The 288,358-nt window shown below is 43.7% G+C and overlaps 3 protein-coding genes across 3 annotated transcripts; 1 reads left to right on the forward strand and 2 right to left on the reverse strand.

The window, feature by feature from the left end:
- Nucleotides 1-18,087: 18,087 nt before the first annotated feature.
- Nucleotides 18,088-32,327, reverse strand: DNAJC25 (DnaJ heat shock protein family (Hsp40) member C25). Its single transcript, XM_084628757.1, has 4 exons — nucleotides 31,988-32,327; nucleotides 23,655-23,807; nucleotides 20,419-20,889; nucleotides 18,088-18,392 (listed from the first exon to the last, which is right to left on the reverse strand). The coding sequence occupies exons 1-4, from the start codon at nucleotides 32,306-32,308 to the stop codon at nucleotides 18,270-18,272; spliced, it is 1,068 nt and encodes a 355-aa protein (XP_084484883.1). The 5' UTR covers nucleotides 32,309-32,327; the 3' UTR covers nucleotides 18,088-18,269.
- Nucleotides 32,328-37,245: 4,918 nt separating this feature from the next.
- Nucleotides 37,246-46,788, forward strand: GNG10 (G protein subunit gamma 10). The gene is made up of 3 exons (XM_084629112.1): nucleotides 37,246-37,861; nucleotides 43,041-43,172; nucleotides 45,796-46,788. Exons 1-2 carry the CDS (start codon nucleotides 37,781-37,783, stop codon nucleotides 43,164-43,166), a joined length of 207 nt encoding a protein of 68 aa, XP_084485238.1. The 5' UTR covers nucleotides 37,246-37,780; the 3' UTR covers nucleotides 43,167-43,172; nucleotides 45,796-46,788.
- Nucleotides 46,789-55,473: 8,685 nt separating this feature from the next.
- On the reverse strand, nucleotides 55,474-204,557 carry SHOC1 (shortage in chiasmata 1; the record flags this gene model as incomplete). The annotated part of the gene is made up of 32 exons (XM_084628159.1): nucleotides 55,474-55,628; nucleotides 58,333-58,594; nucleotides 59,508-59,659; nucleotides 62,835-63,209; nucleotides 65,718-65,793; nucleotides 70,258-70,476; nucleotides 70,567-70,797; nucleotides 72,110-72,948; nucleotides 74,111-74,609; nucleotides 75,846-75,995; nucleotides 77,350-77,481; nucleotides 78,896-78,989; nucleotides 81,037-81,158; nucleotides 82,233-82,344; nucleotides 94,937-95,042; nucleotides 95,593-95,777; nucleotides 96,396-96,462; nucleotides 98,348-98,420; nucleotides 101,308-101,495; nucleotides 103,757-103,864; nucleotides 108,501-108,677; nucleotides 110,999-111,124; nucleotides 119,233-119,475; nucleotides 120,532-120,626; nucleotides 121,450-121,579; nucleotides 122,672-122,779; nucleotides 126,041-126,166; nucleotides 147,473-147,663; nucleotides 165,120-165,226; nucleotides 202,214-202,295; nucleotides 202,986-203,148; nucleotides 204,122-204,557. The coding sequence occupies 32 exons, from the start codon at nucleotides 204,555-204,557 to the stop codon at nucleotides 55,528-55,530; spliced, it is 6,075 nt and encodes a 2,024-aa protein (XP_084484285.1). The 3' UTR covers nucleotides 55,474-55,527.
- Nucleotides 204,558-288,358: the final 83,801 nt, after the last annotated feature.

The following is a 288,358-nucleotide window of genomic DNA, read 5'->3' on the forward strand; positions in this document are numbered from 1 at the left end:
AATTGAGATTAGGTGAAACCCATTCACAATGCCAACAGTAATTTCCTCCTGCACAAAGTGACTAAAGGCGATAAAGAAGTGAAGGAGAAGATTCCAGCTCGGATTGAAAAAGCCAAATGACAAGCGAGCTCTTTTGTTTTTGTCGCGAGGTGCAACAAACCAAACAAGTGAAACGTCATCACCCTGCAGTGAGAGTCAAGTCTATCAAAGAAAGGGCTGAAAAGAGCTGGTTGTGTTCATCTACCAAGAAAAGGATTTAAGGATATGGGAAGAAGCAAGCAAGAGTATCTGCTAATGCAGAAAAGAGACAAAGAAATCTGTAGGAAGCCTAAGTGAGAAAAACCATGGTAGGACTACAGTTTCAGTGGACGAAAGCATCACAGCTCAAATGAATATGGAGGGTATTTTTATGACATAATTTCCTGCACAGAGCGATTAGATCCCAATTTACTGGAAATGACCTGGTTTTAAGAAAAAGCCCCTGCCAATTCTACCAAAATCAAGGGTTAGTCTCTATATCAATTTAAATCTACTTGGTGGCAAACCCCTTTGCTCTAATACACAGTGGATTGTAAAGGGCTATAAATCCCACAAGACCAGGTGTATATCAGATTCCAGGACATATGCAGGGATAATTTAAAGAGGCCTTATGTTGCAAAGAGAGTAGTGAATAGGCGGAATAGAATTACTGAGGAGAAGGCACAGGCAAAAAGTATTCCTGCATTACATATTTATCAGAAATTCAAGACGATAAAGGAATATTTACCATTTTAATGCTTGGAAGCAGCTGACTACCCTTTCTGGGGCTCAGGAGGACATTTTTCACTGATCAGGGTTTTTTTTAATTCCAGATCAACACTAGTTTGTGGAATTCGGAGGGTATTTTTTTTTTAAGTTTTAAATGATTTTTTTCCCTCCAGTGTTTTGGCCGTGTTCTGACACCACGAGCTTTATAAAGGTTTCAGAGTAACAGCCGTGTTAGTCTGTCTTCTTAAAAAGAAAAGGAGGACTTGTGGCACCTTAGAGACTAACCAATTTATTTGAGCATAAGCTTTCATGAGCTACAGCTCACTTCATCGGATGCATGTAGCTCACGAAAGCTTATGCTCAAATAAATTGGTTAGACTCTAAGCTTTATAAACAGTTTTGAGAGTTCAGAGCTTTAAGGAATCAGAAAAGCAGATTGGAAATGAAAGGATGTGCTCTAGCCCTGCCTCAGTTTCATTAGCAAACGAAACACATAAACCACAGAACTGAAAGTGACAGGAAAGTTTACCTAAGTGACTGGACAGAAAGTACAAAGAAAGCAAGCCTAAGGGTGGAGTCTTTCTTCATCCTAGTCAATTAGGTGAGCATGTGCGGCAGAGGTGCTTCTACCCCTAGTGGAGACTAGAGAAAATAGCAGGGGAGTGAAAACTGACAAGATCCTAGGGAGCCAAGCTGCAAAAACGGAAAAGGAGGGGTGGGAGGGAATAGCAGATTTGTTGGCTGGGGCTGATGTGCAAGTAGCTGGAATTGGGAGATTAAGGACTGCAGCAAAGAAAAAAAGTGGAAAGCCAGCTGTCACTATTCCTGAGGCCTCCATGGCCTCCTCAAGGCACCCTCCCTCAGGCCTCTTAGCTATCATCTTTCTTGGGGCAGTAACCTGTGTTCTTCCCCTTCTACACCAAGGATTTTAGGCTGCAATTTCTTCCTGAAACTCATTGTGATCACCTTAGCAAGTCTGTTTTTAGTTCAGCACTTGTCATACTGTTCTCTCCCAGGGGCTATGACAGGGTTTACCAGTGACCACCCAGCCTTCATAAGGCAAAGTATTTATTTAGAACAAAACCATTGCAGAGATAACATACATTGAAAACAATAAACAGTTTATATGCATGACTGTCTTGCCAGGTGTCACCCATCATCCACGTGGAGACCCTGGTAGGGTTCAAAGTCCTTCAAACCCTTTCTGCAGGCTCTGGCTCTCTCAGTCACAGAGTCATTTCAGTTCTTGCATCTAGTGAGAGTGACACGCCCTCACACCCTATTTATATCCGGCTGGACTCTTTAAGCAATTCTTAGGTCATTGTTTGCTGGGCTTCTTGAACCCTGTCAAAACCAGTACACACAATTTCCCCCAAGAAAGTGCTACTTCTACAGATTTGTATATCTGTCTAGGGAATTGCAACAATTCCTCCCTCCCCTCCTCACCCCCCCAGTGATTTTAGGTTTTTATTGTTCATTCACACTTAGCAACATCCCCCCCCCACCGTCACTTCATTGCTTGCTCTGTTCCAAGAAAGAAATTAACCTCTTTACACCCAGCAGGTAACCACAATACCAGGTGAGAGGGGAAACTGAGTCACACATATACTCTTTCATTAAAAAAGTCAGAAGTTTCCCAGTTCTCCACACCAGGTTAATCCCAATCAAGGAAGTGTGGTCTTCAGATCTCTAGTATGGAAAATGAGTGTAGGTGTTAGCATTACCCCCCACACAACCAGTAGATCAGAATCATGAGGATTTTAAATCATAACAGATTTTAAAGTGAAATTTCCATTGCTTTGAATTCAGAAAGGGTACAAAGGACTGAAAATTAGTTTCTGGTTTCAGACCACTAAAGAAACCCAACAATTGAAAAAACAGCCCAGCAACGTCCTTGCTGTCATGAGGAATGAAATAAACCATCTTCTTAATCAGGAGGTGTTTATTAAAGAAAACAACTATTATTACAAAGAAACAATGGGTTTCTATGCAGTTTGAGCACCTGCTTTGTTACCCTTGTATACAAGGGACCATACCCTGGCTGGAACTCTATATAACATATGAGACATCTAGTGGCTGAATAATATATTTCAACTAGAGATGTTGTAATTCCTGCCTTTCCCTCCCATCATGACTGTTAGGTTGGGCACAAAGGCTCTACAGACATCTAAGAACTACAGTTCAATTTGGTTTTCCTTTATCATGCCCCTCCCCTCTATTTCACTCGGTATATCACATTTCTTAAAGGCAAGGAGGAGGGACTACTTACTGCCATCTTTCAATAAGAAGCTTTCTTATCAATTCTGCTGCGTTTTGCATCTAATTGTGGCTGTGGCTGTCTCTAAAGAAAAGGAGTACTTGTGGCACTTCATCCGATGAAGTGAGCTGTAGCTCACAAAAGCTCATGCTCAAATAAATTGGTTAGTCTCTAAGGTGCCACAAGTCCTCCTTTTCTTTTTGCGAATACAGACTAACACGGCTGTTACTCTGAAACCTGTCTCTAAAGGATGCCCTTGTAATTTGCTCCTTATCTCTGTGCATTCCAACTTCCTGATTTATGATTCCAAGTGTCTCAACATAATCCTAATCCAACAGCAATGCCAGACTGCCCAAGGCAAGGTTAACATAGTATGGTAGCAAAGACTTCCTCTCAGTCCTCTCCCTAGGACTAATGCTTCTGAACCCTCCTCCCAGAAATTAAACTCTCCCACACAACACCAATGACAAGCTTTCCAGCCCTGACAGCTCTCCCAACTCCTAACCCCCTCAGGCAATTCCCAGCTGCCAAATAAAAAGGTCCTGCACACTGTCAGAAGCCCATCTTGCTTTCAAGTCCTGCCCCAGCAACCATTAAAAATGGTTCCCTGTATTTTTTCTCTTTTAAATATTTTTGTTACTAAAAGAGTTGTCAAGCGATTAAAAAAATTAATCGCGATTAATCGCACTGTTAAACAATAATAGAATACCATTTATTTAAATATTTTTGGATGTTTACTACATTTTCAAATATATTGATTTCAATTACAGCACAGAATACAAAGTGTACAGTGCTCACTTTATATTTATTTTTGATTACAAGTATTTGCACTGTAAAAAAACCAAAAGAAATAGTATTTTTCAATTCACCTAATACAAGTACTGTAGTGCAATCTCTTTATCATGAAAGTTGAACTTACAAATGTAGAATGATGTAGAAAAAAACTGGTTTCAAAAATAAAACAATGTAAAATTTTAGAGCCTGCAAGACCACTCAGTCCTACTTCTTGTTCAGCCAATTGCTCAGACAAACAAGTTTGTTTACATTTGCAGGAGATAATGCTGCCTGCTTCTTATTTACAATGTCACCTGAAAGTGAGAACAGGTGTTCGCATGGCACTGTTGTAGCCGGCGTCACAAGATATTTACGTGCCAAATGTGCTAAAGATTTATATGTCCCTTCATGCTTCAACCACCATTCCAGGGGACATACGTCCATGCTGATGACAGGTTCTAATAGATAACAATCCAAAGCAGTGTGGACCAGCACATGTTCATTTTCATCATCTGAGTCAGATCCCACCAGCAGAAGGTTGATTTTCTTTTTTGGTGGTTCTGGTTCTGTAGTTCCTGCACTGGAGTGTTGCTCTTTTAAGACTTCTGAAAGGATGCTCCAGACCTCATCCCTCTCAGATTTTGGAAGGCACTTTAGATTCTTAAACCTTGGATCAGTTAAGAAATCTCACATTGATTCCTTCTTTGCATTTTGTGAAATCCACAGCAAAAGTGTCCTTAAAATTAACAACATGTGCTGGGTCATCATCTGAGACTGCTATAATATGAAATATATGGCAGAATGCGGGTAAAACAGAGCAGGGGACATACTACTCTCCCCAAGGAATTTAAATTTAATGCGTATCATCAGCATGGAAGCACATCCTCTGGAATGGTGGCCAAAGCATGAAGGGATATACGAATGTTTAGCATATCTAGCACGTAAATACCTTGCAATGCCAGCTACAAAACTGCCATGCAAATGCCTGTTCTCACTTTCTGGTGACAATGTAAATAAGAAGAGGGCACCATTATCTCCTGTAAATGTAAACAAACTTGTTTGTCTTAGCGATTGGCTGAACAAGAAGTAGGACTGAGTGGCCTTGTAGGCTCTGAAGTTTTGCATTGTTTTGTTTTTGAGTGCAGTTATGTAACAACAAAAAAATCTAAATTTTTAAGTTGCACTTTCATGACAAAGAGATTGCACCACAGTACCTCTATGAGGTGAATTGAAAAATACTATTTTTTTTATCATTTTTACAGTGCAAATATTAGTAATCAAAAATAACATACACTTTGATTTAAATTACAACACAGAATACAATTAATATGAAAATGTAGAAAAACATCCAAAATATTTAGTATATTTCAATTGGTATTCTATTGTTTAAAAGTGCAATTAAAACTGCGATTAATCATGGTTAGTTTTTTTAATCGTGATTTATTTTTTTGAGTTAATTGCATGAGTTAACTGCAATTAATTGACAGCCCTAGTTACTAATTTTCCAACACCAGTATAGAATAAGGGCAAAAATCAAACCAGACCATCCTTTTGTTGGGTTTGTACAACACTTAGAATGATGGTGTCTTAGTCCAGGGGTTCTGAACCTTTTTCCCCTTGAGGCCCCCCTCAACATGCTATAGAAACCAGGACCCAGTGGGGTGAGGGAGTGGGGGACTCAGGGCTCCGGGCCAGTGAGGTGGGGGCCTTGGGCATAGGCATAGTTTGACTTTTATTTGGGAGGAGGGGGGCAAGGGCTCGTGGGGCTCAGGCCAGCTCCACACAGTAGGAGTCCAGGGAGGGAGCACACCTCCATCCCCTGACTCACCTCAACAGGCCACCCAGGGGGGACGCAACCAAAAATTATAACTCAAAGCGGAGGCTCGGTTCAAAAAGTTTGAAAACTGCTCGGTGCAGGGAGGGGGGTAGCTAAGGGTTGTGTGCAGGCAGGGGGTAGCTCAGGGTACAGGCAGGGGATAGTTAGGGGCTGTGTGTGGGCAGGGGGTAACTCGGTGCAGGCAGAGGGTAGCTCAGGGTGCAGGCAGGGGGTGGCTAGGGGATGTGTGCGGGAAGGGGGTGGCTCAGGGTGCGGGAAGGGTGTTGCTAGGGGCTGTGTGCAGGCTGGGGGTAGCTCAGGGTGCAGAGAGGGGATAGCTCGGAGCTGTGTGTGGGCAGGGGTTAGCTAGGGGATGTGTGGGGCAGGGGTAGCTCAGGGTACAGGCAGGGGGTAGCTAGGGGATGTGTGCGGGAAGAGCGTTGCTAGGAGCTGTGTGTGGGCGTGGGGATAGCTCAGAATCAGGGAAGGGGTGTCTAGGGGCTGTGTGCAGGCAGGGGGGTAGCTCAGGGTGCAGACACAGGTTAGCTAGGGGCTGTGTGTGGGCAGGGGGATCTCAGGGTGCAGGCAGGGGGTAGCTAGGGGCTGTGTGCAGGCAGGGGCTAGCTCAGGGTGCGGGAAGGGGGTAGTTAGGGGCTGTGTGTGGGCACGGGGTAGCTAGGGGCTGTGTGCGGGCAGGAGGTGGCTCAGGGTGCGGGAAGGGGGTAGTTAGGGGCTGTGTGTGGGCAGGGGGTAGCTCAGGGTGCAGGCGGGAATAGCTCAGGGTGTGGGAAGGGAGTAGTTAGGGGCTGTGTGCGGGCAGGGGGCAGCTCAGGGTGCAGGCGGGAGATAGCTCAGGGTACAGGAAGGGGGTTGCTAGGGGCTGTGTGTGGGCGGGCAAGGGGGTAGTTCAGAATGCAGGGAGGGGGTGGCTAGGGGCTGTGTGTGGGCAGGGGGTAGCTAGGGGCTGTGTGCGGGCAGGAGGTGGCTCAGGGTGAGGGAAGGGGGTTGCTAGGGGCTGTGTGCGGGCAGGGGGTAGCTCAGGGTGCAGGCGGGAGATAGCTCAGGGTACAGGAAGGGGGTTGCTAGGGGCTGTGTGTGGGCGGGCAAGGGGGTAGTTCAGAATGCAGGGAGGGGGTGGCTAGGGGCTGTGTGTGGGCAGGGGGTAGCTAGGGGCTGTGTGCGGGCAGGAGGTGGCTCAGGGTGAGGGAAGGGGGTTGCTAGGGGCTGTGTGTGGGCAGGGGGTAGCTCAGGGTGCAGGCGGGAATAGCTCAGGGTGCGGGAAGGGGGTTGCTAGGGGCTGTGTGCGGGCAGGGGGTAGCTCAGGGTGAGGGAAGGGGGTAGTTAGGGGCTGTGTGTGGGCAGGGGGTAGCTAGGGGCTGTGTGTGGGCAGGAGGTGGCTCAGGGTGAGGGAAGGGGTAGTTAGGGGCTGTGTGCGGGCAGGGGGTAGCTCAGGGTGCAGGCGGGAATAGCTCAGGGTGCGGGAAGGGGGTTGCTAGGGGCTGTGTGCGGGCAGGGGGTAGCTCAGGGTGAGGGAAGGGGGTAGTTAGGGGCTGTGTGTGGGCAGGGGGTAGCTCAGGGTGCAGGCGGGAGATAGCTCAGGGTACAGGAAGGGGGTGGCTAGGGGCTGTGTGTGGGCGGGCAAGGGGGTAGTTCAGAATGCAGGGAGGGGGTGGCTAGGGGCTGTGTGTGGGCAGGGGGTGGCTAGGGGCTGTGTGTGGGCAGGAGGTGGCTCAGGGTGAGGGAAGGGGGTTGCTAGGGGCTGTGTGCGGGCAGGGGGTAGCTCAGGGTGCAGGCGGGAGATAGCTCAGGGTGCGGGAAGGGGGTGGCTAGGGGCTGTGTGCGGGCAGGGGGTAGCTCAGGGTGCAGGCGGAAATAGCTCAGGGTGCGGGAAGGGGGTTGCTAGGGGCTGTGTGCGGGCAGGGGGTAGCTCAGGGTGCAGGCGGGAATAGCTCAGGGTGCGGGAAGGGGGTGGCTAGGGGCTGTGTGCGGGCAGGGGGTAGTTCAGGGTGCAGGCGGGAATAGCTCAGGGTGCGGGAAGGGGATTGCTAGGGGCTGTGTGCGGGCAGGGGGTAGCTCAGGGTGCAGGCGGGAATAGCTCAGGGTGCGGGAAGGGGGTGGCTAGGGGCTGTGTGCGGGCAGGGGGTAGCTCAGGGTGCAGGCGGGAATAGCTCAGGGTGCGGGAAGGGGGTGGCTAGGGGCTGTGTGCGGGCAGGGGGTAGCTCAGGGTGCAGGCGGGAATAGCTCAGGGTGCGGGAAGGGGGTGGCTAGGGGCTGTGTGCGGGCAGGGGGTAGCTCAGGGTGCAGGCGGGAATAGCTCAGGGTGCGGGAAGGGGGTGGCTAGGGGCTGTGTGCGGGCAGGGGGTAGCTCAGGGTGCAGGCGGGAATAGCTCAGGGTGCGGGAAGGGGGTGGCTAGGGGCTGTGTGCGGGCAGGGGGTAGCTCAGGGTGCAGGCGGGAATAGCTCAGGGTGCGGGAAGGGGGTGGCTAGGGGCTGTGTGCGGGCAGGGGGTAGCTCAGGGTGCAGGCGGGAATAGCTCAGGGTGCGGGAAGGGGGTGGCTAGGGGCTGTGTGCGGGCAGGGGGTAGCTCAGGGTGCAGGCGGGAATAGCTCAGGGTGCGGGAAGGGGGTGGCTAGGGGCTGTGTGCGGGCAGGGGGTAGCTCAGGGTGCAGGCGGGAATAGCTCAGGGTGCGGGAAGGGGGTGGCTAGGGGCTGTGTGCGGGCAGGGGGTAGCTCAGGGTGCAGGCGGGAATAGCTCAGGGTGCGGGAAGGGGGTGGCTAGGGGCTGTGTGCGGGCAGGGGGTAGCTCAGGGTGCAGGCGGGAATAGCTCAGGGTGCGGGAAGGGGGTGGCTAGGGGCTGTGTGCGGGCAGGGGGTAGCTCAGGGTGCAGGCGGGAATAGCTCAGGGTGCGGGAAGGGGGTGGCTAGGGGCTGTGTGCGGGCAGGGGGTAGCTCAGGGTGCAGGCGGGAATAGCTCAGGGTGCGGGAAGGGGGTGGCTAGGGGCTGTGTGCGGGCAGGGGGTAGCTCAGGGTGCAGGCGGGAATAGCTCAGGGTGCGGGAAGGGGGTGGCTAGGGGCTGTGTGCGGGCAGGGGGTAGCTCAGGGTGCAGGCGGGAATAGCTCAGGGTGCGGGAAGGGGGTGGCTAGGGGCTGTGTGCGGGCAGGGGGTAGCTCAGGGTGCAGGCGGGAATAGCTCAGGGTGCGGGAAGGGGGTGGCTAGGGGCTGTGTGCGGGCAGGGGGTAGCTCAGGGTGCAGGCGGGAATAGCTCAGGGTGCGGGAAGGGGGTGGCTAGGGGCTGTGTGCGGGCAGGGAGTAGCTCAGGGTGCAGGCGGGAATAGCTCAGGGTGCGCGAAGGGGGTGGCTAGGGGCTGTGTGCGGGCAGGGGGTAGCTCAGGGTTCAGGCGGGAATAGCTCAGGGTGCGGGAAGGGGGTGGCTAGGGGCTGTGTGCGGGCAGGGGGTAGCTCAGGGTGCAGGCGGGAATAGCTCAGGGTGCGGGAAGGGGGTGGCTAGGGGCTGTGTGCGGGCAGGGGGTAGCTCAGGGTGCAGGCGGGAATAGCTCAGGGTGCGGGAAGGGGGTGGCTAGGGGCTGTGTGCGGGCAGGGGGTAGCTCAGGGTGCAGGCGGGAATAGCTCAGGGTGCGGGAAGGGGGTGGCTAGGGGCTGTGTGCGGGCAGGGGGTAGCTCAGGGTGCAGGCGGGAATAGCTCAGGGTGCGGGAAGGGGGTGGCTAGGGGCTGTGTGCGGGCAGGGGGTAGCTCAGGGTGCAGGCGGGAATAGCTCAGGGTGCGGGAAGGGGGTGGCTAGGGGCTGTGTGCGGGCAGGGGGTAGCTCAGGGTGCAGGCGGGAATAGCTCAGGGTGCGGGAAGGGGGTGGCTAGGGGCTGTGTGCGGGCAGGGGGTAGCTCAGGGTGCAGGCGGGAATAGCTCAGGGTGCGGGAAGGGGGTGGCTAGGGGCTGTGTGCGGGCAGGGGGTAGCTCAGGGTGCAGGCGGGAATAGCTCAGGGTGCGGGAAGGGGGTGGCTAGGGGCTGTGTGCGGGCAGGGGGTAGCTCAGGGTGCAGGCGGGAATAGCTCAGGGTGCGGGAAGGGGGTGGCTAGGGGCTGTGTGTGGGCGGGCAAGGGAGTAGTTCAGAATGCAGGGAGGGGGTGGCTAGGGGCTGTGTGCCGGGAGGGCTCCCCTTGCGGTGGCTGCTCCGCACAGGCTCTGCAGCCCCGGAGCTGGGGCCCCCTACCCAGGCGGCCTTTATCAGCTACATGAGCAGTCAAAGGGGGCTGGGAGCTGAGGAGCAGCCGCAACCCTGGGCACCAGCCGCAGATGTGGGGAAAGCCACAGCTGTCCTCTCCATGGCACCACCAGCCGAAGAGCAGCTGCCCCACACTGCCTGGCTCCGGCTTCCCACCCACAACCTGGCCAAAGGGAGGGGCCTGAGGGGAACTGGTGGAGATGTGAGGGGTAGAGGGGCTGGAACTGCCCCCAGGGCTGCCCCACTCTGGGTAAGGCACTGCCGTTTGTGGGGGCAACATCTTTGTGCTCCCCGCAACTCTGCCCATGGGCTCAGGACTTCTGCCTGCGCAGAGCACCGGGACTCGGGGCTTCAGACCTGCACTGCTTCTGGCTTCAGCCCAGGGGGAGCGCCCTGAGCGGGGGGGCACCAGGGCTCCCAGCTTCTGCCCCACACCACTGCTGGCTTCATACCTGGCGGGGGGTGGAGGAGGCACCAGGGATCACGGCTTCTGCCCCATGCCATTGCTGGCTTCAGACTGGGGCAGGGGGGCACACGCTGCTCCTGGCTTCAGACTGGCTGGGGGTGAGAGGGGGCACCAGGGCTCCAGGCTTCTGTGCTGTGCCGCTGCCAACTTTGGGGGGGGGGCGCCAGGGCTCGGGGCACTGGGTTTCCTGTGGCCCCCCTGAAAGGTCTCACAGATCCCCAGGGGGCCACAGACCCCTGGTTGAGAACAGCTGTCTTAATCCATGACCAGGCTTTTTAGGTGCTACAGTAATACAAGATTTCAGAGTAACAGCCGTGTTAGTCTGTATTCGCAAAAAGAAAAGGAGTACTTGTGGCACCTTAGAGACTAACCAATTTATTTGAGCATGAGCTTTCGTGAGCTACAGCTCACTTCATCAGATGCATGCCGTGGAAACTGCAGTAATACAAGTAATCGAGGTGTCTGTATAGCTTTAGATCTAGATGCGTGATACTCAGACTTCAGTGGTTCAGGAGCCAAATTAGTGATCAACATTACCCGAAAGAGCAGGGGTGAAAGTAAAATTGAAAACTTACCAGTACGGGGCCGGCTCCGGCCCCCCCCCAGAAGGGGCGGGGCCTCCGGCAGAAGGGGCAGGGCTGTGGGGGTCAGCGTCCCACACTGTAGCAGTGGCCGGAGCCCCGGGCCCTTTTAAATTGCAGGCCCCGGGGGCAGCTGCTCCTTTTGCCCCCCGCCTCCCTGTTGGCAGCCTGGGGGGGCAAAAGGGGCAGGGTACTTAAAGAGCTGCCATGGCAGCACTTTAAAGTAAGGTGGTAGGGGCCGGTATTGGTGGCCACTTTTTACCAGTACACCGTACCAGCCCGTACTGCCCTACTTTCACCCCTGTGAAAGAGCCACAGTAGTGTGAACTCATTGCTTCATTTACTACATAGATATAGATATATTATTCTCACAACAAAATGACTAATTGATAATTGATCATTTAGATTGGTTAAAAACTAAATCACAGTGTTTTAATATCATATGCTGCAAAGAGCCTCTGGAGGTTCCCAAGCTTCCGTCTGATGAGTATCGCTGATCTAGATATATATAAAATATAATCAATAAATACTAAAATTTTATAATACATATGTAAATCTTCAAAATCATGAACAGTAACTCTAATCAATGTCCAACAGGATGTTTCAACCTCCCTTTAAATGTAATAGGAGCAGTAAATTGTGCAAGGACCCCTGCACCTGTGGGGAGTTGCACTGACTTTAATGGCTCATGCTTGAGCACACTGATAACATAGGCCCCAGTTCTGCAAACGCTTACACACATACTTATCTCTAAGTAGGCAACAGGATTACTCACACACTTCAAATTAAGCATGTGTGTGTTTGCAGAAACAAGGCCTAGGGCCCCAATTCAGGAATATACTTAAGCAAGTTCCTAACTCTGAACACACACCATGTGCTAAAAGTTAGGAGGAAGTTTAAATATCTTCCTGAATTGAGGGGTAGGTGAGTAATATTTCTCCTGGCATCAAGAAAGGCTCAAGGGGTGTATGGTGAAGACCAGAGGTTGGAAGCAGACAGAAACTGTAATCTGCCCAAGGCCACACAAGAAGTTTGTGGCAGAGCCTGGTCACATTAACAACTTTGAATTTCTCCCAAACTGTCATGATATTGATGTGAGTTACACCTTTCTAACTAAGAGCAGAATTGTAGCATTAGAGGGGAATTCGTCCCTCTGCTGGTACAGAGATCACACAGGGACCAAGAGGGGAGGTTTTGCACCTACCCAGTGCTGGGGCTGCATTAGCCCTCACAGCAGGTTGTGGAAACTGGAGAGCTGTGCCCGCTCCGGCCATAATTCATTTGGGCATTGCACTAGCAGGGATTCACTGGGGCATAGTGATGTCCATTGCACCCAGGGCTGCTGCTGCAGAAGAGCAAAGCTCATATACTTGGTACTATGCCTGCCTTGTGGTTGGGCAAATTCACCATGGGGGACCCTGTAGTTGCTCTGTTGCTACTTTATGCCAACAGAGCACTTGTCCAAGGACAATCAACATGTGGTCAGCCGACATCAGGCTAATCACATAGTGCTAACTCTGCTCTTTGTTTCCACCTATTTAAGACAGCTAAAATATTTAATATTTCATGTAAATAGTTACTATAGCTGTGTCAAGAATGTTATATGGCTATGAACAGACGGAGAGATGGTCTGTATGGTTGTGAATTGGAGAGAAGGCCACCCACAAAACCCTCTCTCTTCACTGAGATGCAGTCCACACTAGGAAAAAGTTTGAGAACTTTTGAGCCAGGGGAGGTGCAGGGAACTGTGACATTGTTCTGATTGAAATTGTGTAAGTATTGTAGCTATATATTATTTGGATGACTGCTGAAATAATTTTATCATGCAGAGGTTTGGAGGATGGCGTTTAATAGCAGGACCTTTTTGGTACAATATGTTTGGTCAATGTAATATCCTAAAGCTCTGGTTCTTCAAAATACTGAATGCGTGCCAAGTCCGCATTTGCACACAGACGTACACATATTTTGTAGCTCATCACTATTTTTTGCAAGCACACAATTGAGTATTATTGCTTTATACCATACTTACACATTCAAACTGATCCAAAGCTCACAGAAGTCAATGGAGACTCCCATTGACCTCAGTAGCCATTGGATCAGACCCCAGCATTGAAAAATCTTGGGAGATATCTTGCTTGTAAGTCAAGACGATATTTCTACATATTTTTTATTTCTTTGAAAAATTCCATAGGAGCATGAAGTGCTGATGCAGGGAATTTTTCTTTTCAAAGCAGATGCTGCTGATCCTGTGATAATTTTCTGTTTTAACTGGTAGACTTGTTATCAAGTGTGCTTATGAACAAGGGGGGGAAATAACTGATCCCAACTCTGTAAGGATCTCTTTCTGTAATGTAAAAATATGTTCTTACTTGAATTCCAAGGCCAGATCCAGTTTACATTGACTTCAACAGAAGTTGGTATTTTCCTTTTATGCCCAGACCCCCCCTCACCTGCTACCAGTCTCTCATCAAATCATCCCACCCTCTCCTTCACCCCAAGAATATTTTTTTTTAAATGTGTGGTGGTGGCATTTTGTGAACTTAAAATAGGATGTTAGGTTGGAAATGCTCAGGCAACCTTAGCTACTGGGGATGCTACTACTATACACAGTAGAACACTGCAAATTCCCATTGGGCTGTTTCTGGCTTTTATTCCCAAGACATGGTCAAGGGCAGCAGGGCCCTGTAGATCCTCGCTGAAGCCCACTCCCTTCACAGGAAAGGAAAATGGAAACTCTAGGTTCAGTCAGTAGGGGGGGATCTGAGGACAGCTAACTTGTTTCCACCGAGGGAGTGTCTACACTGCAAATAAAAACCAATGGGTGGCCTATGCCAGTTGACTCAAGTTCACAAGGCTTGGGCTAAGGGGCTGTTCAATTGCAGTACAGATGTTCAGGCTCATAGTGCAGTCTGGTCTCGGGGACCCTCAAGGTGGGAGGGTCTCAAAGCATTTACACTGCAATTAAACAGGCCCTTAGCCCGAGCCCCTCAAGCCTGAATCAGCTGGCACAGGCCAGCCACAGGTGTCTAACTGCAGCCTAGATATACCCTAACTGTAAAAACACCTGTAGCTCCCCCTGCTGTTTGTCTCCAGTCTCACCCATTCATCAGATGAGGCACCACTGCTCTTTAGGATTTGCTGCTTCTTCCTCCCATCTCTTCCTCACTCACTAGGGTGGATAAAAATCAATGTTTTTTTTTAAAAAATCAGATTGTTTTGATAAAATGCTTTTTGAGGGAAAAAACCTATCGAAAGATCGTTTTAATTAAGATACATAATAGCTCAAAGATATTGCATCATGGAATAGGGATTATAAATTCAAATTCTATTGTATTAGAGCATATAGTCATATAATGTCTAAGAAAAAGTTTGTAAATGAGTTCCAATAGTTCATGGATTCGGGACCCAATGTTATGGGGTTCCAGGGGCTTCTGTATAGATTATTTAGGTTAATCTTTCTATCTACCCAGTGGAACTCAGTGCTCAGTCTAGAAGATACCACCAGAGATGCTTAGTTTTGCAGTTCTCCAGAGATAACATGCTTGTTAACAGCAAAAAATGTTTGTTTTTAAATAATATATAGAGGTGAGAAATAACAGACCTCAACACTATTGTCCCTCTGCAAATTTGGGTACACAGAGTCATCCCTTATTTCCCTCTAAAAGTGCAAAGTTTCAAAAAGTTCAAACATAGAAGATTGTTGGGGGCAGAATAAATCTGGACAAGGAGAAGTCTAGAGATGGGAGAAGAGAAGGACAGGTAGTAGAAACAAAAATGAAACTGTTTGAGCAGCATATTCCAGAAGTCTTGAGGTCTTTCTGAGTGTAGCCTTCATTGATTTGAGTTCTACCATGCCATTCTCTCACTAGAAGGGAAAACCTATAAAGGCAGCAGGCCGTAAGAGAGACCCAGTTTGGGAATAAGAACCATTCAAGAAATACATATTTGCCAATGATGTTTTAAAGAAAATCACACCAGTGAACTGGTGGAAGTCACTTAAGCACCTAGATTCAGTTGAAGTAATAATCTCACTTTTAACAGCAGTAGCTTCTTCTGCTGGTGTAAAGAATATTTTCATCCTTTGGACTAATTCATACCAAACTGAGAAATTGTTTGGGACCTGAAAAAGCAGGAACGCTGGTTTTCCTTTTCCAGATTATGAACAAGCAGGAAAATGAAGGTGAAGACGACTGAGTTAGCTGCAGAAGCCAATGTTTTAAGTTTCTCATGTTGACCTGGCTGACATAGTTGATTTAATTTTTTTTAACATATTTCATTTAACTAGTTTAGTTAGCAATTTTAACAAAAACAAACCTGACTTTAAAAAACTTGAATGTTTAACTAAATTCAAAAATTCATATGCTTGTTTTGTTAAAATAAAATGTTTGCAGTTGAAGAAAAAAATCCAGAATACATAACGTTGTTTTAGTTAAATAAAACAATTTCAATGTCTGTCTGGTGATGTTCTCCTCCTAATACAGCATGGCAAGAAAACCCTCCAAATATTAATGATTAACGTGTTGAATCTGAGATACTTAATCTCCCAATGACGTCATAAACATCTGTTTCAATTACCTTTGGTAAATGAAATAACCAATCATTCATTTTCTGATATAGCTATAAAACTAATCTGAAAAATTTTCAAAATAAATCACTTAAAAATATATAGTGTGTACCTTCTAAAAATGAAACCTACATTTATTTCTGAGTTGTGAAGAACATGTATTAAGGTTATAACAACCAACAAGAATGCACTTTTATGTAGAAATCTGTGATTAAATCAAGTCTTCCTGACTAGTGATTTAAATCAATTTGATTTAAATCAAATCCACCCTGCCACTCCCACTGCTTCCTGAGCAAGGAAGGCAGAAGCTTCACTTTTCCTGCCTCTGTTTTATCTCCCTCACAGCAGCTATAGCTCTTTTCGCAGGGAGAGAGGCTGCGCTGTCTCCTGCAAACTCTTGTCTTGTATCTTGCCTCCCTGCCCTGCTCCCTGGAGTTCTGGACTCCTGGAGCTGCTCCTCCCATCCCCATATTTGAACAGCTTTACTCGGCAGTCATCCCGGTCCCTGCTAGGATCTCTAAAAATGATGTCTCCAGCGTTCCCTCATAGGAGCACAGAACAGCTCACTCTGCGGCCCCCAAGATTTTATGTTAAAAGGTTCCTGAGAAAGTGAGGGTCAGGTTTATAGCAGCACTGTCCAGTGGCAAAGCAATTCTTTTGAAGTTAACATATGCAAATTAAATTGTTAATGGGGTAGCATAAGAGTCCGAATTTACACTCATTAACAAGTTTCACTTCACAGGAGGGACTTTTAAAAGTGGTCTTCATTGGATTTTAAATAACCATTTTATTATGATGTATAAAGGCAAAAAAAAATCAAGTTGTTCCCCTTTACTCCACACCATTTTTTAACCTTTGAAATATCAAGCGTGATCTTCCCTGGTTCTCCTGGCAAGACTTGCTACGTCTTAGCCAGAGTTGCATCATAATTGAAGTTTGGATGATGCTAAAGCTGGAACAAAGTTCAATTCTCCAAAATACTGGACAGCTATTGGAGTAAAATAGCTATTAGCAGAATTTACCAGTTTGCCTCCCCACCCCCCAATTGTTCAGCTTTCACTAGCTCTCCAGCCATCCAAAGCCTCAACTGCATGAGAAAATTTTAAAGAAGTCCCCAACAGATGCCAGCAGCTGTTCAGCTGAACAGACACTGGTGTAAGTGGGAGCCATAGCAAACACGTGACTAACATCAGCTGTTTTGTGCACTGTATTAAATGGTGGAAGCAACCTGAGCCTTGACTACACTAGGTCTTTCCACAAGTAAGGTTCCTTAATGGAGATATGGCCACAATATTAAAAATATTAAATAATATTAAAAATCTCTTCCCAAGCAGATAAGAGATGAAAAATTCTCCCATGCCTTCTTCATAAGTGAGAAGTAAGAGGGAAACATACCCCATTTTTCCCCTTCATAGATGACTTGTGAAGTAGCTACGTTCAAAAGAGTCAGACAAGAGCTAAAGAGAATATTTTATTTATAAACTTTAATTTGGCTTTAGAATTTGAAACGGATTGGGTTGTAATATAATAAACTATTTTTTTTATTTACATAAGGCATCAAATTGCCCCTTTTAAACAAAAGGATTAGTTTCCCTTTTACCAATACTACGGTGCAAGTAATGTGTCACATTTAATAGAATACTGGTACACTTCTTCCAAACAAGTATCTATAGTTCAGTGTACAAAGATTAAAACCCAAACTTAAGATTCTAGCAAAATCTGCTTTATGTATCATTCTGCAGAACAAAGACAAAAATTAAGGCCTGTTTGTGTCACATTGCTGAACAATCATGCACCAGAATGAATAAAGACTATGATTCCAACTGGACAGGGCATGGAAAAAAGCATATATAAGCTCAGGGTGGCCAACCTGACCCTGAGAAGGAGCCAGAATTTACCAATGTACATTGCCAAAAGCCACAGTAATATGACAGCAGTCCCCCACATCAGCTCCCCACACCCACTGCTTCCCAGTCACCAGCAGCCCCGCCAATCAGCGCCTCCCCCTCCCTCCCCACACCTCCTGATCAGCTGTTTTGCGGCATGCAGGAGGCTCAGGAGGGGGGAGGAGGAGTGAGGGCACGGCAGGCTCAGGGCAGGGGACGGGAAGGGGTGGAGTGGGGGCAGGGCCTGTGGCAGAGCCGGGGTTGAGCAGTGAGCACCCCCCCCCCAGCACACTGGAAAGTGGGCGCCTGCAGCTCCAGCCGTGGAATCGGTGCCTAGACAAGGAGCCGCATATTAACTTCTGAAGAGCCGCATGTGGCTCTCACACCACAGGTTGGCCACCCCTGTATAAGCCCATTCTCTTAGTCTGCATCAAATATACTATTTGGCAAGATCACTCAGATTTTGGAAGCTTTTGGGTGAGGACAGAGAGGAAAAATAGATAAAGAGCCATAAAATTGCCCTGCCTATAGAATTTTACATGAGTGTTTACACACCCCTAATGACCAAATATACAAACCTTATGGTTTTAAAGAGGGGACAAAACAAGAATACAGTTAGCCTTCATCAAGAAATTTTTGGAAGGGTGTAAGGTATAGTTGGGTTGGTATTTGTTCTTACAGATTTCATGTGAAACACTTCTTTAAACAGTGAATTCCAGCTTCACAAGCAAACAGAACATAAACAATGAACTAAGTCTCTGTTTAACAGATTCACTTTTATTTATAAAAAATGGTAAACTTGTACTAATTTCCTGCCTGATGAAATTATTCCTGAGTTTTAGATGACTGCCGAGGCACAGCAGATAAAACTCTGAAAATTTAGTTACGAAAATTTTTTGCAAGTCAGGTTTATCAGTACTGTACATTGTTCAGCAGCCTTCAGTCATCAATAAACGTTAATCTTCCAGGTCCTTCATTCCTCATCCACCGCCTATATCTCTTCCATCGGGGATCCATAGCCATTTTCTTCTTTAGCTCTTCCTCTTGTTCTTGCTTGTAGACCTGGATAGGAGGAAGAAAAAGTGACTTTAAATAAAGCCCAAGAAAAAGTCAGCCCTCAAGGAGAGCCTCATACTAGAGGCAAGAGCTATTTCAGCTATTACAATGAATCAACTGCTGACTTTTTTTTTTTTTTTTAAACCACACACTCCAGGTTTCTACACAAGAGTCAGATCAGTCTCAGATTGCTGGTGGGATGCAGAATTTGGCCCATAGCTCCATTAACTTCAGTTGAGTTACTTTGGATTTAGGGTCAATGGTGGTGTAAGAGCAGAATTTGGCTTTATCTCGAATTTATTAAGCAATTACAAGAATGCATTGTAAAACACACAGGAACTTCAGCTAAAAGATGCCTGCTTGTGCAGGAGACCGTACTATTCACAGCAACAAAGATAGGCAATACTCAGGACACTAAGCAAACCCTTTACTATACAGGAAATATTAAATGTAGTAGCTAGATTCACAGGCTTAACTGTTTCCTCCAGTTGTTTTCATACTTGTGTCCTTCTGTAGTCAAGACTAATTAGACAAATTTTGGAATGTGGTTAAATCTGATGATTTTTTTATTTTTTATCTGTCTAGCTGTGGAAGTAAATGCTTTTATCACCACATTTGATGCATTAGGATTAGAATTATAACTGGATATTTTAATTGCCAGGAAATTCTAAGCAAATGCTGATAGCTATTTCTGGGGGGGGTGGGAAGCACTAGTTCAACACTCTAATCTTTAAAATATAATATCCTCAGAGGATACAACAGTACTAAAACAGACAAGTTTCAAAGGACCAGTAAATGTTGGGTCTAGACTACAAATTTCCCCTCCATTACTTTATGAGAAAGCCACCATGCCATGTGGAAGTCACCTGTACAGTTAATTTCCCCATTATCAAAACTTCACAAACTTTTTCAAGCCTTATCTAGGTTTGAAATTTGGCACCACTGTTACTAGAAAGAATCACAGTAATACAGTCAATAGGGCTGATCTCCAACAGTGGATAATTGCAGGGTGTCTCAATGGTAACTGAAGCTTTTCTGCACAAGAGATTTGAAGAACTCTGCACCCTAGACTGGCTAACTGTAGACACTATGCGGCACACAGTATTACAAAATACAAAGTACTGCTCTCAATAGTCATAAGATCATCACAGCAACACAGTAAGGCAGAAAACTTTTAAATACAGATTTACTGTGCTAAAGAACTATAAGGGCTCCTAATGTGTTCTCACTTACAAATTCCTTGGGACAAGGATAATCCTTCACTTGCGTCTTATACAACAACAAGGAGAGTCAGTACTGAAATCAAAGTAATAGGCTCTGGAACATCCCCAGGACCAGAGCACAGAACTTGTGTATTCTGTGGAGTCTGATCTGGAGCAATGGAGCACCATACTTGAATAAAACAGCCACTGCCCAGCAAGAAGTATGTCAGACCCTGGGTTACCAAAACTCAGAGGAACTACTGAAGGGTAAAGAGGGCAGAGTCAGGAACTAGCTGAATTGGTAGAGTGATACAAACAAACAAACAGTTACTTTGGAGCAGGGGTTCTCAAACTGGGGATTGGGACCCCTCAGGGGGTCGCAAGGTTATTACATGGGGAGTTGCAAACTGTCAGCCTCCACCCCAATCCCCGATTTGCTCCAGCATTTATAATGGTGGTGTTAAAAAAGTGTTTTTAAATTTATAAGTGGGGGTTGCTTGCCTTGTGAAAGGAATCATCAGTACAAAAGTTTACGAACCACTGCTTTGGAGGGTTTATGGGAGCATTCCCAGGTGCACTGTTTGAAAGATCCAATCTCACCACTCTGCTGTGCTATTCTAGCACATTAACAGATGAGCAAAGACTGTCTTTGGTCAGAAAACCTGAATCTCATTGCCAAAAATCTCTATCTTAATGAGTGATATCTAGAAATGAATCATAGCCTTACATGCAGCACAACCACAATAGATACTATGGGAGAACACCAGATTTTTAGGCTGGGTAAATTGGGCATTTAACGTTAATTTTCACAACATGCCAAAACTACTCACCTCATAGTTCTCTCTTATCCATAGCTGCCGTTCCAGAAAAGTCTCTTTCTGATTATCTTCCAGACTGTCAAACTGAGACTGTGACATTTTCATGTATCTGCGTATGATATACAGCTTCTCTTCCTCACCATATTCTTGCCCTTTAATATTAAAACAGTAAATCCACCAACAATACCAAGCTATATACTTGCACAAGTAAAAAGGAGCTAAGAGGATTTGAAATAGAAGGATATCGTATATTTTAGGCTTCTGATAGCCGCCTTTTATATCTATTTTATTTTTGATAATGTCTTTGATTATTTCTTCCTCTTCCTCACGGATTTCTTCCTTAGACCGTCTGTTTTTGCCTTTTTCTTTAGCCCTGTTCAGTAGGCCTTGTTGCCTGGCAATCTCAGATGCTTGTATACGATATTTTGGCACTGTAGCTAGGTAGTTGATGGCCTCATTGTAGCTACTCCACCAGCTGAAGAACTAAAATATAAAATAGTAATAGCTTGTTAGTTCCAGCAGTAGCTTTAACAAAGAAAACAGAACATAAGAAAATCCACTACCTCTGTTACATAATAATCATATTTAGTAAAAGAGGTAGTATCCCCAGTTTATAGATGCAGAGGGGTGAACTGACTTGCCCAAGGTCTTAGAGCAAGTCAGTAGCAACACCCATGTAAAAACATCCCTGCCCTGAAAGGGTCATCTGTGGGGATTGAAAAGACTGAAGTGTGATTTTCCTGCCTAAACTGAAGGACCAGGTCCCCTTGGCTTAACACCAGTTGCAGACACAAACCTTTTTGTGGGCCAGCTACTGGATGGGGAACAAATGCCACAATGTGTTAGCATTGTTAAACCCAGGATTAGAACTCTGTACTTCTTGGGCTCCAACCCTGTGCTCATTCCGCTAAAGAAAACATATTTCACAATCTAGAATGTACAAGGAAAAGAAGAATCTGATAACATTTCATTTCATTCTTTTTAATGAGACAGGTAGAGTGAGTTTACGACAGTTCTAAGATAGTGCAGGATTAATTTTCATAATCATTTATTATATCAGATGGAAGTTATTTTCATACTGAAGGATTATCCTGTGGATTACATTAGCAACCTTCCCTGCTGATTTTCTCTGTCTCAGTGACAGGTTTTTAACCCCACATTACTAACGAAACCCAGTATACTAGCAACTGTTATGTTTATTCTTACAGAGATACAAAGAAATTACAGAGCAATGGGGGAAAGCTTGTAGGACATATTCGAGAAACTAATTTACCAAAAGCATCATGTCTTGCTACAGAATATGACAATAATTAAGAAAATGCTTCTCTTCCTTACTTAAACACTGTGGGGTTCAGCTGCTTATACATTTGTTTGATTAATGTGCAGAATTTCTTTACTCATTAAATACTGCCACAAGCAATGATGGCACAATAGGGAATATATTTTGAGTTTGCTGCTTGACAGAAATTCTATACTTGTCCAGTACAACAGAACTCTATTATGGTGAGATCATTTCTCCCACATACGAACATCACTATCAGCAGAAGTTTGATACAAATGGAATTATAGTTTTCAAACTTCAATTCATTAAATAATTTGGGACCTTAATTCTAATTCTCCAGTTCAGTATCAGGAGATTTCCCCACAGTAGCTAGTCCACATTCTGGTATTACAGGTCTATAAGTTACTGTTTAGATTGGCACACAATATATCTTAGCTTAAAATGTCACGTTAAACTTTTGCAGTGTTTTGTACTAGACAAAAATGTTCTTAAAGATTTTTAATTATCTTGGATTTGCAACTAAAGCAGTAGTACAGTACATCATAAGTGGCACTAACCCTTTTAAATGGTTAATTAAACAGTTTATGTAGGGCAATCTTATTAGCTTGACAGGATTTGCTTTATGAGACTCAATCCTCCTCCATCTCTTGCTTCATTCTGGAGTTAGGAGGGGACAACAGACAAAACAAGGATAGCAAGATGAGAAAAAACAGCCTTTTCTTTGCCTAATTCACCCAAATAGTTACCAAAGTCTTACTGGGGCAACACTTCCTTAGTGAAAGATGTGAAGTGCAACTTATGGAAAGATCAACTCTTGCATTAAGGCAATAGCTATAGCAGAGGCAGTAGAGAGCCAAAGAAAGCCAAATGGATTTAGACTTCAGATTTTACTATTTCCAGTTTAGAAAATTTCAGGCAAAAACTAATCTCCCCATTTATACCCAAGGAAAAGAAGGAGAGACAGGTGCAACTTTGCCATCAGAACCAAGTGGACTTGAGGAGAAGTAGAATATGCATAAGCCTTTAGGGATCTACCAGTTCAAGTGCACACAGCTTGGAGGGCAAGAACTCTAGGACAGCTACTGATCTGTAGATGGTGCCATAAGCATTAAGGAATCAAAAGCCCCTAGTTGGGTTATTTGGGGGAAAATGCTTTGACATATATCTGGACCATTAGATAGCAAGGTTCAATAATTTCTTCAGCTACAGAATATTAACTATTGGACATTTTATCTTTTATAAAAGTCTTGAACAAGTAACTCCAATATATGTAATGTTAAGTGTTAAAGAAAAGAGTTAACAATTTTATTCTATTTAAACAATTGTTCAAAGATGTATACAAAGTTATTACCTTATCCAAAACACAATATTTACAAATTTCCATACAGCAAAATACATGCATTTTAAGAGCAAGACTTCATTGATCAATGCTAATTCTTATTTTAATGGCTAATATGAAATCAGGAGCACGATAATTGTTTTAATACATCAGTCATTATGAACATTCTTTCAAGAAGAATTTCAAAATTAGCTTCTTAAAATACTAATATAAAAATGAGAAATTGACTCAGTCTAACACTGACAAATAATCTAGCTCCTAATGTGGAGATGGACTGTTCAGCCTTTAATTTTCTGAACCACAGAACTAGATTATTTCTCTAGCGGTACAAGATTCTTATCCTTTAAATATATAGTACCAAAAAATCCCCGAACAAATAAGTTAGTACCACTAACTGCCCGGCCATGGTCCAGGATATAGATTTATATGACTGGGCGAATACCTGTCTAGTACACCAGCGACAGTAGACAACACTTAAATAGAAACAGTGGAGCCTTCTAATTTTACAATTAAAGAAAAAAAACTCAGTAACTGACTAATGGTAAAGAAATCTAGATTTCAGATTTTACTATTCTCCAGTTTAGAAATTCAATATAAGAATAGTCATAATAAGCATAAATATTTTACCTGAAACACGGAGATAGCACATACAGTGACTAGAATCACTATTCTGACGTCCACTTTAGGTGCCAATCTCCTGCTGTAATAGTGATAATAATGGCTGTAATACTCTTCAGGATGATCCAACATATAGTCATAATCTTTACGTGTTTCTTCATCCTGGCAAGAAAACAGTTAAAATAAAATTTTGTAGGTTCGTATCCTTAAGCTTTTAATCAGTGTCACAGAACATTTCATAAGATGGCTTGGTAGTGAAGTGATTTTTATTTACCAAAATTACTTTAGTGTTACATCATTAACCACAAAACTGTTGTCAAATCTGTGTTAGCCCAATTTCTATATGGAAGATACAGAACTTCAATTTTTAATATTAAGTAGTAAGCTTCTGTTTTCCAGGCATTATGAAAATTCTTCAGATCTTTTCCTGTACTCTGGTAATCTAAACGGATTTATTCTAAAACATATATGTAGCTCTGACTGAATAATGCATACTTGGCCTTGTCTGAAGAAATTTCATTTTGAATCAGTTAAGCATTTGACAGTCACATACTAAGCACACAGTATCAGACAGATGGTATTCATTGGTTCTAATCCATGTCATAGTAAATGCAAGGTGGGGTTTTTTGTTTTGTTTTGAAATACACACTCTTAAAATACAGAGTATGTTTTCCAGTTTTTTGGGGGCAGTCTAATATTAAATGCACCAAGTGACTGGGCTGCTACCATTTCCTTTGGGAGATTTCCATGGCCTAACGGATCTCACTTTTAGCTTAAGCATCTCATCTCTGAATTACGTTTAGTCTTAGTTATACCGTTTGTGCCATCCCGCATAATTCTCTTCTTTCTCCAGTAAAATATCTGTAGATTACACTCCTTATCCCTTAGCTGAGGCTAAGCCCAGCTACACCTATTTGGCCATTATAATCTTTCCTCACAAATCCCTTCAGCCATTCTGATCCTGCATTCATTACTTTGCTCACTGTTTTAAACGAATATGCTTAACTTGAAAAGTCTGGAATGTTACTTTTAAAAGTTGTTGGGTCATTTCACATACTATGCTTGTCCTCCCCAATTCCCGCTGCTAATTTATGAATGATTACACTTTACCCTTTTTTTAAAACTATCTTCCTCTTTCCTACTGCTGGGTAATAAAGCCAAACAGGGGGAAGCAGTGCTGATTCTGCAGTGTTTCCAAAAGCACAAAGTAAACAAACTGTAAAAGTAGATTTTTTCTCTCATCTTTCTTCCAGTTATAAGAATCTCAGACACTAGTTGTAACGTTAGTATTAAAAAAAATTCAGAACTGTGATTTTTAAATTGAGAGGATACCTGTATGAACATACCAAATGCAACAATCTAAGCTTCTGGAAGTTGGGCACAGGGGATTAATTTAATTGACTCCAGGGAATATAGTTTGCTACAATTGGAGATGGGGACTATTTCCAGATAAAATACAAGATGTTTATATACCCTTTAGAGCTCTTATACATTTTACTCTACATTGTTCATATTTTTTTTTTCCTTCAGCAGCAACGTTTTACCTTGCCACCCAGTTAGTAGCTTAAAAACTTTAAAGCTAATGATATATAACTCAAATATTGAAATAGCAAATGTGTCCACAATAGATCTAGGGATCAGTACATTACAGGAGTTACTGGAAGTTTCAACTGAAAGACAGTACAGTAGAACCTCAGTTATGGACACCTCAGGAATAGAGGTTGTCCGTAACTCTGAAGAGGTTACAGACTTCAGGCATACAGGGGGTTGGGGCTGCATCTGCAGGGAGGGGGTTATCAGGGTTCCAGGCAGGGGAGGGAGGGCTTCTGACCCTCAGGGCTTCAGCCCAGAAGCTCTGCTCCTGGCTTCAGCAGGGGGTGGGGGAGGTAGATGGCACCAGTGCTTGGGGCTTAAGCTACAGGGGGAGTGCCAGTGCTGAAACCACTGCTCCCCTCGTTGATAAAGGCCGGTGCCCCAGCACCCCCTGCAGGGCTGAAGACCTGAGCCCCTGCCCCCCGCACAGTCTAAAGCCCTGAGCTCTGGTGCTCCTGAGGGTCAGAAGCCCCAAGCGTGCATGTGAGCATGCACATACACACACCCCTCTGCCAGGGGCCCTGACACGCCCTCCCGCACAACTGCAGCCCCAACCCCCTGTGTGGCTGAAGCCCTGAGCCTCAGGGCTACAGTTCCGAGGCAGTACAGTATTTGCTGTTTTTTTGGTCTACGCTGCTGCCGAATTGATGACTTCTGGTTCCACAGTGTGTCCGGTTGATCGGTAAATCCGTAACTCTGGTGTTCGTATCTTAAAGGTTCTACTGTAGTTTATTTGCAAAACCAGAGCTACCAGTCTGAATATGCCTCATTTTATTGGTAATGGAATGAAGAAGCCTTCCAAAGGGGGAAAAAAAGGTGTGGAAGAGACTGTACAGTTTGCAATGCAGGCCTCAAGTAGTACTATTTTTGAGAGAAAACACATTGCTTTTGAGCTTAATAGATAACCCTATTTGCTTTTGCAAGCAAAGATCCTTGAATTTCTCTCAGCAATGGTCTCTTCACAAATAAATAATCCATCTGATGCTTGCTTATTTGGATACCCTTCTGTAGTCTGCAGTGTCAATATTGGCAGGAATAAACAAAAACAAAAATTACAAAGTACAGTTTCAGTTACAATTAAAAGGGCACTTCCATTCTACCCTCCTGCTTCTGGTTTGTTTCATTTTTGGAACACTTCCCCTTTGGACTGAAATTTTTTATAGTCAATTTCTTAAAAAATATTTCATTAAGTATTCTGTAAGTGTACAGAACAAGGAAATGAAGTTAAACTACATTGATTTTCCTGACGCTTGTTCAAAGAGTTACGTTTATATCACAATTTTAACTCTGTACTGCTGAATGCTAGCACTCTATGAGGATTATTATATGGTCACATAGCATATGGCAAAGTGACAATCTGGAAAATACAGTGGAAACAAAGGGCATTTTTCCATAAGAATGGCCATACTGGGTCAGACCAATGCTCCAGCTACCTCGGTATCCTGTCTTCCAACAGTGGCCAGTGCCAGAGGCTTCAGAAGGAACAGAACAGAACAGGGCAGTTTATCAAGCGATCCATTCCTCATCGTCCAGTCCCTGCTTCTAGCAGCCAGAGGTTTAGCGACACTCAGAACACAGGGTTGCATCCCTGACTGTCTTGGATAATAGCCGTATCGTCTATGAATTAATCTAATTTTTTTTTTAACCCAGTTCTACTTTTGGCCTTCACAACATCCTCTGGCAACAAGTCCCACAGGTTCACTGTGAGTTGTGTGTCTAGTACTTCCTTATGTTTTAAATCTGCTGCCTATTAATTTCACTGGGTGACCCGTGGGTCTTCTATTATGTGACGGGGTAAACAACACTTCCTTATTCACTTTCTCAACACCATTCATGATTTTATAGACCTCTATCTTATCTCCCCCTAGCCCCCAATTTGTCTCTTTTCCAAGATGAACAGTCCCAGTCTCTTTCATCTCTCCTCATATGGAAGCTGTTCCATACCCCGAATAATGTACTTTTTCCAATTCTAATATATATTTTTTGAGATGGAGCAACCAAAACTGCACGCAGTATTCAAGGAGTAGCCATACCATGGATTTATATAGTGGCATTATGATGTTTTCAGTCTTATCTATCCCTTTTCCTAATTGTTAGATTTTTTTTTTATTGCTGCTGCATATTTAGCAGAGAACTAGCCACAATCACTCCAAGATCACTTTGAGTAGTAACAGCTAATTTAGACCCCATCATTTTGATATATAGTTGGAATTATGTTTTCCAATATGCATTACTTTGCATTTATCAACATTCAATTTCATCTTCTACTTTGTCACGCAGTTTTGTGAGGTCCTTTTTAACTCTTCGCAGACTTAGCTGTCTTGAGTAATTTTATATCATCTCCAAATTTTGCCACCTCACTGTTTACCCTTTTTCCAGATCGTTTATGAATATGAATAACATCACTGGTCCCAGTACAGATCCTTGAGGAACCCCACTGTTCACCTCTCTCCTCTGTGAAAACTGACCATTTACTCCAACCCTTTGTTTTCTATCTTTTAACCAGTTACTGATCCATGAGAGGACCTTCACTCTTATCCTATGACTCCTTACTTTGCTTAAGAACCTTTGGTGAGGGACCCTGTCAAAGGCTTTCTGAAAGTCCAAGTATACTACATCCACCGGATTACTCTCGTGCATACATTTGTTGAACCCTTGAAGAATTCTAATAGATTGGTGATGCAGGATTTCCCTTTTACAAAAAGCAGTGTTGACTCTTCCCCAACATATTGTGTTCATCTGTGTGTCTGATATTCTATTCTTTGCTAGAGTTCAGGGATCCGCAACCTTTGGCATGTGACCCATCAGGGTAAGCCCCTGGCGGACCGGGACGGTTTGTTTACCTGCTGCGTCCGCAGGTTTGGCCAATCGCAGCTCCCACTGGCCGCGGTACGCCGCTCCAGGCCAAACGGGGACTGCGGGAAGCGGCGCGGGCCAAGGGATGTGCCGGCTGCCCTTCCTGCAGCCCCCATTGGCCTGGAGCAGCAAACTGTGGCCAGTGGGAGCTGTGATCGGTTGAACCTGCAGATGTAGCAGGTAAACAAACTGGCCCAGCCTGCCAGGGGCTTACCCTGACAGACCACGTGCCAAAGGTTAGCAATCCCTGCTACAGTTTCAACCAATTTGCCTGGTACTGCAGTTAGGTTTAGCGCCTTTTGCCCAGCATTGCCTCTGGAGCTTTTTAAAAAAAAAAATTGGATCACATTAGCTATCTGCTAGTCATCTGGTACAGAGGCTGATTTAAGTGATAGGTTACATACCACAGTTAGTAGTTCTGCATTTTCATATCAGCTTCTTCAGAAATCTTGGGTGAATTCCATCTGGTCTTGGGGACCTATTACTGTTTAATCTATCCATTTGTTACAAAACCTCCTCTTACTGACACCTCAAACTGGGACAGTTCCTCAGATGTGTTACCTAAAAAGAATGTCTCAGACGTGGGAATCTCCCTCACATCCTCTGCAGTGAAGACCAAAGCAATCATTTAGCTTCTCCCCAATGATCTTGTCTTCTCTGAGTGCTCCTTTAGCACCTTGATCATCCAGTGGCCCCACTGATTGTTTGGCAGACTAGCTGCTTCCAATGTATTTAAAAAATTGTTACTGTCAGGTTTTGTCTTTCACTAGCTGCTCTTCAAATTCTTTTTTGGGCTGCCTAATTTTACTTTTACACTTCACTTGCCAGAGTTTATATTCCATTCTATTTTCCTCAGTTGGATTTGACTTCCAATTTTTAAAGCATGTCTTTTGTCTCTAACTACCTCTTTTACTCTGTTGAGCGATGCTGGCATTTTTTTGGTCCTCTTCCTTTTTTTTCCTTCCCTATTTGTGGTACATATATAGCTTGAACATCCATTATGGTATTTTTAAAAGTTTCCATGCAACTTGCAGGTATTTCACTCCTGACTGATCCTTTTAATTTCTATTTAACTAGCCTCCTCATTTTTGTGTAGTTGCCCTTTTTGAAGTTAAATGCTACTGTGGCAGGTTTCTTTGACATTTCTCTCCCACTCCACACACAAGGATGTTAAATTTAATTTTTCTCTCCGGTGTTCCTGCCGTAAGATTATAAAATGACAGCTATATTGGAATGTCTAAAATGCACCTTTTTCTATAGCCTTCAGATACAAAATGTTATACTTTGCACTATAGCGTAACCCCATTTATCCAAAGTGTTTAGGGGTCATCCAAATAGATTGTTACTTATTTGATCTTTCGTGGTGAATTTATATGGGCTGGGGGGGAAAAAGAGAAAATGGAGAGTCTTCACTCCCAGCTGCACAGATTAATCATTTGTTGAAAAAGCAAAGAATGTACAAATACTTATGATGAATCTCCTATTACAAGAAATTATATTAATAGGCTGCTGCAAATAAGATCCAGACAAATCATACCCTAAGAGAAAAATACCACAATGCATTCTTCACACATGTACCCTTTCATCCACTAGGTGAGAATACCCTGCCCAGGAAAGAGGAAAAGCATAACTTCTGTAGGAGCTGTACTTCTGGGGATTTCTTCTACTATAGCTGTCACACAGGCAAAAAGAAAAGGAGTACTTGTGGCACCTTAGAGACTAACAAATTTATTTGAGCATAAGCTTTCGTGAGTGAGCTGTAGCTCATGAAAGCTTATGCTCAAATAAATTGGTTAGTCTCTAAAGTGCCCCAAGTACTCCTTTTCTTTTTGCGGATACAGACTAACACGGCTGCTACTCTGACACAGGTAAAAGACAGTTATGTATGCAGTTTTCTTCTGTAGATTTCTTTGGGGGGCGGAAGGAGTGATATCTGGATTAATGGAGCTGGCTCCCTCCTCCTAACTCCTCATACTCTGCAGAAGGCAAAATGGGGAACCCTACAGAGTGGGGAGGCAGAAGCAGCACTCATCTTGTATCTACCCATCCCGAAGGCTCTTATCAGCCCAGAGATGTGGAGCGGAGCATGAGGCTTTAAATATACCCTACAACTAGAAACTAGCCTCCTATGATACCATGTCATCTAGGAGGTAATATCTGCACCAAACATGCACCTGCCTCCTTATTTTACACCCAAGTTTAACTGTACCCCACAAAGCTGTGGGTCCCACTTTTTCATCACTGTAAGTTAGTTATGTATGAAATGCAGAATTGTAAGATACATGTTTTGAAAAGGGTTAGGATGCAAGTGATCTTTACTTTACACAGTTGTGATGTGGTCCCCATACTAACAGCTATTTCAAAAGTGCAATTAATATTAACAAAATGATTCCTCTCTTATTTTACTTTACCTACACTTACTTTTCTCATGTTTCCTCCCAGCCCAGCCCCATCCTTTACATCAATTTACTCTAGTGGAGCCCTAGTCTTCTAGCCACAAAACAGGGCAGCTGCTCTGTCTGCTTCCACCATGTTGCCCCACCCGTTTCTCAGCCCTGACCTGCTGTGACCACAGCTAGTGGACAGGTTTCAGAGTAACAGCCGTGTTACAAAAAGAAAAGGAGTACATAGCCCAACTTGATTGTCATGCACATTGTGTAAAGAGTTGTCACTTTGGATGGGCTATCACCAGCAGGAGAGTGAATTTGTGTGGGGGGGTGGAGGGTGAGAAAACCTGGATTTGTGCTGGAAATGGCCCACCTGATGATCACTTTAGATAAGCTATTACCAGCAGGACAGTGGGGTGGGAGGAGGTATTGGTTCATATTCTCTGTGTATATATAAAGTCTGCTGCAGTTTCCACGATATGCATCTGATGAAGTGAGCTGTAGCTCACGAAAGCTTATGCTCTAATAAATTGGTTAGTCTCTAAGGTGCCACAAGTACTCCTTTTCTTTTAGCTAGTGGACAGTGACTCAGCCCCTCTCTGCTGAGGATGCCAACAAAGATGTGAGCTACTGCCCATTGCAGAGGCTGGATTTTGATACCCGGCCACTGCCCCAGGACCAGACAGGCCTGCTGATGGGAACAGGATCCCCGCCGCAACCAACCGGGGCCGGACCCCAGCTGTGAGCCAAGTCCCAGAGCCACCCGGTCACCATCCCCATACACCTCACTGCGACCCCTGGCACCACCCCGGCCCCTGACCTGGGGCGCTCCCCTCCGGCCTGGGACACACCCCACCTCCTGCACCACCATCTGCCGCCTCCCTCTCACTGCCCTCCTCTCCCCCAGCCCAGCCCCCTACTCCCTCAGTCTGGGGAACCCCCCAGCCCCCCAGCAAGTGTCACCCCCTGCCCCCACCCTACCGCCCCTACTCCCTCAGTCTGGGGAACCCCCCAGCAAGTGTCACCCCCTGCCCCCACCCTACCGCCCCTACTCCCTCAGTCTGGGGAACCCCCCAGCCCCCCAGCAAGTGTCACCCCCTGCCCCCACCCTACCGCCCCCTACTCCCTCAGTCTGGGGAACCCCCCAGCCCCCCAGCAAGTGTCACCCCCTGCCCCCACCCTACCGCCCCCTACTCCCTCAGTCTGGGGAACCCCCCAGCCCCCCAGCAAGTGTCACCCCCTGCCCCCACCCTACCGCCCCCTACTCCCTCAGTCTGGGGAACCCCCCAGCCCCCCAGCAAGTGTCACCCCCTGCCCCCACCCTACCGCCCAGGTCCACCCCTTCCCACCACCGACTCCTTCTCCCTCAGCTTTCCCCAGCCTGACCCCTCGGCTGGCGGCCCCCCCACGCCCGCTTCCCCCGCCCGAGGGCTCCCCTCCCGCTCGCCCCCCGCGGTGTCTCTTACCGGAGCGGCTCCGGCCGGGGCAGCGGTCCCGCTCTCTCACCTTGAGGGTCTCGTAGGCGGTGGCGATGAGCAGGAACTTCTCGTGCGCCGTCTGCAGGGTCTCGCCGCCGGGCCCGGCCGGCTCCCCGCGGTGCCGGTCCGGATGGTACTGGCGGGCGAGCTGCCGGTAGGCGCGGGCGATCTCGGCCTTGCCCGCGGCCCGGCTGACGCCCAGCACGTCGTAGCACACCTGCCGCCCGCAGTACAGGCCCTCGATCAGGGCCCGGGCCGGCCGCGGGGCCAGCGCCGCCGCCGCCAGCAGCCACCACAGCAGCCAGCGCCGGCCCCGCGCGCCGCCCCGCAGCGTCCGCGCCGCCGCCATGTCCGCCCGAGCAAACCGCCGCGGGCCCGCGCCGCGCACGCGCACTGCCCCTGGGCGGGGCCAAGCCAACGAACGTGGCCATGGGGAGGAGCCGCAGGCTGGAGGAGCAGGCGCGGGGGCGGGGCGGGGCCGGCGCCAGAGGGGAGGAGCCAGGGAAGTAAAGGGGCGGGGTTTGGTGACGAGGGCGGACGGGGCCTGAGGTACGGGGAGGGCGGAACAAAGGGAAGGTTGAGGGCGGAGCCAGATAGGGGCGGGGCTATCAGAGGGAGGCCCTATTGGGTACTGGGAAGTGGGCGGAACCAAGCGAGGGGGTGGAGCCAGGGGGAATCACAACGTGGCTTCCCGATGTGGAGACACGCCCCGCCTCCCGTCCGACGCCTTAGCCTCGGCGGCCAGGTGCCCAGGTGGGCAAAATTCTTCCTCCAGCCCCACTGGGAACTAGGAAGCCCGGTTCCATTCAAGGCTCGTCAGGGGCTGCCCACAAAGCACGCCACACGTTTTGGGGTGATTTGCAAGATCCAGCCGGCCACCCCTTGTAACACTTCCTAACACTGAAAGAAAACACACAAAATTAGGGATCCGCATAGATACTGCCTTATGTAATTTATGGGCAGCCCCGAAGAGAATTTTTGGGGAAATAGGGGACAGCGCCCCACAATGCACTAGTTCTGTACAGTCATACTTTTTTATTACAGCATAGGAGCCCTTTCAGCATTATTGCCTGAAAATAATGTTTTTAAGCAGAACAGATGCTTCTTAATACCCCTATATTGTATATATATATATAAGAGACATTAGGTACTTCATAAAGGAAACAGGAGGAATGTTTACCCTCCTGGACAATTTTATTAAAGTGACAGTGTCTTACAGCCTGTTCTCTAGTGAAAGGAAAGTAAATCTCTGACAAATGGAACACCCCTTCACTGGAGTCAGCACAGGAAAAATGGACACAAGCAGTTTCAGAAGCTGTGCCCAAGTCCAAACACATCCACCAAACCTGAATTCTTTCTAGTACATGGTATTTTGCTGGTGAATGGTTCTGTCATCCTAGATGTATCTGCCCTGCAGAGTTAGCTTGAGTCAGAGCAGTCACACTGCAAAATTACACTCAAGTTGCACAGAGTGAGCTGATCAGCAGCACCAAGTGGCTGCATTTCCATTTCATTATTAGCTTGACTGTCCGCAGCACTCAAGCTTTCACCTACACCCCCTGATGGGCCTGCTAGCTGGAGTTTAAAGCACTAACTAACTTAAGCTAGAGACTTTTATGTGTGGACAGGAGTCAGGGTTAGGGCCACACTCAAATTATACCTCCAGCTAACACTGCAGTGAAAGTGAGCCCTAAGACTATGTCTACACTTCCACGGTAAATTGACCAAAGCTACGCAACTCCAGCTATGTTATTCACGTAGCCAGAGTCGACGTAGCTTAGGTTGACTTACCGCGGGGTCCACACTATGCTGGGTCAACGGGAGATACTCTCCTGTCGACTTACCTTACTCTTCTCGTTTGGGGAGCAATCTGCGGTCAATTTGGCAGGTCTTCACTAGTCCCGCTAAATCAGCCCTGGTGCATCAATCCCTGGAGCATCGATCCAGGGGGTAGTGTAGACATAGCCTAAGAGTTAGCAAGATGGTTATTGTGCAAGTTGCTTTCCATACACAAAGGAAAACAGTCATTGGCCAAAAGAGCAGACAACCTTAGGCTATGTCTACGCTACAGAGTTTTGTCGACAAAAGTTATTCCACTTTAATTAAATCGCTTTATTTAAACCGCTGTTGGTTGTCCACACTATTCTCCTTGTGTTGGCAGAGCACATCCACAGTAGCAGCTCTTGCATCCACACAGAGAGCAGTGCACTGTGGGTAGCTACCCCACTGTGCAACTGGCTGCAGGGTGCTTTGGGAAGGGTTTGCAATGCCTCATGGGACAGGTACAGCATCACATGATGCAGGTTTCTCAATCCCATATTCCATGGGCATCATACTAGATTGCCAGCTGCTTTTCAATTGAAGAGGATGGGGGAGGCGAGAGTGTGTGACAGGGAGTGTGTGTGGGGGGGGAGTGAGACAAAGTCTAGTGTGTGTTGGGGGAGTGTGTGTATGTGAGAGAGAGTGTGTGTTGGGGAAGAGTGAGCGTGTCAGCAGCATGCTGTCTCTTTAAGTTCAGACAGTGGCCAGAAGCAACCAGTCCTGAGGCAGGGGGACACCCCCCTATCAGCCATCGCCTCCCTCCCTGACTATAACGGGGTTCAAAAGGGAGCTAGATAGATTCATGGAAGATAGATCCATCAATGGCTATTAGCCAGGATGGGCAGGAAAGGTGTCCCTAGCCTCTGTTTGTCAGAAGCTGGGATTGGGTGACAGGGGATGGATCACTTGATGATAACCTGTCTGTTCATTCCCTCTGGGGCACCTGGCATTGGCCACTGTCAGAGGACAGGATACTGGGCTTGATGGATCTTTGGTCTGACCCAGTATGGCCGTTCTTATGGCTCTCCACGGAACAGCAGTCCTTCCGCATCCCCCCCGCCCCCCCACTCCCCAGCAGCAGCCTGCCTGCTGCTATGTTCCTATTGCCCTGGGAGAGCAGGATTTCAGGTCAATGATTTGCTGTTTTGCAACCACATGCTCAGCTGTCAAAATTTCCTGGAGCTTTGAAAGGGGAGGGATGCATGCATAGCTGTATGCAGTGCAGCCAAGTTCAAAGCAGTGAGCAGTCACGGTGGACACTGTGGGATACTGGGGGAGGCCAGTTATAGCAACATAACGAAATGGCAGTGTCTACACCGACGCTTTGTTGCTTTAACTTCACCGCAAAAAGCTCTATGCCTCTCATCAAGTTGGTTTTATTTTGTCGGCAAAACAGGAGAGTTTTGGTGACAAAAGTAGCATTATAGTGTGTACACCTCCACTATTTTGTCAGCAGAAGTTGCCTTTTTCCAACAAAACGGTGTGGTGTAGGCCAGGCTTTAGGCTGGGTCTACACTAGAAACACTACAGCAACACCCCTGCTTCTGTGCCACTGTAGTGTAGACACTCACCACAGCAATAGAAGGGTTTCTTCTGTCACTGTGGTAAATCCACCTCTGTGAGAGGCGGTACCTAGTTTGATGGAACATCAGCCACACTATCAGAGGCTCGTTCACCTGCACATCCACCAATGTGATATATGCCATCATGTGCCAGCAATGCCCCTCTGCCATGTACATTGGTCAAACTGGACAGTCTCTGCATAAAAGAATAAATGGACACAAATCAGATGTCAAGAATTATAACATTCATAAACCAGTTGGAGGACACTTCAATTTCTCTGGTCACTCAACTTCTGATCTAAAAGTGACTATTCTTCAATAAAAAAACTTCAAAAACAGACTCCAATGAGAAACTGCTGAATTGGAAATATTTTGCAAATTGGATACAATTAATTTAGGCTTGAATAGAGACTGGGAGTGGTTGAGTCATTATACAAAGTAAAACTATTTCCCCTTGTTTATTCCTCTCTCCCCCCACTGGTCCTCAGACGTTCTTGTTAACTCCTGGAAATGGCCCACCCTGATTATCACTTCAAAAGGTTTTCTCTCCCACAACCCCACTCTCCTGCTGGTAATAGCTCATTTTAAGTGATCACTCTCCTTACAAAGTGTATGATAAACACCCATTTTTTCATGGTCTGTGTGTATATAAATCTCCTCACTGTATTTTCCACTTTATGCATCCGATGAAGTGAGCTGTAGCTCACGAAAGCTTATGCTCAAATAAATTGGTTAGTCTCTAAGGTGCCACAAGTACTCCTTTTCTTTTTGCGAATACAGACTAACACGGCTGTTACTCTGAAAATTGTCCTAGTGGTGTCTCCACTGCACCAGAGTTTAGTTTGACTTAATTACATTATACAGGGCATGACATTTCTCTGTGCTGAGCAATGTAGTTAAGCTGGCCTAATTTTCTTGTGTAGACCAGGTGTAAGTCTCTGATCCTGCATTTGGATCAGTGTAGACAGATGCTTTCACTTGACTTCAATGGGATTCTGTACAGACACCGGTGTCTATGCATGTAGATCCAGGCCTAAACATGGATAGTAGTGCGGAATTGGATGCCTTTCAGGGGGTTGATTTTTCTTATATGTTGGGTCTATTTAGCCTCAGGATAGTTTGTAACTTTTGAGCACTGGTACCTGCAAGAACTTTCAAGTTCTATCGGCAGGTGACAATTTCTAACTGCTGTGTGGCTGGGTTTTTTTATGATGTTTATTAATCTTAAGACTCTGCAGGTTTGGCCACTGAGTAGGGCCAATATTTATATTTTTGTTTAGCTGTTATCTGGAGAATTTAGCTAAGTCTACTGGTTGCAGTACAACTGTTCTACACCCAACGTACATATTTAAGCCCAGTTCCTGAAAAGATCCACGTGAGCAAACCTCTGTGAGGTCAGTGCTACACAGTCAAAAAAGTCTAATCCGAAACCCTGAAGCTAACTCAAAGACTCCTATTGACTTTAAACAGCTTTCAGTCAATGCCAAAGATTCACATAAACAACAAGGCGCCCAGTGGGAGGAGGTATTGTTTCATGGTCTCTGTGTGTATATAATGTCTTCTGCAGTTTCCACGGCATGCATCCGATGAAGTGAGCTGTAGCTCAGGAAAGCTCATGCTCAAATAAATTGGTTAGTCTCTAAGGTGCCACAAGTCCTCCTTTTCTGAAAGACTAAAGAGTCACATGTATGGCTGGGTCCCCTTACAGGCCTGAGGATTGAAGCTGTAAGATCTTCAGGCCAGGGACGCTGTTTTTATTTGAAACAGTTCCATGAACACTACCGGTGCCTAGCAAATAAGGAGACTGTTTACACTCATGTTAAGGAAAGCCTCCAAGCGCAAGGGCAGCACACGTGTGCGAAAGGAGTCTTGCAGCACTTCCCCCCCAGCCAGGGGGACGTGGTTCTTCGGGGAGATCCATGCGAGGCAGGGCCACTGTCCTCCCGCGTTCGCAGACAGCTGGAACAAAGAGGCGCCTCCCATCATCGGGGCACTGGTTAATTGAGGAAGCCTTTTCTTTTCCTGCCTCACGAGCGGCCAGCATGCAAGGATCAGGCGTCCGGCCCTTTGCAAGGCGGGCGGCCCAGCCAGTGCAATCTTGAAGCCGTGTGGCAACTTCGCGAGCACGGCCCCAAACCCTCCCCGCTGCGTCCCCCGGGGGCCGGGGCAGTTACAAGCCGAACTGCGGGGCGAGCGCTGACGCCGCGGGTGGCCACGCACGAGCAGGGGCACGCGTGGCTCCGCCGGATCGGGCCCTGGCCCCGGCCCCGGCCCCGGCGCCGTGCCGCGCCGCGGCGGCCTCTAGATGGTGCTCGGGGCCCCGGCTGCCGCTTGGCAGCTCGGAGCGGGGCTGCCTCCTCCCCCTCTGAGCTCAGTTCCTGCTGCCCTGCGTCTCCCCGGGCTGCTGGGCTCGCCTGGGTGCCGAGCTCGCCGCCAGCATGTCTTCCAACGCCAGCCTGAGCAGCATGCAGCGACTGGTGGAGCAGCTCAAGCTGGAGGCGGGGGTGGAGAGGATCAAGGTGAGAGCCCCCGGCAAGGGGGCGGCTTGCCCGCAAAGCGGATCGGGAGGGCTGGGCTCCGGTGGCCCGCTGCGAAACCGGAGGCCAGTGGCAAGGAAAGCGGGCGAGCAGCGTGGCTCTGGTTTGCGGGGCTCAGTCCCCTTTTGGGACTTGGCTGGGGGTCCAGCCACCACTCTGCTAGCTCCCACCACCCAGCCTAGGGTGGCCAGAGGTCGCCACATTAGGGGCTTTGTCTGATATAAGACTCTGTACCCTCCCCCTCCCAGAAAAGAAGTGTCCCGATTTTTTTCACACTCGCTCTCTGGTCACCCTATGCCAGTCTCCGACAGCAGCGGCCCCTGCACCCAGAGGCGAGGAAAGGGCGATGACGACTAACTCTGCAGAGATGGGGGGGGGGGGGGGGCGAGCCACTGATGGACGCAGCTGTGAGGGGTGGGAACCCAGGGATGCTGTTGGTCTCGGCCTATGGCTCTAGGTTCTCTTCTGTAACAGGCTCGGCTCCTTTGGGCAGCACAAACTCAGCAGCTCCTCTCTTCAGCTGACAGGGGCATTTGGGGAAAGAGATCCCTGCTCCCCAGCCTTGCTGCACTGCAAGGATCAGTTGGTGGGACAGGGCTGGAGCTTTGTGATCAGGCTTTCATCACCTGGCGGGGTCAAAAAAGGGCCTTCTTACAGCGATTGTAGGTTCGACAAGGCCGCCGAGGGGCTAGCTGCTTCTGGGCACAACTTGGTTCCCAGGCGGGTGGGCTCATCTAGGGTGGGGGCCTTCTGATCTGGGATCCGGAGAAATACCTTCAGGTCTGGTGGCTTCTGTTTATGTTACAAAGAGAACGTCGCCAACAGCTGGCATGGAAGTCTCATCAAACCAATGGCCCAGTTGCCCCCACCCCCCCAGATCTGTGGTGGTTTACAAGGGAAAAAAGCCATCAGTTGATTGCGCTTTTTAACATGGGCTTATTTTCTGTTGTTCCGTAGGGTTTGGTGTTAAATAAAATGAGCTGCCCCTTCCTGAGCTAGCTCAGTAGGACAGAAGTAGGCAAGGACTTGGCCAAGCCCCAGGCTGGTGGGAAGAGCAAACTTGGAGAAAGCTATGGGGCGGAGAGGTCCTTCAGCAGTCTGTGCCAGCTTACCTTTATTTATCTACATGGGGTAGAGGGAGTTAATTTTCTTCAGTTTGCGGTATTTTGATAAACGACTGGGAGAGAGTGATTGAATGATGTACTTCTGGGGACAGGTTCTGAGCCTTGGATGCAGCATGCGGGATGTCTGCCAATCCAACTCATCAGTGTGGCAGGAGAGCATTTCCTAGGAAAAAAGGCTATAATGAATAATATAGCAGACCCTCATTAATTCTTGTTGCTGATCCACAAACATGATAATCTAGACCTCAAACCTGATGATCTCACCCACTTCCAATTAGACTTGAATAGAGAGGCTGTAATGATGCCTGCCAATTCCTAGATGTGTGTATGTTTGTTTTTATAATTATTTCTTTTATAAAATCCTGCCAACAAAAAGACTTGTTTTATAGCTGGTGATCATTTTAGAATTACAAGTTCCACAGTAGCTTTGATAAAGGAACTCTTTCAAGCTATGTGCAAAGTCCAACCGTGTTTCAGGCTGTAAAGCAATGAAAGTCAAATTAATTTGTATCCAGGATTTTCCTCCTCTCTCATCACCCCAAGTGTGCACACAAACTTACACTGCCCAGTTCATAAAACAGGCTTATCTTGAAATCAGATTTGAATACAGCTTCAATACTTTAAATGGTAGCTGTTTAGCCAGCTATTTTATAAATAAGAAACAGCTGAGACTAGATTTTTCTAATTTATGCTCATCTGCTTCGCAGTGAAAGTGGCAAGTGCATAACTCCCTGACCTGTACAATTACATGATGAAAGTAAGGTGGTATTTTAACATCAATGCACCATTCTCTCTAATACATTTACTAATATAACCAAGAAGGCTTATCAGTAATTAAAACTAAACAATAGTAGTTAAAATGACAAAGTACATGTGGACTGATTCAGTAACAGGGATCATAGTTTATCATTTGTTTGCTTGCATGTTCATTCATTACATTTGGGAATCTGCAATGAATAGCCTGGTCAACAGTACAGATGTGCCCAGGTCTTCTGTATTGTAGCAGTGCAATATTGTCTGTTACTGTTGAGGGTGCCTAAGCATTTCCATTCCAATTTTCTGTTTTCAACTCTCGATAACATTAACCCACCAGGCAGAAATTTCCAGCCTTGTTCTTTGTTGGAAGATGTTTGGATTGTTTATTGGGCTCTCTGGTTTTATTTGTTGGACTTCTTCTAAAAAAAAAATTCAGACTAATTTTCTCTTAGCAAGATAATTTGATCACAGAGCAGTAAAATAGGCACAAAAAGAGGAAACACCAAGGAAGAGAATATAATGATGAAATAACATGCAGGGGGATTTTAAAAGATGCTGAGCTGTGTGGGAGAAAAGAGAGCTTTTTTTGGCTGTTCAGAGTATGTGATGAATTAGCAGAGGGAAATCCACCCCCATGATTGCATGCTCTGTTAGGGTTTTTGCCCCTCTCTCCAGATGAGTGCCCAGGGAGCAAGACTTTCGCAAAGGAGGAGCCTGGTCAGAAAGTGACACCTACGTACAGGGACGTGCACAAGGGGGGCAGCTGGGCTGAGCACACTTATTGCCATCTGCTGAAATGTGATAGATTAGGGAGTGAGGGGGGGAAATGTACATTTGGCTTGCATTGAGAACGCACAAGCCATAGTGACAGATGGCCCTGCTACTGAACACTACTAACCTGTGTCACAGAGACTGCTACTGCACTGTTGCCACACGCAAGGTGTGCGCCTCCTTCAGACATAGTTATCAACAGCAGTAGGATATACATGGCTCCTTGCTCATCGGCTGGCTGCAGAGTTTGCCTGTGTCAGCAAAGGTAGGCAGAAGAGGGCTGCAGAATGGTGCTGAGCACTGTACAACATGGCATATGCAGGACACACTCTGCTAATTACTCCATAGTAGAGCACTGTCTAGCCCTGCCCTTATCTTCTGCACTTTGGTATTGACATAGGGCACTTAAATAGGCCAATTAGTTCTTTGGGTGCATGGTGCCACAACAGGAAAGGGTCCAGTTTTCAGGCTTCTCAGTAGCGACTGGTGCTGCAGTCCAGAGAATGGCATGGCTCGGAAATGATGGGGCCGGTCCCAGGAAGGGACTGAGAAAGAATAAGAAACCCTTCAGGCATTCCAGAAGGGGAGTCTCCATGATCAGGGAGAATGGCAATCAGTCAGAGTCACTTCTCCATTGCCTCTTGGGTGAGGCTGCCTCAAGCATCTCTGAGGCTCTGAACACAGCGTGGTGGGAGGAGATACTCAGAAAAATTAATATTGTAGGGGAGTGGTGGCTGGCAATGAATAGAACAGATCCCAAAAAGGGAACTGAGTAAGAGGGAAGAGAAAAGCCACACCGTGTGTTTGGGAATGCTGCTGGATCTGACAGTCTGAGAATGGCAGCAAGCTCACCAGGCCCTAGGGATGGACGGTCAGGGCCGTCCTTAGGCATATGCAGCTGCGTAGGGCACCTGAAAATTTGGGGCACCTGTGGGTCTTAGTGTCCACCCTCCCGCAACTTCCTGTCCCTGTTCTGACCCTTCCTGCAGGCACCCACCACGGCTGGCTGCTGCAGCCTGGTGAATCTTCCTCTGGAGGGGATTTAGTCGTTAAAAATGAAAAAGCCTCCAGCCTGCCAGACCTATTAGCTCAACATTGAAACTTAAAGAGCCATTCAAGCGGTAGTGAAGCCATTTAACAGGCATTTGCCAACCCCCAGGTATATACTGTAAGTTTCTGAATTTCCTGACCAAAACAGTTGTGCATTACCATAATATTTACTCAGAACATGTTAGTCTACAGGACCTTAGTTTAAAATTTGCTTTAAAAATATTTCATTAGTGTGTTGCTGAAGATTATGAAATCACATCTCTTAAAAAATCCTTGCCTAGATTTTTAGATGCACAATCTGAGTATTCATCTTTAGCCTTAAATGCTTGGATCTTCAGAATATAGTTTTTTTAATAAATCCTTCAAAAGACCACCTGCATCTAAAATACACACGCGAGCCCAGGCTGCCATTGGGCATCAGGGCACCAGTTTAATAATACTGCATAGAGCCCCCTAAATCCTAAGGATGGCTCTGTGGATGTGGGTCACTGTCCCAATCCCGCAAGTAAACCCCTCCAATCCCCTCGTCTGGGAGCACTGGGGCGCCGCACAGAGAGCGAGAGCTATATTCCCTGAGCTCAGAAAAAGGCCTAGTGGGTAGCTTCAAGTGAGGATGTCGCACTTGGTGATTGGGGACTCCAGTTAGTGTTCTCCAATACCGCCCTTTGGCGGACTAAAATCCTACCAGGCTGGCTGGCAGACAGACACCCTGTCCTTAAACATTTCCTGGATCCACGCTGCTGTCTGCATCCTTGACATCTGATTTTTGAATCTCTCTCTGTCCAGCTCCAAAAGTTGCACAGGCTAACCAGCCTGTTGTCTAAGACGGTAGCATGGATGCCTCAGGCTCTTCAATACCTTCCGTCTCCTGAGCTTGCTTCAGACCTGTCAGGCCACTCCTCTTCAGGTGCCTATATCTAGATTTAGGAGATTAACTTGAGGCACCGAAGCTTGATAATTTTGACCTAAATTTCATTTTTTAAGGGAGGTTCAAATTTTAAGCCCTTCACTCTGCCCCTGCTGCTATCCTATGTCTTGTCTGATTTGTCTTCTCTTATTTAGCGTGTAAGCTCTTTGGGATGGGAACGATGTTTGCCATGGTGGGAAGCGCTGTGTACGTTGCTATGTGACTATTTTGTAATAAAGTACACCGGAAAATTGAATTGCTTCTGTGTGGCACAATGGAACTTGAATTCTGTGGCACCAACACCTACATTCCACACGCTGCTGTGGCTCAGAATTGAAAATACTCGTTGATGTAAAACGTAGCGTCTGTCTTGCCAGAGCTTTGCGCGTTTGAATCTGCGTTATTTTAATCGGCACTTTTCGCTTTGGGAGCTGGCTTGGCTGCTCTCCCACTCTGTGTGATAATGGTTACTAAAAAGAGGAACTATGTAGTAGATGTCAGGGAATGAACTGGTTTCTCCTCTGTATGAGGGTATTTCTTTTTCCTTGTACAGGTCTCTCAGGCAGCCGCAGAACTTCAGCAGTATTGTATGCAGAACGCCTGCAAAGATGCCCTGCTCATAGGAGTTCCTGCTGGGAGCAATCCTTTCCGGGAGCCGAGATCCTGTGCTTTACTCTGAAGTCAGGTATGGTAGCAACAACAGAAGTCGTATATGCTACCTGCTGTAAACCCAAAGCCCTAGAAATGACAAGTTTCCATTAGGTCCTCTTACATACATACCAATAATACCTCTTTTCTAGCAAAGTGCTTACTTTTTTTCTACTCTGGCCCTCTGGGCACTAGAGTTAAAACATGTTTCTCCCTCTGGACGTCCCTCTTCTCTTCTTTTGCTTGTTGGCAGATACGGTGTCTGTAGCTATTTTTAAAACGAGCCTTCAGCAACAGCAGGATGTTGGGTGCATAATCGATTTGATTCTCTGCACTTCAGATAAGACCCTCCTTCATTTTGGAGTCTGGGAAGGGTTTAGAGATCAAAGGCAGCAGGCGTTGATGGCACGCTTCCAAGTTAGCTTTTATCTTCTCCCGCTGTAACTGTAGATTGTTTCTACTCAGCGGTGCTCACAATCCCCGTTCCTCCATTGGCAGTGACCAGGGAAAAGGCAGCTACCTCCACTTGAGGGTAGGAAACTGTCCCTCCAGAGGAGCATGGCGGACTACCAAAATGGCCAGTAAGGGACCCAGTTCCCCTTCCCCCAAAGTTGAGTCATCTCCCTATGGGAGGTGGCCTTCACATTACATTCACAGTGGTTTAGAAATGAATATTGTCTAGGAAGTGATTTCAGGGGGTGCTTTCTTCCAGCAGATATTGCATTGATGATGAGGTACCATTTTAGCAGATCAGTTATCTGGGGATAGGAGGGAAATTTAGAGGAAGGATTGACTGTGCAGTAAACTTAAGCATACATGGTTGATTCTGTTGACCCAATAATAGATCATCCAGTTTCTAATTAACTTAAGCACGGCATTTAACATGTTCCATGCCATTTGCAGTCTTTCAAACATACCGTTTTTCCTGTTACTTCACACCCTTTAACTCTCTTCAGCTTTTGATGATGGACCTGGTAGTGCATCAAATGGAACTGCATTCTTGATTAGTTTCTTTGCTAACTAACACAGTCCCAAAAGAGGCTGCACGCGGCTTGAAAGAAACAAATGAAGCTGGAGCATTGGCACTGATTTAAATAACTCTCCGCATGTTACAACACTTTTCGACTTGCATGTTGTATTGCAGTTCACTTAGGCTTTGTCTACACTAGGCTTTTTCCCACCATTGTGACAGCTGGCGCAGCTCCATGAGAGATGGCAGCCATGGAGGGCCTAGTGTAGACTGGTAACCACTGTCATCGTTTGACCTGCTCTGAGCAAGTCTAAACAATGTGGTTCACTCACCAGCAGCAACCTGAACGCTGTCTACACTAGTGCTCCCTGCATTGCCGGCCCTGCTGGTAGTAACAGTGGGAATATTAAGAAAAAAACTGAGTGTAGACAAATCATTAGGGTCCAATCCTGCAAAGGTATTCTCACCTATGTGTTTATTCCCATCCGTAGTCCTATGGACAGCCCTGGTACTACAAGGGTGTGAGTAATTCTTTGTAGGATCAAGCCTTTGTGTCTTGCCTAAAAATCTTACATAGCACAGTCATCATGTTTAATGTAAGAGCAGCCATCCTCATAATTCTTTAAAAGTGACAAATAAGGTGGTAACCCCTAGTAGGGAGGGTAAATAAATTACCACGACAGGAGGACTGATGAGAGTCCCATTTACTTGCTCTTTGTTAGAGGACACTGTCAACTTGAAATCTATTTGGTTTAATTGGTACTTTTGTCCCTCTGCCAAATTTTGTGCTTTTAAAAATCACATTTTCCTATTTTTTTTAAATATTTGTTTTCTCCGCTGGAGCTGTGTCAAAATAAAAGCTCCTGGAGCCAATGGGTCATCGGGCTGACATGGTTAAGGCACATCTGTTTCATAGCCAGTGGCACACAAGGGAGTGGTGTGGTCAGCATCATGTCTGACTATCTTTGGCTACTCTAACCCTATGGATCAGGCACTATTTTGCAGGTGGGTGAACTAGAGGTGGCCTTTCATTGTGAGATTGAGAGAGACTCAAACCTGCGACCTTCACCATTCAGCCAACCCACCTCTGTGGATCTGGGTGAAAGAGGGGAAATTGACTGAGGAAAAAGTGCAACTGGTGGCTCAAAATGCTATCAAATGCACAAACAGAAAAATATTTTTTCGTTTCTCTTTGTTACAATAATCTTAGGTGTCCCTGCAAATGTGATATTTAGGATGACAGTGACTCTTCTATTTTCTGTTCCTTTTATGAGGTTGCCATTCTACTTGTGTATATGTGTTTCTAGGACTTAACTCAGATGGAGTCAAGAAATTAAAGTATCATATGGTTACATTGGCCTGTCAAGATACAGGATTTTTCTCCTGTTTGAGGAGTAAGAGCCCAGTATATGATTTATTGCAAGCATTCCAGAAGTACATAAATGGGTACTGGGTTTTATGTCTTTCTTCTTTTGCTAATAGACCAATATTTCATAGCACTTTTGTTACTGCTTCATGAGGATAAAATGGCAAGGACAAATTTTACAGTATTCCAGGAAGCTAGCACCCAACAGTGGCTCATTTAACCTAACCCACCGTGAAGAGGGTTCTGTGTTACAGCTTGTGAGAAGAATTTATTAAAGAAGAAAACCAAAGACAGCCTTTAATAAACCTCTTCTCCCTTTTGTAGGGAACGTCGGTGGAGAGTTTTCTTCAAGCATGAAATGAATAACAGCTGCCTTTCCTTCTCAAGAAAACACGATCTCTGTGCCCTACTTTTTCTGTGGCCAAACCAATCTCCTGGATATTTATCAGTCTATTCTGGAGTATCAGTAGTTCACTAGATCTTTTGCTAATATGTGTAAAGTATTTTATATGAGAAAGCGCTCTTAATAACTGAGTTAACATTGTTTCCATAGTTACTACGCAAGGTTATTTAATGATGAGGTTGTTTACATTTTAGAAAGGAAAAATATTTTAAACATTTTACCAAATAACTTCCCCCCCCCCCCCGCCCTTAATAATTGTGATGCCTGGATTAAGGATTTTTCTACACACTTAAATTAAATTGCCTCTTCCTCTTACCCACGCTTGGTATTTACATTTTCAGAACAGACACCCACCAAGTGCACGTTGAAATACACAAGAACCCTCTTTTAGTAAGAGAACAGTGTTGCCAAATGGAAAGGTGTTTTGTTTTGTTTTTTTTTAAATTTTTAAGACTTGGGAGCTAACTCAGACTGCTTTCCAGCTGCCTTTAAATCAGTATGTGATGTCTTTTATAGAAATTGCCTGACAGTATGTAGCACAGACTTGATTCTTAGGACACATTCACTACAGAATGTCCAACCTGTTTACTCTCTTTCTTATTTGTGCTTCTCAAGATATTGCTTTGTTGGAGTTTTCTTAACAGATGTTTAAGATATGGTTAACAATATTCACAGAACACTAGAAAAACAAGAATGCAAATTGAGTTCACACTCAGAATTATCAAGGCTTGAAATACACAACTCATTAAGCCTCTATGAGTGTATAATGTTGTTGGTTGTGTGCCTTTGGTTTTTTACAGAGCACTTTTACAAGACCCTGCTTATTTTTTTTAATAGTTTTTCATTTTGTTTACTCTCCAGTGTTTGTATTAATCTTTTAGAAGCTTGGAAATAAAATTCTTTTCCCTACTGCCCTTGACCTTTGTTTTATTATAAGGAAGAGGAGACCTGTTTGTTCATCAGAGGATTTTCTGATTTAGATATGGGAAGGAGGGCTCATGAATTACACGGCATTTAGGGCTGCATAGGTTAGTGCAGGAATCCAGAAAAGTTTGTCTCCTGTTAATAGAAAAGCAGTAGTTATAGATGTTTAACTTCTTTGTGTGAATAAGGGAAGGCATCATAATCCAATTTATAAGAAGAAATGTGCACAGAGTATTTCATATGAAAGGTGCGTATGATTCCTTAGAGTGAAATTTTCAAAGGGGACTAAGGGATTTGAACACTCACTTCCAATTAATGTCACTGGGAACTGGGCATCCAAATCCCATAGGATCTCACCCTGCATCTTTCACAAATACCTTCATTCTGGTGAGGTACGGAAGAGGAGTGTACTAGTTTAGTGCCTATGTATATGCCCTGCCAATGTGAACTCTGCTTCCTTCCACAGGAAAGAATTTATGGACTTCTTTCCACTCCCAGCCACGATGCTCCGTTCTGTTCTTATCTATCTTAGGTTGCCTGAACATCTTACAGTTGTTAGTGTCTATACCTCACAATGCTGCTGCAATGCAGGGAAATTCTATGATCCCCATTGTGCAGACGGATATCTGAGGCCCAGAGGGAAAAAGTGACTTGCTCAAATTTAGGTAGTTTGTGACGGAGCAGGACCCTCACAAGACCATTCTTCCTCATCAGTGTGTTATACCAAAAAAATAAAAACCAGCAGGATCTTATTAAAGGGAATAAGACAAAATGCCACATTTATTATGAATACAGAAAGAATCATAGTAAGCAGTTAGTTATAGCTATAACATGCCATTCAATTTCATATTTATTCACACATTCATTCATATACACACACACAGGTTCTTCAAGGTTAATATCATTGTTACCAGCCTTAGAGTTGCTCGTGCCAAGCCACTGGCCAGGTGGCCTGGACACGAGGAGAGAGCAGGGCTTTCTCAGATGTACATCTGATGCTCTTGGAAGTTGGTTTGCAGAATCAGACCCCAAAGTTCTCAGTTTCTAGAGAACATTTTTATAGGAATTTCTTCCTATGCCAGTCTATGGGAATTGCTTCATCATGCTGTTGCTGAATCAATCAGCAGATGGCACATTTCTGACGGCTCCATGCTGCCAGATGTTATCTTGTTCTTCGGTTCTCCCATCCTTGAGGCTGTTGGGTGGATTCCACTCTGCCCTCCGGGGGGGGGGGGGGTCCTCTGGTTGTTTCCACTTGACGCCTTCTTCAGCTGATTGACACTGGATTCTTAGGCTGGCACCTCCCTGATCATTTACTATCCACACCAAGCATCCATCCACATACATCCTCTATCTCTATTTTAATCACAGTTGTTAACAAAGCGAGATAAATACAACAAAAGGGCGGGGAGTCTCTGTGTGCTGTTTCTGTCGTGACAAAGTCTGGACAGGCTCTGAGTCTCCCTGTGTGAACAGTTGTTACAAAGTATTGCTTTGAGAACAGACTCTGTCTTAGGATGTACTAACACAATTAGCAGCTTGCAAGTTTCACACAGAGAGGGAGAGAAACAGTAAAACCAAGAACCAATAGACCTCTTAATTAGTAATACCCTGGAATTTAAACAATAGGGAATCAAACTCATTTGTGAATTTAAGACAGAACTTCTTTAATATGATCCAACAAGTGCCTCCCGTTTGTACGATACAACCCAATAGCCTATAGAAAGATAGGAAATTTGCCAGTCCTCAGGTATATTCCACCTGGAAAGTAAGCAAATTACAAATAACTTGGGTCTATCATTGAACTGTGACCATTCGACTTGGTTGAGGGTTGGTGGTATTGACTGCAAGGTGACAGGCTCAGAGAAAAAGATGCAGTGTGGTGCCATGAGGTAGGTGTTTTCTGCACGAGTGGAAGAAAAATAGGGACAGAGTCATCAAGGATGAGTTGGGCAACATGGGTTGCCCAAAAAATCACTAGTGAATTCTGTGTTAACATGCTGGGATTTTTTTTAAAAAATGCATCTCTTTTAGAAGCTAAAAGCATTTAATATTTCTTAATATTAAATTCATGGGGAAAGTTGTCTTTTTTGAGTAATACTGCCTCTGTGTGGGCATTTGTGTGTGCGGGAGAGAGCGAGCCAAAGACAAATAGTTTAACACTGGGTGTTGGGGTTTTTCCTTTTTATTTAAGATGTTGCAGCAGCTAGCTTTGTAATTCCCTTTTTTCTGGACCAGCATAAAATGAATACAGACAGCAAGTTACACTCCCTTCGCAACTAGGCTACTGAAGGCAGTGTATGCTTGTATCTGTTTTTAAAGTTATCCACTGTAGGTTCTCCGTCAATGTTCTGTACTAACTTTTCTTGTATGTTCACATTAAAGTTTTGTATGTGTGAAAGAACAAATACAGGCTAGGGAGTAGAAGCTGTATTTTTCCCGTTCCTGTGGTTATCTACGACAGTTTTTGCAGAACTGTAGTCTTACACTGAAGCAACAGAATCCTGAGTTTAGCAGTTTGGGGGAGAGTTTTCAAAAACACTACCTAATCTATGATGCAAATAGAAAGAAAGTGGTTTGGTCAAGTGACCACAAAAATGGGCTAGAAATAGCAAATGGACTGCAATGTCTATTTAAATCCACCTCCTATTCTGGGTAAAGTGCGGGAGAGGTGGTTTGTTTTGCAGTTCTACAGAAGATAATGATTTTGAATACTGCATATGAAAGATCTTTTCTAAACCCTCCTTCCCAGGCAACTTGCATAACAACAATTTCGGATCCCACTTTAAGTTAAAAGCTGCTGGTAGCATTGTCACTGTTGAGGCAGGACTTTTGCAAGAGGAAATCGTTCAGCATATTTACTTCTAGGAATTCTCGCTTTAGAGCCAGGATCTCATTTTCCTTCTGAAAACAAAACTGCTGTCTCTGGTGATCTATTTATTTTGCTCAGATACAGAACATGTACTCGGTGAAAGCTTAAGGTCAAGGTGACTTTAAGCTGCAAGTATAAGCATCCTGCTACATCTGTTCCTCACCCCCAGGTATTACATTAAACTTTAAATATTTTAGGGTCTGAAAAATTAAATCATCTAAACCAGAGGCTACAGAACAAATACTGATGTTCTGGAGCTGACACACATTCCTCTGCAAACCATATATTGCTACACCTGTTCCTGCAGAAGGGCATTACATCCCACAGCCTGATCCATATGTCTCTCCAGCATGACAGCAGTTTTAACCACCAAGTGTTCACAGAGGTCAACTTTTCAGATGAAGAATGGGGGCCAGGTCTCTTCGTCGTCTTCTACTGGAGGCAACAATGGCAGATAGTGCCTCTCTCCTCACCCACAAATGTATTCTGAGGTCAGAAAGGTCTGTATTCTACAGGCTTCCAGTAGAATGCAATGCAGATAACTCCCCCCCCATCCGCACCCCCCTATAATTCCTGTTTGAACTGGAACAGATCTTTTTAGAGAAACAACCAGTCTTCATTTAAAAATGGCCAGTGCTGGAGAATTCACCAGGAGCCACTCAAAATATTAGAGTGATACCGGTGGGTGCTGAAGGATCTCAGTGGCTGTCAAGGACTAAGGATAACTTTTTTAAGGCAAAAGCTTTCATTGCTGTCAGTTGCTTTACATTTTGATGATTCTTTCCAAAATGAAAACTGGGATTAGCCTTGAGAAGAAAAGTAATAAGATGTCTGTTAAATTTCATAGCTTAATCACTTGCTTTTTGTCTATCTTCCTTTCATAATTTGTTAATCATCTACTTAGATTTGTAATTCCTTAGGACAGGGACCTCTGTCTTCCGTCTTACTTATATAGCACTTGAGGGTACATTTGATATCATTTTTTTACTATTTGTTTAGCAGTGACATTAGGCTGAGTGCTTAAGAGTCCACAAAAATAAAGGCAGTCCTTGTTCCAGAATATCTTTAGTGTAAAAAACTGACAAGTGGAAGACCTGGCACAGTGGGACATACAGCACTAGGAAAAAGGGAAAATTACTTACCTTATAATTCTGCGCTGGATGTCTTGCAGGATTCTGACTCTTGAGTTTCAAGTCTCTAGTACAGGGGTGGGCAAACTTTTTGGCCCAAGGGCCACATCAGGGTGCAAAACGGTATGGAGGGCCAGGTAGGGAAGGCTGTGCCTCCCCAAACAGCCTGGCCCCCGCCCCCTATCTGTCCCCCTCAGAACCCCAGACCCATCCAACCCCCCCTGCTTCTTGTCCCCTGACCGCCCCCTCCCAGGACCCCCTGCCCCAACCACCCCCCCTGGGACCCCACACCCTATCCAACCCCCCCTGCTCCCTGTCCCCTGACTGCCCCAACCCCTATCCACACCCTCACCCCCTGACAGGCCCCCTGGGACCCCACCCCCTATCCAACACCCCCTGCTCCCTGTCCCCCCCGACCTCCCACCCCCTATCCAACCCTCCCTGTCTCCTGACCGCCCCGCCCCCCGAACCTCTGCCCCATCCAACCGCCCCCTGTCTGCCCTCTGGGGCCTCCTGCCCCTTATCCAACCCCCACCCCCCCGCCCCTTTACCATGCCACTTAGAGCAGCAGGACAGGCTTATTTGAAAGCCTGGGAGGTGGGTGGGCACAAGCCGCGCTGCCCACGAGCCGGCATTGCTGCAGGGGAGGGAGGACAGCGGGGGAGGGGTCGGGGGGTGAGCCTCCCCAGCTGGGAGCTCAGGGGCCTGCCAGGATGGTCCTGCGGGCCAGATGTGGCCCACGGGCCATAGTTTGCCCACCCCTGCTCTAGTATGAGCCTATCCCAGACTTCTGAACCTAGACTTTTGGAGAATTGTGCCACCCCATGTTGACAGGTAGAACATTTCAACCTTGTTGTGAAATGGCTGAGGGACTAAAAACAAAATAAGATGTACTGGATCAGGAAAAGGTGTCTAATGTTTTACCCACAGGCATCTGTACTGAGCCAGGTCTGCTTTGACCTCTTCATTAATATCTAGAAAAGGGAGTAAAAATGTAAATCTAACTAGTTGGTAATATGAAAATGGGACTTTCTGGAAATACTAGTGGAAACAATAGACTGTGATCTAAAGCTATTAGAAACCTTGACAGAAAAAAACAGAACAGCACAAAAGTAGAGAAAATTGTAAGTTAATATATTAGGCTGGGGAAGAGAATTTATGATGGAGAACCTTGGAACACAAGTAATGCAAGAAATAATTTGTGGTACTAATATGAAACAGGCACATGTTCCCCCTCTAAAAATAATCACGGCACAAATATGTTTACAGACAATTGCAGTCTGGGCCTGGAAATCCCCGTTTGACTACAATGGACTTTGGATCAGGCCATCTGCTTGTATATCCCTTTACCTTATCCTTTGGCTGACTTGCCTGCTTAGATGATAAGCTCCTAGGGACAGGGATTCGACCCTGTGCAGTGCCTAGCAAAATGAGACCCTGTTCTCAGTTGGTTAAGAGGCACGACTGTAATACAAATACATTAATTTGTAATGTGATATAGCAGAAGAATGGCCAGTGCAACTGTGTAGAGGCAGTCATAATAGTGCCCCTTTCTATGGCTCTTGGCCACCAGCACCTGGAATACTGTGTTCATGCTGGGGTGCTTATTAGAGACAAATTGGGGGAAGTGGGAAAAGAAAGATGCAGGAGGTCCGAGTGATCATGACAGCCTACAAATACCTAAAGGGTGCAAACACTAAGGAGATACACTATCCTATATGATGTAAGTGGTCATTGCTAGGAGCAGTGATATGAACTTGAGAAAGGGGGCAGTTAAGCTGAATGTGTTTTAGGCAGGGCAGGAAGAAAAGATGAAAGTCCCATTGCTTGGTCCATTAAAAACTCAACTGAGTTCCCTATTCAATAAGCTCTAGAGTCTGCCTCTTTCCCCCTGTCCTCCCCCACCTCCAAGGAAGCGTGGGTGGTTGTTACTACTCCTGAGCATCCTTACTACTCACAAGGACCCTGCTCCAGAAAAGGATTTAGGCACATGCTTAGAGTTATAGACATGTTTAAGTTGCTTCGCTGGATCAGGAGGACACTGAAGAACTAGAGGAAACTGGTGGAGTGGGCGGAGCAGTGTAGCCTATAGTGTTGTTTGGGTTAAGAAATTACTTTTACCTAAATTAGCCTATTTTTGGGCCTAAGTGTAGCGGAGTCTGGGAAATCGAAGTAGCTAGTGTGAAAAAAGTCAAAGATAAGTTGGAGACAGAGTGTTATGGAAAGTAAGAATCAGCAAGGACATGAGCCAAGGTTATGGTATGGTGATGTTTTTGTTACAACTATTTTGAGCAAGGTTTTAAAAGTGTTTTTAAGAACTGTAAATGTTTTATTAAAATGCTGTCTATATTGATGGAATGGGAAAGACTTTGGTGCAGATGTTAATTTAAATAATGTGTAATGTAAAAAGCTAATAAGAAATGGTGGAAATGTAATTGTGGTAAAGGGCAGTTTAATATTAATTAGTATTATGATGGGGTATAAAAAGAAGTTTTGTTAAACTGGAGAAAACTTCAATTAACATCCAAAGGGTATAGTCAGATCCCAGGCTGTACTTTACTCTGTTGTCAGTGGACTGATCACACATTGATACATCATTTCATCATCTAGTGTCAGTGTAACTGCATTATTGTGTAATGTGACAAAGTTCCTCCTCTGCCTTGGTGGGTCCTGCGCTTTTTGGCAGATTTGCTCACCTCAGAGGTTCACGGCAGCCCTCAGTTTGGCCACTTCTGCTAGAGGCTCAAACCTGCCATTCACTCAGCTAACCTCATCACTGGCCAGCATGGGGGAAACAGAGAACAAGATCCGCAGTCTCTGTCGTCCCACCTAATGGGTCGGGGACAGGCCAGATCCCTTTCCAAAATAGACCTTCCCTTCTGGTGTTTCTCACAGAGCAGGTCAATTCCTCCTGTGTCCAATCAGGAGATGGGGGGAACCTAGGCCTGCCCTCTACACAGGCTTCCAGCCCAGGACCCTGTGGATAGCAGCTGTCTACAATGTCTCCTGTATCAGCTGCATGACACCTACAACTCCCTGGTCTACTTCCCCATTGCCTTCCCCCCAGCACCTTCTTTATCCTCACCACAAAACCTTCCTCCTGAAGCCTGATCATGCTTGTACTCCTCAGTCCTCCAGCAGCACGCCTTCTCACTCCCTGTTCCTTGCACCCCACTCATCCGGGTCTGTCACAGTAAGTAGTAATTGTATGCCTGTTTGTTTAACTAATCATAATTTTAAATAAAGTTTGGTTGTGTCATTTATAGTGTCACCGAGTTGTCCTCTACTAAATAAATTTCCTGTGACCAACCTAGAGGCTCGACCCTGAAAACTAAGTTGGGTTTTATTGCACCCTCATCTTTAACAACTTAATATTAAGTGGGAATATTTCAACCTAAAGATTACAGCAGCAATTTTTGTTGCCATCCAATATCTGGGGTAAGCACTGCCAGCAGCAGCCATTGCTCAAAGGGTTGTATAGGCCTTGGACTGGCTGCCTTTGAAGTGCTGAGAGGCCTCAGGGACCTTGTGGGAAATTTCCTTGGAGCGGGGTAGATCATTCCAAACCTGGTTGCAGCTTGCTTACTTTTAAAACACAAACATATGGCCAGATGCTCTATTCCAGTGATTCTGGAACAGAGGCACTAATTGGGAAGTATCTCTGCTTAGAGTAACAAACAGCCATGAGACGAGCTTCTCCCCTATAATTCCATGGAAACCCCACTGTAAGTAAAATGTGGGACTGGGACTCCAGGCTTGTCAACCTGAGGGATTTTTTGCACTGCATTGTAGCTACACTGGGGTTAGTTCCCAGGTATGGATGTTCTGCACTGGTGTTAAGGGGGTGGGGGAGGATACTGGTGTTAATTACCTTGGTTTCAAGCCCTGCTTTAAGATGATGCAAAAATGCCTAGACAAGCTCACTGTAGGGGTAAAGCAGGCGTGGGACTAGTTTGGAAGGAGGCAGGACCAGGGCATGGTTGGCTTCATCAGCATTCACCTGCTCAGTTCTGTGAGATAGATGACCTGTCAGCAGTCTCTTGCACTGCACCACTCTCCACACATTGTCTTAAAGAGCCAGGGGAAGTGGGGAGAAGGAGCTGAGGCATTTTACAAAAGTTGACTCTTCCCCAAAAGAGGAAGAGTACCCCATGTTTATCGGTCTGACAATTCTGTTCTTTACTATAGTTTCAACCAATTTACCAGGTACTGAAGTTAGGCTTATTGGCCCATAATTGCCAGAATCGCCTCTGGATCTTTTTTCCTGCAAGTTCAGAAGCCCAGCACCTTTCTCTCAGGAGCAAACCCAGGCCCCCCACTGAAATGATCAAGGAAACTCCAAGAGTTTAAATGTATAGCTTCTAGGCCCTTATTTGCCTTTTTGTGTGTGTAAAGAACAATGTGGTTCTTTTAAATTAATTCATGAGATATGGAAACAAATTATAGAAAGGCAGTATGTGAAAGTGGAAAAGTTTTTATTTATCTTAATTTACATCTAAGAATAGACATTTTTCCTTGTAATTCTCCAGATTAAGTAACTAACTTGTTTGGTAAAATATTTTTAAAAACCCCTTTTAATAAACATGCAAAAACTTTAACCTAATAACTTCTCAATATATGAAAATGACCAGGGAATTGGGTCAGAAATACTTACAAAATTTAAAATGGCTCCCTTGAAACTTTTCACTAATTTAAAAAAATATCTGTAGTAAGACTCTCCATTTAATTCAAAAGAATTTAAGACGAGTTTGCCCATCACTTCTTCCAGGGGCTTTTTCAAATGTTAGTCGCCTTTTTTTGAGCTGTGGTACTTGTGCAAAGCCTAAACCTATGAAAGAAAGGGGGGAAATAAGAAAGGAGTGAATAACTACAAAACAATGTCCTAGTTGTGTAGACTTGGCGATGCTTTTCTCAGTAGTAATAGCAGGCTGTAGCTTTTCATAGCGTGCTACTGTACAAAGAATGACAAGATTGTAACCAGCCTGAGATCTGTACAGATTACTATTTTTAGAATAAATTCCATTAATAGAAGTATGTGCACAAACATCTTGTGACTTTAAACTGGGAATTAATTTACAAAAGCAATCTGTGATATACTTAAGGACTGCAACACTTTGGCATGCTTTTAATGTTTCTTTATATTAGATGAGTAGTACATTTGAGACTCTTCAATAAATGTGTAATTAGAAATTTTTCATCAGGGACACACTATTAATGTTCTCAAGTTAAAAATGTCTACACTTAAAAATTACAAATAATTTTAAAAGCAAAATATTTGAAAATTTGTTCCTTAATCTTGCGTAAGTCTTTTGTACAGGATTCTGTTTGTCCCTAGCAATACATAATATGGAAAAACAAAACCAAAAAAAACTTAACTAGGAACTTCATCTGTTACAGAAGAAAAAACTTGGTGCATTGACCCTAAGTGTTTTTAGATTTAATAAAACTTTATCTTCCCACACTGATTTTTTTAGGCCTATTTTGACTTTGTAGGAGCTTCTGAAATATGGAAGTTGCATGACATTTTTCTTTAATGGGGCAATGCTTTGTGAGCTAGTCTTTGTTTTATTTTTGCTCATGAACAGTGAATTAAAAATAACTTTTTCTGCCAAGAGCCAAGACAAAACCACGGCTCATCTCCTCCTCTTGCTTTAATCACGTTTCATTATTTTATGTATGGATTTGATATGACAGTTCTTGGTATTACACAAATCTGTTCAACTAGAGATCAGTGCTTTTCAGGACAGTGGGACCTGGAGGCAGGTCATTGGTTTCTACAGAACTGGTTTACTGGAGTTAAAACTTTCTCTTCTGACTAGACAATTTCCTTTACAGTTACTGAAGTACTGCTAACCACCACACTGTACCTCAGACTTACCCAGGGAGAGAGGAGTAGCAGCAGATTTGTTTACAACTTCCTTATAATCACCTTAATTCCCAAAGATTGAGAAATAAAAGCAGTGTACCACATTTCAAATAACTTTTCTCCTGTTCACTGCCAGCTTGCCATAACCACCCCATGAACAAGATATCAATTAGTTACTCAGGTTTTCATCGATGATTTTGGTGTAATTACTTAGGTATCTCCTCAGCTTCACTGGACAATGAAGAGATCAAAATGTAAAATAACTGTAATCAGTTATTACATTTATGAATACTGCAGGACCTCTCCTTGCCCCTGGGACTAAATTTTCAAAAATTAGGGGTTAATAAAGAAAGTCACATGCATGCGTGCATCCATATTTAAACATACAATGGTCTCACTTGTGCACACAAAGCTGCCAATTCACATATAACAAAACTGATTTAGCTAGTCATTAGTTTGCATGAGGACTTAACCAGGTTTGTCCAAGAATCTCAGCTTTGGTGTTTTTTTTTAAATTTGGCCCATAATATCAAAATTAGATTGTAATTATCATTAATGGGCCAGATTTTGCCACCCTTCCTACTTGGGACTTATTTTGCAAGTCATCTTATTGATTTCACTCTCTGAGTAAGGGTGGCAGAGAGAATAACTGAAGAGGAGAGGCATAATTTTTAAAAGGTTCTGTGGCGCATGGTACAATGAGAGTTACTGATAGAGATCAGTAATTACTATTAATTATTACTTTTAAAATGCCATGGATATGCATTACACTTTACAAAAGAGAGAGACCATGCCTTAAAGAACTTACCATCTAAAATGAGAAAATAAACAGGAGAAGATGGCACACCCAAGGAGGGGATGGGAAGAAGAACAGAGTGAAGACAATAAGGATATGAAGTCTCTTCTGTGAGTAATGTATGTCTTCAGGGTTAACAGGGTATTTTAATATTAATACATACATTAAATTTCATTGAAGAAGTGGGTTTTCAAAAGCACTCAAGAACAGAGAAGGGGTAGGTGCAGGAGGCAAAACTAAGAAGGGGGCTTCAAGCACAGGATGCTGCACAAAATAGATGTCATAACAAATATATGTCAGAGAACACAAAGTGTCTGGGTGAAATCCTGACCCCACTGAAGTCAGTGGCAAAACTCCCATTCACTTTAATGTGCTCAGGATTTTGCTTTCTGTGGCTGCTAAATTTAACACTACGGGTGAAAAAAATTTCAGCCCTGTGGTTGTCTTTGTCCTAGGTCTATGTTTATTAAAAAAATTTGTCAACATTTCTAAAAATAATTCGAGTAAGTTTATTAAATGAATTTCAAACACAGGTCATGGGAATAAGTAGAAGTTTTGTGAAATCTGAGCACTAGTGTTTTTTCAATATTTTGTCAAAAGAAAAAAAAAAGTCACGATAATTAAAAAAAAAACTATTCCCCATTAGAGTAAAAAATGCACATATTTAAAATGCTAGGAACTCCTGCTTGCATTAAAAATACAAATAATATTTAGAATTTTCTACAAATTAGCTAATTAAAATGAAAGAGCAACTGATCCGTTGATTTGAAAACTATTTTAAAGAAAAATCTGTGACCTAGTCTTCCAGGTAGTCTGATTTTTAGTTTAATTAGAGATTAATCTCAGCACTTGTGTGTGATTTTACCATACCTGTTAAAACATCCTTTTCTGTTAAGTTTGATAATGATGCACTGGGCCTTCTCTTTCCTGAAAACTCTCCAGCTATTTGGTGAAAATTCAGACTACGGTATTCATCTGGGTTTGCAACTGAATCACAGAGCCGGAGGTCAGGTGCAAATGAATCCAATGCATGGCTGGATGGATATTCACTCCAAAGCGTCTCCTCAACCTGAGCTTCTGGACAGCGATATGGCAAGCCTCTAAATTCTCCTTGAAAATTCTTAGAGCTTTGCTGGAATGGAAAGTCATTAAATAAATCTTTTTTAGAGATAAGATACTGTGCATGTTTGGAAGCCTAATCAGAGTTCTAATGCAGCATGAGAGGTGGTCTTTGTACATCAAGTAAATTCTTCTTGATGCAGGGGTTCTCAAACATTTTTTGCTGGGACCCCCTTTGAAAGTATTTCAGGCTGTGACGACCCCCTCTAATAAAGTGTTGACCTGACACCCTCTGCCCCAATATCATGCCACACTTACTTCTGCACCGCTGCTGGTGGTAGCTCTGCCTTCAGAGCTGGGCACCTTGTCAGGAGCTGCCACTCTCCAGTTGCTCAGCTCTGAAGGCAGCACAGAAGTAAGGGTGGCAATACTATGACCCGCCCCCCTACAATAGGCTTGCGACACCCTTTTGGGTCAGGACCCCCAGTTTGAGAAATGCTTCATTAGACAATACTCCCGCCTTCCCACAGAGAATGTATCTTCTAGAGAGGATTATATTTCTCTATGTATATGCTGTACATCTTTGTGTTCCCTTCATGCATTAAAGTAGAGCCTAGAACCTACTATTGACTACATCAGGAGCAGAATCAGCCCCTTGATCCCTGAGAATTCACTATAACTGAGCACTTGAGGCTTCAAAATATAAAACAAACATATGGTGCCTTCTAAAATGTTAAATAAGGATTTAACTCCATCTTTCTGAATGATCAGCTGTAACATTTTCTAAACAGTCATCTTAATTGAGCAATAAAGCTAGGTTTCATTTGCAGTTTCACTTAAGATCATTCAAATATTATAAGGAACTGATTGATTTTGATCTTTTTCTTTATTGAAAATGTATCCTTCTTAATTCCATCCAGGTTCTTGTAAATGTCTAATACCTTAAGATTTCTTCAGATTCTTTTTACCAAGGACACTCTCTTTACCTTGAGAACACAAAGCCCAGCTTTTTCAAACTGTTTTTCTCGGTCCTTGAATTCCTGACAGTATAAGTCTGCTTCTGAGATCTGGTAATGCATTTTGGTATCCCTTGTTTTGTCTCGGAGTTTTTCTGGAGGATAATTAGTTTCCAGTCGGCCTAGACACAAGTAACAGGATATATAATAATAATATAAGATTTTCAGATTGTTAAACTCACCCCAAGTGCAGCAAAGTCACTGGAGGAGGAAGTTAATATTTTATTTTAGTTGCTTAGTTAAGAGAGAGGAGTGTTACATGTTCTCCAAAGCAAGTTGTTTGGGTCATCTCAGTCCAGGCTCCTCCTTTACAGGGTCTTTTGATGAGGGCAGTGATGACTTAGGAATTCTACTGAGGAAGGTTGGGATACTCTTTTTTTCTTTTGTGCTGTAAGGATCAACTGCTTATTGCCAGTAAGTAGCGAGTTTACTGTTAAATCAGATTTACTTTTAAGATTTCTGTTTTAAAAAACCATCAAGGACATTTGGGGCCTGATACAGAGCTCGCAGAAGTCATTGGAAAGGCTTCCATTGAGTTCAATGAACTTTGGATATGGACAATCCATGCAAGGGTTCTCAACCTTTTTCCCTCTGAGGCCCAACCCGCCCGCAACAGGCTATAAAAACTCTACAGCCTACCTGTGCCACAATTATAACTGGTTTTTCTGCATATAAAAGCCAGGGCCGGCGATAGGGGGTAGCAAGCAGGGCAATTGCCTGGGGCCCCTGCCACAGGCGCACCTGCAAAGCTACATTGCTCAGGCTTCAGCTCCGGGTGGCAGGGCTCAGGGCCCTGGGCTTCAACCCCCATGTGGTGGGGCTTCAGCTTTCTGCCCTGGTCCCCAGTGAGTCTAATGCTGGCCCTGCTTGGTGGACCCCCTGAAACCAGCTCATGGCCCCCCAGGGGACCCTAGACCCATGGTTGAGAACCACTGCACTACAGCACCTTTCTGCACTCTTGTACATTTAAATAAAGTAACTATCTGTCCAGATCTAGAAATTCTTTAACTGATTCAAATTTACTAAGGACTTTACAGCTTACATTTACATTTGCTGAATATATTATGTCTGTTAAATCAAGTTCTACCAAAGGAACTAAGGAAAAAAGTCAGAAACAGAAGAGACACAGGATATATCATCTTCACTGTGTATCTATCTTTTATACCATGGAGCCCATTTTAAATGACCATCCAAATGACCAGGAAAAATGGTTGCCTAATAAGGGTGGCTTTTAACTACAAGCCAAATAAAACTGACCTGGAAAGCAGGGATCTTTCAAAGACAGGAAGTTGCCCACTGAGGTGGTCTTTGGTACTGGTTTCAAATTAATTATTGTAACTCCACCGAAATCAATTAATTGACTTAATTGACTTCAGTAATTTTTATATTGACGTCACAGGGCTTGATTCACTCCCACCAGAGCAAGTCTGTCTGTGGAACCCTGATAGCAGTAGGTATGCCAGGAGGGGAGTTGCAACAAGCTACTTATAAAGTATACAGGACCGGCTCAGAAAGGGTATGCACTGATTCCACACATTTTCTAGGGAGCCACAGGTGTCTGAGCCTTCAGGCTGCCTTTCCTAGTGGAACCCCCAGAGTGAGGGCTGGCAGCACAATCACATCTGCCTCCACCAGCATGGCTAGCCCAGTAGGGTAAACTGCAACCCCCTGGAATCTTGCACAGTAAATCAACTGAAGTCAACAAACTGACACACAGTCTTTCAAGGCTTTGCATAGCGCCCATTACCATAGTATCTAAGCACATGGATTAATCTGACCCTACTGTCTATTCTTCATACATATACACTGAAATACGAGCTCATCTAAATATGGATAACACTCATACATAGAATCATAGGACTGGAAGGGACCTCAGGAGGTCATTTAGTCCAGTCCCCTCCACGCATGGCAAGATTAAGTATTATCTAGACCATCCCTGACAGATGTTTGTCTAACCTGCTCTTAAAAATCTCCAATGATGGAGGTTCCACAACCTCCCTAGGCAATTTATTCCAGTTCTTAATCACACTGACAGTTAGGAAGTTTTTCCTAATGTCCAACCTAAACCTCCCTTGCTGCAATTTAAGCCCATTGCTTCTTCTCCTATCCTCAGAGGTTAAGGAGAACAATTTGTCTCTCTCCTCCTTGTAACAATCTTTTATGTATTTGAAAATGGTTATCTTGTCCCCTCTGACTTCTCTTTTCCAGACTAAACAAACAGACTAAACAAAGATTGAAGTTTAGTCAATCTTCCCTCATAGGTCATGTTTTGTAGACCTTTAATCATTTTTGTTGCTCTTCTCTGGACTTTTTCCAATTTGTCCACAACTTTTCTGAAATGTGGGGCCCAGAACTGGACACAATACTCCAGTTGAGGTCTAATCAGCATGGACTAGAGTGAAAAATTACTTCTGATATCTTGCTTACAACACTCCTGCTAATATATCCCAGAATGATGTTTGCTTTTTTTTGCAACAGTGTTACACTGTTGATTCATATTTAGCTTATGGTCCAATGTGATCCCCAAATCCCTTTCCGCAGTATGCCTTCCTAGGCAATCATTTCCCATTTTGTATGTGCAACTGATTGTTCCTTCCTCAGTGGAGTACTTTGCATTTGTCCTTATTGAATTTAATCCTGCTAACTTCATACCATTTCTCCAGTTTGTCCAGATCATTTTGAATTTTAATTCTATCCTCCAAAGCATTTGCAACCCCTCCCAGGTTGGTATTGTCTGCAAACTTTATAAGTGTACTCTCTATGCCATTATCTAAATCATTGATGAAGAGACTGAACAGAACCGGATCCAGAACCAATCCCTGAGGGACTCCACTCGTTATGCCCTTCCAGCATGACTGTGAACCACTGATAACTACTCTCTGGGAATGACTTTCCAGCCAGTTATGCACCCACCTTATAGTAGCTCCATCTAGGTTGCATTTCCCTAGTTTGATAATGAGAAGGTCATGCAAGACAGCATCAAAAGTTTTACTAAAATAAAGCTATACCATGTCTACTGCTTCCCCCCATCTACAGGGCTTGTTACCCTGTCAAAGAAAGCTAACAGGTTGATATGACACAATTTGTTCTTGACAAATCCATGCTGACTGTTACTTATCACATTATCTTCTAGATGTTTGCAAATTGATTGCTTAATTATTTGCTCCATTATGTTTCCAGGTACAGAAGTTAAGATGACTGGTCTGTAATTCCCTGGGTTGTCCTTATTTCTCTTTTTATAGATTGGCATTATATTCCCTGCTTCATATTTGTTTTTATTCTCTTAACTTCACTGACCCTCTGACTGCAGCAGTTCCTCTTGTTTGACTGTATTATTTTCTTGCACATAGCACATTAAGTTTTCGATCACAAACACTGCATCAATTATGGCACCAGGGGGACCTTTAATCTCTAATCTTGCTTTTCCATCAACCACTTCTTCCAATATGGATATACCGAAACGCTGCAGATGAGAAAGTTCTGCATGCTCTCTTTTGCTAAGGTTAAAAATGTGATTGTTTTCTATAACAATAAAGTGACTTTCCTGGACTTGCATTATGTCTTCAATCCATATTTTTGCTGCTTCCAGTTTTTCATAGCAGTTCCCAATAAGTTCAATGGCTGGTCCAGTTTTTTGATTCTCTATTTCAGCTTGTCTGTCGGAGCGTGACCCTGTAAGAAGTACAGTTTATACAAGTATAGTCGGTAGACTGAAAAGTTCACAAGTGCTGTCACAAATCTCTATATGCAACCTTCAGACTCTGCACACAAGGAACCTTACTGTCCTTCTGGTACGTTCAGAAAGGGGATATTATGACAGACACTAAGGGGTAGATTTTTAAAGATACAAATGGCAGTTGGGCATCTAACTCCCATTAACTTTCAGTTTTGCCTTTGAAAATCTCCCCAAAAGGGCCTAATTCTCATTGATTTAAGTGGGACCAGGATTTGCCCCTAGTAATAATAAATACAGTTCCAATCCAGATGTATAAACATCATTATATTTTGAAGTCAAATTAAATGGTAGTAGTTCTTCTGTGAACCATTTAGAAACTTGTTCTTAATTTTCATGTTTTCCCACATTCTTCTAATGGGTGGTTTAAGCAGAAGTTGCTATTTCAGGAGATAATGAAATTAAATATTTACACAGACTGAAAATGTTAATGTTGCTTTTAAGTCTCTAGTTAGGACTGTTTTTGTGTTAAGAGAATACATTGTAGTTCTCGGGGGAAAATGAAGGAGAGGACATTGTCCTATTTACAAAGAAGCCCTTTTTTAAAATCCCTGCTGGTGTTTGGCTCTGGATAAATGAGTACCTTTTGCATTTTAAGTACATCTGTGTTCTCCCTGTGTTTTTTTTTTAAAGTAGGATGTAAAATCAATGTGTTTCACTCACACTGGCTTTGCATTGGCTAGCTAGAATATGTTTTAAATGACAACAAACTCAGCTTGATATAAAGAGTCCACTGATGGAAATGGTAAGGGGCTGGAGTGCTGCCCGCAATAATTTGAACACTGGAGACACAATGCAAACACAACTCCCATGTCTGTAAGGAGGGAAGGAATGTTACCCATCACACCATCCTCACCTTCCTTGAACTGAAATTTTACCCTTTGGCGCCAGGGGCCCAGTCACATGAAGTACTTTGTGCCGTCAACTCTCACTGATTGCAGTTGGTAGTGATGGCCCTAACCAAAAGTTGAATAAAACTGTGCTGCAAATTTAAAGTGGTAACTAAAGACAGGGCACTGCCTATTGCGGGTGAGGTTTTTACTGTGTTAATTAACCTTATACAATAAGCTCTGGAACTCTGTAGTAGCTACAATGCACTCAGCCAGGGTCCCCCCCAGGTTTAATTTATTTTTTTTTAAAGTTAGAGTCAGGTGCACTAAACTTCTGGGCCTGGTTCTAGGAAAACTCTGAGAAAACCCCCCCAACAACTTTTATCACCACCAGGTTGAATAGGGACAGCTGTGTTCATGTCCTCTCAGCAGCTGGCATCTGATAAAGCTGTCTATTATAACCTAGCCGGGTTTTCTCTTAAATCAACTAATTATGATGATTTTCACAAGGACCTCTTTCAGATTAATTAGAAACTACAACACAGGGGACGATTCAGACCTGGATTACGTCTGCTTCCAATAGCATAACCCAGAGATATGTGCAGCAAGGGACACCTTCCCTCTCTCCCTCCCTCAGAGGTGGGGTGTCGCAGTGGGTGAATCAAGCCTCACCATAAAAACCCTAAAAAAGGGTTCTGTTGGTCTTTCTCTTGATTTGAACTGGTTAAAGTTTGTTTTTGTTCACTGGATCAGTGACAATTAACTAGGCTGAGGAGGGACCTGGTTAGATAATTTCATGGCCACTAACTAGACTTGTAGCCACAGTATACACAAGGGTAATTAAAACTTGTGCTTCAGGGTCAGAAAGGAACTCCTCTTGCCCCAGAAAAGGCACTGCACAATTATTGGAGCTCAGAAGGGTCATCTTCCTCTGAAGCATCAACTACCCAAAGATTGCTAGGGGAAGCAAGGACCTGAGCCTGGTATGACAAATCCTGTTTGCATAAGCTGGAAAAAAGGTGCCAAAGCATAACAGTTAGAACCTTCTTTATCATACCCATTAGCTCCTTAAATAGAAGAAACTGGGATGCAGATGATTGATTAGAGAAAATAATTGATAACTGTCATAGTTTAGCTTCCTCCAGTCTGTGTTCACAGTTAAGAAATCCTCCTTTTGAGCTACCAAACCCTAAGATCAGTTCTATTCTCAGCATTCACACATAACTCCTGATAACATCAATGTGAATGCCGTGGGTCTTTCAAGGGGCAAAAGACTGCAAAGTGTCTGAAGAGTTGAATAGTTAGCTCAACAGTTACATTTTTGTTTACATGAATGAGAATCTGATAAAAGTCAAAAGCAATCTAATTAAATAGTATCATAACACTAAAACAAGTTTTGCAAAACACAACTTTAGAAGAGGTAACACATTTTCCCCATTATACCCAAACCAGTCTTGTCTTTTTCTCCCTCTTATCACCCAGTTTGACAGGCAATGAAACAGAATAAAAAAATTAAATGTAGAGCTCCTGTGTGATGGTTTCACCCCCAGATAATAGATGTTTATTAGGAGAATATAATTTTCAGAACCTTATTCATCCTTTGTGCTTCTGACTTACCCAAATAATCCCTTTTGTTGCATTCCGTGTCTTTTATCAGTTTGTTTTTTGCTGAATGTAACTTGGTTTGGAAAGCCTTGAAAAAGAAAGATTTAGAATCAGTTCACAGCCAGCTATGTATCAAACCACTAACAAGTGAACAGAGTCTGTCTCTCCAGATTTCTGTTAGGTAAGCAATTTTAGTCAGTCTGTTTTCATACAGGGCCTAATGGTGGTTTCCTGTGCCAAGCCTGGTTCCAGGGTTTTGTACAGGGACATGGATGGCATCCTCTCCAATTCCATCTGCAGGTAGTATGTGGGGAACTCAGGCAGCCAGGCTATGGCAGCTATTACAGCTTATGGGCAGGAGTAGAAGCTGCCCATAAACTGCTCTCTTTTGCTTGCAGATTTATGCTGATGGATCCATGCTGTGCATTGATGCACTGACTATCCCCCCTACCTAACTCACAGTCACAAAGCTCCTCTCCATGGCCTCATTATGATGTGACTGGAATAACAGAGACTTGGTGGGATAACTCACATGACTGGAGTACTGTCATGGATGGTTACAAAATGTTCAGGAAGGTCAGGCAAGGCAGAAAAGGTGGGGGAGTAGCACTGTATGTAAGGGAGCAGTATGACTGCTCAGAGCTCCGGTACGAAACTGCAGAAAAACCTGAGTGTCTCTGGATTAAGTTTAGAAGTGTGAGCAACAAGAGTGATGTAGTGGTGGGAGTCTGCTATAGACCACCGGACCAGGGGGATGAGGTGGATGAGGCTTTCTTCCGGCAGCTCGCGGAAGCTACTAGATCACACGCCCTGGTTCTCATGGGTGACTTTAATTTTCCTGATATCTGCTGGGAGAGCAATACAGCGGTGCATAGACAATCCAGGAAGTTTTTGGAAAGCGTAGGGGACAATTTCCTGGTGCAAGTGCTAGAGGAGTCAACTAGGGGGGAGCTTTTCTTGACCTGCTGCTCACAAACTGGGAAGAATTAGTAGGGGAAGCAAAAGTGGATGGGAATCTGGGAGGCAGTGACCATGAGTTGGTTGAGTTCAGGATCCTGACACAGGGAAGAAAGGTAAGCGGCAGGATACGGACCCTGGACTTCAGGAAAGCAGACTTCGACTCCCTCAGGGAACGGATGGGTAGGATCCCCTGGGGGACTAACACGAAGGGGAAAGGAGTCCAGGAGAGCTGGCTGTATTTCAAGGAATCCCTGTTGAGGTTACAGGGACAAACCATCCCGATGTGTCGAAAGAATAGTAAATATGGCAGGCGACCAGCTTGGCTTAATGGTGAAATCCTAGCGGATCTTAAACATAAAAAAGAAGCTTACAAGAAGTGGAAGGTTGGACATATGACCAGGGAAGAGTATAAAAATATTGCTCGGGCACGTAGGAATGAAATCAGGAGGGCCAAATCGCACGTGGAGCTGCAGCTAGCGAGAGATGTTAAGAGTAACAAGAAAGGTTTCTTCAGGTATGTTGGCAACAAGAAGAAAGCCAAGGAAAGTGTGGGCCCCTTAATGAATGAGGGAGGCAACCTAGTGACAGAGGATGTGGAAAAAGCTAATGTACTCAATGCTTTTTTTGCTTCTGTCTTCACTAACAAGGTCAGCTCCCAGACTGCTGCGCTGGGCATCACAACAGGGGGAATAGATGGCCAGCCCTCTGTGGAGAAAGAGGTGGTTAGGGACTATTTAGAAAAGCTGGACGTGCACAAGTCCATGGGGCCGGACGAGTTGCATCCGAGAGTGCTAAAGGAACTGGCGGCTGTGATTGCAGAGCCATTGGCCATTATCTTTGAAAACTCGTGGCGAATGGGGGAAGTCCCGGATGCCTGGAAAAAGGCTAATGTAGTGCCAATCTTTAAAAAAGGGAAGAAGGAGGATCCTGGGAACTACAGGCCAGTCAGCCTCACTTCAGTCCCTGGAAAAATCATGGAGCAGGTCCTCAACGAATCAATCCTGAAGCACTTACATGAGAGGAAAGTGATCAGGAACAGTCAGCATGGATTCACCAAGGGAAGGTCATGCCTGACTAATCTAATTGTCTTCTATGATGAGATTACTGGTTCTGTGGATGAAGGGAAAGCAGTGGATGTATTGTTTCTTGACTTTAGCAAAGCTTTTGACACTGTCTCCCACAGTATTCTTGTCAGCAAGTTAAAGAAGTACAGGCTGGATGAATGCACTATAAGGTGGGTAGAAAGTTGGCTAGATTGTCGGGCTCAACGGGTAGTGATCAATGGCTCCATGTCTAGTTGGCAGCTGGTGTTAAATGGAGTGCCCCAGGGGTCGGTCCTGGGGCCGGTTTTGTTCAATATCTTCATAAATGATCTGGAGGATGGTGTGGATTGCACTCTCAGCAAATTTGCGGATGATACTAAACTGGGAGGAGCGGTAGATACGCTGGAGGGCAGGGATAGGATACAGAGGGACCTGGACAAATTGGAGGATTGGGCCAAAAGAAATCTGATGAGGTTCAATAAGGATAAGTGCAGGGTCCTACACTTAGGACGGAAGAACCCAATGCACAGCTACAGACTAGGGACCGAATGGCTAGGCAGCAGTTCTGCGGAAAAGGACCTAGGGGTGACAGTGGACGAGAAGCTGGATATGAGTCAGCAGTGTGCCCTTGTTGCCAAGAAGGCCAATGGCACTTTGGGATGTATAAGTAGGGGCATAGCGAGCAGATCGAGGGACGTGATCGTCCCCCTCTGTTCGACATTGGTGAGGCCTCATCTGGAGTACTGTGTCCAGTTTTGGGCCCCACACTACAAGAAGGATGTGGATAAATTGGAAAGAGTCCAGCGAAGGGCAACAAAAATGATTAGGGGTCTGGAACACATGACTTATGAGGAGAGGCCTGAGGGAACTGGGATTGTTTAGTCTGCAGAAGAGAAGAATGAGGGAGGATTTGATAGCTACTTTCAACTACCTGAGAGGTGGTTCCAGAGAGGATGGTTCTAGACTATTCTCAGTGGTAGAAGAGGACAGGACAAGGAGTAATGGTCTCAAGTTGCAGTGGGGGAGGTTTAGGTTGGATATTAGGAAAAACTTTTTCACTAGGAGGGTGGTGAAACACTGGAATGCGTTGCCTAGGGAGGTGGTGGAATCTCCTTCCTTAGAAGTTTTTAAGGTCAGGCTTGACAAAGCCCTGGCTGGGATGATTTAATTGGGGATTGGTCCTGCTTTTGAGCAGGGGGTTGGACTAGATGACCTCCTGAGGTTCCTTCCAACCCTGATATTCTATGATTCTATGTGGAAAGCCACTGAGGTGCACTGCTCTGTGCTGTGCAGTGGGTTTGGGCTTCCTGCAGATTGGCGTCCCCTGAGCAGTGAAAATACAACATTCATGTTGTTTTTTAGCCTTGAAGGCCTATGGCGGGGAAAGGACAGGCTTTGGCACGTTAGTGAAACAACTGGCAGTGTGAGCATGTGGTCCAAGGAAACAGAGACAAATTACAACCGAATATAATTTGTCAGAGTTCTGGCATATGGAAAAATGATAAAAATAATCTTCAGACAAATACCGAAAAAAGTACATTGTAAATTAATACTACACTAGAAAATAAGATTTTACACTGAACTATACTGACAAAAAGGTGAAGAAACTGCACAGCAGGTCTACAGCATAGATGAACAAAAGTCAATTAATTAAAATTGGAAATTCTTATTGTAAATACTTCTAAAACGGAGGGGCAACGTCAGAGTTTACATGCAAGGTGCTGTCAGTTACATGTCAACGAGAGGGTGTAAGTTGGTTCATCTGAACCTAGGAGTCAAAATGGATGTAACCTACACATCAATGGCATGGAAGAGCTGGTGTATCAGGAAAAGCAACTAACTCGAAGGAGGAAGGAGTGGCTACACCTTTTTTCTGTCCTTCAGCATGTAAGTTACACTCACACTCCCTTACACCCAGTTACTGATACCACATTACATTTCACATCTGAATTTGATAGCCTTTCAGAGCAGAAGCAAGAGCATAATGTTACCTTTTTGCCAGTCCACACTTTATTGCTCTGTATGTTACTTTTGCTGCTGTATACAGGCTCACTCCTCACCTGCTGTAGTCAGTGGGAGTTTTGGGTTCAGAGAGAAAACGATCAAACCTTATGTTTTTATAATAAATGGATACCTAACACAGCCATATATAAATCACCTGGGCCAAATTCTCTGCTGGCATAAACTGGTACTATTCCATTGAAATCACCAACAGAGAATTTGGCTTCCTGTCTACAGCCTTTTCTACTATGGAAGGCCAAGCTCTTTGTGACAAGACATTGCCATGGAAGATGATGTGACAGAATTTGCTAAATGCATTTCCTGTGGTTTAACTTCAGTAGAAAGTCCCCACTAAGTGGGGAGCAGCACCTTCACTGTATGCTCCCTACCAGCCCCAGGACATACACCAGAAGCTTGCTATCCCTTTTTACAAATGTTATGTCTAGTTTGGTATATGAAGTACTTTAGCTTGTAGCAATACACAGAAACTTTCTTCATGGCTATTGTGGGTTCTTCTACTAACTTATAGTTAATGCTAAATGTTTTACCTTATAGACATAACTGTCATTTGGATGGATCACAAAATACACATCTGTCTTCTTCCAAGGATGTTCCTTTGCAAAGCTTAAAACTTTGTCAATCATAATATCTGCCACTTCATCATTTGGCAAATTTAACACTCCAGTCCCAATTGCAGGGAAGGAAATTGAGGGAAGCTGATACTCCTGAATCTTAAGCAAACATCTTGACATTGCAGTTTTTAGTCCCTGCAGAAAAAAAAAAGGAGAGTTTTTAGACCTCACTTTACTTTTTGACCTGAAAAAGAGAAGTGAAAATCCACTGTAACTGAATGTCACCTTGCGTGAATCACTGCTGCTTTGTGAGGACCATACTATGTGGAGCACAGACTTGCAGGCAAGATTGTATCCTTTTGTCAATATGAATTTCTCACAGTATGGAGGAAGTTTTTGTAACTCAAACAGAAATTCCTTCTGAAGAGATAGGCCTGCTTTTTCCAGAATTGCTCTTGAAATGTTTCCTCTTGAGAGATCATCATTCATGACCACAGAATTAACAATAACTGCAGTCTGGAAGAAAAGAACACAAGATCTCAGTATATTTCACTTCAGCTAAATGCATATTTTACCTGCACTGCAGTTAGATCCCCACTTCAAATGTACCTGTGCAGCTGGTGAAGTTTTTCCTTATTAAAAACACCATCCCATCCAGACACTCCCCCTTTTAAGGTACATCTTCACTGCATGCTTCTTTTGGCAGTGTGTAGAACACATACCAGCATACCCCCCGCCCCACCTGGGTATAACTAGCAGTGTTGCTGGTGAGGCATGTAGAGTAAAAAACATAGTTGAAGCCTGTGGATATGTACACAAGTATATCCCTTACATGCTTTCTACTCACCCAAGCTGTGCCTCCCTGTCTACACTGGTATTTTTATCTGCTGAAACTTTCCCCCTCTGTCTCCCCCTGCCAGAGCCTTTCATTGACAGGAGTAGCTACACGCCGCAGCAGGCGGTGGAAACAACAGGCTTTTTGGTGTGGCGCACAGCTACACGTAGCCTACATGCCACTGACAATGGTGCATAATATAGATGTAGCCTTAGAGTAGTAAGCTCTGCCAGCCACACTAATAGTCCTCGCCATCTTGTGTACTCAGGAGGAATTGCAAAATTATGGCTGCCTTCTGTGCAGGAGCGCTGTGGGAGGATGGAAATCCCTGAGCTTTCTCCTTCTGCCCATCACGTACTCCCTAGGGCTGCTATAATTTGGAACTGAATTTGAGAAATGCAAAACTTTTGCTTATGGTATTTTGACCACAGAAATAATAAGTTGAACCTTGCTCTTCTCTGGACTTTCTCCAATTTGTCCACATCTTTCCTGAAATGTGGCGTCCAGAACAGGACACAATATTCCAGTTGAGGCCTAATCAGTGCAGAGTAGAGCGGAAGAATTACGTCTCGTGTCTTGCTTACAACACTCCTGCATGATGTGATAGAAGCTAGGAGAGTAAACTTCTAGGGGATACATGAAAAAAAAGTTAACTATTAAAATACTATATTAAAAAAGTAAATGTTAACATAACTTTATTGTATTGACTGTCCTGACTATCTGTTGTTTTCTCCTGTTCTCTCATAACAGGGCTCACTCACACTTTTCATAACTCAGTAGTATTATTATAAGAAGAGATCGGGGTATATAATGTATTGGTCCACTGATTCTAATGTTGGGTGGCTAAAGGCAAAAGGACAAGATGCACGTTTACTGGATCAATACAACATGCCTTCTAATCTCCTTGTGTCCAATCCTGCAAGGTGCAGGGATGCAACGCCATACTCAGCACTTCACAAGATCAGGGCTTCATGTGCCATTGGAAAGACTTACTTGCTGATCTTCAATGTGTCCTCTTATGATGTGTAGGCAGAGACCATTGATTGTGATGGAATCTGGAAGCTGGTTCGCTGAAGCTGGTGGAGTCTCCTGCAGTGCGTTGATGTCACTCCTGCCCAGCAACTCTTCACAGGCCTTTCTCATTGCTGTAGCTGTGGATTCAGCAACGTTCACCAAGTGGATTTCTTTGAACCAGCCAAATAATGGAGCCAGCTCAACAAAATTCTTTATAGTCCGTACCATCACATGAGCACATAAATCTACTGGGAAGCCACAAATTCCTGAGCTCACTGCAGGGATTGCAACAGACTTTATATTATTCTCTGGAGTATTAACATATTTCAGGACATTTATAATGGCTGTCTCAAGCAAGTGACAACATCTCTCACTTTCATTTGCAGACCATCTTGGACCTACTGTGTGGATAATTTTCTTACAAGAAAGCCTGCCTCCGCCTGTCACTGCTATCTGGCCAATGGTGAGAGTTCCCTGGCGCTCAATGTAACGTTTACTCCCTTGCTTAATTTCTGGCCCACCAGCTTTCACCAGGGCAAGAGCAAGGCCTCCAATATGGTGCAGATGTTCATGGGCTACATTCACCAAAGCATCAGCATTATGTCTTGTCATATCATCCATCCAAACAGATATCTCAATTCCTTCCTTCAGGCTTTTCCTGTATACTTCAAGGGGACATCTTATAGTCTTAAAGAGAGACATGCAACCAAACTTCTTTTCAATGAGGTCATGTAGACAGCTCTCTCTTCTCATAAGGATTTCATAAACATCTTTACTGATGGGAATTGTTAAATTCTCCTCTGTATCCTTGCTGGACACTAGATAATAAAACAATTTGAAGAGAAATGTAGTAATCCAATGAAAAAACATTTTTAATGCAGACCATATTTTAAAGCTTTCAATCATTTTTTAAATTGAGTTGGGACGATAAAGGAAAATTACTTACTGATCATTCCTTTTGTCATAGTCTTCTCTTCTCCTATTCTACCTTAGAGACACAGCAAGGACAGACAGTTTTTGGCTCCGTTTACTAGTAAAGCCAGGAGGCAAAGGCCTTACAAGTGAGAGCTTCCTTATAGAAGCCCCAGTCTGGCACCATTCTTGCCCATGTCAGCTGCCTTGACTAACTCTCCTCTTAACCCACAGCCAGGCCAATTCTTTGTCTCCTACATCAAAAAGGCTAAGCATCAATATTCTGGAGCTGCCAGATATCCACCTCATCCTACAAACCTGTGAACACTTCATTTTCCAGTCCCATGTTCTGACCCAATAAGCTCACTCTTTAGTTCTGCAGCTTCTCAGAGGCCCTTCCTTTTTGCCCACAGCAGAGAGTCCACATTCTCCCTACAAGTTTTAACTTTAAGTAGCGCTGCAGGAGAAGAAAATGAGCCACCATCTCACCGTTTCACATAAGCCACCAAACAGCTTTCAGATCATCATTTTTTTTTATCACAACCCACTGGGAGTGAATCTCAACTAGCAACGTAGAACTGCAAAGGTCTTTATACCATTACAAATCCCCTGAGTTACATAATCCTCCGTATTAGTAGATTTCTATAGAACTACATACAGGAGATCTCTTGTTAACTTCTTTGTGTAAATCCTTACAATTTGTATGAGTTTACCATACTTTTCAGCTGAGCTACAGTATCTAGTTCTCCTCTCAGTTATAGTCTAAAAATAGACTGTCGTGCATCTCATTGTCACTCAGGTGCACTGAATTTAAGTTGTTTTTCATCCAGGCATTTTTTCTTTAGCATACCTGTACTGTACTTTTACAGGTATGGGGAAATCATGTAAAACTAATTAAGCATAAAATTGACATCCTCGTCCAGGTTGTACATTTTGGTTTGCTTTCAACTAAACCATGTGCATGCTTTCAAGTGTACTTATTTTAGCTGCAGTGAAATTTCAGTTCAAAGAAGAAGGGAATAAATTCATAAATTCTAATTTGCTCCATAAAGTGAAAAGAAAGCTTACCTGAATCGTAATCCTCCTTAGTGGTCTCTGGTGGTGAGATTCTGGCTTCATGATTCACATGGCTTGATTCCAAAGAAAATACATCTGAATCACGCTGTTTTAAGAGTGAGGAACTAGCTTCTCTCTCTGTTCCTACATTTTTCAGAAAAGGAAGGTACTGCTGACCACTTATATTATGGTCTGTCTCAAAGCAACTGACCTGTCCACAGTAAGACAGCAAAGATGTTAACATGCTTTGCCTCTCACTTGATCTCAAAGGAGAACAAGACTCATTTTTGTAATAATTTAAGGACTGACTTGGGCTGTTCTGTATGTTGTCAAGCAATTCTGAATACTGATAATCTCCTTGAATATTGGAGAGCGAAGACTTGGAAAACGAAGCTTGAGGAAAGGTCATGTTGAAGCAGCTCCATTGTTCTTGGGGTGATATGGTTTTCTTGGGTGATTTTGGAGGAATGGAAGAATTTAGGTTGTACAAAGAAGTGATGTCACAAAAATGCTGAAATGAAAGGAACAGACTTAAGGAATGTTTATGGTACAATTCAACACTATACAATCCAAATATGAAAAAAAGTTAAATTAGTTTTCAAGATCTTAAGATATAGATATATTTATCTGTCTGCCCAAAAGAAAAAGTTACCATTTCTCTGGTGGCCTTTCTGCGCTAACAGGGGCATGGAGTATTTCATGCTGTGAGAAGATTTAATGGATAGGGGAGAACCAGATGAAAAGAAGAAGTGTAAAAGGAAAAAGGTGAGGAAACATTTCGTTGTAAAAAGCCCCAAAATTAAGATTAACATTAAAGGAAACATAGGCTCTAGGTCAGGAGTGGGCAAATTTTTTGGCCCGAAGGCCACATCTGGGTATGGAAATTATATGGCAGGCCATGAATGCTCACAAAATTGGGGGTTGGGGTGCGGGAGGATACTCTGGGCTGGGACCAAGGGGTTTGGAGGGTGGGAGAGGGATCAGGGCTGGGTCAGGGGGTTGGGGCGTGGGAGGGTGTCAGGGGTGCAGGCCTACACGGAGGCGCAGCCAGGCAGCTCTGTGCGCTCCCTGTCCTCAGGTGCCACCCCTGCAGCTCCCATTGGCCCACAATGGGAGCTGTGGGGGCGGTGCTTGGGACGGGGGCAGCGAGCGGAGCCCCCTGGCTGCCCCTACACATAGGAGCCAGAGAGGAGACATGCTGTTGCTTCCAGGAGCTGCATGGAGTGGGGCAAGGCCCTGACCCCTCTCCCCGGAGGGAGCGCTCGAGCAGGGCAAGCCCTGGACTCCACTCCGCAGCGGGAGCTAGAGGGCCGAATTAAAACTTCTGGAGGGCCAGATGCGGCCCCTGGGCCATAGTTTGCCCACCCCTGCTCTAGGTAATAAAAGACACCTTGTTCTGAACACTCCAGAGAAAACGTTGATGGCTGGGGTATACACTGCCCCTCTTGAGTAACACTTTTAGAAGCCTCCAACACTGATGTAAAGGGGACCCAACTCAATGGTTAAATATTAGTATATATGCCAATTCAGATATGAATAAAAAATACTCTAAAGCAATAAGGACTAATGCAGCTGGCAAGCAATGACAAAAATATAATAACTTAGTTATCTGATTAGATTTTAAAATATTAGAAAATAGATCTGATTTTAAAATATTAGAAAATATAAACATATAACCTCAGAAACCCTTATTTATTACACAGACAGCTGGACTGCTAGTAAAATATATAAATTCATTATGTCCAACCTTTAAAACTTTTTCTGGAACCTCAGGCAGGAGTTCCTGAAGTTGGTCAAAAGTTGCCAACAACAGCCACTTCAGTGAAGACCCCTTCTTTAGCAGGAGCTGAGCTACTAGAGGGTTTATACATGGAAAAGTAAGCAAGCACTTCTCTGCCTGGGGGGAAAAAAGTCACTGTCAGCTTCCAAAATGATCCATTTGGGACATTCAGCTTGCTCTGTCATTAGAAGGCAAAGAGAATATCATCTTTATATAATCTCTGGACACAGAATCTGTCACAGAACCACAATTCTGAGCAGGCAGGCCTTGTATACACCACCTAAACATCTATAAATAGAATATCTTTCTAGTGGGGGAACAAATTATGCACAACTGTATGGTAAGAAAGGTGTATAGGAAGATGAAAGTAACAGCTCTATACCTAAGGTTGACAACAATGATCCATTTAATCTGGATTTTCAACACACACTCCAAATGTACTTACTTTGGACCCAAAAAGTCACATGTTTACTCTCAGGTTAGAATAGATTTTTTTCGCCCCAAGTTCAAGGGAAACTGCCCAAACAGTGTGTTGTACTCTATATAAGGCCCTTCGTTTTCAGGTTTTATTTGGCTTAAAAAGTTCTGGGAATTTAGGGGTAAGCGAGGGGTGCCCAGTACTCATGGGCGGCAGCAGTTGGGAGGTCTGGGCTGCCAGGATCCAGCTGCCTGCCCATCTTGCTCCCCAACTAAGCAGAAGTAGATGGGCCGCGCTGAAGGCCTGGAGTCAGGAGGTGGCTCTGCCCGGCAGGGAAAGCAAATGGGGACTATCACCCAGCTCCCCTGCCAATCATGCTCCCCCACTACACACTGGGCTACCTGGCAGGGAGCCACCTGATAGGGGAGCCCCTCCCTCGGCTGCAGGGGCTCAGCTCCTTTCCCATCTTGTCATCTCACTTCCCCATGCAGATAGGCTGATCCAGCATGTAAATATCTATTCATCAATTATCTGATGAGTAAATAAACAAACTTTTACTATCTTGGGCTCCATACTGCAAGCACGGGACTAGTCCCATTGACTTTAATGGGATAAAATACATACTTATAGTTAAGCATGTGCTTAACTGCTATGTTGGCTTGGAATCTAAGTGTGCAGAACCCTGCAGGATTCAGCCATTGTTCTGTAATCTGGCCCAGTTTAGTTAGCTTTTAGAATTTGGTGCACAGGATTACAGTGTCACAATAAACAGGATGAGTCTTTTCCAGCCGAGATATTCAGATTGATTTGCTCCCTGGGATATTCTACTGCCTCTTAACACTGAGGGTGAATCCCTCTTCCAGCACAGCTGCCCCTGAAAGCACTGGGGAATGAAAATTGCATCTACTTGTGTCTGTATGGATGATTCAGGCCCATTGTGTTTATATTTGACAACAAAACAATAGAAAACTGGAATAATGAAAACAACCTAGCATTTTAAATTGCTTACAAACAGTAAAAGAACTGCTACACTTAGCACAAAGACAAACAAACCTCAGATGGCAAGATAGAAAGCCAGGATTTGTCCAACCATTCATGAGGATTTGTTTTAGAATCCATCAAAATGTTGTCAGAAATCTGACGAATTAACAATGCTGTCTCTTCAACCCCTGGCACAAGAGCTACCTAAAATAATTTAAAATACTTTAGCTCAAAGGTTATACTTATACATTGGTCTGCAGCAGACAAGAAACTAGAAAACTTAAAGATGGTCCTGAAACCAAAGGCCCATAGTCATTAAAATTGCTCCATGCAAGTGATATGAAGGGCTGTAGCCTCCATCTTCTTCCTACACACTGGCTCTGGATTACTCAAACTCTATTTAGGTAAAATTAATTTCACTACAACACCTTTTAGATATGATCAAATATGTAGCTATAACAATACTCCCTTTCAAAAAAGGTAATTCTTGTGAGCCTAAATTTGATATGTTATAGTAAAGTTGTAATAAGTTCCAGGAATTCAGGATATTTAGCATTTTGAATGCCTAAGTAATTTTCTAGTGAATTACTGAACATACACATTGAATTGTACAAGGACAGACTTTCAGATATGTCATTTCCCTATAGCTAATTTGACTAGGATAACTTTGCAGCAGATTTGAATGTATATGTGACAGTAAATCACCTTGTCTTTGCAATTTATTTTATGCATTTATATCAGCTAGTCACACATACTAACTTGATGAATCACAAAAACTTTCCCCTCTTTTTTTAATTTCTACTACTCCAAATATTGGTAAAATTGTTATAGAAAAAAACATTTTTATAAACTTTCTTCTTAGTACACAATGGATAAAATTTCTTCTTAGTACACTTAGTACATCACTCTGCCCCAATTATAAAGTTTGCTGGTATAATGACACCCGTAGAGAAAGCTTTTTTTCTCACTTTTAAAACAATAGATTTGTCTCTGAAGAATCTTGTAAATCACCTTCTTTAGTATCTTTTTACAAACAGTGACATTAACTTTGACTTGTGAGACAAAATGTAAGCCACACCACACTACAAAAACTAAGATAATATAGCTGGGTTCATATACACAATAATGGATTGATAAAATTATGTTTTCTGAGTATTATGACAGGTTTCAGAGTAACAGCCGTGTTAGTCTGTATTCGCAAAAAGAAAAGGAGTACTTGTGGCACCTTAGAGACTAACCAATTTATTAGAGCATAAGCTTTCGTGAGCTACAAGGAAGTGAGCTGTAGCTCACGAAAGCTTATGCTCTAATAAATTGGTTAGTCTCTAAGGTGCCACAAGTACTCCTTTTCTTTCTGAGTATTATGACCTCTAGTGGTAAAACACAGCTATTTCTGATTCTTAGTATGAGCCCTATTCAATGTCCATTGAAGTCAATCCGAGCCTCATTCAATAGCAGTGATCACGCTCCTACATCTCATTTTAATCAGGTATTTAAATTTAAAATATTTCATAAGTTTCATTTTGAGTACATGCTTTATCAAATGTTTTGGTAATGGCATAGAGGTGGTTTTATGATATTGAAGTAGACTTATAGACATCTTTACTAAAGAAATTACCTTCACTTCAAAGTCTTCTGATTTCTGTGAAAATGGAACCAAAGCAGCATAAATTAAGGATAGATGATGCAGAGTCTTTCCTGTGAGGCTGTACCTGAAACAGAGTTGCATTATACTCACTATAAATAAACTATACAAGGGGCAGCTTTAGCTTAGGTTCAATTGCACCTACAGAAATCATGAAACTAAGGGTGCTGAACCTGAGTGGTACTGTGACCCTGTGTGCCATGTCATAACACCTGGAGTGGGGCACCAAGCCCAGGCCCAGACCTACAGGACTGGGTTGTTGCTGTGGGGTGAGTGAGGGGCAGGCTTGCTCGCCAGGCCATCACCCCTACCTCCGGGGTTCTCAACTCTGCACCAGGCTGTGGGTATTTATTGGATTATTATCCAATATTATGCTTCCTAATTTTGTTCTTACCAGTATTGTTGAAATAATACATAAATAATAGATCATGCTCTCTTTTGTATTTATTTTTTGTTTTGTTTCATACTGCAATTACACTAGAGATATTCGCAAAAAGAAAAGGAGTACTTGTGGCACCTTAGAGACTAACCAATTTATTTGAGCATAAGCTTTCGTGAGCTATAGCTCACTTGATTGGATGCAGGAGGTTGCATCCGCCCCTGCACTATACATTACAGATATTTGATAGCTGCATATAATATTTTCAAAATGACAGACAAATTCTTCTGGGACTATGTAGTTTGCCAGCCAGAATTCTGAATATTAACTACAGCTCTGTGAACATTAATTAATAAATAGCTCTGCAAGGAGCAACCGGAATGCAGCTGAATCACTCAATAGGAGAGGCTGCATTGTGAGGGAGAAAAATGATGTCAGTCTTCAGTGCACAATCAGTGCTATGAGGCAACAGCACTGGAAGGGAACCCAGTTAATAAGGGAAAGAGCCCAAAGAGAAGGTAGCCAGTGCAGGGAGAATGTACTGCTTACCACTAGCTTACAAGAGAAGGCTTATGGGAAGAAAACGGTGGTTACATGAGACAGCAGAATCAGAGATTCAGGAACTACTTATGAACGAGGCAGAGCTTCTGGAGCAAAAGCAGAAGGGTCACTGGAAATGATTGACAGATTTGGAGAATACATGCATAGCTGCCAGGCAGGATATAATGCTGATGCCATGATTAACGGACATGTACTTGTAGGACATTAGTTTACTGTAGTGCATTACAATGCGCGGTTCCAATGGTTACTGTTGTCAAGCCAGTACTGTCTCCAGATATGTTGATTTTCCCTTTTTTAATATCAAAGGATGTCTGATCTAAGTATTAACTGCTTAGAAAAGTAAATTTCTTTTTAAAACTGAATGGTTTATCTCTTTTAACATTTTGTTTAACATCTTTTAACATTTCTCTTTTAACATTTTGTTAAGTTACTTAGTTCTAGTTGTTAAGGAAAAGTTAGCACATGTGACTCCATTTTGGTTTGGGACCCACCATTGTTTAAATGCCAGCACATCATACACCAGGAGGAGTAATCCTTAGATACTGAATCCCTGTGAAAATCCTCCTCCTTGTCTCCAGCCTGCCTTGACTCCCAGTATCTGGTTTTTGTCAGTCTCTAACTCCCTGTCTCTTGGCCTTGATGTGAGGCCTCCCATCCTGATAATAAAAGTTACTGATGCATGGCTTTAGGACCATGCTGTGTAATTAACATACTGGTATAGCACGAGGAATGCACCAAGCAGGGATAGGTGGTAGATAAGACAAGGGTTTGTTTATTGGCTAAGGTTTCCAATGCATGAGGGCAACATGCTTTGCTAAAAAGTATATAACCTTTGTATAATCTGTATTCAGGGTCCCCTCCTGGCTAGCAGGGGGGCACCACGCTCGAGCGTAATAAACTTAGTGTCTTTTGGGAACTCTGCAGTTGTGGACTTTATTTCTGTGCCTCAGCCTAGATTCGAACTGTGCGTGACCTATCAGGTGTAATTCTCAGCATTGGTGTGCGTGTCCTACAAGGTGTAATTCGTAGCACTTGTGTGCGTGTCCTATCAGGTGTAATTCGTAGCACTTGTGTGCGTGTCCTACCAGGTGTAATTTGTAACATAGTAAATCATTTTGCATAGTGACAACTCTGCTTTATAATACCATGCTAGTAGAATGAATGTTTAACTTACTCTGAATTCAGTCTCTCTCTGGAATACAAAATGATCCAACAGCAACTGTATTGGAGTGATAGTGCCACCAGTCTTAATATGATATTATCAGAGGATTTCTCATAATTCAGTTCTTCCAAAGTCTACAGCAAAATTAGCACAAAAAAGGTAAAAAAACTGAATATATTTACAAGGCTGCTGTAAGATTTAAAATGTGCATCACTATAATGTAAACTTTACAGTTGAGAAGGAGCCTTATTAAGTGGATAAAGCTCACTGGACTGGAAGCCTGGAAACGTAGATTCTGTTCGGACTTTTATTCTGTGTGAATTTTGGCAAGTCAATTGACCTCACCATGCTTCAGTTTCCCCGTGTGTAAAATGGGGATATTTATGTACCGCACAGGTTTGTTCTTAGGCTTACAGAGAACTATAAAAGTGCAAATTATTATTATTAATCTTTACCTTAATCAACCTATATGTATTACACTATGGATGTATTGGATTTATAAAGTACAATGTGGCTAAATACTACGCTGTAGGAGGGTGTAGATGTGTTCTGTTTTCAATATTAATATATGATTTTATACTCAATTTATCTTGCAATATCAGTTTTTTTAGCTGTAGAGTTTCAGTCGTACACTGACTACATGAACAGACATAAGGAATTTTAATAACAAAGTGCATATGATCATGTTCAGTTGTTCAGACCGTAGTGCAGGGCAAAGTCTTCTCTATATAAGTATGTATATCTTGTTTACATGAAAGGAATTAACATGCATATCAATGAGAGGATATAGTCATGTATAACTTGAATTGTTCACTACATATTTTCAATTATACAACTCCTTTTTCAAGTGTGGGGGCTTTAATAATAAATATTCTCAAAATCACTTCAGGGATTTTAGAACAGAACTGATGACAGGGATAATGCAGGTCAACTTTGCAGGTATTCTGTTATCAAGCATAAGTGTAGAAAGAAGATGTAATACAAGATCAATCAGTAAATACCTCAATGACGTAAACCGAATTTTGGATTCATTCAACTATGGAATAACTTCTGGGATGAGAAGCTATTAGCATCTGAAACTGTCATCTCAAGGAAGGGGTTAAGAGGAACAACAAAAATGGCTAGATGGCTGGAGAGACTGGCTTACAAGGAAAGATTAAGGGAGGTAACTGAGTGCGGAATTTGACCATGTTGGTCTAATTTTGTACCTCAATAATTATGGCAGTGCGTTCATCTATTGTTACCACGATGTATCGATCTGTACCTCCAAAGAGCTGTAATGATTCACTGCAACTTCTCTCAACAAAAGTAATATTGTACCTACAGAATTCACAAACTGTCAGTAAATTTCATTTAAGTGAAATGATGAAATCTTCCTAAAAGGAGAGGAATGTTGTTGTGAAGTCCTTTTATTTAATTCTCCAACTCCAATTATATGGATTTTTAATTTCTTGATCTATCTCCTGAACCCTCCAACTATACTTCAATTAAGACATATATATTCAAAGGTCAAAAATCAATATAGTGAGACTTAAATATTTCAATATTTATTCTGTTAGGTTTAATTCCACATTCATTTAATATTACCTTGATGTACTGCCACAGTCTGCACAGGAGGTTGCAGTTTCATGAAACAACATTATGTAATGCGGAGACTGATGTTTATAAGTCAGCAAAACATTCTGATGTTGAGATTTGCAGTGTAACAAAGTCAATCCTTTTAACTTCTTGTTGAGAAGCTATAGCTGTATTACATTGCCTCTGACAGCTAAAAAAGATTTTAGCAACCTGCTACCCTGATTATTAGCCATTCCTTCCTCATTTAGGGCCATATCCCTCCTCTCTACCACTGTGCAGCACAGAGAGACTGAAAGGAGTGAAATTCCCCTCTAGTGGCCCTCAAATTGCCAGAGTGAGGGAAGTGAATCAAAATAGCATCCACACTCCTTGTGTTAGTGAAAGACCCTTTGAATGAACACCACCTGCTCAGGGCTCTGAGCGAGTCAGTTGATTAGAGGGGGAGCCACTCTATGGGGCATCATCCTCAGCAAACACAAGGGAGCTAAAACTGACCCTGCCAGCATTAAGTCACACAAGAAACTTGCACCTTTTCTGATATCCAGTGGAAAAAACGTATGTGTCCAGATATTATCTGTACACTCAGAGGCAGTGTGACTGATGACCTGCTGTGAAATTCCAGAATTCTTTGAAAAAAGAAAAGGAGTACTTGTGGCACCTTAGAGACTAACCAATTTATCTGAGCATAAGCTTTCGTGAGCTACAGCTCACTTCATCAGATGCATACTGTGGAAAGTGTAGAAGATTTTTTATACACACAAAGCATGAAAAAATACCTCCCCACACCCCACTCTCCTGCTGGTAATAGCTTATCTAAAGTGATCACTCTCCTTACAATGTGTATGATAATCAAGGTGGGCCATTTTCCAGCACAAATCCAGGTTTTCTCACTCCCCCCACCCCCAAAACCCACTCTCCTGCTGGTAATAGCTTATCTAAAGTGACCACTCTCCTTACAATGTGTATGATAATCAAGGTGGGCCATTTCCAGCACAAATCCAGGGTTTAACAAGAACGTCTGGGGGGGGGGGGGGAGGAGGTAGGAAAAAACAAGGGGAAATAGGTTACCTTGCATAATGACTTAGCCACACCCAGTGACTATTCAAGCCTAAGTTAATTGTATCCAATTTGCAAATTAATTCCAATTCAACAGTTTCTCGCTGGAGTCTGGATTTGAAGTTTTTTTGTTGTAATATCACAACTTTCATGTCTGTAATTGCGTGACCAGAGAGATTGAAGTGTTCTCCAACTGGTTTATGAATGTTATAATTCTTGACATCTGATTTGTGTCCATTTATTCTTTTACGTAGAGACTGTCCAGTTTGACCAATGTACTGGCAGAGGGGCATTGCTGGCACATGATGGCATATATCACATTGGTGGATGTGCAGGTGAACGAGCCTCTGATAGTGTGGCTGATGTTATTAGGCCCTGTGATGGTGTCCCCTGAATAGATATGTGGGCACAGTTGGCAACGGGCTTTGTTGCAAGGATAGGTTCCTGGATTAGTGGTTCTGTTGTGTGGTATGTGGTTGCTGGTGAGTATTTGCCTACAGACAGCCCCCCAACCTGAAGCAAGGACTGGCCTGTCTCCCAAGATTTGTGAGAGTGTTGGGTCATCCTTCAGGATAGGTTGTAGATCCTTGATGATGCGTTGGAGAGGTTTTAGTTGGGGGCTGAAGGTGACGGCTAGTGGCGTTCTGTTATTTTTCTTTGTTAGGCCTGTCCTGTAGTAGGTGACTTCTGGGAACTCTTCTGGCTCTATCAATCTGTTTCTTCACTTCCGCAGGTGGGTATTGTAGTTGTAAGAATGCTTGATAGAGATCTTGTAGGTGTTTGTCTCTGTCTGAGGGGTTGGAGCAAATGCGGTTGTATCGCAGAGCTTGGCTGTAGACGATGGAACGTGTGGTGTGATCAGGGTGAAAGCTGGAGGCATGTAGGTAGGAACAGCGGTCAGTAGGTTTCCGGTATAGGGTGGTGTTTATGTGGACCATCACTTATTAGCACGGTAGTGTCCAGGAAGTGGATCTCTTGTGTGGACTGGACCAGGCTGAGGTTGATGGTGGGATGGAAATTGTTGAAATCATGGTGGAATTCCTCAAGGGCTTCTGTTCTATGGGTCCAGATGATGAAGATGTCATCAATGTAGCGCAAGTAGAGTAGGGGCGTTAGGGGATGAGAGCTGAGGAAACGTTGTTCTAAGTCAGCCATAAAAATGTTGGCATACTGAGGGGCCATGCGGGTACCCATAGCAGTGCCGCTGATCTGAAGGTATACATTGTCCCCAAATGTAAAATAGTTATAGGTAAGGACAAAGTCACAAAGTTCAGCCACCAGGTTAGCCGTGACATTATCGGGGATAGTGTTCTTGACGGCTTGTAGTCCATCTTTGTGTGGAATGTTGGTATAGAGGGCTTCTACATCCATAGTGGCCAGGAAGGTGTTATCAGGAAGATCACCGATGGATTGTAGTTTCCTCAGGAAGTCAGTGGTGTCTCGAAGGTAGCTGGGAGTGCTGGTTGCGTAGGGCCTGAGGAGGGAGTCTACATAGCCAGACAATCCTGCTGTCAGGGTGCCAATGCCTGAGATGATGGGGTGCCCAGGATTTCCAGGTTTATGGATCTTGGGTAGTAGATAGAATATCCCAGGTCGGCGTTCCAGGGGTGTGCGGATTTGATCTTGTGCTTTTTCAGGGAGTTTCTTGAGCAAATGCTGTAGTTTCTTTTGGTAACTCTCAGTGGGATCAGAGGGTAATGGCTTGTAGAAAGTGGTGTTGGAGAGCTGCCGAGCAGCCTCTTGTTCATATTCCGACCTATTCATGATGACAACAGCACCTCCTTTGTCAGCCTTTTTGATTATGATGTCAGAGTTGTTTCTGAGGCTGTGGATGGCATTGTGTTCCGCACGGCTGAGGTTATGGGACAAGTGATGTTGCTTTTCCACAATTTCAGCCCGTGCACGTCGGTGGAAGCACTCTATGTAGAAGTCCAGTCTGCTGTTTCGACCTTCAGGAGGAGTCCACCTAGAATCCTTCTTTTTGTAGTGTTGGTAGGGAGGTCTCTGTGGATTAGTATGTTGTTCAGAGGTATGTTGGAAATATTCCTTGAGTCGGAGACGTCGAAAATAGGATTCTAGGTCACCTCTCCTTCTGCCCCTCCACCCCCACGAACACGATACAGTTTTTTTTTACAGATTTTTTTACAAGGAGCACCGGTTTGAAAAGGAATTTTCTTTCCTTTAGGCTGCTGGTAAGCAGGTTTCCAAGTAGTTGGAGGTTTTTTGCTTTGATTTGGGGCCAGAGCAGAGACAAAGGGAATTGTCTTTTTCTGTAGGCTGACAATCACGATCAGAAAATAGGTATCCTATTCCAGCACAGCAAAATTTTACAGCCAAGTTTTGTTTGTTTATTTCTAAACCTCGGGTGTAAAGTTAGTTAAAAACAGAGACGTTAGGATGACAAAATCCACAACTCGACAAAAGCTGGAATTAGCCAGATTTCAGGCTGAGGAAAAACAAAGGGAACATGAAAGACAGATAGAACTCATGCGGCTGGAGAAGGAAAAAGAGAGGAAGCATGTGGAGGAGGAGAGGGAAAAAGAGAGGAAACATGCACTGGAGATGGAGAAGGTAAAGGCTCAGCAGAATATACCAACAAACCCTAGCAATCCTTCTCCAGGTACCACTCCCCATCCCAGAAAGTTCCCCACCTACAAGGTAGGCAATGATACTGAGGCCTTCCTAGAAAACTTCGAAAGGGCCTGCCTTGGGTACAACATCTCTACTGACCAATACATAGTAGAGCTGAGGCCGCAGCGCAGTGGACCCTTAGCTGAGGTGGCAGCTGAAATGCCTAAAGAACACATGAACAAGTATGAACTGTTTAAATCCAAGGAGAGAGTCAGAATGGGGATAACACCCGAGCAGTCTTGTCGGAGGTTCAGAGCCCTAAGGTTGAAACCAGACGTGTCATTTACCCGACATGCCTACCACATTGTGAAACATTGGGATGCCTGGATATCAGGAGCAAGTGTTGAATCTCCAGTAAATTTGCCCTTCCTAATGCAAATGGAACAATTCTTAGAGGGGGTTCCTGAGGAAATAGAAAGATACATCCTAGATGTAAGCCCAAAACTGTAATCGAGGCAGGAGAGATTGGAGCCAGATGGGTGGAAGTGGCAGAGAAGAAGAAAACTGGTCGCAGTTGGAGCGGAGACCAGAAGGGACAACCCCAGACCACACCCTATTACCGGGGGCCGCCCAAGACCCCACCTACCTCCCAAAGAACGCTCCAGACACCTCATTGTCCCACCACCCCGTTCTCCAGCAACCCACCTCGCCCCAGTGACCCGTCAGCTGGACGATGTTTTAAATGTAACGAGCTGGGGCATGTAAAGGCCAACTGCCCCAAGAACCCCAACAAATGACAGTTCATTGCACCGGGATCACACCAGAGGTCCGCAGGCCCAGATACCTCCCAGATCCCCTTGGAGCAGAGGGAAACTGTGAGTGTGGGCGGGAAGAAGGTCACCGTGTGGAGGGACACCGGAGCACAAGTGTCAGCTATCCATGCTTCCTTAGTGGACTCCAATTTAATCAACCCAGAGATCCAAGTGACGATTCAACCCTTCAAGTCCAACTCTTTCAATTTGCCTACAGCCAAGTTGCCTGTCCAGTACCAGGGCTGGTCAGGAACGTGGACTTTTGCAGTCTATGATGATTATCCCGTCCCCATGCTGTTGGGGGAAGACTTGGCCAATCATGTGAAGCGGGCCAAGAGGGTGGGAATGGTCACCCGTAGCCAGGCTAAACAAGCCGTGAGGCCTAGCTCTGTTCCGGAAACTTCTAGCAGGACCCAGTCAGAGGTAATGGACCTGGACCCCAGGCCAATGTCTGCAACAGCAGTAGTGGATCCAGTCCCAGAGACCCAGACGGAACCAGTCCCAGAACCAGAACCAGCGGAACAACCAGCACCAGACCATTTGCCAGCACTGAACCCAGTACTTGCAACCTCAACACCAGAGGGCCCCACCGAACCTGAACCGGCAGCAGCCCATAACCCTACACAAGAGGCTCAGCCAGAACTTGAACCCCAACAGAGTGTCCCAGCGGAAAGCGGTTCACAGTCAACGGAAACAGCCCCATCCCCTACATCGCTTCCAGAGGGACCAAGCATAGGTCCACAATCCACTGTGGAACTGATGTCTCCAGCATCAAGGGAATAGTTCCAGACCGAACAGGAAGCAGATGAAAGCCTCCAGAGAGCTTGGCCGGCGGCACGGGGCAACCCACCGCCTCTCAGCTCTTTTAATCGATCCAGGTTTGTTGTAGAAAGAGGACTATTATACAAGGAAACTCTTTCTGATGGACACCAGGAAGACTGGCATCCTCAGAGACGGTTGGTAGTTCCAACTAAATACCGGGCCAAGCTCTTGAGCTTAGCCCATGATCATCCTAGTGGCCATGCTGGGGTGAACAGGACCAAAGACCGTTTGGGGGGGTCATTCCACTGGGAGGGAATGGGCAAGGATGTTTCTACCTATGTCTGGTCTTGTGAAGTATGCCAAAGAGTGGGAAAACCCCAAGACCAGGTCAAAGCCCCTCTCCAGCCACTCCCCATCATTGAAGTTCCATTTCAATGAGTAGCTGTGGATATTCTGGGTCCTTTTCCGAAAAAGACACCCAGAGGAAAGCAGTACATACTGACTTTCATGGATTTTGCCACCCGATGGCCGGAAGCAGTAGCTCTAAGCAACACCAGGGCTAAAAGTGTGTGCCAGGCACTAGCAGACATTTTTGCCAGGGTAGGTTGGCCCTCCGACATCCTCACAGATGCAGGGACTAATTTCCTGGCAGGAATTATGGAAAACCTTTGGGAAGTTCATGGGGTAAATCACTCGGTTGCCACTCCTTACCACCATCAAACAAATGGCATGGTGGAGAAGTTTAATGGAACTTTGGAGGCCATGATACGTAAATTCGTAAATGAGCACTCCAGTGATGGGGACCTAGTGTTGCAGCAGTTGCTCTTTGCCTACAGAGCTGTACCACATCCCAGTTTAGGATTCTCCCCGTTTGAACTTGTATATGGCCGTGAGGTTAAGGGGCCATTACAGTTGGTGAAGCAGCAATGGGAGGGATTTACACCTTCTCCAGGAACTAACATTCTGGACTTTGTAACCAACCTACAAAACACCCTCCGAACCTCTTTAGTCCTTGCTAAAGAAAACTTACAGGATGCTCAAAAAGAGCAAAAAACCTGGTATGATAAACATGCCAGAGAGCGTTCCTTCAAAGTAGGGGACCAGGTCATGGTCTTAAAGGCGCTCCAGGCCCATAAAATGGAAGCATCGTGGGAAGGGCCATTCACGGTCCAGGAGCGCCTGGGAGCTGTTACTTATCTCATAGCATTCCCCACCTCCAACCGAAAGCCTTAGGTGTACCATATTAATTCTCTAAAGCCCTTTTATTCCAGAGAATTAAAGGTTTGTCAGTTTACAGCCCAGGGAGGAGATGACGCTGAGTGGCCTGAAGGTATCTACTACGAAGGGAAAAGTGCTGGTGGTGTGGAAGAGGTGAACCTCTCCATGACCCTTGGGCATATGCAGCGACAGCAGATCAAGGAGCTGTGCACTAGGTACGCACCAGCGTTTTCAGCCACCCCAGGACTGACTGAATGGGCATACCACTCCATTGACACAGGTAATGCTCACCCAATTAGAGTCCAACCTTACCGGGTGTCTCCTCAAGCTAAAACTGCTATAGAACGGGAGATCCAGGATATGTTACAGATGGGGGTAATCCGCCCCTCTGGAAGTGCATGGGCATCTCCAGTGGTTCTAGTTCCCAAACCAGATGGGGAGATACGTTTTTGCGTGGACTACCGTAAGCTAAATGCTGTAACTCGCCCAGACAACTATCCAATGCCATGCACAGATGACCTATTAGAGAAACTGGGACGGGCCTCTCTACCTTGGACTTAACCAAGGGGTACTGGCAGGTACCGCTAGATGAATCTGCCAAGGAAAGGTCAGCCTTCACCACACATCTCGGGCTGTATGAATTTAATGTACTTCCTTTCGGGCTGCGAAATGCACCCGCCACCTTCCAAAGACTTGTAGATGGTCTCCTAGCAGGATTAGGAGAATATGCAGTCGCCTACCTTGACGATATGGCCAAATTTTCGGATTCCTGGGCAGACCACCTGGAACATCTACAAAAAGTCCTTGAGCGCATAAGGGAGGCAGGACTAACTGTTAAGGCTGAGAAGTGTCAAATAGGCCTAAACAGAGTGACTTATCTTGGACACCAGGTGGGTCAAGGAACTATCAGCCCCCTACAGGCCAAAGTGGATGCTATCCAAAAGTGGCCTGTCCCAAAGTCAAAGAAACAGGTTCAATCCTTCTTAGGCTTGGCCGGTTATTACAGACAATTTGTACCGCAATACAGCCAAATCGCCGCCCCACTGACAGACCTAACCAAAAAGAAACAGCCAAATGCCATTCAGTGGACCGAAGAGTGTCAGAAGGCCTTTAACCAGCTTAAAGCGACACTCATGTCTGACCCTGTACTAAGGGCCCCAGACTTTGACAAACCGTTCCTAGTAACCACAGATGCGTCCGAGCGTGGTGTGGGAGCAGTTTTAATGCAGAAAGGACCTGATCAAGAATTCCACCCTGTAGTATTTCTCAGCAAAAAACTGTCTGAGAGGGAAAGCAACTGGTCAGTCACTGAAAAAGAATGTTACGCCATTGTCTACGCTCTGGAAAAGCTACGCCCATATGTTTGGGGACGGCGTTTCCACCTGCAAACCGACCATGCTGCACTGAAGTGGCTTCACACCGTCAAAGAAAATAACAAAAAACTTCTTCAGTGGAGTTTAGCTCTCCAAGATTTTGATTTCGACATCCAACACATCTCAGGAGCTTCTAACAAAGTGGCTGATGCACTCTCCCCTGAAAGTTTCCCAGAATCAACTGGTTAAAATCGTCCTTGAGATGTGGAAAATATTGTTAGTCTTTATGTACTTGGTAGTATATTTAGAGATGCATGTGTCTTATTAACTCTGTTTTTCTTAGAGCTCCAGGAAGAAATCCCAGCCAGTGTTTCACCCTAGCTGAGATTTGGGGGGCGTGTCAGAAATATAAAGGGAAGGGTAAACCCCTTTAAAATCCCTCCTGGCCAGAGGAAAAATCCTCTCACCTGTAAAGGGTTAAGAAGCTAAAGGTAACCTCATTGGCACCTGACCAAAATGACCAATGAGGAGACAAGATACTTTCAAAAGCTGGGAGGAGGGAGAGAAACAAAGGGTCTGTGTCTGTCTGTATGCTGCTTTTGCCGGGGATAGAACAGGAATAGAGTCTTAGAACTTTTAGTAAGTAATCTAGCTAGGTATGCGTTAGATTATGATTTCTTTAAATGGCTGAGTAAAGAATTGTGCTGACTAGAATGACTATTTCTGTCTGTGTGTCTTTTTTGGTGTGTTTTTTTTTTTAAGGTTTTGCCTAGAGGGATTCTCTATGTTTTGAATCTAATTACCCTGTAAGGTATCTACCACCCTGATTTTACAGAGGTGATTCCTTTACCTCTATTTACTTCTATTTCTATTAAAAGTCTTCTTGTAAGAAAACTGAATGCTTTTTCATTGTTCTCAGATCCAAGGGTTTGGGTCTGTGGTCACCTATGCAAATTGGTGAGGATTTTTACCAAATCTTTCCCAGGAAGTGGGGTGCAAGGGTTGGGAGGATTTTGGGGGGAAAGACGTGTCCAAACTACGTTTCCCAGTAAACCCAGTTAGAGTTTGGTGGTGGCAGTGGATATTCCAAGGACAAAGGATAAAATTAATTTGTACCTTGGGGAAGTTTTAACCTAAGCTGGTAAAAGTAAGCTTAGGAGGTTTTCATGCAGGTCCCCACATCTGTACCCTAGAGTTCAGAGTGGGGGAGGAACCTTGACAGCATTATTAAGGATCTACAACCTATCCTGAAGGATGACCCAACACTCTCACAAATCTTGGGAGACAGGCCAGTCCTTGCCTACAGACAGCCCCCCAACCTGAAGCAAATATTCACCAGCAACCACATACCACACAACAGAACCACTAATCCAGGAACCTATCCTTGCAACAAAGCCCGTTGCCAACTGTGCCCACATATCTATTCAGGGGACACCATCACAGGGCCTAATAACATCAGCCACACTATCAGAGGCTCGTTCACCTGCACATCCACCAATGTGATATATGCCATCATGTGCCAGCAATGCCCCTCTGCCAGTACATTGGTCAAACTGGACAGTCTCTACGTAAAAGAATAAATGGACACAAATCAGATGTCAAGAATTATAACATTCATAAACCAGTCGGAGAACACTTCAATCTCTCTGGTCACATGATTACAGACATGAAAGTTGTGATATTACAACAAAAAAACTTCAAATCCAGACTCCAGCGAGAAACTATTGAATTGGAATTAATTTGCAAATTGGATACAATTAACTTAGGCTTGAATAGACATTGGGAGTGGCTAAGTCATTATGCAAGGTAACCTATTTCCCCTTGTTTTTTCCTACCCCCCCCCCAGACGTTCTTGTTAAACCCTGGATTTGTGCTGGAAATGGCCCACCTTGATTATCATACACATTGTAAGGAGAGTGGTCACTTTAGATAAGCTATTACCAGCAGGAGAGTGGGTTTGTGGGGGGAGGGGGGGAGGCGGGAGAAAACCTGGATTTGTGCTGGAAATGGCCCAACTTGATTATCATACACATTGTAAGGAGAGTGATCACTTTAGATAAGCTATTACCAGCAGGAGAGTGGGGTGGGAAGAAGTATTTTTTCATGCTTTGTGTGTATATAAAAAGATCTTCTACACTTTCCACAGTACGCATCCGATGAAGTGAGCTGTAGTTCACAAAAGCTTATGCTCAAATAAATTGGTTAGTCTCTAAGGTGCCACAAGTACTCCTTTTCTTATTGTAAGGAGAGTGATCACTTTAGATAAGCTATTACTAGCAGGAGAGTGGGTTTGTGTGTGTGGGGGGGGGCAGGGGGGTGAGAAAACCTGGATTTGTGCTGGAAATGGCCCAACTTGATTATCATACACATTGTAAGGAGAGTGATCACTTTAGATAAGCTATTACCAGCAGGAGAGTGGGGTGGGGGGAGGTATTTTTTCATGCTTTGTGTGTATAAAAGATCTTCTACACTTTCCACAGTATGCATCCGATGAAGTGAGCTGTAGCTCACGAAAGCTCATGCTCAAACAAATTGGTTAGTCTCTAAGGTTCCACAAGTACTCCTTTTCTTTTTGCGAATACAGACTAACACGGCTGTTACTCTGAAACCAGAATTCTTTGCTGATCCATTCAATGGTTCCCCAATTCCAGGAAAATTTAGGTAAAAAGCACTGACTGGGTCTCTGGCTACTCTGCCCACAGTCAGTCTGTTGGGATCCTGGAGATGGGTGGGCAGAGCTCAGTGCTAAGAAGAACTCATTAAGTAAATTATTAAATTTTTAAATACTGAAATTAAAAATGTTGGTTTTGGACTGTTACATTGTTATTAAGAACAAGCTAGAAACTGTTTTGTCATTCTTCTTCATTGTGCCTCACAGTTAGTATCAAACCTGGCAATGCTTTTCAGCAAGATGCCACCACTAGCACTAGGCTTAAAAGGGCAAATTGTAATTAAACACTTCACAGAAACACACTTCACAATTTTTTTCCATAATTAAAAGTGCTGTTTACTCTGTGAACTTTTAGATTGTTGGGGAAAAGAAAATGGATACTGACAGGTTTCAGAGTAACAGCCGTGTTAGTCTGTATCCACAAAAAGAAAAGGAGTACTTGTGGCACCTTAGAGACTTAACAAATTTATTAGAGCATAAGCTTTCATGAGCTACAGCTCACTTCATTGGATGCATGCAGTGTATCTCCGACAGCTTATGCTCTAATAAATTTGTTAGTCTCTAAGGTGCCACAAGTACTCCTTTTCTTTTTAAAATGGATACTGTTTCTGTTAAGGAAAATAACAACACACCTGTGCAGTGCACTATTTTCAAACCTTCAGAATTTTGTTATTGTTATAAAGGTATTTAAAGAAATTGAAGGTGCTAGTACTCATTCAAGATTATGTAAATACCAAGTTGAGTCACAGAGTTTAGGAACATAAGAATGGCTATACTAGGTCAGACCAAAGGTCCATCTAGCCCAGTATCCTGTCTTCTGACAGTGGCCAATGCCAGGTGCCCCAGTGGGAATGAACAGAGCAGGTAATCATCAAGTGATCCATTCCCTGTCGCTCATTTCCAGCTTCTGGCAAACAGAGGCTAGGAACGCCATCCCTGCTCATCCTGGCTAACAGCAACTGATGGACCAATCCTCCATGAATTTATCTAGTTCTTTTTTTAATTTAAAGTAGAAGGGACCACCAGATGATACAGTCTGACCTCCTGTATATCACAGGCCACTAAACAACCCTCCACTAATCACCCACCAAGACAACAACCAGAATTAGACCAAATTATAACAGTCCTCAGGAGACTAAACTCTTTGCATGCCACAGGGCGAGAATACAAAGTTTGAACATCCAAAACAGTTTTTGACTTTGCTAACTTTTAAAATAGCATTAGAAAAATTGGTAGCATCAGAAAAAGGGAACATTTTTGTCTTCTAATATTTAGGGTAGTCCTGGTAATTAACAACAACAACAACAACAAAAAAAGACAAGCAAAATACTTTTATGAAAACTTTAAAAAAAAATTAGTCCTAGACAGCACCCAAGCATAACATATTTCAGCTCAGAGGTGATTTTCGGAGAACTTTGTGGGACTGAAGTAAGAATTTGGAATAAAAGTGCTATTTCACTATTAACATCTCTTATATCAATATCAGTAGGCCACATTCTGCTCTGATTCATACCCATGTAACACCACTGACTTCAATGAGCCATGAATGTGATTGTCAAATTTGTCTTGTTGTCTTCACTATAATGCTAACACTGTAATTGCTCAGTGGAGAGATAGCCTCATCAATCAATGAGATGATAAGTGCATTGGAAATACCTAAAATAAATAGAACTGATTAAATTCAGGGGCCTCATTTCAGAAAAATTCTAGGGGAAGAAAAGTTGTGTCAGCATATAGAACATTATATGTGATTATATTATACCCTGAAAAATCAGTGGGGAGGGCCAAAGGGGAGCATATAGACCTATGAAAAATCAGGAGGCAAACACCAGTCTGGTGGAAGGGCAACTGCCCACATTGTCCCATAGCAAATGAGGCCCCTAATTAAATTGACAGATGGATGCATCAGTAATCAGGTCAATTTCACTTACTTGGATTCTAGAAGCTGAAGGATTTCTGGTGCGTTAAGAAGTCCTTCAGATGTCAGAAACACATACGGAATTTGCAACTCCAGAAGGAAGCAGCCAAAATTTTCACCTGAAACATTTTCAGATTTAAAGATAAATAATGTAACAGCTTCACAAAACAGGGAATATAAGAGATGATAGTTTTAGGTATTCAAATGGACATATCTTTTTGAAAATGTAGACTATATATATCTTCATTAAAAATATTTCTGTTTAATTTTCTTCTTGTGCGAATAGTTTCAGATTCTAGAAGGCCCTTCCTAGTTTTGTCTTGTATTCCCCCAGAATTGAAGCAAGGCTCCCACTGCATGAAGAACACTGGATACAGCCTCTATCAACACTGAACTACCAGATATTCAAAGAGGTTCTCTCAGGAGCTCAATGCGTTTCACTCCTTATCTTTGCCAGGATTGGGCTCAAATCCAAAACTTCTTCCCACCTTACTCCTGTTATGTACATAATTCAAGAGACGATCTAGCTCAATATGCTTAGCTTTAGCCATTATTATTATTCTCTCTCTCTTTTACGGGCACATACTTGTAAACATTTTAGAGAATACAAATCCCTTTTTCAGGTGCAAGACCAACCTTTCATTTGAATTCTAGGAGGCATTTACTTACCCACTACAAGTGTTTCTGGAAGAGTGGTTTTAAAAGTTACGTAAGTAATATTCAAATTTTTGCACAGCTCATTCCAGCAGGAGTTCTCTGTATAATCATACTCCACCACTAATGAGAAAAGTGTCCAAGGAAAGTCAGCTCCAATGTGCTGATTATGTACAATAACACAGGAACATCTGCTCAGACTGAAAGAGAAATATCCAGAAAATTATCTTTCAGCCTGATTACTCCCAGTACAAAATAAAAACTCGTAAATGTGTAAACTTGAATAGACAGTGTCAGTTGTTTAAAGGATAATTTAAAAACTGAGTTTATCCTTTCTGTATTAGAAAATTTTAATTATTTTTATTAAATACTTCACTAACTCCAGTTATCTGCATTAGGTCTTCATATTATCTGCTATCACCTTTCATTTCAGGCATGAGCTAACAAGTTAGGAGAGTTTCTACAACCTCAACTGGAAAGGGGTAGAGGGTCTTGTAAATTAGCTTTTCATGTTGCATCATCAGTTTTATTACAGTGCCCATCTATATCTCTTTTTTTCCCTGGGGATTCTTCACATCAGTGATTTCAGTAGGACTACTCATACTTAAAGTTACTATTTAACTACTATACTTAACTGCTGATTTGGATTGGGCCAGAATGTTCATCACCTTACAGAATGAAACACATAGGCCCAAATCATGAAATACTTACCCAAGCCTTCGGCAAAACTCACTTTGAAATTAACAGGAGTTTCTCTGAAGTTAATTTTGATTAAGGATTGTAAGATTTGGGCCACAAAAATTATGAATTATACTCACCTGCTTACAGCATTGTGCTCTAACAAAACTCCCCTTTTCTCAGGATTCAAAACCATGGCTTTTAAACCTGTTTAAAAAGAATTAAACATCAATTAAAGAGACTGGACCAGATCTTCTGCAGGTATAAATTGACATATAGTGATAAACAGCAAACATGGGCTGAATCAGGAAATTATAACCTCAGGGGTGCAGCCTCAATGACAGTGCTGTACCTGAGGTAGTCATCAATAATCTCGCGTTTAACTAGGAAGACAAGTTGTGACCCTGCCCATACTGAAAGCCTTGTATATTTAGGCCCAGGATGGGGTAAATTCTGGACTCCTGTTGATAAGTCAAAAGCAGTCATGTTGCTTAGCTAAATAATGTTTCTAATTAACTTAAAATGGGAAAACGGTGGGGGTTTTTTCCCTGGCATTTTAAAATTTTATATATGACAGAAAATATGTCAGAAAGAGATGTAGCTAACAGGTTGCAGAGGATGAAGAACAATATGTATTTTGTATAATATAAATGTCCTCAGAAGGTCGATGAGACAATCAGATTGATCTATGTTTCTAAGCCATTTAATAAATAGATATAAAAGAGCAAATGTTTATTTTCATTATTTATAGTGTTGCAAATACACCCATCATTTATAAAACACTTTAGACACAGGGTCCCTGGTTCTAAAGAGTAAGGAATCTAATCTTAATACAAAACACAAAAGAATAATTCAACACAAGGTGGCACAGATATGTTGTTGGTGAGGCAATCAACCGAGTGAAAATCAGGGATTTAAGGAGGGATTTGAAGGAAGAGAGGGGTGTGCTTGATAGGCTGTTCCGATCATAAAAAGTATCAGGAATGAAAGCCTGGAGACAGGAATGGCAGGAGACAATGGGAGCAAAAAGGGGACTTTATACAGAAGTGCAGAAAAAGTGGCAGTATAAGATGAGATGCTGTGATAATTTGGGAATCTGTGTGTACAAACTTAGGAATTCTGGCTGATGGTATGAAGTGTTACTATGAAAACTGCATTTCTGTAGGTATCTTTACCAAGTGGCAAACTCCAGTTTGAAGATGCAGCCTTTTGCTTTCTCCATTGTCTGTTTGCTTCCATGTTGGGCTGAAATTCTAAGGTTGGGGGCAAAAGATTAGCAAAGGAGAATTGATGTTACATGGAATAGGAATATCATCAAAATGGAATAGCTCTAAGAAGAGATTGGCTTCCAACCAGGTGAACTGGTTTAGCAGGGGAGAGGTTCCCTGAGCAATGCATTTACCTGGAACAAGTTTGTGATCACCTGTTGAAGTTGGCAAGGTAGAGGTCACCTGATAAAGGGGCTAAAAGTTGTAAAAAGGGAGATACTGAGCTGTCTGGGTTTTTAGCCATTATTTTCCAGCTCAAGAGGAGAAGCAGCCCAACATGTAAGGGCCTGCATGAGGCAGGAGCGTCTACCTGATTTCTGAGCCCACCTGGTTGCCCAAGGGATGGGTGAGCTAGTAAACAATATTATGTGAGACTCTGGGCAAAGTGTCTCTGTGTGTAATATGCTTCATACTTACCCCAGGCCTCCTGAGAGAGTTCAAAGGTAAACCAGAAGGCTACACCTTCGGGTGGGATTCTGGAAGAGGGTGTGTTTCAGCTGAACTCAGCAGTGAGCTTGGGGATTAGGCAGCTGGGTTCCACGTCTCAGGAGAAGATGGTAGATAAAGGGTCTGTGCTCTGAAATAAGCCTAGGGACCCCAAAGATTGGGGTAGTGGCTGGACTCCATTCAGGCTCTGGGAGGCTTAAAAGATCCAGGGACCTAACAGCTAGGTCCTTTCAAGCAATCTAGTCAGTGACCATGAGGGAGAACTTGAGTGGGATCTGTGACAGATACACACAAAGATATAAGCAAGCGGAGTGGAGCACAGCCTTGATGTTACCTTTCTCATCTTCTAAAGATTTGCACAAAAGAGCAGCATTTACCTTCTACTGTACTAAGGGTTTTAGTGATGGCAGCTTTTTCATGATCAGAGTCCATTCTTGTTATGATTAGTACCTGATGTAAGACAAGTAAAAGAAATTAACATTTTAATTTTTTTCTGTCTACACAACTTTTCCTGGAACAATACATGAAAGATAGTATTAATTTTTTGCTGTCTGCTGAATCTGTTTCCTAAAGGATAATTGTGTGCTTACTACTGAAAGATATTAGAAGAGTATTACTATGAAAGGAGATGCAGTGTCAGGAATAAAGATATTCTAGATAAAAAATCTCACACCTGAGTATTAACACACAAAAAGAAAATAAACTATTTAAAGGCAGTATTTAAATTGCTGTCATGGAACTGAATTCCTACTGCAGCACCAGATAGACCATCATGGGGAGGAGATTTTTCAAGCCAATCCCATACTCCATTCACAGGTAAAACTCACACTGAAGGTATTTGGAGTTTTGCTTGTGCTACGACAATGTGCTGAATGGGCTTTTAGGGACTCCTGAGAGCTCCTTGTTAAAATTATGGCACCTCCAAACTGAAGAGCTGTTTGGAAAGATTTCCATAACGGAGCTCACTAAATAACTTATGTGTGAGGCTCATTAAACACTGTTGATGACCAAAGTCTTTTACTTTCAAATGGATCAGATTGCAGCAAAGGGCAGGTATTTTTGAAAGATTCTCCCATGGGAGGAGATATTCAACCTTGTCTCCCAACCCAAATGAAACAAAGTGAACCATGTGCTATACGATCAATATGCTCAGTATAATTTTCAGGAATAAGCTAAAAAAACTTGACAAGTACACAACCAGTGGAAACACTATACAGTCAGCTCTACACAGGATTATCCTAGTAGATTAATGCCATTTTACCGGCACTGTCTGGGTACACTTTATGGACCTGATGTTTAAGAGGTCGTCAACTGCCTCCATTTTTGTGGGCCCAATTCTGCAACCAAAATTAAATGTGGGAGCAAGTGGTAATATTTACAAGTCCAACTTCATGATTTATGGGTCCAATGAGGTAGTTGCATGTGTAAATGTTATCATTGTGCTAAATGCTGTCATAGCAGAAATAGTTTCTGAATATTTGTCCCTTTGGATAAAATTTTTAAAAATGGATGTTTAAAGTCAGGTGCTTAAAATAGTGGCCTGGTTTCCAAACCCCGCACATCTTCCACTGACTGTAATGGGAGCATCTAGATGTTCAATACTGTTGTTGCAGGTTACTTAAATTTGTATTTAGAGGACTAAATAAATGGCCTAATTCTGAAAAGCTGAGCACCCAATAGTTCCAATTAAAGTCAAGGGGCCTAACTCTGGGCACACATTTTTAAAAATTTTCATCTGTTTTCTTCCTAGTTTTCCAATGTTGTCTTGCTCATTACTACATCAATTGCTGACCTACATGTTGTACTAATATACTGCTGTTCCTGTGTAATCATGGATGCAAATGATGATGGAATAAGAATGGTAGAGTTCATAAGGTTTTTTTCTATGAGGTCCATCATATTCTATTTGTAACTTTTTGCTTATAAAGGAAATTTTCCATTATATCTTGCATCAATAGCAATTCACTAATATGATATAAAAGTATAACCAGATTATCATACTTCACATCATATTAGTGAATGCTAATATGATACAACAGCAAATGGCTTATGCAATAGAACTTATACATCTTATTAATTCAGGAATACTTCTTCTGTCTGTTCTGGGTCACTCTAAAATCTGCCTCTGAATGTAAGTGAACTAGAGTCTTTACAAGTTTAAATTCCACTCAAAATATTCTAAAATATTTTTTCACTATCTTTTTTGCCTTCCTACTTTTATTATGTATTATGCTGCTTATGCATTATGTAAATAAAATGATCGGGTGATAAACCTGATTTTTGCTTCTGTTTTTTGTGGGGGATTTAAATACAGGAATGATATCACCAAAAATATCCATACTGCCAGGAAGAATACATTTTGGATATTTATGTCCAATTCCTCTGTTTACTCCCCACAAACCTATCCCACAGTGATCCCCAGCTGTTTTATGGCCATTTGTAACTGGTGTAAATTAGAGTAGCCTGAAGGATGTTCTCACTTATGTCGGGTAATTGGCCTTCTGCACAGGTGACCAAGGAGCAGAGAAATGCAATGGCGGATTAAAACCAAAGTTGTACTTCAACCCATACCCTTGTGTGTTCTTTAGCCAGAGATTGGGATTGGGACTTCAGTGGCTAAAGTCATATTAAAAAGAAAAGGCGTACTTGTGGCACCTTAGAGACTAACAAATTTATTTGAGGATAAGCTTTCGTGAGCTACAGCTCAGCAGCCGATGAAGTGAGCTGTAGCTCATGAAAGCTTATGCTCAAATAAATTTGTTAGTCTCTGAGGTGCCACAAGTATGCCTTTTCTTTTTGTGGATACAGACTAACACAGCTGCTACTCTGAAATAAAGTCATATTGTAATTTTCAAAAATGATGCAACATAGCAAAGGAACAATGTGTGCTTAATTCAAGAGCAAAACCATTTGGGTTCATATGGGGTCCTTGTTTCCTATTTGTGCAACTGCTGTTTCAATACAATTGGATGACTGCTGTTTCAATACAACTGTATGTCCATATTTAATTGATGTATCTGTACACAGGTAGATGTGCAGAGTGAGTAGCACCTTGGCTCTGCCCCCCACACCTCAAAGGTACCTGCCAGCCCAGCTGGGTTGACATAGGAGAAATCTGTGCCTAGTAACAAGCTTGCGTAGATTACTTCACCCTTGGAGCAAGTGGGGAGCCAGCAGAGAATCCCAGGGCTATTCCTGAGATGGTGCAGCTTCACACCATCCTTTACTCATAAGTGTTCTCAAATGGAGAGTCAAATACAAAATTTCCTGTCATAAGCCCACTCTTGTTTAAGTAAGGTAGTTTTAATTGTTTAAAGAACTTGCTTAAATTGTTAACCTTATGATTCTGTTCATCTGTATTACTCTGCACCCACTTTAACATCTGATACTGAAGCTCTGTTATTTTGGGACTGATTTCATTCTTTTTCTGCCTGCTATACTGTACAATCTCCAGCTGCCTCCAAATATTATCCAAACAGGAACCTAAGACGCTTGTATAGATATCCTTTGCCTTGGACAAATACCCTGTTTAAAAACCAAAGCAAGGAACAATTACTTAAATTTGACATTCCAAAAACTGCACTGGCAAAAAGAGAAAGAAAATGGTAAAGATTTCTATTTGATCTGCACACACATTTTAGCTACATGTGAAGGCAACTCACAAAGGAAAGCTGAAAATTTAGCCAAAGACAGAAATATGTGCAGAATGCCTCCACTAACCAGACTTTGGAACCAGTTGTCATGTAAATAAATCTAAAATCGTAAGTAGCATACTGGAACCTGAGATACCAGAAAATTGAGCTGTTACACTCAACCAGCCGAGAAGCTACCAGCTAAATCAGGCTTTTTCTTATATGACACATTTTCCAAAGTTTAATCTTTTAATTATTTTTTTAAAAGTGCACTTACAAGATAAATGTGACATATCTGAGTCCCTACTAGTTGGCACATATTATTTCAAATATTTCTGCTATCTGTAACATCCCTGTGTGATGCATACTGTGGATCAACAGTGAACCTAAAGCAGGCCAAGAAATGGAGAGTTATAAATAAAATATGTATGTATATATGACTAGTTTCCACTTATTTATGTGCTGAATGCTACCACAGCCTGACTGGTGGGGACATATAGTATTTCCGTGCTTGGCTCGATTTTCAAATTTCTTTTGCAGTTCACCTTCAAACATGCTGACGCCTCAGAGAACTCTTAGAAAAACATTATGGGTAGAGATAATTCTGTTTACATATTCTATTTTCTGCATTCCTCTTCCCCATCATTTATTACTAGAGGCATTTCATTGAAGACATAATCGCTTTTTTAAGAGTTAATCTGATCCTGTTGTTAAGCTCTACATGAAGTCATAACTTTGTAGAGTGTAAATTTTTCATAATAGAGATCATAGATGCTCTAAATTCTGATAAACCTGTGTGTGAAATTACAATAGGTAGATGTGGAAATGAATGTGTGACAAATGGGATTATGACTTCAGGGGTGAAATTAGGAGCAGATGAACTGTTATGTCCTGATCCTTATCTGCATATTACTAAAAAATGGAATAATCTCTGAGGTTAAGGGCTATAGTTCGGCCTTTAGTCTTTGGTATAGCTTTACACAGGTCCAAATGTGTTAAATAATATTCCACATTTGTGCTTGGACCTGCCCCACTCTTCGTATCTTAGACTCAAAGGAGTCGATGGGAAACTAATTTCTTAGGTATAAATTATTACAAATGCACAGCATAATAAACAATGCACAAAGTCTCAGAATGTCAGCAGGGAGTTGTCTGCCTATATATCCTTTTTATATGTTTGCCAGCTAACTTGAAGATTCACATGCAAAATTCAGTGTTCAGGGAGACTGAGCGAAATCCAGACATGATGTAAGTGGGTACAACTCCCATGAAAGATTATTGGCCAAACTTTCCAATTGCACAAACCTGAACACCCTTGTCCGAGGCCCCGCCCCCACTTACTCCATGCCCCCTCCCTCTGTTGCTCGCTCTCCCCCACCCTCACTCACTTTCACCAGGCTGGGGCAGGGGGTTGCAGTGTGGGAGGGGGTGAGGGGTGCAAGCTCAGGGAAAGAATTTGGGTGCAGGAGGGGGCTCAGGGCTGGGGTGTGGGAGGCAGTGAGGGGTGCTGGCTCCGGCCAGGTGGCACTTACCTCGGGAAGCTCCTGGAAGTGGCTGGCATGTCTGGCTCCTAGGCTCAGGGGCAGCTACGTGGCTCTGCGTGCTGCCCCTGCCTGCAGGCACTGCCCCTGCAGCTCCCATTGGCTGCGGTACCCAGCCAATGGGTGCTGTGGAGTCGGCGCTCGGAGCTGGGCACAGAGGCAGTGCGCGGAAACCCCTGGCCGCCCCTGTGCCTAGGAGCCGGACATGCCAGCCGCTTCCAGAAGCCACGCAGAGCCAGGGAAGTAGGGAGCCTGCCCTAGCCCTGCTGCATCGCCGACTGGACTTTTGACCTATTAAAATCTCCCCGATTGCTTTTAATAGTCACCAGGAGATTGAGGCCGATTTCGGTAGACTCCCGTCCAATCCAGGAGGGTTGGCAACCCTAAATGAGTATGTAGAAATAGGCAGGCAGACAGGGAGCAACTCTCAAGAAGCTGTAAGTTAAGGCGTGATAAGTGTTTAGTTACACCACACAATCAAAAATGACAAAATATGAGAGAGGGATTGTAGAATTTCATGGTATATTAATTGTCATTCAGTGGCCTTTTGGATATTGCATTCCATGTTGCAATGACAATAAAGAGAGAAAACATTTTTAATGTTAAAACTAACCTAATGCTGTGTCCAAGCTACACATTAATAGGAGGTCTCGAACTGTTACCAACAGATGCACCAGAGCAGCATGTTTGAACAACATTATCTCTTTCTTACTATTTTTACCTATACAAGGGAAAAAAAGTTTTATATATGTATATATGGTTTGCATAGAAACATCAGAAGCTATACTGGATACATTAATTCATATAAAGGGTCCTGGCATCTCAGAACATTAGTCTCCCACAATGAAATATATATATATAAATATAAACATGTCATTGCTGTGGATCTCAGCAAGGCAAACACTGACTGTACATGAAGGAAAGCAGAAATTTTGCCTACCTTTTCTTTCTTTGAGCTCTTCTATACTAGTCTAAGTTACTTGGGTTATGTATCCTCTCATACAGCAGATGGAGACAGATTACTAAATCTTTTGATGACATCTTGCTTCTATATAGAAAGGTCTAACAATCTTTCTGCAACTGACTATTTCAGAGCAGTTCCCAAGAAATCAAATTGACTCCATCCTCTGATAATCAGTAAATAACTTTAATACAGTGATAACATGAACTTGAATTTTCCAAAGAAACTTTGCATTAAACTTTGAACCAGGGGTACTCAATTATTTTTTTGTCAAGGTCCAAATTTCTTGGTCAAGGTATAGTCAAGCTCCAGACTCCAGAAAAAAAAAAAAAGATAATAAGTAAACAAAAAGATTTCAGGGTTTGTTCAAAAGCATCTGGTGGTCTGGATTTGGCCTGCGGTCCACCTATTGACTACCCTTGCCTTGAACCATAAAAAGACATTGTTTTTCACTGGAGATTATCTGGGCTAGTATATAATACTTTAAAGGAAGAAAATTAACAGAGAGGAAAAATGTCCTCTTTAGTCTTCTGTACTATGCCGGATACTTGAAACCTCCCCAAGCAGCTCACATAAAGCTACAGGAGGGATGAGGATTTGACAGTCACTTACCACACTCTCCTGTGAAAGACTGCCTCTATGGAAGCCTGTACATCTATCCTATAATGCTTGGCAAAGGTGTAAGCTGGTGCCCAGGTGTCTGTGTGCCTTACAAATCTCTACTAAAAACAGATTCCTCACTTTCTGTCCATAACAATCGTACTAAGTATGCCTTAAATATTTCTGATAGCATCTTCCCTATAATAAAGTAAGTTTTCCTGCTTAGTACCTTAGTCCACTTTCAGGCAGTAGATTTGGAGTCTGGTTGTTTTCTAATTTGGCCCTTGGTTCAAAATAAATAGTCTCTGTGATCCATTGACCTCTGCGAGCCGCTCTATGTAAATTTGCAGAGACCTTTGAATGTCCTGGTAATGAAGTCTTCCTTCATTCAGATACTTTGGATTGGGGAAGATTGTGAATAAGGTAGAATCTGCTATGCAGAAAAAATGCCTGAGGAATCTTAGGCTTGAATTTAGACAGAGCTCTTGTGAAAAATCAAATACAGCTCTTTTCAAGAAAGCACGTGCAGCTTTCCCACCATTCTAGCCAAACATACTTTTGTAAGTGCCCATTCCTTGGGCCCTGTCTGGCCCCAGTCACGACTGTTATTTCTCAGCCTTCCCCTCATGACAGGTTCTGGGCCTGGGCTCTCACAGCATCAGGCTCCCTTCTTAAAACTTGAAAGGGCACTCTGCCACTTGTTGCCTCTTCAGTGTGGGCAAGACGAGCTATTTCAGGGGCCAGTCTTGGGGCAGACTCTAATTCTTTGGAGCAGACGGGGACTGCTGAATCTTCTCCAACTCTTCCCGCAAGAATAGCCTGTCTTTAAAGGGAAGGACTGGCAGCCTGGCCCTGAAGGATTGTTCCACTGCCCACTATTTTAGCCACAGGAAACTCTTTACTGACACAGATAAGGCCATGTTTCTAGCTGTCATGTGGATTGTAGCATATCATTGCAGACCAGTGAGAGAGCAAAGACCATAAGTGGGAGCACCATGGCTAGGCTGCACCATAGTATCTGATTTCCTGGGACCTGTTAAATTTCTGAAATCATCTGTCTTTCATAATATATAAACACTTTTGAATTAATCTTGAATTAAATTGAAGACTCTTAAGGATCCCTCACTCCTTCTGTTAAGATGATCCTGTAATGCTATACCTACTCATCTTGAGATTGTTGTCCTTTTTGTGATTCCCTTGATGGCAATATATTATCCTTGGGTTCTCCCTGAGCTTTCTGCATCCCACAAACTGAGAGATTAGTATTATAGCTTGCTTTTCTTGTACCAGTCTGCGGCCTCCCCATAAATGTTCCTTACTAACATTTTGTCACTATATTTTGGTTTTAAATTTAGAAAAACATATTAAGCACAAAAAGAAGTAAACTTTAGAAAACTGAAGTTTATCACATAAACTGTACTGTGAGATAATACAGAAACTAAAGATATATGTAGTTATCCATCAGAGCTAATTCGTAATCGCGGTGGATTAAGCCTCGAAAATCCATCTAAAATACAGAGCCCTAAAGCAGTTTATGGTTTCCTGAGAGGATGCTTGTATTCTCCTGGGGGTCATTTCATTTATACATGAATCTCCAGAGTTTACAGCCTAAGAATCCTTATTGAAGCACAGTGTGTATTTTTTCGAATCCCAGATCAGCCAAACCATGTGGTCCTGCCTTAGCCTACATAGTTTTAGTAACGTGAATGTTCATAGCTTATTTTGCCAGTTTAAAAAAAAGAAAATTTAAGGGATCTCTTTACTGCTACAGTGATGTGTACATTTACAAATGCCAGACAGGAGAATAAGTAGATTAGAATTAGAAAAAATTGCTTAGTCATTCGTCATTTAGGTCCCTTTGGCCACAGGGACTGTGACCCTAAGCACCCCTGTATTCACACTGTAATAATCTTTGTACGGAATATGCTTTGTGAGGTATCATTTGAAAACTAATAACTCACTGCTCATTAATATTTTTGTGCCATGTATGTACACAGTGTGTATTAAGAGTTATGCATCTATGCTGAAATTATGGCTGAAGTGCGTTTAAATGAGGCATGTCAGGCGGTGCTGATAAACAGGTCTGCCTGAGACAAATGAATGTGTTTGCTTCCCTGGCCAGCCCAGTCATCTGGCAAAGACAATGACGATACATTTTTATGTATTAGGCAAACAAAGCTAACAAGTGGGGAGGAGACAGTATGGTGACTACACCCAGCGGGAGAGAGAAGCTTGGGTCTGGGTTTTACTTTTCAAAGAATACACTGCAAAGATTTAGGGACAATCTACACGACAAAACCACGACAACCTACAGATGAAGCTGGCCGCTGCAGCCCTGTGATGAAGATGCTTTAAGCTGATGGGAGAAAGTTCTCCCACTACCTCTGCCAGAAGCGGTAACAATGTCTGATGGGAGAAGCTCTCCCACTGACATAGCGCTGTCTACACAGGGGGTTAAGGTTGGTATAACTATATCGCTCAGGGGTGTGGATTTTTCACCACCGAAGTAAGTGTGTAGTGTAGACCTATTGGTCTATCAAGATGAGGGGAGGGGGCTAAACTTCAAGTGATAAGCAATTGAATCAACTGAGGGCAAGTATACACTTAAAATGCTGCATGGGTGCAACTGCATCCATGCAGCTATGCTGAGGTAGCGCTTTAATGAAGATGCTCTAAGCAGACAGGAGACAGCTGTCGCATAGGCGTAATTAATCCACCTCCCCGAGGGGTGGTAGCTATGTCGGTGGGAGAAACTCTCCCGCAGACATAGTGCTGTGCACACAGCGGGTTAGGTTAGTATAACTACGTTGTTCAGGGTTGTGGATTTTTCACACCGCTGAGTGATAATAGTTATATCAATATAGGTCTGTAATGTAGACCAGATTGTATACAATATTACTGTATTATAGCAGGCTATTGCATGAGATCTTTTATTAATATCATTGTGAATTGTATGTATTAACACCTTATAAGGAATTATGAATACTTATTAATATTATACTGTACAGTCTATGACTCAAACAAGTATTCATAATTCCTTATGTTGTGTTAAGACATGCAACTAAATTAGTTATTTCTCTGAAATGTCCAGGAGAGGGCTGGACATTGCAGAACACAAGGTCTTGGGAAAATTTGGGACTGGAAGTGTGTTGGGGTCACCTTGCTGGTTGTAACCAAGGCTGGTGGAAGCCAGAGTGGGGCTGTAAGGCTGTAGACAGACTGCTGGGGTCACAGTTTCTGAACCAGGGTTGGCTGTATAGGGTGCCTGCATGTTTGTTGCAGACTGTGAGTGTTCCAGACTGGGAGCTACTGTAGCAAAGTATTGTGAGGCACTCAGGCACTCAGGGTTACTGGGTTAAGAGTTGATAACCGCTTCCTGGCTTGGAGTATACCATGAACTCCATGACATGGATATGACAAAAATAGCCACTGACCACAAAGAAAAGGACAACAAAAACATACTGGTGTTTTTCTCTGTAAATTACACATGTGGGAATGTCATTTAAACATTGCCTACAATGTATGATTAATCATGACCAACATTTCTGAAGCATGTGAAATTTAGATTTGGATTGGAATACTGTTTAGTATTCTGATATTCAAGTTATTAAAAATAACATGCCTAACTAGGACTGTATTAATGGAGACCTTTTGGAAACAAAAAAGCAGGTCTGTTACCATCAGCCCTTAAGATGGGAAATGCTTGAAAGTTTGTGAATAATTTGCCAGACTTATTGAACCACATTACATATGAAATCAAATCAATTTTATAGATGAAAAATACAATGTATTTTACCTTGTTTAAAAATATCACAGATCACTTTCTCCTGCTGTTTTAAGAAAAATCTAGTGTGATCAAATTTAACTGTGGCAAACCTCCAATTCACTGCGGCAAGTATGCCAAGATGCATCAACTCTTTTAGAACAGGAGTGGCTGTTGCTTCTAACAGATGGTATGCCTGGCACTGGCTTTCTGGTTAATACAAACAAACATACACAAGATAACACAATTTGGTTAAATATGCCACTGTTGGATAAAAGTACTCAAGTGTCTTGTAAAACAAAAAAGCATTATTTTCTTCAAGAGATCTGCAACATGAACTTCATTCTCTTCACATTAGTAATTCTAAATAACTTCTGGATGGCTGTTTAGTAACCCCTTATAAGGGAAGGCCTACACTTAAAACTCTCCAGTGATGCATCTGTGCCACTATAGCACTTAAATGAAGATGCTCTAAGCCGACAGGAGACCACTCTCCCATCTGTGCAATTAATCCACCTCCCTGAGAGGCGGTAGCGATGTCTGACGGGAGAAGCTCTCCCGCTGACATAGCACTGTCTACACCGGGGGTTAGGTTGGTATAACTGTTGTGAAAGTGACCACTCTCTTTACAATGGGTATGATAATCAAGGTGGGATAAGCTATTACCAGCAGGAGAGTGAGTTTGTGTGTGTGTGTTTGGGGGTGGGGGGTGAGAAAACCTGGATTTGTGCTGGAAATGGCCCACCTTGATTTTCATACACATTGTAAGGAGAGTGGTCACTTTGGATAAGCTATTACCAGCAGGAGAGTGAGTTTGTGTGTGTGTTTTTTTGAGAAAAAAAAAAAAAGTGGCGGGGGGGGTGAGAAAACCTGGATTTGTGCTGGAAATGGCCCACCTTGATTATCATACACATTGTAAAGAGAGTGGTCACTTTGGATGGGCTATTACCAGCAGGAGAGTGAGTTTGTGTGTAGGGGGGCGGAGGGTGAGAAAACCTGGATTTGTGCTGGAAATGGCCCAACTTGATTATCATACACATTGTAAGGAGAGTGATCACTTTAGATAAGCTATTACCAGCAGGAGAGTGGGCTGGGAGGAGGTATTGCTTCATGGTCTCTGTGTATATAATGTCTTCTGCAGTTTCCACAGTATGCATCCGGTGAAGTGAGCTGTAGCTCACGAAAGCTTATGCTCAAATAAATTGGTTAGTCTCTAAGGTGCCACAAGTACTCCTTTTCTTTTTGCGAATACAGACTAACACGGCTGTTACTCTGAAACCTATAGTTATACTGATGTAAGTCTGGAGTAGACCAGACTGAAGGCTCTTTCTACATGTAAAAGTTAAGTCAACATAGCTATGTCAGTGTAAAAAATCCACCCTTTGACCAATGTAGCTATATCAACTCCACTGCCAGGGTAGATGCAGCTATATTGATGAAAGAATACGTCGGTCAATGTAGTTACCATCATCTGGGGGCGGCAGTATTCCTATCTGAATAGAAAAAACCCTTTTGTTGGGTACTCACCCACAAAAGCTTATGCTCCAATACGTCTGTTAGTCTATAGTTAGTGCCACAGGACTCTTTGCCCCTTTTGTTGGTGTAGGCTGTATCTACATTACATGGCTGCGGTGGCATAGCTGTGCCAGCACAATCTCCATAACGTAGACGTACCTTCAGATATAACTGAGTTTTCATGACATCCAAGTAGGTGACAGCAACACAATAGTCTGAAGAACTCAAATAAACTGCTGATATTGAATTAACTGGAAGGCACGACCTGTTTCTCAATGGGATACCTAAATCTCTTGAGTATCAATTTTTTCTTTTATGTGCTTAACATTATAGTTGAGTTAATCGCATCATCAAGGTTAAAACTCTATTATCTCCCATGTTCAAGGGTTTATCATTTCATTTTTAAAATATCTCAAGCTGACAGGTAAGGTTGCCAGGCTGGGCTGCATTTCAGTTGCAGGCCTCACTACATTTGGTCATTTATGCCCTCATAATTATTAACTAATTAGTTAATATTTGTAAAGTACTTTGAAGATGTGGACCACTATGTAAGTGCTCATTCTCATCATCTCCAGTTCTTCATGCTTTGTCAGGATAGATCAGATGCTATACTGTTTTTGCTACTTGGTGTAATTTCATTCATTCATTCATTCATGAATCATTTTCTTTTTAAAGGGCTTAATATTTTCAGTAAGGTATCATAATGTATTGTTAATATTTCATTGTTGTTAAAATGTTTGTGTTTGTCTTTAAGTTCTCAATATTGGATATAGCTTATATCTGACTGAGAAACTCTTTTAATTCTTTCACGTATGATGCTACCATGGTGAAATATAGGAATTGTTATACAACAGTCTGCATGAGCATAAAGGTTCCCATATTGAATTTTTGCAGGATAAGAGCCGTAGAGAGCAGTGAATAAAATGGATATTGGTTTTGTATATATGGATATTATTTAATATAAAATTGCAATATTACAAAAAAATAAACAGACCATTCAAAACAAAATTCTATACCTGATGCTTGAATTTTGACTGAGATGCTGCCTTGATTCTCCTGTTCTGTTTTCTCTGTCAATGTAGCCTTACAAACAGCAGAACTGTCTTGCTTAAGAACTTCTGGACATTCTTTAATTTCCAGTGCTAAAACATTGGACGTAGATTATGTAAAATTATCACAAAACAAATCCACAGAATAAGTAAATTCTCTAACACATTCCTCCACTTGCTAATTAAACATTTCAAATTCAGGAGGCTCCTGTGCCACAGACCAATAATTGTATATTTTACTTTGGAAAAAGAAAGTGAAAATAATTTTCTTTATTTCCTCCAAGTTCCCACACTTCCTCGCTGCAGCCACATGATACATTGGTCAGATTATGTTTGCCAAAAAGTGGGTGCTCTCAGGTCTGAATGGAATCAGACACCTCCCCTATCCATACCCTATCCATATCCTGGCAAAGTTGAGAAACTGCTCGAAGCTGCTTCTATAGCCTATTGTTTGTATAAAGGAAGATTCCTACAGGAGCACTATGGCAGGGAAACTGCCGAGTGGAAGAGCATCTGAGAGCAGGAATTCAACTGGACAGGAAAGATCAGGAACACTGGAAATAGGGTAAGTAGGAGAAGGGCTGGAAACAGTTTACTTAAAAGAGGTCGTCCTCACTCCCTTCATCTTTACTTGTAGCTGCACCTCAGCATCGATCCCTTCTGTGTTTTTTTCTCTCTTTCTCCAATACAAATAAGAAGTCACAAGCTATCCTAAGGGTCCCCCAATATCTCTGTTCCCCTCTTCCTGGCAAAAGAGGAAGCAAGTGGCAGATTTGGAGCTAGCAGCCCCCACTTCTTGGCAAACTGGATCGATCCCTATCTCATATGGCTGCAGCTGTGAATATGAGACACTTGGGCAAAATAAAGAGGGAAAAGTAAAAAACCTTCCATCCCGCAAAGTTAAAAGCCAAAGTTCATATTCTACTGTCAAGGAGCCTACTGAATGAGAAAAGTTTATTAGGGTTCAAAATTATGCTAACCAATTACTTCTACTAGTTCTCTCCTAAATACTAATTGGGTTAAATAGTACATATAACTGGTGTCTATAAAAATAACCCACAACAGCACTTGTAATTTATTGGGAGACAGGAGGCCTTCCGCTAAAATTGGAACCATACTTTCAAAGGAATTGACATAAAATCTACATATGTTTGGATAGGCTAAACATTTATCAATCATCACTAACATACAACACTTGAGGATCACTGTCTACATTTACTTGTTTACACTATACTGAACTAAGCCTCTATCCATAGTACTACTCAGAGATGCAGTTCTAGTTAGAGTTCACTAGATGGTAACATAAGACCTTAGTTCATGTGTCCTGAGTTTGTACTTTTAGAACTGGGGTTATCAATTTCTCAAGATCTGCATATGTATCAACATAAAACAATAATAAATGGTTTTATTTTTAAAATTTTATTAAAATGTCTTGCATATTGTTTTTTTAATTATGTAAGGATACAATTAAAATCCATATTAATCTGTTACACAGCACCACTTCATGCTATTATAATTAGTGCTGCAACAGTGTTTATGTTACAAACTTATTTTCCAAGGGATATATAACTCAAGCATAATCTGTGTTGAAGCTCTGCTAACCAGGGTCTGGGTCCTGCAGTATTTTATTTTTTAGTGTGATTCTACTCTGAAAAGCGACTGACCTAACATTTCATTGTCTCTCAATGACTTCTGTAGCAAAGGTGGTCAATTTATAAGTAAAAGTTTTTTCTAAGTGCCAGTCCTGCATACTCAGTCTATGAGCTAAGTTTTCTTTTCGCAGATCATCAGCAGTGATAACAGATCTTCAAACCATATTCTGTCTTCACAGACAACTGTTCAGCCTCATTGCATCACTGGGTTTGCACAGGTGTAACTAATTGGAATAGTTCTGCTGGGATAAGAAGAAACAGAATATAGCTCCCTCTTAACTGCAGGACTAACAAGAGTAGTAAGCAATAGAAACTTACTTTTGTCACAAAAATCACCAGACTTGACTCAGAACATGTCAGGGGGAGCAGACAGTCTGAGTAAGAGGATACCATTTTCTTTTCAGAGTGGAACCAAACTTTAATGCACACTGTCTAAAAAAACAACTAAAAAGAAAAATACAAAATAAGTACCATGGATGAAATACTGGATCCACTGAAGTCAATGGGACCAGGATTTCATCCCATGTAATTAATTCTATTGACTTGAATGGAGTTATACTTGATTTACAGCAGTGTAAGAGAGCAGAATTAGACCTAAAATTACAGGACAGAATGGTTCACCTACCCTCTTTCTGCCTATCCAAATTAATTTTTTCCTCATTTTGGATGAACACATGTTTAGATCTTAGCATGATAAAACAGTTCAGAAGGTCAGAATCATCGTCACATTGTCTAGACTGTTTGAATGGTAGAGTCTTCTGGCTTTTTGTTGAGCTGTTTGGTTCAAAAGATCCTTCTTTACAGTTAAGTGAGTCAGACAAATCTTTCCTTTTCTTTTCTTGATATAAGAAATGCATTGGTCCTTCTGTCTCACTGTGCTGATTTTCCTGTCTTGTTAGCCATTCAACAGATGTATTTGCATCACATATGTTGACATGAGGTGCAGCTCCCAAATGTAATGGAGGGAATGGGCTCTTCTTTTCAGGTGAGAAATGAGAATTTGTTGTTTTGTCCCAGTGATATGCACTGACAGAAAGCAGTCCTTGATTAGTAAGGGAACTCTTCTCTTCAAGCCACCCTAAAAGATAAAATTAGTTTTCTCCATTGCAATTTTGATTACTCCTAATAGAATCTACTGTTCTGGATAGAATATATAACCCAAGAATGTTCTTGTCCAATCCAATTGAATAGAACTCTGCAGAGTTCTTTTCTGATTTTTTTCTTCTTCCTTACTTAGGTTGTTAGAATCCACTGCTGGCATGTTTGAACTGATATGTTATTCCCACATAAGAAATTCCAAAGTTGAGAAAACAGAAAGCTCCAAAGCCGTTATATCAACTCCGAAGTGAAGCTATACACAATTAACTTATAGATGGTGATAGATTTAATGCAACCTAGCATGATGGTTCTATCACCAATGCAGTCTGCCGTAGTGTCACTGACATTTTGAGAACTTGTTTGACTTTCCCTTTCAACCTTACATGAAAGAATGTAAAAGACGAGCCTGTGACAAGCTCAGAAATTAATAAAACACTAAATAAGCACAAGGTGAGTCTGCCCAGAGCAGTGGCTCCATATTAGAGGAAATCAAAGTTAAAGGTAAAAAAACTCTTACTTTTTACCTATGCTGGATCCACTGCTCTGGACAAAAACCATAACTCATGGAAAGCAAGCAGGGACCATAATCCTCTTCACCAAGTAAGGAAGGTAATAAAATAGCAAACAAATGAAAAACGGGTCACTAAAACGAAAGATCAGAGGTACCTGTGGATAAAGAATAAGGAGTGAGGGTGGGATTCACAAAGATACTTAGAAATCCAAGTCTCATTTTTAGGCACCACTGCGATCAAGAAAACTCTCACTTGGCCAGAACCTAACTCTGTACGTGCCCAAACTCACTAGGTGCTTTAATTAAACAATTCAATACTTAAATACTATTTGGCTATAGAAACAGTTACTGACTCTATAGCCTAGTGGTTAGGACAATCACCTGAGAGGTGGCAGAAGGAAGGGGGACTTAAACTGGGGTTGTCCCACATCCTATCCACTTGGCTAAAGATTGTAAGGGAGGTCCTGCTCCTCCTCTTCCATTTTGTTTCAGGTCCTGCATGCATCTTGGGTGGCTGAATGCCTATTTTCCTCCAGTTCATGGCTTGCTAGCACAGTTAGGTGCCTCCATGAAGCCTAGATTTAAGAGCCTATCTCTGAGAGAGGGGCAGGGCTTAGCGCATACCTCTCTGCTCAGTATCTCCCACTGGCTAGCTTAGGTGGCTCCTTGCCTTGTGTGCTGGCTTAGTGGACTGCAATCTATGGTGCCTCTCTCTCCTAATTAATTGTATAGGGACCGTAGGCACCTAACTCAGGCTTTAGGGATTGTAGTGTTCTTGTGATTTTTCTAGGATCCTGCTCCACAAAGGTGTTTAGGTTCCTAACTTCCACTGATTTGGTATTAGCATTAGAACTATGCTCTATTAGAGGACTTTCCCTCTCACTTACGTTCTCTTCTCCTAATATTTTCCTATTTTCTTCTGTTACTGATCCTTTACTAATCCTTTGATTACTGCAAAAAGGATGGACCAGAGACACTTGTAGGCTGATGGTATGAACTGATAGACCACTTTGTTGCACTATTTATGGGCCTACCAGCAGTGTTCCTCAAAAGGTGGCACACTGGGCTAGGTTGAACTTCTGTGCACACAGAAGGACCCTGGTGGAGAGAACCAGGCTTAACTTATCAGGTTTGAGTGAGAGGGAACAACTGATGGATTGGTGAGGGAAATGGTGCTCAACCTGGGTCCCCAATCCTGCAGTCTCCTGAGCAGACTGGTAGTAGAGTTGGGCTTGCAAAGGATGTTAAACCTCTCTCCTGGGGACCAAAGAAGCTAGAAACTGTGAGTAGTGGAGAGGATCCAGAAAACCATTTCCTGCTCTTGTAAAGAGGATGAGGAAAATTGTGAAATGGGATCAGCACCAATGATGAGGGTCCCTTGGGGCTACAGGACCATAGAAACCAGTTACTGTAACTCATGACGCCTTCTTAGCCTCTGCTACAGACTGTATTTCCATGCTAGAAGGCTCCGCAAGGTGCAGTAGTCTGGCTATGCCTTGCTAAAAAGTTCTGCAGCTCTGGATTAATAAGGACCCAGATCACTGCTGCTGTCAATGGGTGGAAGGAGTGGGCTCTTCCAAGTCCGACTGTAAGATGCTCTCACCAATGTTGGCAAGGAGGTGCTGGGAAGAGTGCGGAGCAAGAGGAATCCCTTCCCAATAGTTCTTCCTTCATGAGTGAATGATTTAGTAGGAAGGAGATGGGGCAGTTCAAACTTGAATCTATTCTCCAAAAAGAGCTCCAGCTGGTGGGAGGAGACAGCAAGGTGGGTGCTACTAAGCTGCTTCTTCACATGATGCTAGACAGGGGAAGCCAGTGGAAGTAGTTCTTTAGTCTACCCAAAGTTGCTGTTGTAACAGGAGCATTCGGTAAAACTGCTGCTAAAGGAATCCTCAGCAAGCTCCACGCTTCATAAAAGAGAATCTTTGCTGCAAGATGTTGGCCATTTCAAGAAGCCAAACAGAGACTAAAGAACCCAGGCTTATAGAGAGAGCAGAAAAGGAACTGCTGCTGTTCCAGCAGAGGTACAGAAATACTGGGGATAACATGGTCAGTTCAGCACACACATAAACTAGGGAACTATCAACCTAAGGGAAAAAAAATTCCTGTGAGATACCTGACCCCCCATTTCCTATCAACTGTATTGGGCAACAATACCCATAAGCTATGACTTTTGAATAGAACAGTGAGTGCTGTGTAGGAGAACACAAGAATGATCTAGAATGGATTCTATTGTACCTGTTACATGTTCTAGTTGAAGGGACATTATAAGGTTATGAATGCATGAGAAATATAATATACTGTACTAACTATTCAGTACAAGCATATGACAGCTTCATGATAAAAATCCCCATAATGATAAACTGTGTGTGAAATAGCAAGAAATTTGACTATGAATGTGGGTAACTGTGCTTAATGCAAGCGTTTGTAATATAAGAAAATAAAAAGGATGTGATTTGATGCATTTTAGAGCTGCAATTTCCCAAAATCCTAACCCTTTGTATTACTTCTGTATATTCATGTTAACAATACTGTAGCTAAATGCACTGCAATATGTTCTGTCTCTACAGAGCTGCCACAGCTAGGTGGTAGTGTTCTTCCATTTGAGTTGCACGCAAATAGCCTTACAAATCTGCATAGTGAATGAATCCATGCATAATATTGTATACTGATGAATCTTCACTATAATAGAAGCTGAGTTAACTAAAACAGGTCCCGTGCCACTGGCCTATCCTAGAAGAAGCTGGAACCATATAAGAGTCTGCTACATCAACATATTCTCTATTATGGTGATATTAATTAATAATAGTAATTAATAATACTTTGAAATTATTATATCCCTTTCAAAAGTTCTCCTGCCAGGTATTTCATTAGAAACATTAAGGGCCTGAAGTGGCTAATTTGTGCTTGCAACTACCATAATTCGCATATGCAATCATGGTAACCACAAATTAAATATGCAAGTGCACACATACTTTTATCCATGCAACTGACAATCTTAGCTTTTTGTAAATCAGAGTTTAGAGTAATAGTGCTGACTAATTTATGCTTTTCCGAGTTCTTTTCTTTTTGAGAATGAGAATTTTTCTGATTCCTTTCTTAGTTGGTGCTATGCTAGTATCCATCACTGAACTGCATGACGGATCTTCTGTTAAAAAAAGAAAAGGAGTACTTGTGGCACCTTAGAGACTAACCAATTTATTAGAGCATAAGCTTTCGTGAGCTACAGCTCACTTCCTCAGATGCATATCGTGGAAACTGCAGCAGGCTTTATATATACACAGAGAATATGAAACAATACCTACTCCCACCCCACTGTCCTGCTGGTAATAGCTTATCTAAAGTGATCATCAGGTGGGCCATTTCCAGCACAAATCCAGGTTCTCACCCTCCACCCCCCCACACACAAATTCACTCTCCTGCTGGTGATAGCCCATCCAAAGTGACAACTCTTTACACAATGTGCATGACAATCAAGTTGGGCTATTTCCTGCACAAATCCAGGTTTTCTCACATCCCCCCCACCTCACCCCCATACACACACAAACTCACTCTCCTGCTGGTAATAGCTCATCCAAACTGACCACTCTTCAAGTTTAAATCCAAGTTAAACCAGAACATCTGGGGGGGGGGAGGAAAAAACAAGAGGAAACAGGCTACCTTGCATAATGACTTAGCCACTCCCAGTCTCTATTTAAGCCTAAATTAATAGTATCCAATTTGCAAATGAATTCCAATTCAGCAGTTTCTCGCTGGAGTCTGGATTTGAAGTTTTTTTGTTTTAAGATAGCGACCTTCATGTCTGTGATTGTGTGACCAGAGAGATTGAAGTGTTCTCCGACTGGTTTATGAATGTTATAATTCTTGACATCTGATTTGTGTCCATTTATTCTTTTACGTAGAGACTGTCCAGTTTGACCAATGTATATGGCAGAGGGGCATTGCTGGCACATGATGGCATATATCACATTGGTGGATGTGCAGCCACTATCAGAGTCTCGTTCACCTGCACATCCACCAATGTGATATATGCCATCATGTGCCAGCAATGCCCCTCTGCCATTTACATTGGTCAAACTGGACAGTCTCTACGTAAAAGAATAAATGGACACAAATCAGATGTCAAGAATTATAACATTCATAAACCAGTCGGAGAACACTTCAATCTCTCTGGTCACGCAATCACAGACATGAAGGTCGCTATCTTAAAACAAAAAAACTTCAAATCCAGACTCCAGCGAGAAACTGCTGAATTGGAATTCATTTGCAAATTGGATACTATTAATTTAGGCTTAAATAGAGACTGGGAGTGGCTAAGTCATTATGCAAGGTAGCCTATTTCCCCTTGTTTTTTCCTACACCCCCCCCCCCCCAGATGTTCTGGTTTAACTTGGATTTAAACTTGGAGAGTGGTCAGTTTGGATGAGCTATTACCAGCAGGAGAGTGAGTTTGTGTGTGTATGGGGGTGGGGGGGTGAGAAAACCTGGATTTGTGCTGGAAATGGCCCACCTTGATTATCATGCACATTGTGTAAAGAGTTGTCACTTTGGATGGGCTATCACCAGCAGGAGAGTGAATTTGTGTGTGGGGGGGTGGATGGTGAGAAAACCTGGATTTGTGCTGGAAATGGCCCACCTGATGATCACTTTAGATAAGCTATTACCAGCAGGACAGTGGGGTGGGAGTAGGTATTGTTTCATATTCTCTGTGTATATATAAAGCCTGCTGCAGTTTCCACGATATGCATCTGAGGAAGTGAGCTGTAGCTCACGAAAGCTTATGCTCTAATAAATTGGTTAGTCTCTAAGGTGCCACAAGTACTCCTTTTCTTTTTGCGAATACAGACTAACACGGCTGTTACTCTGAAACCTGTCTGTTAAAAAAGATCTCCTTGCCATTCTTGTCGTTGAACTTTTCTATCAAAAACAAATATACTTACTTTCTAACTGAAATTGTGTAATTTGTGAGAATACTTCCTCTTCAGTAGAAAACAGGCTATTTGCACTACCCAAATCAGTGCTTAGTTGCTCCAAAGAATCTGGTAATACCAGATTTAGTCCTGAATGAATCCACCAGTCTGATTTTAATGGGCTAAACACTGGAGCTTCCACATGGACAGACATAATCTTTTTCAGTTCTGTAACTGTATGATGTTGAAATGTAGGTTCAACAGTCTGATTCTCTATAAAAAACAAGACAAAAACTACTATTAATGGACTAGAAACATGAGAGAAGAACATTTTTGACAGTAAAATCACAAAAAAATATTCATGACTTATGTATATCCCTTGGTATATCTTTCCATAACTAATTCAGTATCAGCACTTGCCTGAACAGCAAAGAAAGAAACATTTACATAGCTTAGTAAGATGTAAATTTTTTCACCTTGTTTTTTGTGTTCAATTCCCCAGCTGTAATTATATCTCTACTCTGTTGATATAAACCTGCATTACCTGGATTACAAATGATTCGAGATTTATTCATTATCTATGAGTTTACCTTCCATGCTTGCAAGCATCTATTATAATGATTATCTGAAAACTCTAAATAGTAAATAGACTATTTTACAAATGAGGATGTAACTCACTTATCTCACAGAAGTCTTTTGGTGTTGTTTCTTAACACTAACTGTTGGGGTCAGAAATAATTTATGACTTAGTTGTTTTTGGTTCCATATTCCACTTCCTAATGTGTGCGTTTGGCATTGGAAACTTATCACTTAGTTCTCCATGAATATGATTCCACTAAGGAATTTATTAGTATGGATTTTTAAAAATTATTTGAAGATAAGAACATACTCTATAATGAAAATTAATATTTCAACAGAGCTTGTTTAAAGTTAGGTTTTGTTACTGAGTTTTAGAAATTACTATACCCATTAAAATAATTATCAGGAGGTGAACTGAAGATTTTCAAACTGGGGGAAAGCTGTCATTATATACAAACTACCACTGTGGAAAGACAAACTAGTTATCTGCCTTACAAGAAGATTTATATAGAGGAAAAAATCAAACATCCCACCTTAGATGAATTGGGATATATTTTTAGTGTGCAAACAGGAGCAATATTCGCACGTTCCTTGCATTCTACATTCATTTTATCAACATTGAAAATGTATCATCAAATATCTGCATTGTATTTCTTCAAGCACTTCCCAGATTAATTTCTATGTTGCTGTAATATTTCACATACAGCTCTTCTATATCAGTTCAATATATCGGAATTCATACTTCCTTACCTTCAAGCAAAAGAGAGTTCACAGCATTTTGGTATTTTTCTGACTGCCACACCAGGCACTCTAAGTTCTTCTTAGTTGACTCTGTAAGCAGAATACTAAAACAAAGAAACAGAAAATGAGACACGTGGTAAGAAGCTTAAATCATAGCTTTAGATTTTCAAACCAACACATTTAGAGAAAGTAATTTTGCAAAAGTATTTACTTTCTCTCCAATCTTCTACTTTCTCTTATTGACTCATTTGGGAAAATCTTTCCTCCTCATCTGTGGGTGCAGTGGGCTTTCTGGCTGCAGGACCAATGTGGTTCCACTCCTCAAAGAGGGGAAAAGATTAGGGGTATATATACCCTTTGAATGGCCTGGAGGCAAGCAAGGGGAAGCTAGTGGTAGGGAGGGAGACTAGAGGTCCCCTGTCAAGAGGATGCTTTAGTCCTTCCATGTCTGTGGAGGGAGGATATTAAGATTGTGAAGGGTACTCACTCTAGCAAATATAATAGAGAAGCAGCCATGGAACAGCCCTGCTGATACTTCTGTCGCCTCATGGATATCCCCAGCACTCGGCCAATGTACTCACTGCGTGCTTCTCTGCTGAGGACTTTGGAGGATTCACTGCCATGGAGGTATGAGTCCTCACCTTCCCCAAGGAGGAAGCTGGATCTTCAGGATATTAAGCCTCCTTACAGGAGGACAGCCTTAAAGCAACTCTCTTGGTCTTTTCAAGCTCCATGCACTGAGACCATGCACAGGGTGTATTCCCTGGAGTAATGTTTCTCTCCAAGGCAAAGCACACAATGGACAAAACCATCGGCAATGAACATCTCACAGAATGAGGCCATAAATTAACAGAATCCAATGAAGCTAGTTTTGCACTAATTTGGAGGAGGTTGTACCAGTTGTAGTCTCATTAAACTTTTACTTACCTGTTACCAACAGGAGAAATAGGTTCTGCCTGAAGTCCTGCATGAAGTGAATTCACATGTGATTTTTGTGGTCTGCATGGCGGAGTTAGCGGTATTTCTACTTCATATTGAGGATATAAAGCGTAACTAACTGGGAATTGCAGAAAAATGACACCACATTTCACAAAAAAGTGAAAGAAATGTAAATATGTATGTATAACTGACACCAGTTACATTTTGTGTTTCAAATTTATTATGACGCTTTTATGTTTTATCACTTGAGCAATAAAGACCAAATTGTGGTACTTTAATATCTAGACAACAGGGGTAATAGTAATGCATAAGTCACACTTTTTTACTGCTTTTCTATGTGATTCTGGGAATCTCTGCACATCTAGCCAACCATTCAGAATTTAAAATCACCAGCTATTATTTTGGGGCATTTTTTAAAATTAAATGTTGATCAGCTGTGGCCCAGTTATGTAGCTCTTACATAGATGGAATGGCTCTTTCAAATTATATTTGTGATGGTTCTAATATCAATACGAAACCAGCAAGTCTGCAACTCAGATACCTCAAACTCTGAGGGAGTCAATTATTGTTTCATATGCAAATAAAATTCAGTGTTACTTACAGTCCTAGTCTTGTAAATGCTTGTCACAGAAGACGACCACTGAAATCAATTCCATTTCAATTGATGTTCCATATGCAGAGCACTTGCAAGATTAGACCGTATATTTTTAACCAGCTATGCAAACAAGATTGCGGAGTCAAAGCAATCTCTTGTAGGTCACATTTACTGCCCTATTTTTTACAGTAAAATGAATTTCAGACATGCTTACTGATTTTTCTAGCTTACAAGGAACTTGTTTCTTTGGTTGTTTTTTTTTTCTTTATTTTTTTAACTGTAATTTTTTTTACTAAGCTAAAAGCTAGTTACAAACAAAGCTAGCCAAGTGCAAGCGGTAAGGATGTTCCATGCAGGTCTGTCTTGCAGTCACAGGTGGTAAAAACCTGAAGAACAACTGGCCTCACTCTGCCCTTTATGTTCTCAGGAGGGGTGAGAGGCTAGGGTGCGAGCTCACTCTGGGCACAAGTGCATCCCACCTGACATCTCTGGCCATAGATTCTGATCTCAGATGCACAGGATATGTGTGCATCAAATAATGGAACACATATGGATAATCAAAGAATAACAGTTCTTAAAAACTGCCACTGGATTTGCTTATATAGCACTTCCTACCTGCCTCACTGCATTCCAGTGGATTTCTGTTTTGATTGAAACAAACCTCTTCCATTGTGGGACAGTATTTTGAAATTTCTATTTCATTTGTAATATTTGCAGTAATATCTGAAAAGAGATAAAAAGGTGCCACAAATGATAACCATTTTATTTCCTTTTTTCCCTCAAAGCTGTTTCTTACACAATGTTTTGTTTCTGTATTTATTCATCCCCCGTTATCATTTTGAATTTATCAATACAAAGTACTGCAGTTACCATCAGTTACCATGCAAACAGCAGAAGGTGTTCATAAGACCATAACAATTGCCATATGTGATCAGGCCAGTGGTCCATCTAGTCCAATATCCTGTCTCTCACAGTGATTAGTACCAGCTGCTTCAGAAGAAGATGCAAGAAACCCTGTATTAGCTAGATGTGAAATAATCTGTCCTTAGGGAAAGTTTCCTCCTAACTTATGGAACACCGCTCCCATGGGTGGCTTGTCAGCAGCTGGGATCAAACAGATGACTTCTGGACCTAAATACATGAGCCTCTACTGCCTGAGCTTAAAAAACCCCCTTTTTAATTCTCTCATTTGCCAAAATGAATAAATAGTCATTTTTTTCTGGCCAAATTGAGACCTCGGCCACAGTCTCCACGGCTGCACAGGTAAGTTACTGATTACAAGCACAGATTTAAAAACTGAGCAGTGTCACTGAAAATGTAACACTAATCCTGCAAAGCCAGAGCGTTTCTGATGTTTCCAAAACTCTTCTTTTTTAATATTTACTATTTGACTTTGAATATTCTTGTTATCCATATAAATATCTAATCCTTTTTGGAAACTTGCTAAGATCTTGGCCTAAATTATACCCCATGACAATAAGTATCACAGGTTAACTGTATTTTGTGTGAAAAATGATTTATTTTATCAGCTTTGTATGTCACTTTTCAATTTCACTGAATGTCCATTTGTTCTTTTATTTAGAGAAAAAAGCTAATGCTTTAAAATTCTAGACAGATGTTGTTGATTCCTGGTAAAGGGCTTCTTTGAGAGAGAGAGAGAGTGAGAGTTCCCTCCCTGTCCTGCCCTAGCTTCCCAGGGCTGAAAATAGCTGTACTGACCTACCAAATCACAGCAGATACATATCATCCCATCCAGGGATATATGAAAAGCTGCTCTGCTTTGGATACAAGAGGAAGGATATAAGATGTGCAGTGGGAATCCTGGGAAATAGCAGGTTCATGAAAGAGTTTACCCTGGTCTGTGTTTAAATTGTTAATCATGTTATTCAGTTCATGGAAACATTTGATAGACATGTGGGAAGAATATTGGACGTTGGCAGGGTTGTAGTGTTTTTTCTGAGCCACTAGAAGCCTCAGAAACACAAACATTGCGGAAGGGTATTTTACTAATTTTTGTTTTTTGCTTAGATGTGTTCTGATGCTCATCTCAGGCTTTCCATAATGTTTTGAAGGAGAACTCTAATATGCATACTAAGTCATAATAACAATACTTAGCACTCATGAAGTGTATAAGAATTGAGATTACATTTTAACATGCATTGACAACAGTTTGCTATATACATTTGTACTGTGAAAGTGCTGCCATCACTATTTATTATTTTGTTTCCCTGGTCTAATGCTTTAGATATTGATTTTTCTTTTACTCGTTTGTATGTACAATTGTGAAAATTACAATTAGTTTACAAACATAGAAAATCCAATGTTTATAGCAATAACATAGTTTATTTGTGTTTGGTAGATTCTACAATGCACTATTACATACAAAAAATTGCATTAAAAGAATGTTGTTTAGATTGCAAGTCAAGGACTGAAAAGTTAGGAAATTCCAGATTTATGGTTACTTGTACAACTGTAATTCTATCCCTTTGTGAATCAACCCTGTGCACTGAATAAGGCAGTGATTCTGTGGGAATAAAACAGCATGAGATTATGTAATTTGACAGTACTTGTACTATAATACATACACAAAATTAAATTGCCCAGGTAACCTTAATTTTGGTATTTCCTAACTTTCAAGTTCTTGACTTTGCAACCTTAATAACTTTCTTTAAATGTTGTATTTATATTAGTTTTTAACTTCACGCAGTTCTTTTTCATTTTTGTGGGTTATTTCTTAGAGTTATTTTTTAAAGGAAAAAGATGAAAAAATAATTCTATTATGTACAACTGAGGCATCCCCATGTCACGAGCAGGGTTTGACTCCTGGACCTTCAGCACTGTAACACAAGCTACTACCACTGGAGCTAAAGGACTAAGGCCTAACTAGGTTAACTGGCAGCAGGAGAAAGCTGTTAACCAAGAAAGTGATGGACCACTGGGTTTTGTGGGTAGTGGTAGGGGGAACCCAGCTGGCTCTTTCTCTCCATGGTATGAGATTAGGACGCCTGAACCCATATGGTATTCTTGGAAGATGGGGAGAAAATGGATCACTGGTCAAGTGCTGGGGGTTGCTCTGGGAGAAGCTGGCCTAGCTCTCTTTCCTGTCAATCAAGAGGTGGTGGGTTTCTGCCCCATGCGACACATACAGCTCTGGGGTCATGGACCAGGTCTAGAGGGATATGGAGCCCAGCCCATCTCTTACTTCCACTCCATCGCTACAGTTGCTTTGGTACTCACAGTACAGTATCATCTGCCACTGCTACTTTGGCAGCCTACAGAATATTTGTATTTTTAGTGAGTATTTGGCAGGGTGCCAAAAATTTCCTGAGGAACAAAAGAGAACAAAATAAGGATTTTTAAAAGTTTAATAGAAAAATGCAAATGGCGTTTCATGGGATAAAGAAAAGGCACTTCAGCAGGGGAATAACTCTCAGGCTACTGAATATCAAAGGTCTGCTGCTAACAATGGAGGTGGGAGAACTTCTCAAAGAAAAGGTCATAAGAATATTCTGAAATAGAGATGGTAGCCAAAGTAAATACAGAGGCTGTTACCAGCTCCCCCTGTGATGTTGTGGACAACTTATATGGAGTGACTGTACTGCATGAATTATCGGAAACTACTCTGGGATGTCTAAAAAATTCATCTTAGCTTGGTTAACCTATTCAGTTATTGTCATTAGATTCACTCTTCCACCTCAATAACAATATCTCCTTCTGAAATAACACGGGCCTGAATTGAGGTATACAGTATGTAAGAGATCACTTCCTTCTGGCTGCTTACAGGAAACTTTAATACTTTGAAATTTGACATGCCAAACTTGTTCCATAATTTCATACAATAATGGGCCTCATTCTCATCTGATTTATACTAGTCTGAATCAGTAGTAATTGAAGTGAAGATAATGGAGTTAAAAAGATAATGGTGTGAAATCTGTGCAAATGAGAGGAGAATTGGGCCCAACGTATCAAGAAAATAATTCTCACCTTTGATTTGCTTTTCACTCCTACTTTCATCTGCTATAATTTCTGGTGCTAATTTTAACAACTCTTTCAGTTCCAAGCACGATGGAATCTCAACTTTCTGTCTGAAGTTTGTTGTCTTCTTGGATTCTAATTCAACAGGCAGCATTAATGACTGAAAAAATAATAAATACAGTATACTGAGATAGGTAAGGTTTAAATTTGTGATTTTTTGCTTTTACTATTTAATTTTGATTTTTTTAGTTTTAAATAGTTTGCAGAAATTTAGACTAAGACTGTCTTAAGAGTAGAAAGAGGGCTCAATTCATGGGAAAAAGAAATCAAACTAAAATAAATGACTTATATTCACAGAAAAAAAGTCCAAGTCAAGCGTGGTACTGGTGTAAAAATAACTGGAGGAACTGATTAGTGCTACAGGCAGTGCTGACATGATGCCTGCTCTTGTTCGTATGGTGTCAGAGAGGGACTATACCCTCACTCTCCCTTTGCACCATGGTTTGGCTGTGCTGAAAAAGCACTAGATATAAATACTTGAATTAGGTTTAATTAGTCCTGCTACTCAGCATGCTCCCTGACTACTTCCTTCACTCCTTCAGTGATGCATCTACTCTGCCCTCCCCAGTGCCATTCTGCCTCTGCAGAGACATAATGTGCCTCGAAGTGTAAGAAATATTATTTTTAAAGTGTTGCAAAACTGAGCATAATAGTAAAAAAGACACTTACCTGAACCTTCTCTTCCCCCCTCCACCCACCCATCCAAGACATACACACAAAGGCTAGATCCTTCTCCACTTGGTTTCCACTTTTGATCTGATGTCACCAATCTAGCATGTGCTGGTGCATCTGACCATATCAGAAATAGACACCAAAACTGGAGCTTCCCATCACAGGCCTCCAAGAAAACAAAACCAAAAAACCTGATTTAAACTAATACTCTTTTTTAAAAATCTTGGCTAATGGAGGCATTTGGCACATTTTGCAAAAATTAAGGGAATTCTGTTTAAGTGACTTACAAGTCACTTTTAAGTCAGAAGACAATTACGTATATTGATAAGTGTATTAGGCAAGCAGTCACTAAAATCACTGGGATGAAACTTATTTATAATACCTCCTCATCGTTTAAAGACATTCGACAAAAAATTTCCTTAGCTACATGTAGTTCTTTTTCATTTTCGTGTGTCTCTGCATTGCTTTGGAAAGTCAAACATTCCCTATAAAAGATCAGCAAAATAGCACAAGTGACTTCTCTTTAATTTGTTGTTTTATATTCATGATGCAAAGTTTTAATAGTAACCTTGATGACAATACATGTCAGAAAAATTATTAAAAACCTACAATTTTCTAGGAAAACAATTCTAAGGCATGCTGTAATAATTTGAACATTAAACTGACATGATACCTGTTCATCGTACTTTCCAAGAATTGCTACTTTTAGGATAGACCAGTTTTAGAATTAATCATTGTCACAACATTCAAACTCCCCAGTCATTTGAAATTGCTTTACATTGCAGGATTGTAGAATCTCATTTTCTTACCAAAATACGTTTTTCTGATATATGAAGAGCTTTTATGATTTTGTACAAATCAAAATTTCTTGAATCCTTCAGTTTTTATAAACTTTTACTTTTCTTTCTGTGAATCACTGTGTATGTATTAATGCAATGAAATAAGACAAAGTCTGTTTAATATTAAATAAAATTAAAATCTAAAAATGTTCTTCAAAGGCGAACTGATAGGCTTTTAAATACAAAAGAAATAAAAAGGAAGAACTAGATTAACACTTGCTCTGTGAAGGAGTGCAGGAAGAAGGAGAGAGTGCATAGAGTCACTTCCCAGTGCCTTGTCCCCCATGTCTTTAAAGGCTTTATGATTGTAAAATGCACTATTGTTCAGGGAGTACACTTCCTCGCCAACTCTGGGGCACCACTACCTCTCAGAAATAATAATTTTGATTTAAGAGTATAAATTACTAAAGCCCAAATCCTGAGATTTTTATTTCGTTTTAATTTCAGTGGAAGTATGCCTGAGTAAAGGATGGCTCTCCTTTGTGGATAATTCTCCCCAACTGTTCCATGGAGGAAGCATTGTTCCCCAGCTGGAGCAAGCTGCTCGGACTGCCAGCAAACGGTATGGATCAGTAGGAGGCCAGTACCATTCACATGAAGTCTGCATGCCTTCATACCAGTTCTTGGCCTCCAGTTACCACCCTCCTCCTTTGCTTTCTACATTTTTGGCAGCATATTTCCAGTGGAGACAGTAGAAAAAGAAACTGACCTCTCACACAATCTGAGTGTCACATTTAGGAGCTCAGCCAAGGACAAGAGACAGGATAATGCTGAAAACTCCTCCCAGTCAGCATTGGAGGGAGAAGGAAAAAGGAACACATATAAACACAAACACTTTAAGGGCGAGGGCATCTAGTAACTGAGGCCAGGATCACTCTCTCCGGCTGTTGGGGATGAATTCCTCCCCAGAGGAAGAACCTCTACTTTATTTATGGAGGGGTTTTTATTAATCCTTACTTCTAGAGCATCATTTAAAAAATAAACAGCAGAAATGTCCAAATGTATGTTTCATATAGTCAGTGTGAACCAGTATAAATGGATCTGCTTATATAATAAGATTAGTAAATGTTATGAATCAGACATGAATTATGGTGGCTATTGGATTACATTCCATACAAATGAAAGATGAATTGTAACTAAACTGAACATACTTTTAGAGATTGTACTCTCAGATATAAATACAGGAGTCCTTAACTCTATAAAATAAAATACTGTAGCTAATTGTACAATATATGTATTAGTATGGTATACATATACTTATATGTATATATTGGTGGTATACTATTACTATAAGATGCTTAAAATCCAGCAATTCAGTACACTATTGGAAAGATTTTATAAAGACTGAGGGCCCAATATGACTGAGATATGCATATTATTATATTATCTGGAACTAAAAAAAAAGGATTGAATTCCTCTTGCCCAACAGAGATGTGTGTGTGTCATGAATAAGGCGGTGATTTAGTCATGGAGGTCATGGATTCCGGCAGCTGCGTGAGGCAGAGGAGACTCTCACAGCTGGGAGCTGCCAGCGGAGGGGGACCCTGGAGCTCGGAGCCCCTGGAGCTCCCAGCCTACTTGGAGCTGCCGAGGCTTCTCATTTTATCATGGATATTTTTAGTAAAAGTCAGGGACAGGTCACAGGCTTGTCTGTGAATTTTTCATTATTGCCTGTGACCTGTCTGACTTTTACTGACGTAAGCAGAGTCAGAATGAGCTCTACCCTGACCTCTGGTGGTGAGCTGTGGAAAAGGACTTCAGGGGCTGATCTCGTTTGCATGGGCACACCCACCCTGCCTAGCATGATGGACTGCTTGCCCAAATGGTCACTTTGGCTGCTGTGGGATCCCCAGTCTCTTTGTTATTGGGGCAGGAGTAATAAAGGGTTGTTATCCTGGTTATGTGACTCAAGGACAGTAGAACTGTACTTGGCATTTTATGATGGAGGGACTTGCCCTCAACTAAGTATCACTCGCTAGGCAAGGGACATGGGTTCCAAAACCCAGTGAATTGAGAGAGAGGTTGGGGATAGGTATCTGTACTTGGTAGTGTGGGTGCTTTCTGAGGGCCTTGAACAGTGCTTTGACCCCTCTACTGTACACTGTGTAATAATGGAGCTAATTTTGACTCTATTAGGAGTCTTGTTACATGCTGCAGAGCTGAAATCACTGATACCTAGGTCTAAGTATTAGACCTACTTTGAGTTAGTGGTGCACCAGCATTGAGGTTCCCCTACTACCAGCTAAAATCACTGAGAGCTGAAGTTACTAAGAGCTGAGCTCACTGAGAGTTGGGGGGGCTGAAGACAAGTTGGTGAGCGGCTAGCAGGACAGCTAGCGGAGAGGCGCATGGAGAAGATGGCAGGGTGGCTGGCGGAGAGCAGTGGCCAGCAGGATGGCTGGTGGAGAGGCGTAGCTGGCGGTGACCCCTGCAGCAGAACCCCATGGAGAGGTGTGGCAATCGGCCATCAACCTGAGCAGTGGAGCACATAAGAGGCCCCCCCCATACCTCCCCTCACTTCCACCCAGGCTGGGAGGTAAACTCTGCAGATGAACGTCTGAACTCTGGGGGCTGCACTGACCAAGGTCAGAAACTGTGGATGGGATGACTGTTGGGTTACTGGACTTAAGACCCTGAGGGGAAAAGGACACTGCCAAACTTACTTGGGGGTGGGTCTTTTGCTCATGGTTTGCGTTATGAATCCTGTTTGTGGTGTTTCCGCAATGTAATGCCGCATTGTTTCCTTCCTTTATTAAAAGGCTTTTGCTACACTCAGACTCTGTACTTGTGAGAAGGGAAGTATTGCCTCTTAGAGGTGCCCAGGGGGTGGTATGTAATTGTCCCAGGTCACTGGGTGGGGACTCAAGCTGGTTTTGCATTGTATTTGCAAATCCAATTTCAACAAACAGTTTGTGCATGCAAGTCTATATACCTGCACATACAGTTAACATTTAAAAAGTGCATGCACAAATCTGTGTGTGCACAAATGTAAGCCAGACTTAGACACCTTTGAGAAAGTTTCACTGAATTAAAAGAAAAAACAAGGTATGTAATGATGTATCACAAAGTACCCATATCGGAGGGCAGATTTGAATCCTGGTTGGTGACAGCCATTTGATTCATCTCTAGCTGGTTTCATTTATTCATGGTAACAAAGATTTTTTCTTAACTGTTATGCATAATCATAATGCCTACTATGGCAACAGGAAATACTGATGCCATTATTTTTTCCCAATATCCATGCAGTTGCTTTCTTGAAACTGTATTCTTAAGCGCCACTGGTATAAATTCCAGAACTACCACCATACCACTGAAAGGAGAGAGTGATGTTTCTTGACACCACCTGCTTGAGACGCCTTTTTCTTAAGCATTAGCTTGGTGGATATCTATGTCATAACGCTACCTGCCTTTTAGGGGTTTCCCCATTGCACCTAAAGTCAGAGAGCATTCTAGCTTTTGTGTCAGCAATTGCTAGAGTCTGGAAATAGTTCCTTCATCTTCCTCCTCACTTCTTAAAAAAAAAATTGGCTCAAGTATTTTTTCCACAGATATTTTTTCTCTTGAACATTGTCAGAACTTGTGTAACTCACCTCCCCTACATTTTTAATTCCTCTATTCTGTTGGTTTTGCTTTTTAGTACTTTATATTCTTCTATACACACACACAAAATATTAAAAGAACATTATTTAGGATGGACCAACTTCTGTTGGTGAGGGAGACAAGCTTTGAGCCACACAGAGCGGTCCTTCAGGTCTGGGAAAGGTACTCCAAGCGTCACAGCTAAATCCTTGTATGTACTAACTACTTATGCTAAACAATCTGTTCCATCTTGCATTTAGGTGTGACGGTCAGAGTACCTTTCCCAGACCTGAAGAAGAGCTGTGTGTGACTCAAAACACTGTCTCTCCCACCAACAGAAGTTGGTCCAATAAAAGATATTACCTTACCCACCTTGTCTCTGTAATATCCTGGGACCATCATGGCTACAACTACACTGCATTATTTAGTTTGCAAAGTCAAGCATTCAAAAGTTAGAAATGTGCAAACTTAATTAAGTCCCTTTGTGCATATCCATTCACAGTCTTTAATGACTATTTTTACTCATTTTTTCCACAGTACCCCCGACCTTATTCAGTGCACGGAATGGATAGTCCTCACTTAATATCTAGTAAATATTTTGTTTTCTTATTGTTTAATGGGTGGCCCCCGGCCTTATTTACTGCACCATATTCAAACCTTGCTCTGAAGGCAGAATTATTCATCTCATGGGTACCTAGCCTCTGTTTGCCAGAAGCTGGGAATGGGCAACAGGGGTTGGATCACTTGATCATTTCCTGTTCTGTTCATTCCCATTGGGGCATCTGGCATTGGCTACTGTCGGAAGACAGGATACTGGGCTAGATGGACTTTTGGTCTGACCCACTATAGCCATTCTTATCTTCCTGTACTGTTCATCAGAATAATGACTTAATTTTCATAACACCCTGTCAGATAAGGGGATATTATTATTATCCCCATTTTACAAATGGAGAACTGAGGCATCGAGGGCCAATGGGAATGCGGTGCCTAGGTGCTTTTGAAATCCCAATAGGTACCTGTCTGCATCTTTAGGCACACAAATACACTTAAAAATCTGTCCCAAAGAGGATTAAGGTCAAAAGAATCTACTACATTGGATGCCCAATCTGAAATACCTAGGACGTGACTTTTCAGATTACTTAGCATTATATAGCACTTTATATGCTCAAAGCACAGTTCCCATTGACTTCAGTTCCAGCTGTAAGTGCTCAGCACTTCTGTAAATCAGACCCCTGGGTCTCAAGTTGAGCACAAAGAAAATGAGGAACATACAGCTAGTGACTATTTCTGAAAAGTTTGGCTTAAAAGACTTGCTTAGCATTACATAGGAACTCTTTGGCAGAGACCGGGATAGAATCAAGGTCTCTAGGGCAGCATTCAACTGACTTAACCACAAGACCATCCTTTTTCCTCCTGCAGTCTCCTGCCTCATTCACTACATACCTTACAACTTCTGCAACAAAAGGCCGGGTTCCTGCAGACAACATTCTCCTTCATTACATAACCCTGATTTATTGCCAGAGCATGTGTTCTGAATGAGGCAGGGGTCCTACAGAAAAAGATTGTATGACAATGCATCTGCAAAGGGGGGTTGAATTACAGTTGCACAGGCTACCGTAATTCTGGCATTTCCTAACCTTTGAGTGCTTGCTTTTGTAATCTTAATGATTTTATTGTAGTTGTTTGAGTGTGTAATTTGATTGCTTAAAAAAAAAAATCTAACTGAAAAAAATGGCAATTCCATCATGTGATATCATATTGACACCCACATGTTTCATCAGCACAGTTGGAGCCTTTAGATCCACCCCTCAGATGTCTTCCATATCAGCATGATTTAGCCGCAAAGCTCTACTTAACATGTGTGAACTGAGATTTTTCAAAGGCTTATAACTTGGCCAAATTTGTGTAGATATTCATGGAGATGACAAAAGACACATGCCTGGCAGAAAGGCAACCCCCCTACCAAATTTCATATCCCTGAATTTTTCAATGTGAACAAAAGAAAAAAACAAACAAACATATTTTTCACTAGCCTTGTTCTCAGAGACAGGTGAATCATTCTGGCTGAAACATTTGCAAAAATAAACAGCCTGAGGCAGAAACTTGGTATGGAATGTTTCAACCCAAATGGTTAAAGTTTGACAAAGATACACGCAACTGAAAACAAGGTCTTATAATGAGGAGTATTGGAAAACCTTAATAATAGGCCTATAATATTTTCTTAATCATGGAGTATTTTAATTATTTGTTCTGTGCTTTCACTGAGGAAAGTTGAGTATTTAATAAATAAAATTATTATAAAAAAGGTCAAAACATTAAACTAGCTAATGAACAATTTCAGGTAACTTGGTGGGCAAATGAAGAGTATTTAATAGTCAACTGGATAAGTTTTGCATGCTGCCCTACTTTTCTTTTTTCTTTTGTTTAATTTAAACAGCAAGTTAAGATCTCGATTCTGCAATGAACTTTATGCAGGCATAAATCCAAATCCTGCCCATTTAACTCAGTGGGAGTTTTGACTGACTAAGGAGGATTGGGTTCCTTTAAAGCTGAACATTGTTTCAGCACTGCAAGCTGTATTTAAAAAAAACCCACAGAAACAATCAGACATGTAGGGCTCTAAAATCATACCACCTCTCTTATTCTATTTTCTTTAACAATGTATTTAACCTCCATCCTACACATTCTTCTTTCCATTACAAAGAGATTAAGTTTTTTAAACCAATTACATATCTTATTTCATTGTAATTATAAAGAAATCACAGCTGAACAAAATCCATAATGAAATAACATGAGTTAAGATGCTAAAGTGGCAATATTAAGCACGCTTATGATCCACATACATACAAGAGGAAGAGGTTTTATGTTCAAAATTATATAACAACTTTGCAAGTACCTGAAAAGGTTTTCTTCAGTCAAAATCTGTCCTTTAGAATTTAAGAGGGGATCCTTCACTAAGAAATTTTTTAGTCTAGCCAAGAGGGTATGCAGAGTAGGTAGTTGTTTACGATATTCTTCCAAATTATCAACAAAAACAAGTTCATCTGCAATATATAAATCTTGAACGAGATAAGAAAAATAATAATACAATAGCAAGAAATTTAAAAGGGATACGAAAAATCTAAACAGTTAAAATTGTGTAAAAAGACAGCTAAGTATTTGCAATTTTAAAATTTATTTTAAATGTTCATTGTTTGTAAAGCGTTTAGAATCTTAAAGCGACCCTTTTTATATTTCATTTGGCAAGCACTGATTTCCCAGCCCCCTGGCTTATTTTAAAAAAAGCATGTACTAACAAGATTTCTTTCTATTCACTTCCTTGTTTGTGTACTAGCATCTGTCAGATAAAACTTTACAAATAGGGTTTTGTTGGGTAATTTACACATATAAATGAGACCAGTGTCTGGGTACTGTATTCCCTTTGCTGGGAATGAAGTACTCTTATGTCCTTCATCTCTACAGTATAATGTGTATATATAGATACAACATAAAATTTACCCTTCCCACTCTTAAAATTTGGCAACAGCAGTGGATTTATTTAAAAGTCAAGAAAACATTTAAAATGCTGAAGTACAGAACATCAGAATATAGCCATTTTAAGATACTTCAAATTATGGGCCTTAGCTATTGGATAAGGTCCCTTTTCATTCATACTTTTACACTTTTTATCCTGAGCAGTTAGCCAATATTCAGCACTATGAGTTGTTTCTGTTAGGAGGAGAAAATGGTGATGAAGTCAGGTATTTCTTTGATGCAATCCTGTTTATTTACAAATAATGTACACAAAGTATCTAGGGTGACCAGACAGCAAGTGTGAAAAATCGGGACGGCGGTGGGGAGTAATAGGCGCCTATAGAAGAAAATGCCCCAATATCAGGACTGTCCCTATAAAATAGGGACATCTGGTCACCCTACCTGTATCCCTGACCACAGTATGAATCAAAGAATTGAACACAATTTCCTTGCTTAGAATTCTAAGTCTCTTTCCAGCCAGCATGCTGTCCAGAAAGCTCTCTCTCTCTCAGCTTTCTCTTAGTGTTGTGTCCAGTCTTGGCTGTCTGCCTCTTTCTGACTGCTTCAACTCACACAGGGTTTGTCTACACTGCAATAAAATAACCGCAGCCAGGCTGTGGGGCTATAAAACTTCACTGTAGACGTTTGGGCTCCAGCCTCTGAGATCCCACTATGGAGGAGGGTCACAGAGCTTGGGCCCCAACCCGAGTATCTACACTGCAATTTTATATCTCCACAGCTCAAGCCCCACGAGCCTCAGCCAGCTGACTTGGGCCAGCCGTGGGTGTTTTATTGTAGTGTAGACATACCCCCCCCCCCCCACACACACAGCTGCAATCAAATCAGTCCGCAGTCCCTGTCTTTGCATTCCGTCTAGTCTTTGGGCAGTGGCTTCCATTGTTTCATCTATTACTAAACAAAGGGGCACTTAATTTGTTTCCTCATAGCCTGAATGGAAGGAAGGGGACCAGCATGTCCAACAGTTTGAATTAGATTTGTGATTGCCCACAGATCAAAGACAAGCTCGCTGGGAGGCAGCCAACAACCTCCAACATAAAAACATTACTTCTAAAGAAAGATCTGACAAGTCTAGGGCTGCTTTCCACTTGCAGAGAGGCACAAAGCAGCTGGAGTATGACTCACAAGGGGAACATTTCAGAGTAACAGCCGTGTTAGTCTGTATTCTCAAAAAGAAAAGGAGTACTTGTGGCACCTTAGAGACTAACCAATTTATTTGAGCATAAGCTTTTGTGAGCTACAGCTCACTTCATCGGATGCATACTGTGGAAAGTGTAGAAGATCTTTTATACACACAAAGCATGAAAAAATACCTCCCCCCACCCCACTCTCCTGCTGGCAATAGCTTATCTAAAGTGATCACTCTCCTTACAATGTGTATGATAATCAAGTTGGACCATTTCCAGCACAAATCCAGGTTTTCTCACCCCCCCCCCCAAACCCACTCTCCTGCTGGTAATAGCTTATCTAAAGTGACCACTCTCCTTACAAATGCTCAAATAAATTGGTTAGTCTCTAAGGTGCCACAAGTACTCCTTTTCTTTTTCAGGGGAACATTTAACTCCAAATTTAGATCTCTATGGAACATAAAAAGGAAGCCACTTTCAGTAACTTTAAAGTTTTGAACATTTAAAAATATCAATTTTGCACTTTCACATTAGAATTTTCCTAGACATTCTACTTTTCCTAAGGCCTTTCAAGGACACTCCATTTTGGGGTACCATAGAGAGTTGCCAAAACTGTGCAGAGTTTGAAAGTTATACAAAACAAATAATTTCATATAAAGAAACCACCCATTCAACAAGTAATGCCTTACTAAGAGACACCTCATTGAAAGATGGCTCATTTAAAAATGGCTATGAAAGCTGCTAGGGCTGCCTACAAAGTTTACAATATCTCCCAATCATGGAGCTTACAATCTCTGCTGTAAAGCTTGTAAGATCCCCAACCAAATGGCTCTATATTTATTTATTTATCAAACAAAGCATTTAAATGCAAAAAATCCCCCAAACATTAATGCAAATTAAGGCTGAGAAATTAAGCACTCAAAAGTCATTCAGAAAGTTGTTTGTTCCCCAACAACATTAATTTGACTATACTGCACCAATGCAATATTTTCTATTACTCTTTTCCTTGCTTAATATACAAGTAGGATATGAATTCAATACCACATACCCTAAAACAAGGCTAAAATAAGGCATAATTGAGCCCTCAATTTGCATAACAATGCTGCATTTATAATCCTGATGTAGTAATTCTTCAATGGTCTGTTTTCATCAAATGGTTCTAAAGGGCTTTAAAGGTATGAGAAATGGCTTAGTTTCCAATTAGTCTTAATATTTAATTACTTTAATGCATTTTAATCATTTTAATTAGCATATTTGCTTGCTAGCTTCAATAACCTTGTTATCATTTAACAATTAAGCATATGCTCAGCTACTTTACTGAACAGGGGTGGATATAAGCACATTCTAAATTGCTTTATTGAGATGGGGCCTTATAGCTGGAGCAACCTGTAGTTAAGGACACATAAATGTCTGTTAAAAACTGCTATTTTAGCTTACAACTACTCAATTTTTATCTTGGGAGTTGAAATTTTCAGGCTTTACTCTTTACCAAGGATGAATATTTTGAGAATGGTTTAGTGAGTTCATTTGTTTCATCCATCTTTGAGTACTAGGAGAGTGGAGGGAAAAACATACATTTGCCATTTAAAAAAATATTATTGCAATCAAATTATATTGCATTCTTTGAGACACAGTATAACTAAAAACTGTATCATAATGCATATGCACAAGAGAACATGGTTAAGGTTACCCATGGAACTTTCAAAAAATGGCATGAATAATCGTAAAGTGTAACTGTGCAATCTTAATTGTAGTTGAATTGTAATTCTGTAATATATCTGCTGTGTTATCATACACACTTTGGTCTCGATTCAGCATTCCATTCCTATTGATCAAAATACTAAAACGTGTGGGTAAATCCACTAACTTCATTGGGACATAAGCATGGGCTCAAATGCCTCGCTGATTAGTTATAGATTTAAGCACATATTTAAATTAGGGCTGTCAATTCATTGCAGTTAACTCACATGACTAACCCAAAAAAATTATGACGATTAAAAAAATTAATCATGATTAATTGCACTGTTAAACAATAGAATGCCAACTGAAATTTATTAAATATTTTGGATGTTTGTCTACATTTTCAATATATCTATTTCAATTCCAACACAGAATACAAAGTATTATTTTTTTATGACAAATATTTGCACTGTAAAAATGAAAAGGAGGACTTGTGGCACCTTAGAGACTAACCAATTTATTAGAGCATAAGCTTTCGTGAGCTACAGCTCACTTCCTCAGATGCATATCGTGGAAACTGCAGCAGGCTTTATACAGACTAACACGGCTGTTACTCTGAAACTGTAAAAATGATAAACAAAAGAAACAGTATTTTTCAATTCACCTCATACGAGTATTGTAGTGCAATCTCTTTCTCATGAAAGTGCAACTTACAAATGTAGGTTTTTTTGTTACATAACTGCACTCAAAAACAAAACAATGTAAAACTTTAGAGCTGCAAGTCCACTTAGTCCTACTTCTAGTTCAGCCAATTGCTAAGAGAAATAAGTTTGTTTACATTTACGGGAGATAATGCTGCCCACTTCTTAATTACAATGTCACCTGAAAGTGAGAACAAGCATTCGCATGGCACTGCTGTAGCTGGCGTCGCAAGATATTTATGTGCCAGATGCCCTGAAGATTCATATGTCTCTTCATGCTTCGGCCATCGTTCCAGAGGACATGCTTCTATGCTGATGACACTTGTTAAAAAAATAATGTGTTAATTAAATTTGTGACTGAACTCCTTGGGGGAGAATTGTATGTCTCCTGCTCTGTTTTACCCACATTCTGCCACATATTTCATGTTATAGCAGTGTCGGATGATGATCCAGCACATGCTGTTTGTTTTAAGAACACTTTCACTGCAAATTTGACAAAATGCAAAGAAGATACCAATGTAAAATTTCTAAAAAGATCGCTACAGCACTCGATCCAAGATTTAAGAATCTGAAGTGCCTTCCAAAATCTGAGCGTGATGAGGTGTGGAGCATGCTTTCAGAAGTCTTAAAAGAGCAACACTCTGATGTGGAAACTACAGAACCCAAATGACCAAAAAATAAAATCAACCTTCTGCTGTTGGCATCTGACTCATGATGAAAATGAACATGTGTCGGTCTACACTGCTTTGGACGGTTATCAAGCAGAATCTGTCATCAGCATGTCCCCTGGAATAGTGGTTGAAGCATGAAGGAACATATGAATCTTTAGTGCATCTGGCATGTAAATATCTTGTGACACTAGCTACCACAGTGCCATGCGAATGCTTGTTCTCATTTTCAGGTGACGTTGTAAACAAGAAGCAGGCAGCATTATCTTCTGCAAGTGTAAACCAACTTGTTTGTCTGAGCAATTGGCTGAACAAGAAGTAGGACTGATTGGACTTGTAGGCTCTAAAGGTTTACACTGTTTTATTTTTGAATGCAGGTTATTTTTGCACATAATTCTACATCTGTAAGTTCAATTTTCATGATAAAGAGAAAGCACTACAGTACTTAGGTGAATTGAAAATACTATTTCTTTTGTTTTTTACAGTGCAAATATTTGTAATAAAAAATAAAGTAAGCACTGTACACTTTGTATTGTGTTGTAATTGAAATCAATATATTTGCAAATGTAGAAAATGTCCAAAAATATTTAATAAATGGTATTCTATTATTGTTTAACAGTGCGATTAATCATGTGATTACTTTTTTTAATGGCATGATTAAGCGCAATTAATTTTTTTAATCGCTTGGCAGCCCTAATTTAAATGCTTTGTTGAACTGGAGCCTTTATGCTAGTACAATTCGCACTGAACTGGACACAGCTGGAGTTGGGTGCAAAACAATTTATAGTCATCCCAACGTGACCTCTTGCTGAGAACAGACATTATAAACACAACAGAATGGCTATTAACATTTTAAACGAACAGGACCTGATTCTAATCTCACACAGAGATAAATTTGGAAAAATTCCACTGAAATCATTGGTTTCAGAGTAGCAGCCATGTTAGTCTGTATCCGCAAAAAGAAAAGGAGGACTTGTGGCACCTTAGAGACTAACAGATTTATTTGAGCATAAGCTTTCGTGAGCATAAGCATAAGCTCACTGTAGCTCACGAAAGCTTATGCTCAAATAAATCTGTTAGTCTCTAAGGTGCCACAAGTCCTCCTTTTCTTTTTACTGAAATCATTGGCTTTCTACACATAAAGATGATATGTGAGCCCTAGTTTACACTACAAACTTATGTCGGTATAACTACATCGTTCAGGGGTGTGGAAGATCGCAGTTATACTGACCTAACTCCCAGTGTAGACAGTGCTATGTTGATGGGAGGACTTCTCCCCTCTCGGGGCGGTGCATTACCTACACCAATAGGATAAGCTCGCCCATCGACAGAGGTAGTATTCATTAAGTGCTGCAGTGGCGCAGCAAGTGTAGACAAGTCCTGAAAGGTGAATTGGGCCAATTCTGTAAATTGGAATTTGAATGGAATACCAGACCCAAATTTGGTTTTCAGCATGTTTACTCACCCTCCAGTTATGCCAACAGAATTGTACATCTTTTAATGATTGTCACAGGATTTCCCAAGTTTTACTTTGTTTATATTTATTCATGGTTACAGAATAATAATTCGGAAGTCAATCTGCATACATTTTTTAATTATTTGAGTAATTTGCTATGCTAAGCTTTATATTCTTCACGCTGAACAAGTTTGTTTTAAACAAGTATCTTCAAAAGATGCACATTGCTACATTTTTTATACTTGTCAAAATAAAAAATGATTAATAAAAACCTATGTGGGTCTGTGAAATTAAGTGTAGTATTAGAATCAGAAGGATAACCATAATAAATATTTAACATTCACAAACAGGCCTGGAAGGAATACTGCATTAATAAAACAAGTTCTTGAGGAATAAATCTTGGCCTTACTCTGTTTGAATTACAAATTCAAAGAGGCCATTCAGAATTCCATCTCAGGTTTTCATTAATTTGACACTATGCATCTTTTAAAACCAAGATTAGGATAACTATGTCATTAGAAGCATAATATTAATTCCTAATTACTTCTACTTATCTGTAATTTTCTATTTTTTTTTTTTTGGCTCTCTCTGTACAGATCTAAAGCCTCAGAGAATGCAAGCTGGTATTGCACTGAACACTGCGCACTACTTCCCAACATTAGCAGTCTCTCTAGTAAGCCACTGATGAATTAGTTTGTATGCCTTTCAAATACTTCAAAAGGGTACAGGAAGGTAGTTTATTAAAATGAGTCCGAAAAAAATTTTTCCTTAATAATTAAATTGTTTTCTTTTTAAGTTTCTTTCTCAAACAGCAATAATTGAGCAATATGTTTTGCTATTGGACATAACCATGTCTTAATTACTTTGTATACATTAATCAATGTTGAACTGTTAATTCAGTATAAGATTCAACAACATACAGAATAATTTACAATTCTCTCTCATATCAAAATACAATTTAATCTCTTTGGCTTGTCAATTCATTTTTGTATAAGTATAATTGTAAATTATTATTTTTAATTTGCAGTTAAATATCATTAAACATTTTTATTGTCCAAATTTCATACTCTTCTTTTTCTCTTTCAGAGACAGTTATCTATGGAAATCTAGCTCTACTAAAGTTGTTTAAAGTGTCAAAGTAACAAGTAGATAATATAAAACTTGTAAGATTGACCAAACTACGGAGCAAGCAGTTAGCCTCTCTTTGAACTCCTATAATGTGTATAATATATACAAATATTCAAGAGTAAATTAGACCTTGAACAGGAATAAATATCCTTTGCAAAGTTTTCTGATGTATGTAATATAACTTTAGGCATCTGATTTTTTGTTTTAATGTGGACTTTTTTAAAAGTGCTTTTAACGTTATCAGGTGAATTTAGATTAGTGTACTTTCAACTATTAACCACAGTATGCCTGCATTATTGATAAGAATGGTATCTTTACTAGTAAACATTATCTGGATATCTTGTACAATGCTGTACCAAGAGCCACCCGGGTCCTCTACGTGGCTCTGGGACATAACTCTGTTTAAGTGATTGCATTGTTTCACTTTCCCAAAGTGGTAAACTTCTAGCAACTGCTTTGGATCGAGTGCATAAGCAAAAACGTGTGATGCAATCTGGAGCAATGATTATAATGTGAATCATAATTTCAGATTAATTAATGAAGCCCTTATACATAATATTTAGGGTGTTCTAGGCACATTGTACTGTACATGTTGAGGCCTCACTAATCTGAAAGCTTACGAGAAGACACAGTATTATCAGGGAAGGAATTGCCCTGTGTGAACCACCTTTCTCTCCAGTAGGGAAGCAGAAAAATAAACAGCTTAGTTCTTCTCTTCCTTTAGGGAGAAAATGTGGAAGGGGGGTGGAGGAGGAGGAAGAATGTACAGTAGGCATCTCCTTCGTCCTGTACTCCAAAAGAAACTAAGCTCTTTGAAGGGGCCCTAACAAGACCTATCAATTGCCATTCCTTTTTCCACAATGTACAACTGGGCCAGTCAGCCTTCAGGTTTATCTCGATATGCATCTGGTAGACAGGCTCTGCTTCTCCAGAAATAAGGGATTCTCGTGGCTTTATTGTTCATATTTGTGCTCTTTGTTCCTCTTTGGCAGTTTTATATATGCCACGATTTCCCAGCTGTTGCTCACACTGTGAAATGTTTCAGAGTAACAGCCGTGTTAGTCTGTATTCGCAAAAAGAAAAGGAGGACTTGTGGCACCTTAGAGACTAACCAATTTATTAGAGCATAAGCTTTCGTGAGCTACAGCTCACTTCCTCAGATGCATATCGTGGAAACTGCAGCAGGCTTTATATATACACAGAGAATATGAAACAATACCTATTCCCACCCCACTGTCCTGCTGGTAATAGCTTATCTAAAGTGATTTCCAGCACAAATCCAGGTTTTCTCACCCTCCACCCCCCCACACAAATTCACTCTCCTGCTGGTGATAGCCCATCCAAAGTGACAACTCTTTACACAATGTGCATGACAATCAAGCTGGGCTATTTCCTGCACAAATCCAGGTTCTCACATCCCCCCCACCCCCATACACACACAAACTCACTCTCCTGCTGGTAATAGCTCATCCAAACTGACCACTCTTCAAGTTAAAATCCAAGTTAAACCAGAACATCTGGGGGGGGGTAGGAAAAAACAAGAGGAAACAGGCTACCTTGCATAATGACTTAGCCACTCCAAGTCTCTATTTAAGCCTAAATTAATAGTATCCAATTTGCAAATGAATTCCAATTCAGCAGTTTCTCGCTGGAGTCTGGATTTGAAGTTTTTTTGTTTTAAGATAGCGACCTTCATGTCTGTGATCGCGTGACCAGAGAGATTGAAGTGTTCTCCGACTGGTTTATGAATGTTATAATTCTTGACATCTGATTTGTGTCCATTTATTCTTTTACGTAGAGACCGTCCAGTTTGACCAATGTACATGGCAGAGGGGCATTGCTGGCACATGATGGCATATATCACATTGGTGGATGTGCAGGTGAACGAGCCTCTGATAGTGTGGCTGATGTTATTAGGCCCTGTGATGGTGTCCCCTGAATAGATATGTGGGCACAGTTGGCAACGGGCTTTGTTGCAAGGATAAGTTCCTGGGTTAGTGGTTCTGTTGTGTGGTATGTGGTTGTTGGTGAGTATTTGCTTCAGGTTGCGGGGCTGTCTGTAGGCAAGGACTGGCCTGTCTCCCAAGATTTGTGAGAGTGTTGGGTCATCCTTTAGGATAGGTTGTAGATCCTTAATAATGCGTTGGAGGGGTTTTAGTTGGGGGCTGAAGGTGACGGCTAGTGGCGTTCTGTTATTTTCTTTGTTAGGCCTGTCCTGTAGTAGGTAACTTCTGGGAACTCTTCTGGCTCTATCAATCTGTTTCTTTACTTCTGCAGGTGGGTATTGTAGTTGTAAGAAAGCTTGACAGAGATCTTGTAGGTGTTTGTCTCTGTCTGAGGGGTTGGAGCAAATGCGGTTGTATCGCAGAGCTTGGCTGTAGACGATGGATCGTGTGGTGTGGTCAGGGTGAAAGCTGGAGGCATGCAGGGAGGAATAGCGGTCAGTAGGTTTCCGGTATAGGGTGGTGTTTATGTGACCATCGTTTATTAGCACTGTAGTGTGACCACACCACACGATCCATTGTCTACAGCCAAGCTCTGCGATACAACCGCATATCAGGGTTGGAAGGGACCCCAGAAGGTCATCTAGTCCAACCCCCTGCTTGAAGCAGGACCAATTCCCAGTTAAATCATCCCAGCCAGGGCTTTGTCAAGCCTGAAAATTGTGCCACATTTCTGTCTGGATATCTGTGTGCACAATTCCAATGAGAATTGAACTGCAGACACTGGGAGGCAGCTGCCTGAACAGAACATTAGAGGGATTAAAAATTGAGGGCCTCATTCTCCATTCAGTTACAGCAGTTTTACATTGCTGAAACACGATTCGTTTTGGTGGAGTTACACTTGTGTAAAACTGGGGAAATGGAGTGGAGAATCAAGCCCTGTCCAGATAACTTAATCCGACTAAAAAGGGCATGATACTACCATCATCAAGATATTGTGACAGTTCAGGATCTTATATTTCAGATTTTTGTTCTTGGTGGTCTCTTTGGCTACAAGTAGTAATGGCCTGCATAGTATCAGTCAAAGTTATGTTGTCTGAGTCCAATTTGGCCATGGAATAAAGAATTTTTTTTGCTGTTTTTTGTTTTTATTGAAGGAATACAATAGTAGTTAAATATATCTTAATATTTTTTCCAAAGAAATTGGGAGCTCCTGCTTCATACGTTAAGATAATTTGGGGCTGATGGTGGCCCAGGGTAAAAAGAGGAGATTACTACTGAGAAGAGAGGAAAACAGAGGCATGAGATAATTGGGAGAAACTCCTACTTGTTTTGCCCATTGATGGAAGAGTTTGCAGATGAAAGCTGATGATAATCCTTTGGGTCCTGTTAGGCGGTTGGAAGAGGTCACCATTTCTACAGCTAGTCACTACTGACCCAGTCAATGACCACCTTGAAGGGACAGAAGAATGTCTTCTGCCAAAGCAGAAGTTACTTGTGGCAGACTAGAACAGCTGAGCAGCTGTGTGAGAAGCTTCTCTTGCTCTAAAATGAGCTGCCCAGTTTGTAAAATGCCTAGCACAGAAGTGAGCAAACTACGACCCATGGGCCACATCTGGTGCACGGGACCCCCCTGGCCGGTCCCTGAGCTCCTGGCCCAGGAGGCTAGCCCCCAACACCCTCCCACCCCCGTGCTGTTCTCCCTTCCCCCACAGCCTCAGCTCATTGTGCCACCGGCGCAATGCTCTGGGCATCGGGGATGCGAGCTCTTGCCAGGCAGCGCAGCTGCCCAGTGCTCTGGGCTGCCCAGTGGCATGGCTGTCTCAGTGCTCTGGGCTGCCCAGTGGCATGGCTGTCTCAGTGCTCTGGGCGGCGTGGCTGTAGCACCGCCAGCCCCCGGTGCTCCAGGCAGCGCGGTAAGGGGGCAGGGAGTGGGGCCGGGGGGGTTGGATAGAGGGCAGGGGAGTTTGGGGTGGTGGTCAGGGGGCAGGGAACAGGGGGGTTGAATGGGACAGGGGTCCCGGGGGGGAAGTCTGGAGTGAGAGGAGGAGTTGGATGGAGCGGCGGGGGACAATCAGGGGCAGGGGGCCCGGTGGCAGTCAGGGGACAGGGACAGGTCGATGGGGCAGGGGTTCCCAGGGGGCTGTTAGGGGACAGGGAACAGGGGGCAGGTGTGTGGATGGGGCAGGAGTCCCAGTGGGGCCATCAGGGGGCAAGAAGCGGGGGAGGGGTTGGATGGGGGTGGGGGCCGGGCCACACCTGGCTGTTTGGGGAGGCACAGCCTCCCCTACCCAGCCCTCCAAACAATTTTGGAAACCTGATGTGGGCTTCAGGCCAAAAAGTTTGCCCACCCCTAGCCTAGCACAATGAGTTCCTGTATTAACAGATTTCAGAGTAACAGCCGTGTTAGTCTGTATTCGCAAAAAGAAAAGGAGTACTTGTGGCACCTTAGAGACTAACCAATTTATTAGAGCATAAGCTTTCGTGAGCTATCATATTCTTGAAATACATCATACTCCTTAGTTTGAGGTGTGTGTACACAGTATTATATTACTATGCAGGTTATATTTTAATACTGCATTTGAGTGCTCTATAAATACGTTTTAAATGACTGGTTGGACTAAATTGTTTATTTTTTAAAAAGTAACTTTAATGCAAATAATAAGGTGACAGCCTGAAGTCCCAAATCAGCAAAGCATTGAATTACATGAGTAATTTTAACCAAATGAGTAGTCCCTGAACTCAAAAGGGCTACTCATCTGTTTAAATGCTTTGCTGGATTAGGGCCATAATAGCAGTCTTCTTTTTATTCAAAGAGCACTGCAACATGGCGTGTCAACGTAGGGTTGCCAATTTTGGTTGGCGGTATTCCTGGAGGTTTCATCATGAGACATAATTTTTAATTAAAGATTGATCTTTAATTCCTGGAGGCTCCAGGACAATCTTGGAGGGCTGGCAACCCCGCTTCAGCAAGGCAAGGGTTAAGGAGCTTCTCTGGATACAGGAAGCCACCCCCATTGCCTCTGCTGGCATGCTCCCAATGGCTGGAGCATTCAAAAGAGAGCAGTGCAACTCAGTTTGAGCTGACTGTGGAGGACAGCAGTTGGGTGCAGCAGCCTCCCACCAGGAAGTCACCTGGCCTCCAAGCTACTACCGGGATTGACTGGAAGCCACTGGAAGCCTGTTGACTATGGTAGCTGAAGGTGAGGACTCACCATTGCCACCAGAGGAGATTCAAGACATGGATCAGAGGTGAACACAGTAGGGACATTGGAGGGACTGGAACAAGGGGTAGGAAGTGACCCAGGGAGCACACTTATGCATATCAGGCCATAGTCCATGTACAAGGACTACTGCTTTGAAGGGCCCTGGATCAGAACCTGGTGGGGTAGTGTGGGCCTGGGTTTCCTACCTCCCCATCACTCCCACCAGAGGGTGACACTACCCCAAATTATAGCCAATAGGCAAAGCAACCTTTGGACTCTCGCCAGTGGTCCTAAACTGTAGCTGCCAGGGAAATCGCCCCTTGGAATCTTGCCATGAGGTGTTACACTTTGGAGTACTGCTATCCCAGAGCACACCATCAAACCCGCAACAAGCAAGTACAACATAGACAATGTCAGTGCATGCTTCCTGATTCCAACATGAGCCTCTGCCTGATTTGGGGACCACCACTTAAGATTGTAATATAGTTTGTTATCAATTGGCCATTCAGTTCTTGGGTTGCTGAGGCTGTCAATTCATGTGAACTTTACAGTGGTTTCTGTTAAGTGGATACCAGTTCATTAAGAATTGAGCTGAGAATGTGACTACCAACTCCTTCCATCCAGGTCAATAAACAGTGGTATTATCTTTCAGTCATGGCAGACGATGGTTCAAATCCTGCAAGCATATTGGAGTTAAATTTGAGTGAAAGGAACTACTTGTGTAAGGTTAAGTAAATGCATATGTGTTTGCAGAATTGGGACCTTGATCTGTTTTCAAACCAGTGACCTACAGATGAAAAACTATGAATGAATCACTATAAGTAAGGGAAATTAGTAAACTTGATAGTTACCTTGATCTTGTGCTTTAAGTACTGGGACATAGTCAGGCTTAACACAAATAACTTGGGTGAATTCTTCTTTGTAGTCATTCTTCGTAAGTAAATAGGCTTCTTCTGTGTCAGTCTGTGAGTAGGGATTTGAACTTGGAACAACTTCTATGAGTTCATTATTAATATGGAATTCCGTGCATGAAATTGGTTTCCTAAAATCCAGAAAGTGAGTTTTTTTCAATGCATTCTGATGCTCTTTGCAAAAACACTATGTAATATAAAGTTATTGCATATTGTCATGATTCCTCAATCTATTAAACCCATTTATCAATAACTTATCTTTTTATAACCCTACCCCTTTTAACATTGAAAATGATTGTCTGACAAAGACTGGCAATGATACAGTGCACTTATATTATGATTAGACACAATCTAATTATGCCTGGTCTGTGACCAAAAATATACAGGAAGGCTAAATTCAGATTTGGTGACTGTGTCCAGTTCTGAGTGCCATGTTTTAAGAAAGGTGTGGACAAACTGGAGGGATTCCAGAGGACATCAACAAAAATGATAAGATTAGAAAACCTGACCTGTGAGATTAAAATAATGGAGCATGTGTAGTCTTGAAAAAAGCAGACTGAGGGGGGACCTGATAACAGTCTTCCAATACTTTAAGGGCTGTTATAAAGAGGACGGTGATCAATTGTTCTCCATGTCCACTGAAGGTAGAACAAGGAATAATCAGCTTAGTCAACAGCAAGGGAGATTTAGGTTAGATAGTAGAAAAAGCTTTCTAACTATAAGGGTAGTTAAATACTGGAATAGGAAGGTTGTGAAATTCCCATCACTGGAGGATTTTAAGAACAGGTTAAAGGAATACCCATTAGGGATAGTCTAGGTTTACTTGGCCCTGCCTCAGTGAAGGGGATGACCTCTTGAGGTCCCTTCCAGTCCTACATTTTCTATGATTCCATAAATCGGTGCATTGAACTGAGTTACATCTATCTGTACTTACAACAGGTCTGAATTTGGTTCAAGAATGGAAATGTTCACGAGACCTCAATATCACTGAATTTCAGTGCATGGTACCTCAGATTTAGCTAGAAATATAAGAAAGAAGCTAGAAAGAAGACCTCTTTACTATATACTTTTATATCTTTGAATTTTCTATACTACAGAAAATAACACATATTACTAACACACTACCAGGCAATTTGGTGTCCCAAGTAATGGCAATGCAATGATGCTAGGGCCAAGTTCAGACCCAATATAAACAGGTGCAATACCGTGGACCTCAGCACAGTTGCATCAAGTGCTCAATTTCACCTTAAATTTACATGCAAATATGATTAGGGGCTTTTGCCAAGATTAATTCCTATATGAAACAAATTGGAAATCTTAAATTATATTAGGAGCCTAAGTCTCATTGGAAGTCAATGGGACTTAGGCACCACAGTAACTCAGATATTTTTGAAAATTTTACCCAAAAAAGAATTTTTAGTTAGTCACAAATGAAAAATATTTACTCAAGTGTTTTGTTCTCATTTATTGATACCTCTAAACCCATTCCAGCATGTCTTCACTAATCATTAATTACAAATTTCCCAAATAGTATCAGCAGAATCCATAATACATTTTAGTTCATGCAGCAATTAAATATGGTGCCTTTGAAATTCCTAAGATAGAGAAGTATCTTAACAATTTAATATTTTACTATCTATTTGAAATTGCAAACAGTAATTCAATTTCATTTACACCAGTGCAACCTCGCCTCTAGATGTAGTAATTTAAGATCTTTTATTTTAAATTAAAAAGAATTCAAATCAGATTAAGGGTCTCAAATTGGGCACCCAGAAAACAAGGAACAGAAGTGTTAACTACCTATGAAAAGTGTAGTTTAATGACTTGCCTAGCATCAAACAGGAACTCGGTGGCAGAAATAGAATCCATTTCCTCAGGATATCATTCAACTACCTTAACCATGACACTGTCCTTTCTCTTCCTGAAATCCCATCCCTCATTCACTCACACCTTCCAACTTCAGCAACAAATTAGGCAAGGGTTATATAGACAACATCCTCCTGCACTACATAATCCTGATTCCTTCCCAGAATAGATCCATCCTGTGCACTCAGTGGGGTAGGGGTTCTGAGGAAAAATAGTATGGGATTATGTAATTAAAGACAATACATCTGCACAAGGAGGCCAAATTAAGATTGTGTAGGCAACCTTAAACCTGGTATTTCCTAACTTTTGAGTGCTTGACTTTGCAAACTTAATGTTTAAATATAGGTTTTGTGTGTAATTTCCAAGGGTTTTTTAAAAATCAAACTGAAAAAACAAAAATTCCATCATGTGGCACCTTAGTGACACCTTTGCAGTTCATCAGCAGGGTTGGAACTTTTAGATTCACTGCACAGACCACTGCCACTTGAACTAATAAAGTAACTCATAGCAGTAGTGTGTTGCCATCCTTCTGTAGACCAGCACTAGAGGATGAAGAGATACAGAGTTTGACAGTGGGTTTCGCAGATATTTACTGGCAACAAAGGAATGGTGAGGAAAAGAAATCCTGAGTTCCATTCCAGGCTCTTGAGGGGACTGTTCTCTTGTGGACACAGACCTTCTGCCTGTTTTCCCCAAGCTTGACTCCTGCCCCACTGAAACCTGTCCCTGTCAAAGTAGTCTCTTCCCCAGCCTTGGTTCCTCCTCCCAGTCCCATTTTCCTTGCTGATCCAGTCCCAGTATCTACTTCTCAGGCTTCACATCCCAATCCCCTAGCCCAGTCAGTCCTAGTTTCCTCCTCCAGACCTTCCACCCAGTCTATCCCCACAAATTCTCAGTCTCCGTTCCCTGCTCAGCCAGCCCCATTTCTTCCCTCTTGTCTTCTTGTCTGATCTGTTACTTCCCTCCCCTCACCAGTTCTCAATCTAGTCTCTCTCTCTAGGCCCCTTATCCAATATCCGTCGCTTTCCCATCCCCTCCCTGGCTCCTTGTCCCAGTTTCTTTGCCCAGCCAGTCCCTCTTCTTCTTCCACATTCTGGTTCCTCGTAAGATCTGTCTCTTCTGCCCACCACTATTTCCCAGTCCCAGTATCCTTGTCCAGCCAATCCCAGTCTTCCCCCCCCTTGACACAATCTATACATTTCCCTCCCCTCCCAGTCCATTTCTTGTCCCCTCTGCATTTGCATCAGGTATCTTCCTCTTGCCCACTGTTCGCACGAGAGAGAGAGACTCCCTGCTCTCTGTTCTCGTGCCCAACCCCTCCTTGGCCCAGAGCAGGTGAGGGCAGCAGTTATAGAGAGTGTCCATCTTCACCCCTGCAGTGTTGGGCTGTAGCATGCTCAGTCATTCTGTGAGAATGGTGCATGTGATTCAGGCCATGTCTACACTACCACTTATGCCGGCAAAATTTATGTTGCTTAGGGCTGTGAAAAAAAACCCCAAACCCCTGAGTGACATAACTTTTGCCACATAAGTGATAGTGTGCACGGCGCTATGCTGGGGAGAGAGCTTCTCCTGCCAACATAGCTACCACCGCTTGTGGAGGTGGTGTTAGTATGTCAACAGGAGAGCTTTCTCCCATTGGCATAGAGCAGCTACACATGCAATCTTACAACAGCACAGCTGCACCAGTGCAACTGTGCTGCTGTAAGCTCGCTAGTGTAGACATGGTCTTAGTCACAAATAGGAGCTGTGAGGGACTGGAACATGCTCAGTGAGGATGGACCCTTCAGAGATTTTAGCTACTAAATTAAAAGTCATCTCAGACTATTGAACATGTGCAAACAGATTTTTTCAAATGCTTATAACTTTTCCAAATTTAAGCAGACATTCCTGGGAACAGTAAAAGGCATATCCCCACCACATGCCAAAGCACTATAGCTTCTCAAAGAAAAGGGCACCTGAATGTTTTCAACATTGGAAAAAGAAGTTGTTTTGCAACCTTGTCCTCAGAAATGGCTGAACCGTTTTAACTGAAACTTTATAAAAAGATTCCCGAGGCAGATTTCCAGCAAGGAAAATTTCAACTCCAGTGGCCAAAGTTTGGCAAAGTTATAAGCAACTGATAGCAGGATCTTATAATGGAAACCTTATGGGCAACCTTAATAATCGTGATCCAACTATAAGTAAAGATGGTGAATATCTAGTCACTGTTCTCTAGGTTAGAGTGGGTGGGAACATATCAGTATCTACTGTGGTATACTTTTGACAATTTACTGTTCTGAACTATGATAAAAAAACCAAGTACAACTGTCCAGTAAAACAAGCATATTGTTGCTTAAATCCCTGAGCTACACTTCTTTAATGTTAGCTTAGCCCAGAATCAAACACTGTATTGAAGGAGCAGGTCTACCACTTATTTTACATAAAGGCATCAGAACTTCTGAGTATTAGCTTTCATCCCAATCCTTACTAATCCTAATATTTGCTTCCTGCAGCACACTGAGCACAGATTTTCACTGAGCTGTTCACACTGATGCCCAAGTCTCTCTCCTGAGTAGCTACAGGTAAGAACCCCAGTAAAGTGAATGGGTATTTTCAGTTATTTCTTATAATGTGCATTATTTTGCATTTGTCAACATTAAATTGTATCTGACATTGTGCTGCCCATTCATCTAGTTTTCCTGAGGTCCCTGGAATTTCCTCACAGTATTCTTTAGGTTTGACAATCTGAAATAATTTGATGTTATCTGCCAGTTTACTCACCTCATTATTCACTCACTTCTCCACATCATTAGCAAACATACTAAATACCACCAATTCTAGGACAGCCTTTAGGTACTCAGCGTTAACCTTTGCCATGTTGAAAATTCACCATGTATTCCTGGTCGTTGTTTTCTGTCTCTTAGCCAGTTTCTAATCCACGACAGCACTTTAACTCTCATACCATGACTACTTAATTTCCTAAATAGCCTCCTGTGGGGTATGTTCGGTGTTACTGCTGCATGAAATCTTTTGCTCTGTACAGGGTGCTCTCTTAAAATACCAAAATGATTTAGGTTACCGTTGTTTGTTATTTACATTACAAACATTGCAAAGCACGTATATCACAAGTTGATCCTCTGTTCTTAATTATAACTCACCATTGTGATGCCCATTAATCTTTCCATTGGTATACAGGCCAATTCAAGATTTATTAAAAATCTGAAGAAGTGAAACTGTCAGAAACACTTCAAAATTGAAGACCAATACAGGGACTGATTTCCTCAACTTTATCAGGGCTGCACAAATAATTAATTAATGCAAAAGTATAAACAGCAAGCATGCATAATATTTTTGGTGAAAAGTAAAGGCCATTTTGTCTAATAAGGCACCTCCCTACTTAGTATTTAATTTCCCCTGAGACTGCATCTAATTGATTCTTAAATCACTCACTGCTGTTACCTCAACTGCCCTGCCTCTGTATAAAAAGTGCTTTGAGGGTTTCTTTTCTGATTATTTCTTTTTCAATTTGTGTTTATTGGTCTGTACAATGGTTTGGCTGGTAACAGCACATGTTACCAAGTGAGGGGCATGGGGGTCACTAAAACCTCGTAAGAATTATCACTCACTGAGCAAGTAGAGATGAGCAATGGGTTATAGCTGATTCTCTTGTCTTGGTAAGAGGCAGGATACAGTTTGCATTGCTTTTTTGTGTTAAACTAGCCTTATAACTGAAAGTATTCCTTCTAAAGCAGAACCTTTCAATCACTATTCATTCTAGAATTACCTTTCTTCTCTGTACATTCTCAAATGCTATACAACTTTCTTTAGAAATACATACAACAATCCAAACTGAAAAGGATAACTGAATACTTCAGGTTAAACTTTTCAAATCGGAGTGTCTAAAATTAGGCACCTAAATCTGTATTTTGGAACCTAACTAAACTACCAAATTTTCAGAGCTGCTGGACAGTAGCAGTTCCCATTGACTTCAGTGGGAACTGCAAGTTCTCAGCACCTTAGTAGCACTGACACTTCAACACCATACTTTCCTTGTAACTGCACAGCTGCAGCCCTGATTAGAGAGCAGTACAGTCACATCACCCCAGGAAGAGTTTGGGTCTCCCCAATTTCCCCAAGCTATACCATCCTTATTTTTTTAATAGTCTGCTCTCTGTGGTGCTCATGATCTCTGAATTGTCTGAGCTGTAGAAGCTGGATACTTTGCAGGTGTTATTCACTTGCTTCCTCTCTGGGGGAAGGAGGTGGAAGGTATATGGCAGACCAGAAGCCATGAAAGATGGCTTTCATCTCTTCAGCTTTCATGAGACTAGAGGTTTGCTTAATCACCAAAAAGGTTTGCTCTATCACATGGTTCTCAAGCTTCTGCTGAGACTGGTCCATTTTCGACAACTCTATCAAGACTGGGGTAACTTGATACGTCAGTCAGTTGCTACCAGAAGTTGCAGGCTGAGTTGTTTGTGACTTAAAAGTCACATGGTCCTACAGAAAGGCACAATACTTACAAAACTCTTACGCAGTGGGAGCACAGCAGCTATATCTCCTCGTACCTTTTTCACTTTGTGTACCAAATGCCTGATCCAGCAGCTGCTGACCGGACGCTGGACTTTATTACTTGTTCTAATATTACAGTGAAAGGTAAATAGGAGTGCACAGCTGGGCTTCTCTATAGCACTTACATTTATCATCTCTCCTCTTGCTTTACCTTTTTTTCAAACAAAACAGTTCTAGGGCCTGATTTTCATGTCATTTACAGCTGTTATACACTAGACCAGGGGTCGGCAACCTTTCAGAAGTGGTGTGCCGAGTCTTCATTTATTCAGTCTAATTTAAGGTTTTGCGTGCCAGTAATACATTTTAACGTTTTTAGAAGGTCTCTTTCTATAAGTCTATAATTTATAACTAAGCTATTGTTGTATGTACAGTAAATAAGGTTTTTAAAATGTTTAAGAAGCTTCATTTAAAATTAAATTAAAATGCAGACCCAGGCAGTGTGAGTGCCACTGAAAATTAGCTCGCGTGCCGCCTTTGGCACGCGTGCCATAGGTTGCCTACCCCTGCACTAGACTAACTCCACTGACTTCAGGCTAGTTACAGCTGATTTACCCTAGTGTGAGGGGAGATCCAGGCCCTTAGATCTGGATTTCTGAAGATATTTAGATGTTGCTCTGCTGAGCATCGCAAGACCTAAGTGACTTAGATGGCTAAGTCCCACTTTCAAAGATGACTTAGACACTTAGTATGTCTTTCCATTGGTATAATGGAATGTCTTTCAATAAAACTTTAGAATCCTAAGTGCTTCAGATACTTTTGGAATAGGGATGTAGCCAACTTAGTCACCTAGGCCCAGATTTTTAAAGGTATTGGGCATTGCTGTGCTCAGTGTTGCAATGCGTAGCTGATTTAGGAGCCTAAATATCATTTGGAAATGGGATTTAGGCACTTAGAAGCCAAAATCCCATTGACAGTCAATGGGATTTAGACTCCTGAGTGCCTAAATCTCTTGAAAATGAAACATAGGCTCCTAAATCAGTTAGGCATTGTAAAGATGAGCACAGCAATGCCCAAATATCTTTAAAAATCTGGGTGTTAGTCTTTTTAGTATCCCCTCAAAAGGGAGCTTCCTCCCACACCCTACCTCTTATTTTTGTTGCCCTCAGCTGGCCCTTTCCCATTTTTGATACTGTATGTCTCAACTTAAATTTACTTGCATCTCTAAATAAATTGTTGGCTTATCAGTAGTGGTGTCAGCAGCAAGCCAGCACACTCTTTTAAATTAATTAGGAGGCAAAGGAAATAAGGTCAACCTCTACAAAGCAATTGTATCTATCCTGATGCCTAACATTATATATATCTGTCAAAAGATAAAGAGTTTAAACCTGTTGACTCAGAGAAGCTTTTATCATTGCTTCATGCAGATGTTAAAATTATATAAAAATTCTTAACCAGGTGACAATAAGCTATCTTAACAATACCGATTAGGCATATTTTCTTTCTGATAAATGGGATATCAATAAATAAATTCATTCCCTAATTTATGTTTGCACCTAGCTCACTTTTGAGCAGACATGAACCACCTATCAAATTGCAGAAGTTTAGGCAGGAATAAAGTTATCCTCAATCAACTTGTCACCCAATTCTATGGAGAATGCCATAGCAATAAACAACTGATAATATATACAGATTGTTCTAGGATCTTACAAACAATTTTTAACTGTTTGGTTATGATTAACAAGGCTTCTCAAGGGGTGTATCTGAATCACAGAAACACAGAATAGTAGGACTGGAAGGGACCTTGAGAGGTCATCTAGTCTAGTCCCCTGCACATTTGGCAGGACTAAGTATTATCTAGACCAGGGGTGGGCAAACTTTTTGGCCCAAGGGCCACATCAGGGTTGTGAAACTGTATGGAGGGCTGGGGTAGGAAAGACCGTGCCTCCCCGAACAACCTGGCCCCTGCCCCCTATCTGCCCCCTCCTACTTCCCACCCCCTGACTGCCCCCCTGTGAACCCCCGACCCATCCAACCCTCCTTGCTCCTTGTCCCCTGACCGCCCCCTCCCGGGACCCCCACCCCTAACTGCCCCCCTAGACCCCAACCCTATCCAACCCCCCCTGTTCCCCATCCCCTGACTGCCCTCCACCCCCAAACCACTGCCCCATCCAACCACCCCTTGCTCCCTGTCCCAGATGCCCCCCAGGAAACCACTGCCCCTTATCCAACCCCCCCCCCCTTCTTCCTGCCCCCTTACCATGCAGCTCAGAGCAGCAGGAGCTCGCAGCCCTGCTGCCTGGCTGGAGACAGCCACGCCACTGCGCTGCCCAGCAGGAGCGGCAGGCCAGAGCGCTGGCAGTGCGGAGAGCTGAGGCTGCAGAGGAGGGAGGACAGCAGGGTAGGGGCCGGGGGCTAGCGTCCCCGGCCGGGAGCTCAAGGGCTGGGCAGGACCGTCCCATGGGCTAGATGTGGACCGTAGTTTGCCCACCTCTGGTCTAGACCATCCCTGACAAGTGTTTTTTCTAACCTGCTCTTAATCTCCACTGACAGATTCCACAACCTCCCTCGGCAAGTTATTCCAGTGCTTAACCACCCCTGACAGTTAGGAATTATATTTCTAATGCCCAACCTAAATCGCTGTGGCTGCAATTTAAGTCCATTGCTTCTTGTCCTATCCTCAGAGGTTAAAGAGACCAATTTTTCTCCCTCCTCTTTGTAACAACCTTTTATGCACTTGAAACTGTTATCACATCCCCCCTCAATCTTTTCTTCTCCAAACTAAACAAACCCAATTTTTTCAATCCTCCCTCATAGGTCGTGTTTTCTAGACAGTTAATCATTTCTGTTGCTCTTCTCTGGACTTTCTCCAATTTTTCCACCTTTCCTGAAATGTTGTGCCAGGAACTGGACACAATACTTCAGTTGAGGCCTAATCAGTGCGGAGTAGAGCAGAAAAATTACTTCTTGTGTCTTGTTTACAACACTCCTGCTAATATATCCCAGAAGGATGTTTGGGTTTTTTTACAACAATGTTACACTGTTCACTCATATTTAACTTATGACCCACTATGATCTGGGGATCCATTTCTGCAGTACTCCTTCCTATACAGTCATTTCCCATTTTGTATGTGTCAACTGTTCCTTTTTAAGTGGAGTACTTTGCATTTGTTCTTACTGAATTTCATCCTATTTTCTTCAGACCGTTTCTCCAGTTTGTCATAATACAGTAACCTACAGTTGTTCAAGGTACCTGTATTATGATTTAGAAACTGAATTAACATATGCAACCAGATCTTCAAAATATGCCTGTTGTCCCCAGGGCATTTTAATTGAATGTACCCTACAGAGCAGCGTACATTCTCTTATTCCACCTCCATTCATACAGTAGGTGATTCAATAAGCCTTTTTAAAGTACTGTCAGACACTGCTACAAATGCACTAAATGTTGCAAAAAGCAATATCAAGTCCTTATTAAATAATAAACACATTAACTAAAATATATATGAAGGGTTAAAATCCATTGCTGATGTAGTAACCTGGTATATGGATTTGTGTACAGGCCCAAAGTCCAGAGTTTGGTCAAGAGGTCAGAGGCCTAGCGATAGCTAAGAGAAAGCAGAATAACCAAAGATATGCCTGGTCAGCAAAACGCCAAATGTTGGGGGCAATAATTGTGTCTTATTCAAAGTTGCAAATAGAACAAAGAAGCCCTGTTTCTGTTGTGTTAGTTTCTTCTGTTGGGAGATGTTCTTCCCACACATCCAACCTTGAGTTTATGAAAAGGTTGGAACATGTCAGTATAAGATATGGCCTCCTCCCACCCCTCTTTCCCAGGGCCCAACGCCTGCCTTAAAACACAAATAAGCAACTTGAAAGACAATCTTTATTGCCACATACTTTCACTGTTTCTTTGATTTTACCCCTAGATATGTATCTGTTGGACAATCAAAGGAGCTACTTCATTCCTATGGACCCGAAATTGAATTCAACATATATTTATACTAATACATTTATTAAAGTACTAATTAAGTGTCATGTGTTAACCTGAAGCCATGGGCGGAGACATTATGTAACCTTTTGACCATTGGCTACTGTGCTTATCCTGTCTTGCTGCTAGACCTATCCAAGGGTTTGGGACTGCCTACTCCGTCATTTCCCTCTGCCCCATGGAAAATCTATATAATCCATTGTAATCAATTGTTTGGCAGTGTCTCTGAGCCTAATAAGTGAGGTGACACACCATCAGCGCTGTACGTAATAAACCCACGTGCTTGATTCTACACAGTGTCCATATTTGTTCCTTCATATATATGCGAAGTATCAATTGAAAACAACAGTCTGGCTAACTAATTATATAGGAAAATTCCCAGTGACTTAATTTAAAGTAAATTCAAGTATTACATCTGCTCCTGTGTTCCTCTACCAATTTTACAAGCACATTTTCCTATGTTTTTAAATTGTTTTTCTGTCTCCTGTTACTGTGCAAAAGACCCCACACAATGCACAAAGTACTGTAAATTGATTAACTAGCTATACAGAGGAGACAAGTGCAGTGTCTTTCACTTAGGAAGGAGAAATCCCATGCACCACTACAGGCTGGGGACCGACTGGCTAAGCAGCTGTTCTGCAGAAAATGACCTGAGGATTACAGTGGACAAGAAGCTGGATATGAGTCAGCAGTGTGCCCTGATTTCCAAGAAAGCCAATGGCATATTAGGCTGTATTAGTAGGAGTATTTCCAGCAGATCGAGGGAAGTGATTATTCCCCTCTATTCAGCACTAGTGAGGCCACACCTGGAGTATTGTGTCCAGTTTTGGTTCCCCACCTACAGAAGGGATGTGGACAAATTGGAGAGAGTCCAGCAGAGGTCAACAGAAGTTATTAGGGGGCTGGGGCACATGAGTTATGGGGAGCAGCTGAGGGAAATGGGGTTATTTAGTCTGCAGAAGAGAAGAGTGAGGGGGGATTTGATAGCAACCTTCAACTACCTGAATGGGGGGTTCCAAAGAGGATGGAGCTTGGCTCTTCTCAGTGATGGCAGATGACAGAACAAGGAGCAATGGTCTCAAGTTGCAGTGGGGGAGGTCTAGGCTGGATATTAGGAAACACTATTTGACTAGGAGGGTGGTGAAGCACTGAAATAGGTTATCTAGGGAGGTGGTGGAATCTCCATCCTCAGAGGTTTTTAAGGCCCAGCTTGACAAAGCCTTGGCTGGAATGATTTAGTTGGTGTTGGTCCTGATTTGAGCAGGGGATTGGACTAGATGACCTCCTGAGGTCTCTTCCAACCCTAATATTCTATGATTCTAAGAACTGCGATTTTAAGTTTACCAGAACCCTTTATTACAGGTGATATGGGTAGTGGCACCTAAAGTTAAGGTTGCTTGACACTTCCCATTACATGCCCCTATTATCAGTTGCTTATATCTTTGCCACACTTCAACTATTCAGGTTGATTCTGGTCTTCCTTAAACCATTTTACATTGGTGTAACTCCACTGGCTTCAATGGAGTTATTTCAAATGTACAATGCTGTGAGAGAAGAACCAGACACCATTTATCTGTTTATTACAAAACATACTTTCCCTTTCAAATCCTATGCAAACTAAGAAGGCCATGTTACTAAAAAAAGGAACTCCTTTTTTCAAAGAACATGTTTTTCGTATCTCATTTGCTATGCCAGACATTTTTATTGCTACTTCTTGACTAGTAGAATAATTTTTGTACATATCTCTAAAATGCAAGTTGAACTCCATCACTACCCCCTGACATATTTTTAAAGATTTACAAAAAGCCTTTTTCTGAATAGGCTCATTCCAGTTTTCTGAGCTGTAACTGACTTTAAAAAAAACAACCCCAAACCTTGACTCTTCCCTTTTATGGTCATAAACAGATTTCAAGGGCTTAGCTGAATGGCAGAAGGTATACTTTAGAGCTCGTTATTCCACTATTTTTTCAAGTTAAGTAGGAAGCAGAAAATGCTCCATGTAAATGCAGTGCAACGTTGACCAAAAGTCTCAGGTAAATAAAAGTAAACTGCAAGATGTTTGTTAATTAAGCCACACATACTCTGTACTATTAACAACAAAACCTTTCTATTTGATTATTATAATTATTAATTTATGATTCAGGCATTATTCAGATGAACATCAAGAAATTAATTTTGATTGTAAATAAAGGGTACAGACTTCTCCAGGAAATCCTCTACATATAAACTTTGCTTCCATTGATCCAGGACTGAAATATCCATCATTTTTTGTGTGGAAACAACTGAAACTAGAACAGAGAAACAAATACAAAAAGTTCAGAGAAAAGTCATGCTAAAATTAGTTTAATTTTTACAAGTAAGCCAAGCCCCTTCAGAGCCCAGCAATATTGTAGCTAGTAGGCAATGAAGAAACAATGCTCTCAGGCCACGTCTACACTACACAGCTAAATTGGCACTGCTGTGATCGATGCACGGCATCGATTTATTGGGCCTGGTGAAGACACGCTAAGTCAATGGGAGAGCACTCTCCTGTCAATATCTGTAATCCACCTCAATGAGAGGCAGAAGCTATGTCGCCAGGAGAGCGTCTCCCATCAACATAGCATAGCATGGACACCCCTGTAAGTCGATCTAAGATACCTCAACTTAAGTTGAGTTACTTATGTAACCTAACTAGCGTAACTTAGCCCTGGTCTACATTACGAGTTTAGGTCGAATTTAGCAGCATTAGGTCGATTTAACCCTGCACCCGTCCACACGACCAAGCCTGTTTTGTTGACTTAAAGGGCTCTTAAAATCGATTTCTGTACTCCCTGGCAAGGGGAATAGCGCTAAAATCGACCTTGCTGGGTCAAATCTGGGGTAGTGTGGATGCAATTTGACAGTATTGGCCTCCATGAGCTATCCCAGAGTGCTCCATTGTGACCGCTCTGGACAGCACTCTCAACTCAGTTGCACTGGCCAGGTAGACAGGAAAAGACCAGGGAACTTTTGAATTTAATTTCCAGTTTGGCCAGCGTGGCGAGCTGATCAGCACAGGTGACCATGTAAAGCTCATCAGCACAGGTGACCACGGAGTCCCAGAATTGCAAAGAGCTCCAGCATGGACCGAACGGGAGGTACTGGATCTGATTGCTGTATGGGGAGAAGAATCTGTGCAGGCAGAACTCTGTTTCAAAAGACAAAATGCCAATATATTTGCCAAAATCTCCAAGGGCATGATGGACAGAAGCTACAACAGGGACACACAGCAGTGCCATGTGAAAGTTAAGGAGCTGAGGCAAGCCTACCAAAAAACAAAGGATGCAAACGGTCGCTCCGGATCAGAGCCCCATACATGCTGCTTCTATGATGAGCTGCATGCAATTCTAGGGAGCGTCCCTACCACTACCTCACCACTGTCCGTGGACACCTGCAAGGGGGGAGTTTCATGCAACAGTGATGAGGATTTTCTGGATGAGGATGATGATGATGAGGAGGAGGAAGTTGAGGATAGCGCATAGCAGGCAAGCGGAGAATCCCTTCTCCCCGGCAGCCATGAACTGTTCATCACCCTGGAGCCAATACTCTCCCAACCATCCCAAGGCGGGCTCCCAGACCATGAAGCCGGAGAAGGCACCTCTGGTGAGTGTATCTTTGTAAATATAATACAGGGTTTAAAAGCAAGTGTGTTTGATTAATTTGCCCTGAAGACTTGGGATGTATTCGCAGCCAGTATAGCTACTGGAAAAGTCTGTTAACGTGCCTGGGGACGGAGCGGAAATTCTCCAGGGACATCTCCATGAAGCTCTCCTGGAGGTACTCTAAAAGCCTTTGCAGACGGTTTCTGGGGAGGTCAGCCTTATTCCGTCCTCCACGGTAGGACACTTTTACCACACCAAGCCAGTAGCAAGTAGTCTGGAATCATTGCAGAACAAAGCATTGCAGCGAATGGGCCTGGGCTTTGGTGGCATTCAAGCAACATCTGTTCTTTATCTTTTTGTGTTAGCCTCAGGAGTGATATCGTTCATGGTCACCTGGTTCAAATATGGGAAATTTGTTTAAGGGGACATTCAGAGGTTTCTGTTCCTGCTGGGCTGTTTGCCTTTGGCTGAAACTACATCATCCCTGCTGTTAGCCATGCGGTGGGGGGAGGCCCGTTTATGCTGAGCTGTTCACATTTGGCTGACCGGGATCTTCTCTGATACTAGCCACATGGTGGAGGGGAGGGGTGAAGCGCTCATCCCAGAGAATTGGATGGGGGGAGGGGTTTGGGTTGTGCTGCATGTTTACCCTAAAACAGCAGCCCCTCCTTTTAAATGGCCAACTCAATGGGCTTTGCTTGGTACTGGAAAGGAGGGCACTGCTGTTTGAAACCATTCCCACATGTTATGAAGGTTGAAAAAGCCGAAACCCTTTGCCTTACCATGGCTGCCTGCAAGCCGAATTTCTGTTGCCTAGCCAAGCGTATGTGATGTCTCACACCAAACCAGCAGGCACTCAATATAAGAGGCAAAATGTGACCTTGTACCAAAAGCACAAGTGCTATGTATTGTGAAACGCTTGATTCAGTGTGAAATAGTCTTCCCTTTGTTCTCTAAAATATATCTTTTTAAATACAACTCTCCCTTTTTTCGTCCCGCAGCTGCAAATGTTTCTACACTCCCTCTATCATCTCCGTCCCAGAGGCTAACGCAGAAGAAGGCATTAGAAGGCGAAAAAAACACACTCGCGATGAAATGTTCTCAGAGCTTATGTAGTCCTCCCGCACTGAAAGAGCTCAGCAGAATGTGTGGAGGCAAACAATGGCAGAGACCAGGAAAGCATTAAATGAATGCGAGGAGGGAGGAGCGCAATGAAAGGAGGCAGGAGCATGATGAGAGGAGGCAGGATGCAATGCCGATTCTAATGGGGGAGCAAACTGACATGCTCAGGCATCTGGTGGAGCTGCAGGAAAGGCAGCAAGAGCACAGACTGCTGCTGCAGCCCCTGTATAACTGCCTGCCCTCCTCCCCAAGTTCCATATCCTCCTCACCCAGACGCCCAAGAACGCGAGCTTTTAAACATCCAAACACACATTCTATTCTGCACTTGCTCAACCTGTAGTTGAACTGCTCCTGACTACTGTCCAGGGTGCCTGTGTATGGCTTCATGAGCCATGACATTAAGGGGTAGGCTGGGTTCCCAGGGATAACTATAGGCATTTCAACATCCCCAACGGTAATTTTCTGGTCTGGGAAGTAAGTTCCTTCCTGCAGCTGTTTAAACAGACCAGAGTTCCTGAAGATGCGAGCATCATGCACCTTTCCCGGCCATCCCACACTGATGTCAGTGAAACGTCCCTTGTGATCCACCAGTGCTTGCAGCACCATTGAAAAGTACCCCTTGCGGTTTACGTACTGGCTGCCAAAGTGGTCTGGTCCCAAGATAGGGATATGCGTTCTGTCTATCACCCCACCACAGTTAGGGAACCCCATTGCAGCAAAGCCATCCACTATGACCTGCACATTTCCCAGAGTCATTACCCTTGATAGCAGCAGCTCAGTGATTGCGTTGGCTACTTGGATCACAGCAGCCCCCACAGTACATTTACCCACTCCAAACTGTTTCCCGACTGACCAGTAGCTGTTTGGCGTTGCAAGCTTCCAGAGGGCTATCGCCACTTGCTTCTCAACAGAGAGGGCTGCTCTCATCTTAGTATTCTTGCGTTTCAGGGCAGGGGAAAGCAAGTCACAAAGTTCTATGAAAGTGCCGTTACACATAAGAAAGTTTCACAGACACTGGGAATCGTCCCAGACCTGCAACACTGTGCAGTCCCACCAGTCTGTGCTTGTTTCCTAAGCCCAGAATTGGCGTTCCATGGCATGAACCTGCGCCATTACCACTCTGATGTCCAAATTGCCAGGGCCCGTGCTTTGAGAGAAGTCTGTGTCCATGTCCTCATCACTATCATGATTGCCCTGTCGTCACCTCCTTGCCTGCTTTTGTAGGTTCTGCACATACTGCAGGATAATGCGCGAGGTGTTTGCAATGCTCACAACAGCAGCGGTGAGCTGAGCGGGCTCCATGCTCGCCGTGGTATGGCATCTGCAGGAAAGCAGAGTTGTAGCGGAAGCGGTGGATGATACCAAGAGAATAGATATTTATACAGAATGACGAGAGGACCTGCGAGGTGGATTCATGGCACCAGGAGAGCAGAGTTGCAGCGGAAGCGGTGGAGGACGACTGTTAACAATGCACACATATCCTGAGGAAGAACACAAGTACTCGGGAACACATGACAGACAACATGGAGAAATTTGCTACTGAGACAAGAGCAGCAGAGCAAAGTTGCAGCGGAAGCGGTGGATGACGACGATGGTTAGCAGTTCTACTGCACCGTCTGCTGACAGCAGTATGACATCTGCACAGAAAAAAGCTGCAAAACGATTGTCTGCCGTTGCTTTCACAGAGGGAGGGGCGACTGACGACATGTACCCAAAATCACCCGCGACAATATTTTTGCCCCATCAGGCACTGGGAGCTCAACCCAGAATTCCAATGGGCAGTGGAGACTGCAAGAACTGTGGGATAGCTACCCACAGAGCAACACTCCAAAAGTCGCCGCTAGCCACGGTACTGTGGATGCACTCCGCCGACTTAATGCGCTTAGTGTGGACATATGCAATTGACTGTATAAAATCGATTTCTAAAAATCGACTTCTATAAGATCAACCTAATTTCGTAGTGTAGACATACCCTTAGATCAACTTACAGCGTTAATTGTAACGCTACTCTGTGCTTGGAACATTCTCCTTCTTTCTGTGCACCAAACCTCTGTACCACCCTTCAAATCTCTCCACAAAACTTTTTCTTCACTTTATCTTCTGTCACTACTCTCCTTTACAGAAATGTCTGTGTCCCACTTGTACCTGATCCTTTTCTGTTATGCTGTATCTGCCTAATTAAATTTTAAGTTCCTCAGAGCTTCTTAGAAGTTTGTAAAACAATGTGCTCACCTTTGGTGCTATATATATATACACATATATATATATATTCACATACACACACATTTAATAAGACATATCCATTTACTTGTTACTTCAGCAGTGTATGCATATTATCTTCACAGCTGGTATGAGTTAGTACACTGGAAGTAATTGTTGCAACCAAGATCATCAGTTCTTGTATCCCAGCTACCAGTTTTTCACTAGGTTCAAAATGAATCTGAATTGAAAATTAAAAATAAATAGAACACCTCTTGTCCATGGCCTCCTGTACTTATCATCAGCAAAGACACCAGTATGATGGTAATTCTCATCTTGATGTAAACAGGGAGGAACACGAAATGATAAGCGATCAATAGAAAACTTCTGTCTTGCCACATTCTGCACAAGAAAAATAGTTATATATAATTATCAGCTAGATTGTTCTACCTTTAGCCTGGCTGAATAGTACCTTCTTTCTCAAACAGTCCTACTGATTTTAATGAGCTATTCAAGGATTAAGGTGATACTTACTATGAGTAATGGTGGAGCAATCTGGCCCTAACAGAGGATCTTAATTTTACTGAGCCAGATTTTTAGTCCTTGATCTCCACTTGCGCACATGCAAAATGCACTTATACCTAGTTGCACCTGCACTTTTGCATGTGCAATTACCCATGAGTATACAAACGGTTTTAGATACCCACTGAACAATCTACCACACGAACATCTGGAAGCTGGGTAGAGGCCATTGAAAATGAATCCTATTGTGTCTGTTGAAAATGCTCAGTTATTCACAAATGCCAGTTCACATATGCCTGCACAAGGTTACAAAAATTTCCCAACAAATCCTATTATTTTCATCCAAAATAACAAAGTAAAACAGAGTAAGCATTTATATAAATTTTATTTATATAGACACAATTTAAGATCTTTTGTAGACATGCTACTAATTTTACTTAAAATCCTCTGAAAATATTCTAATACTTAATGGTCATCCTGGCATCCTCAGTAACTCTTTATTTAGCACCAAATTCAATAAAGTATCCTCACAAACACTATGCCACAGAAGCCCAAAAAGGAGAGCACAAACTTAAGGGGGGCAGGAAAGGAAGATGTGGGGATAGGGAGAATGGGAAGAAAGGGATTCTGTAATAGGAGCTTGGAGTGATGAGAGGGTGAATCACTGATAATTTGGGAGGCAGGGGGACACTGGAGACATCCAGAGTTCTAAGGGTATGAGAGTGGTATGGAAAAGAGAAAGAAGCTCTGCACAGAAACATGAGAGAATGACAATGAGGAGTCTAGAGATCCATATGTTTCTACATCTGCGTCCCCTACCCCACTAGAAATGTCTAGCAAAGCTTCTAGTAATGTCCCTCAACTTCAGGGTAGGCCCTCAGCCTCTTTGCCATAACACCCAGTCTGATGGTCCAGCTGTGGTTCGTATAGCCAGAACCCTCTGCCGACAAATCTGAGGTAGTCTGCTAACAGGGGATGATGCAGAGAAACAAAGGTGGTAGCTGTCCCCCTAACAGTCCTTCAGAAAGGGATCAGTTCTCCCCTGCAGCCTGTCAGGAAGCAAAAAAATATTCCAATATATACAAACAAATTTATTTGGTGAATATGATACTGATAAGCTATACAACCTCTTGAATGGATCAGTCAAAGTTCTCCTATTTTCTGTCTGCCCTGAGAGCAGAAGACAAGAACTGGAAATTGAACCTGGGTCTACGGCATGCTAGTGCAGACAGACTATTAACCACTAGCCTATACTAAGCCTAAATAATTCATATTTAAGCCTGGCTGTGCCTCCACGTAGGAGCCAAAGGGAGGACATGCTGCTGCTTCCGGGAGTCGCTGAGGTAAACGCCACCCAGAGCCTACACCCCTGAACCATCCTGCGTGCCCCACCCCACTGCCCCAGCCCTGATTCCCCCTCCTACCCTTCAAACCCCTCGGTCCCAGCCTGGAGCACCCTCCTACACCCCCAAATCCCTCATCCCCAGCCCCACCCCAGAGCCTGCACCTCCAGCTGGAGCCCCCCCACCCTGCCCTGACCAGCCCTGAGCCCCCTCCTGCACCGTGAACTCCTCATTTCTGGCCCCATCCCAGAACCCGCACCTCCCACACCCCAACCCCAATTTTGGAAGCATTCATGGCCTGCCTTACAATTTCTATATCCAGATGTGGCCCCCGGGCTAAAAAGTTTGCCCACTCCTGCACTAACGCTCATGTGGGGAATCTGGCTAATATATAAAGCTCTAGTGTTCTGAACACCCAGCCTTCTCCAATAATTCAGCCAAACTAGATAGGTTGAGAAATAATAGCAGGGAGTGAAAGGAACAAGAAATAAGTAAATTAAGACTATAACCCTCACTGAAATTGAACCACTGGAGGGTATAGGAATCAGAGAAAGCTTAGCAAGAACTTGTCTTTGGCCTCTCTTGAGATCTTTATGCTTTTGGCAACAGTGTTTGATTCAATAGTGCATTAGATCAAGAGATCCTGAAAGATCAGTTTAAGTCTATGTGCATCAGACTTTTTCAGGATGATGGAAATGAGGAGCAGCAATGGAACAAAGAATGGAACTTCAGTTTTGAAGCAGAACATCACCGTATTGTCAGACCAGAACTGGTGCTGGGAGGCGCAAGCTGATATTCAGCATTAACATGCAAACATTCCTACAATAGTCCCAGACAGTTTGACCTTCTGTTGCTACTACTCTGGAGCCTGTGAAAGATTGTGCTATCTGTGAGAAAAACATAAAGAGAAAACAGGCTATTTTGGAAAAGAAAATATAGAACTAAATCCTGTTCTTTCTTGCCTGACATAGGGAGGAAACTGCAGTGATGACAGCACACAACAGGACAGCTTAGGGCAGGTGGGAGAGAAATACATGGCGGACACACCTGACTGCTGCTCCAAGAAGAAACAGGATAAGTTTCATTTCAGCATGTGTTTTGCACGGCCAGCAACCTAACCACATTCTAGGCCAGCTGGAGCTCTGGAGTGGCAATAGAAGTTAGCTGCTAGTACTCAAGAGACTACTAGGAAGGTATCCTGCTGCATGGGTATGCTAAGGAATACTCCTGCCTATGGGGAAAGGAATATGGGTGGAGTATTCATGGAATGTGGCCCTTTGTGTACTTTCAAGCACTAGCAGGACTATACTGGATACAATGCAAGCTACATCTTCTTAAAGGAGTCGCAAGAGCTGCTGCATACTGTACACCCCCTGAACTCTTAGCCCTAGACTACACGGGCGAGGGGTGGGGGAATCGATCTAAGCTACGCAACTTCAGCTACGTGAATAATGTAGCTGAAGTTGACGTACTTAGATGGACGTACCGTGATGTCTTCACCACGGTGAGTCAACTGTTGCAGCTCTCCTGTCGATTCTGCCTGTGGCTCTCGTGGCGCTGGAGTACAGGAGTTGACGGGAGAGTGCTCGGGGGTCGATTTATCGCATCTAGGCTAGACACGATACATCGATGCCCACTGGATCGATCGCTGCTCGCCAATCCAGTGGGTAGTGAAGACATACCCTTAGAGACATTATGTCTGAGGGCCTCTCCCTACCACTCACACACTAGAACTGCTCCCTCTTTAGATACAGCACTCAATGGGTGGACAGGTTTGTGATTTGACCCACAGTTTTTAAAAAGTCAAAAAAGAGAGAAAACTAAATTACAGTGGGACAACATGCTTCAGCAATGAGCAACTGACACATTCAATAACAATGCACAACTGAAGAGATGAAGGAAAACAAGACTTCATAATGACAGGTTTCAGAGTAGCAGCCGTCCTCCTTTTCTTTTTTCAAGACTTCATAATGTTTCTATGTTGTAACTGATAAACAACTACAAAACTAAAATGCTCCTCGTAGATAAAGTTATGTCAACAAATGTGTACATTCCATGAGCCTGAATTTTACTGAAAACATTATACAGAAATAAACACCTTTCCTGTTATTAAAGCATCAAGGGAGAATAATATATTGTGGAAATGCTACTCTACTGCATATTAAAGTTGAAAGAAAACTGGATTCCTTCTAGGAAAAAAGTAATTAAGAGTTTTATGCTTTAAAAGACTCAGGATGCTCTCCAAAATTATCTATGAGCAGGAAACAAGCTCTAAAACAATATCATATGTGCAGCAGACCATCAAAAGGTGGACGCTCTTCAGTTTTGGCAGGATTATATTTGGACTCTATTGTAAAATACCAGCAATCACTTCACCATAATATGCCAGAGAGAGAATTAAGGTCTTGTGTGCAGCAGCAGTGCAGTAAAAAGAGCTCATTTAAACTGAATCCTTAAGTAATTAGTTGCTTTATATGGTTTCAAAAATGCATCAAAGGCTGTGTGTAATTATTCCCATCACATTTCCTATAGAGCACGGGAAGTGCAACAGTAAACTGTACCTCGTATAAATAGTCTACTGCATGATATTTAAGAGCTGCAAACATTATCTTCCTCGTTTGGCAATGTATTCAAAACTTCACTTGTCTGAAAGATACATAAAATATAAATTACTCAAAAACCTTTTGCAGAACACAAAATCTTAAAACAGAAATGCTGTTACTCTGATTCAGTAGATTAGCCTCTTAACTTCTGCATAGAATCATAGAATATCAGGGTTGGAAGGGACCCCAGAAGGTCATCTAGTCCAACCCCCTGCTCGAAGCAGGACCAATTCCCAGTTAAATCATCCCAGCCAGGGCTTTGTCAAGCCTGACCTTAAAAACCTCTAAGGAAGGAGATTCTACCACCTCCCTAAGTAACGCATTCCAGTGTTTCACCACCCTCTTAGTGAAAAAGTTTTTCCTAATATCCAATCTAAACCTCCCCCACTGCAACATAAACATGTATATGCTGTAGAGAAGTTTTTATTAGACTAGTGTTTCCCAAAGTGTGGGGTAAGTCACCGTGGGGGGTTCCAAGGAGTCTGGTGGGGCATGGACATTCAATTCTTTTAGTCTCATTTTTTTGTTTGTTTGTTTTTAAGTAAAGCTCTAGCTGTTATGGTTTCAAAGATTACCTTTCAAACATGAAGCAAGTGTAATCAATGTAGAGGTGTCTTCCTGTCTTTATAGAGAGCCTGAACAATAAGTCTGAGGTTTAAACTGCCTCATTAATTTCAAAAGATGCTAACTCTGTTATCAGTGATGATACTTTAAATGTCTACATTGTTAAATATTTCATTGATCATCAAAGCATACAAGGAAGGACACTAGTTATCATATTGTGAAGCTCTGTGATAGATACTGCAACCCCATGCAATATCTTTGAGGACCACATGAAGAGTTTATGAATCACTGTGGGCCAGGGATTGTTTGAAACTCCAAACAGGGAGGATTACCCCAGCTCTTCCAGAAGCCAAAAACAGTAGGGGGTAGTTATGGTGAATCATTTAAGTACCACCCCTTGGTGACACTTGCATATACTGGTTGAGGCTGGGTTTTCCCAAGACTAGCAGACAAAGAATGGGCTTTTGATATAAAAAGGGCCTTCTTTCTGATCCAGCAAATTAACATAACTCCTCTCCAAAGGCAGCCACAAACTGCAGAAGAGTTGGAAAAACGTTGGCCTACAGGGCCCATAAGACAGATGGGTGACTCCTGGGATATTCAGTGTGTGTTTAAATCCATTTATTGTTTTATTATGTTTTCTCTAGAATGCTTTTACCTTAAGAGTAAATGTGCTTTGTTAGAAAGAGCTGTGTGGATACTTGTAACTGCTGGCAATATACTATTCACAGCTCTCAGAGAGAAAGCTGGGCTTATCACAGTGTAAGGTAAGAGGCTATGCAGCCTTAAAACTCCCCAATCAGAACGAAGTGCCCAGAAACAGATGACAGCTGGAGACCTAAGACCTGACTGGGCACTGCTGGAGTGGATCCCAGAGGGGGAATACAAGTGCAATTATAGTATTTCTCAAGGTGGAGGGAAGAGGAGTGGAGGAGGAAGCAGAAGGTGCAGAAATTAAGATGTGTAGGCCTTTAACAATACATGATGGGATTGCAGGGGAGTATGATTGGTTTAGTTTTACCTGCAGGGGAATCAGGTTTCAAAAGTTTGGGAAACTCTGCTTTAGAATGTCCTTTCAAGTGAATGAAACATCAATACATACAGTACCAACTGTGTCCAACAACACAAGAATATGTTTGCAGTAGGGCTGTCAAGTGATTAAAAAAATTAGTTGTGATTAATCGCACAATTAAAAAATTAATCACAATTAATAACTGTTAAACAACAATAGAATACCATTTATTTTAAATATTTTTGGAGGTTTACCACATTTTCAAATATATTAATTTCAGTTACAACACAGAATACAAAAGTATACAGTGCTCACTTTATATTTATTTTTTATTACAAATATTTGCAGTGTAAAAATAAAAAAATTGTATTTTTCAGTTCACCTCATACAGGTACTGTAGTGCAATCTCTTTATCATGAAAGTTGAACTTAGAAATGTAGTATTATGTCCAAAAAACCTGCATTCAAAAATAAAAAAAATGTAAAACTTTAAGAGTCTACAAGTCCACTCAATCCTACTTCTTGGTCAGTCAATCACTCAGACAAACAAGGTTGGTTACAATGTGCAGGAGATAATGCTGCCTGCTTCTTGTTTACGTCACCTGAAAGTGAGAACAGGCATTTGTGTGGCACAGTTGTAGCTGGCGTTGCAAGATATTTATGTGCCAGATGTGCTAAAGATTCATATTTTCCTTGATGCTTCAACCATCATTCCAGAGGACATGCTTCGCTGCTGCTGCTGGGTTCTGTCTGATAACAACCCAAAGCAATGCGGGCTGACATGTTAATTTTCATCATCTGAGTCAGATGCCACCAGCAGAAGGTTGATTTTCTTTTTTGGTGGCTTGGATTCTGTAGTTTCTGCATCAGAGTGTTGCTCTTTTAAGACTTCTGAAAGTATGCTCCACACCTCGTCCCTCTCAGATTTTGAATGGCACTTCAGATTCTTAAAGCTTGGGTCCAGTGCTGTAGCTATTTTTAGAAATCTCACATTGGTACCTTCTTTGTGTTTTGTCAAATCTGCTGTGAAAGTGTTCTTAAAACGAACATATGCTGGGTCATCATCCGAGACTGCTATAACATGAAATATATGGCAGAATGTGGGTAAAACAGAGTAGGAGACATATAATTCTCCCCCCCCAGGAGTACAGTCACAAATGTAATTGACGTATTATTTTTTTAACTAGCATCATCAGCATGGAAGCATGTCTTCTGGAATGGTGGCTGAAGCATGAAGGGGTATAGGAATGTTTAGCATATCTGGTATGAAATACCTTGCAATGCTGGCTACAAAAGTGCCATGCGAACGCCTATTCTCACTTTCAGATGACATTGTAAATAAGAAGCAAGCAGCAAAATCTCCTGTCAATGTAAACAAACTTTGTTTGTCTTAGTGATTGGCAGAATAAGAAGTGGCACTGAGTTGACTTGTAGGCTCTAAAGTTTTACATTGTTTTGTGTTTGAATGCAGTTATGTAACCAAAAAAATAAATAAATCTGCATTTGTAAGTTACACTTTCACGATAAAGAGATTTCACTTCAGTACTTGTATGAGGTGAATTGAAAAATAGTATTTCTTTTATCATTTTTACAGTGCATATATTTGTAATCAAAAATAATAATATAAAGTGAGCACTGCACACTTTGTATTCTGTGTTGTAATTGAAATCAATATTGAAAATGTAGAAAAACATCCAAAAATATTTAATAAATTTCAATTGGTATTCTATTGTTAAGTGTGATTAATCGCAATATATTTTTTTAATTGCGATCAATTTTTTTTTAGTTAATGGCGTGAATTAACTGCGATTAATTGACAGCCCTAGTTTTCAGCCATAACTAATTTTTCAGGAAAAGCAAAAAAGTAGATTTTTAGGTTTTGTCTATATCAAGATTAACTTGGCAACAATCCTTATCCTGCATATTTTATGGCATACACTTAACAGAAATAAACTACATGCTTAACAAGAAAAATAAGTATTAAATACTATACATTAGCAACACAGCCAGGTAAATGCTGTATGGAATCAGTGAGCCTGATTCTGATCTCATTTGCATTAGTGTAAGGAAACCAGGACTGACTTCATGAAGTTCCATTGGTGTAAAGAAAATGTAAGCTAAACACCAGTTTTTATTTTGACTGACTGCACAACTATAATACTGCATTAATGTACCTTTTGGAATATACCAAACGAGGGCACGCCACCGTGACTTTGGACACTACTAGGTACTACACAAAGCAATAAGTGTTTGCAGGATAGTATACACATTTTGTAAACTTGTGTACCTTTTTGGTTAAATATCTTATATAGTTATCTAAAATGCCATTTCCAAATCATCCTTTCTCAACCCCAAACAAATAATGCTGTAATTATGAATAAGAGGAACGCGTGTATCAAAACCTGACCTTAAAAGATTTGCACTTTTAAATAAATCTGATTGTAAATTTAAACAACTGTACATTGAGAAAAATGCTGCCTGAAGTCTGCCAAGCATAAGAGTTTTTGTGTGGGTCTTAATTTTACTGTGTCCTTTCATACAAACAGGAACCCCAAAACCACCACCTCTCCCACATTGCAACTTCCCTTCCTGCCAGAACAGATGTTGCAGCAGGGGTTATGCAGTTCATTTTTTCTCCTCTATTTGTGCCACTGTAGCTCTCCTCTCCCCGTGATGGTGTCACTGCAGCTCCCACTCACCTTCCCCTTCTCAGCTTCACTGCAGCCCCCTCCCTGTGTCAATGTCCCTTTAGCCCCCCCTCCATGTCAGCATCACTGCAGCACCCCTCTCCTTCTCTGTGTGTCATGGCAGCCCCCCTCCCTGTCAGTGACACTGCAGCTCCCACTCACCTTCCCCTTCTCAGCTTCACTGCAGCCCCCTCCCTGTGTCAATGTCCCTTTAGCCCCCCCTCCATGTCAGCATCACTGCAGCCCCCCTCTCCTTCCCTGTGTGTCATGGCAGCCCCCCTCCCTGTCAGTGACACTGCAGCTCCCACTCACCTTCCCCTTCTCAGCTTCACTGCAGCCCCCTCCCTGTGTCAATGTCCCTTTAGCCCCCCCTCCATGTCAGCATCACTGCAGCACCCCTCTCCTTCCCTGTGTGTCATGGCAGCCCCCCTCCCTGTCAGTGACACTGCAGCTCCCACTCACCTTCCCCTTCTCAGCTTCACTGCAGCCCCCTCCCTGTGTCAATGTCCCTTTAGCCCCCCCTCCATGTCAGCATCACTGCAGCACCCCTCTCCTTCCCTGTGTGTCATGGCAGCCCCCCTCCCTGTCAGTGACACTGCAGCTCCCACTCACCTTCCCCTTCTCAGCTTCACTGCAGCCCCCTCCTTGTGTCAATGTCCCTTTAGCCCCCCCTCCATGTCAGCATCACTGCAGCACCCCTCTCCTTCCCTGTGTGTCATGGCAGCCCCCCTCCCTGTCAGTGACACTGCAGCTCCCACTCACCTTCCCCTTCTCAGCTTCACTGCAGCCCCCTCCTTGTGTCAATGTCCCTTTAGCCCCCCCTCCATGTCAGCATCACTGCAGCACCCCTCTCCTTCTCTGTGTGTCATGGCAGCCCCCGTCCCTGTCAGTGACACTGCAGCTCCCACTCACCTTCCCCTTCTCAGCTTCACTGCAGCCCCCTCCCTGTGTCAATGTCCCTTTAGCCCCCCCTCCATGTCAGCATCACTGCAGCCCCCCTCTCCTTCCCTGTGTGTCATGGCAGCCCCCCTCCCTGTCAGTGACACTGCAGCTCCCACTCACCTTCCCCTTCTCAGCTTCACTGCAGCCCCCTCCCTGTGTCAATGTCCCTTTAGCCCCCCCTCCATGTCAGCATCACTGCAGCACCCCTCTCCTTCCCTGTGTGTCATGGCAGCCCCCCTCCGTCAGTGACACTGCAGCTCCCACTCACCTTCCCCTTCTCAGCTTCACTGCAGCCCCCTCCCTGTGTCAATGTCCCTTTAGCCCCCCCTCCATGTCAGCATCACTGCAGCACCCCTCTCCTTCTCTGTGTGTCATGGCAGCCCCCCTCCCTGTCAGTGACACTGCAGCTCCCACTCACCTTCCCCTTCTCAGCTTCACTGCAGCCCCCTCCCTGTGTCAATGTCCCTTTAGCCCCCCCTCCATGTCAGCATCACTGCAGCCCCCCTCTCCTTCCCTGTGTGTCATGGCAGCCCCCCTCCCTGTCAGTGACACTGCAGCTCCCACTCACCTTCCCCTTCTCAGCTTCACTGCAGCCCCCTCCCTGTGTCAATGTCCCTTTAGCCCCCCCTCCATGTCAGCATCACTGCAGCACCCCTCTCCTTCCCTGTGTGTCATGGCAGCCCCCCTCCCTGTCAGTGACACTGCAGCTCCCACTCACCTTCCCCTTCTCAGCTTCACTGCAGCCCCCTCCCTGTGTCAATGTCCCTTTAGCCCCCCCTCCATGTCAGCATCACTGCAGCACCCCTCTCCTTCCCTGTGTGTCATGGCAGCCCCCCTCCCTGTCAGTGACACTGCAGCTCCCACTCACCTTCCCCTTCTCAGCTTCACTGCAGCCCCCTCCTTGTGTCAATGTCCCTTTAGCCCCCCCTCCATGTCAGCATCACTGCAGCACCCCTCTCCTTCCCTGTGTGTCATGGCAGCCCCCCTCCCTGTCAGTGACACTGCAGCTCCCACTCACCTTCCCCTTCTCAGCTTCACTGCAGCCCCCTCCTTGTGTCAATGTCCCTTTAGCCCCCCCTCCATGTCAGCATCACTGCAGCACCCCTCTCCTTCCCTGTGTGTCATGGCAGCCCCCCTCCCTGTCAGTGACACTGCAGCTCCCACTCACCTTCCCCTTCTCAGCTTCACTGCAGCCCCCTCCTTGTGTCAATGTCCCTTTAGCCCCCCCTCCATGTCAGCATCACTGCAGCACCCCTCTCCTTCTCTGTGTGTCATGGCAGCCCCCGTCCCTGTCAGTGACACTGCAGCTCCCACTCACCTTCCCCTTCTCAGCTTCACTGCAGCCCCCTCCCTGTGTCAATGTCCCTTTAGCCCCCCCTCCATGTCAGCATCACTGCAGCCCCCCTCTCCTTCCCTGTGTGTCATGGCAGCCCCCCTCCCTGTCAGTGACACTGCAGCTCCCACTCACCTTCCCCTTCTCAGCTTCACTGCAGCCCCCTCCCTGTGTCAATGTCCCTTTAGCCCCCCCTCCATGTCAGCATCACTGCAGCACCCCTCTCCTTCCCTGTGTGTCATGGCAGCCCCCCTCCGTCAGTGACACTGCAGCTCCCACTCACCTTCCCCTTCTCAGCTTCACTGCAGCCCCCTCCCTGTGTCAATGTCCCTTTAGCCCCCCCTCCATGTCAGCATCACTGCAGCACCCCTCTCCTTCTCTGTGTGTCATGGCAGCCCCCCTCCCTGTCAGTGACACTGCAGCTCCCACTCACCTTCCCCTTCTCAGCTTCACTGCAGCCCCCTCCCTGTGTCAATGTCCCTTTAGCCCCCCCTCCATGTCAGCATCACTGCAGCCCCCCTCTCCTTCCCTGTGTGTCATGGCAGCCCCCCTCCCTGTCAGTGACACTGCAGCTCCCACTCACCTTCCCCTTCTCAGCTTCACTGCAGCCCCCTCCCTGTGTCAATGTCCCTTTAGCCCCCCCTCCATGTCAGCATCACTGCAGCACCCCTCTCCTTCCCTGTGTGTCATGGCAGCCCCCCTCCCTGTCAGTGACACTGCAGCTCCCACTCACCTTCCCCTTCTCAGCTTCACTGCAGCCCCCTCCCTGTGTCAATGTCCCTTTAGCCCCCCCTCCATGTCAGCATCACTGCAGCACCCCTCTCCTTCCCTGTGTGTCATGGCAGCCCCCCTCCCTGTCAGTGACACTGCAGCTCCCACTCACCTTCCCCTTCTCAGCTTCACTGCAGCCCCCTCCTTGTGTCAATGTCCCTTTAGCCCCCCCTCCATGTCAGCATCACTGCAGCACCCCTCTCCTTCCCTGTGTGTCATGGCAGCCCCCCTCCCTGTCAGTGACACTGCAGCTCCCACTCACCTTCCCCTTCTCAGCTTCACTGCAGCCCCCTCCTTGTGTCAATGTCCCTTTAGCCCCCCCTCCATGTCAGCATCACTGCAGCACCCCTCTCCTTCTCTGTGTGTCATGGCAGCCCCCGTCCCTGTCAGTGACACTGCAGCTCACACTCACCTTCCCTTTCTCAACAACACTGCAGCCCCCCCCTTCCCTGTGTCAGTTCACTACTGCAGCGCCCGTGCCCCGTCACTGCCTCTCCACGCACCGCCCCCTTCAGCCTCTTCCTCCCGCCACTGCTGCTCTCACGCGCTCCCCTGGATCGCGGAGCGGGAAGCTGAGCTGGGCCCTGATTGGCCCCTTGGAGCCTCGCGGCAGCAGCGCCCGCCGTTGCCCGGAGTCACGTGGGACCCCCTTCTCGCGATCACGCGGAGGCAGGCGAAGCCCGTGACGCTGAGGGGAACTGATCAGGGGAGTGGCGGGACGGGGCGAAGTGATGAGCGCGAGACCCGCCCAACGGGCTAGAATGGGGAGGGGCCCCCGCCCCTACGGAGCTGCCACAAACCCCTCCCCACCGCGGGGTGTTTGATCCCTTGCCACAGCGCCCCCTGTCGGCTCAGACCAGGCCACCTGCTGGGTGCCCACCCCCCCCCCCCACCGCCATGTTAGCCTGGCGCAGTGTAGCTGCTAAGAAGGACCAGCCGGGGACACCCTCCCCCCCAGCACTCTGTGCCCAGTGTGCCCTCTCCGGGCGGGGGGTACTCAGGGCAGGCGCTCCCCCTCCACCAGCACAGCACTGGGGGGGGTGAATGGCGGGGACATACGCTCCCAGGCCTCTGCTTGTACATCTGTACGCCTACTTCCCAGGTTGCCCCAGGGAAACTGGCGGCTCTTAACAAATACACAATGGTGGTGAGGCGGCTGGATGAGTAACACAGAAAATGGGGAGCCGTCCGGTTCCTGGTGGCTAGCTTTCCACACAAGCCATGCAAGCAGCTGCTGGGGCCTGGGCCTTAAGAGCAAACTGCACCACTGGACAAGAGCAGCCCCATTTCCCAGATTTTTCTGGAAGAAGCATGAAACTTATCGACACACACTTGCGTGCATGCACATTTACCCAGCTCATCACCACACAACTCACAGCGACCGCATAATCACCCATACACTTACACAAAACTCCCTGTCAGCAGCCCCCTCTTCTTCCCTGTGTCAGTGTCGCTGCAGCCCCCCCCCCACGTGTGAGCTTGCATGCACAAAACTCATAATTGCTCATACCCACGCGCACAAAATTCATTGCACATGCAGCTCATCATCACATATGTGCACACACGAAAAACATCATCACACATGCACACATCAACAGCCACATGCGCACGCACAAACAACTCATCACCAAACAAATAAATACCTCCCACAGACATGCACCATCACATGCACACAGAGCTCATCACCACACAAAACTCATCCACACACCCACACCAGGCATAAGGCAGGAAGAAGCCAGAATTATCCCAGTACCCTCCATCAATGGAACTTGAATAGGAGAGCAATCATGAATCTTGACAGCAACTTTGGATCTCTACTTGATTGGTAGGGTTTGCCTTGCTGGATTTCCAGTAGAAGGTATTTGTTATTTGTTCTGGGCTACTTGAGGCTTCTTTTGTAATTCAGGTACTAAAATCTGAATCTCATGAGCAAGGGGGAAAGGGGATTAATTCTCCAACCTCCCCCAGGAATTCAAAGGTATAGATGGAAAGCACCAGTTTCTCCTGTACGCCCATAGGTTGTTCTCAATCAGACAGTGTCATGTGCAGGATGTCGGACTAGATGATCAAAATGGTCCCTTCTGACCTTAATGTCTATGAGTCTATGAAGAACAACAAAGAAAAGGCATAACAAATCTAGATATTACATGCAGGCAAACAGAAAGACTTCTCAGGCCACTGTGACCTTAGGTTGAAGGAAGAAGAGTATCTTTATTTCACTGTGAGCTCCCTTGTCTATGCAGGGATTGAAAAGGGAGAAAAAGAAGCAGGAGAATGAAGGATGGAGAAATTGAACTAAAAGAGAGTGAGAAATAGGTGAATGAGGGTTAGATATGTATGCAGGGACAAAGAGGCTGAGAGGGGGTAAGAGAAACAGATCAGGAGAAGGAGGTTTAACCAAAGGCAGCAGAGAAAAAACTAGAATAAATGGAAAAAATTGTATAAAATAATACTAAATATTAGGAAAAAGACAATAATAAATGGAAGAGTAGAAGGCGAAGAGGGATGAGAATTCAAAACTGAAGAGAAAAGAGACAAATTAAAAAAAGAAATCCCTTAAAGATAGTGGGCAGCAAAGATTGCACAACGTGAGACAAGTTAAAAATAAATGGAACATTTTATGAAGTATTAAACATGACAGGAAAATGAGTCTAAAGAAAATACATTCAAGAGAGTTGGGGCCAGATTAAGATCTACTTTAAATCTGGAATAACTCGAATGAAATCAATGGATTTATGTCTAATTTACACCAGTACACATCCAACCAGAATCTGACCTTTGGAGTTTAAAAGAGACAAGAGACAAGGAAAGAAGAGGGAAAGATGAGCAAAATATGGCAGGCAATACTGTTAATTTACTCTTTTATTGGAAGTTTGCTGGAAGTATTTTATATGATAAAATACATTCACAAATAATGATAATATGTGTCTGTATGTAGACATTTTCATTTAATTAAATGAATCATAGAACATCAGGGTTGGAAGGGACCTCAGGAGATCATCTAGTCCAACCTCCTGCTCAAAGCAGGACCAATCCCCAATTTTTGCCCCATATCCGTGAATGGCCCCCTCAAGGATTGAGCTCACAACCCTGGGTTTAGCAGGCCAAAGCTTAAACCACTGAGCTATCCCTCCCCCCCACATCACAAGACACATCCATCTGACATTTTGTCCTATCTTCTTGTATTTTAAAACTATCTAGAAGAAAGTGAAGAATTTGCTACCTGTCATGAATAAAAAGACTTTTTATCCACAACTCATCTATATCTAAGACTGCAAATATCCTCTTGGTTTTATTGTTGGTGCTATTTCACCCCCATTTCTTTTTTCTTATTTCATGGTGTTCAGCTGAAAAAACCTTATTGCTGTAACTGCAGCTGCTGTTTCTACTTGTTCTCAGACAAGGCGGCAGTAGTACACTTAAATGTTTTTATTTAAATATCAATGTAAAACCTAGGGTGAGCGTACGGGATAGTAGATGATCTCTGATTATATGTTGGGTGTGTGGGGGGTAAACTCTGTGTTCTTCATTTTAAAGGATAACAACAAATTTCTAATTAGTGATGCTAGTCTAATTAGGGTGCATTGTAACTGCTGTGCTGTAACACTTTGTTTTGGGGTGTTAGTCATAAAAAGGAATTTGAAATTATTAACTGTGTGTATGCGTAACTGTCTTATGGTAAAGAGTGGATTCCTAAGGAGAGAAAGGTAGTGAATCCTAAATCTCCACAAGAGGGAAAGGAGTCAAAGGGCATGACCAAACCCCACTTCCTCATTGGCCTTCAGATTTGGAGAGCTGCAGAGGGAAGCATTCACCCACTGCAACAGCCTAGGAGATGATGCAGCAGCAAGTATGTTTCCCCTGTACCCTGGAGCTCCAAGAGACACACTTCCTCACAAAACTCTGGGGTGGTGCAGCTCCAATTGGAACCAGTGGATAAAAGCTACAAGTGAGTCTCTTGCAAGAACAGATTTTACAGGGAGAGGAAGGGGATATTAAATAAAAGATATAGTTATAGGTTGTAATTTCTTGTATATAGTTATGAGGCTGAAAATATGTCCTCCTGGCTTAAAGCAAGCCCAGGCAAAAACTCTCCCAGAAGCAGAGGGACAGTTCACACCTCATCAGGGCATGTGTGGGACAAACCCAGCCCAGCCTCACAGGAACAAAGGACACTGGCCTAGGCAGCAACAAAGTGGAAGGGTGGTAGAATCTCCTTTCTTAGAAGTTTTTAAGGTCAGGCTTGACAAAGCCCTGGCTGGGATGATTTAATTGGGGATTGGTCCTGCTTTGAGCAGAAGGTTGGACTAGATGACCTCCTGAGGTCCCTTCCAACCCTGATATTCTATGATTCTATGATCAGGAACAGTCAACATGGATTCACCAAGGGCAAGTCATGCCTGACCAACCTGTTTGCCTTCTATGATGAGATGACTGGCTCTGTGGATATGGGGAGGTGATATATCTTGACTTTAGCAAAGCTTTTGATACGGTCTCCCACAGTATTCTTGCCAAGAAGTTAAAGAAGTATGGTCTGGATTAATGAACTATCAGGTGGATAGAAAGCTGGCTAGATCACCAGGCTCAATGGGTAGTGATCAACAGCTTAATGTCTAGTTGGCAGCCGGTATCAAGTGGAGTGCCCCAAGAGTCAGTCCTGGGGCCGGTTTTCTTCAGTATCTTCATAAATGATCTGGAGGATAGTGTGGATTGCACCCGCAGCACATTTGCAGATGACACTAAACTGGGAGGAGTGGTAGATACGCTGGAGAGTAGGGATAGGATACAGAGGGACCTAGACAAATTGGAGGATTGGGCCAAAAGAAATCTGATGAGGTTCAACAAGGACAAGTGCAGAGTCCTGCACTTAGGACGGAAGAATCTCATGCACCGCTACAGACTAGGGACCGAATGGCTAGGCAGCAGTTCTGCAGAAAAGGACCTAGGGGTTACAGTGGACGAGAAGCTGGATATAAGTCAACAGTGTGCCCTTGTTGTCAAGAAGGCTCACAGCATTTTGGGATGTATAAGTAGGAGCATTGCCAGCAGACTGAAGGACATGATCATCCCTCTCTATTCGGCATTGCTGAGGCCTCATCTGGAGTACTGTGTCCACTTCCCCACACTACAAGAAGGGTGTGGAAAAATTGGAAAGAGTCCAGAGGAGGGCACCAAAATTATTAGGGGGGCTGGAGCACGTGACTTATTAGGAGAGGCTGAGGGATCTGGGTTTATTTAGTCTGCAGAAGAGAAGAATGAGGGAGGATTTGATAACTGCTTTCAACTACCTGAAAGGGGCTTCCAAAGAGGATGGATCTAGACCAGTGGTTTTCAAAGCTGGTCTGCCTTTTGTTCAGGGAAAGACCCTGCCAGGCTGGACCGGTTTGTTTACCTGCCGCGTCCACAGGTTTGGCCTATAATGGCTTCCACTGGTCGTGGTTTGCCGCTCCAGGCCAATGGGGGCTGCGGGAAGGGCGGCCAGCACGTTCCTTGGCCCGCGCCGCTTCCTGCAGCCCCCATTGGCCTGGAGCAGTGAACCGCGGCCAGTGGAAGCCGCGATTGGCCGAACCTGTGGACGCGGCAGGTAAACAAACTGCTCTGGCCCGGCAGGGGCTTTCCCTAAACAAGCAGAGGACTGGCTTTGAGAACCACTGATCTAGACTGTTCTCAGTGGTACCAGATGACAGAACAAGGAGTAATGGTCTCAAGTTGCAGTGTGGGAGGTTTAAGTTGGATATTAGGAAAAACTTTTTCACTAGGAGGGTGTTGAAGCACTGGAATGGGTTACCTAGGGAGGTGGTGGAATCTCCTTCCTTAGAGGTTTTTAAGGTCAGGCTTGAGAAAGCCCTGGCTGGGATGGTTTAATGTAAAAAGTGTATGTAATGTATATGGGGATTGGTCCTGCTTTGAGCAGGAGGTTGGACTAGATGACCTCCTGAGGTCCCTTCCAACCATGATATTCTATGATTCTATGATATAGGGAAGGATGACTAAAATGTTTAAATGTTTATGGTTTTGACACATTTTGCTCGTTCCATTTTTATTTGTATTTTTTGGTTTGTTGCTTTTATTTTTGAAAACACTTCACCGAGGGAGCAGCAGCATTTTAATCTTTTCATTCCACTAACAGTTTAGATTTTTTTAAGTTTCTTTTCTACTCTAAATCCATAAGTCTTACATCTTACCTCTACACAGGTTTTGTACCGCTATAACTAATCTTTGCAGGATCAGGGTTTTACAACGTAAGGATGATAATTTCTCAATACATTTTACAAATGCGTGTACCTGGAAATAAAATTTGAGTACAGAAGTGTTGATGTTACAGAAGAAAGTCTTTTATTGAAAGAGTTAATTATTTCTCTACCTTCTGGCCAGAAGGATTGGCACGCTGATATTTGCAAAATGTTTCCTTTTCTAACCACTCTTGATCAACTGGCTGTTTTCAATTTTGAGATTTATATTAGGTTTCTAAACCAAATCTATCCTTTTTTCCCCTCTTTTTGTCACCAAACTAATTAACACCATTTCTTTGATCAGGAAAAGCTTATTAAAACAAGTCCACATATTCCTGTGGAGCACTAATCTCTCTCTCTTTTGTATTTGTAGGTTATGGCATCAGTGGCTGAAAAGTCTTCAATGGGTAGACGTTCTTCACTGAGAGCTAGCACTAGAAATTCACAGGAGAAGAGGTTGGTAAATGTATGTTTGTATGTTGGTAAATGTATGGTAAATGTATGTATGTCTGTCTTAACTCCCTGTTTGCATAAATTCTATGTTGCCTATGTACAGAAGTGATCAGAAAACAAAAATAAGTGCGCACTCTGCAAGCAGCCTTTTCACTCTTCCCTTCCCACTATAAGTGCTGATTGTGGTTTTAAAGGAGTATTTCTTTACACTTTCACAGAATGGCTTTTTTTTTTTTTTTTTTTTTTGCCACTCTTAAAGAACCGGGAGTTTGGGTGAGTCATACATCCTTTGGAAAGGCCATTTCACCAACAGACAATAAGATATTGTATGACAGCAGATTTTCAGGTCAGCCAGCACAGCTGAGACTGTGAAGAATTTGTGAGACGATGCGAGAGAGCTTATGATAAGGAGAAAGCCTAACGCTCAGAAAATGTCTGAGGAGCAAAATCAACATGACCTCCCTAAGAACTCTGAATCACCCTGCAGCACATGCAAGAAATGTTCAAAATGTTGGCAGCTATGGAGATATTTTAGCTGAATTTTTCAGCAGAAGCACTGCACTTCTTCCCTGAATTGTGAAACACCGTGAAAGCATAAATTGACAGTCTCATCTGGTGCTGATTGGCTAATCATTGGCTCTTAGCCAAACAGACACTTCAGTGTTGTGACTGAAGATAATGTGGAGCGTCACATCTTTGCTGAAGAGTCACAATCTTCCTTGCTCCATTACACTGACAGTTTTTTTATCTGAATTCATCACTGTCATCCAATCTCCCTGTAATGTGCAATCACATGATCGATTTGCTGCTTATGATTATGCCTTTCCTTCAAGTGAAAACAGAAGCCATCTGTACTCAGGTATTACAGTAACTCCAAATGAAGCGGATTCAGAATGAGCATATGCCAGTGCCTCCACATCAAGTATTAATGAGGCACCTTTTATTTATGAAACTCCAGGGCCATCATATTACAGTTCAGAGCAGGGTCATGATATTGTGTGTTCTTTGGACGCTGTTGTTAGTTCAGATAAAGAAACTATTAGAAGTGGAGCTAGTTTTCAAATGCTGTTACAGCCTGACCCAGGACCAAAGGCTGGTGATAGTGGATCTTTTCCCTATAACAATATAATTACAGCAATTTTATGTAAATTTTATTCAATTATATAAGTAAAAGCCCTGGAGGGTTTTTAGTCAGTTTAAGAAAAAGAGAAATAAAAAGAAAAACTCAAATCCTTGAAGAGCAAAATTAAATGTTTCTTGCTTTTGAAAATACTAATAGACTCAAACATGTCTTCATTCAGAAATTCACACAGGAATTTTTGTGTGTGGGTTTTGTTTTGTTTTGTAATAAATCCATGATCAGCATACTGGTCCCTACTGTGCCACTGATTTTTAAGTTGAACTCTTTATTGGCCTGAATAGGAAATTCTACTTAAAAAATTGATGGCATGAAAGGGGCCACTATATTTTATTTAAATAATTTTCATAGAATATTTCTCCAAACCATGGCACTTACTTGCCTGTGTTACAATGATTAGTTTTTAATTTTTACATTCAATAAACATAAAAGTCAAAATACCCTGCAAATAATAAATGTCTGTGTTACAAGCTGGCCAAGTCCTCTCTTTTGGATAGTCAGCAGTCTGTTGTAAGTGTGCCCAATCTGGGGTGCTATGTGCTTCTAAATCCTCTGGGTCTGACTGAGTCCACTCTCAAGGGCACATTCCCAGGCACAGATCTCTTGTCCAAGTTCTTCCTTGGGTTGTGTGGTTCTGCCGCCCGGCTGCTTAGGTTCTGAAACCAGTGTCTCAGACCTCCTGAGCCCCTAGTTACATATATACACTCTCCTAATGTTCCACCTGGATGTGGGTACTCTCTTTCCTAGTTTATCTCCTTTGAAGACAACATGCCATGAAAGGAATCCAAGACAGGATTAGCAAAGGAATTTCTTAACCATCAGACACTTTACTCTTCAAAGCACAAGAGAGTTACAAATTTTTGAAAACAGCAAAAGGCCTAAGATGCACCCCCTTTGCCATCACTTAGTCTGATCTCGCTCCTTTGGTGAATCCAAGGTCTGGTTCAGGCTAGGCAGAGTCTTTCCCTCCAGCCTTTTCTTCTGGCATATAGTACTAGACTCACCCCCCCTTCCACAGAGTGCACCCTTCCTTAAAAACAGTCTCTGATCCTTGTTGCCATGTGTCTAGGCAGAGAAACTCTAATCCAGGGGTGTCAAACTCATTTCACAGGACGGGCCTGATCAAATACTCTGCCACTTGGCATGAGCCACATTCAACAGAAGTTATTAAACTAGAAATAAAGATAAAACACGTCAGTAATTGCTTACATTCACACTTTGATTTATTTGAAGTCTCCTTTTCTTTGACTTGCCAGCTTGAGGTATCTACTCTCCAGCCAGTGGGTAAGCACTCTTCAGTGCTTTTTTCCCTCAGCCAGACACATACTAGCTTCCATCAGACTTATGCACTTCCAGCATCTCTTAAATGCAACCAAGTGATTCTATAAAATGTTTTGCTGGAGGTCTTGAAACAAAATGGTGATCAGAAAACTAAATGGAGTTCACAATTTGGTGCAGACATATCCCACTCTATCACAGTATGTACAATTTATACAGAAGTATAATATTTTTACAGTGGAAACACCCATGAGAGAAGGAGCCAAGGCCAGTAAGACTAGCCGTAGTCCGTAATACAGTTTTTACTTCACCATGAAGCTAAACATCCACTTCTCATTCGTGTGCAACTGTTACTGAAAGAATTTTTTTTTTAAAATGAAGTATGTGTGCCAAATACAAGGTGTGTCTTTGACATTTTTTATCAGCCAGCTGCATCTTCCTATTTAAGGCCTTTATCTGTATAATCTACAGATTTCTGAGTATTTGTTAGCAGTTGGCTTTATCATGTCATGCCCCAAAAGGATGTGCAGATGCTACCATTTTGATCAGCACAAAGGAAATCACGATAGTAGCAGACCTAATGAATAAAATAAAATTATCTGTGTCTTCCAGAGTGGAACAATAGATGGATGAGCCCTAAGACAAATGCCTCTTCTTGTCACTAGCATAGAGCAATAAAGCCAATTGGTCCTGAGAATAAAATAAAATTATACCAGCCTAATTTGAGTAAAAGTATTAACTCATTAAACAAAGAAAACTATTCACTGACACTAGGTGAATTGCCCCTGATTCAGTCCGTGTTGTGGTTCCCGTGGTCTGTGAAAGACTTTGACTGTCTTCCATATTGTTGCATTTCAATAAATGGTCCATTTCGATTTCAGCAGAAGTCACCAAGGACTTGTGCTGCTCCTGGCTTGACCTTCCAGCCCCTTTAATAAATACTGACAGCTGATCGCCTCAAAGAAAACAGGTCTTCCCTTGAAATCTCACCCATCATTTGCTAGAAAACATGAGGGAAGATTCAGCCTATGTTTAAGTATCTCTTGTTTATGTACATTAACAAATATTGGTGTTTTCAATCTTGTATAGATTGGAAGACATTTGGCAACATTAGCAGATCTTCCCTCATAAGAAGTATTTCCCCCATTAGCAGATCTTCCCCCATTACTGAAATACTTGAAAAACTAATCCCAGTTGTAAGAGAAAACTAATGTAGCCTCCTAAAACTCAGACATCCAGAGTCACTGTGGCATTTTCAGAGGAAATTCAATTGAAAATCCTTCCTCGCTTATGGTTGTTTGGGAACTGTGAAATTAAATTGGTAGACTTCATTCCTCATTGGACAACTGCCAACATTCCCCATATCCACCACCTATAGCATCTTTGTTGGCATTTTCAGCAAAGAGGCTAAATATTTTTAACAGCATGGAACTGTACTGTTCTGTCTCTAAGAGCTTGTCCTTTTAGGTGAGGCTTGAAATACATGGATAGGGTAGGGTTTGTACTCCCCCTACCACTGCAACAGTGTCTGTTCTGTGGATAAACAGATTATACCATTATTCAGAGCTCTCACTCTGGTATCTTTCACAATAACTAAATTCACATTTTTTTCCCAAGGAGTAGTAAAGTATAAGACGAGATGCTATTTTTTGATGGCCTTAAATATTCTGAAAAGAAAAATATTAATCTTTACTTAATATCTATGCTATGGGGCCCATTGCTGTAGACTTTACTCAGTTTTTAATGAAGCAAAACTCCCATTTAATTCAATGATACAAGATTGTAAAGGAGTGTGTATCCTGCACTGGCCCTGAAAGCGTTAAGGGGAGCTAGAGACTCAATTAGGACACCTGATGGCAACTACAGGGCATGGCAAGCCCAATTAAGGATGATACCCAGCTACTATAAAGGAAGAGCTTCAGGGCTAAAGGAGGCGGTGAGGTGGGCTGTGGTGGTTTCTTGCCCTGCCCTGCACAGAGGATACCAGCAAGAGGACAGCAGAGAAGCCACTGAGGTGGAGCACGGTCTGCTGGTGAGCCTTGATAAATGGGCATAATTTAGCTCTCCTGGGGGGTGTTCAGCTGAGGAAGAGAGCAAAGGGGAAACTTAAGAGAGGTGAAAGTTCAAGGAGTAGGGCAGAAGTGATTTAAGTTTCTATTTTCATGTGGCATTTGTTGGGGGATGCTAGGGCCCAGCTGCAAGTCCCTACCCTGGAAAAAAACCCCTTGAACCTTGAGAGGTTGTGGAGCAAGGGACAATAGAGAGGTTGTAGGTTCCGAGGAAAAAACACAGGTGCACAGTGAGCCCAGGAAGGAGCTGTGGGAATTGCCTGCAGACAGCTGATGTGGGAGGAAGCAGAACACCACTGACCTGGAGTATGTGTTGGCATGGAGACTGAAAGCTGGAGAGCCTTCCAGATCTAGCCACATGGGAGCATGCAGTCAGTGAGTCATGTGTCTTCAAAGACTATCCTCTAGAACAGGCTTGACTGTAGACTGGATTTTCAGCCAGTGTAAATCAACATAACTATTGAAGTCAGTAGAGCTATACCAGTTGACACCAGGTGAGGATTTGGCCCTCTGTATTATAATGTCACATTTGTTTTGTATCTCAAAAAATATTGACTCAAAAACACCCTTGAGGACAGTTAAAAACAAACAAACATTCATGTATGCAGACACATCACTGTGAGAAGACAAAATATTTTGTTTCAAATATTGGCTTTTAGAGTTGAAAGAAGACTCTCCTTTTGTGGAGTCCAGGGGTTGTTTTGTTTGTTGGAGGTTTCAATTAATTTTGTAGCAGAATAGGATTTACCTCCTTAGACAACACATAATGGAGTTATCTGTTCACTCAATCTGTACTTTTCTAATGCAAGTTGTTCAAAATATCCATAGAAGCATAAAGCAATGTAAATATTTTGTTGTTCATTATGCATATGTATAAACAAGCCTAAATGAACAAACTGAATATATAGCAGACTAGAATTTTAAGACAGCTTTGCAGAGGCTGAACCAAGCCATGCAGAAAAGCAAGACAAGTGGAACAAAAATAATAGCTACCCAATATGCTTTATAAATAACAAACTGTATTATATCCACCAATTCGTGGGTACAGCTTCCTGTGGTGACTTTTAATCAGCAAACTGCTGTTTTTCATCAGATGAAGATAAAACTCTCCAGCTTAACTTGTAATTAAGTTTAGAAAAGAAATGGATGCTGGAAAAGGGGATGCATCTTTTTGCTTTACCAATCCTGGAATAGATTATTGAAGTATAGAAGGTAGTCACAATGGAGAAGTTGGAACTACTACTGAGAGAGAAAGCAGACAGAGCACAGATACACCTGAGGATCTAGTCCATGTATTTTTTTTATTCCTTGTTGCTAGATCACTGAAATGATCAAAAACTGAAAGAATCTAGTGTACTTTCCTAGAATCTATGCTGTTTACTTTTTGCATTTTACATTGCACTGATCCATGGGCGTAATTGCCCCCATATAACACCCCCCCCCCAGTTCTGAGGGACCCAGAGACTGAGGATCTACCATCAGCACTTGGGGACAGGAGCCAAAATGAGATCCTAGACTGCCACTCCTCCTATCTGATCTGTTGGGACAGAAGCAGGAAGTACCCAGCTACTATTCGAGTGATAGGCAACCTATGAAATCCTAGACCGGGGTAGGCAACCTGTGGCACTCATGCCAAAGGCGGCATGCGAGCTGATTTTTAGTGGCACTCACACTGCCTGGGTCCTGGCCACCAGTCCCGGGGGCTCCACTGCTGGCCTGGGGTATTGTCCTCCGGCCCCGCTCAGCCCGCTGCTGGTCCCAGCCACTGGTCCCAGGAGCTTCGCTGCTGGCCTGGGGTACCAGCTGCCTGCCAGCCGGGGTTCTGTCTGCCAGCCCTGCTCAGCCCGCTGCCGGTCCTGGGTCCCGGCCACCAGTCCGGGGGGCTCTGCTGCTGGCCTGGGGTCCCAGCCGCCAGCCCAGGGCTCTGCAGCCGCCCCCAGCTGTGGCCCACTGGCCCCAGCCTGGGGCAGTGAGGGGTGCAGACAGGGGCAAGACGGGGTGCTGCTCAGCGCCCCCACCATAAAAGTTGTTCCAGCGCCACGGTACTGGGATATTTTTAAGTCCTGATTTGCTGCTTACATCACTCACACCACATGGAACAGCGCACTGCATTTGACATTGAGATTAGAATGTACATGCAAGAACTGGAATCAGAGTTTTCTGACAGATTTCAAGATTTCTACCTATTTGCCCAATGCTTTCTTTTCTAATTAAACCTGAAAGGTTCAATGAAAGCAACTTGGATTTGTCTGTATTTCAGTGGGTGGGTGTGGAAGATTTCGAAATGCAGCTCATTCAGTTAAAAGCTCAGAATTGTGGGCATCAAAGTTTGGAGATCTGCGGAGTGCACTTGAAGCTACCTAGAGAGATCCTGGGGCCTCTATTCTGACTTGCTGGACGTCCCTGCCAGTGAAATTTAACTGTTTGAAGAAAATTGGATTTGCAATGCTTTCAGCATTTGGATCCACATACCTGTGTGAACAGGTATTTTCACACATGAAATCTGTTCTCTGTCCCTCTTGGAGCCGGTTAACAACTGATCACTCGGAAGCCTGTGTGCAGCTTAAAGTATCCAAATACGTGCCAGACATTGGAAAACTCAGCAAGGAAAAGCAAGGGCAAGGATCACACTAAACTGATAAGATCTGCATTTTAATTTAATTTTAAATGAAGCTTCTTAAACATTTTAGAATCATAGAATATCAGGGTTGGAAGGGACCTCAGGAGATCATCTAGTCCAACCCCCTGCTCAAAGCAGGACCGATCCTCAATTAAATCATCCCAGCCAAGGCTCCATCAAGTCTGCCCTTAAAAACTTCTAAGGAAGGAGATTCCACCACCTCCCTAGGTAACGCATTCCAGTGTTTCACCACCCTCCTAGTAAAAAAGTTTTTCCTGATATCCAACCTAAATCTCCCCCACTGCAACTTGAGACCATTACTCCTTGTCCTGTCATCCACTACCACTGAGAATAGTCTAGATCCATGCTCTTTGGAACCACCTTTCAGGTAGTTGAAAGCAGCTATCAAATCCCCCTCATTCTTCTCTTCTGTAGACTAAACAATCCCAGTTCCCTCAGCCTCTCCTCATAAGTCATGTGTTCCAGTCCCCTAATCGTTTTTGTTGCCCTCCTCTGGACTCTCTCCAATTTTTCCACATCCTTCTTGTAGTGTGGGGCCCAAAACTGGACACAGTACTCCAGATGAGACCTCACCAATGTCGAATAGAGGGGAACGATGACGTCCTTCGGTCTGCTGGAAATGCCCCTACTTATACATCCCAAAATGCTGTTAGCCTTCTTGACAACAAGGGCACACTGTTGACTCATATCTAGCTTCTCGTCTACTGTAACCCGTAGGTCCTTTTCTGCAGAACTGCTGCCTAGCCATTCGGTCCCTAGTCTGTAGCGGTGCATTGGATTCTTCCGTCCTAAGTGCAGGACTCTGCACTTGTCCTTGTTGAACCTCATCAGATTTCTTTTGGCCCAATCCTCCAATTTGTCTAGGTCCCTCTGTATTCTATCCCTACCCTCCAGCGTATCTACCACTCCTCCCAGTTTCGTGTCGTCTGCAAACTTGCTGAGGGTGCAATCCACACCATCCTCCAGATCATTTATGAAGATATTGAACAAAACCGGCCCCAGGACCGACCCTTGGGGCACTCCGCTTGATACTGGCTGCCAACTAGACCTGGAGCTATTGATCACTACCCGTTGAGCCCGATAATCTAGCCAGCTTTCTATCCACCTTATAGTGCATTCATCCAGCCCATACTTCTTTAACTTGCTGGCAAGAATACTGTGGGAGACAGTGTCAAAAGCTTTGCTAAAGTCAAGGAACAACATGTCCACTGCTTTCCCTTCATGCACAGAACCAGTTATCTCGTCATAGAAGGCAATTAGATTAGTCAGGCATGACTTGCCCTTAGTGAATCCATGCTGACTGCTCCTGATCACTTTCCTCTCCTCCAAGTGCTTCAGAATTGATTCCTTGAGGACCTGCTCCATGATTTTTCCGGGGACTGAGGTGAGGCCGACTGGCCTGTAGTTTCCAGGATCCTCCTTCCCTTTTTAAAGATGGGCACTACATTAGCCTTTTTCAGGTTTTTAAAAACCTTATTTACTTTACATACAACAATAGTTTAGTTATATATTATAGACTTATAGAAAGAGACCTTCTAAAAACTTTAACGTATTACGGGCACGCGAAATCTTAAATTAGAGTGAATAAAGGAAGGCTCGGCACACCACTTCTGAAAGGTTGCCAACCCCTGTCCTAGACTGATAGAAAGATGGGATGTTGATGAGGGGACAGGATGTCCTGCCCATCCCAGGCTCTAATGCTATTTCATTCCTGTTACTTTTAGGGATGTGGGGAAGCAGCTGGCAGTTCCTTAAAGGCTTGCTGCTCCCCTGCATGGCTCTCTGATCCACTCCCCAGCTAGCTCCCATGGTGGCCCCTGATGCAGCCACCTCTATGACCTACATTTGGGGAGAGAGCTGCTAACTGTCTCCTGCCTCACGTGTGCTGTGCTAGGGGACTGTTTGGGATTGTCTTGTGCTCTACAGAGCTATCAATGAGCTGGATAAGCAGGGAGGCTCATATTTAGCTTAATGTGCCAGGACATGGGAGTGAGGGGGACAGCCTCAAGTGGAAGAAGCGTGGAAAAAGAGAGCCCTGGTGAGAAAGGGAAAGATGGCAGCCGCCAGAGAAAGCAGTGAGTTGGAGTGGCTTATGTGAGGGGAACAGAGCATGGGAAAAGCTTCTCTTCTAAGTTGTCCGAAGGGACTCTAAGAACTTATGCATGGGGTCCACTTACAGTGTTATGTCCCTGGACTCCGCAGAGGAGCATTTAAATGCATACATTTATTTGTTCACAGTAGTTGAGTGCCTTCTAGGCTGACAAGAAAGCATGGTCGCTCCCCCAAGGAGCTCAAAATTGAAGGACTGACAGACACAGGTTAAGCAGAAGAAGAACATATAAGTAGAATGGTCAGCATAATACTTGGCAATGCCTTGAAGAGGTCATGTAGATTCACTGAAGGCAGCAGATCAGGTGGGTTTTCAGGAGGGACTTACAAATATTCAACTTAATTTTGAAAATCATGCTTTTAATAAAATCCTGAAAACACTCCTGTTCATGAAAGGTGTGTATGCATGCAACCTGTCCTTCTACCCCCTCCTCACCCCAAATATTGTGGGCATAATCTACTGTGACAGGGTCGGGCCAGATGGCTACAGAAGAGTAATAGAAGGCAGATATTAGCCCCAGGTTAAGTAGGTCCCTTTTCCCTGGGTAAGGTAACAGGGAATGTTCCAGAACAATCAGGAACCTTCTGGAGACAATTAAGACAGACAGGCTGGTTAGAACACCTGCAGCCAATCAAGAAGCTGCTAGAATCAATTAAGGCAGGCTAATCAGGGCACCTGGGTTTAAAAAGGAGCTCACTTCAGTTTGTGGTGCGCGTGTAAGGAGCTGGGAGCAAGAGGCGCTAGGAGCTGAGAGTGAGAACACATACCGTTGGAGGACTGAGGAGTATAAGCATTATCAGACACCAGGAGGAAGGTCCTATGGTGAGGATAAAGAAGGTGTTGGGAGGAGGCCATGGGGAAGTAGCCCAGGGAGTTGTAGCTGTCGCACAGCTGTTCCAGGAGGCACTCTAAACAGCTGCATTCCACAGGGCGCTGGGCTGGAACCCGGAGTAGAGGGCAGGCCCGGGTTCCCCCGAAACCTCCCGACTCCTGGTCAGACACAGGAGGAGTTGACCTGGTCTGTGGGTTCATGAAAATGGCCAAACTGAAGGCTGTTGTGAAGCTCCAAGGTGAGCAAATCCGCCAATAAGCGCAAGACCCACCAAGGTAGAGGAGGAACATTGTTACACTACATATATACTCTGTTGCCCCTTTTAAGTATGGGTTGCTCTTCTCATACGTCTATAGGAAAAAAAATTGTTTATTTGGAGAGAAAAAGACACTGTATGGACCAAGCTCGTGTGGCGTCACACCTCTGAGATCTGAAGGTGGTAGTACCCATCTTAAAGATAATGAATCCATCAAAGAGCGCTGAAAGGAACACTACCAAAAGCTTCTAAATCGAGAATTGACTGTCACTGACGACACCAGTGTCTCCATCGCTCAGCACCAAATCTGGGAAACTCTTGCCAACCCATCAAAACCTGAGGAGGTCTGCAAAACAATTAAACAAATGAAGAACAATAAAGCATCAGGTCCTGATGGTATACCAGCTGAAGTACTGAAATTGGGGGGAGAAACACTGACTAACAAGCTTCACTTGTAGCTCCTCAAAATTTGGTGCACCGAAGAAATCCCTGCTGACTTAGCATTACGTAACATCACCATTTTCAAAAAGGGAGACAGGGCTGACTGACAACTATTGAGGCATTGCCCTCCTCTCCATCACTGGGAAGATTCTTGCTAGAATCTTACTGAATTGCTTGCTGCTTCTTGCAGAGGAAGTAATTCCACGGCCGCAGTGCGGCTTCAGACCATCACGAGGCACTACCGACATGATTTTCACAGCCAGCCAGATCCAGGAAAAATGTCAGGAACAACACCAGGAGCTGTATATGGCCTTTATCGATCTGACCAAAGCCTTTGACTTTGTCAACCATGAGGCTCTGTGGAAAATCATGCCAAAGTTTGGCTGCTCAAGCAAATTTATCATCAATGTAAGACTCCTCCACGACCAGAGGACTGCCTCCATCCTATGCAGTGGCTCTACCTGTGAGCCCTTGGTCATCCGAACTGGTGTAAAACAAGGCTGTGTACTGGCACCCACCCTTTCCTCCATCTCAGCAGCTATGAAAATATTAACCCAAGACCATCTACCACAGGACATTGGCATCTAATATCAAATTGACAGCAACCTCTTCAACCTTTCCCGTCTCCGTGCCATAACTAAAGTAGTATCGACAACAATAACTGAACTCCAGATTGCGGATGATTGTGCTGGAGTGGCACACTCAAAGGAGGATCTATGAACAGCCCTTAACTGCTTCTCTGAAGCTTACAAAAGCCTAGGGCTAACTCTAAACATCATCAAAACAAAATCTCTCCACCAGCCAGTCCCCAGTCAATCATCAGACCCAGCAAGGAAGATCTACAATAGACAACAAAGAACTGGAAAATGTAGAATACTTTGCCTATCCTGGCAGCCATCTCTCACAGAGGGCAGACATGGACGTTGAAATTCAGCACAGAATCTGCTGCTCCAGCCTTGCCTTTGGCAGACTGTCTTGCCAGGTGTGTGTTCAACAATCACAACATCAGAACACACACACTAGACTTTTAGTTTATAAAGCAGGGGTAATCCCAACTCTCCTCTATGGCTGTGAGACTTGGGTGACCTATAGAAAACACCTAAAATGCCAGCACCAGCACTTTCTTCAGAAGATCCTCAACATAAAGGGGGAGGATCATCGCACTGATGTTAGTGTCCTCACAGAGGCCAACATTTTTGGTGCTGAGGCCCTGATTATCCAGCAACAGCTGAGGTGGAGCGGGAATCGTGTGCGCATGCCTGATGTAAGTTTACCAAAACAGCTGCTGAATGCTCAACTCACAGGGGCAGCCCTAGACTAGCTGCCGGCAACTGGTGCCCTAGCCGAACCATGCAATCGGCGCCCCCAAGCCCCAAGGGCAAATCTAGGCTGAGGTTTTTGGTAAACTGGGAAACATTTTGCCCCTTTTTTCCTTTTAATGTTTTTTAAGTGGGGTTGTTTTGTTTTTAAACAGGTTTAATATTCAGTTTGTCCATACACCTGTCTGTCCAACCAATGTTTCTGAGATCAGATAAAATAGAGACAACCTTTTCAGAATAGATTTGTACACGACAGCTAGATGATATTTCAGTCCGATTTAAAATAAAAATGCATTAAAAATGTTAATTTTTATTATTACAAATCCAAAATCATCCATTATGCTATCCTGCTTTAAGTGTCATTACCACCACATCCAATATAGAAAGAAAGAAGAAAACTCTTCAGTGAACTTTAACCTGTATTTACAAAACACTCCAAATAAAACACTGTACTCTTAAAATATGACTTTTCTTGCTTTAAGTTTTGAAAATTCAGTCACTAGTTCTTCTAGATCCAGTTTTCCAGCTATTTCATGCTCTATTGACATTGTGGCAAGTCGAACAAGTCTCTCTTGGACCATTGTTGAATGCAGATATGTTTTTATCAATTTTAACTTTGAGAGGCTACGTTCCCCACTCGCTACAGAAACTGGCAAAGTTAAAAGAATGCATAGAGCTATAAAAATGTTTGGAAAACTGTCTGAGTTTATTTTCACAAACAAACTTCAGTACTTCTTCAGGAGTGGAATGTTTCTTAAGTCGTCTTGAGAGAACCTGAAGCTCACTACACAAATCTGTAGCATCAATGTTTTTTTTTGAATTTTCATGAGTCAATGCCAACTCCAGTTTTATACAAAATGCTCTTATCTGTTTTGCTGTTTTCTTTTGCAAGCTGTGAATATAATATAGAAAGCCAAATACTGACTCTAGCTGCTGCATCTGTTGAAATCTTTTGTCAATCAAGTGAATAGCAGTATCAAGGACTGCGAAGTAGAAATTCACTTTGAACCTTTGTTTTGGGTTCTGAATGGGTGTCTCGTCCTTCATACGAAAACTGCTCTCTCTTTTGCCAAATGTGAACTGGTTCCGATTCAAATTCTGTCGGAAAGTCTATTTCTTCAGCAAGCTCGAGAGAATCTACCAGTGTTCTTTCGAACCCTTCATCACTTCTGAATTCCTCCAGAATATTTTTAGTTTGCTGCAGTTTTTGAATAGCAGAATGTATGTTAAAGTTCTTTTCCTGAAGCTGCTTTCTAGTGAGGTTAATCTCGAAAAGGATATTATACCACAAAATAAGTGAAGTCAAAAATTTGAACTTGAAAAGGCCATTTGCAAGAGCTTCTGCATCTGAATGTGCCATATTGCCAGATGATCCAGTAAAGGTCGTATCATCAGAAATTTCAGTTAGGGCATCATAAATGTTTCCAAGTTCATAGTGAAGAGGCTTCAAAGCATCAGTGCGACTCTCCCATCTTGTCTGACTAAGTGGTTTCACAGTTAGAGAATTCACATGGTGAATCAATCTCCCAATGGCGTGCTGAGCCTGAGAAAACAACATAAACAAGTTGCACCAGGTCAAAGAAACTGCTTGCCTTCAACAGCATCATTGACAACCAAATTCAGAGAATGCGCACTTCAAGGAACAAAAAAGGCTCTAGGATTGATTTCCATCATTCTCCTTTGCACACCATTGTCTTTACCTTTCATACTACTCCTATTATCATAGCCTTGTTTTCAACAGATAATGACATTGTTTCAAACTCTTGTAGAATAGTTTCAGTCAAATTCTCCAGTCATCTTCTTCAGTGGTACAAAACCCCAAAATGTTCCTTTTATGAGCACTTCAACATTATCTTCATCTGTGGACTTCCATATCCACAAAATGAATGTTCATCGTCATTTGTTCAATGACTCACATCTGGTGTACAGTCCAGTATTATTGAAAACTATTTTTCAGAATGGGCAGCTTCTACAGGTTCTTTTTCATGGCATTTGCTAGGATTTGAATCAGTTCCTTCTGCATATTTTTTCCTAAGTAATGAACCTGTGTTTCATGATCAGTAATTTTATGTAGATGCTCCTTCATGACTGGATCAAACAAAGCTAGGTATTCAACAAATTTTAAAAAGTTTCCATTACCTGGAGTGTATAATTTTTCATTTCTACTGTGGCTGCGGAATGCTAAATTTTGCCCACTGAGAACTCTCACTAAAGCAATCAGACGCTCTAATATTTCTTGCCAATATTCTTTTTTCCTTGATCACATGTAAATTTTCTTCAATCGTTTTTCCTTTTTTCAATCATAATTCAAGTTCTTTCAAATTTTGAAAACATTCCAAATGTTCTGTACTACTTTCCTGTGAAGAGAGAATTGAAGATATGTTTTTCCAGTCCTTCGAATCATTTTCAGTAAGCGATGTATAAATTGCTTGATTTCTAAACAACTTGCAGCAAAAGCAAAACACAGAGTCCTTCGACACTAAATATTGTAGCCAGTTTCGACGAATTTCTTCCCCATTAATGAGTTTCCTCTTTTAATGCTGAGCAGAGAATTTTCTTTAATTTCCATCCTTAGGGAAGGGAAATTCATGAACTTGTTCAGGTCCATGTTCCATGAGAATTTGCCGCATACTGTCATCACATCTGGGTCATGAAGCTGGGTCCCCATACTGTAACTTGTTTGTAACTTCCTCATCCTTTCTTCCTTCTACTTCATTTACTTCAATTTCTGCATATGTCTCTGAAGGTGAATACATTTTCTCCACTTCCATATCAGTCTGATGCTGTGAGCTGCCTTCATCTAGAAGTTTCCATCATCTTGAGTTTCCAAACTGCTTTTTTTGTGGTTGTGAGCTACCCTCATCTCAAAGTAATATACCTTCATCTTGATGTTCCAAACTGCTTCCATGCGGATGTGAGCTAACCTTCTCTCCAAGTAAAATTCCTTCATCTGGATGCTGTGAACTGCTTCCATCTTTATTTGGATTAAAGAGAAGATATTTCAGGAAGGATCCCTGCTGTTTTGCTTGGTCCTTTTCCTTCTCAGCCTTTCATTTATGATACTCAGCTCCTGAGGGTTTTCTTTTTCCTCTTTCTACCATGGGGCATTTGAATATTATGTACTGTGCTCCTGACTGCAAGCATTATAGCGTTAACGATGGCTGAGACACCACATGGATGGCAATTTAAACCACATTGCAGCCATCTCAACACGTCTTTTCACTGCTTAAAGGTTCAATTATTAGTAACATACACTCACTTACCTATTAAAATAGTTACAGTTTTTACACGGAAACAAAATGACCTTTTTCAACGTTATAACCTGACACCGGTTGTTTGGAAAGTAATCCCCTTCCTCGTGGTTACCCGCTTGGAGTGTGATGTCATCACTTTCATAGTCTATTAAGGGTTAACACTGTTACTTTTCTTTTATGGACCTTATTTATTACATGTGAGCCAGTTATAACAAAGAAAAGTTCAGTTATACAGCCTGATAATAATACTAAGGTTTAATAACACTTAAAGATACTCACATTTTGGATTTATAATGCTGAAAGACGTTATTCTTTGGCACGAAGAAACACAATTTTCCACAGTATTCACTCCATTCTTAACCATCTACCTGTGACGTGTGTTAAAATGACCATTTGACATGTATCAACTCACGATATCTCCGCTCTACATGAATTTCCGGCTATGTGACCTTGATGTATATTTGAGTTAGGTGTCACTAGCATTGCAGCTCTTGCTGCTGGCGGAGGTGTTTCATTGTTGCTGAGTTATTGCTTATCAAAATTGCGGAGTGGGTCATCTTGACCCTATGTTGCAAATTGAAAAAAAAAAATTGCTGCAATATTTATTTTTGCAGTAAATAAAAGATTTGACATATTAATTCACAGAAATGTAGAGAAATTAATTATAGTTCATATTACCTCCGTATGTGCATGGGAATTGACATAATGACATTTTATTTGGGGTTTTTTTTTTCTTTCAATCTTTCATTTTATTTTTTTTATTTTTTTTCTTTGCATTTGGAGCCCCATTTAACTTGGCACCCTAGATGACTGCCTAGTTTGCCTATATGGACAGGCCGCCCCTGCCAACTCACCAAAGGAGAAAGGAAATAGGGAGGCCAAAAGAAACGCTTTAAAAACACCCTCAAGATAAACATCAAGAGATGCGGCATCAACGCCACACGCTGGGAGACAGCAGCCCAGGATAGGGATAACTGGAGAAGACTTGTCAGAGAGGGAATGTCCACTTTTGAGGAAAATTGCCTTGCCCTGGTCACAGAAAAACACCAGAAAAGAAAGGAAAGACAACTGTCACGCTGTAATCACAGCCCAACCCTGTATTCCAACACCACCTGCCAATGAGCCTGTGGCTCAAGGATCAGACTCCTCAGTCAAAGGACCTATAAAAAATAAAACCTGTGAAAGATCATCCTTGACCTCTACGGATAGCCAATGATGATTGAAGATGAAAAATAGAATCAAAGCAAGAACATTTATCTAGATGGTTTGCTTTAACTGCCTATTAGGAGCTGTATAGAATAAGTAGAACACTTTGCTAGGGCTATAAATTCAGCTCTGTTAGAAGAAGTGGTGAGATGCACTGCATCACTTTCCTTATTTTGCACAGCAGCTGGTTAAGGATGGTGTGAGGCGGGGGATAAAGAATATGATTTATGTGGAGTTAATGTGAAGTGTTCTAAACAGGAATAATGTGGCTGCCGCTGCACATGGCAAAAGGTCCACATGCAACTACAGTACTGCCCACATACATCTGGATGGATAACTAGTCTGCCCAGGGAATAGCGATATTTCCTCCAAAAAATAAGTAACCTTGTGGTTCTGGTCCTGCAGTCTTTTCTTGGGCAAAACTCATTGGGCTACTGTGATGTTCCCCTCTGGTGTTATCTGGATCGGTGATCTGCTAGGTCACTCCAATCCTTGACTCTGGAAGCCACCCTTACCCTGCTCTGCTGTGAGAACCCCTACTCCTGGGCTGTTCTTGCACAGCCTCTAGCATGTAAGCTGCTCCTTGGATTGTGCAACTGAATAACACTAGCCAATATCTCCAGTCCCAGACACAACCCTAGGAACCTCAGTCTTGCAGTGTCCAGTTATGCCCGCTGGATGCTGCAAGCTAATATGAGTTTGTCAGTTTAAGAAATCTATATGTACCAGGTTTGTTATCCCAAGGGGAGACTCAGACACACTTAAAACCAAACGCACTGCTTCAGGTAGGACAGATTTATTAACTACGAAGATAAATTTTAAGTGATTATAAGTCAAAGCATAACAAGTCAGATTTGTTCAAATGAAATAAAAGCAAAATTCATTCGAAGCTGATCTTAACACTTTCAATGCCCTTACAAACGTAGATGCTTCTCACCACAGGCTGGCTGGTTGCTCTTCAGCCAGGCTCTCCCCTTTGATCAGCGCTTCAGTTGCTTGGTGTGGTGTCTGTAGATGTAGGTGGAAGAGAGAGGAAGAGCAGGGCAAATGTCTCTCCCTTTTATCATGTTCTTTCTTCCCTCTTGGCTTTGCCCCCCGCATTCAGAGTCTGGTGAGCATTACCTCATCACAGTTCCAAACTGACCAAAGGAAGGGGGGATGACTCCCTGGAAAGTCCAACAGATTCTTTCGTTGCTGTTGAGGCCAGCATCCTTTGTTCCTGTGAGGCTGGGCTAGGTTTGTCCCATACATGCCCTAATGAGGTGTGAACTGCCTCTCTGTTCTTGGAGAGTTTTTGCCTGGGCTTATTTTAAGCCATGAGGATACATTTTCAGCCTCATAACTACATACATGAAATTATAACCTTACTATAACATTACTGTAACAACAACAATGCTCAGTGCATCATGAGCCTTCCGAAGACACCTGTCATGACACACTTACAAGGGTGAACATGGAGGTGCTGGGTGTTCCACTGAGGTACAGAGCATCACAGCTAATTTTAACTAAGTGGGCCCAGAGTTGCAATTGAAGACTGACAGACATTGTTACGTTAGCATGCCACCACATTTAAGAGCAGTAACCTCAACTCTTATATTCCTGCAGGAAAATGGCACACAAAAAGCCTGTAGTATGTGGGATGACTTGACATTCTTATGAAATGACAGTTTCATGTCTGGAAAGCACTAGCGGACTGATAAGAATGGTCCAGGGTTAGTGTGGAGCTGGTGTGACGTGTGCAAGGGGAGCACTGTCACTGAGCATGCAGAAGTGTTTGCAGGATCAGGACTATGGACAATAGCTGTGCCAAACTGGCCAATAATATTTTTGTAGCTGCTGTTGTGAAGTGTGTGTGGAGTGTACCCTCCACAGATCAGCAGCTCGAGGAAGACTGGCCATGCCCCCAGAGATCTCCTTTGGCTGGGGCATGAGCAGATGGGGAGCTGGCTTTAAATCTTGCCCCTACTACATGTTGCCAGCTCTGCTCACTCCAATTAGGGAGAATGGGATTGCCATTTTGGAAAAGGGACTGCACGCTTTAGGACAGGGCATATGTTGCTACAGACGCCCTGCGGGCTTGGGGTCTGTGCTCGGGCAGTAAGACAGATCCAGAGAGCAGTCAGAGCGTGTGTCCCTGTGAGCCTGCCCCACACATGGGAATCAGCAAAGCCTAAAGTGGAGGCGGCCCCGATCAGTGACTGTTGGATTCCAGGCGACACTGTTTGCTGATAGTGAGGAAGGGGTTGGAATGATTTCTGGGTGAATTCCTGCATCATCAAGGCAACAACGGGGTCGGAGTCTGGAACTGATCATCACAGAGGGCAGCCCCCACTGCCACCTTACTCAGACTGATTTGAATGACATTTTTCCCTCATCCCCTTACCTTCCACAGGCATGCTTTGTGAGTCAGGACCTGTACAACAGACTTGATTTTTGATCGCTCCTCTTGATTTCTTTGTGAATGTCTATAAAGAAATTATTTAAGAAAAAGAGTTAGTAACTCTCCAGCTTCACTTCACAGCCATAGCTTCTCTTCTCACCGCAAACCCACATCTGCAGCTTTTTTCTTCTTGTTACTTTGTGGCAAGGAAGATCCCAGCTGCCAACTGTTAACTTCATTGTGTTTACTTTGAAAAATAAAACTAGGACAAGGTGTGTGTATGTGGGGGGGAAATCTATTTTATCAAACCAAAACAGTTATAAAATATGCACATGGGCCTGGGAAGTACATGCTGAACTTATTAGGCAACTGGCATTTCTTTTTAACTTAAAAAGTAACATGTTCCATGCACTCTGTCTCAGATACCCATAGCAAGACCAAGTAATGTTGTGGCAAATGATTGTCTTATACTAGATAGAGTATAGTAAATAGCTAGAACATATTCAGGTGTTGATTTTAAGAGTCAGTAACAGTAGCTTCATTATCATCATCACTCCCAAAACCGCATTGGTCGTCCATCACCATCACTGATGAGCAATCAGCCAGTTGTCTCCACCTCTGACGATTGTGTGTCAGTGCTTGAGTCTCCGAAGTCCATTTCTGTCCACTTATGTTGTCAATCCATCTCTTCTTCTGTCTGCCTCTTCTCTTCCCCTGTACTGTCCCTTGGAGGATGATCTTGGATAGGCCAGATCTTGTTACATGGCCGTATCACTTCAGCTTGCGCTTCTTCCTGGTCGTCAGGAGATCTTCATATGACCCAGCGCATTGGGTGGTGATGTTGTGGACCTCTTCATTAGTGATGTGGTCAAAGTAGAAGATGCTCAGGATTTTACATAGGTATCTCATTTCTACTACCTGTATTTTCTGTTCAAGTTCTGCCATAAGGGTTCATGTCTCGCACATATACAGAAAAATGGAGATGACCAATGCATGCAGCAGTTTCAGTTTGGATTCCAGGGAGATGTTCTTATTCCTCCAAATTGGCTTTAGCTTTGCCACTGCTGCTGTTTGCACAGTTTTTGCCCGAATTTCTGCCTTGGATCCTTCATCAGTGATGATTGCCCCCAAATACTTGAACTGTTTCACTGTCTCCAGCTCTTGTCCACTGACAGTGATATGTGAGTTGATCCCTTCATGTTTGTTTGTCATCAGCTTGGTTTTCTCTGCACTGATTTCCATGCCATATTTTGCAGAGGTTTCATCCAATTGTTTCACAAGGTTGGCAAGTTCATCTTCACTGCCTGCTAGGCTGACGGTGTCATCAGCGAACTGAAGATTTGAGATTATTTGCCCCCGAATACAGACTGTGCATATGTGATCTTCTGGGGCATCATTCATTATGTGCTCCAAGTAGATGTTGAACAGTGTGGGCGAAAGAAGGCAGCCTTGCTGGACTCCAACAGTGGTGCAAAACCACTTTCCTATTGTGCCATTGACAAGAACTGCACTGCTGGCCTTGGCATACCGTTGTTTAATGGTAAGAATAAGCTTACGACCAACATTTTACTTCTTCATGGTTGCCCAGGGAGCTTCGTGCCATACTCTGTCAAACGCCTTCTTGAAGTCAACAAAGGCGTGGTAGATGTCCTGCTGGTGTTGTAAGTACTTCTGACATAGAACACAAAGGTTGAAAATCTGTTCTGTGGTACTTTTTCCAGCACGAAAGCCATCCTGTTCTTCAGCAATGATATTCTCTGCTTGTGGCTTCAATGTGTTCAATAAGACTTTCAACATCACTTTGCTGGGATGGCTAATTAAGCTTATGGTCCGGTAATTGACACTAGTGAAGGTTGCCTTTCTTTGGGAGAGTGATGATTAGTGATTGTGTCCACGTGGAGGGCCACTCACCGGTCCGCCAGATCTTGTTGCAGATCTTGGTGATTACATCTATTACTATTTCTCCTCCGAATTTCATCACTTCAGCTGGGATGTTGTCACTATGTGTAGCCTTTCCCTTCTTGAGTGATTTCACAGCTGTCTCCACTTCATGTAGTATTGCAAAGTTGTCATTCTCCTCTGTTGAATCTGGGCTGTCTAAGAAACTAGGATCTCCATTTGTCTGGTGGTTGTATAGATCAGAGCAGTAGTTTGTCCACCTATTGATGATGTCCCTTTCTTTAGTAAGACAGTTCCCTTCTTTGTCTTGAATTGCTTTAGCTTTGGTCCATCTTTCCTTCCTCAGATCTTTTACAACCTGGAAGGCTTGTTTGCTATTTTTATTATTGATACACTCTTCAATTTTAAAGCATTGTTTTTCAATCCATATCTCCTTGGCCACCTTCATTCCTTTCTTGATCTGTATTTATCAGCTCCCTCAGTGCTGTTCTTGTCTCTCAAGGTCTCTTCTAATGTCACACATTTGTAGTATTTCATTTGTGACCCATGGTTTTGTTGTCTTATGATGTTTCCCAAGGATGTGCATTGCTGCCTCATTCATTACAGTGTTGAAATTGTTGGTCATTGTTTCAATGTCTTCCTCTAGAGCAAGCAGCAGGGCAGATTTTACGCCAATCATTGCTTGGAATGACTGCAGTGTTTCGGTCTCTGAGTCTTTCTAAGTCAAACTTGGTTCTGGTGAACTTTGGCCTGACAATTTTCCTTCGCCACACCCAAAAATTTTGCATCACAAAGTCATGATCACTTCCAATATCAGCATTGGGGAAGCTCCTTGTTTTAGCTCTGTTAATCCCAGAACAAAATCTGTCCCCTGTGGATCCAGGGAAAGAATAGGCCCACTGCTCCTCCTGCATGTCAGAAGTGGCCACCACAGATGAGCCCTTAATGAGCTATCAGGTTTGATGTGAAGTAATTGAGCTGAAAAAGGTGCTATTCAATGCAAGTTTGATGGAAGGGGGAGGGAAGGGCAGAGGAGAGGCAAAATCTGGCTCAGAGTAATTTGAGAATGTTTGTTTCAAAATTAGGTCCAATATGGCATCTTTTCTGAAGGCCCAAACCCTTAAATTCTGCTGGTATACTCTCACACGCGTCTGAGTCCAGTTTACTTCAGTGGGACTACTCATGTCGCTACTCACCAAGGTAGTGCACAGTTGTGTGAGCAGTCCAATAAGTACTCCCCTTTTTGGAGCACACACCTGAATGACAGACTGTTCCATGTTTGGCAGGACTTGCAGGACTGGGCTCTTAGTTGGGAGATTCATTTTATTTGGGTGAGAGGCCATCACTTGGGCATCCTGATGAAGAGGATTCTGTTGCATGTTCAGTTCACATTAAATTAACCTGAATATGTGTCAGACCTGTGTTGGGACTGGGGACCATTCACTGAGTTAATATATTACTGTCAGAGAGGGAATGTCCACTTTTGAGGAAAATTGCCTTGCCCTGGTCACAGAAAAACACCAGAAAAGAAAGGAAAGACAACTGTCACGCTGTAATCACAGCCCAACCCTGTATTCCAACACCACCTGCCAATGAGCCTGTGGCTCAAGGATCAGACTCCTCAGTCAAAGGACCTATAAAAAATAAAACCTGTGAAAGATCATCCTTGACCTCTACGGATAGCCAATGATGATTGAAGATGAAAAATAGAATCAAAGCAAGAACATTTATCTAGATGGTTTGCTTTAACTGCCTATTAGGAGCTGTATAGAATAAGCAGAACACTTTGCTAGGGCTATAAATTCAGACTAAAAGGGGGCTGCCTGGAGAGGGATGGGCTCCGCAAGGTTAGAAATTTGCCCAAGACACCATATGATGAGCAAGTCAACGATGTCCATACCAGATCGATTGCAGCCTGAGTTAATAATGACGACGTCATCCATTTCCCACCAGGGCAGATGCGACAAGTAGACTACTGGTGTAACCCCAACAAAGAGGATCTGTGGAAGAGATAACATCACCATAACCACATGGAATGTAAGGACACAGAGACAAATAGGGAGGTTGAAATAACTTACGTACAAAATGGAACAATACACCTGGCTCCTCCTAGGAATCAGATGGAATCAGATGGAGGGGTACTAACAGAAGAAGGCCATGTACTCTATTACAGTGGAGAGGACAAACATATCAACGGCATAGGATTTCTTCTGCATAAAGATATCAAGAATTCAGTATTAAGAGGCCGCCCAATGTCCAGCAGGCTTATTTCCATCCATCTAAAGGCAGTACTGTTTAATATCACAGTGATACAAGTCTACACCCCTACAACAGACTATGATGAGCAAATTGAAAATTTTTACAATCAGCTTCGAGACGTCATCGATAAGGTACACAAGAAAGATATCCTGATTGTACAAGGAGATTGGAATGCTAAAGTCGGTACTGATGCACAGGCAGATTCATGAGATTACTGTGGCCCTTTCTGTAATGAGAGAGGATTGAGACTTGAGTTTGCCAGCTTTAACAATCTGGTTCTTGCAAACACATTAGGAGCACATAAAGCATCCAGACAATTAACATGGCACGCACCTAAATGATCTACATCACAGCCAGATCGATTACATCATGGTGCACATCCGATTTTGTTCTGGGATTAACAGAACGGTATTTTACATTTACACAAAAGAAGATCTAGTTAAATAACATCTAATATAAAAGGACAAAAGCAGGAAAAAAATCCAAGCTAAAAGGACACTTGCAACTTTCTGAGATGACATATCTCCCTGTATAGTGTCTGGGATGTACCTTACTCAGGTCTGACTAAAAAAGCCACCACAGATGAGCCCTTAATGAGCTATCAGGTTTGATGTGAAGTAATTGAGCTGAAAAAGGTGCTATTCAATGCAAGTTTGATGGAAGGGGGAGGGAAGGGCAGAGGAGAGGCAAAATCTGGCTCAGAGTAATTTGAGAATGTTTGTTTCAAAATTAGGTCCAATATGGCATCTTTTCTGAAGGCCCAAACCCTTAAATTCTGCTGGTATACTCTCACACGCGTCTGAGTCCAGTTTACTTCAGTGGGACTACTCATGTCGCTACTCACCAAGGTAGTGCACAGTTGTGTGAGCAGTCCAATAAGTACTCCCCTTATTGGAGCACACACCTGAATGACAGACTGTTCCATGTTTGGCAGGACTTGCAGGACTGGGCTCTTAGTTGGGAGATTCATTTTATTTGGGTGAGAGGCCATCACTTGGGCATCCTGATGAAGAGGATTCTGTTGCATGTTCAGTTCACATTAAATTAACCTGAATATGTGTCAGACCTGTGTTGGGACTGGGGACCATTCACTGAGTTAATATATTACTGGGGAGTTGCACTTTTCTTTGACTCTACACTGAATGAGTCAAATTCTGTACTCAGTCATTGGTGTTACTCTGGATTTACACTGAGGTAATTGAATGCAAGGAGGCCCAAGGCCTTCTGTTGCCTTGTAATTTCAGAGATATTGGAGGCAATTTAGAGAATGTAGTTGTCACTTTCCTTTTTTTCCCTGTTCTGTAGAGAATCTTCAGCAGAAAACTGAATGTAAAAATTTTTTGTTGAGCCTATGGAGAATGTAATAGAACAATATATATTGCTAATTACGAAACAGGCACTCAAGCATGTGCATTTAAATGGTCAAACTAATAAGACATTAGGCTAATTTGCTCCTCCTTTCCTAAGTGTAAGCAGTGTCAGGATGAGCTCCACCCTGACATCTGGTGGTGAGGTGTGGCAAGTTGTGGAAAAGAACTTCAGGGGCCGATCTTATTTGCATAGGCACACCCACCCCGCCTAGAATGAGGCCATAGCTGCCCAAATGGTCACTTTGGCTGCTGTGGGATCCCCAGTGTCTCTGTTATTGGGGCAGGAAGAATAACTTGCTATTACCCTGATTATGGCCTTTTGTTATGATGGAGGGATTCACCATCAACTAAGTAGCACTCGCTAGGCAAGGGTCATGGGTTCCAAAACTGTGTGAATGGAGAGAGGCTGGGGACAAGTATTAATACTTGGCGGCATGGGCCCCTGGGTGAGGGCCTTACATGCTAATTGCACTTCCTCCTCTCTCCACTGTGGAATATCAGAGCTAATTTTGATTTCATTAGGAGTCTAGTTACAGGCTGCTGAGCTCACTTTGGGCTAAGGGTGCACCAGCACTGAGGCTCCCCTACTACAAGCTGAATTCACCAAAGAGCTGAACTGACTAAGAGCTGAAATCACTGAGCGTTGTGTTAAGTAGTGGGGGAGCCTGAAGATATATTGTGGAGCAGCTTGTGGGACGGCTGGAGTGCCTTGTGGACAGGCTGGTGGAGCAGTTTGTGGGATGGCGGGAGCTGCTTGTGGGCAGCTGAGCGGAGCCGAGCGAAGCAGTTCGTGGGGCAGCTGGCGGAGCGGAGCAAAGGCCTATGGAGCTGTAGGGTGGTCAGCTTCAGACCATGTAAGGTGCCCCTTACCTCTCTCGCCCCCCCCCCCATCTCCACCCAGGTTGGGAGGTAAAGCTCTGCAGATAAACTTTCGAACTCTGGGACTGCCCTGACCAGGGAAAGAGACTTTTGGGTCATTGGACTTTTGGGACTTTGGGTGATTTGGGGTTGCTGGACTCAAGAACCAAAGGGAAAGGACATGCCCCAATTTGCTTGGGGTGGGTTTTTGCTCATGGGTTGTGTTACAAATCCTGTTGGTGGTGTTTCCCCAACATAATGCCACATTGTTTCTCTCTGTTATTAAAAGGGCTTTTGCTACACTCAGACTATGTGCTTGTGAGAGGGGAAATATTGCCTCTTGGAGGCGCCCAGCTGGGGGTGGTATATATTTGTCCCAGGTCACTGGGTGGGGTCTCCAGCCGGTTTGCATTGTGTTATTGGAATGAATCCCCTAGATATTGAACCCGGCCCTTGTTGCTGCCAACTCTGACGGGCAGAAGGGTTACATAAGTGAGAGCCCACGTGTGTGGATTTATGAATTAAACCCCTGTTGTGTAATCTTTTGCTTGACCATTTCAATAGCCAGCCTTTTTTTTTTTAAACAAGGCTGTTTTTATAGATAGCATTTGCTTGACTGAAATTAACAATTGTAATGACCACTGTCAAATTTTAGTGTCTTCGCATACCATGCCTGCTGATGAACGATACGGGGGGAAAATATTGAGGAAGACATGACTCATGATCATTTTTCACTAGAGCACAGTAGTCTGGCAATAGCACTGCTGTCAATATTGATTGTCACTGATTTGACTCCACCAGTTGGAACTGAAGATAACATGTCTAGAAAAATGTGCTTTGCTGATAAATGTGACTCTTAAAGCGTCACACTTGTCTGCTTGACCTTTGGTTAAGTTCTCCATAGGAAGCAAAACCAGGCCATAGGAAGAGAACAAAATCTCTTTTCTGCAACAAAATCAAGTAACTGAATGAGTAATGTCAGATTCAGGATACCAGCATTCTATATGGATAGTTAGCTGATAAGGACTACCAGCACAAAGTGGGGAAAATGAAGTATTGGAGCTGTTCAGCTCAGCATATGGAAATATTTGTACCCATTTCGGAATGTGAATTCCTGGAAAGTGCTCTTCTCTAGTAACTTTCATCCCTAGAAGGAACTCTCATTCTTAATACTGCAATTTTAGAAGCATGTTAGCTTTACTTCACTAAAAAGCTGGTAACTAGCAGCTAAATCCTGACATCCTTATTCTGGCGAAACTCCCATTGAGCAATGGGAATCTTGCTCAAGTGAGGGCTGAGGCACTAAATTAACACAGAGCTTTGCTACTAACTTCAGTGGGAATGGGATTTGATCCTAAATAAAGACTGCAGGGTTTGGGTCTACAATAACTTAGGTCTATTAATTAACAGATCTAACATACTACTTCTGTGCCTGCTAAAGATGTTCATCTTAAAGCAGAGGCCTTTGGTATTCTCAAATCTTCTGATACTGCTTGGATTGTGCTGCCACTGCTCATGCTCGTCACCATTTTTATTTAGGCTATCATTCTGGAAAGTATGTCAGACAGCAGTGTGAGTCACTTCACCCTGCCAGACATGCTGAGTAAGTTCTGATGGTCAGCTGAATTCACTGAAGTGTCCATTTTAAGACATCAGCCTGGTCATGTGTAAGCTAGTGGAGATATGGTATGTGCCAAAGCTGGCAGCCTGTGTCAAGAAATTATGTCTGCATTGTCTAGCTTCTGTGCATTTGAGTCACCCCTTTATTGTTTAACACCGGGCTTTTTTTGGTAATTGTTCAGCAGAGCTGCAATGTATGTCAAACACCAGGAGTGAGGAAAAGATGGAACAGGCAATAGACCTTCCTTAGCAAAGAAATAGGGATGATTATGCAAATAAACAATGGCTATTCCCAAACACCCTTTGCCAACAATGGTAGGATTTAGACGGAACCAGTTTCTGAGGCCAGCCAAGGCCAAAATGATCTCACCTGGCCAAAAGGAGTCATGAATTGTCCCTGCTGATGTAGCTTTGAGTGCTCAGAAATGGCTATGCGTTAGTCACCCTGGATGCCGCAGGGGCCCAAAGCGGCTCTTATATCAGTATGGTACCTTTCAATGACTATTTACATGGCCTGATTGTCCTCCAACACCAGTTTGACACTACTGTATCTGCATTGACTTCCACAGGCTCACTCCTGATTGACTATGATGTAAGAGAAGAATCTGGCCCTGGCACACTGTCCTGAGAAGAAACAACTTAGAAATTCCAGACTGGATTAGCTACATATTAGTGAGGGAAAATGCTCATGTTTTTTTTTTTAACCCAGAAACTCATTTGCAAAAAGAGCTAAAGGCAGAGGAAAAAATGACCTGTTTCCTCCCCCCTCTCCCTGTACGGGGTATATTGCACCATCCTGTGAGAAAGCCCATCCATGCATTAACCAAGAATAGACCATTATAATACAGATGTCTCACCCTGTGCATTTTTACAGTCCAGCGTGCCATCTGTTCCATTCTGTAGTGAGGAGCCTGGACAGCATTGTAGCATGGACATGGGCTGATTGGATGATTTGTATTCTAGGTGTTAGTGGTCATCTCATTGTATAGAAAGGGGTAACCAATATCTCATCACTTTGATTTAAATAACATTCAGGTTGCTGATTGTGACAGGATTCGACTCACCACTGTGGTACCTCCTGCTGGCCATCCTGGGAATTATCTTGGGGTTGCCAGTGCACCCTCCTCAGGTGGCGTCTCACCCGTCATCACTCCTGTCTCCACATCCAGGACCCGCATTGCCCTCTGGACTGTGTTGCCCTCTTCTGGACACAGCCCTCCAGCTGTACCCCACTGGGTTCTTTTACCCCCTTCCAGGGGACCAACAGTCCTCAGTCCAGCCACTTGCCTCAGTGGCAATCTGCAGTCCAGGTTCTAGCCACTCGTCTCAGTGGCAGACTGCAGTTGTTGCACTGGCCACTATCCTCAGTGGCCATTGGGAAAGGGGGGAGCCCAGGCCTGCCCACTACTCCAGCCCCCAACCCAGGGACCCTATAGCCAGCAGCCAAGTACTGCCTCTCCTCCAACTCCGCCGTCTCCTTCCTTGGGCTACTTCCCCCACAGCCCCAGCACCTCCTCTGCCCTTGTATCTGAGCCTCAGTTTGGCAGTCATCAGCCTGGAGCTTTCTCATACTCTGCTCTGTCCCTGGTGCTCCAGCCCTCTAAGCAGCCAGCCCTCCTCCCTCAAACTCCAGGAGTGACTGTTCCTGCTTTGCTCAGCAGCCCCTTCTTATATGGGCCAGCCTGGCCCTGATTGGCTCCTCCAATAAACCTTCCCCTAATTGGCTGGCACTACAAGCCTTTTCCTTATTGGCTGCCTCCTGCGCAGCCTCCCCAGGGTTGCTTTAACCCCTTACCTATCAGTTTGGGGCAGCTGCCCCACCACACTGATCCATATGAAATGTGTTGGTTGTCTGAGTTTTCTGGAGGATAAGTGTCCACCTTACAAAAACAATCTCAGTAAAGGGGACAAGACCTTAGTGATTCTGGGCACTGAACTACTCTGTCATTCCCAGGTGGTGCTCCCATTATGTCATAGACCAGAGGTCAGCAACCTTTCAGAAGTGGTGTGCCAAGTCTTCATTTATTCACTTTAATTTAAGGTTTTGCGTGCCAATAATACATTTTAAAGTTTTTTTAGAAGGTCTCTCTATATAAGTCTTTATATTATATAACTAAACTATTGTATGTAAAGTAAACAAGGTTTTCAAAATGTTTAAGAAGCTTCATTTAAAATTAAATAAATTAAAATGCTGATCTTATGCTGCCGGCCCGCTCAGCCCACTGCGAGCCTGGGGTTCCATTCACCTAGGCCGGCAGCAGTCTGAGTGGGGCCTGCTGCCTGGACCCCGGCTGGCAAGGGGCCAGCAGCCAGAACCCCAGACTGGCAGCGGACTGAGTGGGGCCAGCGGCTGGGACCCCAGACTGGCAGTGGGCTGAGCGGCTCAGCCCGCTGCCGGTCTGGGGTTCCGTCCCCCAGCTCCTGCCAGCCAGGGTCCCAGCTGCCGGCCCCGCTCAGCCCGCTGCCGATCTGGGATCCCGGCCCTGCCTATATAGAGTGGGTACCTACCTGGTGATACCTGGTGATACCTGGTATCTACCTGCCTATATAGAGTGGGTTCCTGGTTCTAGCCCATTCTCTTCCTCTCTCTGCACTGAGCTGAGGGTGGGAGTGCACTGAGCACAGGGCTGGGGGTGAGGGAGCAGGCTGGGGGTTGGGGTATAGGGTCTGGCCAGGAGCTAGAATGAGGGAGGGGCTCAGGGCTGGGGCAGGAGGTTTGGGTGTAGAATGCTTACCTGGGCAGCTCCCATTTGGTGCAAGGGGTTCAGGTAGGAATGGGGGGGTGCAGGAGCTCCCATTTGGTGCTCAGGGTAGGCGTGAGAATGTGGGGGGTGCAAGAGTCAGGGCATGGGGTGGCTGGGGCTGGATATGTATGGGGGGTGCTGGAGTCAAGGCTGGGGTTGTGGGAGGGTGCAGGGGTCAGAGCAGAGGGCTGGGGTGTGTGTGCGGGGTGCCGGGATCAGGGCAGAGGGCTGGGAGTGTGTGAGGGGTGCCGGGATCAGGGCAGAGGGCTGGGAGTGTGTGAGCGGGGGTGCAGGGGTCAGGACAGAGGGCTGGGATGTGGGGGGAGGTCCTGGGGTCAGGGCAGGAGGCTGGGGGGGAATGCAAGGGGTCAGGGCAGAGGGCTGGGAGTGTGTGAGGGGGGTGCAGGGGTCAGGACAGAGGGCTGGGATGTGGGGGGAGGTGCAGGGGTCAGGGCAGGGGGCTGGGGGGGAATGCAAGGGGTCAGGGGAGGGGGCTGGGGTGTGGGGGGGTGCAGGAGTCAGGGCAGAGGGCTGGGGGCATACGAGGGGGTGCAGGAGTCAGGGTGTGGGGGTGCTGGAATCAAGGCTGGGGTCTTGGTGGGGTGCAGGAGTCACGGCAGAGGGCTGGGGGGAATGGGCTAGGGTCTTGGAGATGCTCTCAGCCCCCTGCCCAGAGCGGCTCACAGCAGGGGGCTGGAGGGGATATGCCCTGATTCCACCCTCCTTCCTCAAGGCCCCGTCCCCACCTCTTCTCTGAGTATGTGTACACTACGGAATAAGGTTGAATTTATAGAAGTCGTTTTTTTAGAAATTGGTTTTATATATTCGAGTGTGTGTGTCCTCACAGAAAATGCTCTAAGTGCATTAAGTGCATTAACTCGGCGGAGCGCTTCCACAGTACCGAGGCTAGAGTCGACTTCCGGAGCTAAAACATTGTCGCGGGTGGTTCTGCGTACATATCGTCAGGCCCCCGTTCCCTCCCTCCCTCCGTGAAAGCAAGGGCAGACAATCGTTTCGCGCCTTTTTTCCTGAGTTACCTGTGCAGACGCCATACCATGGCAAGCATGGAGCCCGCTCAGGTAACCGTCACCCTATGTCTCCTGGGTGCTGGCAGACGCGGTACGGCATTGCTACACAGTAGCAGCAACCCCTTGCCTTGTGGCAGCAGACGGTACAGTACGACTGGTAGCCGTCATCGTCATGTCCGAGGTGCTCCTGGCCACGTCGGCTGGGAGCGCCTGGATAGACATGGGCGCAGGGACTAAATTTGGAGTGACTTGACCAGGTCATTCTCTTTAGTCCTGCAGTCAGTCCTATTGAACCGTCTTATGGTGAGCAGGCAGGCGATACGGATTGCTAGCAGTCGTACTGTACCATCTTCTGCCAGGCAGGCAAGAGATGAGGATTGTTAGCAGTCGTACTGTACCATCTTCTGCCGAGCAGCCATGAGATGTGGATGGCATGCAATCCTTCTGCACCGACTGCTGCCAGCCAAAGATGTAAAAGATAGATGGAGTGGATCAAAACAAGAAATAGACCAGATTTGTTCTGTATTCATTTGCTTCCTCCCCTCCCCCGTCAAGGGGACTCATTCTTCTAGGTCACACTGCAGTCACTCACAGAGAAGGTGCAGCGAGGTAAATCTAGCCATGTATCAATCAGAGGCCAGGCTAACCTTCTTGTTCCAATAAGAACGATAACTTAGGTGCACCATTTCCTATTGGAACCCTCCGTGAAGTCCTGCCTGAAATACTCCTTGATGTAAAGACACGCCCTTTGTTGATTTTAGCTCCCTGAAGCCAACCCTGTAAGCCGTGTCCTCAGTCGCCCCTCCCTGCGTCAGAGCAACGGCAAACAATCGGGCATCTGAGAGTGCTGTCCAGAGCAGTCACAATGGAGCACTCTGATGGGGCTAAAACATTGTCGCGGGTGGTTCTGGGTACGTATCGTCAGGCCCCCATTCCCTCCCTCCCTCTGTGAAAGCAAGGGCAGACAATCGTTTCGCGCCTTTTTTCCTGAGTTACCTGTGCAGACGCCATACCACGGCAAGCATGGAGCCCGCTCAGGTAACCGTCACCCTATGTCTCCTGGGTGCTGGCAGATGCGGTACGGCTTTGCTACACAGTAGCAGCAACCCATTGCCTTCTGGCAGCAGACGGTGCAGTACGACTGGTAGTCGTCCTCGTCATGTCCGAGGTGCTCCTGGCCACGTCGGCTGGGAGCGCCTGGGCAGACATGGGCGCAGGGACTAAATTTGGAATGACTTGACCAGGTCATTCTCTTTAGTCCTGCAGTCAGTCCTATTGAACCGTCTTATGGTGAGCAGGCAGACGATACGGTTTGCTAGCAGTTGTACTGTACCATCTTCTGCCAGGCAGGCAAGAGATGAGGATGGCTAGCAGTCGTACTGTACCATCTTCTGCCGAGCAGCCATGAGATGTGGATGGCATGCAGTCCTTCTGCACCGTCTGCTGCCAGCCAAAGATGTAAAAGATAGATGGAGTGGATCAAAACAAGAAATAGACCAGATTTGTTTTGTACTCATTTGCTTCCCCCCTCCCCTGTCTAGGGGACTCATTCCTCTAGGTCACACTGCAGTCACTCACAGAGAAGGTGCAGCGAGGTAAATCTAGCCATGTATCAATCAGAGGCCAGGCTAACCTCCTTGTTCCAATAAGAACAATAACTTAGGTGCACCATTTCTTATTGGAACCCTCCGTGAAGTCCTGCCTGAAATACTCCTTGATGTAAAGACACCCCCTTTGTTGATTTTAGCTCCCTGAAGCCAACCCTGTAAACCGTGTCGTCAGTCGCCCCTCCCTCCGTCAGAGCAACGGCAGACAATCGTTCCGCGCCTTTTTTCTGTGCGGACACCATACCAAGGCAAGCATGGAGGCCGCTCAGCTCACTTTGGCAATTAGGAGCACATTAAACACCACACGCATTATCCAGCAGTATATGCAGCACCGGAGCCTGGCAAAGCGATACCGGGCGAGGAGGCGACGTCAGCACGGTCACGTGAGTGATCAGGACATGGACACAGATTTCTCTGAAAGCACTGGCCCTGCCAATGCATGCATCATGGTGCTAATGGGTCAGGTTCATGCTGTGGAACGCCGATTCTGGGCTCGGGAAACAAGCACAGACTGGTGGGACCGCATAGTGTTGCAGGTCTGGGACGATTCCCAGTGGCTGCGAAACTTTCGCATGCGTAAGGGCACTTTCATGGAACTTTGTGACTTGCTTTCCCCTGCCCTGAAGCGCATGAATACCAAGATGAGAGCAGCCCTCACAGTTGAGAAGCGAGTGGCGATAGCCCTGTGGAAGCTTGCAACGCCAGACAGCTACCGGTCAGTTGGGAATCAATTTGGAGTGGGCAAATCTACTGTGGGGGCTGCTGTGATGCAAGTAGCCCACGCAATCAAAGATCTGCTGATATCAAGGGTAGTGACCCTGGGAAATGTGCAGATCATAGTGGATGGCTTTGCTGCAATGGGATTCCCTAACTGTGGTGGGGCCATAGACGGAACCCATATCCCTATCTTGGCACCGGAGCACCAAGCCGCCGAGTACATAAACCGCAAGGGGTACTTTTCGATAGTGCTGCAAGCTCTGGTGGATCACAAGGGACGTTTCACCAACATCAATGTCGGATGGCCGGGAAAGGTACATGACGCTCGCATCTTCAGGAACTCTGGTCTGTTTCAAAAGCTGCAGGAAGGGACTTTATTCCCAGACCAGAAAATAACTGTTGGGGATGTTGAAATGCCTATATGTATCCTTGGGGACCCAGCCTACCCCTTAACGCCATGGCTCATGAAGCCGTACACAGGCAGCCTGGACAGTAGTCAGGAGCTGTTCAAGTACAGGCTGAGCAAGTGCAGAATGGTGGTAGAATGTGCATTTGGACGTTTAAAGGCGCGCTGGCGCAGTTTACTGACTCGCTTAGACCTCAGCGAAACCAATATTCCCATTGTTATTACTGCTTGCTGTGTGCTGCACAATATCTGTGAGAGTAAGGGGGAGACGTTTATGGCGGGGTGGGAGGTTGAGGCAAATCACCTGGCTGCTGGTTATGCGCAGCCAGACACCAGGGTGGTTAGAAGAGCACAGGAGGGCGCGGTACGCATCAGAGAAGCTTTGAAAACCAGTTTCATGACTGGCCAGGCTACGGTGTGAAAGTTCTGTTTGTTTCTCCTTGATGAAACCCCCCGCCCCTTGGTTCACTCTACTTCCCTGTAAGCTAACCACCCGCCCCTGCTCCCATCAATCACCACTTGCAGAGGCAATAAAGTCATTGTTGCTTCACATTCATGCATTCTTTATTCATTCATCACACAAATAGGGGGATGACTACCAAGGTAGCCCAGGAGGGGTGGTGGAGGAGGGAAGGAAAATGCCACACAGCACTTTAAGCACAGCACTTTAAAAGTTTACAACTTTAAAATTTATTGAATGACAGCCTTCTTTTTTTTGGGCAATCCTCTGTGGTGGGGTGGCTGGTTGGCCGGAGGCCCCCCCACCGCGTTCTTGGGCGTCTGGGTGTGGAGGCTATGGAACTTGGGGAGGAGGGCGGTTGGTTACTCAGGGGCTGCAGTGGCAGTCTGTGCTCCAGCTGCCTTTGCTGCAGCTCAACCATACACTGGAGCATACTGGTTTGGTCCGCCAGCAGCCTCAGCATTGAATCCTGCCTCCTCTCATCACGCTGCCGCCACATTTGAGCTTCAGCCCTCTCTTCAGCCCGCCACCTCTCCTCCCGGTCATTTTGTGCTTTCCTGCACTCTGACATTATTTGCCTCCACGCATTCGTCTGTGCTCTGTCAGTGTGGGAGGACAACATGAGCTCGGAGAACATTTCATCGCGAGTGCGTTTTTTTTTTTCTTTCTAAGCTTCACTGGCCTCTGGGAAGGAGAAGATCCTGTGATCATTGAAACACATGCAGCTGGTGGAGAAAAAAAAAGGGACAGTGGTATTTAAAAAGACACATTTTATAAAACAGTGGCTACTCTCTTTCAGGGTAATCCTTGCTGTTAACATTACATACATAGCACATGTGCTTTAGTTACAAGGTCGCATTTTTTCTCCCCCCACTGCGTGGCTACCCCCTCAACCCTCCCTCCTCCCTGTGGCTAACAGCGGGGAACATTTCTGTTTAGCCACAGGGAAACAGCCCAGCAGGAATGGGCTCCTCTGAGTGTCCCCTGAAGAAAAACACTCTATTTCAACCAGGTGACCATGAATTATATCTCACTCTCCTGAGGATAACACAGAGAGATAAAGAATGGATGTTATTTGAATGCCAGCAAACAGACACTGCAATGCTTTGTTCTACAATGATTCCCGAGTACGTGTTACTGGCCTGGAGTGGTAAAGTGTCCTACCATTAAGGACACAATAAGGCTGCCCTCCCCAGAAACCTTTTGCAAAGGCTTTAGGAGTACATCTAGGAGAATCGCGAATGCCAGGGCAAAGTAATCCTTTCACATGCTTGCTTTTAAACCATGTATAGTATTTTAAAAGATACACTCACCAGAGGTCCCTTCTCCGCCTGCTGGGTCCAGGAGGCAGCCTTGGGTGGGTTCGGGGGATACTGGCTCCAGGTCCAGGGTGAGAAACAGTTCCTGGCTGTCGGGAAAACCGGTTTCTCTGCTTGCTTCCTGTGAGCTATCTACAACCTCATCATCATCATCATCTTCTTCGTCCCCAAAACCTGCTTCCGTATTGCCTCCATCTCCATTGAAGGAGTCAAACAACACGGCTGGGGTAGTGGTGGCTGAACCCCCTAAAATGGCATGCAGCTCATCATAGAAGCGGCATGTTTGGGGCTCTGACCCGGAGCGGCCGTTCGCCTCTCTGGTTTTCTGGTAGGCTTGCCTCAGCTCCTTCAGTTTCACGTGGCACTGCTTCGGGTCCCTGTTATGGCCTCTGTCCTTCATGCCCTGGGAGATTTTGACAAAGGTTTTGGCATTTCGAAAACTGGAACGGAGTTCTGATAGCACGGATTCCTCTCCCCAAACAGCGATCAGATCCCGTACCTCCCGTTCGGTCCATGCTGGAGCTCTTTTGCAATTCTGGGACTCCATCATGGTCACCTGTGCTGATGAGCTCTGCATGGTCACCTGCAGCTTGCCACGCTGGCCAAACAGGAAATGAGATTCAAAAGTTCGCAGTTCTTTTCCTGTCTACCTGGCCAGTGCATCTGAGTTGAGAGTGCTGTCCAGAGCGGTCACAATGGAGCACTCTGGGATAGCTCCCGGAGGCCAATACCGTCAAATTGTGTCCACAGTACCCCAAATTCGAGCCGGCAAGGTCGATTTAAGCGCTAATCCACTTGTCAGGGGTGGAGTAAGGAAATCGATTTTAAGAGCCCTTTAAGTCGAAATAAAGGGCTTCATTGTGTGGACGGGTACAGGTTTACATCGATTTAACACTGCTAAATTCAACCTAAAGTCCTAGTGTAGACCAGGGCTCTGCCTCCTTCCCAGAGCAGCAGGTCCGCTTCTCCCCCTCCCTCGCAAGGGCCATCAGCTGATGGGCGGCAGGGAGGGAGAGGGGGAGGGGCAGGAACCCAGCACGCTGCGGGAAGAGGCGGGGGAGGGGGTAGCTGCCAGCAGGACCAAGCTTCTTCACCCTGCCCCCGCGTGCCATAGGTTGCCGATCCCTGTCACAGGCAATCCACTTCAGTGGAGGTGGTGGAGTTAGCGTAAGGAACTGGTTTCAGAGTAACAGCCATGTTAGTCTGTATTCGCAAAAAGAAAAGGAGTACTTGTGGCACCTTAGAGACTAACCAATTTATTTGAGCATAAGCTTTCGTGAGCTACATGCATCCGATGAAGTGAGCTGTAGCTCACGAAAGCTTATGCTCAAATAAATTGGTTAGTCTCTAAGGTGCCACAAGTATTCCTTTTCTTTTTTCGAATACAGACTAACACGGCTGTTACTCTGAAACATACCTCTAGTATTTCTCTGTTTGCTTTTCATCTGTGCCTAAGGAACACTTTGCATTAGATTGTATCAGTGCTGAATGTGTTATGTGTTAGGAGATTATTTATTGAAAGATTCTATGGCATTGGAGCATCTTCAAGCAGAATTGCCAAATTTCCTGAGTAGTAGAAATAACCTCTGCGTTAAGGTGAAGATTGTATAAGTTACTGCCATGGAGCACTAAGATATTGGCACACAGCTATTGCTTTATCAAGGAAAGAAAGATGAATAAAAATTCAGCCTTGAAACAAGAAGACTAAAGATTGCAAAGGAAAGCAAAGATATCTGATAATAATTAACGAGTATGGGGTAGCTCAGGTGAGAGTCGGTGCCAAATGCAAACATTTGATGAATAAATCATTATGTTGCTGAGCCTGACTTCATGGGAAAACAATAAAACTAACTACCTGTTTGCTTTAAACAAAATGCCTTAAAGTTCAATTGGTAAGATCAGAAATTACAAAGGAAGGTCAACAAATGGAAGGTTATAAGCAAGGACTTACTACATTTGCAATACTGCAGAAATTGTGGATCCCGCATTATTAGGCTTCCACCACAGTTTTGATTTTAATCAGCTTTAGGGTGTTGGTTAATAGCCGTTAACTCACACGATTAACTCAAAAAATTTAATTGCAATTAAAAAATGAAACAATAGAATACCAATTGAAATGTATTAAATATTTTTTGATGTTTTTCTACATTTTCAAATATATCGATTTCAGTTACAACACAGAATACAAAGTGTACAGTGATCACTCTGTAATATCTTAGATTACAAATATTTGCATTGTAAAAATGATAAACAAAAGAAATAGTATTTTTCAATTCGTCTCATACAAGTATCATAGTGCAATCTCTTTTCATGAAAGTGCAACTTACAAATTTTTTTTTTTACATAACTGTACTCAAAAACAAAACAATGTAAAATTGTAGAGCCTACAGGGCCACTCTGTCCTACTACTTGTTCAGCCAATTGCTAAGAGAAACAAGTTTGTTTACATTTATGGGAGATAATGCTTAACACTTCTTAATTACAGTGTCACCTGAAAGTGAGAACAGGTGTTCGCATGGCACTTTTCTAGCCGGCATCACAAGATATCTACATGTCAGTTGCACTAAAGATTCATATGCCTCTTCATGCTTTGACCATCGTTCCAGAGGACAAGCTTCCATGCCGATGACGCTCATTTAAAAAAAATTGTTAATTAAATTTGTGACTGAACTCCTTGGGGGAGAATTGTATGTCTCCTGCTCTGTTTTACCCACATTCTGCCATATATTTCATGTTATAGCAGTCTCGGATGATAACCCAGCACATGTTGTTCATTTTAAGAACACATTCACTGCTAATCTGACAAAATGCAAAAAAGATACCAATGTGAAATTTCTAAAGATAGCTATGGCACTGGGACCAAGGTTTAAGAATCTGAAGCGCCTTCCAAATCTGAGAGGGATGAGGTGTGGAGCATGCTTTCAGGAGTCTTAAAAGAGCAACATTCTGATGCGGAAACTTACAGAACCGGAACCAACAAAAAACAAAAATCAACCTTCTGCTGATGGCACCTGACTCATGATGATGAAAATGAACATGCGTCAGTATGCACTGCTTTGGATTGTTATCGAGCAGAACCCGTCATCAGCATGGACGCATGTTTTCTAGAATGGTGGTTGAAGCATCAAGGGACATATGAATCTTTAGCGCATCTGGCATGTAAATATCTTGTGACGCCGCTACAATAGTGTCATGTGAACACCTGTTCTCACTTTCAGGTGACGTTGTAAACAAGAAGCAGGCATCATTATTTTCTGCAAATGTAAACAAACTTGTTTGAGCAATTGGCTGAACAAGAAGTGGGAGTGATTGGACTTATAGGCTCTAAAGTTTTACAGTGTTTTATTTTTGAATGCAGGGTCTTTTTGTACATAATTCTACACTTGTAAGTTCAGCTTTCATGATAAACAAACTGCACTACAGTACTTGTATTAGGTGAATTGAAAAATACTATTTCTTTTGTTTTTTATGGTGCAAATACTTGTAATAAAAAAAAATGTAAAATAAGCATTGTACACTTCATATTCTGTGTTGTAATTGTATTCAATATATTTTAAAATGTAGAAAACATCCAAAAATATTTAAATAAATGGCATTCTATTATTGTTTAACAACACGATTTATCGTGATTATTTTTTAATCATGTGATTAATTGCAATTTTTAAAATTGCTTGACAGCCCTAATTCATTTACTTTGCACAGTCCACAATTTTGCATACATTTTGAGGTTTGCAGCACACTTTTCCCCCCCATTTGTGCTTCTTACTTTAAGTATGGTAGTTTTGGCAACACAGTACACCCTCTGTATAATGCCCTTTGCAATAGTGAACCTTGGGCTATACTGAACCCTGTCCCTGGATCCCACCTGGAGTGGGAGGGGCAGAGAGCTCTTGAGAGACATTCTCTACCTTGGGAGAGCACTTTGTAACCCCCATATTCCTCATTTTATATATAAGTATAATCTTGCATATAAAGCAGGCCATGTAAGGTATCAGGGGAAAGGTTTGATCTGGTGAAAGTCACTGCATATGTATATATATAAAATCATTAGTGCATATGAAGTTATGAGGTTGTATTGTATAGTTGTCAGTAAAACATGCTGTAAGTTGGGGAATCGGCCAGATATTAGCTCCCCAGAGACAACAGCAAGGAAAGTAACCGACACCTGGGCAGGTATTGAACAGCCATCAACACCCATCATCCAGGAAAGGAGCTACAATGCAATGTCTCACTTGCACAAGGCCACACCAATCTTCCTTGGGGACACAACAGTGCCCACCAGACATGCCTGGACTTGTGTTCTCCAAGCACATGGACTAAGAGTATAAAACACAACATAGGGGCCCCAGGCTTGGCCTTTTCTCCTCCCCCCACGTACGCTGCAAGCAACAAGAACACTCAGAAGACTGAAGGCTCCAACAAAGGAGACTGGCCCAGCTTTCAAGGGTGAAACCTGTGTACTATGAACTGCAATATCCAGTGGGGTGAGAAAAACTGCTTAACCTAGATGTTACCCAGTCTAACAGGGTTGAGAGTTTAGACTGTGTGCTTATATTTTCTTTTCTTTTGGTAATGTTGAGGACTCGAACCCCAGACAGCACGGTTTGTTGTCTGACCGGAGAGAGTCAGGCAACACCAGCAAGGTCCGAACTCAAAGCTCTTTACTGAAGAGTGCACACAACAATAGAGAGCAGCCTGTCTCCAAAGAGAACCAGCAGCCTCTAAGTAAAACTAATAGGTTTTTATAGACAGTTCCATTGCGTTACAGATTTATTCATAAAGCAGTTCACCCCTCCCCTATGTTAGTTAAAATCCTTTTTTTCTATTACGCATGCACTTTTACCCCCTTATTGCAGATAACTTTTAGCAAATTATAATGCTTCACTAACTTTATTGGTATGGGTGTCAACCAAGAGACGAGGACTTAAGAACAGACATAACACAAAAACAAGGAGTAGAAAACAGCACCTCTGTATCTCAACAAGACAGTTCCCAGAACATCTGGTACAAAAATGCAGGAATGCAGGCCTCCCGTTTTTTCTTACTTCCTGCAACTTAAACAAGTATTCTTTTATTCTATTTACTTTGTTCAGGGACTTTCCCAGCAACCTTTATTGGCCTGACTTTGGTTCAGTTGGCATAACTGCTTCATATTTAATTTTTTTTACCTAACAGTCCCCCCTTTGTCCCTAGAGTGCTATAGGAGAACTCTTGGGACATACTGGTCTCTGTGTGGAGTGACTTAGAAATATTTATTGGTTGGTAGGGCACAGCTTGGTACCCATTTAACAGCCACATCTTAACATAACATACAAAACTATTAGGCCGCAAATAATTATAACGGCACTGCAAAGCAAGTTATGTAACCAGCCATCTATATCTGGAACCCAATTGAACAAATTGCTTTACCATGAGTTGACTTGCTTTTCTTCATGGTTTTTTGCAACTTGCACAAGGTGGTTTGCTTTTTTTTAGGTGGCGTTATAAACGTTCGGAACATATACACAGCATTTTTGCTCAATTAACGCACATGTTTTTTCCTGAGAGGCCAGCAAAATATTTAATGCCAAGCGGTTTTGGAGAACCATCTGCCTTAGTTTTTTTTTGTTTGGTTGCCAAATTTACCAAGGCATCAGCAGTAGTATTTGCCATTATTTTTAACATTCCCTGAAGTCTCACGACTTCTTTCCCAATATGCCAGGTGGCACCTTCACAGGCGAAGACAAATCCTGCTCAAGCATCCGTCCAATCATTTAGGGCATGCCAAGTAAGGGGACGAGAGTCATTCGCATTTTTTTTTAGCCCCTTTTACATTTTTGATTTTTTTTTTAGGGAGACGTGCGCGATATACTACAGGTGGTTTTAACTCTGACTTTTTGTCTAAAGCTTATAATCACTTACAATATATCTTTTGTAGTCAATGAACTCGTTTTACTGTTTATCTTTACCAGTGAGTTTGCCTGAAGTGTTTGGTAAATTTGCTCAAGTTTACAAAGGCTGGTGTATATCTACTTTCCATTGATGCACTGGTGAACGAATTAATAAACTTGCACTGCTTGTCTTGAGCAGTGCAAGACAGGTTATTCCTGCGGTACAGTGCTGGGAGCTGGGGTGATTGGGCTTGTGCCTTTCTCTGTGTGATTCATGAGTGGCTCTGGGAGCATTCATGAAATCTAGCTGCATGTGGGGCTCCACATGCTGTTGTGCTGAGTGATCACAGCGCCTGGAGGGGTTTGCTGCTTGTCGCTAGCAAAGCACTGTGAGAGACAGCCCAGGCTGGAGAGTTAAGGAGATACAGTGGTCCCACAGTCCCAGGCTGTGCCCCAGGGATCCCGTCACAGCTCCCGCCATAGTCCCGGGACTGTAGGAGCTGTTGACCCCCACTACCCCCTTATGCTATAACAAGCCCCTGGGTATATCAAAGGATTTGAACAAGGGTTCAAATTTGTTTCGTCTTCTCTGGGTCGCTGATGTCCCAGGCGCGTGGTCTAACCTCTGGGCTAAAAGTTATAAGGTGGGCAGTGACACTACCAGAAACATCTTGAGTTTGACTCTAACCTGCTCCAGTAGGTAGCCTGTGAGGATGCCTTCCGGCTCAGGTCCCCCGTGTGAGCTGGGTGGCCAAATGCCTCTTCCCCCAGTTCATAAACGGCTCTAGGGCTCAGGTGGGAGATAGTAATTTGCACACCCAGAGGGAGGCAGAAGTGTGCCTGCCCACAGGCAGAAACATAGGTGCCAAGGGAACTTTAATCTTGAAAATTGAGGGGCCGAGTAAGTTTAGGCACCTATCAGGTTCAACAGGAGTTTTGGGGAGTGCAGTGGAGTCAAAAGGGAGACTTAGGTGCTTAAGTCCATTTGTGGATCTTGGCCTGGGCACCGTGATTCTCAGCATTGCAACACCTAAGTCCCTTTGTGGATCCCACCCTTAATAACTTGGAAGTAACAGAGGAGGAGAAGGACCTCGGAGTGTTGGTTGATCACAAGATGACTATGAGCCGCCAATGTGATACGGCCATGAAAAAAGCGAATGCGGTCTTGGGATGCATCAGGTGAGGTATTTCCAGTAGAGATAAGGAGGTGTTAGTACCGTTATACAAGGCACTGGTGAGACCTCATCTGGAATACTGTGTGCAGTTCTGGTCTCCCATGTTTAAGAAAGATGAATTCAAACTGGAATAGGTACAGAGAAGGGCTAGTAGGATGATCGAAGGAATGGAAAATCTGTCTTATGAAAGGAGACTCAAAGAGCTTGGCTTGTTTAGCCTAACCAAAAGAAGGCTGAGGGGAGATATAATTGCTCTCTATAAATATATCAGAGGGATAAATACCAGGGAGGGAGAGGAATTATTTAAGCTCAGTACCAATGTGGACAGAAGAACAAATGCATGTAAACTGGCCATCAGGAAGTTTAGACTTGAAATTAGATGAAGGTTTCTAACCATCAGAGAAGTGAAGTTCTGGAACAGCCTTCCAAGTGGAGCAGTGGGGGCAAAAGACATATCTGGCTTCAAGACTAAGCTTGATAAGTTTATGGAGGAGATGGTATGATGGGATAGCCTAATTTTGGCAATGAACTGATCCTTGACTTCTAGCGGTAAATACGCCCAATGGCCTCTGATGTGATGTTAGATGGGGTGGGATCTCAGTTACTACAGATAATTCTTTCCTGGGTGTCTGGCTGGTGAGTCTTGCCCACATGCTCAGGGTTTAGCTGATCACCATATTTGGGGTCGGGAAGGAGTTTTCCTCCAGGGCAGATTGGCTGAGGCCTGGGGGTTTTTCGCCTTCCTCTGCAGCTTGGGGCACGGGTCACTTGCTGGAGGATTCTCTGCACCTTGAAGTCTTTAAACAATGATTTGAGGACTTCAGTAGCTCAGACATAGGTTAGGGGTTTGTTTCAGGAGTGGGTGGGTGAAATTGTGTGGCATGCGTTGTGCAGGAGGTCAGACTAGATGAACATAATGGTCCTTTCTGACCTTAAAAGTCTATGATTCTGTGATTCTAACTAGTTAGGGTGTATGAAGAAACTTTATTGTCTGATTCATTAGCAAACACCATGTATAATATAAGGCAATAATCTCATTCTGAAAGAAAGCAAACTCTCCCATCTGTACTCCTTGTAGAAAGGGTCTTGTGAAATGTTGTTGTTGATCCACATGTGCTCCACTAGAGGCTGTCATTGTCACATATGTAAACAAACAGGTATATCCTAGGACAACAGGTTAACTATTTGGGGACATAGTGGGGGTGACACAAGCTTCAGTCTACCCAAGCAAGGGTTCTTGCCACTGAGCTGACGAGGCAGCTTGGCTGCGAGAACGTAAGAGGCTTTAGTTCCTGAAACTTGAAAGGAGTTGAACAAAACAAATACTTGCTGTGGAAACCAATTGGTGTTCTAATAGTGGACCCTCCTTAGCTAATCACCACCAAAGGCAGTTTCCCTGGTCACTGGGATAACATATGAACATTTTTATGGAGTTTGATTTCTTCTTTGGAAAATACAGAGGCCAAATAATGCAAACTTAAGGCCAAGGGTGTTACTGTGCTACCATAGAAGCTCCATGAACTTTGTTACACTCACCTGAACACTTCTTGAGTGATGACAGTAACTAAGCTGCGAGCCTGATACCATAATGCCTCCAAGGTATGTGATAGTTACAGCAAGTACCAATGGTGCATCGCTGTGAACGTTATTGGTCGGTTATGAAATGTCAGTGTGATCACCTTATTTATGCTTTAGTTTTGAATAATATTTTGGTCAGAGGTGCCTCTCAGATGCCCTTAAAAATATAAACATTAACTGGCGAATCAACTAAATATTAAGCGTGGGATTTTCAAAAGCACTCAGCATTGGCCTCTGTTCCCATAAAGCAGTGGTCCCCAAACTTTTGAGGTTCTTGCCTCCCCTTACTCCTGTCTGTGCCCCCCTGCCCTCCTCCCAAAGCTGGGAGCGGGGCTGTGGCTCCGGGGGAGGTGTGGGGAGATATGGGGACAGGGTTAAGGGGGCCAAGGCTGGGGCCTGAGGTGGATCTGGGGCTGGGAGCGGTGCTGCAGCCAGGCTGCTGTGGGGGCAGACAGCTGGTCCCGGGGCCAGGAGCGGCTCCACTCCCAGCCTCGTCCCTGCCTCAGCCCCAGCCCCAGGCTGGAAACAGAGCCACAGCCAGTAGCTGAGGCTAAGGGCGGGGCCAGGTGTGGGGCTGGAAGCTGGGGATGCGGCTGGGGGCGGGAAGGGGCTGAGTGATGCTCCCTCCCCACCCTTGTAGGGGCTGGCCCAGGCCCTGCCACGTGCCCCCAAAGGTTCCTCCATGCCCCCTCCCCCCCCCCGTGTGTGTGCTCGCCCCACAGTTCAGGGATTTTTGTCATAAGGGGAGCACTTTTGAAAATCCCATCTTCATTGTGCACTCAAAATTAAAAGCCATGGTGCCAATAGAAAGTGGTTCCAATCCTGCATCATGTTCTCAGGTGAGGAGCCCTGTTTACTTTAATGGGACTACTCATATAAGCAAGCACTGCAGGATTGACCCTGATATTACTTTGCAGGAGGAATAAAGGGGAAATATTTTTCTTCCACTAATATTTGTACAATTGGAGTTTTAGTATATTTCATTTTATAATTGATCTAAGGCCAGTATTGCAAAGTACCATGACTATGGTGGCTATAAAAACTTAGCTAAACTGTAAGACAGAACTCAGATGATATTTGCACTACAGGCTAGGTTGGACCTGGTCTTTCTGTTGTTGTGAAAATGGATTCAGTTAAAAAGTAAGTGGCACATCAGGCTGGTAAATGTGAAGCTCCAAATGTACTTTAGGAATATAATCAGGTAGGGGGTAAAAGAAACATAACATTTAAAGGGAGAAACAGAATATAAGAAGGGTCTTGGCCAAAGACCTCAGTTCAGTGACGCTCCTAACTAAAGAAACAACACCCACCTGCTGAAGTGAAAAAACAGATTGACAGAGCCAGAAGAGTACCCAGAAGTCACCTACTACAGGACAGGCCCAACAAAGAAAATAACAGAACGCCACTAGCCATCACCTTCAGCCCCCACTAAAACCTCTCCAACGCATCATCAGAGATTTACACCCTATCCTGAAAAGTGTTCCCTCACTCTCACAGATCTTGGGAGACAGACCAGTCCTCGCTTACAGACACTAACCCAGGAACCTATCCTTGCAACAAAACCCGATGTCCATTTATTCTTTTGCTTAGAGACTGTCTGGTTTGGCCAATATACATGGCAGAGGGGCGTTGCTGGCACATGATGGCATATATTACATTGAACAAAACAATTGGTAGATGTGCAGGTGAATGAGCCCCTGATGGCGTGGCTAATATGATTAGGTCCTATGATGGTGTCACTTGAATAAATGTATGGACAGAGTTGGCATCGGGCTTTGTTGCAAGGATAGGTTCCTGGGTTAGTGTTTTTGTTGTATGGTGTGTGGTTGCTGCAGAGTATTTGATTCAGGTTGGGGGGCTGTCTGTAAGCGAGGACTGGTCTGTCTCCCAAGATCTGTGAGAGTGAGGGATCATTTTTCAGGATAGGGTGTAAATCTTTGATGATGCGCCGGAGAGGTTTTAGTTAGGGGCTGAAGGTGACAGCTAGTGGCGTTCTGTTATTTTCTTTGTTGGGCCTGTCCTGTAGTACGTGACTTCTGGGTACTCTTCTGGCTCTGTCAATCTCTTTTTTCACTTCCGCAGGTGGGTATTGTAGTTTTAAGAATGCTTGATAGAGATCTTGTAGGTGTTTGTCTCTGTCTGAGGGATTGGAGCCGATGGGGTTGTATCTTAGAGCTTGGCTGTAGACAGTGGATCGTGTGGTGTGTCCTGGATGGAAGCTGAAGGCATATAGGTAAGTATAGCGCTCTGTAGGTTTCTGGTTTAGGGTGGTATTTATGTAACCATCACTTATTAGCACAGTAGTCATAACATCAGGAATCATAACATTCAAAAACCGGTAGGAGAACACTTCAACCTCTCTGGCCACTCAGTAAAAGACTTAAGGGTGGCAATTTTGCAACAGAAAAGCTTCAAAAACAGACTCCAATGAGAAACTGCTGAGCTTGAATTCAGAGTAACAGCCGTGTTAGTCTGTATTTGCAAAAAGAAAAGGAGTACTTGTGGCACCTTAGAGACTAACCAATTTATTTGAGCATAAGCTTTCGTGAGCTACAGCTCACTTCATCGGATGCAACTTCATCCGATGAAGTGAGCTGTAGCTCACGAAAGCTTATGCTCAAATAAATTGGTTAGTCTCTAAGGTGCCACAAGTACTCCTTTTCTTTGAGATTGAATTAATATGCAAACTAGATACCATTAACTTGGGTTTGAATAGAGACTGGGAGTGGCTGGGTCATTACACATATTGAATCTATTTCCCTAAGTTAAGTATCCTCACACCTTCTTGTCAACTGTCTAAATGGGCCATCTTGATTATCACTACAAAAGTTTTTTTCTCCTGCTGATAATAGCTCATCTTAACTAATTATTCTCTCACAGTTTGTATGGGATCTTCCAACTTATCTGTATGTATGTATATATCTTCTTACTATATGTTCCATTCTATGCATCCAATGAAGTGGGCTGTAGCCCACGAAAGCTTATGCTCTAATAAATTTTTAGTCTCTAAGGTGCCACAAGTACTCCTGTTCTTTCTTTTTGAACTGTGAACATTTTTTTGAAATGCTTCTGAAAGTATTTGTGGGCCATGTACTGTACAAAGCCAATAACATAAGTAAAGCCAAGGGAGAAAGTTGCTGGGCCAACTTTTGACCCTGGATATGTGTGTTCAGCTCATACAATTTCCACTGAAATCAATGGATGCTCATCTAATGGTAGAATTTGATTGACCTTTTATGAATAAGAAACAAGGCCGGCATTCCACTGATTACTGTTTTATCTCTAGAGCACCCTAGGTGTTCATGGAACTTTACATGAACTTTACTGGGGGCTAAAGGAATAGAGGGGCAGGGTATTGACAGCAGAAGTTAGAGGAAACTGAGTTAGCATCTATAGAAAAGCCTGGCTAAACAGGTTAGTCTTGCAGCACTTTCAGAATGTGGACAGGCTTGGCTTTAGGCAAATAGCTAATGGAAGTGAGTTCCAGAGGTGAGGACCTGTCACTGAGATGTGAGCCGGTACGACATCGTGCATCAACTATGAGAAAGGGACCGAGAGACTTTTTCCATTGGACCATATGAACTGGAACCATAAACTCACTGAACATTAAATCTCACCAAATGAGGGTAAATCCATCCTCATCATCGTATCCGCTAATTATACTCCACACCTGAACATAGCCATTATATGAACAACATACCCCCATATCTCAATGTCTGTACTTTGACCCGTTAACCTTTTACCCCCAATCAGGGAGATTGCAGATTATGTATTCCTTACGCCACCCGTTCCTAATCCAAATTTTGCACCCCTTGATAATCTGTACTTTATTCCCTGATAACCAGAAACTTCTATGCTTAAACTCTGTACTGTTTTCTTTTTATTTTAACATCATCTTAATAAAATTATTTAAATCTGTTCTTGTCAGCCAGCCCCACTCAGGAGGTGGGAAATGATGTTCTGCACTAGCTGAAATTTCTAGCTGACTTGTGCACTTATTCCTTGGTAAAACGCTTTGCCACAATCTATTTTTGATGTCACAAATGCATGGTTGATGGAGGTAAGATCTTCACAGGAAGAAAAGGGTTGGGAGGGGGGAACAGTCTTTTGGCTAGCCTAAAGCAGAGAATGGCATTTCTGGCTACTGCTGGTATCTGGGATTCAGAGAGCACAGATTTAGTAAATCTCTGAGCTTGTGGACAGTTTTCATGATGGATGGACAGATAATCTCTATAGTGTTGCCAGTTCTTCAGGGTGCTTCCACTTCATAATCAATATCTCCTTCAACTTGTTTGAGCAGATTTTAAGCCAACTGGCTTTTATCCAGGCTTCTCTTTCTGCCACAAAGTGGGACAGCCAGGAAATTGCTTCTCCGAGGTCAGATGAGAAGGAGAGGTTAAGGGGACTTCCACCAGCCCGCTGACGATGTTGGAGCTTGTACTGCCTCATGCATTCCAGTGGTGGGATTACACCTGTTGAAAAAGATGGGTGTTGAGTTTGACTCTTGAGGGACTCCACAGCTGAGAGTGGAATTGCCTATTACTAGCTTGGGAGATTGCTCAGACAGGAATGAGTAGGACCATTTTAAGAGAACTCTATTTGCTCCTGCTACATGCATCAGCAGCACCTCATGCCTGACAGTAAGGAAGGCTGCAGCTGGATCTGGCAGAATTATGAGGAAATGAGGGAAGCGACTGGCTAAGAAAAAACCTGTGATCTGAAAACCCTTTCCCGGAGAAGGAGAAGAGGGCTGTGTACTTACCCTGCAGCCCAGAAGGATCCTATGATCCAGCACCCCATCCATGGAACACAGGCAGGAGAAGGAGACTGGGCTTGTGTCCTGCAAGATGGCTGGACTTTGTGGTAAGTGCAGAACCTGACCTTCTGTGGGATTGCCTGCCCCAAATTAGGCTTTAGCTAACAGTAAAAACTTCAGTCTGCCCAGTGCTTGAGCCAATAAGGAGACACACTGTAGCTGTGAAATCATGATCTCAGTGCCTCAATCTGGGAACATCTGGTTGTAAATTCCTTTTAGTTTTCATGGGGCTGATCACACACTGAACTGCTTCAAAAATGGCCCAAGCTTGGCAGCCTGTCCTGGAGTCTGTAATCTAAGATCAATGCAGCTTTTGCAATGTATGTGACATAAAGTATTAGATAACACCCTAGCGCCTAAACTTTCAGTGCACCCAACAGGGAACAGTGATTTCCACTTGCAGTGGCATATTCAGTCCTCCCCTGAGAGTTCTGACCCATAAGACACCACCCTGATGGAGGTACTTGCTTTGGTTAATACCTATAAGTCAGGGCTCTGTAGCTAAACATTCCAGGATCTGGATTATCAATGGTGACAACAATCAGTGTTGATCTACTGCAGTCCATGTCCTGACCGTGGCTATTCTAAATTACTAGCTAGCCATAGGCCTGCCAACTTTGGATCAGGATCAGAACTTTGCTAAATGTAAGGGGGCTGTTGTCCCCTAGCTCCTCAAAAGAAAGGGGAAGGGTCAATGGGAAATCAGGACCCTGAGATTGACAGTCCCCAGGAACAGTGGGAAGAGGCCAATGCTCCAGGTCAGCCTGATTGACAGGGAGAGCAGGCTCATCAGGGAGTCAGGCAGCCAGGGGGGTCCCATCCTCTGTGTGAGCTGGAATTGCCAGGGTCAGACAGAGTGGGGCCGAGCTAAGGAGAAAGCAGGGGCCCAAGGTGAGTTGAGGAGTAGAAATGTGCCAGCAAGGGGGGCCAGAGAAGCAGCCCAGGGAGCAGGTCAGTGCTGGGAGCAGTCACCGAAGCAGCCCAGGGAGCAGACCTGTCCTGGGAGCAGAACTGCAGTAACGAGAGCCAGAGGGACCGGAGAAGCAGCCCGGGGGCTGGAGGCAGAGCAGCAGCAGCAGCCGTGCTGAGACAGAGTGGAGGGGCTGGAGCTAAGGCAGAGTGGTGGGGCTGGGGCTGGTGCAGTCTAGAGGCGGGTGCAGTGAGCAGCTGGGGAGAACGAGGGGGACCCTGGGCAGCGGACCCAGCGCAGGGAGGTGCCCCCAGCCAAGAGGCCTTGCAGGCCAGACTTTGAGGGGGATCGTAACTCCGACGGGGTGGGGGTGACGCTGGGAAGAAGGGTCCTGCCACCTAGAGGTCAGGGCAGGGGTCGGCAACCTTTCAGAAGTGGTTTGCCGAGTCTTCATTTATTCACTCTAATTTAAGGTTTCGTGTGCCAGTAATACATTTTAACGTTTTTTAGAAGGTCTCTCTATAGGTCTTTATTATATAACTAAACTATTGCCGTATGTAAAGTAAACAAGGTTTTCAAAATCTTTAAGAAGCTTCATTTGAAATTAAATTAAAATGCAGAGCCCCCCGGACCAGTGGCCAGGACCCGGGCAGTGTGAGTGCCACTGAAGATCAGCTCACGTGCCGTCTTTAGCACGCGTGTCATAGGTTGCCTACTCCTGGGTCAGGGTGTGTGGCCACCACCAGAGCAAGTGTCCGACACACAGCATCCCTGCAGCACAGCCAGGGCCTGAGAAGGAGGCCTGGGTCTTGTGAGGAACAGACTGTGAACTGCCCTTACATTACAGAGACGCTGGTGGTGATGTCCCCATGCCAGGTTACGTGTTTTCCTTTAACCTTTCCCATGGTTTTTCTTATTTTTAAAAATTGATTGCTGTTTAATAAATTGTATTTGCTTTGAACTGTATGTAATGATCAGTGGGTCAGGGAAGCATCGAGTGCAGAGAGAGCACCCTGGAGCGGGGACACCCTAGCCCCGCCCTAAGTGACCACAACAAGGTTGGGGGGGTTGAGCCCCCCAGGAATCCTGGGTCCAGCCTTGGTGGGGTTACCAGGACTCTGCCATACAGGAGAGTGGAAGGGGAGCCCTTGAGGTCAGGCAGGCCTCTGGGTAAAGGAAGTGGGAGCGAGGGCTCAAATCCTTTCACTTGCCCACTTCACCGGGTTTGTGTATAAGCCAGGAAAGTTCCCCACAGTAGCGGGACCATTCCCCCCGCTTACATAATGTTCAGGAGATGTTCATAGGTAGATTCAGGCCTTCCCCCTATTCCTAACTTTGCCTTTGCTACACTCTATCAGGCCATGCTCTGTGTCGGGGAATGTGCAGCGAGAAAGCTTTACACACAGGGGCCAGGAAAGAATTTCTCTCTTCCCCTCCACCTTTCCCCCTCCATTGTCCAGCACTGCATTGCTAATCTAATGTATTGCAGGCTTTTTCCTCACCGTCCTCTGTAAGCATTAAGTATTGGTCCCTGCTGGAAGCAGAGCACCAGCCTAGATGGGTCAATGGGTTGGTCCAAGATGCTATATCCCAAGTTTCACAAGACTCTCCAGCTATCATTCAAACCCTCTGAAAGTGGATAGCTTGGATTATTATTCTATCTGAGTTTAGGGTGACACACCCTTAATGCTGTATGGAGGGACTTTGGGATTGACATAAAACTGCTGTGAAAGATTAATCACAGAAGGGCCGATCTCATTTGTTTCCTAAATCACAGTATCACTGAAGCAGTAAATATTGTGGGTGAAACAGTGTCCCCCAGGAAGTCAATGGCAAAGCGCCCATTGACTTCGGCAGGCCCAGGATTTTACCGTATATTGGTGAATTAAATATAGTGGCAAGATTATTTTTACAATGTTTGGGGTTAACATGCAGGAAATAGCCCTGAAGCCTTGACAGAGGTTAGGACAATGACAGTTGTGAGGAAGCCTTTGGTGTCTCATGACAAGACTGTGACTCATTAGCGCCCACACGGCTAGAATCACGCTTTATGCTCTTTGAGGGAGTAGCTTGTTTAATGCAATTAGAGGGACTGGTAATGTTAGCTAAGGATCTTTGTTATTTGCCCAAGGGCCAGGGATGGTGCTAATGGTATAGAATGTGCTTTATTTTAGCCTTTCCTTCCTGTTGTCTTGTCTTCTGATTCTAATCTCCACCACTAACTCACTGGGCGATCTTGAGCAAGTTGCTTGAGCACTCAGTGCTTCAGATGCCCCTCTGTACATTGGGGTTACTCATACTCTGTGAAGTGCTTTGAGAGCTATGGATGAAAAGTGCTATATCATTGCAACGTTTTAGTAGCATGGAGTCAGGTTTCTGCGGTGACATTCTGATGTCTTCCAAGGGCATGTCCCATTCAGTGCAGGTATTCTCTCTCCCTATCTTGCTTGCAGTACTTGAGGGTGGTTGTTTGATCTTGCAGAAATTAATGAAACTATGTGGTGCTTAGGTTCCTGTTAAAGCATTGCACAGCAGCGTGGCAGCAGGGAGGGGGAGGGGAAGCACCATGAGGTGACTGGTGTGTGTTTAAATATAACATGAAAAATCCCTGTTCAGCTCCCTCACCCCTCCGCCCCCACATCACCGTCCCCACACACTGCACATTTCTGTAGGAATTTGTAAGTGGTCCATATTATTTCTTGTTGTCTTCTAATTATATATGGGGGCCAGATTTTTAGCTGGTGTGAATGGGAAAAGCCACACTCATTTAAATGGAGTTGCACCAATTTATGTTAATTTAGCATCTGGCCCTGTGTGTTAAAATAATCCTCTATACAACGTGACTTGCCAGATAGCTGAGAGAAGACCATCTAGGAAAGTGTTTGTGGCATATGTGGCATTGTCTGGGCCCACTTCCTTTCCATGGCTGGAGTCCTCTGTACTTTTCAGCTTAGTAGCACTGGGTCAGTCAGTAGTTGTTGCATTGGCTTGGGGAGTTGCCAAAGAGGAGAGTAATTCTCAGGCAGTAGGAGGATAATGGACTGGCAGGAATTTCGAATGGCCCAAGGCACTTGTGTTCATTTAGTACTATTAAAGTCCCTTTAACACTCCAGTAGAACAAACACGACCAAGGAAAACAGTGTTAAAGAGAAGCAATGACCCTTGGATTCTTGCATTTTAATTCTTGCATTATAAAATTTTCTTCCATGCCTGGAACTCTCTTCCTGACCCCCAATCTACCATTCTGCTCCTCTCTTATCCAGCAAGGCCCTTCTCAAAAAACCCACTTCCTCAAACAGGCCTATAAACGCCAAACCTATTAACAAACTAGAAGGGGTAAAAATCAAACACCATCCCTCCACAGCCCCAAAACTCCAACCACAGGCATCATTCTCCCATGCAACCACATGGCTGGACAGTCTGCCCTTCTCTTCTCCCTCTCAGTTACTCCTTGTGCATCCTTCTGTTTTTCTTCTCTTAACCAGAATTGAAAACCCTTCAGGGCAGAGACTATAGGTCTGACTTCTCTCTCACTTCCACTGGTGAAAATGAATTTATGATTTATTACAACAATCTGTAACTCACTAATCCCCCTCTTTGTCCTGTGACTACAGGGGTGTTAGCAGGCCACTTCACCTTGAATGGCCCCTTAGAATATGGGCTAACTACTTATGCTAGTATATCTGTTCCACTTTGTACTTAGCTGTGACACTATGATTTCCCAGACTTGAAGAAGCCCTGTGTAATAAGCTCAAAAGCTAAGTTGTCTCTCTCACCAACAGAAGTTGGTCCAGTAAAAGATAGTATCTCTTCTCAGCCCAACCCCCCAACTTGTCTCTCTTACACATAAGTTGTTAATTCTCTTAGCAGGATACAGCTTAGATGGCAGGATAGGGTGTTATGCGTCTAAGGCAGGTATATTTCCTGTGTCTTCAGTGGATGTTGGACTAGCCAGCCTATATCTTGGTAGCATCATAGGGTCTGGTTCTGAAGGGCTTGTGTGTGTGGAATGCCCATTGAGGTTCCCTCTGTGGAGATTTTAGGATAGGACCCAGGGTGCACACACCAATTTAAATCCCAGCCCATTTGGGGCCCTTTTCCATGGTTTAACTGTATCAGAATATACCTGGTTCTCATGGGAGGCTATTCTAATGCAAGGATCTTTTAGCGTTCTTATGAAAGAACAAAATGTGAGTGTTAGTGTGTTGGAAAAGTTAGGCTAAATAGCAATAAACAAAGATGTGTATGATGTGCCTGTTCTTCTGGCATTTCCACCCACAACTTTTTGGCTCCAATTCACCAGACCAGCCAGTCTTCATTGGGGGCAAGTCCAGTGAAGGTGGGAGCAGAGCCTCAGAACTACTCTATTTTACACTGGTGGCTGCCTCTGACTCCAGAAGCTGTTACAGCAGCTGGGGACAAGATGGCAGCAGTGGTCTGGGGCTAGGTGAGGACGACTATCATTATTATTAAAAAAAGAAAAGGAGGACTTGTGGCACCTTAGAGACTAACAAATTTATTTGAGCATAAGCTTTCATGAGCTACAGCTCACTTCATCGGATGCATTCAGTGGAAAATACAGTGGGGAGATTTATATACATAGAGAACATGAAACAATGGGTGTTACCGTACACACTGTAACCGTACACACTGTAAAGGTGGTGTTTATGTGACCATCGTTTATTAGCACTGTAGTGTCCAGGAAGTGGATCTCTTGTGTGGACTGGACCAGGCTGAGGTTGATGGTGGGATGGAAATTGTTGAAATCATGGTGGAATTCCTCAAGAGCTTTTTTTCCATGGGTGCAGATGATGAAGATGTCATCAATATAGCACAAGTAGAGTAGGGGCGTTAGGGGACGAGAGCTGAGGAAGCATCGTTCTAAGTCAGCCATAAAAATGTTGGCATACTGTGGGGCCATGCGGGTACCCATAGCAGTGCCACTGATTTGAAGGTATACATTGTCCCCAAATGTAAAATAGTTATGGGTAAGGACAAAGTCGCAAAGTTCAACCACCAGGTTAGCCGTGACGTTATCGGGGATAGTGTTCTTGACGGCTTGTAGTCCATCTTTGTGTGGAATGTTGGTGTAGAGGGCTTCTACATCCATAGTGGCCAGGATGGTGTTATCCATTGGTGACTGCCCCCGATTCTACCTGGCCTCCCGATCTTGACTTTGGTCCAAGAAAGTGTAACTAGATGAAATGAGCACAGGAAATTTAGGGTGACTACTGGAAAACAGTTCCTGATCAGGAGGCCAGGTAGAATCGGGGGCAGTCACCGATGGATAACACCATCCTGGCCACTATGGATGTAGAAGCCCTCTACACCAACATTCCACACAAAGATGGACTACAAGCCGTCAAGAACACTATATACAATATAATTGCGCTATATTGATGACATCTTCATCATCTGCACCCATGGAAAAGAAGCTCTTGAGGAATTCCACCATGATTTCAACAATTTCCATCCCACCATCAACCTCAGCCTGGTCCAGTCCGCATAAGAGATCCACTTCCTGGACACTACAGTGCTAGTAAACGATGGTCACATAAACACCACCCTATACCGGAAACCTACTGACCGCTATTCCTACCTACATGCCTCCAGCTTTCACCCTGACCACACCACACGATCCATTGTCTACAGCCAAGCTCTGCGATACAACCGCATTTGCTCCAACCCCTCAGACAGAGACAAACACCTACAAGATCTCTATCAAGCATTCTTACAACTAAAATACCCACCTGCGGAAGTGAAGAAACAGATTGACAGAGCCAGAAGAGTTCCCAGAAGTCACCTACTACAGGACAGGCCCAACAAAGAAAATAAAAGAACGCCACTAGCCGTCACCTTCAGCCCCCAATTAAAACCTCTCCAAGGACGTACAACCTATCCTGAAGGACGACCCATCACTCTCACAGATCTTGGGAGACACGCCAGTCCTTGCTTACAGACAACCCTCCAACCTGAAGCAAATACTCACTAGCAACCACATACCACACAACAGAACCACTAACCCAGGAACCTATCCCTGCAACAAAGCCCATTGCCAACTGTGCCCACATATCTGTTCAGGGGACACCATCACAGGGCCTAATAACATCAGCCATGCTATCAGAGGCTTGTTCACCTGCACATCTACCAATGTGATGTATGCCATCATGTGCCACCAATGCCCCTCTGCCATGTACATTGGTCAGACTGGACAGTCTCTACGTAAAAGAATAAATGGACACAAATCAGATGTCAAGAATTATAACATTCATAAACCAGTCGGAGAACACTTCAATCTCTCTGGTCACGTGATTACAGACATGAAAGTTGCGATATTACAACAGAAAAACTTCAAAACCAGACTCCAGCGAGAGACTGTTGAATTGGAATTCATTTGCAAATTGGATACAGTTAACTTAGGCTTGAATAGAGACTGGGAGTGGCTAAGTCATTATGCAAGGTAACCTATTTCCCCTTGTTTTTTCCTACCCCCCACTTCCTCAGACGTTCTTGTTAAACCCTGGATTTGTGCTGGAAATGGCCCACCTTGATTATCATACACATTGTAAGGAGAGTGATCACTTTAGATAAGCTATTACCAACAGGAGAGTGGGGTGGGGGGAGAGAAAAGCTTTTGTAGTGGGTAAACACCCATCTTCTGTATTTTCCACAGTATGCATCCGATGAAGTGAGCTTTAGCTCACGAAAGCTTATGCTCAAATAAATTGGTTAGTCTCTAAGGTGCCACAAGTACTCCTTTTCTTTTTGCGAATAAGACTAACACGGCTGTTACTCTGAAACCTGTCATTAATGGCTGGTGCCTCTGGAGCTTTGTTTTTTTGGGAGGTGGGGCCTGTAAAAGGCGTTCGAATTGCACCGAGGAACTGGGATATACTTTCCCAGAAGGAAAACAAGTAGATTAGTCTCCGTAGTTTTAAAATAGCACCTACAACTGTGCTACCTGTATAGTGTACAGGCTAAACATTATACTTCTTGCTACTAATTTAGTGAGATGGTGACTACAAACTATTCCAAACACATTTGCAGGACAAGCTGTATAAATGTTACCAAAGTTCACGGGGGTGGGGGTGTGTGTGTGTGGTATATGGGAACTTGTGAGAAATCCGATGAAGTGAGCTGTAGCTCACGAAAGCTTATGCTCAAATAAATTTGTTAGTTTCTAAGGTGCCACAAGTCCTCCTTTTCTTATTATAATTATTGTTTTCCTTAAAGTTCCAGCTCCTGGAGTCAAGAAGAAAAAGAAAAAGTAAGTTTCTAGCCCTTGTGGAGAAAGCTTTAAAATGTGACCCCAGTGCACTGTAAAGGCTCAAAAAGCAGAAAGAAAATAAAAATCTATGATTTTTACATAATCTCATGATTTTAAAGCCAATCTCATGAGTTTTGGTGAGCCTGACTCATGGGTTTTGAACAGTTGGGGCTGGCAATCCTGTTTGTGCAGTATCCTTTTAACATCAGGGTCCATTTCTGAGTTGGTGGCAGGCTGTCCCAGTACACAATATGCTGCTGTGTTATCATCCTTTCCTGCTAGTCCTCTTCCTTAATTTGCTTTCAGTTTTTCATTTAGTGTTCCTGATGATCTGGGTAACAGTAGAAGGAGTGAAGAAATACAGACAGTAGCAATGTTACCAACAACAACAACAAAAAAGCTAAGGGTTGTTCCACTCAGCCCCCTAAAAGTGAGCAGACGCAGTTACAAGTGCAGTTCCTACACACAGGGAATTCACTCCACCCAAATCCACCATTGCAGTGAGCACTAGGGATGGGTGAATTACATAAAATTACTGCCAAATATATGCCAAATATGGAACACAATTGGCTAGCCAAATGCAACCAGGTAGTATTGGCTGATTTTCCACATTCTAGATACTCAGATTTATTTGCTCATCTGATTCATTCATCATTTATTTGCCTGGTTCTTCTCTTCTGCCCAGGTTAACGTTAGAGAGTGCTCAGTGTGTCGTCTGGCTGGTCAGCACTCTCTGAAAAAGCATTAGTTGGTCATTCCGCCTTGTCCTGACCTGCAGAGATGGAGAGAGCAGATCTGCTGCCCAGTACCCCCCACTCCTCATCTCCCTTTGCTTGGGTATGGAGTGGAAGAGGACTCCTGTCTTGGCCCTCTGTTGCTGGCCTTCAAAAACAGGAGGGTCCTATTTAGCTTGTGAGGAGCAATCACAAATATCACAAAAATCACGAAGTAGCAAATATCCAGGGATACAGCATCGTGCCAACAAAATGGCAGAGCCGGAAGGCTTGGGAAGGAGGAGGTTAGGGGAATCTCCACATATGAAATCCCCTGATACAAATATTGCCTAAGTCTCAGTCTCTGTGCACACCCCTGATTTATATTCTTTTTGACATCACCACAGAGGCCAAGGACTAGATGGGTCTGAGGGTGAATGCTCTTCCCCTTCAAAAGGTGGTTCTTTCCAGTTAGGGATGAGGCATAGTAGCAGATCAGTGTGGGAAAGGCTGCCCTGCTGCTGCCTGGGCAGTGTATCTGCTTTGGGAACAAAAGCTTTTATTTTCTAAGCTTTTATTTTATCGGTTGGGTGCCTTTCATAAGCACTTAAATTCTTCTGATCTGATAGGAACACATTATTTCTTAGTGCTGCGTTGCTTCCTTGGTACCAGTCTGTTCTCCGGAGCTTGGGACAGGAGAGCCAGCATTGTTCTTCACAAACACAAAAGCTTTTGAGGGAAAAAACAAACCAAAATGTGCTTCCTTTATTTATAAAGGCAGAAAAAGTACTTCAGTGTCCAGCCAATTATTGTATGGTACACCATTTCTTGGGACGGAGACATATTTTGCCTTTTTAGTAGATCAGATTGCTGCAGACTGTGGATGAAAACTGAGCTGCAGACTTAATTATGAGGAGGCTGATTTTGACAGGGAACGCTGGTGAAATATTCCCAATGATGCAAACAGTCATTCCAGAATGTAGCTGTTGGGGGTTAGGTGTCCTGTCTGCTTTCTGTACTCTGTTGCAGAAGGGTCAAGCCTGCCAGAAGCATGAGTCAATAGCCCTGCACACATCGTGGAGCTCACCCATGTGCTATTTTGCCACCATCAGCTTCTTCAAGAGCAATCCCTTCTTGATTAGTATGTCACACAGGAGGCCTTCTTATAAGGCTTGTTGCCAGTTGGCCTGAACTGAGATTCTGGTGCTGGTAACCATTTAGGGGGTTAGGAAATCCAGGCCCAGCTGAACTCAGTCATTGAGAACACACTAGTCTAGGAGCTAATATCAAAGCACCTATCAGAGCTGGGCATCACCCCAAGTGGCAAAGAATTCTTGGAAAAGGCAGTGGCTTTGAAGTCCAATATAAGGCAGCCCAGGATAATAGCAGCATCTAAGCATAGCAACTGATCACTAGAGGGTGAATGCCCTTGTAACTATGCCCCTGGTAATGTCATCTGTAGGGATTGACTCTGTGACCTCTGGATCTAAAAGCGTGAGTCTCTATTGTGTGAGCTAAAGAACCAGATATGATAGTTGGGAGGCAACAAGAGAGCCATAAACCCTTTAAGTGGTTCAGCCACTAGTGGGGACAAAGACACAGTTGGCCAGCATGTCACACCCTCAGCAAAAGGAGAATGTGAAGCCAGTGTCCTGGCTGTCTTCTAGGAGCTCCTCCTCTGAGCAGCATCACTTCTCCCTCCCTCCGTTCCCATGTGTATACACTGTATGTTTATCCTCTCAAGGAGTCTTTGTCTGGCAGTCTGGAAGATATCCAAATTCTAAGGGTTAATATAATCAATAGGTCCTTTTAGAATTGTTCTTATGGTCTGAGCTGCAAATAAAATTGACATTTTGGTGGCAATCTTTTTATTAAAATTGTAATGGGCATCAAAAGAAAAATATATTGGTATCGGCTTGGATAAGGAATAAACCTTTGATATTCTCCTGTGTATTTTTTAACATACAGTATTCTCTGGCAAGAAAGCAAGCAACTTTCCATTGCATCTTTCACATTGTAAATTAGGGTGTTTTGGTTTTTTTAGAGAGAGCAGTCCTACAAAACACCCTTAAAACTAACGCAGGGAAGCATGCACATTGTTTCAGTGAATCTGTAGCACTTAAACAAAAGTAGGGGAGAAAGCAACACTGAATCCATCCTTATACAGTGTTGGGCCTGAGTCTCATTTACGGTAGGGCCCATTTATACTAACTACTCTGGCAATATAAAGGAGCCTTAATGTGGGTGCAAATTTTGGTAGCACCGACACAGTGAAATTTAGCAGACAGGAATGTAATAGCAAGAAGTGTTGTTAAGTGAGGGGACTGGAATCTTTGCAGGCTTCAAGCTATAGGCAGGACTTGATATTTCTACTACAGCTGACCCAGGCTAAAAAGGTGGTGCTGGTGGGAGGGGAAAAAAACCTTTGAAAAGGTTTGGATTCAAATATCCTGTGCTCGCCCATGTTTGGCTCTCACGGACACTGACATCTGAACATGGGAAGAGGAGCATTTTTCTCCCCAAGACTCCTTTGCTTTTCCTGCTTTATACACTCAACCTCACATCACAGCCACTGTCTTTTTGCTGAGGTCTGGACAGACCTTCCTTGTTGAGTGCACTGACACTGTTCTATCAAAAGACAGTCCCAAGGACAGTCCCAACACTGTTCTATCGAAGGACAGTCCCAAAGGACAGTCCCAACAGTCCCACTGTTCTATCTTTAACAGCCCCAAGACCTGCTGGCCCAGGCAATACAAGGCCAAAACTGGAAATCAAAACAGTTATACCCATCTTCAGTATGGCTGTGCAGAGCACTGCCACAGAGCCACTGGGTTGGCCAAAGAGTACAGTGTGCTCCACTAAACTGGATAGGACTGACGGGGGGAGGGATTGCTCAGTGGTTGCTAAACCCAGGGTTGTGAGTTCAATCCTTGAGGGGGCCCTTTAGGGATCTGGGGCAAAAATTGGGGGTTGGTCCTGCTTTGAGCTGGGAGTTGGACTAGATGACTTCCTGAAGTCCCTTCCAACCCTGATATTCTATGATTCTCCACTGAAGTCAAGAGGAGTTTTGCTATTGATATTAATGGCAGCAGGAGCAGGCTGGAGGAGTATATACAAGATAATTCCAGTCTGTATGAAAACTGGTTTCCAAAACTGAATCAATTGGAAGTATGGCTTATTATTTGTACAACAGTAGAGTCTAGAGGCTGCAGCCAGGGTTGGGACCCCATTGTGTTATGTGCTATACAATCGCATATAGTAGTACATTTTAAAACAATCTGAAATGATTTTCTTCTGGACTTTTCCCTCATGTTTCTCTTTCACTTCAGTTTGTGAGAGGGGAACAGCATTAAGAAACAGAAATAGTCAGGTTAAAGAATGTAGTGCTTAATTAAGAGAACAGGAACATAGGGAAGAGAAAATAAATCAGATGAGAAGTTCTGCTGGAATAAAGATGGGTAAAACTAGCTCTTCTCCACCTACGCATCAGTTTGGCTCATGCCACTTCACAACAGGAAGTTGCTTTAAATCACTAGTGAAGTAAGAAACAATGTTGGAAACAAAAGAACAAGCGAAATGTGAACTCCCATGTTCTCAAGGAATAAGACAGGATGAAATCACATTTTTAGCACTGTAATTGTTAGCTTTCATTTTCCTGTGAACAGATTCTGCAGCTACATTACGTCCCTTCACCCCCGAATGTTTTAGAAGCCAATCAAAAACCTGATTCTGAACAGAAGAATGAAATCCAGAGAAATAGGAAAGATTGAGCTGATAAGTGGGTATTTAGCCAAGTTATATCATGCGGGGGGGGGGGGGGAGGAGAGGGAGAAGGCATGCTAACGGTTTGCAAGGTCAAAATTTTAAAAAATAGGGGCCTTACATTAGTTTAGGGACCTAAATCTTTACTTAGATGCTAAAATAACAAGCCCGATCTTCAAAAGCTCCAAGGGAGCCTAACTTTAAATATCTATTTCCTGAAAATCTCTGCCCAAGGCCCCTTGCAGTTCCAGCATGGGCTAAAATCACTCTGATATCAGTGGGAATTCTGACAGAGTAAGGGCTGCAGGATCAGGAAGGGAATGGAAATCTTGACTTTGGTCCAAGAAAGTGTAACTAGATGAAACGAGCACAGGAAATTTAGGATGACTACTGGAAAACAGTTCCTGATCAGGAGGCCAGGTAGAATCGGGGGCAATCACCCAAGGGAAGTGATGGAAATCCCATTGCTGGAATGGTTCAAACCAGGACTCTGCAAAACACTAAGGAGTATTTTGTATTGGCAGCAACCCTTCACTGGCAGGGGCTTTTCAGCCTTAAACTTTTGTGAAACAAAGTGAGTTTGGTTCAAACAAAAAATGCCAATGCTCCCCCTGCTGCCTCGGGTTCTGAGCTTGGATTGCTGTGTGGGAGATTGGCTATGGTTCACTGAAGTTTGAAGAGTCTGCCGAGATCCTCAGATGGAAGGTGCTATACAGGAGTCAGACAAAGTGAAGGGCCTCCACAGTTCTAGCAGCTCATGGTAAAAGGATTCTCATTCATTTTGTTAGTTTAGGCTTTATTTCAATTTAGAGTGTAAGCTCCTTGGGGTGGGGACTGCTTCTTGGTTTAACATGACGGGGTCCAGGCCATGACAAGGGCTTGTAGGTACTACAGCAGTACAAACAATAAATAGTAATAAGGAGGGGAAAATGCGTGTTGGTAGATCTCAAAACTATACTGTAGTGTGGAAGGTGTATCGATGAGGATTTCCAGATGAAATAAATGACTACAAAACACCTGGCTGTTGTCTGGTTCATGATAACGTACCTAGACAATGTCCAGAGAACAAGTGTAGTATTTAATAAAAATGGATGTGCTATACAGCCCTGTTCAAAGACCTGTTTCCTTTCATTCCACTGGGATGCCAAAGTTAGCATAACTAGCATTGTCACTTTCTTTATGAGACCAGCCCATATTTGGAAGTGTCAGGGTGGCACTGGCTATGCTCTCAATTGGCTGACTGTGTTTTGGTTGATTTTGAAACTTTTTGACGTCAAACTTTCCAAAACTGTCTCTCGACTTTCCCTGCAGCTGAGCGCACACTCATTAGGGTTCTTACATTACCCAGAGGCTCAGATCTCTGCAGGTGTTCATTGGCATAACTCTAGTGATGTCTTGTCAGGGCTGATTCCCCACTCTGGCACTTAGAGTGCAGAAGATGGGGGCCCACAAGGATTTTAAAAATTAATACTTGCCACCCCAGGATTGTATTAAACCCCCAAGGTTACAGCTTCTCTCTGACCTTGGCTTGGTAAACGCTGCCACTACCTAAGTGAAAAACTGCCTCTTACAAATCCTGGGAAGACTCACTTGGGAAGTTTTCCCTGAGGCCTCTCAGCTTTTTCATCCCTCCCTCGGGGAAGCCGAGAAGAAAACAAACAAAAGGGAAACCCAGCTGTTGCCACCAGCTAATTAAAAAACATATTCACTGACCTTTTTAAGACACAAAATCAATCAGGTTCTTAAAAAAGGTAGATTTTATTAAAAACAAAAAAACAAAAAGAAAAAGAAAATACATCTGGAACTTAGGCTTTTGCTAGATTTTAAAAGAGCAATTCCAAAAATTAAGCACCCAAAATAGCTTTTTTGGCGGTTCAGCTTAAAGGTTACAAGCAAACAAAAGCATCTGGGGTTAGCACAGGGGAGTCCACAAGCCTTACAGAAAATAAAAAGAAATAACCCTAATCGCGTCTATCTAAACATTCCCTGTCCCAATGAATTCCTCCAGGTATGGACGATGAATTTTCATACCTGGTCCGAACTTTACACAGCATTCCAGCTGCCCCCATCTCTTCAGCCCAGAGAGAACAACAGAGAGACAAAGGGAAAGCTCCACCCCCCCGCCCCATTTTAAAAAGTTTTAGCCTTCCTATTGGCTCTTTTGGTCAGGTGCTTACCTGAGGGACTTTTTAACCCTTTACAGGTAAAGCAAGCAGCCACCAAGAGGGACTTGATAGCTAACTGGCTGGATGGATGTCCATAAAAGGGAGCTACCCCTCTCCCCTTCATTTATCACACGCCCCCCAAATCACAGACGGTGCTAGCCAGCCTGGGTCGGGTCGTGTCCACATCAGCTGGGGTTTCTTCTTAGAGGTTTAGGGAACAGAGTTAATAAGATACATGCACCTCTAATTTTACTAATAATTACATGAAGAACTAAACAATACTTTTTACATTTCAAGGACTACAATGACTTAGAATGCAGGGACATTTTTACCTGGCTGATTCTGGGAAACCTTCCTGGGAGAGTGCATCAGCCACTTTGTTAGGGGCTCCTGAAATGTGCTGTATTTCAAAATCAAAGTCTTGAAGAGCAAAACTCCACTGAAGAAGTTTTTTGTTAGTTTCTTTGACTGAGTGAAGCCACTTCAGTGCAGCATGGTCAGTCTGCAGGTGAAAACGCCGTCCCCAAATGTATGGGCGTAGCTTCTCCAGAGCATACACAATGGGGTAACATTCTTTTTCTGAGACTGACCAGTGGCTTTCTCTCTCAGAAAGTTTTTTGCTGAGAAACACGACAGGTTGGAATTGTTGATCTGATCCTTCCTGCATTAAAACTCCTCCTACACCACACTCGGACGCATCTGTGGTTACGACGAGCGGTTGGTCGAAGTCTGGGGCCCTTAGTACAGGGTCAGATGTAAGGGCTGCCTTAAGCTGGTTAAGGCTTTCTGACAGTTTTCAGTCCACTGAACTGCATTTGGCTGTTTTTTCCTGGTTAAGTCTGTCAGTGGGGTGGCAATTTGGCTGCAGTGTGGTACAAATCATCGGTAATACCCGGCCAAGCCCAAGACGTATTGGACATGCTTCTTTGACTTAGGGACAGGCCAATTTTGGATAGCATTTACCTTAGCCTGTAGGGGGTTGATAGTACCTTGACCCACCTGGTGTCCAAGGTACGTTACCCTGTTTAGGCCTATTTGACACTTCTTGGCCTTAACGGTTAATCCTGTCTCCCTTAGGCACTGGAAGACAACTTGGAGGTGTTCCAGGTGTTCTGCCCATGAATCTGAGAACATGGACACATCGTCAAGGTAGGCAACTGCAAATTCCCCAAATCCAGCCAGAAGGCTATCTACCAGTCTCTGGAAGGTGGCGGGTGCATTTTGCAGTCCAAAAGGGAGCACATTAAATTCATACAGCCCTCCATGGGTGAGGAAGGGTGACCTTTCCTTGGCGGGGTCATCTAGCAGCACTTGCCGGTACCACTTAGTTAAGTCTAAGGTAGAGATGAACTGGGCATGTCCCAGTTTCTCCAGCAGCTCATCTGTGTGTTGCATTGGATAGTTTTCTTGGCAAGTTACAGCATTTAGCTTATGGTAGTTCACGCAAAAGCGGATTTCCTGGTGGTGGGTATCTATAAAAGGGAGCTACCCCCTCACCTTCATTTATCACACGTCTGTACATCTGCACTGCTTTACACCTGCTGAGGAGCTGGCCCATGAGTTTTGCCTGCTGTTTTAAGTGCACAGAAGTGGCATTTTGCTAATATAGATGCCTATGTGCTTGTAGAGGTCAGATTTGAGGCTTCTTTGGAAATTTGGTCTTTTGGGGGTTAATTTGAAGTGATAAGTGAAGCAGATAATCTCAAAGCAATTTATAGACATAAAGTTATCAAACCGTACAATAACCTCGTCAGGGAGGTAAATTATAATTAGTTCTCTTTTGCATAACAAGACATAGACACACAGAGAGATTATGGTGGTGGTTTGCCTGAGGTGTCTCAGAAAGTCTGTTGCAGACCTAGGAAAAGTACCCAGATCTTCTGACATGTAACTCTGTGCCTTAACTACGGGGCCTCTTTCCTCTCAAGTGCATATACAGTCTGAAGATAAAATAATAGAAAGAAGGTGATTTGCTACAGTAGCTCAGTGTTTCATTTCCCCAAGTGTGGGGCCCTTCCCCCTCCCTTTTCACTGCATCTCATACATGCGCTCAGAGAGAATCTTTCTAATTGCAAGAGAACCACACTCAGCACTTAATGTCAGTAGATTGCATTGTAGGGGATATTTGGCACCAAAGAGAGAGATTCGTTTTTGACATTGGCTTTCTTTGGCTTAGATAAAATGCAGCAAAGGATAAAGAATTAACAAGTTAGCTGTCATCTTCTAAGTTCACTTTTGTTAAATGATGATTGTTAATCACTCTCTTTCTTCTTCATGTCAGCTCTGGCCAAAAAAAAAGTTAAACAAGACATGGAGTATTTGTGGCTAAATCACTTCTTCTAGTGTGTGGCTTGTGTCCATTTTAGGACCTCTCTGGATGCCCTAACATGGACACTTGAGGGTTTCCTCACTCTTGACCTCCATGCAGGGGCGGCGAGTTATATGGGCCTGTGGTGTCCAGGCTCCAGCAAATTCAGGGCCTGGGGGCCAGGCTCCACCCATGTTTGAGGCTGGGTCCCTCCCCCGGCCCTGCCTGCCACCCCCACGCGCCTCCCCCGGAGTGTCCCTGCCTGCGCCCTGGGCAGCGGGTGCTGCACTCCCTCGCCAGCTGCTCCCGGCTACAAAGGGGAGTGGCACCGGCGGCAGGGTGAGGTGACGGCACAGCTGCCGCCTGCAGAGGGAGGAGGCGCACACGTGATGACAGCCCCCTCCCACCCCGGCACCCACCACAGGGGAGGTGAGGGGGCTTCCTGGACCAGAGAGGGGCCCGGCCCCTAGGAGCATGTGCAGTGCCGGTGCCGGGTTCCTGTGCTGCCGGCAGGGAGAGGGCGGTGGGGACTGTGGGGTCCTCCTCTCTGGCCCCAGCCCCAGGGCATCCTCCCGCACTCCAAACTCCTCATCCCCAGCCCCACCCCAGAGCCCACGCCCCCAGCCAGAGCCCTCACCCCCCGCCCCCGCACCCCAACTCTCTGCCCCAGCCCTGAGCCCCCTCCTGTACCCTGAACCCCTCATCCCTGGTCCCACCCCGCAGCCCTCACCCCTGCACCCCAATCCTCTGCCTCAGCCCTGAGCCCCTCCCACACTCCAAACCCCTTGGCCCCACCCCATTAATTTTGTTATGTGCACCAATATGCAGGTGGAGGGGGGGAGGTGGGACTTGGACCCGTTCTGGGCACCACCAAAAATGATACAAACCTGCCTCCCCTGCCTCCATATCCTAAATTAATCAATTGAGCAAGCGTTGCTGCTGGTAATGCTGATCACTGCTGGTACCTGTAATCAAGCATTCCTAAGGATTTGTGTGGTAAGACCCTGTTTTGCACAGCAGGGCAGTTTCCTCATGAATTTCTGCATAATTTGGTACTGAGTGACTGCCTCTCCATAAGGAGGTTTTTATGTCTGTAATCTTGACACAACCAACTACTATACCAAACATCCTGGAGGGAAAGAACTTGATGAAGGTGTTTGTGTAGAAGGGCCTATACAAGGGTTTCACAGATTCAGAGATTTTTCAGGCCAGAAGGGACCATTAGGTCATGTAGGCTGATCTCCTGCACATCACCATAGAATTTCATCCAGTTACCCTGTATTGAGTAAAGTAACAACTTGTGTTTTGACTAAAATAGATCTTCTGGAATGGCACCAAGAGACGCAGAATCCACATTCCCCTTTGTAGTTTGTTCTAATGTCTCATCACCCTCACTGTTAAATTTGTGTCTAATTTGAATTTGTCTGGCTTCACCTTTCAGCCTTTGCTTCTTGGTCTGCCTTTCTCTGCCCAGTAATTTGTCCACATGAAAGTACTTACACACCATAATCAAGCCACAAACCAATCTTCTTTTTGATAGGCTAAACTGATTGAGTTCTGTAATTCTCTCACTGTAAGGTATTTTCTCCTGCCCTTAAAAAAATGTTGTGGCTGTTTTCTGAGCCCTTTTCAGTTTTTCAACATCCTTTTAAAAATGTGGACACTAGAACTGGATGCAGTATTCCAGTGTCAGTCTTACCAATGCTGTGAACAGAGGTAAAATCACTTCCTGCTCTAACGCTTTACTCCAGTTTACAAATCCTGGGATCACATTAGCCCTTTTTGCCATAGCTTTGCACTGGGAGATCACATTCCATTGCTTGTCCACTTCATTTAATTACTTGGATAATGGAGTGGAGAGTTCGCTTGTACAATTTGCAGATGACACTGAGAGGAGTGGAGTTACAAGCACATTGGAGGACAGGATTAGAATTCAAAATGACCTTGATACATTGGAGAACTGGTCTGACAGCAACAAAATGAAATTGAGTAAAGAAAAGTGCAGAGTTCTACACTTAAGAGGGAAAAATCAAATGCACAAATACAAAATGGGGAATAAATGGCTAGGCAGCAGTACAGCAGAAAAGGATCTGGGAGTTATAGCGGATCACAAAATGAATATGAGCTAACAATGTGATGCAGTGGCAAAATAAGCCAATATTGTTCTGGGTTGTATTAATTGGAGTGTCATGCGTAAGGCATGGGAGGTCATTGTCCCGGGCCTCAGCTGGAGTATTGTGTCCTGTTTTGAGTGCCACGCTTTTAGAAACATGAATAAACTGGAGAGAGTTCAGAGGACAGCAACAAAAATGATAAAAGATTTAGAAACTCTGACCTCTGAGGAAAGGTTTAAAAACCTGGGCATGTTTAGACTGAAAGAAGAAGACTGAAGGGGGACTTGATAACAGCCTTCCAACATGTTAATTGTTCCCTATGTCTGCTGATGGTAGGACAAAAAGTAATGGTCTTAATCTGCAGCAAGGGAGATTTCGCTTAGATGTTAGGAAAAACGTTTTAAGTATAAAGGTAATTAAGCTCTGGAATAGGTTACCAAGGGAGGTTGTGGAATCCCTGTCACTGGAGGTTAGATAAACACCTGTCGAGGTGGCATAGGTTTACTTGGTCCTGCCTCGGCGCAGGGGCTGGACTAGATGGCTTCTTGAGGTCCCTTCCAATCCTACATTTCTGTGATACATGTTGAAACATTGGACACATCAGTCCAATAACCTGTCAGCCTGCTCCTTCCTTAGAGCCATGAGGGTGACTCCCACACACTGACCACACACACTGTTTCTTAATCTATGCCCTTCTTGCCTCCTCTCTGTTGTTCCTTACTTGACTCAACTTCCTGTGTCACCCTGGGCAAGTCACTTAGCCTCTCTATGCCTCAGTGTGGTGAGGATAAATACATTACAGATTGTTAAGTGCTTTGAGATCTAGCATTGAAAAGTGGTATCTAAGAGCTAGGTATAACTAATTCCTAACAGACTTAAGCTAAACCAAAATAAATGTGTCCCCAGAGTCTTTAAAACCCCTTTAGTTAAGCCAGTGCAATTAGGTATAGGCAAGCCATTAAGCCCAGATCCACAAAAGTATTTTGGCTCCTAGCTTCTATTGACTTCAATGGCAGTTAGGAACTTAAATACCTTTGTGGATCTGGGTCTTAGTCAGTACAATAATTGTGTGAGCTTTACTCTCCCCTATCTCATACTATAGATACACCTCCAGATCCCTCTTCAGCAAAGCATTACGCATGTGCTTAGCTTGAAGTCAATGGGATGTAAGCTCATCCTTAAAGGGAGGCACATGCTTAAGTGCTCTGCTGTATCTGAGCCCAAATGTTGTGATTCCTCCTCACTTGTTTAAACTGTAAAAAACACAAATATCTATAGAATGAAATTAGAGCATCTCCATGGGGAGGCTCTGAGATAGGTGGAAGGCTTCCAGTTGTTTCAATAGGTTTTCTTCTGGCTCTATTGAATGCTTGTCTTTGAACATGCATGGTTGCAGAAAATACTGAGTGAGTGTCTAGGGGTAGCAGTTTTGTACTGATAACTCTTGAAACCACACGCATGCTAGAGTGGGAGTATGTCATGCCATGCTGAGATAGTCCTAATGAGAACATTAAATGTTGAGCAAAAGTACAAAGAGTGTTATAGGGAAAGGAGGTGACAGGGAAAGGAAAATGCTGCAGAAAGTGATGGAGAGTTCAAAGAAAGTTAATTCCTAGTTCACACTAGCCTCCATGTGCATGTGTCAATGAGCCACTGGGCCAAGATCTGCCACAGGAGGTCCCGTTGGAGTCAAGCCAGCAAAGGTGAATAGCATGTAGCTCACAAGAATGGCGCTAGTGGGTCAGACCAAAGGTTCATCTAGCCCAGTATCTTGTCTTCTGACAGTGGCCAATGCCAGGTGCCCCAGAGGGAATGAACAGAACAGGCAATCATCAAGTGATCCATCCCTTGTCACTCATTCCCAGCTTCTGGCAAACAGAGGCTATGGACACCATTCCTGACCATCCTGGCTAATAGTCTTTGATGGACCTATCCTACATGAATTTATCTAGTTCTTTTTTGGACCCTGTTATGGTCTTGGCCTTCACAACATCCTCTGGCAAGGAGTTCCACAGGTTGACTGTGTACTATGTGAAGAAATACTTCCTTTTATTTGTTTTAAACCTGCTGCCTATTAATTTCATTTGATGACCCCTAGTTCTTGTGTTATGAGAAGTAGTGAACAACACTTCCTTATCTACTTTCTCTACACTAGTCATGATTTTATAGACCTCAATCATATCTCCCCTTAGTCGTCTCTTTTGCAAGCTGAAAAGTCCCAGTCTTACTAATCTCTCCTCATACGGAAGCTGTTCCATACCCCTAATAATTTTTGTTGCCCTTTTCTGAACCTTTTCCAATTCCAATATATCTTTTTTTGAGATGGGGCTACCACGTCTGCATACAGTATTCAAGATGTGGGAGTACCATGGATTTATAGAGAGGCAACATGATATTTTCCGTCCTATTATCTATCCCTCTCTTAATGATTCACAGCATTCTGTTTGCTTTTCTGACTGTCGCTGCACATTGAGTGGATGTGTTCAGAGAACTATCCACAATGACTCCAAGATCTCTTTCTTGAGTGGTAACAGCTAATTTAGACCCCATCATTTTATATGTATAGTGGGATTATGTTTTCCAGTGTGCATTACTTTGCATTTATCAACATTAAATTTCATCTGCCATTTTGTTGCCCAGTCACACAGTTTTGAGAGATCCTTTTCTAGCTGTTCGCAGTCTACCTGGGTCTTAACTATCTTTAGTAATTTTGTATCATCTGCAAATTTTGCCACCTTACTGTTTACCCCTTTTTCCAGATCATTTATGAATATGTTGAATAGGATTGGTCCCAGAACAGACCCCTGGGGGACACCACTATTTACCTCTCTCCATTCTGAAATCTGACCATTTATACCTACTCTTTGTTTCCTTTTTTTAACCAATTACTGATCCATGAGAGCACCTTCTCTCTTATCCTGTGGCAGTTTACTTTGCGTAAGAGCCTTTGGTGAAGGACCTTGTCAAAGGCTTTCTGAAAATCTAAGTATACTATATCTACTGGATCCCCTTGGTCCACATGCTTGTTGACCCCCTCAAAGAATTCTAGTAGATTAGTGAGGCATGATTTCCCTTTACTAAAACCATGTTGACTCTTCCTCAACAAATTATGTTCATCTATATCAGTGGTCTCCAAACTTTTTGGCTCGCGCACCCCCAGGGTGAAGACTGGAAGACCTGCTGCAGACACGCTGCCGACGGAAGAAGAATGGAAGACCAGCTGCAGGCACACCACCGATGGAAGAAGAATGGAAGACCAGCCGCAGGTGGGCCCCTGGAGGGGAACACCAGCCGTGGACGTGCAGAGCTGCCACCGAAGAAAAAAAACAGTGGAGTGTTGTCTGGCGTCGCTCCTGCTGCCACGCACCCCCTGGGATCATCTTGTGCACCCCAGGGGGTGCGCGCACTCCAGTTTGGAGACCACTGATCTATATGTCTGACAATATTGTTCTTTATTATAGTTTCAACCAGTTTGCCTGGTACTGAAGTCAGGCTTACAGGCCTGTAATTGCTTTGATCACCTCTGGAGCCCTTTTTAAAAATTGGCCTCACTTTAGCTAGCCTCCTGTCATCTGGTACAGGAGCTGATTTAAATGTTAGGTTACACACTACAGTTAGTAGTTCTGCAATTTCACATTTGAATTCCTTCAGAACTCTTGGGTGAATACCATCTGGTCCTGGTGACTTATTGCTGTTTAATTTATCAATTTGTTCCAAAACCTCCTCTAATGACATCTCAATCTGGGACAGTTCCTCAGATTTGTCACCTAAAAAGAATGGCTCAGGTTTGGGAATCTCCCTCACATCCTCAGCCGTGAAGACTGATGCAAAGAATTCATTTAGTTTCTCCGCAATGGCCCTATCCCCTTTGAGTGCTCCTTCAGCACCTCGATGGTCCAGTGGCCTCACTGGTGGTTCAGCGGGCTTCCTGCTTCGGATGGACTTAAAAAGTAACAGCAATTTTTTTTTGAGTCTTTGGCTAACTGTTCCTCAAATTCTTTTTTCACCTTCCTAACTGTATTTTTACACTTCATTTGTCAGTGTTTATGCTCTTTCTATTTTTCTCATTAGGATTTAACTTCCACTTTTCAAAGGATGCTTCTTTGTCTCTCACCGCTCCTTTTACTTTGTTATTCAGCCACGGTCGCTCTTTTTTGGTTCTCTTACTGTGTTTTTTAATTTGGGGTATACATTTATGTTGAGCCTCTACTATGGTGTTTTTAAAAAGTTTCCACACAGCTTGGAGAGATTTCACTTTTGGCACTGTACCCTTTAATTTCTGTTTAACTAACCTCCTCATTTTTGTGTAATCCCCCTTTCTGAAATTAAATGCTACAGTGTTGGGGCGCTGTGGTGTTTTTCCTGCCACAGGGCTATTACATTTAATTATATTATGGTTATTATTACCAAGTGGTCCAGCTATATTCAGCTCTTGGACCAGATGCTGTGCCCCACTTGGGACTAAATCAAGAATTGCCTCTCTTTGTTGAGTTCCAGGACCAGCTGCTCCAAGAAGCAGTCATTTAAGGTGTCAAGAAAGAAGGTGACAGGAGTGGGAGTAGTGTCCTTACACCAGTTCCACACCCATTGCAGAGGCTCTCTGTTCAAGGGGTACATTGACAGCACCCCTTCCAATGCTCCTTTACAATGCCAGAGCAGCATAAAGGGGTCTTAGTGTAACTGAGAATCAGGCCCTCAATTTATTTTCCCTCCTGAATAGATGTTAGCTTCCTGAAGAGATGTTTAGTCTTGACAAGGGAAAGGAGGGGGATAGCTCAGTGGTTTGAGCATTGGCCTGCTAAACCCAGGGTTGTGAGTGCAATCCTTGAGGGGGCCATTTAGGATCTAGGGCAAAAATTGGGGATTGGTCCTGCTTTGAGCAGGGCATTGGACTACATGACCAGCTGAGGTCCCTTCTAACACTGATAGCCTATGACAAGGCACAGAAAAGAGTTCAATTAAATGCCTGGGGTTTTTTAAGCAGTTTTTTTTTTTCCTAATTGCAGTCATCCAGCTTGCTAATAAATCCTGGCATTCCAGAAATTCTTTCATTTTATTCTGCATGAACACAAATACTTGACAAACACAGTATTTTAATACAAACATGCCACGGTCCGGAAAACATAGCCCCAATTAATGGAGTGGCAGAGTCTAATTCATCGTTCTCTCTCTCCTTTAATCCTGCCTGCTCCATTCAGATTCTTTCCAGTAAATGATTTGTACCCTGCTGGTGACAGAAAACACATAGCACTTATGCTTTATTTTGTACTTCAATAGACTCTTTCATCCATGACTCTCTCAGCAATTGGCAACTCATTCACTAGCCCTTTCAACAACCTAGGAGGCAGGTACCATCCTCCTCAATGTACAGATGGGGAAATGGAGGCAGAGAGAGGTAAAATGACTTCCCTGAGGTCACACAATCTCTGAGTAGCAGAGGAGGAAATAGAACCCAGTTCTGGTGACTCCCAGACCTGTGGTCTAATCGCATGATAATCCTTCCTACATTTTCTATTGAAAATGACTTTGGGCCTGGTTCTCCACCGCTTTGCCCATTGCGTGGTCACTTACAGCTAGGCAAAATGAGTGCGATGAGTGTGTCGAACGCCACGGAGTCATGATAGTAGCATTTTACGCTCATGTTGCACTGGTGGAACGGACTAAACAAGGTGCAGAGCAGTGGAATCATGTGCCACCCCAGGTTGCTTGTATTTGCTTTGCTTTTAGGTGCACTCTCCACTTCTCCTGCAGGAAGGGAATGTCTCTTTTTAAATCAGAACTCGGTGTCCATCAGTGGCATTCTCCCTGTAGCGCAAGAACTCCTCAGCAGGACAGGTGGGATTCTGAGGCTCCCGAGGCTAAGTAGAGGGATAGAGTTTTAGGTCGGAATTGTCATATTGGATCAGACCTGAGGTCCATCTGATCCAGTATCCTGTCTGACAGTGGCCAGGACCATGTGCGCTAGAGAAAGGTGTAAGAACCCCATAGTAGCAGCTCTCATCCTGGTCTCTAATAGTAAGAGATTGGCTTAAGCCTGGAAACACGAGGTTTAATATCTCTTCCAAAAATGCGGTTGTTGATTATGATACCTCTGGGTGTTCTTGTTATTCATGTAAATGTCCTGGAGGTTAGTGGTATTCAAAAAGGGACCAGACTCCCTGACTTCCTGGTTTTACACCCATTTAGCAATGACTATAAGGGTAAATGACTACAAAAGGTGCAGGTCAAGGGAAAAGGAGGCCCCTCCTGCTTCTAAGTTAGAAGCAGGCAGGGCCAGCTCAGGCCTCCCAGTTTGAGAGGGTGCCGAACTGAGCGCCATTGCACTCCGGTGCACAGGGTTGCCGTGTCACTCAGGTTCAGACTGGCCACCATTCCATCGTGACTAGGCCAGACCTGAGGGGCACTGTGACCCCCTACACCAGGTCGCAACACCCGGAGTGGGGAGCTGGCTCCAGCCCCGTGGGACAGGAGTAGCCACTGAGTGGTGAGTGCAGGGGGTGGGGCTCACTCTCCAAAACCCCGTCTTCTCCCATGGGCCTCCCCTCACTGATAATTTTTTGGAAGGGGGCAGGGGGATTAATATCAGATTTTGCCCCAGGCCTCCAGAAACCTCTGAAGGCAGGTGCAAACAGTAGTTCTCACAATAATTATATGAGGCCAAATTCTGAAGGGGAAACTCTCATGGCCGCTACTGGGAATTTTACTTAAGTAAGGACAGAGGAAGGATTTCTGGGTTTGTCCTGTTTCAGAGTAGCAGCTGTGTTAGTCTGTATTCGCAAAAAGAAAAGGAGTACTTGTGGCACCTTAGAGACTAACCAATTTATTTGTTAACCAATAAATTAGTCTCTAAGGTGCCATAAGTACTCCTTTTCTTTTTGGGTTTGTCCTGTATTTTTTTAATTCCAAAGCTCCATATTAAGTATGGAAAATCTCATTTTTCTGCAAGGACCTTCCGCCTTTAGAACAATGCCACCGCAGCAATCAGATAGTTAACTCCTTGCATCCTTTCCAATAGATCTTTATTCCTTTTTTAAACAGACATATAAGTGTAGCTCTGTGCAAACAGGACCGGGAGAGTGGGAGAACCACAAAGGGATGTTTTAGTTCAGAGAAACATCATCTAAAAGTTTAGATGCTTATCTAAGTGGCACTGAAATAAGACTGCGAATCCCACAATATCCGTGAGATTTTTTTCCCCCTGGTTCTGGCTTGATTGGAAATACTGTGACACAAGCTTTTCTTCCCTTATATTGATACTGGTATTTACAGATGTGGTCCTTAATGAATCCAGGAAGTGGAGAAGCATATGAAAGTAAAATGAAAAATAGTTAAATGAGAATATTGTAAGTGGGTCCTAGTCCATGAATGGGGCTTCTAGGAACTACTGTAACTGCAACGAATAAATAATAAAACAATGAGTATTTTTATAGTTCTCAAAATGAGATTTGATTTCAAGTGTAGGGGAAGATTCAGATCAGTCTGTATTTTAGCCAAATCACTTTGCCCATCCTTACATGTTACCTATTGAAAGACTCATGTGCTTTTCAGTATTTTGTGGGTTTGGTTTACACATTAGATTTCCCCATTTTACTCCACATGCAAAGCATATTTTCAGCTGTTGGAAAGTGACTGGTGTTTGTTTACTATTGGCTTTGCTACCCCACTTTGAAATCATCCCCAGTTCCCATTGACAGGAAGATGAACTTTTAATAGTTAAATACATGCCTAAATCCAAGGTAGCTGAATGTGTTTGCTGCCAAAGCCACCTGTGCCCCAAGGGAGGATCAACCCAACTATATGTTGCACATTGTGTGTCTGGCTGACTACTTGATACACAGAGTAATCTGCAGGCTTCACTGTGGGTAAGTCTACACTTCTCACTGGAAGGTGTAATTTCCAGCTTGAAGAGACGAATGCCAAGACTCAGAGTAGCTAATTCTGGTTGTTGCTCTTGTAGCCCTGGTTACACTTCGTGGGCTTGTCTACACTGACAGTGCTGCACTGGTGCAGCTGCACTGCTGTACCGCTTAGTGAAGATGCTACCTGTGCTGATGGGAGAGCTTCACCTCCCAAAGAGCAGAGGCGGATTAAGATTTATTGGGGCCCTGGGCACAAAGAACATTCTGGGCCATGGTAAGAGCTATCCAGGGAGCCTGGGTTGCAGTGAGAGCCCTGGACCCTCCACTTGCCCTGGGTGGTGCACCCCAGTGGGCAGGGACATGGGTCGGGGGCTGGTCTCAGGCCCCCCATTCCCCCACCCAGGGCAGGAGGTGGATCCGGGGCTCCCCACAGGGGCCCAGGCTTCCTGGGTGGCTCTTAGCACAACCTAGGGTGACCTTATGTCCCATTTTGGCTGGGACAGTCCCCTTTTTAAGCCCTGCTCTGGACACCCCGACCTTTTTGGCGAAACTGGGCATTTGTCCCATTTTGCCAAAAAGGGGCTGGGGGGTGGTGGTGAGTGGTAAAGCTCAGGCCAGCTCTGCATGGAGAGTTGGGGGTGGGGTGGGAAGAGGGACTCTGGCCAGCTCCACATGGGGTGGGGTGGGGGGAGAGGACCGGGGACAGGGGGAGGGAGAAATATGGTCACCCTACCACAGCCATGTTCTGGCTTCTGGCCTGGCCATGGGGCAGGACTTCAGAGGGAAGAGGAGCAGGCTGCAGGGGCCCCAGGGGGAGAGAGGAGGAGCAGGGGGTGGGACCACAGTTCCAGCACTCCTACAGGGCTCCTCAAATTGCCTGGTTAATTCGCCACTGCCCAAGAGGCAGTAGCTGTGTCGACAGGCGAAGCCCTCCTCCTGACATCACAATGTGTCCATGAGGAGTTAGGTCAGTATAACTACATCACTCAGGGGTGTGGATACAGTAGTTATCCCGACATAGGTTGATAGTGTAGACCAAGCCTCGATTTAATGTCCTTGATTGATTAGAGCAAGCAGGGTATATCTCCTCAAACTGGGAATCGCACCTCCATCTTGAAGTCTAGACATACCCCAAAATCAACAGCCCAGAGGTTTGTAACAAAAGGCTCCTGAGTCTTCTGTTCACAAAAAGTTAATGTCCAACTCCTTCCTGCTTCTTCTTTTCTGCGTTGCCGTTGCATTCTGCAGGGAGCGCAATCATTTCTATTCAGCACGTGCAGTTTTACTTACTTATCTTGTTTTTTCAATGTCAAGTGATTATGCAAATTGGGGAACCAGCACTGATGACAACCCTGGAATTGGAGTGTTTCCAGTTCACACAGCAAATGAGGAACTTTCCAGCCTTCGTGATAGACTGACTTAAAACACAACCTGTACTTCTACTCCTGCGAATAGTACAACTTAGCCTGGTTTTTCTATTCCTTTTTGTTAAATTTTAAAGTAAACTACTATTGGATGCTGTTCCTCTATAACGTCCACTCAGCCAGGCTCTGAGGGGACATTGGTAACAGTGCCTGATGGTCAGATTTTTTAGGTATATAGGTGCCTAATGGTGTAGGTAGGCATCAAGTGGGGTTTTCAAAAGTGCCTGGCGCCTAACTCTCTGTAGACAGGTTTCAGAGTAACAGCCGTGTTAGTCTGTATTCGCAAAAAGAAAAGGAGGACTTGTGGCACCTTAGAGACTAACCAATTTATTAGAGCATAAGCTTTCGTGAGCTACAGCTCACTTCCTCAGATGCGTATATATAAAGCCTGCTGCAGTTTCCACGATATGCATCTGAGGAAGTGAGCTGTAGCTCACGAAAGCTTATGCTCTAATAAATTGGTTAGTCTCTAAGGTGCCACAAGTCCTCCTTTTCTCTGTAGACAGTGGGAGTTGGGTGCCTAACTTGCTTAGGTGATTTTGAAAATCCCCCTTGGTGCCTGCATCTGCATCTTTAGGCACCTAAATAGGTAAATAGAACTGGTGGAAGCAATTCTGCCACCTGGACAGAGCAGAGCAGAGGGTTTAATAAAGTTCTACTTGTTCAAGTTAACCAGCATTCGGCATCACTCTTCGCAAACAGTGGGAAGCAGAACAGAAGTTAGAACAGCTTTGAGGCTGTTTATAGCGGGGGCCAGGCAGGCCTTGGTGTACCACCAGAACAGGGAGATTGCACAGGTGATTGAAAGCCCCACCCTTCCCCAGACCTATTACTGTCCCACGTGCAGGAAGGGGGTAAATGAGAATCTGCGCCCAGGTCTCCACAGCCTGTCCATTCATCCAGAGAGTAGGTCCTTACCCTGCCTTTCCCTCCACTCCTGCCCCTTCACAGATCTCTGAGGAACTCCTGCGTGACTGACCAGCTCCCAGTCACTAGCTTCTCTAGCTGAGCTGACGTTCCCCAGCAGGTTTTGTACTTGTTCATCACAGCACAAGAGGCATTTCCACTGCCCGGGAGTGTGGGAAGAAGCACCAAGCCTGCAAGGCCATTAGCACCGGTGGCCAGGCAGGCCATTAGCGCGTGCAGGATCTTCGGAGGCACGTTGCAAGTGCCGAGAAGTGGTGCAGCAGAGGGAGCAGGAAACTAAAGAGATCCCCAAAAGAGGAAAGGGAACACACTGGCACCCAACCCTGTCCTCCCATTCTAAACGCTCGAATTCTAAACTCTCGAGATGTGGCAACACCCTCCCACTTGCTGACTGCTCCACCTTTGCCCAGAGGTGCAAACTGTACTGCTCTGATTTAGATAGTGAGCTACTATGGGGACCTGGCTTCTTGCATGTTTGTACAGCACCACTTGCACCGAGGGCACTATCTGAATAATCACAGATGTCAGACCTACACAGCCACCTGCTGCGCTCCTTTCAGACAGCTCTCTGGGAAACCACGTAGAATAGAAGTATTCTGTCATTATTCAAAGAGCACTGCCCCCCTTTTCGGACACCAGCTCATCTTTGTAAGTGTGACAGAGTGCTGGGAATTAACCAGTGAGCCTACACTCTGCTTAGTCTGGCCCCAGTTATTCCCCCCCCCAACCCCTCCCACCGTAAGAAGGCTGATTGGGTTAATGGAAGTTAATTATCTAATCATGTGGGGGACCTGGGGGAGATAAAGAGCCAATTAGCCCATCAACTCAAGGCTGATAGGAAGGGTGCAGGAAGGAAGTGGGGAGAGAGGACTAGCTGAGCCCAGTCTCACAGAGATCTCAGAGAAGGGGGACCTCTGCTCCTCTCAGGCCCTGGGAAAGGGCCAACAGCACAGGGGACACTGCGAACAACATTGCTGCAACGGGCTGTAAAGGTGTTGGCGGAGGGAAGATAAATAAATGGCACCGGTGGATACACAGCCAGTGGAGTCGGCGCAGTTTATTTGAGCAGATCTCAATGGACATGTGGACAACTGCCAGGGAAGACAAGGCTTTGGAATCAGAAATAAAGCTGGTGAGGATAACTTACAATTAGCCAGAGCCCATGGGCTTATTGTTGCCTGTACATGCTTTGTAAAGAGGGAGGAGCATTTAATTACATACAAGAGCCATGCCAGCAGGTCCCTTGTTGACTAACTCCTGACAAGAAGAAGAGATCTAAAAAATGTGAGACTGTAAAGTGATTTCTGGGATAGCACACAGATTGTTTGTAATGGACTTTTGGGTGAAAAGGGTTTAGTGGGGACAAAAGATGTGTTGTGGAACAAAAGATAAAGTGGTGGAGGCCCGCAGCTAGGGAACTTAGTCTGAGATTTAAGGATGAAGTTCTACGAAGGTTGGATAACAACCAAACCAAGCATGAAGACACCAGTGAGGTGTGGGGAAAAATACTCAAACATGTTACAGAAAATGCACACATTGTCTGTGGCCAAATGAAAGGAGAGAGAGTTCATGGTGAGGAGACATGGTGATGGTCTGAGGTAGGAGGCAGTAAAGAAGAAGGAAAGGCGTAAGTGGTGGTGGAAAGTAAGAATGTCAGAAAGTTGTAAGGAATACAAACTGGTAAAGAAGAAGGCAAAAAGAGCAGTTGCGGAAGCCAAGAGTCAAGTACTTAAAGCCTTATATGCAGGGCTACTGACAAAGGAAAGGGAGAAAGGAATATACAGATTAACTTAGATCAGGCAAAGAAGCATGGATGACTTGGGAGCTATGAAGTTTGTCAAAGACAAAAACAGAAGAGTACTGGTGGAAGATGGCGATGGTAGGAAATTGTAGTGGTTTTACGAGAAACTACTTACTGAAGAGAACGTGAGGAAACCATTGAGGGAGGTGTGGTTCAGCAACAACATCACAAGACCTATCACTGCAGTGGAGACTCTGACAGTGCTAAAGATGATGAAATGTGAGAAAGCAGTGGGATTGGATGGTGTACTAATTGAGGCATTTAAAACATTAGGCCATCAGGGAGTGGTGGTCATGACAAACATCTTCAATGTACTCCTCTGTATTGGAAAAATGCCTAATGAGAGGAGGAAGAGTACATTTTTTCCTATCTTCAGATGCAAAGGAGATGTGCAAGAATGTAATAATTAGCAACCCTTCAAGTTAATGAGTCATATGATGAACTGGTAGGAGAGAATTATTGAGAGAAAACTTTGTGAGGAACTGGAGCATGCAATAAGCAACAACCAATTCAGGTTTATCCCAGGAAGGTCAACAATGGATATGGTGTTTGTAGTCCAGATATTGCAGGAGAAATACAGGGATAACACAAAGAATTGCATTAAGTATTTGTGGACTTAGAGAAGACAGAGTTCCTAGAGAATTGATATGATGGTGCCTGTGGTCACAGAATCTGCCAGAGACATATGTTCAGATTATTATGGACCTGTAAACATGTATATCTAGTAGTATAACAGTAGTGGGAATCAGCTGCAGCTACAGTCATTCACTGTGAGGGTAGGTCTACATCATGGCTTAGTCTTCAGACCATTCCTATTTGTGGTTGTAGTGGATATCTTGATGTAGGGGATTAGGGGAGAAACTCCACAGAGCACGCTTTTCACTGATGACATTATGTTGTGCCACAAAGATAAATATGAATGGGAAAGGGATCTAGAATTATGGAGGACTGCATTAGAAGAAAATGGTTTACGAATCAGCTGGCAAAGGTAGAACACATGCGATGCGTCATTGAGCAGGACAATGAGAAGCCAGTAAAACTAGACGGTATAGAGTTAAAATCTCTGCAGCCATTCAAATACTTTGGTTAAGTGCTGAGCCATGATGGGAACGTGGATGAGGAGGTTGGACATTGCATGAAGAGTGCTTGGTGCAAATGGAGGGAGTTGATGGGAATTCTCTGTGATAAGAATATACTAAGTAAGCTAAAGAGCATAGTGTATAAGACCAGGATTAATTCAGTCACGACGTATGGGTCGGAATGCTGGCCTGTGAGGAAGAGAGAACAACTACTACTTCACACTTCTGACGTGTCTGCTCAGGTGGACATGGGGCAAGACAAGAGCTGACAGGCTATGCAATGAAATGGTACAAGCCACAATGAAGGAAGCCCCATCTTGGGAAAGCTGAGGGACTATGAACTGAGACGGTTGGATCATAGGAGATGATAAGATGCAGAACATGTTGGCCAGAGAGTACAAGATGAATTAATCACGGGAGAAAGACCATAAGAAAGACCCAGAAAAAGGTGGTTTTGGACACTGAAGGAGGACATGAAAAGGCCGGTATCAGTTTACGCACACAATAGGAATGGTTGGAGATGGAGAACAAGAGCCACTGACCCTGATTAATGGGACAAGGTGAAGGCGAAGAAGAATATAATTTGTATTACCATAGAGCCTAGGGGGGGTCTAGTTATGGACCAGGCCTGTTGTGCTAGGCACGGTACAAACACAGAACATAAAAACAAGAAGCTTACAATATAAAACAAGAGACAATAGATGGACACAGACTGACAGGGGGAGCACAAGTAAACAATGAGACAATATTGGTCAGCAAGACACACCGTAGTAAATAAACAAATAGGTTAAATTGAATGCCTCAGGTATTTAAAAGCCCAAGCTCACTTGCTGCTTAGTCTAATGGTGCTAATTCTAGCTCGTAAGCTCTGTGAGGCAGGGACTGAATTTGGTACAGTGCTGAGCACATTGTCTCTGCTAAACAACAATCAGTAACAGTAAGAGCAATGGTATCTCTGATTATTGTTGTTTGTAACCAGCCGTCTTCTCGCACCACAGAAACTGCGCCGATTCTACTGGTTGTGTATCCACTGGTGCCATTTATTTATCTTCTCTCCGCCAACACCTTTACAGCCCGTTGCAGCAATGTTGTTCGCAGTGTCCCCTGTGCTGTTGGCCCTTTCCCAGGGCCTGAGAGAAGCAGAGGTCCCCCTTCTCTGAGATCTCTGTGAGACTGGGCTCAGCTAGTCCTCTCTCCCCACTTCCTTCCTGCACCCTTCCTATCAGCCTTGAGTTGATGGGCTAATTGGCTCTTTATCTCCCCCAGGTCCCCCACATGATTAGATAATTAACTTCCATTAACCTAATCAGCCTTCTTACGGTGGGAGGGGTTGGGGGGGGAATAACTGGGGCCAGACTAAGCAGAGTGCAGGCTCACTGGTTAATTCCCAGCACTCTGTCACACTTACAAAGATGAGCTGGTGTCCGAAAAGGGGGGCAGTGCTCTTTGAATAATGACAGAATACTTCTATTCTACGTGGTTTCCCAGAGAGCTGTCTGAAAGGAGCGCAGCAGGTGGCTGTGTAGGTCTGACATCTGTGATTATTCAGATAGTGCCCTCGGTGCAAGTGGTGCTGTACAAACATGCAAGAAGCCAGGTCCCCATAGTAGCTCACTATCTAAATCAGAGCAGTACAGTTTGCACCTCTGGGCAAAGGTGGAGCAGTCAGCAAGTGGGAGGGTGTTGCCACATCTCGAGAGTTTAGAATTCGAGCGTTTAGAATGGGAGGACAGGGTTGGGTGCCAGTGTGTTCCCTTTCCTCTTTTGGGGATCTCTTTAGTTTCCTGCTCCCTCTGCTGCACCACTTCTCGGCACTTACAACGTGCCTCCGAAGATCCTGCACGCGCTAATGGCCTGCCTGGCCACCGGTGCTGATGGCCTTGCAGGCTTGGTGCTTCTTCCCACACTCCCGGGCAGTGGAAATGCCTCTTGTGCTGTGATGAACAAGTACAAAACCTGCTGGGGAACGTCAGCTCAGCTAGAGAAGCTAGTGACTGGGAGCTGGTCAGTCACGCAGGAGTTCCTTAGAGATCCTGTGAAGGGGCAGGAGTGGAGGGAAAGGCAGGGTAAGGACCTACTCTCTGGATGAATGGACAGGCTGTGGAGACCTGGGCGCAGATTCTCATTTACCCCCTTCCTGCACGTGGGACAGTAATAGGTCTGGGGAAGGGTGGGGCTTTCAATCACCTGTGCAATCTCCCTGTTCTGGGGGTACACCAAGGCCTGCCTGGCCCCCGCTATAAACAGCCTCAAAGCTGTTCTAACTTCTGTTCTGCTTCCCACTGTTTGCGAAGAGTGATGCCGAATGCTGGTTAACTTGAACAAGTAGAACTTTATTAAACCCTCTGCTCTGCTCTGTCCAGGTGGCAGAATTGCTTCCACCAGTTCTATTTCCCTGGTGTGCCTTCAATAACATTCCCTCCAGGGCACATGGGCCCTCTGACTCCTGCTCCCCCAATCATGATACACCCATGACCCTCTCTGAGTCCTGGGAAGCAGAGAATAGCTGTAATGCAATACACTCTGGCTATGCCCTGATCTGTTCCCTATGCCAGAGGCTGGGATCAGGGCCAGTACAGAACCTTTAGCTAGCAAGGGAGGCCCCACTTGCAGAGGGTATCCTCAGAGGTCTGATTCTGGCACAGTGGTATGAAAGGCCCTTAGAGTCTAAGGGCATGGCTACACTTGCAGATGTAGAGCACTTTGAGTTAAACCAGCCTTTGTAGAGTGCAGTAGGGAAAGCGCTGCAATCTGTCCACACTGACAGCTGCAAGCACACTGGCATTACCAGCTCTTGCAATGGCCACAGAGAGCAGTGTGCTGTGGTAGCTATCCCATCATGCAAATGGCTGCAACGTGCTTTTCAAATGGGGGGTGGGGTGGGGTGGAGTGTGACAGGGAGTGTGTTGTGTGTATGTGTGGGAGGGAGAGAGCATGTCAGCATGCTGTCTTGTAAGTTCAGACAGCAGCAGACTCCCCGCCCCACCTCTCTCACACACACAGCATTCCACAGTAATGGTTGCTTTGTCTCGGAGAAGATAAGCAGCCAGCTGTCAGAAACGGAGCTTTCAAAGGGCATTTCTGCATTCCTGCAGCAATTCCAAAACAATGACAAGAATGGCCAGTTCACTTAAGGGGATTACGGGACGTTTCCGGAGGCTGATCAGAGCACAGTAATGCAACACCTCGTTCACACTGACGCCCGGGTGTTTCAGCCAAGGCGCACCAAGCGTTAATCTTCTTGCCAAGGTAGAGAACCAGGAGCGCTCTAGCCGTGGAGTCAGAGCGCTCCATGTGCCTTGCCAGTGTGGACGGGTATCGAGCTAGTGTGCGCGGGGCTGCTTTAATGCATTCTAACTCTCAAGTGTAGCCAAGTCCTGAGAGAATCAGGCCCTTACTATATAAGTTGGCAGCAGTGCAGAGGGGGTGGGTTTGGCTCGTTTTGTAGTAGGGATGGGCATATTGCAAAACTCTTTGTTAGGATAAGCTTTGGATTGTTATCTCGCCTAGTCAAATATTTTCTGGTTTCAGTTCTCACTCCCTCTCCCCTTTCAGTGCTTCCTGCCTTTCTCACACCTTCCCTCCAGCTCAAACAAGTCCTTTTTCTTTTCCTAGGAGGGCACCCTCTCTTTGATCCCATGGCCTGCTCCCTGCTTGAGCAGCCTCACTGACAAGCCCCACTTCCCCGCCAACTACTCTATTCAAACCTTTCCTACTGTGAGGCTTCTCTGGTCAGCTCTGCCTTAGAATCTCTTCCCAGCCTTTGGCTGTGAATCACCCAGAGATTTGAGTGCAGCAGTCAGCTTATGGCTCAGCAGAGAGGTTATTTGGGTGGAAATCCCATTATGGGACCTTAGAAGTAATGAAGCTGTCATATATAAAAGATCAACGTGTTGTTAAAATAGGCAAGCAGTGTGGAGAACTGAGTCTGCTGGAAGGAAAAGATGTTTCCAGACACTTTTGACCCTTTCACATGACAGATACTTTGTTAATCAAGTGTTGTACTGGTTTGACCCTGTCCACACCAGCAGGGAACAGAACTGCACTTGAGTATAGAGTAAAGGGATCTAGAGAGAATACAATTGTCTGTATTTTCTGGTGTAGACAGGACCATAGCCGCATTGAAGTTAGTTTGTCCCTGGACTTAAACCAGGGATGAGCCCAGTTTCTTTGCCTGGGAAGGACATCCGTTATTTTACATAGACATTCTGTTTGTACAGAGCTCTTTACTCTTCATCGCTTGTTTTAACAGTAGTTTCACATCTGCAAATTACTGTAACAGGAAATGAAATCAAAAGAAAAGTGTATGTCCTTCTTTGTTATGATTTTAACAAGTGAAAGGCAAACAGCATTCAGGCTGCTCTGCAGTTAACAGTTAGTCTAGAGTCTCTTATGTAGTGAATGTACAGAAAATGTTTTGTGGTTTTCACAGGAAAAAGGGCCCTTGAAGTTCTTAAGTCTGGACTGTTTTAATTTCTATTTGAAGAAATGTTGCGTCTCAAGAGACATTTCAAACAGCTACACTTCTGATTGTGAGAGTTTGACCTGAGTACGAAAAGAAAGGTGACATTTTAACAGCTTGTATGTGTTCTGAGGACAGTGGTCTCGATCCAGGGCTGATGGGTGTGTTACAAATGCAGAAGGTGACACATCAAGAGAGTGCTGATTCTGGCAGGAGGCTTTATCAAAAAGGGGTATTTATGGTCTGAACATCATCAGGGTTGGGTTCGGTTTGAGTCCTTGTAGCAAGGAACGGAAAAGGTGCCATATTGTTTCCAGAGGCTGATATTAGGAGGTGGAACCCTTAAGTGGCAGTTGGTTTAGAATCCAGCAGCTCGTTTTCTCAGCAAAGCAGGCTGCTGAGAGCTCTCACCCCGAGCTCTGCTCGGTGCACTGATCCCCATGGAAAACAGGATCAAGTTCCATGTCTTGGTTCTGATTTCATTAGATTTTAAGATTTTAAGGCCAGCAGGGACCATTATGACCCGCTGGTCTGACCTCCTATCACAGGCCACAGATCCTCACCCAGTGATTCCTGCATCAAGTGCTTAACTTTTGCTTGCTATTACAAGGCCCTCCAGGCAATTAACACATGCAACCTGAGGGTCATTCCTGACACCTCGGCCTCCCACAATAGGTATGTTCCACTGAACAACTGAACTGTCAGCATCTTCAGAACAGAAAACCAAACTGCCTTTGACCCAGCCTGTGGTCAGCAACAACAGAAAATCTGCCACCAACAGGGGAAGGAGAGAGACAAAGATAAGAATGTGAAATATGTATTTTTGTAAGGTGCTCGGATACTGTGGGGATGAAGAGAAAGTCAGTCTAGATCTTTGAATAGAAAATACCAGTATTTATTTAAACTTTATTTATCCAGCCCAGAGACTCAGATCCCAGAATGAGTTTGCAGGAAAGGCAGTTAGAAAATCATCTCACTGGCAAAGGGGGCAGGTTTAATCTGGAAATCCCTGAAGACAATAAACATATGAGTTCGGGCTTCCGCTTTTACACAGTGACTCTTCAGGATAGGACCACTCATTAAAGGTGCACTACCTCTGAAAATCCCTGAATAGGGCAGCAGGGCCTGCTCCCCCTGTCTTCACGGGGGCTGAGTCCCACCTTGAATGTGAGAGCCCTTAGCTGGCTCAGGGAGTCTAAGGGTGGCATGGAATCAACCAATCTTACTTTAACAGGAGTCTGAATCAGTCTTCCTTTTATACTCCCTAAGGCGGAGAGCATGGTTTAGTGATCTTGAAATCACTTTTGAAATTCTCACAATCCCTGCAACCAAACCTCAGCAGGGTCTATTCAGCCTTTGCTCCTCCTCCTAGATTGCATTCCAGGCAGCTGATTGCATTGGGGTCTCTCACTGTGGTCTTAAAAACTGAGTTCCTGTTGTTCCACATACACTTTGAAGTCCCCTGAAAATTAAAATCTGGGTATTTGGCCCACTGTCCTTGGCCCACACCTTTGTGCAGCACCTTTGATTGTAAGCTTCTTGGGGGAAGGACCATATTCTTGTACAGCCGCTACCATGGTGGGGTCTTGCGCCATGACTGGGGTTCTGACATGCTACCAAACTGCACATAATAAATAGTAACGATGTGTTCTAGTTGTCCAGGGAGCTGCATTTCAAGGAGTCGTTTTTATGCCTTTCTGGAATCCTTGCACTACGTAAATGGGAGATCTGACATCCTTCAGGGTTTTGCCTACACGGTAGCATTTTATTGTTTTAATTATTTAATTTTAAAGACATCTATGAGCGTTTGTAAATGGCAATGCTTTGTCCGGATCAAATTTGGGAATAAAACTCCACAAAAGCATCTGTTCCCCTCTCCAAATGCTTGGGGACAGACAATGGTAGTTCTCCACAGCTCTAGTGTCAGGTGACTCCTGTCGTGGCAGTGATGATGTCCAAGCCCTGACAATGTTCATGAGACACACTTGATGAAAGAGACTGCGCCAGCAATGCTTCCTAAGACACTACTGGGCCCTGCAGGCACAGTTCCTAGAAGCCCCTCAGTGGCAGTCGTTTGCTGATTTCACAATCCAGGGGAAAGGGAGGAGGGAGAGAGTGTTAGTCCCTTGTTTAAACGTTTGCACAGTGCTCTATGAACTTGACCCAAAGCCCAGTAAAGGCAGAGGAATGACTCACACTGACTGATGGGCTGTGAATCAGGTCCTCTATGACTTTGGCCCAGTTCCACCAAAAGAGGAAGCAAACTATTGTTCCGGGATGCAACTTGAGTTCAATGAGATTATTGTTATATTTTAAATCTACTCATGTGAGTCAGTGTTTCCAAGATTGGGGCCTGTGGGTGGAACAGATTTACAGTGAACTGGAATCTGCAAAAATCCCAAATATTGAGTTTATGGCGTGTTAATGCGAGACACAAGTAATGAAGGTGAATGAGGATGAAATTGTTTTTTTTTAAAAGACAAGATTGTGAAACTTTAGGTATTTCAGTGGTTCTGACAAAGTTAATGTAGTAGTTGGGAACAGACAGACACCTCACATAATCTTTATAGTTCCCATAATATAGGCAGCACAAAAACATGGGTTGGAGACAAGTTCCCCTTTACATTTTTGTTTCAAAAAATTTTATTGGTTGAATTCTGCAGCAATAAAGAATGAAGTTGATCAGTTCTGTCTCACTAGCAGATGTTGCTATGGAAATGGGTAAAATATAATAGCTCCTAAGGATTACAAGGCTGCACTGAACAACAGAGGAAAAAATGTAACACATAACCTGCCTTGAACCAAGGTGCTAAACAATAATGTGGATACACAGCTAATTTAGAGGGGTCAGTCTGTTACCATTTATTTGTTGCACTATAGTTCTTTAATTATGACTGTTCAAAGCATTTAGAGAGAGAAAGAGGGAAGTGATATCTTTTATTGGACCAACTTCTTTTGCTGTGAGAGAGACACACTTTCGAGCTACACCGAGCTCTTCTTTGGGTCTGGAAGCTTGTCTCTCTCACACCAACAGAAGTTGTTTCAATAAAAGATATTATCTCACCTACCGTGTCTCTCTAATATCCTGGGTCCAACATTCTACAACGACACTGCATAGTTCAAAGCATTATCCATTAAACAACTACAAAAAAAAGGCGTCCATTCAGTAATGCTCAGTCTGTAAATCCTTCACAGCCTGAAGTTTCTGTGTGAGCTGTGTCTCTCAGATGCACATACAAGGGAAAAGGCAAGATTTACAGAGCTTGGCTGAGCAGGTGTGGTTGACGGCAGAGACTGAGGGGCTGCAAGCTGCTAACTTAGCTGAGTGCGGACAGCCCCAGGGTAGCTTTAGCAGGAGACAGGATGGATGAAGATAATGACTTGTTACCAAACAAATCTGCATACAGTAGGCCCCGCAGCAGGAGATGGGGATGAGTTAGGGCTGTTAGCATACAGGTTCTTTTAGGGCAAAATTCACTCCAGGCTGAAAGGCACATGCAATGACTCCACGTATCACTAAAAGCCAAATTAGGGACAACAGTTAACTTCACTGCATAAACTGCATGAAATAAGGCTCTGTGTGGGTAGAGTGCTGCTGTCTAGGAGGTAAAATCCATACCTAGTCCCTGGCCAGAGTGTGGGGCTGCTGTCACTACTCCAGCCTACATCCTAGGCCCTCCCCCATCATACTCCCTTTTTGTCAGCCTATGTGGTGCCCAGGCAGACTGCCTTCTCCATCACACAGGGACTACTGTCCCCCCAGTCCATGGCAGCTTTGCTTCTGCTCTCCCTCCATAGCACAGCAGTAAGGCTGGGCCTGCATACCGGTGGTAAACTTTCACCCTGAGGGAGCTCCAGTATTGCACAGAACCTTGCGAGGCCCTCTGCACTGGATTGAATTTCCCTCCTAGTTAAGCTGTGGCTCCATGGGTATGTCCACACTGCAATCTGAGGTGCTACTGCAGCACGTGCAGACATATCCTTGCTCAAATAATAATAGCAGCAAAGCTGGCCTGCAGTAGCAGAGGCTCACCAGCTGCTTGAGTATGTACCCAGGCTTCCAGGCGGGGTTTTACTGTCCAGGCTGCTGTGACTTCACTCCTATCATTGTTAGAGCTAGCCAGATCAAAGTTACCTTGGGTATAGCTGCACATGCTGCAGTCACACCTCCGACTGCAGCCTACACCACCTCAAGAAGGAGCAAAAGACGCTCCAAGTATAGTCCATAAACAACTCCATGGGCTGAATCTGTTTTTATTTTAAGAAAAAAAAATTACTCGAGCGCTGAGATCACTCATTACGATAGAGTATGTCTAATGGGCTCAAATAAGTAGATCCTGGAAATTTATAAGGCAGTAATTATTCTACTTGGAAATTAGAGACCACAGTAAATGTTGACGAGTCTGTTCTCTCAATGTGACTGCCACACTCCCATTAATGTTAATGGAAATTACACCAAGAGGGTATCTAGAGTGTTGATGTTTTCTTAACTGTGTTGCCAGGTGCTTAGGTATATGAAAATTCAAGGTTAGTACCCTGACCCCTTCCCCCATAAAGTCTTGAGTTTTCCTCTACGATCCACCACAACAGAATAAAATCTGTTTGAATATAGTGCTTTTCATACTGGCTGTATCTCAAAGAGCTTTAGCAAGAAATATGTTTGGTAGTGATATTGCAATGCTTTTATTGGCACCAGGAGCACCTTTGGGTGCAATTTCTCACACAGAGTTTTGGGTGTGAGACCCTGTTTACTTGAGAGAGGGACTGTCAGCCAGGACGTCAGAGCTTTGGTTCCTCTAATGGTTGTCATGATCTAGATTAGGTGATTTCTATAATCAAAGTTGCACCAATTTAGCTAAGGGTGTCATTTTTAGACTGGTTTAGTTAAAACTGTGCAAAGCCCTTTCACTGATTTAAATCTGACTAGTATTCCTTTAATTTAAGTCAATTCCTTATCAAGTTAAAGTGAATGGATATAAACCAGGTTTAAATTGAGTGAAGATAATCCCATGGGATTTTGCACTGGTTTAATTAACTTGTTTTAAAAATCTATTTAAATTAAGCCTTTGTTAAATTAGCTTAAGTGCAACTTTGAATATAGACAAGGTCTTATTTGCTGCACGGCATTGGGCAAGCCACTTAATAGCTTTATCAATTATCCCACCTGTAAAATGGGTCTAATTGTACTACTTTTCCATACCAGAGTGTTGTGAAAATGAATTAGTTATTGTTTTCCTTGAGGCTGAAAAGTGCTAATCCTTATTATCATTCAAAAAGAGCTTGGGAAACTTTAAGGCCTTATCTACACTACCAAGTTTTGTCACCAAAAACTGCCTTTTGTCAACCAAACAGTGCATGCATACACTCTGTGATGTTTTTTGTCGGGGAAAATGCCCACTTTTGGCAACTAAATACATCCACCCTGATGAGAGACTTATGTCTTTTTCCTCTACATTTTTCTGGACAAAGTGCCAATGTAGACACCACCCTTGATTTCATCGCTTTTATTGGCCTCCAGGAGGTGTCCCCCAATGCCCATTGCGACCGCTCTGGTCAGTGGTTTGGACTCCACTGCCCTGCAGCCAGGTAAACGACCATCCCACCCTCCCCCTTAGAAGCCCTGAGAATTTTTGAAAGTCCATTTCCTGATGGCTCCGCATGGAGAGGTCTACACCACTAATGGTGATGTTTGGCTCAGTGATAGTGGTTGATGGAGCTGGCTGGAAGTGGACTTTGTTTTTTTTCCAGGCTGATGGTGAGTCCAAACTGTTTAGGTGCCTTTGAGATTGTCAAGGATGAGCTATAGGTCATTATGACTAAGTAGACACAATTATCTGCGGAAAGTTCCTCAAAAACTTCAGAGACACCTCTGATGGTACACATTCTGCCAATCCAATACAGCAGTTTCTCAGGACAGAAAAAACAAGGCATATGAAATTAACGTTATGACACTCGCTGACAGAACTTTCAGCCCCCACCAATACCACCACGCCGGATGCTTCATCGACTTGTCAAGAACACTGTATGCACAATAAAAGGATGTTTTTATAGAGGAGCTCAAAAGTTTGGATCCTGAAGCAGAGAAGCGAGTGCAACTCATTTATTTACAATTGCATAACAGAGTAGGCTTGTGCAGTATCTCTCCCATGCTTCTTTGAATACACCGTGGCACCTGAGTGTTTTCATATGCAGCAGTCACAGGATGCTGTAGTCAGTACATACTTCTTGGCAAGCTGTAGGAACATATAAGACTCCAAAGGTATATGTATAGTTTCATACGTTATCAGGTGAAGGGGCATGATTGTTTCAGATGTATGAATAGTAAACATGGCATGTAACTACATCTCCACAGGCACTGATTCAAGGAACTGGATGGTGATTCTAATGCCACAGTTAAAATCCACTTGCACTCATTCATAAAGTACAAGAATGTGATAAGGAATAGATTTACAAAATGTCCCCGTCAACATTTTAAGGACACTGTACAACATAAAGACAATATAAAATTAAATGTACATATTATAATAAGAAACAACCCTCTGAGAATTCAATCCCATAAAATACTAATGTCGGCAATGCTGTGCTGTAGGTACTTAACAATCTCAGCTCAAGGAGCAAACATATTCCACTTCTAGGACTCAGATCATGGGCGAGGATTAGAAAAGACTCTTGTTGAGATGACAGAAACCAGGTCTGGAGTATGTTCCACATCCTCTGGTACAGTCCTGGAGCCAGGGGACATACTAAGGCTCCAGGAGTATAAGGTTGTTTCATTACCCTACATACATTTTCTATGATGGTGAAATGTTTCAGAGATTGGCTGCTTGTTTCCTTGGTATTGGCAGAACAGTCATGCTCCTGTTTCAGTCTTATATTCATCCTGCCCAGAGTGCAGCAGCAAAATCAATGGAAAAGTGGGTACTTTCGATATAACCCTAACACTAGGCCTTAGCATGTGGATGGAGAGTAGATAGTCTAGTGCACACTGGATTGGGAGCATCTCAACCTTGTCTCACTTCTGCGAGCTATTGTCTCTCTAGAAACTGGGCTATTCAGGAGCATACAGCTGGAGCAGGAAAAGGAACTTATTTTGCTATGAACACAAGGAAACACATGCAGGTAGTGTCCTAGTAGAAGCTTGTTTAGATACTAAGCTATTGAGAGTCGGGGTATTGGACAGTATTTTGTGCCTTTTACAGCACTGAACATGTTGTTGCTCAGCAAATGAATAGTAATTAATAATACTTACAGATATGTAAGTGTCCACTGCAGATAGTCTCATCTCAGTAAAACACTTTTGTCCGATGTTGACTTGCACTACTGCACGTTGTTACGTCAGCTGAAATATGTAAATCAGTGAGTCACAAACTCTGTGTTCAGACGTGCAGCTTTATTGTTGTTCAAAAAGGGCAATGGAATCTTTAAACTTTCACCTCCGTATTCCCCAAAACCTGGGAGCGATGGATCAGAACGTCGATAGCACAATGACATTATCGAGCCAGCATGAGCAGGCCATAGCAAAAGCAGAGAAAGCCAAGGAGGAAGGAGAGGCCCAGCTCTCATAAGTGTACCCACCTGCATGCCCAAAGGCAGAACATGGTTCAGTGTGTGGCATATCTGTTTGGCAAGCAGCATGCACAGAGCTTATCACAAACAAAACACATGCCCCTTTGCTTTGTAAAAATGCTTGCATGCCAGTGCCCTCTGGTCTATGCAGCAAACAGCGGTCAAGGTTTCCAGTCTATCTTCCTCGGTTTTATTTTCTGTGACACAGTCATCCTATTTATTCTGGCCACTGCCAGGGCTTAGGAGAAGTGGGGCTCTCACTATGGTCTACCCATGCTGGCTCTCTAATATCAGGGTGCTATCAGCATTCTGAGGTGAGCCAGGAACAGAGGCAAGGGAACGCCGCCTGCCTGTATGCTTGGACCATATGGCTAAGGGATGTTTATAGAGTGGATTGAGTCAGCCAGCCAACCAGCCAGCATCTCTCTGCTTTCAAAAGCACCTCAGGCTTTCCAAAGCTGCTTTTTATTTATTATTATGACCTCTGCTCTCTGTATGTTTATTGTAACCCCCCCGCCCCCCGTTTCCATTTTATCATCTGGTTGTACTGGACTGCTCCTGTCCTTTTATCTCTCTGGGGTGAGATCGTCACTCTACTCTGACCCCTTTAAAAGGGCCTGGGAGGTATAAAGGGGCTCTAAAAGGGCCTCTCCAAGGGCCCTCTCACAAACCCTCATGGTGTGGGCAGGGCCAGTGATGGGAGGGCAGGTTGGGGACTCCAGCATCCAGCACTGTGGCCTATAGGGCAGCCCAGAGAGGCTGCTGTCACTTATATAAGCCCCCAGGATTGTCTAGGCCCTAGGAGCTGCCCAAGCTTTAAAACCACCAGAGTTCTCCATCTCCCAGGACTGCAAGTTCTGGCCTGCCCCTGAGGCTCAGAATGTCACCACTGGATTTTAAGCAGGAGTTTAAATGTGTTTCACTGTATTTCATAGGAGCCAGAGTGTCTTGACTGGCTATTTTAAAAATGAGTTAATATCATTATAACTTTTGTTGTTTGTAAATAAGAATAATAGGCCATTGTTATTTCACTTTGGGATTCACAGTTATGCTGGGGAAGACTGTATCCAGTCCTAGTATAAGTGCCTTTGAGGAATACTTACCATGTTCACCCCACTAGGAGTACTGAGGCCGTGTGTTCAGCACAGCATAGGACTACATGGGTCAGATTCAGTAACGCTTTGTTTACTCATTTAAGGCCTGATCCAGATTCCACTGACTTCAATAGGAATTAAAACAGTTGGAGGATTAAGCCTAGAGGTCTCTCTGTCTCTTCTCTGAGGCTTGGTCTTCACCAGAAAATTAGGTTGGCTTAACTACATCAGTCAGAGGGTGTGAAAGTTGAGCTGGGCTCAGTCCCCATGTAGACAGTGTTAGGTCAATGAAAGAATTCTTCCATTGACCTAGCTACTGCCTCTCTAGCATCTTAAGTGTAGATGAGCCCTTTCATATAAGATTTTAAGGAGCATCATCTCTCCCGTGCGTCGTGTCTCTGTGCAGTTTAGTGGCTGTAAGAATCAGTAATGATTTGGATACCCTATGGAACCATTGACTGTGTGTGTAGGGGAGCATGTACTGTGGGGACAGGCTGGGTTCAGCTTTGGGAGAGGAAGCTTATACAAAGAGCAGGTGGAATGCAGGGCAAGAGCCTTCCTCTGTCCTTGCCTACAACATACCTAGAAAAATATCAAAGAAAAGTACCAATTCGCTTGGTACTTTGTGAGTACCAGATTTCAAGCAAAGGTGGCTTTTTGTCTTTCTGGCAATTTTAACACACAGAATAACCATTTCCACCTGAAATATTGCAGAAAGAGGCAATTTCAGGAAGCCCAAATAACATGACAACATCTGCTCCATGTCTTTTTAGTGTTGTAATTTCCTCAGCAATTTCATCCTCAAGTAAAGTATTTTTATTTCTTGCACTGCTGCTCTGAGGAGCAGTTGTCACTGAGAAACAAGGCCTTAGCTCATTTGCAGAGTGAGTAAGGATGATACATGAATAGGATGGCATGCAGCGCTACGGGGTTGCAGAGATCTAGGGCCCTGAACCACAGTCCATGGAAGTCTATGTGCTGGGCTTTGGTTTAGGTTTTGAGAGACTGCCCCTTTTCAAATTATTGCTTAACCTTTAGCATCTTTTAGATTTTTGTTTCTCTTTTTTCTATTCAAGCTTTAAAACATTTATGGCTGGATGTTGAAAGGATTACAAACAAATCCTTTTGTCTGACAAACCTGCATGTGGAGAAACATTATGTATATGACTGGAAAACTTGCTTTATCTTCACAGTATGTATCTGGCACAAATGGAACAATTGCAAATCTGGCTTTCTGCTTATGCAAATATGCATGTTACAGTAACACAAGGCACTTCCTATATGCACAGAGACAGGTTCTGTGACTTTAGCTCATGGTGAGTAGCACTTGCTCGCTTGTGAGGGATCTTCCTGAAATTTTGTTATCTTCCCATTCCTTGAAATTTCCCATTTATAGACTGAGGGCCCATCTGAAGCACATACTCAGCCTAAGTAGCACTTACTATTGCAAATAGTCCCACTGGCATTTTAGTATTCATTGGTGTGACGGGCTGGACCTCCTGGGATGTCACGTGAGGTGCTGGGACGCCACTGAGTCAGACTGTTCTGCCAGCCTGGGCTCCCTTCTACCTGGTCTTGCTGGGCTAGGCTCCCCTGCCTTTTCCAGCGAAGCACATAGGCAGGGCCACACGCAGCTGCACAGAGAGACAGAGATACGCTCTGAGAAGGCTCAACTTAAGGGGCCTGCCACAGCACCCAGATGTCCACCTCCGCCACTCCCACCCTTGGAATACAAACCCAAAGTTATATGAAATTCGCCTCTTCCCTCAATGTAGAGGACGGTATGCACACTTCTTGCCCCCCCCCCAGTTAGAAATCACATAAACTGGGTTATATTGTAAATCAGAAATAAATTTATTAACTATAACTATAATTTTAAGTAGTTAAGGAGGTAGCAGAGGCAGATTACTAAGAAAATAAAACAGAGCATGCAAACTAAGCTTAATACACTAAAAATACCTGGTTACATGTAAGTTCTCACCCTAAATGTGGTTCGAATAATCTTCTTCACAGGCCAGATGCTCTTCCAGCCTGGGTCCAGTTCTTTCCCCCAGTTCAGTCTTAGTTGTTTTCAGCAGTCATCTTGGATGGGTTAGCCGGGGAGAACTGATGACCTGGATTACCTCATTCCACACCCTTAAATAGGATCTCCATAAGACGGGAGTCCTTTGTTTCCCCCCACCCCCAGCTTCTCATGAAAAAGTACAGAATTCAAGATGGGTTCCAGTATGAGGTGACATGGTCACATGCCTCTGTAGGGCCCCTGTAGTCATTCTTCACATGCTGACCCACATGTTCACAGGAAGACTAAGCTCTTTTACAGTCCATTGTTTCTTGATGATGGGCCATCAGCACTGTCCAGCTTTTTCATTGTTGTACTTGAAGTGTTAACAGGGGGCATCACCCAAAGTAGCAAAGTTGAAATACAGATACATAGTCAACATTCCTAACTTCAGACACAGAAATGATACAGGCATACAAATTGGATAATCGCATTCAGTAAATTATAACCTTTCCAATGATACCTTACAAAACCCATTGTGTATAAAGTGCATCTCAGTTATGTCATATTCATATCATAAGCATATTTGCATAAAGAATATGGAGCAAAGCGTCACAATGGGATATTTCAGATTTCTATGGGGCATTTTTTATCAAACCTCCTTTTAGCTTTCAGGTCCAAGCTCCACATACAGAGCTGGAGACCAAACCACCAAAAATGACAGCACCATCTACGTGTTAGCTTGTCACATGCCCATCTCTGTGTCTTCTTCCTCAATGCCCCTTATGCACAGAATACCCTTCCGGAAGTGATCTGTAAGGTCACTATTCTCGTCTCCTTCAAATCCCTCTTCAAGACCCACTTCTGCAGGAATGCTTATGAGAAATCAGCCTAAAAATGATGGTTTGGTTGAGAGGCAGTTGGAGATAATTGACACTTGCTTTATCTAGTTATAATAATGATAATGAAAATGCAGTGGTGGGAAGTGAGCTGGGGAGTTTCTGGGATGGAGTACTAAAACCAAGATACAGGTTTAGACAAGAAAGATATAGGTAAAAGGACGGGAATACAAGCCTTGTAGTTAGAACCCTGATAGTGGAATTGGTTCTGTGGAGCTTTGCTGCTGTTTATGCTGTCTCTCTTCAAGATAAGCAGGGCTTGTCTGCATAGCATGTGTTTCATTTACCATGTGTTGGGTAATACCATTAAAGGACTCCATGCTTGTAAAACTAAACTGGCTCTTTAATATGAGAGCCATTTACAGAGATTCTGCAGGAGCAGCTAGCATTCTGGCTATGTGCATACAGACTGACTTTCTGGTGCTGCTTCCGAACACTTCCCTCCTGCAACCTGTAGTCCTCCCTCCAAATCCCATGCAGGTTGTAAATTGAACAGACTAGGAGGATTATGCTAAATCTCTATCATCAGTTTCTCTCCCACTGAGGAACTGATATGCCCTGAAGTCCCATACTTTAATATAGGACTCTCCACCTTCTTTCTTCGATCAAGCTTAATGATGCCCATTGGCCCTGTGTTAGAGCTCTTTCACGCTCAAAGTGAGCATTGAACCTGTGACCATGGATGTAAAGTAGCATGGTGACCGAGGAGATGGATTTGCAGTGTGCTCAACCAGGATCGGCAAGTAATAATTGGTTGTGGGGCAGCATCAGCCTGAGGAGACAGAATGGGAAGTCACTTCCAAGATGGAAGGACCTCCTGCCGCATCCTGGAACCAGTAAATGTGAGGGGCTGAGCTTCGTGAAGAAGGTAGCAGAAAAGAGCACAAAGACACTAGGAATAGTGAAATATTTAGGGAGAGATGATCACTGGAGAGAACATCAAAAGTCTCTTAGGTGGTCCAACCAAAACCTGGATCAATATATAATATACAGTGTGAAGTACAGAAGAGGATTATTGTTATTAGCATCAATTCACAAAGGATGACTCTTGGGAAGAAATTACATCTCCACTCCATTAAATTTGATGGCCTGTCCTCTGGTGAGTTTCTTCCCGATACACTCCCAGTTGTAATTGTTACATAGTCCATATTTCTAACTTTAGCTACAGAAACGATATATGCATATTAATTGAATAATCATATTTAGTGTATCATTACTTTTCCAATGACACCTTACAAGACCCATCTTGCATAAAGTACATATCAGTTATGTCATATTCATATCATAAGCATATTTTCATAAAGAATATGGAGTGAAATGTCAATAATCATATCTGAGGGACTACAGGAATTACTGGAACTAGAACCATCAAGATATGCATTGTAGATATGTGCAGAACTGTGTGATCTAGACTGCAAAATCTGGGTGTTTCCTACATGTTTGCAGAGCACTTAGCAAACTGGATACTCTACTGAGGCCTCTAAGCACTAATTTAATATAAATAAATAGTACTTTTGTAATAATCTTCATCCTACGTCTCCCTTTGAGCCTCCTTTTCTTTGTTCGTTGTTCTCCCATGTTGTGCCATATCTGAAATCTAGACTGGAAGTTCTTTGAGGCATGGACCAGTCTGAGTTGTTCTGCAAAATGTGTAATACAGTTTTGAGTAGAATCAAAATACATAATAATTACAATGAACTCAGAAGATTTGTATACCATTAGCATATTTGTTGCAATAAATAAAATTTGAGATCACATTTATCAAATTAGGCTTATTGTATGGACTTGTGAATTAGTTTCCTAATAGTCCACAAAAACTACAAATAATTGAAATTCATACATGAAAAGCTGAAAGTGTTCACTGTCAATAAGGAAACGGCCTGATTTGTTAAGTGAAAGGTCATTGTTTAATTACATTTATATGGGAAATTGATTTTTAATTGTTATTAATATAGCTGAAGTGGGAAAGGATCACAAAAAGCTATAATGATCAATGCTAGATACAGATGAGGACCAAATCCTGCAGTTCAGATACTGACCTCAGTGGGAGTTACAAAAGCAGGTTATGGATCTACTGTGCTTTAAATGTATCCCTAGAGCATATCTACTGAAGGTTTTTTAAAACTTGAGAGGATGAAACCAGAACATTTCAAAGGGATGCTCTAGGTCAGTGGTTCTCAAACTTTTTTTTCCCATGGACCACTGGAAAATTGCTGAGTGTCTTGGTGGACCACTTAATGATCTTTCCAAACGTTGTTTGTACCGTTAGCTAACTATTGTAAAGCACTTTAGATAAAAATGCTATATTAAAAAAATAATAATTAAAATGCTTTTGTTCTACAAATAAAAGCACACAACTCATATATTAATATCAGTATTCTTACCTTTCTAATGCGATGGAGGTGCCCTCTCTCCCACACCGCAGCAGTCCCTGAGCTGGGGCTGGGAAGGAGGCGGGTCTCGCCCCGGCAGCCTCAGCCCTGGAACTGGGGAAAGTCACCTCTTTCTCTGGCCGCTTCAGCCCTGCACATCCCAAATTTCCCCCACCCCATCTTCTCACCCCACTTTCCCCTCCCACCTACCTCCTATTCCCCCCAAGGCCACCACCTCACCTTACATGTGCATCTTCCAAGGGGCCAGGCACCTAATTAGTGGAGCCATGCCTGTGTGGCTCCACTAATTAAGTGGGTGGCCCTTCATTTTCTTGTGTGCAGCCACCCAGGCACGCACCTTGGAGGGAACTATCTGTGGACCACCTGAATGGAGCTTACGGACCACTGATGGTCCACAGAACACAGTTTGAGAACCTCTGCTCTAGGTGCATGGTTTGGGAATGCTTTTTTCATTTCAATTTTTTTAAAAAAATTTGGGCCAGATCTTTAGTTGATATAATATGACATAGCTGCATTGGAGAAAATGGAGTTGCATCAATTTACCTCAGCTGAGGAACTAGCCCATTGTGGTTAATATTCTCTGTAATCAAAAAGAGCATTGATTCAGCTCTCGAGTCATGTTTATTAGGTATTATGAATAACATCTACTAAGACTCTGTGCTTTGACTTTTGGCTTTGCTGATAGTCAAACATTGCATTGCTCTATATTTAATGCATAGGATACCCTATCACAACCACTCCTGCATTCAGAACTTGGTTAATTGTCCTGATGGCTTTTAAAAAAAATGATCTGGTATGGGTAGCCATATGAAAATAAGGGAGAGCTATGTGTTCTGTCTTTTCTGGAATTAGGGGAATGCTGCGAAAAATTATTCTTTCACATTTCTGAACCAAATTTTCTTTGACTGTTCACACGCCTTTTCTGTTTGCTGTCCATTAATATTTTAGTGAGCAGGTTTATGAGCCAATCAGCAAATTGTATTCAAATATGATTGAATTACTGTGGACACAAGTTTCAAATGTGTAGCTAAGAATCACACTGGAAACCTGTTTTTAATAGTTACACTCTTCCAGTTAGGGAAGAGATCCATACGATGTGTCCAATCCAAACAGCTCCCTGGGAGTGGACTTGTCTGGGTCCCCAGGGAGAATGCAAGCTTTTTGCATTGCGACCCCCATTCCTAGACTCACTGAGCAACAGCTAAGTTAGAATCAGAGCTTCTGGCAGTTTGGTTCCATGCTATGATCCCATCCCACTTTTTTTCTGCCCCACACCTGGAGGAACCTGCACTGTGTCCCTGTTCACTGGGGAGCCATGGTGGACAATCATTTCTGGAGCTACCTTAAGCACACTGCCACTAGTGTGTAAGTCAGTGGTCAAATGCCTGAATCTGGCCAGACAGCTTTGGGGTTTTGTTACCTGTTGAGAAAGCCCATTGCTTCATTCTGTTCTCAGCAATATTGCCCAATGACCGTCAGTTTACTAGCTCCACTTTCAGGATGTAGCTTGCTCTGTGAGCAATCCCATTTTCATCAGTGGAAACACCTGCAGAATAAAGTACTATGCCATGTGATTAAGCGTGGCCATATCTGACCCTGAGTTTGCAAAGCTCTTCAAATAGATCAGTGTGGTGTAAATGTGAAGTAGAACTAGGGGCTCAGAAATATTGTGGCTGGTTATTTTTAGAATTTTGCATGTCTAGACCAAATGCTTACTTGTTCCCTTCTAAGCCATTTCACTCTTGCCAGTAAGTCACAGTAATTGTACATTCAGATGAATAAGGAAATTTGTTCTATTACATAACATTGAGTTAGTTTCAAGATACCACAGGAAGTCTCAATAGTTCACTGAAACTTCCTGTGATCATTAGGCCAGATAAGTCACACCAGCTCCAGTCAGTAGGAGGTATTTAGGTGAAATTGACATCCCATGCAAAGTCAGAGCAAGCAGATACTGGAAGGGCCAGTCTCAGGGATGAGCCAATGGGGTGGCTGCCCAGGGTGCCTGGTGGTCAAGGGGGAGCCGTGCGGCAGCACAGAGGTGTGAGGTGCCAGTGTAATGTCAGAAACTGCTCCTTGGGGAGCGCCACTTGGAGAAGCACCCAGATTTCTCCCTGCTTCCGCCTGGCGGAGGAACATGGGGCGGGAGCAGTGACACTCTGGTGACAGATACTGCTCGTCCCCCCTCCCCCCAATGTTTCTCTTCATCCCACTCAGGGGCTGGGAAGGGGCAGAGCGAGGAGTGACATCAAGTGCTCCGTGCATTCAGGTCATTTTCCCCACCTGGGCTGGGCTGTGAGGTGAGCATCAGCAGCTGCTGCTCTGCCGCCCTGCCCTACCCTTATGCAGACCAGGTGGGAAAAGTGATCTGGGTGCAGGGAGCCCTGATATCGCTCCTCGCTCCCCCCCTCACAGTCCCTTAGAACTGCAGGGAGGAGCAGCATTCCGAGTCGGGGGGGGGAAGCGAGCAGCAATGCTGGTCAGTTTCCCCACATGGGCTCAAGAGGGGGTGCACTGGTTGGGAGGAGGGAGGTGCAGGGTTTGGGGGCAAAGAGGGAGGTGCAGGGGTTTGGGTGCAGGAGAGGGACAGGAGGGAGGTGCAGGACTTGGGGGCTCAGGAGGGGGTGCATAGGTTGCAGGTGCAGGAGGGAGATGCAGGGGTTGGGGTGCAGGAGGGATGCAGGGGTTAAGGGGGGAGTGCAGGGGTTAGGGGCAAAGGGGACACAGTTCAGGGGTTGGGCGGAAGGGGTGCATGGGAGGCAGGAGGAGAATGCAGAGGTTGGGGCAAAGGGGGAGTGGGAAGCCCACAGGGGCCCAGGGTAATGGGGGGGGCCCGCACCCACAGGGGCTAGGGGCACCAAAATATAAGTTCGCCTAGGGCATCATTTTCCTTAAGGCTGGCCCTATAGCAGCCACCGCCCACATTCTGTCCTTTGTGAGGTAGGTGGCAGTGTTTTGGCTAACAGCCAAGAAAAGGGGCAGGAACATAGCCACTGGGTCTATTTAGGAGCCACTGCTCAGCACCCAGCAGCGGCTCCTAAACAATAGCGCTTTAAAAAAAAATGGAAAAGAAGGAAAGTTGAATGGACCTGATAGTCATAAATACCAAAGTTTAAATCCTGCCCAAGATGTCTGGAGGGAACCCGGGGGGCTGGGGGCGGGAGGGAGGGGTGCAAACTGCCAGTAGATATCCTGCTGCTATAGGACAGGATAGCGCAGGGTACTCCTGGGGAAAATGTGATCCAGAGCTCACTGAAGTCAATGGAAGGGCTTCCATTCATTTCAGTGGACTTTGGATCAGACCCTTTGTGAGCAAGATGGCATTCCTTTACGCGGAACGTCATCCACCCCAGCTTAACACATGCTGCAGCGTACATGGTGAGAGGCTGACTAAGCCTTCCAGATGGCAACCCATAAGCCTTGGGGCTGTGGAGCACAGTGGGTGTAGTCGCCCCTTACTTGCTTCTCCTTTGAGCACAGGAACATAGGAATTGCTGGTCTGGATCAGACTCAAAGTCCATCTCCTCCAGTCTCCTGTCTCTGATACTCATCAGCACCAGATGCTGCAGAGGAAGATGCAAGAAACCTCTCATTAGGATAATCTGGCCCCACAATTAGGTTTTATTCTGATCCCAAATAGTTAGAGATTGGTGTAAAGCCCAAAACATGAGGTTTAATATCCCTTCCAGAATTTACATTAGCATTAACAATTGTAATCTTGGATGTTCTTCTTATCCACAGATCTAGCCAATGCCTTTTTGAACCTTAAGTAAGTTTTGACTTCAGCAACGTCCTATGGCAATGAGTTCCACAGCTGAATTACATGTTGTGTGGAAAAAGTATTTCCTCACAAGGTGACAGTTGTGTTAATTGAGGTGCACTGGGTGGGAGTGGTAGGTGGAGGGAGAAAGGATCTCAAGGCTTGATTGGGTCCTGAAGATATCCATACCACAGACTGTAACACATGCATTGTGCTTGTGAGTGAGTGGGGTTAGTGAAATTCTCTTTACTTTTTCATATAACATTTTGAATTGGGGAAGTGGGGGGATTTTGTTTTATTACATTTTATCCCCGGGGGTAGGGGGAGTTGGGTCCTGCTCTGGAAAGTGGGAGGCCCTGGGGCCACATCAGGTCCTGCCATGGAGGGGTGGGCTGGAGACTGAGCCTGCCCCATTCAAGTGAAGAGAGAAGGACAGAATTCAACCCTGTGGAAAGACCCAGCACAAGGTCTCTGCACCATTTCAAGTCCCATGTAAACCCTCAAAACAGGCCTTTCGTGGTGCACAGGTTTTGTGCTAACCCTTGTCTCAGGGATGAATTTCCCCTTTATTGAGGTTTTGTTGAGGAAGGTTCATGTGAAGGAAAACCTATGTTTGTTTTAAAACCATATGTAACCCTTCTGCCCGTCAGAGTTGGCAGCAACAAGGGCCGGGTTCAATATCTAGGGGATCCATTCCAATAACACAATGCAAACTGGCTCGAGCCCCCACCCAGTGACCTGGGACAAATATATACCACCCCCACTGGGCGCCTCCCAGAGGCAATACTTCCCCTCTCGCAAGCACCTAGTCTGAGTGTAGCAAAAAGCCTTTTAATAACAGAGAGAAACAATGTGGCATTATGTTGGGGAAACACCACCAACAGGATTCATAACACAACCCATGAGCAAAAAACCCACCCCAAGCAAATTGGGGCATGCCTTTCCCCTTGGGTTCTTGAGTCCAGCAACCCCAAAGTCCCAAAAGTCCAATGACCCAAAAGTCTCTGTCCCTGGTCAGGGCAGCCCCAGAGTTCAAAAGTTTATCTGCAGAGCTTTACCTCCCAACCTGGGTGGAGATGGGGGCGGGGGTAAAAGGTACCTTACATGATCTGAAGCTGACCGCCCCACAGCTCCATAGGCCTTCGCTCCGCTCCGCTAGCTGCCCCATGAACTGCTTCGTTCAGCTCCACGGCCCACAAGCTGCTCCCACCGTCCCACGAACTGCTCCGCTCCATGTCCCACCAGCAGCTCCCGCCATCCCATGAACTGCTCCACCAGCCTGTCCACAAGGCACTCCAGCTGTCCCACAAACTTCTCCACAATATATCTTCAGGCTCCCACACTACTTAACACAACGCTCAGTGATTTCAGCTCGTAGTAGGGGAGCCTCAGTGCTGGTGCACCATTAGCCCAAAGTGAGCTCAGCAACATATAACTAGACTCCTAATAAAATCAAAATTAGCTCTGATATTCCACAGTGGAGAGAGAAGGAAGTGCAATTAGCATATAAGGCCCTCACCCAGGGGCCCATGCCACCAAGTATTAATACTTATCCCCAGCCTCTCTCAATTCACAGAGTTTTGGAACCCATGACCCTTGCCTAGTGAGTGCTACGTAGTTGATGGTGAGTCCCTCCATCATAACAAAAGGCCAAGTACAGTTCCAAGCACAGTTCCCATAATCAGGGTAATAACAATTTATTCTTCCTGCCCCAATAACAGAGACACTGGGGATCCCACAGCAGCCAAAGTGACCATTTGGGCAGCTATGGCCTCATTCTAGGCGGGGTGGGTGTGCCTATGCAAATGAGATCAGCCCTTGAAGTTCTTTTCCACAACTTGCCACACCTCACCACCAGATGTCAGAGTGGAGCTCACCCTGACACTGCTTACACATATGATCACTTTATGTGGGGGT

This window comes from Lepidochelys olivacea (assembly GCF_965140295.1).
Source record: "Lepidochelys olivacea isolate rLepOli2 genome assembly, chromosome: 5".
In the NCBI taxonomy this organism is placed as follows: Eukaryota; Metazoa; Chordata; order Testudines; family Cheloniidae; genus Lepidochelys; species Lepidochelys olivacea.

What these genes read in the sequence shown, in the direction of transcription:
- DNAJC25 (XM_084628757.1), bottom strand. Translation starts at nt 32,308, where the DNA reads ATGGCGGCGGCGCGGACGCTGCGGGGCGGCGCGCGGGGCCGGCGCTGG. An exon ending in CCGCCTACGAGACCCTCAAG is followed by an intron (nt 23,808 to 31,987) that starts GTGAGAGAGCGG and finishes TTTTCTTGCCAG; the next exon opens with GATGAAGAAACACGTAAAGA. An exon ending in GGATAAGAGAGAACTATGAG is followed by an intron (nt 18,393 to 20,418) that starts GTGAGTAGTTTT and finishes CCTCCTATCCAG; the next exon opens with GTCTACAAGCAAGAACAAGA.
- GNG10 (XM_084629112.1), top strand. Translation starts at nt 37,781, where the DNA reads ATGTCTTCCAACGCCAGCCTGAGCAGCATGCAGCGACTGGTGGAGCAG. An exon ending in CGGGGGTGGAGAGGATCAAG is followed by an intron (nt 37,862 to 43,040) that starts GTGAGAGCCCCC and finishes TTCCTTGTACAG; the next exon opens with GTCTCTCAGGCAGCCGCAGA.